The 285755-nt window shown below is 45.6% G+C and overlaps 16 protein-coding genes across 20 annotated transcripts; 8 read left to right on the forward strand and 8 right to left on the reverse strand.

The window, feature by feature from the left end:
- Nucleotides 1-731: 731 nt before the first annotated feature.
- On the reverse strand, nucleotides 732-21241 carry LOC121403890 (protein sprint-like). Its single transcript, XM_041591986.1, has 4 exons — nucleotides 20631-21241; nucleotides 12569-13153; nucleotides 9115-9665; nucleotides 732-798 (listed from the first exon to the last, which is right to left on the reverse strand). Exons 2-4 carry the CDS (start codon nucleotides 12596-12598, stop codon nucleotides 732-734), a joined length of 648 nt encoding a protein of 215 aa, XP_041447920.1. The 5' UTR covers nucleotides 12599-13153; nucleotides 20631-21241.
- A 4745-nt stretch (nucleotides 21242-25986) lies between these two features.
- LOC111066360 (ras-related protein ORAB-1) lies at nucleotides 25987-26628 on the forward strand. The gene has a single exon (XM_022354900.2). It carries the CDS (start codon nucleotides 25987-25989, stop codon nucleotides 26626-26628), a length of 642 nt encoding a protein of 213 aa, XP_022210592.2.
- Nucleotides 26629-27704: 1076 nt separating this feature from the next.
- LOC111066314 lies at nucleotides 27705-35396 on the reverse strand. The gene is made up of 6 exons (XM_022354822.2): nucleotides 35269-35396; nucleotides 32073-32304; nucleotides 29703-32006; nucleotides 29287-29625; nucleotides 28428-29222; nucleotides 27705-28356 (listed from the first exon to the last, which is right to left on the reverse strand). Exons 1-6 carry the CDS (start codon nucleotides 35275-35277, stop codon nucleotides 27917-27919), a joined length of 4119 nt encoding a protein of 1372 aa, XP_022210514.2. The 5' UTR covers nucleotides 35278-35396; the 3' UTR covers nucleotides 27705-27916.
- Nucleotides 35397-35693: 297 nt separating this feature from the next.
- On the forward strand, nucleotides 35694-39742 carry LOC111066316 (FAST kinase domain-containing protein 5, mitochondrial). 2 transcript variants are annotated; one of them, XM_041591915.1, is made up of 3 exons: nucleotides 35694-35781; nucleotides 35853-37816; nucleotides 38466-39742. In XM_041591915.1, the coding sequence occupies exons 2-3, from the start codon at nucleotides 35999-36001 to the stop codon at nucleotides 38553-38555; spliced, it is 1908 nt and encodes a 635-aa protein (XP_041447849.1). In that variant the 5' UTR covers nucleotides 35694-35781; nucleotides 35853-35998; the 3' UTR covers nucleotides 38556-39742. The 2 variants fall into 2 exon arrangements, with proteins under 2 accessions (XP_041447849.1, XP_022210516.2); XM_022354824.2 differs by having other exon boundaries at nucleotides 35766-37816.
- LOC111066320 (mitochondrial ornithine transporter 1) lies at nucleotides 38380-43067 on the reverse strand. The gene is made up of 4 exons (XM_022354828.2): nucleotides 41302-43067; nucleotides 40774-41220; nucleotides 39150-39255; nucleotides 38380-39087 (listed from the first exon to the last, which is right to left on the reverse strand). Exons 1-4 carry the CDS (start codon nucleotides 41870-41872, stop codon nucleotides 38796-38798), a joined length of 1416 nt encoding a protein of 471 aa, XP_022210520.2. The 5' UTR covers nucleotides 41873-43067; the 3' UTR covers nucleotides 38380-38795.
- Nucleotides 43068-44292: 1225 nt separating this feature from the next.
- Nucleotides 44293-64204, reverse strand: LOC111066309. Its single transcript, XM_041591987.1, is given in 12 exon segments — nucleotides 44293-45652; nucleotides 45810-46651; nucleotides 47332-47559; nucleotides 47561-49661; nucleotides 49744-49891; nucleotides 51651-52007; nucleotides 52098-53875; nucleotides 60786-61025; nucleotides 61027-61534; nucleotides 61615-62036; nucleotides 62038-63082; nucleotides 64201-64204. Coding segments are annotated over 12 exon segments (8700 nt in total). The 3' UTR covers nucleotides 44293-44625.
- An 8841-nt stretch (nucleotides 64205-73045) lies between these two features.
- On the forward strand, nucleotides 73046-154645 carry LOC111066338. The gene is given in 18 exon segments (XM_041591937.1): nucleotides 73046-73471; nucleotides 74846-74908; nucleotides 125837-125883; nucleotides 143394-145195; nucleotides 145797-146021; nucleotides 146097-146230; nucleotides 146275-146475; nucleotides 146541-147086; nucleotides 148175-148470; nucleotides 148502-148746; nucleotides 148831-149355; nucleotides 149438-150606; nucleotides 150608-150662; nucleotides 152189-152319; nucleotides 153089-153094; nucleotides 153462-154229; nucleotides 154318-154458; nucleotides 154523-154645. Coding segments are annotated over 15 exon segments (6300 nt in total). The 5' UTR covers nucleotides 73046-73471; nucleotides 74846-74908; nucleotides 125837-125883; nucleotides 143394-143409; the 3' UTR covers nucleotides 154595-154645.
- On the forward strand, nucleotides 147194-148155 carry LOC111066327. The gene has a single exon (XM_022354840.2). The coding sequence runs from the start codon at nucleotides 147264-147266 to the stop codon at nucleotides 148080-148082; it is 819 nt and encodes a 272-aa protein (XP_022210532.2). The 5' UTR covers nucleotides 147194-147263; the 3' UTR covers nucleotides 148083-148155.
- Nucleotides 154646-162204: 7559 nt separating the features above from the next.
- LOC111066325 (1-acyl-sn-glycerol-3-phosphate acyltransferase alpha) lies at nucleotides 162205-167369 on the reverse strand. 4 transcript variants are annotated; one of them, XM_022354838.2, is made up of 4 exons: nucleotides 167283-167369; nucleotides 165332-165685; nucleotides 163090-163223; nucleotides 162205-163009 (listed from the first exon to the last, which is right to left on the reverse strand). In XM_022354838.2, the coding sequence occupies exons 2-4, from the start codon at nucleotides 165511-165513 to the stop codon at nucleotides 162300-162302; spliced, it is 1026 nt and encodes a 341-aa protein (XP_022210530.2). In that variant the 5' UTR covers nucleotides 165514-165685; nucleotides 167283-167369; the 3' UTR covers nucleotides 162205-162299. The 4 variants fall into 4 exon arrangements, with proteins under 4 accessions (XP_022210530.2, XP_022210527.2, XP_022210528.2 ...); XM_022354835.2 differs by lacking the exon at nucleotides 167283-167369 and adding an exon at nucleotides 167004-167173; XM_022354836.2 differs by lacking the exon at nucleotides 167283-167369 and adding an exon at nucleotides 166751-166847.
- Nucleotides 167370-169904: 2535 nt separating this feature from the next.
- Nucleotides 169905-172248, forward strand: LOC111066322 (multifunctional protein ADE2). The gene is made up of 5 exons (XM_022354831.2): nucleotides 169905-170065; nucleotides 170127-170330; nucleotides 170439-170583; nucleotides 171053-171165; nucleotides 171239-172248. Exons 1-5 carry the CDS (start codon nucleotides 170050-170052, stop codon nucleotides 172039-172041), a joined length of 1281 nt encoding a protein of 426 aa, XP_022210523.1. The 5' UTR covers nucleotides 169905-170049; the 3' UTR covers nucleotides 172042-172248.
- A 668-nt stretch (nucleotides 172249-172916) lies between these two features.
- Nucleotides 172917-175818, reverse strand: LOC111066315 (TBC domain-containing protein kinase-like protein). Its single transcript, XM_041591919.1, has 7 exons — nucleotides 175592-175818; nucleotides 174917-175511; nucleotides 174107-174882; nucleotides 173820-174026; nucleotides 173471-173742; nucleotides 173112-173403; nucleotides 172917-173026 (listed from the first exon to the last, which is right to left on the reverse strand). The coding sequence occupies exons 1-7, from the start codon at nucleotides 175782-175784 to the stop codon at nucleotides 172917-172919; spliced, it is 2445 nt and encodes an 814-aa protein (XP_041447853.1). The 5' UTR covers nucleotides 175785-175818.
- A 565-nt stretch (nucleotides 175819-176383) lies between these two features.
- Nucleotides 176384-179119, forward strand: LOC111066319 (heparan-alpha-glucosaminide N-acetyltransferase). Its single transcript, XM_022354827.2, has 6 exons — nucleotides 176384-176745; nucleotides 176871-177007; nucleotides 177243-177364; nucleotides 177419-177593; nucleotides 177673-178334; nucleotides 178415-179119. The coding sequence occupies exons 1-6, from the start codon at nucleotides 176602-176604 to the stop codon at nucleotides 178897-178899; spliced, it is 1725 nt and encodes a 574-aa protein (XP_022210519.1). The 5' UTR covers nucleotides 176384-176601; the 3' UTR covers nucleotides 178900-179119.
- Nucleotides 179120-179128: 9 nt separating this feature from the next.
- Nucleotides 179129-186226, reverse strand: LOC111066317. Its single transcript, XM_041591924.1, has 4 exons — nucleotides 186095-186226; nucleotides 181979-182630; nucleotides 181613-181907; nucleotides 179129-181572 (listed from the first exon to the last, which is right to left on the reverse strand). The coding sequence occupies exons 2-4, from the start codon at nucleotides 182204-182206 to the stop codon at nucleotides 180275-180277; spliced, it is 1821 nt and encodes a 606-aa protein (XP_041447858.1). The 5' UTR covers nucleotides 182207-182630; nucleotides 186095-186226; the 3' UTR covers nucleotides 179129-180274.
- A 688-nt stretch (nucleotides 186227-186914) lies between these two features.
- On the forward strand, nucleotides 186915-204610 carry LOC111066310 (tyrosine-protein phosphatase 10D). Its single transcript, XM_022354812.2, is given in 13 exon segments — nucleotides 186915-187233; nucleotides 188618-189009; nucleotides 195709-195955; nucleotides 196019-196297; nucleotides 197576-198251; nucleotides 198312-198754; nucleotides 198841-199269; nucleotides 199350-201589; nucleotides 201668-201926; nucleotides 202014-202142; nucleotides 202767-203233; nucleotides 203236-203332; nucleotides 203881-204610. Coding segments are annotated over 11 exon segments (5430 nt in total). The 5' UTR covers nucleotides 186915-187233; nucleotides 188618-188820; the 3' UTR covers nucleotides 203308-203332; nucleotides 203881-204610.
- Nucleotides 204611-242758: 38148 nt separating this feature from the next.
- On the forward strand, nucleotides 242759-243746 carry LOC111066331. Its single transcript, XM_022354849.2, has one exon. It carries the CDS (start codon nucleotides 242891-242893, stop codon nucleotides 243491-243493), a length of 603 nt encoding a protein of 200 aa, XP_022210541.2. The 5' UTR covers nucleotides 242759-242890; the 3' UTR covers nucleotides 243494-243746.
- Nucleotides 243747-277875: 34129 nt separating this feature from the next.
- Nucleotides 277876-278412, reverse strand: LOC111066329 (CTD nuclear envelope phosphatase 1-like). The gene has a single exon (XM_041591988.1). The coding sequence runs from the start codon at nucleotides 278410-278412 to the stop codon at nucleotides 277876-277878; it is 537 nt and encodes a 178-aa protein (XP_041447922.1).
- Between the last annotated feature and the right edge of the window lie 7343 nt (nucleotides 278413-285755).

Raw genomic sequence — 285755 nt, forward strand, 5'->3', positions numbered from 1 at the left:
TGTCTCGGGCAAATAAAGCACAAAGCGAATACAGCAATCAGAGAAGCCAACTGTTAACGGCCTTGGCCAAGTGCTTGGCGTAACTGCTGCTGGAAAATTATGATCCGCATAAAAACTGATAGTTTATGGGGAGCAAAAAATAAATCGACAACGCTACAAAACAGACAGTCCTCCCAGCTGTCCGTGGTTCATCTCTTTCTCTTATGTTTTTGCCCATCTTTAATGGCAAGCGCCAGAAATATTGAGCGAGATAGGGTAATGCAGACCCGATATACTAATATCTTCCCGCACTGACTAAAAAATGCATCTGTTCCTTTATCGAACAGCAACACCAAAAGATACCGATACCAAGAGAAATTATTAATTAAAAATATAAACAAAATATTAATTAAAAAATAATAAATAAAAAATATTAATTAAAAAATAATAAATAAAAACTAATAAAAAAAAAACGAAACAATAAATCAGTAGAAGGGGTTCCTTTGCGTTGCATGATTATTGTGTTGTTTCTGCCTTTATTTCCATGGCCCAAAATAAAGATTTTTAATAAGGACTATCCACGCTAGTTCCCATGAAGCTTCAGTTCAATCAGAACAAAAACCCGAGGTATATCACATGAGCACTTATGTCAAAGAGTTATCTTTTGGCAATTGGAATGGCAATGGCAATGGCCGGACTTCTTTACAGACTGACGGACTTCTATATCTGCACTGCACTGAACTGAGCATCATTTAGTCCGTATCCTCGCTGGCAAAGTTCTTCAGACCGGGAAGCACCAGGAATACTGAAGGCCCCAGCCTATCAGTCCATCAAAATCGTCGATGGGAAGATCCAACTGTTAGGTTTGACTTTTTGTTGAATTTTAAATTGAATTAATTTAAATTACAAATGAAATTTGCTAAATTTGCTTTCAATTGAAGTGCGGCAACAGCGCTTTAGTGCGCATCGCATCCGTTAATTGTGCTGTGGAATGCGCTCTCGACAGTCATAAAAAACACATTCATCAGGGGTCTCTTTAAGCGATTGCCGTTAATGATGATGATGATGATGATATGATGATGATATGAAGATGACGTTGATGTCGATGCGGAATAGGGTGGTGGGTGGAATCCATGAGAGATATTCGCATATGTCGGGTGGATGGGGGGAACATCTTGTTTATGGCTCTGTCTCTCTCCTCTCTTCCCTCTCGCTGCCAAAAACTTCCGGCCGTTAAGGGGAATGGGGGGAGAACAGCTGTTGTTCACCTCCATCGAGCGGTGGGGCAGGGGCAGGGGCATGGTGCGATTGGAACGGACCTCAACCAAATGTGGCCTTGATGCCTCGACGCAAAAGCAGAAACAATGAAGCTTTAAATTGCATCTTAAGATCTGCTGCCTTCTAGTGCTGGAAATCAGAAATAGTAACAAGTGCCACGCAGAAGCCACAAAGGAGGGGCATGGCATTGGCGGGGCTGTGGCTGTGGCAGATGCAGTGGGGCTTGGGGGGCAGTGCTTGTATGTGTGTGTATGGGGACGTTGTCCGGGTAGCAAAGTCTTTTGATTTATGCGGAGCAATTAATTTTTTGCGCATTTTTGTTGGTGACGATGGCGATGGTGGTGGTGGTGGTGCTGCTGCTGCTAGATGTCGCCATGGGGAAGCTGCTGCTGACGACACCGACACGGACACGAACACGAACACGGACATGAAACTATGTAAAAGGCGACAAAGCCTGCCCCACAGGCACAGTGCCACCGGTGTTGTCACTGCCACAGCATTCACACTCCAATGTGCCCTGGCAGAGGTTATCATAATGGGGAAAAGAAATGGACTTAAAAAATAAATTTAATTTCAGAAAATCCAGAAAATGCAAAATCTAAATTTTAACAAACTTACTAAAATGGAAATCAAGAGGATTCGGCAGGGAAATTATTTTTACAGTTTGCCTATGTATTCTTTTTGGCTGTACAAATTTTGCATAAGCGAATGGCACATACAGAGCCCAATTGGGAGAGATTCCAAAATTCTTATGATGAAATGTTGAGAGAAAGAAGCAAACTTAGAAAGGAGAACACTGAATATGGAGTGTGTCCAGCTACGGGGGCTATAGCGATCGTGCAGATCATCCACACAAATACTCGTTAATGGATTGGTTTTAGTGCCATAAATTAAACGCGTACATTTTTTCTTTATGCTCCAGAGATCAAGAGAGAGTCCTTGAACGGTGCTTGCATCTTCTTTGCCTTGTATTCAAATGTTCTGTGGCTGTTTTCATAGAACTCTCGACCACAGTGCGGTGTCTGGGTATGCAGACACACACACACAAACACACACACAAGCACACACACAGAGTGAGAGTGAGAGCGAGAGTCTCGGCTAAAGGTGCGTTCACGCGCAGCAATGCAGAGAGATGCTATGCTCTCTGTCCCTGGTGCCCCATTCCATGCCCCATTTGCCAGCCTCTTGCCTCATACGCTTGTCAGAGAAGTCCCTCCTGGCGTACGTAGGTCGGTGCGGAATTTTCCTGTTCGCATTGGTTGAAGTTTTTGCGGCCAGAAATGGGCAACGTTTTGGAATTTTAGTTCCGCTTTGTTGCCATTGCCGTTGCCCCCATGCCACATGTCCTCGACTCTGGCTGGCGACTGCCGTCTGCCGTCTGCCGCCTCCTCCGTCTGTTGGTTGTGGTTGTTGTCAGGCTAAGTGTTTGTTATGATTTATATTGGTTTTATTAAATGTTTCAACAACCTTTTGGCCAACAATTATTTACTGCAGGCCATGGAACGGACGGGCGCACGGGCGAGGAGCGTGGCACGCATGAACGCACCGAACGATGGCGTGTACAGGGGGCGGGGGCGTGGTTCGGAGGGGGGTTGTGGAGTGCCACGGATGCCAGACTGCTGTGTGTGTCCGTCCTGGCAATGACATTAAAGTCTCGTGCCATCCGGCCGGACGGTGCGGCAGGTGTTGGCACGGGGCAGGCGGACAGGCGGGCAGCATGCAACATGACGGTGCTGCACGGCAAGTTAATGAGCTTAAAGGAAACGCAGCTGCCAAGGAGTCGAACGTAATGGCGAAAGCTCCACTTAAGCTTCAAAAACCAAGCAGACACAAGCAGCGAAAATGTGGCAGAAGTCTGAGAGATAGAGAAATAGAGAAAGAGATAGGGGGGAGAGAAAGGAAGTAAGATGTGGAGACTAAGTGCAGAAGCAACAGACAAAACTTCTCTCAAGACGAAGCTTGGATGTGCTTTTTGATTTGCCTCCGGAAAAAAAACACAGCAGCCATCGGCTCCCCCTTTTGGCCGCTCGGGGTTACTGCGAAAAGTAAAAGCGCTTTCAGTAATCTTAGAATGAAGAATTAAATTAATTAAATTAATAATAACCATTTTTAAGCACGTCATGCAGCACTGCACTTCGGTCGGTTGGCTTTTGATTTCTTAAGCCATGGTTTCTTTCGACTCATAATAATGAAAAAATAAACAGAAACAAACCAATATTTAAATTAAATATTCGGTTTTTGGATGCAACAAAAATAGTCATAAATAAATTAAATAAAAAATAAATAAAAAAAAATAAATAATAATAAATAATTTTATATATATAAACATAAATGTATTTAAAAGGTTTTTTTAACCTATAAAACACTTTTAAAATAAATATTATACATATATTAAATTTAAAGCTTAATTTGTTAATTTAGATTTAAAATATATTTAATTTAAATATGAAATCTAGGAAATATATTGGTATACAATTTTTAAATATTAATGTAAACATTAAAATTTCAGTTTTTAGGTACCTTAGGTACTTGTAGTAACGTGAAATATAGGCGGTTGCTACAAAGATATTTTGACTGACAGTTGGCATTTTTTTTTTTTAAATTGAAAACTAAAATTTTTTTTTTTTATACATTTTTTTAAAAACTCATTAATTTTTAATGATATTTGGATGGGATGCGTTTTCGTAACCAAAAGAGTTATTGTCTAGTAAAAGTAGCAATAACTAGAATTTATGCTTAAAGTGAAGGCTGGCAAGTGAAAAATGTTTGCCTTAGATGGGCATATTCATAGAACTAAAGCCTGAGAGGAGAGCCAATGCATTTTTTCAATGAGTGTCAAATCGATTGAGAATGCCCTGGATACCCGTTCAATGGGCACACTTGGTGGGGGGGGAGGGAAGGCACTTGAAACAACTTGTCATTGCAGCTTAGATGACAATGTTGATGGAGGTGACAGCGAAGGCGAAGGCGCACAGGAGTAGGTACAGGCAGAAGGAGCCCCAGTGTACCAGGTACAAAAAAAAAAAAAAAAAAAAGAACACCCAACAACACTATCCTTGTCGTCACTGCACGTTTTTGACGGCTTTATTGTTTAGCTTGGAGTTTACTCAAACCCCTTGTGGGAGCGACCCACCGACCGACCGTCTTCTAGTATTTTTTGGGTTGAGGGGTAAAATGAGCACAAAGTGCTCCAAAGTCGCCAAGTCGTTGGGGCTGCCGGCTCTGGAGGGGGCCACAATACTGCTGCTGCGGGGTGGTAGACAGTCCATCCCTCTGCACTTGAATGACTTTTCATAACTTTATGGAAAGTTTTGACAATGCACAAGGCACAAGGCAGGCGACGCCGACAGCAACAGCGACAATGAAGAAGACACCGCCTGACAATGGCCAAATGAGTGGCTCTCTGGTAACAGTGCGGGGGGAACGGTGCGGGGTCACCTTTTGCCTGCTGTGGCACGTTTCCGCTTCCGTTTAGCGCGACTCCTGCTCTCTCTCTCTACTCTCTCTCCTTCTCTCTGTGTGTTCCACTTGAGCATAATGAATATTTTCCTAAATTGAAATGTTGTTTGTCCTTACACTCGTGCTACTCGAGGTCCTCGTGGACACAACGGCTCGCCCCCCCCCAACAGCCGAGTCACTTTCACTTTATGACTGCCTTGGCGGCTGCATAAATATGAAAAATGTAAAATTTAATATGCAATTTACGTCACTGAAAAGTTGCTTCCTCCATCTTCATCTCCATCGCCAGCTCCACTGTGCCCCTCGCTCTGCTCTTCTTGTCCATTCAATTTGCATATTTCTTTTTCTTTTGACTTTTAATGCCCTTCCAGAGGGTATTGCAGAGATGGATCCTCCCTGAAAATGTTTTCCCAGGAATACAGATCCGCTGTTCATTCCATTGGATCCCCTTGAAACTCTCCAGCAATTTACATACACAAAAAACAAGCAAAAAAAAAAAAAAAAGTTTACCTGAAGAATTAGCATAGAAAATTCTACAGATCCTAACAGCTGCCCGCTCGCTGTAGGCCATGGCACATCATATGTAGTACTCCTATTACCCATGGCAACGATTGCTCCCTAAAGGGTATCTAAAGCTTCGTGGCTCAAAAAAAAAAAATAGTTCTTTTGCTGTTTTTTTTTTTGTGTATGTTCCCTGTTTTGTTCCCTTAATGTTTTACACTTTTCTTTAGTGCTTTCTCTTTTCGACTTTCTCTGGGGTTCTTTTCTGGGTTTCTTTTTTTTATGTCTTTGGTCATTGTATTGTCTGGGGAAATTTAGAGCCTCGCCGGTGAGCCCCTCCCCCAACCCCAAGAGTCTGTGGCAAATGTGCGATGAATAAGTGAGAACTTGGCTAATGAGTGGGTCGCAAGTGGACACTGGACACTGGACAGTAGATGGAATAGAGTACGTTGCATAATGGCGAAATTTGAGATATCAATTGACGTCCGTACTGTACAGAGGCACAACTCGTTGGCATTGAAATGGGACTGATCTGTGTGTGATGCTGTTTGCTTGCCGCGAATTCATTTCATTTCATGGCCTTTAGGCACACAACATTCGCTCACTCACTGCCTCTGACAGACAGATAGACAGACACACAGACAGTTGTATGCTAAATATGATTGATACGCACACAAAAGAGATCTCTTTCGTTGCTCTGTCCATCAATGGGGGTTTGTCGGTGAAGAGCAAAAGCTGCAGAATTTATCGAAAAAAAAAGAAAAATATGATCAATCATTCCATCATCTCACAATCGAGAGAAAGAGATGACAAAGCCCACACAAACATATTAATGAGGCACCATTCATTCATGATCGCAATCTCAATCTCAATCCATGGTATACGTTTCTGCAAAAGGTTTTCCCTACAATAAATACCCTGCAAATGTGGCATAGGCTAGAGATAGAAATTCCGATTGGTTTTTACATTCCTTTCTCCCCTAACGAAGGAATATACGAGCCCACCCTACTGCATTGAGGAGCACACAAATTTCTAGACATTTAGCAGGAGCCTCTTGCAGTAGCAGTAGCCAAATAAATTAATTATGTTAATCTGTTTACATGTCAGCCGCACTAGAAGTGCTTCTTCGTTTCGTATGGTGCGAGGGAGGAGGTGTATGTCTACAGTTAATAAAGCAAACACCTGTCGCAGCATTTGGCCGCAAACCCCAGGACGAGAACGAGAGCCAGAGCCATCCATTTAGTCTCCTCCTTTTTGGCTTCGCATCGTTGACTACGTCAAAAACTTAAAACGCTCTCAAATTGCATAAACTTTTTGACAATCATCAAGCCCATGATGGTGATGATGATGATGGTGGTGATAGCGGATGATGGGCCTGGAAGATGGTTGGTGGCAGATATGGCCTGGGTCCTAGACATCATCAATTTTCGAGAGTCGAGAGGGCAAGCATGGGGGCCCGCCGCCACAAAAACACTTGGCGAGCACGACAAAACTTTTTGTGGTACCAGCCGTAGCCACAGTGCTACGAAATTTTTTTGTGAAAATCGAATGCAAAATTCGGAGACTAAAACGAAAACACTCTGCTGATATATTTCTACCTTTATTCTTTATTATTATATATTCTTTGATATTTATTTGATTGGAAATAATAATTCCAAACATTTTTGTTAATTAAGAAACGCAACTCCAACCAAATTACGCTCTATAATGAATCCCTATATTTTATTAAAAAAAAAAAATTAATTTCTTATATTTAATATGATCCACAAATTTAAAGTCTCAAAATCTCATTAAATTTAAGCTAAAACTGGTTGGAAATTGTAAGCTCTCAGCAAATATTTGGCATGCGTATGTATGTATGGTATGTCCTTTTAACCCATACATACTTTAACTAAATACAATATAATAATATATAATATACAATATAAATTATTATAATATACAATATAATAATTAAAATATATATAATACATTATGTAATTATTATATTGTCTTTGCTTTAAACTTCTCCGCTGAAGAGATGTTTGAATTTAATTTATATTTTACATTTTTATAAAAAAATAAAAAAAAAACAATTTCAAAATATTTGGTATTAAAAGTTTATTCCTAATTCAGTATAGCGCCTCAAAAAAATAGCATAGCTGTCTGTTATTTTTATTTGATTTTTTTTTTTAAATTTTTTGTTTGCTCTGTATGAAAAATATTATGTACGAGTATTTCCATACCACTGTGCTGCTGTAGTCATTGTAACTGATGTTGATGAGGCATCGTGCACTTTAAGCAAATTAGTTACGCAGCTCATGTTCGTGGCTCCTTGTAACCTCATCCTTAAACATTTCCCCCCCACCCACAACCCAATTCCCATTCCATTTGACATTCGTTACTTGTGTGTGTGTGTTTTTGGGTGGTAAACAAATTTAATAAATAGCTAAACACACACACAAAAGTCACACACAACCCTTTGTACCAGTAAGCAGTAACCAGTAAGCAGTAACCATTCAGAGTCCCATTCCGGGTGGCAGGGGGGCAGGAGAATGGTGTGAGAGGATGGTTCCGGCTGTCAGCAAAGAAAAGAAACCCTTCAACCCTCTCACAGTCTACGAAGGCCGGGTATATTTATCCCCCCCATTTTTGGCAGACATATTCATATTTACCCAAGTTTATGGAGCATTGTATTTGTCTTTGGTTTCTGTCATCTCCGGACATTTGTCGGCTGTTGTTTCTGGCATTCCGGATTGCCACATAAAATATAACACTTCATTTTTGGCCAGAGTGGCATGGGGGTGGGGTTGGTCTGTTCATTTTAGTTTTTCTCCTTTGGCCAATATCTAGATTCTAGAATGTCTTGACGCCTACACCCCACCCCACCCCAGCCCAGCCCAGCCCACAACCCCACGCACACGACCCACAATCGAGGGGTCGAGATACAGCGATAGAGTCGCTGTTTGGGCTGGTGTTGGTGTCGGGCCTCATAATTTATATGCTAAACATATTGCGCTTATATGGAATTACAAAAATATCTAAATACATACGCAGCAGCATTTACTTAAACATATCCTAGCCATGTTACGCATTTTACCACACCCGACCCCTTACCGCCCACCACTTGGGTTCGGTTCGGTTCGGTTTGGCTGGTTGTCAACGTTGGCTTTTTGGTTGGGTTTGCCATAACTTAACTGCCAGCTAAACTGGCTGTAGTGTCGGCTGGGAGTGCCTCCCTCTGGTTCTGGTTCTGTTTCTGTTTCTGAATCTGATTCTGGGTGTGGGTCCATGGCTAATGAAAAGGTTAAGCTTGAAATTTGCATGCCCCGATCGAGCACTTTTGGGCTAGAGACAGACGGACGACAGACGACCCTTGTCAAATGTTATCTTCGAGATTTTTAGCATTCAATTCTGTATGGTTTAATGTTAGAGCGTTGGCCCATCGTCTTTCACTGATGCTGACTGCCTGAAAGTCAAGAAGCTGGTGACCCCGATCTGTAAAACACTTTTGAGTGCATTGCTTGGTTGTTAATCTTCCTTTCTTAACGCAAAACTCTACAATCTTTTGGGGTGTTTAGCTTAATGCCTGCATTTATTTTCGCTGATCAGATAGGCATTTTTGCTGCTAGAATTCCAAGAAAACTGAAGACCACGTTGCCCACTGGCATTGCTCTCAACAGTTCATCTTTTGGCCATGACTTTAGACAGCTTTTGGCTGTCAACCATGCGTGCAACTGCCACTGCCACTGCCAGTGCCAGTGCCAACCCGCCCATTCCCATGAAGCGCTCGGCGGAGCATAAACTGTTCACAGACCATTGCCACCTGTAGAGGTTACGCGAGAGATTTGCTTGCTCTTCCTTTCTTATGAAGAACAATGGGATGGGATGGGATGGGATGGAACGATGATGACTTACCCATGATGATGATGATGGCGCTGACTGGGACGACGCTGGGGACGCAGCTGCACCAATGTAGGCGTTTGAGTATGCGGATGACACCAGAGCGGCAGCCGTTGCACCTTCTTCACCTCCGGCGAGAGGCCCATTATCCGTGTGGCCGCCGCACTGGCGCTCAACGGTGATGTCATATTGGCCAAATCGCTGGCATCCGTATCCTCCGCGGCATCATCCACAGCCACAGCCTCCCTGGCCGCATTGGCGTTGGCTGGACGTGAGCGTCGCGGTGGCCGGGGCAAGGGTTTGGGTGCCACACGGCGACGATTATTCTGAAGGCAATTTTGTGTGGATATTGTTGTGGATCGGATTGCCTTCAGTGGGTGTGGCACATTATTATTGTTAATGCTTTGCCAATGATGCAGTGGTTGCAGCAGTTGCCTCGATTGTAGCTGCTGCTGCTGTTGCTGTGGTTGCTGATGCAGCTGCTGCTGATTCGCTGATGCATGACTCGGCGCTGAGCGAAGATCGTTCAGCATTACATCCAGATCGCTGGCCAAAGAGCTGAGCAGCTGAAATATAAAATAAATAAGATTTCAATACGATTTTACACAGAAACGGATGCAAAAGAAAGACCAAGAGCGAGTATTAATCAATAAGTCAATTACAAGCTAAAACGTAGCATTGCTTCATCTTGACTAAATGTATCCAAATATGGTTAAAAAAAACAGTTTCTTAAGCTCAATTCGATATACTTTTGACAACTAGATGGTAATAAATCTATAAACATCACAATAAACATGGAAGTCATAGGAAAAGTGCAACAACTGAGCAAAAGATAATCTCATTACAAATTACAAGAATTTAATTTAAAAATTATAAGTAGATTCGCGTCCTCAGAAGCGACTCACACGTTCCTTCCCGTTTGTTTTCTTTCTCTGTTGCCTAATCTTTCCTTCTATCGCTGATTTTCTTATTTTTTTCTCATCGACTCTCGCTGGTTTTTCTTCATATCTTCGTCTATCGCTGCTACTTTTCTGGCTTCCCATTAAATGCCTACAAATCGTTTAGGTATCCTCACACTCCCATTTGTGTTCCTAGCCATTTCCATCATTACTTCTATTTAGTGACCAAACTGCAACGCAGAGCCAAGAACCAAGTCTAAAACTTGCCAATGCAATGAAAATGCACAGCGATTTGATTGATAAAGCAGACCAATCAAGGAGGCTTCTCTCTCTCTTTTTCTGCAGCGGCATGCAAATCTCCAACTCGATTCTAGGTTAATGAACGGATGTCTCAAGTGGCGACTACTGCTCATGGGAATCAATTGATTTTGATTTTGATTTGTTTTTTGTGCAAAATCATGGCCCAGAGAGAGGCCAACACTTGGACTTAGCCTTCGGTGTTGTGTCGTATCGTGTCGTGTCTCTTTGCGGAGGAATTTCCGTTACACAAACATTCGGCTGGCGGCGATGCTGGTGGGGCATGCATTGAACTGAAGTTTGGGTGTTGGGTGGGGTACTACCGGTGTACCTGCCACAACTGGTCTTAACTTCCGGCGGTGGCAGTGGCAGGCCTTGGCTGTGGCTGTCTGTGGCGATCTCTAATAATTACGCGCGCCACTGTCTTTGGCTAATGCAATAATAACGGGTTTGTTTCTTGCCTCCTCTTAGACTGGCTGCCTCTCATATGAAACATGGTTAACCCATGTCCCCAAAACCAAGTGCCAAAAATCAGCCAAAGCACAGCAAACACACAGAAAACACAGCAAACCGGCTCCCACGCTCTGTGCTAATTTGATATCCACTTCGTTTTCAGTTCCTTTTCTTTCTGTGTGTGTGTTTTGTGCATTATTTTTGTGTATTTATAAATATTTCTAGAGTTTTGGTTTTTGTTTTCTTCGTTTTCGTTTGGCCCGCAAATTGGCAAACTGTGGATGCAAATGCTGGACGAAAAGTGAAGTGGAAAATAAAAAAAAAAGGGAATCTGGAAAGACTGTGGAAACTGTGTGGCAAGGGGGCATATATTGCGTTTTTGTTTTTGTTTTGTTTCTAGTATTAAGGCATTCAAAGCATATGGGAATTGTGTAGTGATTTTGCGACTGAAATCGTTTCCATTTGAAGATCACACTTTACGATAGAAAAGAAGTTGATTTGCTGTTTTCCAGTTGTTTAAAAGTTTACCAAAAAAAAAAAACGTATTACTATGCATCGTTTTTGTGGGAGGCTGGATGAAGCATAATTAATTGAAGCTTAGAGAGCGCTGTCGGAGCGTTCTTACAGTGCGCTGTAACTGGATGTTATCCTAAGGGGTTAATCTGCTGAACAACCTTAAAGCAAGCACATAAGCAAGCACATAAATAAATAAATAAATATGTACATCAAAGATACTTTTTAAGAGTATCCATCTCCTCATCTCCAAATAGAATCCGAATCACGTATACGCCTCAATGGAATTTGTATTTTTGCCAAAACGAGACAGAAATCGAGAAACGAAAAAAAAAACCAACTTAAACATATGGATTAGCATGTAATAATGCCACAGCCAGGCCACACTTCAATGCAAACAGAGACACAGCTGGTGGGACAGACAAACGGTCAGACAAGGGGGAGACAGAGCCATAGACAGGCCGCCAGCCAATTGAGCAATTGCCACAGCAAACAGATTCAAATTGAAAATGTGGGCAAAGCAAGCAAAAACCAAATCAAAAAAAAAAAACCAAACAAAACAAGGCAAGAAATAAAAACCAACATCAATGGCCGAAGCATCGAATGCCCTTAATAGCAGGGGAATTTGTGTAAAAGTTGGAAAAAACTTCCACAGCTGCCAAAGTTTGATTCGTAAGATTCTAGACACAAATGTCCCAAAACATAGGGGAGTTCCATGGGTAACGTGACTAGTCCCTTGGTTGGAGTGGATAAATCTTTAAAGGTATTTGGGGACTTATTTTTTAGAATTTATTCTGCAAGTGTGGCTGCGATATTGCATAGGAATTAGTGTAGCCTTCTCTCCATAGGGTATCCCTAAACCGGTGGGTAAAAAAATTGGAAATAAAATGGAAACTCAACCGCAGAGTTTCTGTGTTCGAAGTGCAAACAAAACTTCAATTGGCAATATATCCGAGTGTGGATTATACGGTAAGGAATGGGTTAAGACAGAGAGAAAGAGAGGGGAAGGGGAGAAAGGAATTGAAAGATAGCTAGAGAGGAAGGGGAGAAAGGAATTGAAAGAGAGCTAGAGAGGAAGTGGGGACTATTAGCAAATAAGAAAGGGGAAGAAGAGAGACAGAGAGAGGGCACTTCCAGACAATTTCAATTTAGATCTCATAAAACAAATCGCAGAAAATGATACATACAAAAATTATATTGTATGAAACGTATTTTAAATTAAATTTAACAAGCGACGCGATCGCCGGCCTCTCTTTATATTTCCATTTTTATGGCGTTCTTAATTCTCTATTTATCATTTTACTTACCGCAATGGCATCCATCACTGCGTTAACCATTTTCCTGCAGCTTCTAGAACTTCTTGTAGTTTATCTCTCTCTCTCTTGGGCTGGTTCTGGTTGATTCTCCGCTCGCTGTTCCTCTTTTTTTGTCTCTCGCAGGTTGTCTTCTCTTTGAAGGGATTCTTTTTTTCGTCCTTTGCTACTTCTCTCGCTGTTCACTCTTTCCTTTATACTACTCGTTGGGATTCTTCTTCTCTCGCTTCTTCTTTTTTTTTTAGTTCTCCTCTCGCTGCTTCTCTTTCTTGAATATTTTGATTTATTTGACAATCATGCAAAGATTTTGGCCACAATTTCGCAATGTTGTTGCGATTCTCTTCGCCGACGTATTCTCAATTTCCATTTAAATTTCAATTCATTTGGCTTCTCGGACCCCCGTTCTCCATCGACCCCTTCTGCGCTGGCTCCTCACCGCCTGGCTCCTTTGTCGCTGGATCTGTTGACATTTAATTAACGTTCACGATTTGCTTATGCGACAGGTGGTGGTTCTGACCGGACGGCCCGCCAGATCCGAGGATGAGGATTGTGCTTGTACGTGGTACGTGCTCTCGAGCTCTGTGGGTTGAGACAAATTGTGAAAGAGTTATAGGTTTTTGGCGATGCAAATGACAAACAAAAGTGGGCGGCAAAAGGCGTTTAAAAATATGGGGAAGGTATTTGAAATGTAGGATGAAGTGTAGATTAAATATGTATAGAAATTATGTCAATAATGAGATCACGATTGAGGTTGAATGATGGTTAACGCTGGAAACAATCAAGGGTGACTTCATCATTGAAGCTTGAAGAATGGATTTGGGTTTCTCCGACACAACCGAGGGATCGTAGGCTATGAAAATCTAGCCCATGAATCAGAGCAATTCAAAAGTAAAATAAAAGATATGAAAAATCTAAACAAAATTTCGAGCAGAACGTATCTTAGGAATAAGATGAAAATATCTGGTACCTCTTAAAAATTAAATTTTATGTAATTCTATTATGAGCCATAAATAATAATAATTATGATTTGGTTTAAAATTGAATATGACAGTGACGATGACGATAAAACGGAAGAAGACGATGCCGTCAAGTGAGAAAATTCGAGCGCATTAAGCCGTTCAAACTTCAATATAAAATTTGATAATTTTAGGCATAATTATAGGCAAATTTGTGCTGTAAATTTCAATCAAATATTAATTAAATTTCATAGAGGCGATGGAGCGATATGTATTCCATTTATGAGGATCTATTTGCGTCTAAATCAATCGAAAGAATCGAATAAGCGTTAGATGGGGCGGTAGGGCAGTCAAGTCAGCAAAAGTTTTCCATGCAGACAAAATGGAATAATAAAATGGTGAAAATGGAAGAGAAACCGACATGCATACAGCAGGCAAAACCAAAAAAAGAAACCGAAAAAAGTGAATGTTGAATGTATCTTGCAGATACACTCGTCCGTACATTCATAAGTTTCTTTTAATTAAAAACCCATGCAGAGCATGGCTCTGTCCAAACATTTTTGTGGGGCCCCCAAACTTCATTTGACAATATCCCAGGCCCCTCAGGCCCCTCAGTCCCCACCATCACTACGCACACGATGATGATGTAGATGTTGACAAATGGAAAAACTCGTTTCACGTATATTATATTTCCACAAATTTTTCCGCATTTTATGCTCATTAATTACATTTTCATTTCAATTTCTGCATTTACATAAGCATTTCATTTCAGTTTTCATACGTTTCTGTCGTATCTTTCAGATACAATTTCGAAGCTCGTTATGTGCCGTCTCAGTTTTTCCCTTCTGCAAAAGGGTATGATAATTTTGATTAGATCTGAAATTAGCTTTACGCTTTGGGATATTCTTGATTCGCAGTCAACAGTCCTGACAAATACTTAAATTTTACAATTTCTACAGTACTTTTCCCTGCACGCAGAGAAAAACTCTCTGAAATTCTCATACCCCGCACATAAATTCAATAATTTAATCAAAGGGTATCAATTGTTTCGGTCACTGATATCGAAAGCCTTCCTCCTTTCTTGTTTCTTGCCATGAAATTCCACACAGTGCTACGGCTGACGGTTGGATGGTTGACGGAAGTTGAATTGCAAATGAAATTGTGAACAGTTCAGATACCAGATACCAGATACCAGATACGAGATATGTATGTATCTGCAGCTTTAAGGTTGAAATGCATTCGAATCGCGACAACATTTCCCGCACCAAAAAAAAAAAAAAAAAAAAAAATCTACCGAAAAATCGGTGGCCATCAAACGAGAAGCGTGAAAAAAAATGTCACGCAGTCGCGCCAGTCGCACGCAGCAGCTCATTACAAAAGCTTTAAATGCATACAAAATGATCGTTTCGTTTGGGTTCGAGCTGAAGTTTCGTATTTATTTATTTATTTAGCTTGAATAAATTGTTGATCAAATGGGGAAGATGGCTTTAAATGGGATTCTACGCGATTACGAGAACTTCGAGCAGTACATACATACATAGATATGTATCGTTGAGTCTATTGTGGCATACGAGAATGAGTATACATGGGATATATGGGATAGGCTTTTTTTGTAGCGCTTTTTAGCTGTAGCTGGGGAACATGTGTCTGCAATTCGATAATTTGGCTGGTCAACAAAATCCGTTGATTGGGGTGATGTGTGGAGAGCTCTAATTGTCGTAGCAAAGTACAATCCGTGTTTGGAGTTTCGTTGCCCATCTTCCCGCTGCAGTCCCCGCTTTCACCGCAGCAGCTTTTTTTTTTGGGGGCAGGCACTTTGGTCTTACTCCGCAATTATATTTTGTTTGGCGCCTCCTTTCCTGCCTTTTGTCAACGAGTCGATTTTCATAAACCAAACAGGAAATGATGTGGCTAAGCCGTTTGTACAATCGGATTGATAATTTTTTGCAGTTTTTTTTGCGAGGTGATAAGCCATCTGCAAAATGATGAATCACTAGTTGGCGCTGTGCGACAGCAGTGCGTTGCCTCAACACCAAGATTCGATAAATAAAAATCAAAGAACACAGCAGAAGCTACACAGCAAATTAGGGTCCAGCTGAAGGGTCGCCACGGCCCCCTTTCAATATATTCCGTATGCTTCACAGCCAAGGGTCCCGTATCGTATTTTAGCTCCTGTAACCTGAGAGGGAAAGTCATCAGATACATAGGTACATAAATCGAAACCGGGAATAGCTGGGATCTTAAAGTCGCGGGTGGTTTGGTTCGACAGAAAAATAATTCTAATTAATTTTCCGATTACATTTCCATTTTAAATCTGTATCTGTATCAAAGAATTCTCTTAATAGAAAAATACATATACATATGTACCTATTAATATAATTTCAAATTAAAGCAAAAAATATTTTTAGCTTTTGTAGTGAATTTAGGAATTTTAAAGCGATTGATTTAAATTCCTGTATACTTTTCCAGGGCTCTGGATAGATAAATCTTTTCATCGAGCGGAGAAAGCGGAATTTCCGTTGCAATTAGAAGGATATTTATATTGCATCAAAGATCTGAAACCCTAAAGATTCATTCCATTTATTTTGACTGAACGTATTCTTAGCTTTAAAATCTTTGAATTTAGTCACTGTGACTTCTCTACTTCATCAGGCCATAAATTGTTTGCGTGTTTACACACACAAGAGACATCGAAACACAACACAACAGACAAACAGAGAAACAGAGAAATACTCGTATTTGTGGCATGGAAATATCAATAATCAATATCAATATTTCGAGGGCGATCCCAGCCGAGCGGCTTGTATCAATTTCGGGTCTAATGAATGTTTTGTCTGAGCTTTGTCTCTGGTTTATTTATTGAATTTATGCTAAGGTTAAATATCAGCGTGAAATTGAAATGAGTTTTAGTGTTGAGGAGCAGCAGCAGCTGCCCCACAGATACTACTGATACAGATACAAGCAGCATCTTTCTCTAAAGTCTTCTTTAGCGCTTCGCCTGAGATTTCGGGGTCGGGCATTATCTTGTCTTGGACTTATCGCTGACTGGGGGCCCGATGCCTCGCTGTGCATCTTGTGGCACAGAAACAAGAAACGAGAAACAAGAAAAGTCTGTAAATTGAATGATAAGCACGCACACAGGCGGCAGCTATTCGGCATCCACATCTGAATGATGATACTCTCGTGTATGTGTATGTGTATGTACATGTGATGATCGTTGTCGTCGTCCGGCAATCAATTGGGGAATTGAGGCTGAAGGTGATTCGCATTCTGGACAGCTACTCAATTGATTGCCGCTCTCTCCATCAACACCATAAATCAATTGATATGATACTCGCACTGCCCTTTCCTTGGCTGATAAGACGCCTCCTCAATCAAGGAGATTGCCTTCCATCGAATCGAATTGAGAGCCACTTGAGTGTCCGTCAATCTATGTGCTGCTGCAACAAATGCATTTGGGGCGTCACTTGCGTCACAGAAGGCCTCTTCAATTAATGTTGAATATCATTTACAGTCCGTTCTGTCCGTACCGTGTCCACTGTACGCGTGTATCTGTATCGGATGTCAATGCAGCTCGTGTTGCCAAAGGTCAGGTCTTTTGAGTTTTGTTTATTTTGGTGGTTTGTTTTTGCAGGGATCATAAGGATCATAATACAAATAATAAAATATATTAATTTCTGCTTTGTAATATCTAAGAAAATGTATTTTTTTTATTTTAATTTGTATAATAATTTTTACTATACAATTTAAAATTTATTTCTGGCATACAAATTGAAACAAAATATTTCCAGTTTTATACCAAACGCATAAAGCATTTTATGTATTTAAAAAAATAAATAAATGTGTATTATAAGTTTATTCTGTTCCAGAATATCACTTGGACATTTTTTTTTCAGCTTTTTGGGCATCAGATACTTGCAGATACAGATACTTCGTATATATATTTTAATTACCATTCGAAGTGTATGCATACATTCGCTTGGGGCAATTTTTAAGGGGGCTACTGTATTCATATCTCTACTCAGACTTTTACTTTCGAGAAGGATAAGAAACCCAACAAAACCTCAGAATATCTACTGTCAAGAAAAGTTAACAAAAAAATGCAATACAATTAGTTGAAAAGACAGAGAAAGACACAGAAACTGAGAAGGACAGCAAAAGATAGACAAACAGAAATAAGAAAAAAAAAAAATATGAAGACCAAAATGAATTTCTTTTTTTTGTTTGCAGCAAGCGATCGCATGGCAACGGCAGCGGCGCACACACACACACACAAACCATGGCAAGAAGTGGCACCAACTTGCTGAAAAAAAAAAGAAATTTGTTGTGGCAGCCACAGGAGCACGGGTAGAAGGCACACACGGCTGGATGGACAGGCGTAGCGAATGGACGGATAGACAGATGCCTTGTTTATGAATACGCGGCCATTGTCTGAATGTCTGAAATGTGGATGCAGCAGCAGCAGCAGCAGCAGCAGCAACAGCAGCAGCAGACACACAACCAGGAAGAGGCGTTGAACAGGGTACAGGGAGCTGGGAGAAGGCCAGCAAATATAGATATAGATACTTCTCACCACATACAGATACAGATACAAATAGAGATTCAGATACTGTACGCACAATGTTTAAAGAGCAGCCAACAGGAACAATATTGACAAATAGATTACAAGTTATTAAGGGAGCTATGCCACAGATAAAGTTTCGTCAAGCAGGCGCGAAAAATGGAAAACAAAAATTGGAACAGCAACATTTGTTTCCCTCTAATGGTTGCTCGAAAACCTTTGCTGGTATGACAGATCCCGGCTTTATCTTCAGTTATATATAATATATAAGCCATAAATATTAAACTAAAACTAACGAAGAACTTTTTTCTTCCGCCTCTCACATAAAAAAGAGATGGAATATTGTCGCATGTCCCACGTTGAATGTCGCGTGGGGTGCCACAAGCAGCAACAACACGTGCAGCAGCAAACGCAGATACAGAGACATAGATACAGATACAGACACTGAGACGGAATTGAGGCAGGTTCGGGCTGCCGCACACACTCATTGCCAATATTTGCCGAACAAATATGGTCGAAATCTATATTTAGACGCTGACGACCAGACCAGACCAGACCCGATCGATGGATCGATCGATCGCTGGATCGTTGATCGTTGATCGTCTTCCCAGGCCCTGGCCTCGAACCGGAGCGTGGCTTTTGTTAACTGGCTTTCTATTGGAACAGTTGCTTTGGTCGACAGAAGTAAACGTTAGCGTAAACACAGAGAGCCCCAAAACAAAACTTAATGTTCGGCTGCTGCTGCTGTTGCGCCCCCACATTATGGATCCATCATTGGACCATACCATAGAGCGGTCCACAGAGCAAAATTCAACGCCAAAAACAAATTGAGCAACGAATGCAGGCAATCGAATATGCGAATTGATGTGTGGGCGATGGCTAAATATCCATCATGGAATTCGACTGAGATCATGGCTTAAGGGCTGCCAAATATCAGCAAATATTATACGCAATCATTAAAGAGCTTCCATATCCATAAGACCCATCAATAATCACAAGAAGAAGTTCACTTAAAAATGGACCTAAAGATTGTCGAATTTCTAAACATGTAAAATTTTGTTGCTGTGATTTATAGTTTATTTTGAAAATTATGATCTTAAGAATAATATATTTTATATATTTTATTTTTTATATTTATTTATTTATTGTACATATGTATGTATGTATTTTATGTACATAAATATGTACATAATAAATTCAACCGTAAGTAAAATAATTTGCACAAACTTTTAGCAGAGTTTGCAGAAATCATTTCTCTTGAAATATCAAAAGTCAACGATCCCAGAAACAAAGAAACAACCAACAGAGATTGCATATATGTATGTAAATATGTATCTAAATGGATTTCTACCTTTAAACAAATGTATAGAAATCAGCAGCTAATGTGTGCCAGCCACGATCGCTATCAGAACTAAAACACAGAGCCAGAATACACCGCTGCTACCTGCAGAGGAACACTGACCAGCCGGAACGAAGGCAACCCATTGATAAGACCCATGGAGATAATAAGAAGTACTATGACAACAGCAAATTGCATGAGAAATTCTATATCATACACAAGTAATGGCGGTAAGCACATACATATAAGCATGTATTGTATGCACATACCCTGCTCGGACTTATCAGTCGGGGCAGTCATCGGGTGTTGCATTTCAGAATAGAGGAATATCTCGCATAATGTGGACTCTTCTCTTCCGCAACGCAAAACGCTTTGCGATGGTTTCTCATGTGGTTACAATTTCGATTTTTCGGCAAAAAGGGGAGATAAGAAGAGCTAAAAAACCAAGCGCCCAGTAGTAGAGTGTACACTCCCAAAAACAACAAAGAGAGTAAATGCGAGAGAGAGATGGCTGTAGCTGATTAGCAGCAATCCGTACAAATCATCAACAATGTTTTGGGAATACCCAGTACTTGTGGAATTTCAAGGGTATTTGTTCTGTATTTGTTCGTTCACATTGGATGCCACAACTGTTTGAGCAGGGTGCTCCCCGAGATTGGTATGAGAACTAGAAGTAAAGCTTTATTTTAAATGTTTATTATACTAGCGTTACACCAAAAATAGTTTCAAGCGGATAATTGGTACGAAGAAAGTAATATAAAGGGGGTATCGCTTCAGTCGTAATAGCCCGATAAAATCATTGTTGGTGTTTTATCATCAGGTGCGGGCGAATGCGAATCCATGTCAGAGAGTGGCTGGTACAGAGCAGGGGGGCAGAGGGAGAGTAGGATATGACAACGATGGAAGGAATGTGCGCAGGGTGTAGTAGTGGCAGAGGTGGCAGTCGCTGAGAATGCAAAATGCCAGAACGATTAGCCATTCCCACTGTCAAAATGCATTGAAAGCGAAAGACGACACAAAAAGGAATACGGCCCAAAAAGGTGCAATGCACGCAAAAAGTAAGAGAGAGAGAGAGACGCCACACACGCACGCACGCGAGAGAGCGCCATGCAAAGAGGAAGAGAGAGAAAAAGACACTGAGAGAGGACACGGCCCCCTCATGTAAAGTTGTGGGCGCTGTCAATTTGAGAGTATGCTTACCGGTAGAGAAGCTCTGGCTGTGGCTCTCTCCTCTCTCTTTGAACTTGAACTTGCCGCAAGAGGCGGCCACCAGGTACTAGGCAGGAATCCGAGTTGGGGCACTAGCAGTAGCCCTCTGGGCGATCGTATTGTGTGTGTCCAATGTCCACTTGTGGGACTGCTCCAATTGTTTACCCACACTCACACACGCGCAGGGGCACCAATCGCGCACTCAATCACTCACACTCACTCAACTCACTGAAACTTCACTTTACTTTTCGCACTTAACTTTACTTCTTTTTGCTCTTTGTGCGCTGTTGCTGCTGGTTGTTGCTATTAAACAATTAAAGCTATATTTAATTGGGTTGTCGGAACAACACAACACAACAAAAAATAATAAGGAGGGAAAAAAAATAAGAGTATTTAATTAAGCGCGACGACGACACACGAGTCCCGCTGATCTCTGGGTGCGGGGGAAAATCTTCTTCTGGTCTTCTGCGACAAAATACGAAACGCCGGGCCGGGCCGGGCTGCAACGGTTCTTATGGGATGGCGAGGGAAAACTACACACGACAGGCGACTGCGACCGCAACCGCAAAACGGCGACCGCGACTATGACTGCGACTACGTACGAATTAATAATGACCGTTTCGGTTTCGGTTTCTTTCGGCCGCCGCGGCGGCGCAGCGACTGAGATAGGCAACGACGGCGACTGCGGCTGCGTCAGTGACGACAGCACGACAACGAAAAAAGCGCACAGTGGGGCCTCAGCCTGAAAGATGTGGCAAAAGTGAAATGGAAACTTTAAGATAAGCGGATCTTTAGATTAGGAGATATTTTCAGTGAGCAGCAACTTACTCAATTTTAGGTCGAATAAAATGTAAACTATATCATGAATTTAGGTCTCTAATTTTAGGTGTTTTTATTGTTTAATAACAAAAATTTGGCTTGTTGGAAAGACTCCTAATGAAAAATTGATTTTTCAATCTTCAAATAAAGTAATCCAACTGTATACATATATCATGAAAATATTAATTTAGCAATCTGAAATGGCCGATGGTCCCATTGTGCGACGACTCCCGAGTGCGAACTCGAACTGAAGCCCGAAACAGCAAAAGTAACGAAACGAAGCGCAGACAAAACGATGAACCGAGACAGAGCAGCAGCAGCAGCAGCAACAGCAGCAACAGCAGCAGCAGCGTGTGTTTTGTGTGCGATAATAGCAGCAACAACAAGTGAGGAAATTGAGCATCTAAGGGCGAAGCTTTTGATACCCTTGCAGATAGATCCATTGCCATGGCAATAGTTGCGCGATCTGTGATCTGATTCCAACTGTGAAATCCGGCCAAGAGACTGTTGAAAGTTTCCCCGCATTTCTTTTTCTTGTTATTCGTATGGAATCAAAGATGCTTTGTCCAGCACATGGCAAGCATCTCTTCATAATAATAGCACTCTCTGGAAGGATATAAAATCAGCCAGGCAGGCAGCAGGCAAGCAGAGGCAGAAGAACCGATTGGCGCACTGTGGTTACAAAGTTATGAAATTACATACAATATGACAACAAATAGTGAAAATATGTTGAAAGTGAAGTGTTCTTGGAAAAATAAATGTACAGATTTGCCAGTTAAGAGTTGTTTCTATGCGGAGGAAATTAAGCATATCACAAATAATAATAATGACTCCCTAACTCTACCGCCGCATTTTATCAATATTCGGGGAAGATACCCTCCAAGATTTAGATTCTTATTAATAATACTAAAAGAAGATCTCCCTTGACCTGACTAATGATATATGACATATATACTATGAAATAGTAGTGTTGCAGTCTTCCAAATTGAATAAATCTACTCATTTGGATTGAAATGGAAGAAAACAGAAGAAATCCCGTGACGTTTGCTTTCCTTCTTCTGGGTTTTTATGTCGTTAGGCAAGTACCCATTAAATCTGTACAATATACGAGTATTTAGTCAAACGCGTAACTATAGTCGTAGACATCTCCATAAAAGTAGTGGGGGAGCCGCCTACCAAAGGACTTTTTTTTTGACTATAGATGTCTATAGGCATTCAACCAATCCAAAGATCCAAATTCGATGCAAATCGGATTGTTGTTTCCATAGGAACAAGAGGTCGGCGGAAGCTGTTTCTTGTTTTCATTAATATTTTTGTGCCGGTACTCTGATTGCTGGGATGCTCTCCACTCGGCAGTGCAGTACCCAAGATTATCCAAGTGCCAAGTGGTGGCAGCGGCCCTTCCCATAGAAAGTTCGTTAGGCGTAATAAACAAGTCACGTCGGAAACCAGATTTTTGTTGGTTTTCCACTGTTTTTTTTTCTCCTGCATTTCGTGGGTTTCTGATATTTTGTGGATTACGCACGTTTACTGGGTCAGTGCGTCGGGTCAGGCCCGCCCCTGACTGCCCTCAACTCAAAGCCCACAGCCCAATTGCCACCGAATTTTGGGGTCAGCACTTCAGGCCGAACTCCGATTACTGTTGACACTTTACGCTGACATATTTGTATATTTTTGGGTTGATTCAACGTGTTCGGGTTTTTGGCATTGACATCAATAATATTTTTATTAGCTTTGAATGCGGAAGGTTATCGATGATTGAATTGAAGAAATATAATATACCAAAAATGATCAACGGCATATTTTGTAAGGGACTTGGTAACCGATTTGCGGATCGCACCGTTTTGTTCTGTTCCACAGGACTTATTTAAATTTGGTGAGCTCTTCATTGCCGCTCTTTGAACACCTCGCTCCAGCTTATTTCCGTTGCTCTTTGCTTTAACAGCTGATCGTTCCAGTACTCCTCTCTCTCCATCTCTCTCAAGGGCTTCATCTTTCGGTGTCTTGCCTTTGTATCGTGTCGTCGATCTCATTCGCAAATTATCTTTGTTTTTGCGAAATTGCAATTGTTTTTTCCCTACACAGTTCCAGCAACAATTCCAATAAAAAAAATTCCAACAACAGCAACAATAAGAGCTGCTGTTGTTGTAACCGTTAATGGCTTTTCTGTTTACATTTTACTCGTCCCCGAAAGCGGGGCGTGTTCTCTTTTTGCTCTCCCCGCTGTTTAGTATTGCTCTTGTTGTTGCGCTGAATACCCTGTAATGACAGAGAGTTATGTCCTCATTTGGCATGTGTTTTAACAGTGCATCAGGCTCTCCAGCACTCCCGGGCACTCTCCCTTGCTGTGGCTTTCACAACATTAGAGATACAGTTCTCTTATATTCCACTAATAATATTTATAAATTATTTAATTAACTTCCAAATTTCAGCCAAAGCCAATCGGAATTTTGTGCTCTGTTTGAGTTAAAAAAAAATAAAATCAATTCCCTGTAGAATTTTGATCCAATCATTTTGGTATGAGGTACTGCCGTACTGGGTATATTATGTTCGTATTCCTCAACACTTATTCGCTTATAAAACGTACTTATTTCTGGTCGGTGGCCCAGTAGCAATCCATTGAACTATGCTGAGAGTCTGAGACCCATTCTGAATCCGAGTCTGGGGCCGTTTGTGTGGGCTGCCGACCGAACTACCGACCGACCGACTGTCATTAAATAGTTTGCTTTTTATTGTTTGTTGTTGGGTTTTTTTTTTTTTTGGTTTTGTTTTTATGCTTTGTATTTCTTAACAATAAAACATGGGAATAACAAATGAAAAGCATAAAACAACAACGCCAGGCAGTAACGAAAACTCTTCAATTAGCAGTTTTTGTGGTCGCCCTCTAGGCACCAAAGTAACCACGTTACAGGGTAGCAGATGGCCAGTCTGTGTCCAGTAGTCAATCAGCATAAGGAGTATACAGAATACTCAGAGAAAAGATCTTTCCACCATCTATCTATAACTAAGGCTATCCAGGGTATCCCTCTGTTTATCCACTTTAGAAGCGTCTTAAAATGGCTGAAATTGTGAATTTAATTTGAGTAAATCATTCCGAGCAAGTGGCTCATCATGTCCAGAGGATGGCGGCAATTGCATAAGTGAGCAGAGGGCAGAGCAGTCATCAATGGAACCCACTAGAAGATACGAATACCCACGAACACCTGAGCAATCATTAAGGTGCCCAAACATCCAGCCATCTAAACATCCATCCATCCACCATCAAGGTGGGCCGCTTCAGGTCAAGCATCAGCATCCAATGGGATGCTAATGGAATTTTAACGTCATCCCCATCCATCCACCCACCCACCCACCATCTACCCAGAAATAATGCGAACGTGTGGCGCATGTTGCTAATGTGTCCCTTATTAGCGGACATACGCATTCCCATCCCTCATCCACCGTCCACCAATCCCATCCCCCAAAAAAAGTTCGTCCTCCGTCCACTCCCCACGTTAAGCCTCCTCTCGTACAGCTCGTACTGGGGTGGGGTGTGGTGGGCGGGGCAGCTAATCCACTGGAAACATCATTTTGAGCACCTGTTTAATTGCGTTAATCACCCGGAGCAAACATTATTGCCAACGCCATCAGATGCGGGAATGATTATGATGGCAGTCCGCGGGGTCCTGTACCATTTTGATCTTTCCCCACCCAAACACGAACCTCGCCCCCCCACTGGCAGTTTAATGTTAATTTTTATGGACATTCAGAGTAAACAGTTGGCTAGAAGTACATACGTATCTTTGTTACGTTGGAAGAACGACTTTAAGCCCCTTTACCCATTTCCGCAGACCGATAGGTGGGCTCACCTTTGCTTGTCCGTTATTTTTTAGGACTTCTCCAACTTGAAAGGAGAAGTTTCGGCAAGGAAAAACTTCCCATAAATAAGCGTAAATTTGCTCATTCAATTCGAGCTATTTATAGAGACATTTAGACAATAAATTGTAAAAGGAAAGTGATTAATTTTGATATTAATATGAAAATATTTGATATAAAATATGTTTTGCATTTTGATTAAATATTTGCATTGCCTTCATATTTAAATTAAAAATGTTCGTATTTATATAAAAATATATCATATTTAAATTAAATCAATTACATATGTATATATTTACATATAACAAAGTTTCTACAATTTCAATCAATTTTATTTAGTTTATTTTAAATACATTTATTTTTAAATCAAAGTAAATTCCACTTAATTTGCCAATGTTTGTATTTAAAGACCGAGTAGTTGAATTTGAATTTCAATTAATTCATTTGTGGGTCGGGTCTGTTTCCTTTTACTATGCCAATTTTCTCTGAAAATAATGCATCATGTTACCTTTGACATACATTTTTCCATACATTCCACACCAGCTACGATACTCAGTTCAGTCTAGTTCGAACGTTCCTTAGCGACTGAGCTCCTGTGAATAGTTCTAGGGGAAACCATTCCGTTCCATTGACTCAACCGAAACTCAGGAGTTGAATACGGTTCGACTTCGAGATGCACTTCAAGATACTGTTGTTGGGCGATTCTGGCGTGGGCAAAACCAGTCTGCTGCAGCGCTTCATGGGCGGACGTTTCACGGCCCGGTACCACAGCTCCGTGGGTGTGGAGCTGGGTATACACTACATTGAGGTGGCCGGACAGGTGGTGCAGCTACTCATCTGGGATGCGGCCGGCGAGAAGCGTTTTCGTCCCCTGTTTCCCAGCTACTATCGTGAAGTGCACGGCATTATGCTGGTCTACGACACCACAAAACCATCCAGTTTCAGGAGCTTGCCGTGCTGGCTGGATGAGATCAAAATGTTCAGCCAGCGGGACGTGTGCATTGTCCTGGTGGGCAACAAGTGCGAAAATCTGAAATGCCGCAAGATCAGCCAACTGCAGGGACTCACCTTTGCCGACGGCAAGGGACTCGCCTTCTGTGAGGCATCCGCCAGGAGCGGGGTCAATGTTGACCAAATCTTTGCCACTCTCTCGCTCAAGATACACGAAACCTATCAGGCGCAATACTCTGACATCTACACTGTTCGCCTGAAGTCGCCCAAGCCTAAGCTGGAATCCCCACTGAAGGACACTGGCAGTTTCCGCTTGGTTGCTTCGCCGGGCCCAAAGAATAGCAAAAAATTTTGTTGTTGGTGAAAACAAAAACAAAAACAATCAAATTGCGTTACATTTTGTTTGGTATTTTCTACTATTTCTGCATCCAATTAAATTGTTCAATGTGCATTCCAATTATATTTGATCCTTCGTTTAGCGCCAACGCAGCAAAATCATCCCTCCAATCACACATCATATGTGGGCCCATTGTCCTAGTTGCCAATTTGTGAGGGGCTTACTTTGATGTCCTCGTAGTTGCTCATAAAAGTGGGGGGGCCCAGCGATTGACCAACAAATTTCTTCACACCATCCCACATGACTTGAGGATGCTCGGCATGGGTTGATGGGAAGGGGAAACAACATAATACGAGAGGGCAAAACTCAACAAACTTTCATTAAACGAACAAAAACTATTTCCAACTATTTTATTACCAAAAAAAACCAAGTTATGGTGTCCCAAAACAAAAATAAAAATATATACATATATAAATATAATTTTTTTGCAACTTTTTTTTGTTGTTGTCCAGCTTCTGCAAAAACAGAGCTGGGTATATCTTTCATAGAAATACATAATATACATAATAATTTTGTGGGGAGCTCCTACTTCAACTCTTAGCATAAATAAATTTGATAATTGTCTTATAAATAACTATAAATAATTTACTATATTTTAGAGTATAATTTCGAATTTTGTTTTTCTATGATTCTTGATAAAGCCAATTGAATGGATTTTCTGTATATGCTACTCCCCTTATGTTGCACATACTTTTGCATATTTAAAGATTTTCAATTATCTGTCCTCAGTTCTTGGGCTTTTATAAAATTAATTTGCCATTTATTATTTATTATTGCTCTCGGTTTGTTAAGTATAAGCTTGGAAAACATTTTAAAAAATTTTAATTTGCATTTCATTTCAATTTGCGCTCTTAAAGATACCAAAAAAAAACTTTCCATGAAAAAACAAATGACAAAAAATACAAAACTTTAGATACAAATTTGTGAAGCCAAAAAGTGAAGAATACCGCTTGGAATATTATTACAAACGCATTTAATGGAGGCTTCATTAGGGTCCTATGGGGTAATTAAATATTTTATGGCTGTATCATTTGCACTCTAGCATTGGATTTCTCTGGCTCCAAGGATAAATAAACACATCTTTCATGGATACAGTTTATGCTCGTGATAAAAGTAAATATATCGCTTATAAATAAATAAACTACAATATTATGGGCTTTGATGGTGGTGCGGCACTCATATATAACTGAAATATTATGCAAAAATTTGTGATTTGTGTGTTGTGTATTGGTCAGGGGCTTTTCGTGGACTAGCCTTATGCATTTTGACTGCTTTTGCTGGGTTCGTTTTTGGCTTTTGCTCCCTTCGATGCCTGCGCATATTTGGCAAACATATCGGTAAGCTTTCCGACCAACTTTTGCTGGTTTTCGGTACTGAAACTGCCCATGGCATGGGCCCAGTTCTTGAGCACCAGACGTGGTTCGCAGTTTCTCATGGAGATTTCCGGAATGAAGCGTTTCGGCACCATCGTTTCCTTGGTGGCCGCTTCGGCCAGTGTCTCGTTGAGCTGCTGCGGTGTTCGCACCAACAGCTGGCCGGCACTGACCGATGGTGCCGCAGAGTTGACCTCCTTGTATATTTCATTCATGTGGCGATAATAGTTTTGTCCCATCTGGCATTGGTTCGTTGGATCGGCAATTTTCAGGGTACGCAATTCGCGTAGGGCATGCTGCATGCTCAAGCGGCAATCAGTCACTGCCAGGGGGTGAGGGTGAGATTAGTATAGGTTGACATTTTGTGGGCTATCAATTGTGTGTTTTGCATACCTGTGGCATTCAGTTCGTTGGCAGCATTCACCCAGGCGGTGCGCTTTTCATTGGTGGAGGATCGCTTGAAGGTGTTGGGATATTGTCGCAGAGTACTGGTCACCTCAAAGGCTGGTATAATCGGCAAGGGTCGCTCCGTTGTTAATTTCAATTTTTCACATGTCCGGCCTGCCGTCGGCAACTGTTTCTGGCCCTTGATTTTCACAGCAGGCATAGTCGCGCCTTTGAATCCTTTGGCAACGAGAACAAGAGGACGAGGACGAAGAAGAGACCGAGCTAAAGGTAGTGCTGGAGCCGGCGCAGGAACAGGAACAGCAGGAGCAGCCGCCGGAGGTGCAGCAGGAGCAGCCGCCGGAGGTGCAGCAGGAGCAGCCACTGGAGATGCAGCTGTAGCTTTAGCTGGAGGTGGAGCAGGAGCAATAGCGTTTGGCACGACTGAGTCAGCTCTCAGTTTACCCGTCAGCAGACGCTTGGCCTCTTCGGTGTCCCAGGGCAATGGTTCCCAGTCAATGCGTACCTGGCTGCCCAACACTTTTGGCTTTGGCGTGAGATCGGCGGGACGCGGCGTCATCATCTTCTCATAAATACTGCAACGCTTCACCTCCTCCCTGATCTTGGTGTGGACTATGTAGTAGTATGGCTCCAGCGGATGATAGCGCACATTCACAAGGAATCTGAGCTGATCGAAGGTCGTCCACCATAGCCGCGGCCATGGATTCTCAATGCCCAACTCCAGGTCGTCCATATATGTGCGAAAAGTATTCTTAAATGTGGACCAAACTTCCATATGATTGACTGAAATTAATAAGCATTAATTTAATTTAATTTAATTTAATTAACAGAATTACCCAAAACTTACTATCGGGAAATTTTGTGTTGGCCACCCGCCATACGTCATCACGCTGCTCTTGGGTAACATGTCTGAGTTGAAATAGCTCGCCGGGCCGCGGCCTGCGCATATCGCTGTACAGATGCTCGTACATGCGAAAGTGCATCATTAGCAGGGGCAGCTGATCCTTGATTTTAGCCCATCTGTTCTTGAGGGCAGTCGCTTCGAATTTTCTAAATAGCTGATCCGATTTCTCCCAACTCTTGGGGTAGCTCTTGTAGGGACCCATCAGGTCCGGCATGGGCGCAATCGCCGGAAACAGGCTGATGTTCTCGCTCAGAAATTTCCAAATGGCGCGACAGGCATCAGCTACAAAATGATAAAAAAAAATAAATAAAACGTTTGTTATAAATACATGAATTGGATTTGGTGGCGAGGGGCATTACCTGGCATGTGAAATTTCCTGGCCACATTAGCCCAAAATTCAGATTTCTTGACCGCCAATTTTGGATTGCTGTTGTGTAGAATCGGTATGGCCATCACCTCTCGTATCAGCGAAGCCACACGCGTCATATTCATTGAGTAGTGGGTGGTCAGCGCACCGCCATGTATATGCAGCGAATTCCCATCCGTCAAACTCTCCAAAAGTTCTACTTTAATTTTGCTTATGATTTGCATTTGCAGGCGGCTGTTTGCTATTGCTGGCAATGGAATATCATTCGGTTCTGATGCGGTTTCCGTTTCGCTGGTTGAGGACCGGTTACCAGTGCCATCGATGCTGCTGCTGCTGATGCTGCTGCTGCTGATGCTGCTGATGTTGCCATTGACACTGATCGACGGTCGCTTTCGTTTCAAGGCTACATTTGGTGGCATGATTGTGATAGCTGTGGCTTCCCTTAGTGCAGTTAACGGTGCCGTACCCATGCCATTTGTTGGTGGAACAGGCACAGCATTTTGTTTTGTTGCCATGACAATGGCAGGTGCAGGAGATCTCATAGGTGGTGTTGACACCACCGGGACACCGGATCGTATCCTATAGGTGGGCATAGCTGGAGCCGGCAACGGCGTTCTGCGATGCACCACAATTACTTTGGGCACTGGATTCCCATCCAGTATAGCCGATACATTTTTTGTCATCTTCAAGGTGTTGTTGGGCACTGCCAAACTCAAGGATTTCATGTACTTGAGGCCATCATTCTTGATGATTGTGCCGCAGGCTGATGAGCTTACTGTACTTGTGGCTATGCTGGCAGTGGCAGTGGAAGTGGCAGTGGCCAGTGTGGTGGTGGTGCTGCTGCTGCTTGAGATTGCGGTGGTTTTGGTAGTGACGGTGGTGCTGATGGGGGTGGTGGTGGTGCTGCTGCTGTTGCTACTGGTTGTGGTGGGGGGAATATGGAACACGGCTTTAACACTAGAGGACGGATAAACAATGGCCAGTGGCATACGTGGTGAAGTCTTTGCTGATTTTAGTGACTCATCCGTCATACTGTCCAGCAGGGCCACTCTGGCCATGGGCGTTCGCACGCTCGGATCGCTGCTGGAGTCTTGCTTATGGCCCTCACGATTTACTGTGCGCTCAACGACCATCCTGTATATCGTGGTGATGGTGCTCTCGAAGAACCACTTGTCCTGCAGCTTATAGCTGGCCAATCGCATCTCCACGAGTTCGCTGTGAAAGGAGCGCAACACCAGCCAGGTGACCTCACAGCGTTCGGGTGTGCTCATCGCCTGGGTGGCGACCTTCTGCCACAGCTCGTGATACCCTGGCGGCTTATTCTTAAAGTGCAGATACTCATCGGTGAGCTGGACCAGCTCTGGATTGCTCTTCAGCATATTAACCAGCGTCATCACACTGCGAAACTGCTCGATGGGATCGTGCCAGGTGTTTGTCAGGTACTTGGAGGTCTTATACACAGACTCCTTCATGTGGGGTATGTGCGGTATAAGGAATATCATCAATTTCATCAGATCTGAAGCCTCATTTGGGGCTTGGTTCATCAGCTTGGTGGCCTTTTCACCCAGCTCGTTGGATATGGCGCCCCAGATGAGGCCGCGATGCCGGTAATCGCTGTAGCTGCTGTGTGATGCATTGTATAATTGTGGATAGAAGCGTACGGCTTCAATGAGGCGACGCATATCGGGCGTGATCCTGAAGTTGTCATCGTCCAGATCCAAATCGATAATAGCCACTGGCTGTGCGGTATCCACCATCACCACATCTTCCTCTTTCGCTGGCTCGGCTACTTTCGTCTGCCGTATCAACGGATGGCAGGCCACATGCGGATACAAGAAGCACATCTCCTCCTCGTGCACCATAAAGGGACGGCTACCGCACGGACGATTCTGGGCAATTTTTCGCTTATAGTTGTACATTTGACGCTTATGGCACTGGAATTCGTAGCGCAGTTCGGTCCAAATATCAACGCAGTTTTCCATCTCGATCGAAAGGCGTCGGGCAATGCTACGCCACATATCATTCTTGAAATCCCTGTCGTGGAAGCTGCGATGTTTGCTATCATAGAGGACACGTCGCTTGTGCACCGCCTTGATCAAGCGTTTCCTTTTATCTCTGGGGCTAGTGGTGGCGTCCCGTGTGGTAGAATCGTCCATGGACGAGTCTACAGCTACCGCGGGTGTTGTATCCATAAAGGCGTCTATGGTGATGGAGGTGACTTCCTCGCAGCTGTCGTCACGACTCGACCCGAGACTCACCACAGACTCATTGTCCGTCAGATCCTTGAATTCTTCATCTGCAAGAGAGTGGAATAGTGGCTGTAGTGTGGGCTGCTTGCTAATTAACCATCCGCTGCGCTTACCGTGAACACTCAGAATGTCATCCTGTTCCTGCTCCAGCTCCAGGTCGATGGGAGGATCCCGTAGCACAATCAACGATCGTTGGGGCTGAGGCTTGCGAATGAACATGGTTCCCTGTGACATTTTAGCCCGAGTTTGTATTGTCCGGGCCACCGATGGCGCATTGGGCATCATCGTCACGGGCAACTTCCGGGTACGGGGCTTGACTTCAGCATTTTGAACGGAATGCTTCCTCTGAAAAGTGTATGGTCAGGCTATTAATTCATTGGATCTATGCGAATTTCCATCAACGAAACAACAACAATCGCTTGCTTCACGCAAAGGAGAGGAGTGCGCATTTATCGATATATGCACATACATATATTAATCGCAGTGCCACTTATTCAAGAGGTGTGGCAACTCCGCCTGAGTGACAACCATCTGTTTCAGTCGCCTGCTTTTGCGTTATCTATTCCACACTACACTTCAAGTAAGGGCAGTGACACCAAACAAAAACAAAATTGTATATTGTATTGTATTATTCAGCGCCCGATTTGGTGGTCACAGCAGCATCTTTCCGCTAAGAATTGTAACGCAGATACTTAGTTTTAAAAACAACTTATGTTTTCGCGAAAATATAACGCTTGTCTCCGAGATATTTCGTTAAGCTCCGAAACTAACCATTCGGTATGATCGGCACGGTACACATGCGTGCAGTGAGTTTTTAAAGCCGTACTCAGCGAAAAATACTCGCGAACAGTCAGGGTTGATACGTATGAAACCGATAAGAAATTTTGTCGGTCAAAAACTGTTTTCTAGGCTCAGATCAACAAAAAAAAAGGGGTAGACAAAATATCCGAAGTATTTGTTTGTATTGCTGGTATGTTTCTACCGACCTCCAAACCTATATCAATTTGATATTGCAATATGAAAACAAAAAACCAAATGATATATTTTAATAATGAAGACAAATAGAATCTAATTAATGCAGCATTTTATGAAGGACAATTATATGGATATTAAAATATATTATTTTTATTAATTTTTAAACACCACAGCTGTCGTACCCGAATGCAGTGCACACCTCTGGTCACACATCTGGCCGCTAGAAGAATATATGACATTTGTTTGCTGGCAAACAGTTTTTGGATCTGAGTACTAGGCTTTAGTTTTGACAGCAGGAAAAACGGAGCATTGTAGTGCTGCCAGCCACTGTTATCACGTGTATGTGAGCGCCAGCGATCGGCAAGGCTCTATTACATGTGCTCTGCTGCTTACATGTAATAGGACCTTGCGGATCGCTGCAGTATATATGTAGATGTGCCAACAGAATTGGCTGCGTGAGCTCCCCGAGGTCTTTGGCTTAGGGATGTCTCAGCTTCGGCTGGTTGCCCACGCGTTCGGCACTGTTCGGGTAAAACCGCATCATGAGCAGCGCATTTGAATGTATGGGTGTAAGCCAGTTCTAACACAACATTTATTCAAAATTTATGATTATGATTACAAACTATGATTTGAATGCGTTTTTTTTACGGCACTGTAAAATCTCCTCTCCTCCTCCTACTTTGATTCAGCTCCGTCTAATGGTGAGCCAATAAACCAGCAATACTAACACAAGCTTTTCGTTGAGTCTCCCTTGTGCTTCCCTTGTGTATCATACTTTGTTTTGCAGAATCCAGATGGAGGATCAACACCTCCAATCAGCACTTCGTGTACAAAAATAAAATAAAAAATTTGTCTAAGAATTTCAGGGATACAAGCAGAATCAAATTTAAAAAATCGATCATGTTTCTCTTTTAGTATTTAGTAATGTGGGGAGGCTAAGCTTTCCGCGATCACTCACAATTTGGCTCGCCCTTGTTACGATAATGGGAAACCTTACGGAGAAAGAGAGGAACCACGACATCTTATAATTATTATAATTAGGGTTGATAAACCATCGATGCTCGTTTTATAATCGATGGTTTTAAAACATCGATATATCGAAATTTCTATCGAAAACTTTTAAAGCGAGAGGGAACGTTGTGAGTCGATTCTTTTGCCGCATCTCTACTTTGCAGTCAGTATATACATGTGTGAGGTTATGATTTATGTGGAATATTTAAATATTTTATCAGTTTACTTTTTTGCTACATCAGTTATCTACATCTACAATGTAGGTTATACAGGTTTCTCCGAGGCAGAAAGAAAATGAGTAGCGCTGCAGCGCTGGAAGGTTGTAGGATAGCAACTGCAAAGTTACTTCTTCATTCTGGCTGTAAAGGTAATCCGATCTGATCCAGATTGGTAATTTTCTACGATACTGTGGATTTTTTTTTCTCTCAATGCTTTCGCGCTTCCAGTATTGGAGCGGATGGTATTTTGCGATGCATTTTGCGGCTCTTTATCATTATCTTTATCTCTTTATCTTTATTATGCATCGGCTTATCATTTTTTTTAAGCCACAAAAATTTTATAAATTATTGTATTTGTGTGTGGTTGGAGGTTTCGTGTTAGGAGATTGAAGATTCCTATTCTTTGAAACGATATATCGATGGTCGAAAAAAACCATAGACTCATCAGAAAATTGTAAAACCTTCGATATTATCGATAGTGTCATCGATGGCTCGCAGATTTTCGTCCTTTGTGGGAGCGGTAGGGGAAATGGTAAAGATTTGAAAAATGTACACTTGTAACAGTATGATATCACAGGTTTTACGATACAAAATATGGCTGATCTAGCATTTAGAATCTCTGAGATCTAGGCCTCTGGTCTCTCTATGTCTCTAGGATCTACCCATCGGGAAGGACAGACAGTCATGGCTGTGTCGATTCGGCTATTGATGCTATTGATACTTTATGGAGTCCATCTGAGTGTTACACACATCCACTTGGAATTATCTTGGTATTTTATAGTCTCATTGGTACAAGCCTTTTGTAGAAAAATTCGCTAAACCACATCGTCGAAGTATGACTTTTAACACTAAAGTGATACAGTGCGCGAAAGCGCATGGAAATCGGAAACAGCTGATAGACATCCATGTATGCATGTGTAATTACAACTTGTAAAAACAGATCATAAAAACGAAAACTTGATGCATCAGAAGATATGAATATGCAACACTTGGAATTTGTAGTGGTGGGCAAAATGCCTGTAGACAGTCCATCGATTAGGATCGGTTGCACTAGGTTGAACTAGGCCTGAATAAATACGCGTATGTACTGTTGGTAAGCACTTACTTTGATCATGAGCAAGCGAATATCGTTTCTGGTAACCACAAGATACACCGAACAAAAGTAAATGTAGCTTAGCTTAACTGAACGACAGTATTATTGTAAAATCGGGCTCGAAACAAACGACGCGTCTCTTACTGAACACAGAAAAACTAACAGCTGTTGCCTTCAACAGTCTGGCAATAGTTCCGATTAGTTTTTACCAGTTTCGTACACTTAATCGTTCAAGTGTTGAAAAATATCGACTTGAGTTTGCCAGGCGATGAACTGTTACCTAACTTTAACTTTATTTTATATCGTCCACTGTGGCCTCTTCACCGTTTTCTTTCATATTCCACAACCAATTTTAACATTCAAATCAAGAGATAATTGAATCGAAATGATATCCGTTGTGAATATCGCCACATATCGATATCGTGGATTCTTTCTTTTTCCAGTGATGTAGCAGCCTTAAATAATATTGTCAACAATTGTTTCAAACACTTCTGGTGATGATCAGAAAAGGTGGATTGGGATAATGTAAGTTGTACTGCTTTAAAATTGTTTTATGTTTTTATGGAAATTCATCAAAAACTCTGATAATCGCTTAGTTCATATTTTTCTGGTGATGTGGCAGCTCCTGCAAAAACAGCTGTTTTTTCCTCGCTTCCAATTCTGTAGCTCCACTTTCGTAATGTGCTTTTAAAGAAAAATAATTCGAGATAAATGAAACGAAGCCATTGATTTGAGTAGCATCATGTGGACACGGGTCAATTGCCTCTGGCGGAGTGTAGGGCGGCAGGCGCCACGCCTCCTGTGCCGTCACATTCGCACTTCCGTGATTGTGCCGGCGAAAATCTTTGTGGACAGGGAGAATCAGTTCGCCCACAGCATTCTGTCGGAGTCCCTGAAGCCCTATCATATCCTAAGACCCATCGAAAGTCCCTTGCAGGAGGCCACTTCGGATGGCTACCTGGAGCCGGGCAGGAACCTCAGTCCCGCCGCTCTGTACGCGAACTTTCTGGCCCTGGTCCAACATTGTGCGGAAACGAACACCCAAATCAGTGAGCCACAGTTCGATGGGTTCGCTCGCACATACTGCGAGCAGATGCACCATCTGTCCGACGACCAGGTGCTGGGCACAATGCGTGCCCTGGGCCAGCTGCCGAAACCGGAATCGACCAAGACGCGGAACTACATGGAGCTGTGGAACACACTGGACATCGAGTGTTGTCGGCGGATCGAGCGCTGGCCCACGGGGCAGCTGCTGCTGGTGAGTGATGCCTGGTACCAGCTGGGTCTGGCCAGGATCGGGGAGTACGTGTGGCTGGCCCTCAAGAAGCTGGGCCGCAAGCTGCGAAAGCTGCCGCCGGAACAGCTCGTCCAGTCCATGTTCCTCTGCAACCTGCTGCGGCGCCCCATCTTCGAGATGTTCGACTTTGAGATGAATCTGGCCCGCTGTATCGATCAGATGACGCTCCAGGAGCTGGGCGTCATGGCCATGGGCTTCTTTAAGACCCAGACGCAGATCCGGAATCCCGAGCTGCTCAACCAGCTCTTCGCTAGACTAACCAGAGAGCTGGACACCGTGGAGGACATCACCCTGGTGTCCCTGCTAAAAGTTCTGCGCTACAGCAGCAAGCTGCCGCACGTGGAGCCGCTGATCCGGCTGCTTCGCGACCTGGAGCCGCAGGTGGAGCGCGTCTCCCTGCTGGCCTGCCTGCACATGGCCCTGCTCGGCTGCGAGCTGCAGACCTGCGACGACCAGCTCATCGAACGCATCCTTCAGCGCTTCGAGCAAGAGCTGGACCATGCCCGCCTCAAGGATATGGAGCGCATAGGCCTGGTCATGGCCCTGTTCAACCTGGAGAGTGTGTCCGGTGTGGAGAGGCGTCTGGCCGAGCGGCTGCCCGATGTGATACGCCAACGTCTGGACGAGATCATGCGCTATCCACGATGCTTCACCAACTGCCTCCAGTTCCTCACCATGCGCGGTGTCTACGATGCGGAGCTGCTCGGTGTGGCCCTCGAGCCACGCTTCCTTCAGCATGCGTACCGCGGCGGCCTGCCCGGTCGGGAGTACTTCCATTTGGATGGATGTGCCCGCCTCCTGGGCAAAGATGTGTACAAGGGCCCCCTGCTCACCGAACGGCAGATCCAGCAGATGGGAAAGCTCTACACGCAGTACATACCCGAGCGGGAGGGACGCTTCAAGCTGAACAAGACCGATCGCATTCTGGTGGACGTCCGGGACGCGGCCTCCGACCTCTACCGGCACCTCAGCTTCAAGCACATCCTGCCCCAGTACGAGCGCTGTGATCTGGTCCTCTGCTATGACCGTCGTCAGCAGCGTGCACTGCCCATCGATGCGGAAGCCTGTCCGCCGGACTACAGCGGTGTGATCCTCACCAGGCGGCATCTGCTCGGCGCTGACAGGGAGCACGATGACCAACTGGCCACCGTGATCGTTGTGATTGCCGGCTGGAACAATGTGATACGGGACAAGCAGCGGCACACGGGTCAGCTGGCGATGAAGCTGAAGCAGCTCAAGCAAATGGGACACCAGCCGGTGGTGGTGAGTGGCTCCAAAATAAATTCAAAATACAATTCTCATATCATCCCTTAAAAGTGCCCCAAAAGTAGCTATACAGACACGAGGACTCTACAGATTTGTTTCTTATGAAAATTTATTTATCCATTGAGAGTAGAAATGAGTGTATGAAAAAGGGATAACCCTTAACCTTTATAAGGTTTTTTGTGGACTTAAAAGCTAAACAGCGAATGCCTCAAAGTTCGTGTTTTTCTTTGATTTTTGTTCATCTATTGCCAGCGAGCATTTTGTGAAAGTTCGGAGTCCTTTATCTGATTAAAATAGTCTGTAAATGTGCTCACATTCTGATCATAAATGGAAACAATAACATTTACATCCGATTGCTTTAGGATTTGTTAGTTGAATCATATTTTAAGTAATTTTCGAGTCTTCCTTCCCTTTATTAAGCCTGAGAAATGCCTCTTAAAAAACATAAAATATTAACAGAGCTGGGGAAAAACGATGCGTTAAAAAATGAACAACTTTTCCGAAATTATGCTACATTTATACCATTTATATCATCATCCTTCTGCTGTGCAAAAAGTATATATATTTTTTTTATATACGCATCTATTGTACATCTTTTTTCGCTTAAACTACATATACCATATAATACCCATTGGCTTTCCGGTAGATCTATTGGCACGAATGGCGTGAGCTGGAAACATCCGCAGATCGTCAGGACTTTCTCAAGCGACGACTGCGCCAGGCGGCCGGGATCTAAGATCAGGATCACAGAAGCCAATCCAAACATCAGAAAATCAACATCGATTGCAAACAGCATGGATATATAGTCAGTCATATGATATCTGAATAATGTACACAGACACAGGCCACTAATACCTAAAAAATTATCTAACTAAACGAAAAAAAAAAAAATATGCGCGAAAGAATTATGGCATAGTTGTTGACCGATAACGAGAACGACGACGATGACAGCGACCGCCCGCGGCCCCATGTGTCGCTAGAGGGTGCCATGAAGTGCTCGCTTGGTGTACTCGTAGACGACAAAGAGTGTGGCCGTGGCCGGTATGGTGCGGAGAACGGATGGCAGCAGGCCGCGATAGAGTGCCAGGACGCCCTCGCGTTGTACAATCTCACGACCGACAGCGTACATGCTGGCATTGAGGTTCTTCACCTGGATGCGGCTCTTGATCACATCGGCGGGAAACGTGGAGGTCCACAGACAGACGCCGCCAATGGCGCCGGCCACCATGGTGCGCAATGCTCCGATTTCATCTTTGGTTTGATTGTTCCTGACCAACAAATTAATATGATTAAATGTATGTTGGTATTGTTTGCCGGGTGGGTCTCTTACCTGCGCAGAAATTCTCTGGTGCCCTCGTAGCTGCCAAAGAAGAAGAAATAGCCGGGCATCTCACGCATGAATGTCGAGCTCAAGCCGCGATAGAATCCGCGCAAGCCTGTGTGTAGGAGATTAGAACCAATTAATGGATTGTGCATGGAAAATAGCAGATGCAATGGCAGCATTGAGAGAGAGAGAGAGAAGGAAACAGATTGGCACGTGAGGAGGCCATTCCGTTTGTTCAATATTTATGGAAATTACTACGTTACATGGCCGCGATAAGGACGGAACATCAATCAACATTCAAGCCGAATCATTGTATGCGTCTCCCCGGCTCCCCGCCCCATGAACCATGATCCATCCCATTGATCTGGCAGCTGTCAGCAGGAACTGAGAACGGAGAACGGACGATTCAGTAACTTTCCACTTGACAACTGATAGGGGCGGGGGCACTCTCAACTATTTGTATTATCCACAAACTTCCCCTATCTTGCTCTCACTCGCACTCGCTCACTGCTACGTCATTGTGCGTGGCATGCATCCCCGGGCTGAGCACGCCAACGAGGCTGAGAATATTCTTATCAAATATCAAGTAATTCATAATTCGCTGTATACACAAGCTGTGTAGTAAATATTATTCATTCTTTCGCCCTTTTTCTTTTTGTTTAAGAAAATATATATAAAAAAAAAACAACAGAAGGCTGACAACTCATTCGGTTTCGATTAGATTTAAGCGATGTGGGCAGCTTTAATCAACTATTATCGCATGTTTGCAATATACTTAAATGAGATTCTGAAAATATTGAAGAAATGTTGTATCGCTTCCTGACTTATAGATTTAATTTCCGAGAAAAGGTTTTTAACTATTTGATGTAACTATTTTACCATTCTGTATGCAGATAAAAATGTTTGTTAAATATCTGTGTATGAATACCGTTTTGTACGCATTTTGTATCTATACTTTTATGAGATGTGCATTAAAACAATGTGAAAACTCAACTCAAAACCTATTTTAAATGTGTGTTTGGAACTTGTTTTGTGTGGCATGTCTTTTGTAACCGGTTTTAAAACTATTTTCTATGCTGTATTGAAGAAATAGCCGGGAATCTCACGCATGAATGGAGAACCAAGATTAGAACACAATGCCTGGATTGTGCGTGAAAAAGAACCAAGATTAGCCAATAATGGATTGAAAAATGTCTTAAGGGCTAAAAAGAATAATATTTTCTAATATTTATACTCCAGGACTAGCATTTGCTAATTGAAAAGGAATTACTGCTCATTCCATTGCCATTATTTTTAGAGGAACGTGTTAAACACATTCCGAATGGTAGGAGATTTTCAAAAACGAACCGCCAAATCGAAGTAGTCTGGCAGCGCCATAGCGCTCGCGATCAAGTGGAACCATGTGGAGGGGAGTGTCGTGTTGGGTTGGCTCTGTTGTCCATATCGGACATCGCATGGCGATGCGATAATTATGGTTTATGGAGAAGAATTGCTAGATTGCTGAAAAGCCACGCCAAGATAATCTAATCGTGGGAACTCGAGTGTTGCCGCGCGACAGCAACGACAACAACAACAATACGTGTGGGCTATATGTAGGGACTGGGGACCCCCACCCACCCCCACCACTCACCTTCTGTGCGCCAAATGTACCGCGTGAGGGACCAGGGCGTACGAATATCCTGCGGATGACTGGGATCGATGAAGTGCTTCATTTCGCGCAGGGCCTGGAGCTTGCATTTGATCAGCTCCGTGGGACAGAGGGTGAGCGTGGAGAAGCAGGCGGCCAGGGAGCCGGCACAGGCATTTTGGGTGACCGTCAGCTGGCTGGTTGTCTCCTTGTTGACCATGAAAGCGACAAACTTCTGGCATCCACCGTAGGCGGCAAAGAGCACCGAATTCTCGGCCACATTGGCGACAACGGCGGGCAGGGAGCCCGCATAGAGGCCCCGGAATATACCATCCTTTCGATACGTGCTCACGAAACAGTCGAACATGCCCCGATAGGCTTCCGGAAAGGTCTGCATCTTCACTTTGACCGTGTCCAGCGGCTGCGAGACATACACCTGTGCTGCCCCACCTGACAAGAGATCATGGGGGGAGGGGAGACGGGTGATCAATTAGCGACACTGTGTCGTCATCACTGTGTGTGTATACGCACCCAAAGAGCCCGCGAGGAAGTCGATGAGCCCCTCAACAAAGTTGATGTTGTTCCCGGTACCGCCTCCATGCATGTCGAGGCGCCGTACGAATCTTAAGATTTTACCGACTATGAATAGCAGGCCGTCACGCACTGCTACGAACGTTGAGAGTGGACTGAGCTTTCTCCCACTGCCGCCGCGTCGCTGTAATTCGCGACGCTCGTTTTCGTTCTGCTCGCTCTCCTCCTCAGCCTCGGCCTCCAGCACCGCCTGCTCGTATGCCTCGAGCAGATCGTCGGGGGTCATTATCAGTACGGAGCTGCCCACTCGGCTGGAGCCGACGCGTGGCCGTGTTGTTGGCGTTGACGGCGGTTGCTCAACATCGCTCTTGTTGGCACGCTTTGGCTCTCTATGCGTGGATTTCTCTTCGTTTGGCGGGGGGAGCAGCGGTGTTGGTGGTTTCGTTGGATCAACATCTTTTTTAGTGGACCGCATTGACCCCCTGCCCGGGATCCATGATTCGCGCGGTGGTTTCTCTTCGCTGTTGTGGCTCTTCCTGTCTGACACCGTCTCTGGTGGCGTTGGCGTCATGACACTGCTCTTACTCTGCTACTGCTACTGCTGCCTGTTGCTCTCTCTCTTCTCTTGTTATTGCTGTTTACTGGGTTTCGTCATCATCAAACGATCGGTATCGTTCTTGCTCGTGTTGGTCAGTGGCTGCTTCTCTTTGTCTGTTAATGAACGCTTGACAGCTTCGCCTGCTATTAATGTAAAGCTTTCTTTACCAGTGGCAGCGGCTGTTATGTCTGCTGTTATGTCCTCTCGTCCAGTGGCTGTTATTCCAGTTGTGACAGTTATGTCCTCAGGTCCTGCTGTTAGATCTGCCTTTTCTGTTTTTGTTACTTCCACTGCTTCAGGCACTGCTACTTGCGATGTTCCAGGCGTCACTTTTGGTCGCTGTGTCTCAGCAAATTGTCCCAAATTTCTATATATTTTCAATCGAGTCAAGTCTGATTTGTTAACTGTATTTACAACGTTTGTAGCGGCTGAATGTGTACTGGTACTGGTACTTGTTCCAATTACCGAGAGTTGCTCTGCTTCAGTATTGGCTTCAGTCACAATACTGCCGACCCGCAATCCGGTTCGCTTAGCTTTGGCACCTGTTGACCACTCGATGGGATGCCTCGGATACTGCCCCACTGATGCGTACAAGTAACGGGCTAGTATCGAATCGGCGGCTTTTTGAGCGTCTGCTTCGTTTCCAGTCAACTCTTCTGATTCAGCTTGTCGATCAAATGTTCTGGCTGCCGTTGTATTAATATTGTCGTATTTATCAGTTAATGTCAATGACGTTAGTTCGGCGGTAGCACACGCTGTCCCGGCCTTTTTAACATATGCAGCCTCCTTATCCAGCTTTCGTAGGTCAATCTTTTCGAATGCTGTTGGTGGCCGCTGCGTTGCAGGAGCTCGTCGCACTTGCGGCTTTTCAGTCACCAAAACTAGCTTGGGTGCGGCTGGCGGGCCGCCCACAAAATTAGCAATTTTGTACCGCAGCTTCGCAGCGGCTGACTTCAGGCCGGCTCTGCCACGTGACGATATTAAGCCAATCGCAATCGCCGTCACGCCCGCAATTCCAACTAAACCGACAATGCCCTCCGTTAGGGCGTCTTTGCGTAGCTGCGTTTCCTTGCGATCCCTAACTTTTTTCTTCCGATTGTACTCGTACTCGACATCGTTATTCATGGTTGGGAAACGAAAATTTTGTTTTAAATAATTTTTATATGTAATGTGCACACTAATATTTATGATTATATAGTTGTGACCAAAAAAGTGTCAAAGAGAAGCTGTCAAAAAAAAAAAACAGAACAGAACACACAAACAAACTCATGCCTTGTCACCTGTCAGAATATTATCGAATGAAAGGATTATCGATGTACGTTTTTTGTTGCCTTTTATTAATAATCGATAATTGGATTACGCCATATGTATCTATATATATATATATATATGTCTGTGTATATATATATAATTTCGATCAGCGTTTTGGGTGTGTGTGTGTGTGGTGTGTGTGTGGATATACATACCATTCTCGCTTTAATATTATTATCATGGTTTTTGTTTTGTTTTTGGTATATGTGTTTGTATATCGTTTCAGTTTTTAAATATTTTTTCTTTTTTTTGGTTTTTCTTTTTCTTTGCCTTATCGCAATTTGCAACTTATATGTATAAATTTAATAATTTACATGATATTATAACTTATTTACTTGCTTCGTTTATATACTCGTACCATTTATTATTATTATTATTTATTATTATATGCATGTATGTATGTATTTATATGTAGCTATGTTGCCCGCCCGCATTGTCTGACTAGAAACGCTGAAACGCCATTATCCATAATATTTATAATATAATAGTACAAAAAAAAATAAAAAAAAAGAGAGAGACACACACACTCGTCGTTAGGTTCTGGAGACGCCAGTTGCGAACACATTCCAATTGAGTGTGCGATGATGCTTGAGCTAGGTTCCTGATCGGTCATGTATTTATGGTATGTATGTCTATATACTATCAATATATATTATACATATATATTTTTCTCTCCATTCCATCGCTGAGTTTGCAGAGTTTTTCCGGTTCAAGCCAACTGCATGGGGAATGGGAAATGGGGTTAAAGGTTTTTGCCGAATCTGCCAACACTTTGTACTCGTTAATACGCTTTTGCCTTACTCTCTTCCTCATTGGTGTAAAAATATTATCATTATAATTATAATTATTTTTACTATTACTATTATTATTATTATTTTGCATGTTTAGCATTTTATCGTCAGTTTTTTTTCTTCTTTTTTTTTTTTTTTTGTTTCCTATACAAAAAACACAGCATGAAATTTGCCTTAAAAAAATTCTTGCTGCTGGCTTTCTTTCTTTTCTTTTTTGTTTTGTTTTGTTTTTTTTTATATTATTTTCATTATGTTTTCGCATTTTTCGCTTGTATACATACTCTTTATATATTTATAATATTTATTTTATGCTTTCTATACAACTATACATATTTGTGTGTGTGTGTGTGTGTGGGTGACAGGTTGGTTTGCCCACCCACACACACACATAATTCTAAACAGATCCTAAACACCTAAACACAGAATTGGCACACTTTGAAATTGGGGCTCGAATGGGATCCATCATCCGTGGAGTTCCTTGCGGGAGAATAAATGGAATAAATGGAGGAACTAAAGTTATTGTTGCGCTTCAAATTGAGGTCGATTTGGAGCTCCCACACAGATCCCACAGATGCCTTCTAGGTATTGCACTTTTGTCCCGGGCAACTGGTCATAGTCCCCCCCTTAGTAGTAGGCGGGAAAGGGATGATAGTTAGACGGATTCGAGGCGTGATGATTCGCTGACGGCAGCACGGGCGGCGGTCGTACGCCCGGATGATAGTTGCTCGATGCCACTTGATGGTATGCCCCAAAGCTGCGTGCCATGTGCCGATTCTGGGCCACTGCCGCCGCCGATTCGCCCAGCAGGCGCGACTGATCGGCGGTGCCCAGCAGACGATTGTTCTGCTCCATCAACAAGTGGGCGGTGGGGTCGACAAGCAGGCGGTGCTGGTCGGCGGCATTTGAGGCGGCCAGAATGCGATGCTGCTCCACCGTCGAGAGCAGGCGATGGTGCTCGAGGCTGTCGCGGCTCTGGTGTTGCATTTGCGAGGAGAGGAACGACCGATTGTTGCCCACGGCCATGTTGGCCGTGTTGGGGGTGAGGTCCAGTGAGGCCATTCGCAGCATGTCGTGATGCGGATGGTTGTACGGAAGCTGTGGCGGCGACGACACCACATAGTTGGCCGTACGGCTCAGGTCCACGGAGGTGGTCTGGTCGTGCTCCTGCTCGCCCAGCTGCTCGCTCAGCATGTTGTGCATGGCCGCCGCCGACTGGTGCTGCTGCATCGCCAGCTGGCTGCCATGTCCGTGCTCCTGCTGGTGCACCACCGATGCTCCCGTTGCCTGCTGTGCCTGTGCCTGGGCCTGCGCCTGGGCCTGCTGGCTCTGCTCCCGATCCGACAGAATGTCGTAAATGTGATGATGGTAGCGACTGCTTGGCAGCTGGAAATTGTGGTGATAGTTGCTCGACGCATTCGAACGCGAGCTCATGTCCAGGCCCTGCAGATCGGACAGATCGTTGGCCGCACTGGCCGCCGCGGCAGCAGCTGCTGCCGCACTCGCCGCATTGCTGTTGCTGCTCTGGCGATACTCCGCCGGCGAGTCGAGCTCCTGGCTGTTGTACTTCAGGTTGCTGGCCATGCTCTCGTACTTGGAGTACATGAGGTCGATCTGCGACTGGGGGAACTTCATGCGCATATCCTGGCCGGCGCTGCTAGAAATTGCAAACAGACCAAAAACTGTATTGAGCATAAAAGTAGCGAGTAGCAAGTAACGAGTAGCGAGTAACAAGTAACGAGTAGCGAGTAGCGAGTAACGAGCAAGAAAATATGGGGAAATAAGGAATTAATAAATGAAATGTTCTGTACCTGTTCTGTGGCATGATGCTGTTCTCCTCGTCACTTGACATTTGATTGTGCCGCGAGAGGTTGTGTCGCTGACGTTGCTCGTGCTGGTCCTGCTCCTGCACCGCCCGCTTGTGGCGCATCATGTCCCCGTTGAAGTTGTAGCGCGGTATGCTCGGCGAGGAGGCCGGCGAGATGAGCTCGTGCTCCGGATATGTGCTGCCCACGCTCGACGCATTGCGCCGCTGTGGCTGCAAGGCGGGCAGCGGGGACGAGGCCGACATGCTGTTAGCACCACCTCCTGCCCCGCCACCACCACCTCCGCCGCCTCCGCCGGCACTTGAGCTGCCCGCTGGCGTGCTATTGGAGCCTGGACCCCCAGCACCATTGCCAGAGCCGAACATGCCACCGTAGTCGCGGCCCGGAGAGATGGGCGGCGGCGAGGGCGGCGTGCGGTGGTGCGACGAGGAGAAGCCATCGGAGTCGGGATGCTGGGGTCGCGGTGTGCTGCCCGCATCCACGTCCACATCGTTCTGGTTCTGGTTGCTCTGCGGATTCGTTGGCGTCGAGGCGCTGGGCGAGATGTTGCAGGCGCCCTGAAACATGGGCAGCGGCGGTATTTGCATGGGGAAGCTGCCCAGGTTCTTCATCATCTTCAGCTCGTTCTCCAGGTTGTCCATGGCCCCCCCAATGCCCGTGCCATTGGCGGCACTCGATGATCCTCCACTGCTACCTCCGCCGCCGCCACCGCCGCCACCAGGACCGCCCACACCGCCGCCAGCGCTGCCAGCCCCAAAGCGCTGCGCCTCGGCATCCACATGGGCGCTCATCGGACTGTCGCTGTTGATGTGGTTATCGGTGGGTACCTACACACATATAGGGGTTAGAAAACAACATTAAATATGAATTATAATAATCATTTTTCTAACCAATAAATAAATATATACTTTTATGTATCTCCTACAGATAGAGAATAAAGAAAGTATATATAAAGTATGTGACATTTCTTCTTCCCTTTCCCTTTTTAAATATTTTCAAAGTAATAATGAAGAGATCTGTAGCTACTTTCGACCTCAGCTAGCTGCATTATCTTCGCAGCTTTAACATTTCATAAAACATTTTCTTGGCAATTATTGCCACTAAAGAACTACATATGTCTAAAAGTCGTAAGACCATTCCAAAAAGAACAAAATTTAAAAAAAAAGTTGAAGTAACATAAAAAATGGTAGAAAACATTCACTTTGGCTCGCTATATCTTCAGTTATATCCAATCTAGCGACTCGAATAAGAAATCCTATAAAAGGCCGTCTCATTTTCCGCTCAATTCGCGAAATTCTGTTTGCTGTTCACGCTGGAAATGCCAAGTAAAAATGATGAAGGTTTTTTGTCTAATATTAAATATTTTAAATAATAAATAAATAATATAAATAATATTTTAAATCTCTTTTTGGAGTAAATAGCAAATTCCAAGTAGGTTGCATGGAAGAAAACTCTAGCCGTACCAATCAGTTTGCTGTGTTGATTAATTTTGATTAAAAAAAGTTACCTTGAGGTCGCTGCTCTCGCTGTCAATCATATTGCCAACAGAGTTGAGGGCCGCCTCCACCAGCATGCTGGCGGACGAGGAGCCCCCCCCGCCCACACCCACGCCGGCTCCGGTCAGTCTTGCGTTCGCGTTGTTGTAGAAGGAGCTCATGAAGGACTGGGGATGTGCCAGGGAGTTCATCTGCATTTGGCCGGGGCCGTCACCGGAGGAGGTTACCGATCCTCCGCCGCCGCCGCCGCCGCCAGTTGGCCGGTCCCGTGGGTGTATGTGTGCCACTGGCACCACCGCCACCGCCGCCACCTGGCCCCCCCGGACCGCCCGCTCCACCGTTGGCCGAGGCATTGTGATGGTACTGGGACATGGCCGCCGCTGCAGCGGCTGCCGCCGCCACACTGTTGTTGGCCGACTCGACGACATCCAGGAAGGAGCTGTTCTCGTCCTCCTCGCGACTGTGGGCGCTGTGCTGCTGCTGGTGTGGGTGCTGATGCTGGTGGGCGTGGGCATGGGCATGGGCGTGCGCGTGGGCATGACTGGCGCTGGCCGTGCTCATGAGGCGGGCGAGAAAGTCACGATTCTGGCCGAGCATCTTGCTGTGCTCGTCCACGGAACTGGGGGGCACCGCAAAGCCGAGATCCTGACCGGCACCGGCGTTGCCGGGCAGCTGGCCAGAGCCGCCCGGGCCGGACTCGTTGCCGGGCACGTCGCTGGTCACGTCGCCCAGATGGCGATCATCGGCGCCGATCCACTTTTTGCTGCCCTTGGTGACGACCAGATTCTGGCCGAGGGCCACGGCGTTCATGGCCGCCGCATGGCGGTACGAGGCACTCGGATCACCGTGCGGCTGCTGCTGCTGCTGTCCCCCGCCTGCACCCTGCTGCGAGTGCTGGTGGCCGTGGGCGTGGCTGTGGGCATGGGCATGGGCGTGGTGCGGATGGGCGTGCGAGTGGGCGTGTGAGTGCGGATGCGGATGCGGATGGGAGTGTGACGACTGCGAGTGTGAGTGCGGATGGGCACCGTGCGGATGGCCGTGCTGCTGATGGGTATGGCTGCCGCCGGGCGGATGATTTGCCGAGCTGCCATCGTCCTCCTCCTCGTCGTCGTCGTCCTCATCGTCCATGCCCACGCCAACACCAACGCCGACGCCCATATGGCCGACCATCATGTGGCCCAGCTTGGCGGGATCGTCCCCGGCGCCGGCCATTGCCGAGACGGCAGCCGCGGCTGCCACCACCTGCTGCACCTGCTGTTGGGCACTCAGCCGCTGAGCGGTGGTCGTCAGGAATGACTCGACCAGGCTGAGCTGAGCGTTCTGCTTGCGGCGCACCTGTTCGAGGCGGACCTGTTCCGCCTCCTCCTCGTCGTCGGGATCGGCGCCATGCAGCTGCTGCTGTTGCTGCTGCTGCTGCTGCTGGTGGGGCAGGGCGTGCGAGTGCAGGTGGTGCGGATGGTACTGGGGCGGTGGCTGCTGTTGCTGTTGCTGCTGCTGCTGGTGGGAGGACTGTTCGTGATGCAGTTGCGCCTGCTGTTGCTGTTGCTGCTGCTGTTGGTGTTGCTGCTGCAGCGGCTGGTGCTGCAGGGCCGCCTGTTGCTGCAGCGGCTGGTGGTGAAGCTGCTGCTGCTGCTGCTGCACGTGCTGCTGCTGTTGCTGTTGCAACTGTTGCTGCTGTTGCTGCTGCAGTTGCGCCTGCTGCTGCTGTAGGGCCGCCTGTTGCTGCTGCTGTTGGGCGGCCGTGGAATTGGCCAGCTCCTTCTTACGCTTCCGCTTGCGGCCACCACCACCACCGACGGGTGGCAGCGAGACCGATGTGGCCGAGGGCGTGGCCACTGGCACTGGGACAGCCACCGGCACCTTCTCGCCAAAAATGCTGGAGATCTTGGAGCTGAGCAGCGATAGATTGGGCTCGTTGCGGCACAGATCCTTGATGGATTTGCCGCTCTTCTTGATGGCCTCGAAGATGTTGTCGTCGCTGAACTCCGTGTCGCTCTGCATCGAGCTGCTGAGCATCGAGTTCTGGTCCTCGAGGCTCTTGCGCCGCCGGCGCGGTGCTTGCTCTGTGGATGAGGAGGAGGAGACAACAGCTGCATTAGGCAGCTGTGACTCCGGAAGCGGCTGCTGCTGCTGCTGCTCGTGCTGCTGCTGCTGCTGCTGCTGCAGCTGCTGCTTACCCAGAAAGTCCACCTTCATGCCGCCCGAATAGGCATCGAATGTGTAGGCGACACTCCGCTCGATCTTCGGCATCTGCTCCTGTGTGTAGTTGTGCACCTTCTTGTAGTGGAACTGCAGGCACTGTTTGGTGGTGAACGCCGCATTGCACTCGGGCTCCGCACACCTAAAACGCAAATCACACGCCCAGAAGCGGCAATTGGTTAGATGGTTGGATGGATGAATGGATGGAACTATTATATACTCACTTGAATGGACGCACACCAGAGTGGGTTAGCATATGTATCTTGAGATTGCTGCGATTCTGGAAGAGTTTCTGGCAGCGCGGACAACTCACGACAGTGGAGTTGCGGCTGTGCACCTCCTTCGAGTGGCGCTGCAGTGCCGCACGCGATCCTAGAAGTTTTGAACATAATTTACACTGAAAATCTCGTAAAACTTCAGCCATATCTAAAATGAAATTGTATGAAGAAAATGAAATTTTCGGATTGTGGTGATTTTGAAAGAAACTTAGTGAATTTATACACAACAAATCCAGAAACCAACCCAACGAACGAACCGAACCAACGAACGAACCAACGAACAAAAAGCTAAAACACATAAGAAACATGGATCGTGGGGCACTAGGGTGTGGAGCAGTAGGACAGTAGGCTGTGGGACAGTAGTAGGGTGCGGGGTGTCCATAATGCTTGGGCAAATCAAATGCAAAAACTATATTTCATATGCCACATACACATAAACTAATATTAACTGAAAACAAAGAACACACACAAACACAAATCAAAGGCAAAATCATTCACTAAAAGCGTTTCGATTTACACAATGCATTTTACATTCGAGATTAGTCTGGGTCGTGGGAGGGGGCGGGGTTAAGTAGTCGATAAATATTCCAACTGATGAAGCACTGAACTTGCTCCAAAAATATGCCATGAAAAATACTAGAAAATAACCAAAGAAATTCTTTGGAAATTGGCATTGAGTAGAGGATCTCTCTAGAGATCCTTTGAAACTTATTTCAACTTGGAAATCTGATGGCAGAAGCACATTCTACGCTGAGAAATAGAAACAAATTTTAGATGCAAGCAAAGGGTTTCCTCAAGTGCCTTAAACTTTTCACAGAAATAAATCTACAAATGTTGTTGGTTTTGGTGCGTTGAAGCAGTAACGAGTGTTTCCCCAGACCCTTCAGCCACATCAGTTGGAAGTTCGCTAGTGTGCTTGGCATACGTTATAAGTACATACGGATGATGAGTCAACTATAAGTAGCAATAACATAAACAAAAAAAAAAATATGAAAAGAAAAACCAAAATGAAAAGATACATTTACATGTTTCGATCAATTTAGGCGGTTTACAACTCAACAAAAATTTAGGCAAAATGAATAGTGATGAGCGATCGCAGATGCTTATTGTGTGTTTTTTTTTTTTTTTTAAGCTGTATCTTTTTCTGTGGTATTTGTGGTGGGTGTGTGTTATGGTATGGCAGGGGGTTTACAATTACAGTTTACAAATGGTTAGTTTAATAGCTAAGCGATTGGTTACGGTATTAGTAGTAGTTACATACGATATTATTTTGTGTGTGTGTGTGTTACGATACGATATAATATAATATGATATGATATGATGTATAATATAAGTACGAGTACTCGCACTCGTACTCGTTACTGATATGCTGTACTGATTTATGTATGCAGAAGCAGTTGTACGGTGAGTTCGATGCGAGCTTACGCTATACGATATACATACGATATAAAATAGTTACGATATACAATAGTTACAGTTGTGATATACGAGCTTACGAACACGGTTGCCACCTGTGCAAACGAGTTCAAAATTTAAAGCATTAAAAAAAAAAAAAAATGTATTTCCATTTTGAGCAGTATGAGGCATTTAAATATGAAATCTTTCACTCACTTTAAGTTACTCGCTACTCGATAGACAGGTGGCAGCCGTGCTGGCAATTAACGATACACCATACGTATACATACGAGACATACTGTACTACTAGACTGTTGGCATTCTGTTGGCTTAAGCTTACGATATACATATACATATATATCTATATGTTCTACATTACGATCACAGTTACGATCTATCTGGTGGGTATGGGTATATGGGGGTATGGGGCAACGGGCATCTGCCACTCGACTACTTACCACTGTGCATTCGCTTGATGTGCGCCTTCAGCTTTTGCGGCTGACAGAATTTGCGGCCACAGAAATCGCAAACGGGTCGCGATCGATTCGGATTGGAGGCACAGCCATAGGTGCGATGCATCTCCAGGTAATTGAGCCGCAAAAAGAACTTGTTGCAAAACTGACACTGATAGGCGCCCTTGCCGTCATGCTTCTCGGCGGCATGCTTCATTATATTGTCCTTGCCCAGCACCGCCTCGCCGCACACCTTGCAGTGGTACTTCCGGATGGTCAGGCTCATCGATGGATCGTGAAAGACGGAGCAGTGGGTGCGATAGTACAGCGGGATGCTCAATTTGAGACTGCAGCCGCCGCAGTCTGTGGCCGCCCAAGCAAAGATAAAGCAAAGATTGAAATTGAAATTGATCCTCAAATGTAGGTTATGGGTTATGGGTTACGGCTACTCACTGATCTTTTCCGTGTGCTTCTTGCGCCACATGGTGTTGCAGTCGTCGCTCCAGTAGAGCAGCTCCATGCCATTGCGCAGATCGCGGCAGCTGACGAAATACGCCTGCTGATCGATGGACACCAGATTGACGTTGCGATCGTCGTAGCAGGGCGCCGGCCGAATGAAGCGCAGCCAGTTGGAGGCATTCGGATTGTCGCAGCACAGCAGATAGGACTTGTCCGCCCCCGCCTCGCACATCTCGAATATCCACTTCATGTCGCTGCCCTCACGCACCTCGCCCGTCTGCACCGGCTGACCGATGAGCGGCCCCAGCTTGGTGTAGGCCCGCACCTCGGTGCGGGCAAACACGCCGGTCACATTCGGCTCGACGTTGTGCAGCTCAAATTCGGCGGGCACCGACGCCTCGGCGAACGTGATCAGCGGCTTTGTCTCCAGCTCGGACAGCTGCGACGACTCGTCCATGTCCATGTCCTCCATGTCATCCTCGTCGTCGTCGTGCCGTGGGCCACGGCCCCGCTTCGCCTGCCGATGGGCATCCGCCTTCAGCTTGGCCAGCGCCTCCAGATTGCGGCGCTCGATCCACTCGGCCAGGTCGACGGCGTCCGTCACATTGCCGCTGGCGTTGCGCAGCGGACACAGCTTGTGGTCGTGCGTGATGGAGCATTCGCGGCAGGATTGCTGCGACCTGAACGCAATGTCGTGCTCGTCCTCCTCCTCCACGAAGTTCTGCTCCATCTTCATCTCGCGGGCCAGCGCCTCCTCGTCCAGCTCCTCGTCGTCGTCGTCCTCCTCCTCGTTGGCGGCCGTGCCGCCCGTGGCCGACTCATCCTCCGGCTCGTCGTAGCTGGAGTTGGGCGGCATCATTGCGGCCGCCGACGCTGCTGCCGCTGCCGCTGCTGCTGCCGCCGCCGCTGCTGCCTTGGCGGACTGGGATTTCTTGCCGCCGCCATGGCTCTTGGAGCGCACATGGAAGTTGCCCATCTGGCCGTTACTGGTTGTGGCGCCGTCCACAGCATCCGCACCCGTCTTGGCCGTCACCTCCACGCCCCCGGCCACGCCCAGGGGAATGGCCATTCCGGCGCCCATCAGATGTGGATGCTGCTGATGCTGCTGCTGCTGATGCTCCTCCTCGTCCTCCTCTTCGCTGCCCGCCGCTGCCGCTGCTGCTGCTGCCGCCGCGGCCGCTGCTGCCGCCGCCGCAGCGGCCTTCTTCAGGCAGAGGGCGCTGGGCAGGGACTCCTTGCCGCCGACGCCGGCACTGGCGCTGGCCTCCAGCTCGCTCTTGATTTTCTCGGCGATGCGGCAGTCGAGGACCTCGGGCAGGGCCGAGGAGTTGGCGGCAGCTGCAGCCGCTGCCGCCGCCGCTGCTGCCGCTGCTCCGGCCTTGAGGGCAGCCGCCGCCGCCTTGGCCTCCTGCTTCTTCGATTTGGCGTAGCCACTGTGATACCCCGTCCCTGTGCCGCCTGCTGCTGCTGCCGATCCTGCAGCTGCTGCAGCGCCTGCCCCCTTGGCCGCCTTGCCGCCCGCGTATCCGTTCAGCGAATCCGTGGAGAACTGCACCCGCTTCTTGTAGCGCTTCCGTTGCGGCGGCGTGGGCGTGACCATTGCCACGGAGGTCGCCGAGGCAGAGTCGCCATTGCCATTGCCGTTGCCCGTACCATTCATCGACGTGGACTCGGGGGGCAGGGCAAAGTCCTTGACACTGAGATTCGGTTCGAGCTTGAAGTTTCCATCGAAGCCTTTGGTGGGCGTTGGAGCCGGCGAGGGTGGTGGTAGGCTGCACCAAAAAAAGAGAGAGAGAGAGAGAGAGTGGTGATGAGTTGCGAGTTGCTGTACAGCGGGACCCAAGGAGGAGCTGCAACGAGGAGCCGCAAGGAGGAGCCGCAAGGAGGAGCCGCATGGAGGAGCCGCAAGGAGGAGCCGCAAGGAGGAGCCGCATGGAGGAGCCGCAAGGAGGAGCCGCAAGGAAGAAGCCCAAGGAGGAATCCCAAGGAAGAAGCCCAAGAAACCATTGGGACATTGCCATAATCCTTCGGATTAAAAGCAACCGACTGAGAGCTCCTGGGTACATTCCTGCCACTACGAATCCCCCCGCCCTAAAGGTAACTCGTGGCTTACAAATACTCTTCTAGATCTTCGAATTACGCCTTGGCCAGGTTGCACGTTCTGTGCCACGTTCTCTGCCACGTCCACGCCCTGTGCCATGAACAGAGCTGGTACCCCATGCCACCCACTACGAATCCTTCCCCCCCACAGCATTCGGCTTCGCTGCTGCTTTCCTCTCTGTCCTTAGCTCCTTGTTGTTCTTGTCGCCTTTTGCCTTTTAATTAATTTCGCTTGCATTTTGCTCGCTATCCGCGTGACGCTTGAGGCATGGGGCATGGGGGCATGAGCTGCTGGGGAGTGAGACAAAGGGATGGCAGTGTCCAGCTGGCACGCTCTGGCCCAACGTCAATATGCCACTGAGATGCTATGGCACAAGTTCTTGGAATAAATAAATGAGCAAATGATTCGCAAATACGCATGAAAGTACGCCCAACTATGCCGTGGCCATAGTTTTCCTTAGAAATATCTTTAGAGATTTGCACGAAGGCGATAAGCAGGCAGGCAGCAGGCAGGCAGCACAAAGCTGTCTCTGTCCTTTGTCTGAGCAAAACATTTGAGTGTGAAAAACAGTAAACAACTTTGCTGTATTTAATTGTGGGTCAACACAAATTTACATATAAATAAATAAATAAATAAATCTAAAATAAAATAAATGCTGCGTAAGAAATGTGTGCTTGGGTAATTTCTCTAAGCGCCACTTTATTTCCTTCAGTCATGGCTGGCCAGCCATTTGCCCCCTCCCCGCGTTGCCATAACAGCAGCCGCTACATCCATTTGGCGCATCTCTTTGTGGTGCGGCGGGGCACGGCACGGCACCCTGCGTGCACTTTGATATCTCTGGTAATGCAATCTCTTTGAGCAACTAGTTGTTGTTGCGGTTGGCCAGGTCGTCAAGCATATTCCGTGCTGCCTCCAAATCAAGATGAAATTTCCGAATGGTCACAGCCGAAGCCCCGCCGCAGTCGGCACACAATGGAATGCAGCAGAATGCTGTACATGCAGCATTGCATTCCCTACCCTCCCCCAGTACTCCGCCACTGTTTCTTCTTCTTCTTCTCTTCTCTTCTGTTTGTGTGTGCGTGTGCGTGTGTGTGTTATCGTTCATTAAATCCTCCACCTTAGAACCTTAACAGCAATATCGAGAACAGCGGCAGCCAGCAAGCGATACCATTCATACATCCATCCATCCATCCATCCACATCCATCCATCCATCCAGCCAAAGGCAACCCATCCGAAGCTTCCCTCCCCCAGCGTGGCCCCATCTAACCACTTACCCTGTCCCACTTTGTCTCAGGCCTCCCCCCACACTCCACCCACATTCGTGCACAATCCCATCCCTCAGCAGCAGCCCCGCCACTCTTCCGCAGACAATAGCGAGTGCAAAACGAACGAGTAGGAAACGAATGAGCGAGCGATGGCAACGATGGGCTGGCTCTGTGCTGCTGTCTCTCCTGCTTCTGCCCATTGCTCTCATTCCGTATCACCCCCCCCGCCATATCCTGCTCCTCTCTCTCGTTCGCTGTGTGTCTCTCTGGCCAGTGTCTGTGTCTCTGCCGTTAATGTGCTGCTTGAGGGCTCAGCGCGGAGGGGGGGTGGCGGCTTGAGTTGGGTTTTTGGGGCCTGGTTCGGTTTGGGGTTGGGGGGGTCCGTTGCTTGGTTGTGGTTATGGAGGGGGTGGGAGGGGGCTGTTGCTGTTGCTTTTGGGCTGGGATTGGGATTGGGATTCTGTTTCGTGTGCGTTTGGTTTTGGTGCTCGTTGCCGCATTAAGCACAGAGAAGGCGCACAGACACATAGACAGTTGGAGAAACGAGACACGCACACACACACACACAACACACACAAACCCACACACAGACACAACAATTTTGTGCTTTTTGGCGAAAATTCGCAGAAATTGGCGACATGGCGTATACGAAATGCGAATTGGAAAAACCCAAAGAGGTGATGGGGTGGCGAGGGAGGGAGGTAGGGAGAGAGACATACAATAAGGGAGCCAAGGCTGACAACATTCATTCGCACTGTGGATGCTGGCATCGAGATATCTATCGTGTGTGTCTGTCTTTGTGTGCTTCCCTCTGTATGTGTTTGTGTGTGTGGAGCAACCAGACTGCAAATGTTAATTATACACATACATATATAGATATAGAGATTCGCTGATAAATATGCAGATGTGGTGGCAGTCCCTTTGGGTTAAAGTCTGCCAAAAGCTGAACACATCGATACGGCCTGAGCAAGATCACCTTTCTGGTGCTTTCTGCATTACAAAAAGGACTGCCCCGAACAGCAATTGTTTCTGGACATTAAAATAGGGACAGCTCGGATATTGGTATAGTTGAAGGAATTGAAAACTTTGTTTAACTTCGTTACTGGGCCCCGTTCACACATCAGCCTGGAAAGCATCGATTGAGGGCCCTTCAAATAGAAATTGTGCCCTTTCAATGATAATGGAATAGAGCAAAAGGTCACTCAGGCAACCACTTGGGCTGCAGGGCATAGTGAGATCATTAGCCAGTAAATTAGCACTGGGAGTAAATTTATCACCCAGAGTACGACCCACCGCATGGAATAATAATGGCACTCTTTTTGCCTCCTAGCCCAAGGGATAACAGACAGAAATATAAGCATTAAATCAGTTTCATTGTAGACTGAAACCAATAATCACCTAGCGCTCCACAGCAGAAGATCGTAATTAAATCCCATTGCTGAATATGGCAATTGATAGCAATTGATCGAAATGCAGCATAGGCCCGATTCGGTACTAACGGACCAGGGTTATTGATGCACTGAAACTTATAGTGGAGGGGTAACAGTTTCCACACAAAAAAAGGCCACAAGGAATCATTTTATTTGTGTAAAGAAGCATCTGCCACGCCATGGAGTATATTCTGTATCAGCAATCGATCTATGGATCTGTGGTCTATCTGTACAATCTGTACATATGTCAAGTACCTGTAATCTCTGGAGGTTTTAATGGATCAGATCTATATACATTAGAGTACTGCATGAATAATAAAAAACAGGCATTCGAATTAACAATGCTCAAAAGGAATTGAGTGATTTCGAATGCTATGTCAACAGAGTTTGAGTGGTGAATTCTATTCTATTCTATTGGAATTTTTTTTTGAATGGAGCTACGCAGATCTCTAATGTATATTAGACTTTGTAGACTTTGTATAAGAATGATCGATCAGAAGTAACAAAAATCCAAGCAGACATATTTATACGCGTTTGTTGCACATTCAAATATCTGTGGCTCCTCAGAATGTGGGTTTATATTTGCCATAGACTTTCGGCTTTGCATAAACCAACTGGTATAAATCCATTGGAGCTCAGTTAGAAATCAGATGGCTATAGGTATCATATATGTCTGTAGCTGTTGGGGTAATGATCGTTCAAGAGGAATTCATCTTCAAAGAACTTAAAACTCTGTCGCATTCATATTCACCCATGTACATTTACATGCCTAGATTTTGTTGTTTTCCTGCCCTTATTAATGTGTAAATTTTGACGCCCCAAAGTATTATCTTCCTTGCTGGCGTATAATAAACAGCGGCAATGTCAGACATGTATGCCCTGTAGGCAAGCATCCGAAAATGTGCATTATTTTGTCTATAAATTAGACAAGTTGTGCGTCACTTGCATCAGCTGTTCTCATGCGTGGCCACGTGACTGGGCGAATGGCGAATGGCCTCTGTGTGTGTTGTGTTGTGTCATTCGTGTCACATCGAGGGAGGATGGATACTTGGTGAAACGAATAAACGTCATTCGCATGTCATTCGCGTGTGTCCTTATGGCAGGAACCGAAACCCCAGCTATCTTTCACACCGAATGACGTACGCACATGTGTACGCATGTATGTACGTACGCACATATGTTCGCTCTTGGCACATTTGTAAATCGAATTAACGTCATTCGCGTTATGTGGCATTCGAATGCGTCCTACTGGAACCCCGCCATAAGTTCACGTGGAACAAACAAAGGCAAAATGCAAACGGCTAAATATAGATGCTCTTCGTGCGTTGGTGGGAGGGTGGACTTGCCCCCAAATTTGATTGAAAGTTATTTTAATATCTTCACGCAACAATATTGCAAATCAATTTGGGTCACGGGACTATTTTGAGTGTGGCAATGGAAGCTGCGCATAATGAGTATTGAAGGGCTTCACGTGGGCACCTTGCAGCCAATTGATTGTATGTTCTCTTCCGATATTTCTAGCATTTTTTTGAGGGATTTTTATGGCTTAGATAATAACACTGAGTGCTCGTAGTCCTGCCTCGAGGCTTAGCATATTTTTTTTTTTTTTTTTTTTTTGTCGGGCATGAGCTGAATGATCGTCATGAATTATTTTGACCCCATTGCTGAGCACTGAATACTCGTAATACTCTGGAATAGCCATCAGCGCACATCGTTTGGGTTCATCTCTTATTTAATGATCATCTCGAGGCATCGCTTCGCCTCTGTGCGACTCGAGTGCCCATTCTTGTGACTCCTTGTGGCCATCGCCTCCTGCGCTGCAGCGGTGCAACAAAGAGGCAAACAAATGGCAGGGGCGAACCGAATGTGAATCCACATTTCAGCATTGGCATTTCGTATTTGCCACGCAGCAGGCACACACACACACACATAGAGAGAGAGAGGGTGTGGGTGTCAGTGGAGGATAGCTGGGTGGTGGCTGTGGGTGGGCACATGCACATATGTACTCACATACATACATACACTCATGTGTGCAAGTACAAAGCGCCAAATGGCGCGCTCGAGCTGCAGTGCAACAAGGCGTGGCAGGTGGCTGAACGGGTGGGGGGGTTGGGGCTGTTTTGGTGGGTTGGCTGTGTGCTGTGTGCTGTGGGCAGTGAGGGGAATGCAATGTGTGTGTGCAATGTGGGGCAAAGGAAGAAAATTCGCGACGCATTCATGTTGGAGGCGGTGGTGGAGGCAAGAGCCAGAGCAAGAGCAATAATACGGGTACGGGCATGAGCACACACATTCCTATGCCTCCACTTCCCACACTCGCTCTCTCTGTCTCTCTCTCTCTCTCTCTTCCTTACTCCATCTCTCCCTCTCTCTCTGTGAGTTTGTGTGAGTGGGCGATTGGCAACATGGCATGCAAATGCATGCAACAACATCCTCAACGATGTTGCTTGAGTGTGCTCTGTCTCCTGTATGTGTGTGAGTGAGTGTGTGCTCCACTGTGTGTGTGTGTTGTGTGTGTGTGTGTGTGAGCGTGTTGCTTTTTCCGCTTCCGCTGACAAGGCGGCAGCGACAACGACAACGACTACCGACGACGTGGAAAAGGGGGACACAGCGGGCGCTATGGCTCCAGCAGAGGCAACATGAAAGCGCCGTTGCATGCAACCGCAGGAGTACCGCATTTGTGCCTTTGTGCCACATGGTCCAACTGCAATAGGCAGGCAGGGTGGTGCGGTCTAAGGAACAGAATGCACACAGAGAACTAGAGAGAGAGAGACAGAGAGAGAGAGAGATGCATTCGGGCATGAATCGCCTTTTACATGGCTCGCTTTTGTGGCACCCCCCTCCCCCCCTTCCACCATGCCACTTGTCTCCCTTTCTATCCGTATCCCTGGGCAACTTTCTTCCACCGCAACTGCAGGACTTGAGCCGGCGACCCACCTACCCCCCACCCGCCCTAAGCCCACCCGTTCCACAAAACCAATTCTCACTCATAATCAGTCCATCTCTCTTTCTCTGTCTCCCTTTCGCTGTCTCCCTTTCGCTGTCTCCCTTCCCTTTGTGTGTGTGTGTGTGTGAGGTGCCCAAAAAGCATTCATCATGCATATGTGTGTGTGTGTGTGTGTGTGTGTGATTGCATTTGGCGGTGCCTTCGAGACTGCACAACTATCAACAATCAGGGCCAGCGAGTATATCTGGCGGCCAGCACTTTGTTCTTTTTTACTTCATTCGGTTTCGGTTTCTGTTTTTATGACTGATAACAGAAAGCACACGAGGAGTACAAAGGAAAAGATCGCCAGCGAAAAGAAATTGAGTCTCTGGCACTGCTATTAAGGGTACCTGTGAGGCTTCCCTGTGCTCCGACTCGCTAGTTTCTTACCTTACAGCTGGATGCATCAAGAGCGTAAGCGATAATGAAATCAAATCAAAGATGATTACCCCCTGCTTGAGTGGAGAAGGCGAACACGAAGCGTTGCCATAATGCAACGAGAAGATCTCTTAGTGCTGGCATATCGCAACGAGAAGATCCGCTAGGGCTGATAGGACTCAACGAGAACAGCGAACGAGAAGATCCGATAGGGCTGACATACGAGTATCACAACGAGAAGATACAGAGACGCATTTAATGCAGTTTGGTGGAGTCTGTAGTGAAATTGCGAACTGTTTGGGCTTTCGTTTTGCGTTTGAATAATGTATGCAAAACGGAAGGATAGCCTTGGGTAGCAAAACCTACATATTCCAGGCAGATCGTTGGGGTTTTGGGCTAAGCTGAAGCTAGAATGAAGCAACTCGGGATCACGAAACTTCGTGAAAAGTTCCATTCTACTTGTGAATGGCTTAGGGATGGTATGTACTAGGCATAAGCAATTCGTTCTGTAGGGCTGTACTCACTTGTTCAGTCGATCCGTATCGTTGTCGGCCAGATTGAGCAGATAGGCGACAAACTCGACGTCGTTCTTGAACTGCAGTCGGGTGCGCATGTGCTCCCACTTTTCGGCGTTCTTTGTGCCAATGTAGATGTTTTTGCTGTAGTTCTGGTGGCGGTACTTGCGCCGCTCGCTGGCTGCGCTGCTGCTGCCGCTGCCCGACTGCTGCTGTTGCAGCTGCTGCAGCTGTTGGTGCGGCTGCTGTTGCTGCTGCTGGGAGTTGGGGGCCCACACTGCCAGCGCCACCACGCGAGTTGGCCGCCAGATCGTTGCTGCAGTTGGCACCGCCCGTCCCGCCGACCGTGCTGCCGTGCGTCGAGCTGAGGGCATGGTTGCTGTTGTTGTTGGTGGAGAAGCTGGTGTTGCTGTTGCCGCAAATGAGGCTGCTCGGGTCGGTCACCATCGCCATTTGGGGGACTGTGGCGCCACCCGTCGGGCCAACGCCGGCCATGTCCAGCGCCGTGGCGTTCTGCTGCTCCAGCTGTGCGTTTAGCTTGACTGCGGCCGCAGCCGCTGCTGCTGCTGCGGCTGCAGCCGCGGCCACGGCGCTCATGTGCAGGCCGCTGCTCTCGGCAGCCGCCACGCTGCTCAGGTGGGCCGATGTGAGGGTGGCCCGGCTGTCCAGGTGACTGCTGGCCGCCTCGTCCTCCTCCTCGTCCTCATCGTCTTCGTCCTCGCCATCGTCATCGTACTCTGGCTGTTCTTGGGGGTGGTGTGCTGCTGCTGCTGCGACTGCATCTGTGGCTGCAACTGTGTTTGCAGCTGCGTCTGCAACTGCGTCTGCTGGTGGAGATGATCGTGATGGGTGGTGCTGGATGGCAGGACGTGACGCAGATCTGTGGGCGTGAGGTCATGGCCAAGTCCATTGCCATGCTGCAGCTGCTGCTGTTGCTGCTGCTGCTGCTGCTGATGGTGGTGTGGCTCCTCCTCATCATCTTCCTCATCATCCTCGTCGTAGTCGTCTTCCTCCTCATCCTCTGGATGGTGATGATGCTGCTGCTGCTGCTGCTGTTGCTGCTGCTGCTGGGGATCGTGCAGCTCTCGTGGCTCTCGCACTTTGCTGTTGTTGTTAATGCTGCTGTTGTTGTTGTTGAACTGCTGCTTTCCATTGTGCAACGCACTGACTGCTGCTGCCACAACGGCAGCTGCTGCAGCAGCCCTTTGCTGTTGCTGTTGTTGTTGTTGCTGCTGCTGCTGCTGCTGTCTGCTGATGTTGCTGCTCCTCATCGTCTTCCTCCTCCTCGTCCAGGCTGCTTTGGGAGGTGCTGCTGCTACGACTGCTACTACGACAATTGTTATTGTTGTTGTTATGTTGCAAGTTGTTGTTGTTATTGTTGTTGTTGTTGTTGCTATTGAGGTGCTGTTGCTGCATGTTTTGCTGCTGCTGCTGCTGCATTGGCGGCATGCCGCCTGATGTTGGGGAATTGGAATTGTTGCTGCTGCTGCTGTTTAGTGCGGCTGCTGCTGCAGCTGCCGCTGCTGCTGCCGCGGCGGCGCGACTCAGGAACGGTGCGCGTGGCACCAGCGGCGTATCCGAATTATCCGAACTATCATTGAAATCGAAAGCGCTAAAATCAGCATTGGGATTCGCATTGGCATTCGCAATCGATGCATTTGTTGCACTTGCCGCAACAGCTGCTGCAGTGGGTGCTGCTGTCGTGCTGCTTGCCTTGGACATGCTGCTGGCTTCGCTTTCGCTGCTGCAACTGCGGCTGCTACAAGTGCTGCTGGTGCGACTCCTGTTCGGACTGGCACTGGCACTGGGGCTGGGGCTGGGACTGGGACTTCTAATGCTGCGCGGTGGACTCTGAATGCTGCGAGATGGACTCTGAATGCTGTTATTCCTACTGCGACTGTGACTGCGACTGCGACTCCTTATCCGGATGCGGCTCCTGCTCCTGCTGCGGCTTTTGCTTCTGTTCCTGCTCGCACTCCGACTGCGACTTATCCGCCTGATATTCCGCTTTTTGTTGCTACCTGCCGCTCTCCGACGCTTAGTTGTTGCCACTGTTGTTGTATTGATGTTGTTTGTCGTTGATTTTGTTGCCGATTTGGTTGCAATTGTAATTGTTGTTGCGCTTTGCCGAACGCTGCTCAGTTTTTGCTATTTGTTGTTGTTGCTGGCAGCGCTACTGCGACGCGAATTGTTACAACGCTCTGTCTCCGACTCTGCCTCAGATGGCGCCTTGCTTTGCTGCTGCTGCTGCCTCTGCTGCTGCTGCTGCTGCTGCACCTGCTGCTGCCTCTGCCTCTGCTGCTGCTGCTGCTGTTGTTGTTTCTGCTTCTTCTTCATAATTCACACACACACAGTCGCGCGTGCGACACACTACACTTGTTGTTGCTGTTGCTGCTGTTGCTGATGTTGTTGCTGCTGCTGCTTCTTCAGTTGTTGCTGTTGTTGCATTGCTTTCTTCGTATCCTTTTTGCGTCGTTAATGTGTCGCGTGTCACCCAAAGAGACAAAAAAAAGATAAAAATAACTGAATATCTCTGAAAGAAATATCCCTGCGACTGCGACGCGACACCACAACGAACGACACACACACAAACAAGAAAAAAAACACACACACACACACATAAACAGGACTCGCTGTCGTGTGTGCCGAAACGAGGTGGCAACGCCGTGTCCACAATGAGCGGTTCCGTTTTTTTTTTTTTTCTTTTCTTCCGTTTTATTATCTTTTTTTGTTTGTTGTTTCACTTTTGTTTATGTTTATGTTTGCACGAGTCGAACTTCGTTAATAGTTTTGAAACTCAATTATATTTTATTTATGGACTTTCCCTTTCCCTTGCCCCATTGACTTTTGCTTTTCATTCAGTTTTAGTTGCGACACGTTTGTTGTTTATCTTTTGAATTTTTGTGGCTAGGTTTTTGTTGCCATACGCTGGCGTACCCCCGCACACACACACACTCAAACACACGCACACGCCCATTGGCAGAGGCATGGGCAGGGCAGGGCCAGGGCCAAAAGGGAACTCTAATGCTCAATTTTGTGCGAGAGCTTGCCATAATTTTCGTCACAATATTTCACAATCTTCAATTCTCCAAGGACTTGCTGTCACCAATCAAAATCACTATACGTGTATACAAAAAAAAAAAAATAAACTGGGTTTCTCTCGCTTTTCCATTTCGCCTTTTTTTTTTCTTTGTGTGTGCCCAGATCCTTGCTTGCTACTCTTCACTTTATCCTTCTTCACTTTATCCTTCTGGTTTTGCTGCAACTCTTCGCTCGCTCATTCTTTATGTTTTTTTTTGGCACTTCTCTGCTGCCACGCTATTGCCTATTTTCGTTTATGTGCCCCCTCTGCCCCACTTGTCCTTTATTTCTGACTTTATGTTGGAACTTTTGCTATTTTTGTTGTTGTCCTTTCGCTCTTTACCCATTCGCGTTTCGCTTCCTTTGCTCCTTTGCTCCTTTCTTTCCGCTTTTTGGCGATTTAGCTTTTTTCTTTCTTTCTTTCTATCATTCTGCTTTTCTTCTCCCTTTTCTGCTTTGTTATTTTTGTTGTTGTTGCTCTTTCTGCTTTGCAATTTCGTTAATTTCAGTGTGTGTGGTGTGTGTGTGTGTTTTTTTTTCTTCTCATACAGAGGGTGTCTCTGCCCCCGCGTGCTGGTGTTGTTGGTGAGGGGAGGAGGGTAAGGAGAAGAGCGCGAGACAAGGCGCGCGCGTGGTGGCGGGGTTGGCCTCTGAGTTTCTGTACGAGTGTGTGTGTGTGTGTGCTCGTGCTTTTGTATGTGTGTGTGCGGTGGGCTGGGGGGGGCGGGCTGCTAGACGCCTCGCCTTTGGCTTTGCCTTTGCCTTCGCCGCCACTGCACTTTTTTCCTTTTTTCTGCCTCTTACGTTGCGTTCTCCTGCTGCTGCTGCTGCTGTTAGCTGCCGTTAGCTGCTAGCACCACACACTTTTTGCGGCCACTGTTTCGCGCACTTGAAAATAATGTGTCAAAAAAAGTACTAACAAAAAAGGATTCACTGTTAATTATTGAACTGTTTCTTTTTTCGCTTTTGTGTTGGGTTTTTCTTTGTGCTGCTTTCTGTGGGTGCTGGTTGCGGGTTGCGGGGTCGGAGGCCTTCTCTTGGCTTCTCTTGGCTGCCAATTTTTTATCCGCCGTTATGCTTAGCGTTTTCTCTGCGAGCGCTCATGAGCCGTTACTCGCTGGTCGCGACGGAATGAAGGACTTTTTATTTATGTGTATGTCCTCGCCGCAGTCATCCTCAACGCTGTCGCCGACAGCGGCGACGGCAACGGCAACGACGACGACGCCAGCTGAGCGGCCGCCTCCACAGCGCTCTCCGCATCTCTCTGTTCGTTTGTGTTTGTGTTTGTGTGTGTGCCGTATGGGGGGCGCACTTTTTCGCATAAGCACCGTTAGATTACAGAGAGTAGCGACTCGACTCGACACGACACGACCGATACCACTCGCTGCTCTCTCGGCCCAAGTCGAGGCATCGTTGTCGTTGTCGTCGGCTCCTGTCGCTGTTTTTGACGCGGAGAGAGACCCCCAAAAACGTCCAAAAGCGCGACTTTCCCTCTGTGTGTGTGTGTGTGTGTGTGGTGTGCTTTCGCGATTTGAGATGACGACGACGTGGGCAGCGGCAGCAGCAGAAGCAGCAGCCGCGGCAGAATCAGAAACAGAAACAGCAAAAACTACACCAAGAACCACACGGATTCTACTGGTATCGGAGAACTACTCGTACTTACACAGGACTCCAGTCCGGGGCCTTCCCTGCACAGCGAGAAATACCTAAACGAATTCGGTTCGTATAGCTATCCCAAGATCAGATGGGAAAGCTAACTCAAATGTTTATCTAACGAGAGTGAAAATAAATATGTACATATTCTAAGCCTTCAAAGGATGAAGAAATACTTCTGAATAATCACGGACTAAGCAGTAGAATCTACTACAATATGATTCAGATTTATTCGGCTTTAAGATGGAATTATAAATTAGTTTGGAGATACAGTCATACAATCTTAGAAATTAGAACTACTTTGTTCCACGCCATGATTATAATTTCATTTTATTTTTACGCAAAATAACAATAGAAATTGTTAAGCAATCTTTATTTTACCACAAACTAATTTTTATTTATTTAATATATAAATTATTTAACGCATACAAAATTATAGAACTAAAATTTTAAAATTAAAAAATTTTAAAATAATTGAAAATTTTTATTTATTTTTTTTTAATTTTAAAGTAATTAAAATTTGTTATTTAAATTACACATGCATATATTACCGAATTTTACACTCCATGAATAACTCGTGGATACAAAAATATTCCAGAAATTAGAAAAAAAAGCTTTCAAGATAATAAATCCAAATCCTGACAATCCAAATTAAACTTTTATATCTTGTTTTTTTTTTTTATATCTGTTTCCATTGCCATTTGTGGTTCGCAGTGTATGCGCTTTCCTGCTGCCACAGTGGCACACACATCGTCATCTGCGCCAAGTTCCGTTCCCAGCCTCGGGTCTCCTTCTCTCTAGCAATCTCCCTGGCAATCCTAGAATAACGTCCTGCCTCCTGTCTCTATCCGAATTTTTCCCTCTCCCTCTCCCCATCATAAATACACACACATACACACACACACTGGAGCAGGCACACCCTCTTTGCCTGCACCTCCCCCCTTGGGGGTCTGTGTGAGTGTTATCGTTATTGCCAGAACGGCCGCCGTGGACGTCGCCGTTGCTGTCACAGTCAGAGGCAGCACAGAAGCAGTGGCAGTGGCAGTGGTAATGGCGCCACCCCCGAAAATTCAGCGACACCGCCCACACCACACCACACCACACCCCCTCCATCACGCGCACAGTGGTCATAAATCGAATTTTTGTTTATGTGGTGGTAAGGCTGCTGCGAAGCACGCACACCCTGCCACCCCCCCGCCAAACGCGCCATGCCCAGTCCAACGGCGTCTGGAGCCAACATCCTGTCATTCCAACAGTCGCGAGCGTCGACGCGGACAGCACAGCGGCAGAGAGAGGGACAGAGAGCCAGAGAGAGAGAGAGAGGAGCTGAGAGGCAGCGCCAATGGTTTACGGTTTGTTGTGCTTTCGATACCTCAACCTCAGCACCCCCACCCACCACCCCTGCGGTGGGTCGAAGTGATGTGATGAGAGAGCGAGAGAGGCTATGTGGGTGGGTGGCTGTGCGGGTGGTGGTGGTTCTGCCCATGTCGCTGTCGCTGTCACTTCCACTGCTGGCTTCGCTGCTCAGTGGCTGTGTGGGTGGTGGGGCGCCTGCGTCACTCTCCCACGTCATTCTCTCTCTCGATATTGTTCTCTCTCGTTGTTGTGCGCCTGCTCTCTGGCCCAACTCGTTGCTGGCGCCTCTGCCCGTGCTAGCAGCGCCTGGACGTATGCAGCGGCTTTTGTTGCTATTCTCCCACTCGCCTTTGGGGATGAAAATATCCGAAATTCCGTGCATCTCTGTGAACGAGATCTGCTCTCCAGCTGCAGCTCCTGCTGCTGCAATGCTGCACATGCCACGCAATAATGTAAATAAATTTATTTACATATTTTATTTTAATTTTATTTTTTACCCCGAATTTTTATTTTGTATGCTAACAGCTGCTACACCAATGCAGATATTGGTTGTCGTTATCAGCACGAAAGCTGCGTATTGTCAACAAATATGACTCACAATACTCAGATCAGTAGTTTAGGCCGGGATGGTTGCAACTAGAGCCGTGTGACCGGTAGGTGACTTTCCGCTACATTTTTTGCCATTCACACCATTCGCTTCAGGTGCAAAAATTCGCATTTTCTTTATTAAGCTATCTTTGCGGTGTCTGCTGTTCGTATTTACTTAAAATAAATGGTCTTCAGAAATTCCATAATTCCAAATGATAATTTATTATCCGTTTGGAATATATTATTTTACCATTGAAAATATACAAATTTCTTTTGTCACACTGTGTTCCCAATTGAGAAAAACACCATCTCTCATGCACGCTGCTTGTGAGAATATTTGCAATTGGGAGACCTGCGCGTTGTGTCACCTCATCGTTGAGATAGCCAGTGTCCTGCACTCGCTGGTATCTACTCGCTGCTGCCCCACTCGCCGCTTTGAGTGGCTGGAGGTACGCGGATTTCAATCGTCAACATACAAATATTTGAATTGGTGCAATAATGAAGACAAACAGATGTTTGCTCACCACAGCATCAAATCAAATCAAATAATTACAAAGGTCAAGCAAATTATAATGCTATGATTCCCAAATCGGTATTCGATATTCTTGGAGCCGATTTGCGCAGCACAAATAAACCGGCTTCGGTGGACAAAATTAAATATCATATAGAAACCAATCAATTGGCTATGACCTTTACTTGTAAGACAAAAAATGTATCACCAAATCTATTAAAAGAAAAAAACTTTTTTATCCCTCCTGTAATAAATTAGAAACATATCGATTGTGAAGAAATGAAGTTTGATATTAAGTAACATCTCGCGGATCATTAAAGTAAGTTCCTTTGGGATGTCTCTTTTCATTCGTTGTAGGCGCGTAATCTATCAATGATCTCATTACTACTTCTGGTGCGATGATAGCCGGGCTAGAAAGTACCACCTACTGACTCTGATAAGACAGAGTAGCGAAATGTCTGGATGTATGTGCACCTCTCCAGAACACTGAAGTCAAGACTTCGACAAAAGTGTAACAGACTTTAAAGCACGGCCTAAAGCTTATTCCCAAGCTTTAAGCCAAGGATTAAATTAGCTTCTATCCTAAAAGCTCAAAGCATACAACGAAAGAAGCTTGAAGAAAGCGCTGCTAAATTGTTCTTAGCAATCCAACAACCAAGCAAGCTTTGAGCTTTATCCAATCGCTTGTGCACCCACCCGAGCTGTGTCGAGTGTTGCCAGCCCAGTGGCCCAGGTAACAGGGCACTATGGGGAAAATTTAAATTTTTCGGGTATTTAGTCATTTTCTCAAAGTATTAAAATTGCTTTAGCAGTGCAATATTTTTGCGGCCTAGTTTCAAAATGCCAATATTAAAACGCGAAACATTCTTTTTGTGAATTTTAAAAAGGATAGCAATCACACGGGTTTTTACTATGTAATGGTTGTACTAATATTTTGTAGGTATGCGTGTTCTATTATTAATATTTTGTAAAAGTAGTAGTACAAGTTCTCAAAGCACATTTCTTGGAAATATATTTCAAGTTCTTGGAGACATATAAAACGACCAGAGGGGTCCATAGGTGTACGTCCAATTGTATGCTGTAGAACTATTAATTTTGATTTAAAGGCAGTTTTTCTGAATGTGCACTATCTGTTTTTCCAATAGTAAAACTTTATTTTTATGTTTAAAGGAGTATTATAGTCAATATATTTTAATAGAGATATTTAGCTAGATATTAAAAAAAAAATATTTTTTTTGCAAATTTGTGGGCGGTAACACGCTAAATTTCCAAAAATGTTTCTAGTAGTGTACATACCATTAATAAAAAAACCGCATCGAAATATCTTGCTTAGTTTAAAAGTTATTAATTAATACCCGTAAAATTAGAATTTTCCCATAGTGCAGGGGTGTCTTTGACGCATGCGTAGGGTCCTCCTCTCTCTCTCTCTGTTAACTTTGTCTTTCACCCGTTCTCTGCTGTAACAGATTCTCTCTCTGTCTCTCTCTCTGTCTGGAGGTTAACACGTAGCAAATGTCAAAGGCATGACTTCAGATTCAAATTCAGTTTCAGTTTCAAATTCGTTCTCCAGCATTGGAGCACTTCGCAGCGTAGACGAATCTCAGCACGGTACGCATTCGAATACGCCAAAAGTCCACCACCATAAATAAATATAACCTAATCGTAATCAAGCAATAATATTTTGACAACAAATTTACGAAAATTGTGCCACAATATCGCGGGTGCTGCAAATTAAATAAATCTTGAACGCAATTTTTTTTTATTGTACAATTTTTTTTATTCGATAATTGGAGACAGAAATTGAAATTTTCCCCCGCAACGTGTTCGGCCTATAAACGCGCGCGTGTTTCCCTATGTGTGCGTGTGTTTGTGTGTATGAATGTGTGTATGTGTGATTGTATGGGTGCTTGTTCGTGTGTGTGCGTGTTTGTTCGAGATGGTCTTTGTGGGCCTGAGAGAGTACCTACTTATTATATAAAGTACTCTAGACCTTATTGGGAAATTCACAGTTGCCTTGTCATGATTTGCACTCCGGATTGCCTTTGATGGGGGGGTGGTAGAAAGTATTCAATTTGTTAATTAAATAAATGCTGGCGCACATAAGTATGCTTCAGTGCGGCACACACACACACACACACAGACGCATAAGTAAACGCACACGCACACACCCTCATCGCACACATTCACTTTGGGGCCATACGTCGATTGTAGCAACATGTCTTCTGACAATCGCCTTTTTTTCTAAGCACTTACACACGCACATCGCACATCGCACAACGCACAACGCAACGTTGCTTATGTTGGGGTGGGGAGGCGGTGCAGGGCGCGGGGCGCGGTATCCGGAGGAGCAGTTGCGGGAGCGGACTTACATTTTATAAACTTTTATTATTTTGACTAAATCCCGCTCCCGCTAGAGCCCCTTGCGCCCATCAATGGCGCTCTTTTGCCCTTCGAAATGTCAAAATATTGCAGACAAAAGTCTGCTCCTAGTTGGGGGCATTGCCAGGCTGAAATCCTGAAATACTCACATGTTTTTCGAATGGCAGAGAGCACAGAAGAGAGTAGTACAATCATACGATAACACTTTTTGAAATTAATTTAAGAGTTCCTTATTGTACCAATAAATGTTTTAGTTATAGGCGGAAATGTTTAATAATTAATTTTGAACTACCTTTGCACATTTACTTGCCTCGATTAACACTTAGTTAGAGTATATTAAAAGGTGGAAGTGCCAGCATTTTCAAATTGACCGCCACTTGTCGCTCTCCCATCAGTCACGCTCTCCCTTTTGCGGTCTGCACGCACTCTCTCTCTCGCTCTCTCTTCTGCTGTACTCGAACAGTGCCCTGTGCCCTCTCTCAGTGTTCGGTACGGTGCCATGCTTTCTGTTAGTCCGCGAACTCTGATTTCTCTTAATGTGTGGGCTCTGATGGGCAGCGATTGTCTTGGTTTCACATTCAAGTCTATAAAGTAAGTTAGTTCCTCACAGAAGTCAATCGAAGTTAATAATTCTACACAATAAAGCCGGATCCCACATGGTTTTCAAATCAGCTCAATAACAGACGACTGTTACGATAACAGAGCTGCTGCTCTCACAGGACGTAAGAGCTCTCGCCTCTCTCCGAACTCAAAGCTGAAGCGCAAAACTGATTTCTGAGCAACATTTCATGGTATATTAACAATTGGGGTGTATTTTACCATATGTAGATGTATATGCGTTGTATATTGTGAGCCGTTCGGCATGCTGTGCCATTACCCGTTTATTTCGCTCAGCAACACACGTTTGTTGCCGAACAACATTTTACGGGCGCTGGCAACATTTGAACGCGGGCGCATTTGAATGAATCAGCCTTGCCGCCCCCGAACCTGAATGAAACATGTTATGGTCGCGGAAAAGGACACAACACAACAGTAGTCAAAAATTTGTTCGAAATTCAGTAAAGTGATATTCTCGACAAAGTGTCCTTCTTCGAGCGGCGCTCCGGACGAGTCATCGACTTTGAATTATACTCCAAAGCGTACGCAGTCCATATCCACTATCCCAATTGTATTTTTTTTCCAGTGTACCGTGTCAGTGTGTGTGTGCAGTGCGTGTGTGTGCGTGACTGTGTGTGCTATTGGTGTGCGAACAATAACAAAAACACACACATAACATGTATGCCAATATTGTTGTATGTTTGTTACAAAAAAAAAAATTTATAAATCCGTAAATAAAAAAAAAAAACAATTAAAAATAAAATATGAAAACCAATTGAATCGGATTTGGATGCAAGTGATTATTAATGGGAATGCCCAGAGGAGACGCCAACACAGCGCTCGCAGATCAGTCGCAGCAATATAAACATTATGGCCCTTGGCTCTAGAGTCCTAGACACTTTCTGGTTCGATCTTCTACCCAGTTAATTTCAATGGAAAAGCAAATCAATGAAAGGGCTCTCCGTTTCTCCCCCCCACCCGTTTCCCATGTTATCTGTTCCGTTCGGTTCGGTTCTCCCTTCTACTCTTCTTTTTTTGTTCTCTTTCTTTTTTTTTTTTTTGTTTAGTGTGTTCTGTTCTCTTTCAACGTTGAGTGCTCACCATTTACCGTTGTAGCGTTTACCGTTTACCGTTTTCTGTTTATTATCAACCCAATTCTGGTTTCCAGTTTCGCGAAAATTCGTGCTAAAATGAAACTGGGAAATGCTCAGGCTACTAGTTAGACTTTCTCTTGTTACCCCACTGCTGTTCTGCTTATTGTTGGAGTGTGCAAATAATACAGATATGTATGTATGAGAACAAGGCCGTTAATATTCCATTAAATTCAAAGCAAAAGCAAAGCCCGTAATTTGTGCAGCAATCGTAGCCGTTATCCAAGTGTGTTGACAGTTTTCGGGACAAAGATTCGTCGAATTGCTGGGGTAAACGAAACGCGGAACAGGCCTCTCTCTCTCTCTCTCTGTGTGTGGCTGTATGTCTTCTTTGGTTAATTTCTTGTGTAGTTTTTCGTTTCGGCAAGTGCTGGGCAACCGTCTAGCGACCCCTGCCCCCAGTCACTGTCCCTGCCCCTGCCCCTGCCCACCCAGCTGCTGTTCCATCTGAGTCAGCAGCGGCAGCGGGAGGGTTGGTTTTCAGCTGCCTCTCTTCGCCGTCCTGCTGCTTACTCCTCTTATGGCCCGCTCTCTGCCGCGCCATCCCACCACTGACAGGGCTGGTTGTTGTTTTTTTTCGTGTTCCCTTTTGCGCCACTTCGTTGCCCTTAACTTCAACCACTTGCCGCCCCGTTCCGTTCCGTTCCCGATTCGGTCCTGTTCCGTGCCGTCGCCGACGTCATCAGAGCAGCCTTACAACAAACCAAAACGAAACGAACTGAACAATACCCCCCAGCACCACGCACCTCTGGTATTATTGCCCCCCCCACACACGTTTACTGTAATTTGGAGTTCTTTTAAAACTTTGGAGCTGCGTGTCTCTCCATGCGAAAGAGAGCAGAGAGGCTGAGTGAAACGAACGCTTGGAAAATATCAAAATCAAACTGAGTTATTTTGTGGCACTTTGCAGTTGCAGATCGAATACTGTGCAACAACAACAACAACAAAAACATTGACAATAACTATGTATAATTAATTAATTGATAAATATTTATGTATGTATGTATGTACAACAAACTGATCGAAAAGACAATAACGGAACTGAGAACGCGAGCGCTAAAGAGAAACGATATAAAAACGTTGCACCAACCACCGCTTCACCGCCACAACGCCTCACAGCTCGCTCGTTCACCGCTAATGCAACCGCTCCACCACTACCAACACCACCACCACAACCACCACTACCGCTACTACAACTAGTACTAGTACCACCACAACCAATGCCACCCACCAATACCACCAACAAGAACAAATAGCCAAAACAAGCCACCATGCCAAAAAGACAGTAAAGGCCAAATAAAGATAAAGACAAAGATACAGATACAGATAAAAGCTAAAAGATTTCGAAAAAGAACCGAAAATGTCGTCATTTGCAAAATGTGAGCTCCTCTTCAGAATACAATTGAAATGTTTATTGTGTGTTCGTTGACTGTTTAAGTACTACTATACCAAAAATAATATACTTACCATATGATACTCGTATGATAGCATCCCTAGCCCTAGCCCTAGCCCTAGCCCATAGACATAGCCATAGCCTTAGTCCCTCTATCAATTCCCACTACCAATGATCTTTGGCCCACTAGCGGCATAAATATCTACAATATCTTTATCATTACTTTTTTTCCCAGTCGTGCCTTTGTCATGCTCCACTTTAGATTCTAGACTCGTGACAACAACCAAAATAAAACATTTCATTATTTTGTGTTCTGTTCCATTAACGAATATAAATACAACAATATATAACCAACTGTCTGTCTTTCTCTGTCATTCTCTTTCACTCACTCTCTGTCTCTCTCTCCCTCACTCTGTCTGTCTCTCTCTCTCTCTCTCTATATATATATCTACACATATCTGTTTATATGTTCTGCCTAGTTCTAAACATGTCTTGAACTTTTATTCAGTTTATTCCTTCCACAACAAACAAACTTTCCGCAACTCGATTTGTTATTTTAAATTGAAAAAAAAAAACCCAAAGAAAGAAAAACAGTTTCTTTATGCGCCCCAAAAAATTCGCAATCGATTGGCTTGAACTTCGGACCGACCTCCCTCAACATTAAACATCAAACATCAAACACCAAACCTGTAAATAGGAAATTCATACATAAACGATTTGCTTGCAAAAAAAAACCCATCAAGAAACCCCATCAATATTCTGCATGCTGCAATCCAAGCGAAGCGAACCTTCTCCCCTCATCAGCTACTGGTAATCGATTGCTCGTTTTATGAATGCCACATGCCACATGCCACACATACACACACGACTGACATTAATGGGACTTATGAATAGTGATCGCCTAGCGATCAAACGCCTAAATTTACCCATCAATACTAACTAACTAACTAACTAGTACACAAAACCAAACATATCATGGTAGTGCAGTAAAATTGTGTAATTTCCATTTCGTTTCCGTACTCGTAGTTCCCCTTCGTTTCTTCGTTCGTTCGTTCGTTCGTTCGCTCGCTCGTTCTGTTTGCCCAGTTCAATTTTGTTGTACGATATTAACGACTTGGCAAGAACCAATGTTGTATTGAGGCGAAACTAAGAAGCCGATGAACAGACCAGAAAGCAGACCAATACCAAAACCAAGCCAGACATCAGTCTAAGCCTAAACATAAATTCTAAAGTGTTCCTAATTCACAAATTCTTCATGTAAAATTCTCTTTAAACCAAATAAACCAAACACACGAAACACACAAAACCAAAACCAAATCTAATCGAAATCTAAACCAAATAATTACAATCACAATCGCAGCAGCCGCAGCAGCCCCAGGCAGAGCCCTCATTGACCACGAAGCATATGAGCTAGTGGCTAAAGGTAAGCTATAAAGCATCAATATAAACTTAAATCTATGTACATATTTGGATATGCTTTAAACAAGTAACTTAAGTGCCTTAACGAATATCCTCGGAATGAAATTGCTCTTGAAGGGTTCTACGAATTTACAGAAATTTCAGGGTTCAGATAAATCTGTTCGTTGCATTCAGCTCTGAAGTTGGTTCTTCTCAGTTCATAGAGATATGCCCAAAAGCAATTAAAATTGTTGTTCAGTTGTTGTTGGCTTGGTAACAATCAGAAACTGAATCGATTTGATCGACAAAAGAAGGTTTTTTTGTGGTAAAGTGATTCAGAAAAGTTTCTGCTAGTGAAACGTTCAATCAGCCATTAAAGAATCAAACTTATGTAGTAAAAACTCCAAAGGATAATCGAAGATCCCAAAACAAATGCAGCCTAATAAACTTTGATCGATTTAATTAGATTTGAGTTATGTAAAGAACTATCGGGAATGGAATGGACTGGCAGGATGAATGAATGAATTTCAAATGGTCCATAAATAAATAGCACAGACCATTTCGGTATGGCCAATTCCTCTCTCGGCTCAAGGGAAATTCCCTTTAAATTATTATCTTGCGTCCCTTCCGGGGTTCCCGCATTGATTTGTCGCATCTACGGATGTTGTCCGGACTCCGACTCCGTTGTGACTCCCGGTTCGTGTTCGGGTCACATGCAACTATTCATTTTCAATTATCCTGTTAAATTAATGCCTCGTAGTGAAGCTCTCCCATTCCCGACATCCTCTTCCTTGCAGCATCAACCGCCCAGCTCCCGCCATCACCTAGCCACGGCTCCTTTGTCAGCGGCATGATTCAGCTATCAGTACAAAGTTCTTGCGTATACCCTTACCAAAGGGTATTTTGATATGTGTCCAGATGCTGGTCTGCAGTCTGCAGAGAGAGAGAGAGAGCATTTCCCCATCCATGTGAACAATCTTTGCGATAGCTGATGGATGTGATGCCCAAAACAGATGCCCAAATCTAGTGACTGTGTCATGGAGCTGCCACATACACATGCCACATAATTCTGCAAGGGTATTCAAAGTTTCACATACGCACAAGCCCCAATCCTTTCTTGCCAGCTTGTTCTTCCTTTCCTTTCTCTTCTTTTTTTTTTTTTTTGTTGTCCTTCTGTGTGTTGTTTTTGTTGCTGGCGACAATTTCAACGGCAGACGGCGGTTTGGCTCTAAAATATTGGTTATTAGCATAGAGCCCAAGGGGCTGACTGTGGGGCTGGCGGGTGTAGGTTTAGGGGCGCTGGGTTGAAAGCTGACAAAGCAGCCAAACGCTTTTTGTTGCCTTCATTTTGGGGTCAGGGACTTGTTTTGTCAGCTTTTGCCTAGCAAATTGCCAGACACACAGCCACACAGACACCCAAACCAAAGATTGGGCTTGGGACTGGGGCTGGGGCTGGGGCTGGGGCTGGCCTGGGGTATTCTTCTTGTATAGATAGAACCCGCTTATACATATATTTATCCGCTACCCACAACTTTTACAGGGCCCTGCTTGGGATGATGCTGCTGCTGTTGCTGCTGCTGCTTCTTTTGTATTGTGAATCATAGCCAAATGCATTGGACGCCACGCCATGGCCAATGGGGCTGGGCACAATGCACAAGGATATGAACAGAACATAACAGAACAGAATGGCAGCAAGATAAGTGTCACCACCCCACAGCCCCCCCAAACCACAGCTAGTACCGGGCACATACCAATGCTCCAGCCTTGTCGCTGTCGCTGTCGCTGTCTTTGTCGTCATCGCCCTCTCATCAGCATCGGCATCGGCATCGTCATCAGCCGCCGCCGCCACTCACAGTTTTGGCTTTTGTTCGATGCACATTGCCCGACCCGGACCCGCACCCGGAGCCGAAGCCACAGTTCAGTTCCGTTCCATTCCATTCCGTTTCGTTCGTTTCATTTCTCTTCTGTTCTATTCTATTCAGTTTAGTTCAGCGAAAGCTAATTTAGCGTTAATCGAAGTGAATTCATACTAGCCCCCTTTGAACCCACTCCACCTCCACTCCACCCACGCTCCACTCTCTCTCTCTCTTTCTGCCCACACTGATTGCATTAACTTGATGGCTGCATTGGCTTGTCACTAATTAGTTTTCAATCCTTCCCAGCTACCAGGACAAAAAAAAAAGAAGAAAAAATAGAATAAAACAAAAAATACTCGTACTAAAACTGCTGTCAGTCATGGCTGTGACTGGATAGTTAATGACTTTATGGGGTTACAGAGCAGCTCGGAGGCGAGTCATTTAAAAGCTGGAAACGCCATTGTATGAGCAGGTGGGGTTGGAAATATATCCGTACTACTCCCTCATCGATTTTCAATTTCAATCTAAGGGCGATTGTTTATTCAACAAATGCAGGGACAGCCATTCCGCCCTTTTCATTGGAATGGGGCAAGCTGCAAGCAGACTAATTAAAGTGCGCTTAACATTAGACCTAAAAAACAGGGCAGGTCCTGCAGCTTATTTTTAGTGGAAATGGAAGTGGAAGTGGAAGTAGACATAGTCCAACACTTGCTCTTTGCTTGTTTCTGTCCTATCCAACACTAACCGTCAGCCGATGGCCAGAGCACCCCATAATAGATTCCAAGAGCTGCTTCTCAATAACTCAGTAAAGAGAGAGAGAGATAGAGAGAGAGAGATAGAGAGAGAGCGAGAGAACAGAGCCTGAGAACTGTTGAGCAAATGATAATTCTCTTGGCACTTGGAACCGTAATCAGGGCACTTCGAAAATGGATGTTCCCCCCTTCCTCTTGAAGCTCTTTTGGTCATCAGCAATCCATCCTGCATAATCTCCGTTGTTGTGGTTACAAAACCGTTTTTGTGGTAGTGATTGCCTCGACCAATCTGAATCGGTTCGGTATCCGCTGTTGGCCTGTCGTCGTCGTCGTCCTCGTGATGTTCATTAATTGACCGCAACAGTTGGCGACGGCAGCAGCAGCAGTCCGCATCCGCATCCCAAACACGAACTTGAGTTCTGTTTCCCTATCCTCCCGTAATTGGTGCACTTCCCTTTTATCTCCGGCTGCCGTTTCTGCGTTTTCTCCTTCTCCTTCTGCTGCTTCTGGTACTTGCTCTTCCTCGAGCCCTTCCTGCTCGATTATTGCACTCCACCATGGAAATCTGCCAGTTGGAATGCACACAGTAAAGGAAGAAAAAACACTGCGCCTACGCCAAGTAAGACTAATCAGCCTGTAGTTCGACTGTGGACTGGCGAATAAAGTCGATCATTAAGGAGGTTTATGTGATTTCAACTGCTCAAGTAGTGCCTCCAACGACAAATGCATAGGTGGACGTTTCGACTGATCGAGAATGTTTATGTCTGTATATCCTTTAGGGGGGGTTGCCAGCACTTTCTTCTGCGCCTAGAACAATCATCGTGTAGGGGGTAGGTGGAAGGTAAGTCGCCAAATGGTCCATTTGTTGTCATTGGGGCTTGAAACCGCTTCAGCTTTACTCTACGGCTCTATTCGTGCCCCTTTGCCTCCCCCATTTTTATCGTTCATCGTGTGTATGTGTGTGTGTGTGTGTGCACGCGTGCGAAAACCGGATGTTGGCATATGGCTCCTCAACGCAGTTGTGAGTGAACGCAACAAAAAAAAAAGAAAGAAAAACGTTGCGCATACGCCCCGTGTACGTACACACAGACATAGACCCAGGCACGGGGCTGAGGCTCAGTAAGATGCATTTGTGTGGCACTCTTTCTCTCTCTCTCTCTCTGTCTGTCTGTCTGTCTGTCGGTGTGTGTGTGCTTAACTAATATGCAACGAACGTCGCTCTGACACGTTGCAATTGTCGCCTGTTGTTGTATGCCCCGTTTTTGCCGGCATTGTACCTCATTGTTCGTTACATTTGTATGGTGATTTTCACTCCCGGTTTCTGTTTTTTACTTTACTTTTTCCGTACTGCTGCTGGCTGCCGTTGTGCGGCTGGCTCCTCGTGGGGTTTGTTTTTGTCTTGAACGGGGGTAGGGTCTGAAGCAATAAATGTTTGCTGTGGCCAAATATGGGGCCCTGCCATTGTGTGTAGTGGGGAATGTGGGAAAAGCGAAAAGGGAAAAGGGTATGCAACAGCAAAGGACAATGTAGCACTCCAGATGGGATGAAAGCGACGGCAACGAAGTGTATCATACCCTTTGCAGCAAGTCAAGCCATAGAGAAAGGTTAAGTTTCATTGATTTATGGAATAAATAAAATTAAATTAAACCAATAAAACTTGGGCTACAAATTACAAAGTTAACGGGCATCCAAGTCGCATTTTATTTTCCATACATTTCTTTAAAGTTCGAATACTTTGAATCGTCACAGTCTTTGGTATGCCCCATGCCCCTCCAGGATGCCTCATTAATACCTCTATTTATTAGCATACTTTTTTGTTTTTAAAGCTACATTAACTCCAGCCATTATATTTCGCATGGGAATCTATTTTATACTACTTGAATATTTAAAAACATATTTTATTTGATCTATTTATTTATCCTAGGATTAATTCTACATTATACTTAATGTTTAAGTATTTAATTTATTTAATTTAATATTTAATTGAAATATAAACTAACAGAAATTCAGAATTTTCGTCTTCTTTCTTTTCGTTTTTAGTTGAATTTCCATTGAAATCTGCATCAGTATTTAATTTATGGATTTTGTTTACTCCATTCTCCATACTCCTTTCATATTTCTGGGTTCTTCCAGAACATAATCCAATCTCTGCTTCATTTACTTAAATATTTAATGTCTCTCTCGAGCTCTCCGTTTCCCTTCTGCTTCACTTCTATTTGAGTCTTACCTTAGGCCTATTGCCTTTGCATACCCTTCTATTTATTATATGTGTTTCCTCGCACTCCATTCTCTTTCAGCCAAAATTATCTGCACACCTTCTCTATGGCTTCGCCATATCCCTTTGGCCATCTGTTTTAGCCAAGCTTTAGCCCCCAACTGATTGGGAATTACAGGCTTTGGTAGCATAAATCAACTTATACCAAAGATTTGTCTTATCTTAACCCCAATCTTGCAACACTGCGCTGCCTCTTGCCTGCCTCACACGGGTGCAATTTCAGGATGACCTCGACCAAATCCGGCTCAGATATAGCCCACAGATGCATATATCCTCGGACGTGTACAAACAGGGGGGCATTGCTGATCGTTTAGGTATTCAACCCGTTTGCGAGGATATAAAACTTGCTTAATTTCCATAAACCAGCAACTGTTACGGGGCAGAGAGAGAGACAGGGAGAGGGAGAGAGCGGTGGGGAGTCGTGCACCTGCAGAGAATGTATCTGTATCTGTAACTGTGTGAGAGTCCTGTATGTCCTGGGTGTGTGTGTGTGTGTGTGTGCGACAGGTAAGTGAATTTATGTTGCACACGCTATGCGAAACATGGCACTGCATTTGGCCATAAAAACGTGGCCAGCAACAAGGGGGACCGACAGCACAGCCCTGCCCAGCACTGTCCCAAGGCTGGCGGCAACATCCTGAAACATCCTGGCAGCAATGTCGCCCCAAAACCGTTCGCACAGAAATGAAACGAAAACTTTCACAGCCCCCGAAAGCGGGACAGAAATATTATTTATTTGCTGCCGGTGGTCGAGTTCTGCCTCCTGCCTTCGGCCTACCTGTAAGAGGTGTGGGGTGCATGTTCTGTGTGTGTGTGGCAGACTGACCCCCCCCCCCACCATCCACCCTTTGTGCGGCTGCCTTTACCCTTCTTTATCCTCGCTTCAACTGCACTTTGGCCATTTGGATTGCCATTTCGTTTGCCCCTTTTTCCTTGGGTGTCTGTATGTCTGTTGCTCTCGCTGCGTGCAACGCATATAAATCGTTGAGGGGTGCATCCCCCCCTCCTCAGCCATTTGCCACACAATGGCAGAGGCAACCGAAATGGGAAATAAAAGTCTATGCGACTTTGCAACTCGTGAAATTAGATTGAAATTGCAAAACTACTTCGCATTCTACCTCCAAAGGAAGAAATCCTTTAATGGCTGCCCCTGACCATGCCACCCACACACACACACACATAATTTGCACATGCTGAGAATCGAAATTGTTGGGGGGTGTCTGTTGGTGTGTTCATAAATAGCAGGCCATCCGTGGCCGGTCTTTCAGAGTTGAGAGATCCAGAGACCAAGCACCTAGTTAGGAATTAAAAATACTCGCACCTACGTGAAGATTACTTCTTGCAAAGGCATCTTTCCTCTTCGGAATCATAGCGATCAGCACTGGCACCTACTGCCCCCCAGTGCTGTGCTGTTTTCATCGATCTGCGAGCCCCTCACAGCAAAGCATCTTCCATTTACATTTTGTTTTTATTTCCATTGAATTTTCTACGAGTAATGGAAATTTGTTCCACTTTGATTGGACATTTTTGCCTTCTACGCTTTCAATCAAGTCTCCTTCCTGCCCTTCTTCCTGCCCCTCCCTCCCCTCCAGTTATGAACTAAAATTAGAAAACATGCCCCACAGTGTGTGTACTTAGTTTGTGTCCATGTCCATGTCCAGTCCTACGTGCGTGCGTATCGTATCCATATTTTATACGACAATCTCTGACCCATGCGAGTCATTGATTTTTGTTTTGTTTTTGTTTCTGTTTCTGTTTTGGGTCTCTCAATTGACTTGGTCTTCGAAGCAATTTGCTGTTTTGTGTCAGCCCTCGTGTCTGCCTCCATTTCAGCCCTCTGTTCATGTTCAAATTACATTTTATTTTTACATTATACATCGTAGCATCGTAGCATATATTCATTCGCCTGCCTGCTCTTCATGCCCGAGTGCATGGCATGGGCTTTGTTTTTGCCTATGCGCTCCTCAAGGATATCAAATTTTTAACCACGCGTCACACATGACAGCACAGCCCACAGGACACGAAGGACACGATGAACAGAGGCTGAGCCTCTGTTGGTGCTGATGGAGAAGGAGAGACATTGGGGAGACTCAAGTGGTCTGGCAGTCCGAGTCCTTGCGGTGTGACTCACACAACTTGAAAATGAAACCGAATTTCTCGTCAACACTGTGGCTCCTACCGCCACCACCACCACCACCACCTGCAATCGCCTGCCATCGCCTGCCGCCACCTGACAGGATGTGCTCGTTGACCAGCGACGAGGACGACATGTAACCAAGTAAACTACAAGTAGTAGAGTAGATGGTGCTGCACTCTTAACTGGCTTCAGTTTCCGAAGGGTTCTGCTCTTCACTTTCGACAGAACAGAGCCTAAAGTTTTCCTTTTGCTGGGTATCGGAGGGGCATCGTGTCGTGGGGGGATATTGGGTTTTCTTTCAAAAATTGCGGAGCAAAGTTTACACCATTCCCTTCTGATTTGTTATTATAGATACGTTTAGGTTGACGGCGTTTAGATTGGGGGCTGCAATTTCGGGAGTTTCGTGTGGCATCTTGGCATTAGGCTTTAGTGTTTTCAGATGAATTGTGGTGCGACCGTTTCGCCAGTTTTGGGCAACGCTTTGATTGAGTTTTCCAGCTGGAACTCAGCGAAAAATCTTCAATTAATTGTTGATTCTCATAGAGGTCGATTCTAAGCGGATTTCCAATGTACTTTCATCACATATGTAATTTCCAAATTTGAATCGACTTATTCTTTGTGTATCATTCGCAGCATATTTTCTTCTGTGGAGTTTTTTTTTTACAATTTATGGCCGCATTTTGTTCGATTTTAAAGGGGTTTTGCCTGAAGGTTTTGCCAGGACCTAGTGAGCTCTTCTGCCCATCGCCTAACTTGCCATGCCCATGCCCATGCCCATGCCCACTCCCATTCCCTGGGGCTTTGTGTTCGTTTACGTTTACCCACTGATTCGCTTTTCCCGTTTATTTTGTTGCTGTTGTTGTTGTTTCCTTCTTTTTGCCTCGCTTTGTTTTGCATATGACAAACACATTTTGCTTGGACTCCCCCCACCCGCTGTTGCCGTTGCGGGGCCCTTTGTGGACGGGGGCTTTGTTTGCTGAGCCACCGAGGAGTTGAACCCTTTTTTCTTCTCCGCTTTTATTTCTTGTTTATTGTGCAACACAGAGCGAGCCCCAGTGTGTGTCGGCGAGTGTTGGCTTTTTGTTTTCTTAATGTTTAGTTCTCACTTTCACGCAATGTTTTCATTAGAATGCCCCCCCCCCCCCAACACCCCACCCGAACACACCACAAAAAAAAAGGACACAAAAAAAAACGACATATCCACAGCAATAGGAGGAAGAGAAACTGGCCAAAGGCAGAAAAAACAATAACGAAATCACAATGGCAAGGTACCAAGCTGAGCAACTTATTTGACAATATTTTTAATTGTGCCAATTTTGCCAATAAATTTTGCAATGTTTATTGGTCGATTTATCATGACTTAAACGTGCAACGAAGAAGTAAGAACTAAGTAGGAACTAAGAACTCTGTTTGTAGGCTCAAATTAAATATAAACTAAACTGGGTACACATTAAATTGATTAGACTTATGTAATGTATGCATCAGAGTGGCCAGAAATGCCTCGGCATCCTTGTTCATTGGACATGGCACCAATCACTTGCAGCAAAATTGCGTTGCCTAAGCAAATATAATTGATTTCATCAATTTAATGCAATTTTTGGCTTGCCACTTGACTAATTACGGTTGCGGCGCTTCATGGCACTGTGCAATGCATTCAGTTGAACATTTAATTGCAGCAGAGAAAGAAAGAAAGTAAAGATGCCAGCTTTGATTGACTGATTGACTGACTGACAGATTGATCGATCGATGATCGACTGCTGGCAGTCGGTATTTACATATGCGAATAAGTACTATCACTTCCATGCGCAAGGACCGTCAGTGATGACTGTCTGATATCATAATAATATCTGAAACATTTCAAGTTTCTGGGGTAAGAAATGCGACTGCTATGGATTATTCCTGCTCAGCGCTTAGCATCGCTCATTTAATTTTTATGCCTAAAGTCACCCATGACATTATTTGTCAATGTAAGACACACTTAAGCCGTCGATAACTTTGTTGCATGCCACATTTGGAGTCACAAATTGAGATGACTTTCACCAAAAAGTTCATAGATGTAAAATCGATGTTGGAATAATAATTTTTCAGCAGCCAGGGCCAAATCCTTAACTGAAACAGCTCAGGAAAAATGTTCTCCTGGACAAGCTGGAACCACAAAATGCTCTGCAGCATCCACTGCCTGTCCCAAAGTATTTGAACGCAATCATAGCCATGGCTACATGTGATCGGTTACAGGATCGTTGCGGATTTTGCAAGGTCTGGCTGTGTAATAGATTCCCTTCTGTTGGGTCCAAGAAATCTGCGTGTTGTGCTGAGGGACACTGGGGCAAAGGGTTTCAAAATACAACAACGAAGAAAGGGTAAAGTTTGTGTTGTCTTTGGGGCTAGCATGGGGCTGCTCGTGGGCGGGGAGGGCCAGAGGTGAGTTTTGGGTTGACTTTGGGGTCCGCTGATGTTTTCATTTCGTTGCCTGTGAAACAACACCGGTGTGGCGGGGGGGCAACTTTTTATGTGTGATGGGTGAACACATGCTGTATGCGGCAGCAGCCAAGGCGGCAAGGCATCCTTTTCGCCCATCCCCCCGCACTCCGGCAGGAAACCTTCCCCTCCCACCCCCACCGACTGCCATTCAACATCTGTCTTTGGCGGCTCTTTTGTTTATTCTACTTTGGCACATTTTGGAAACAATAAAGCAAAACTTTGAGCTCTTTGTGTCCTGCCCGTTGCTCATCCCGGGCCGCATCCTTTGACGCCGCCTCCTCTCCTGTCCTGTCCTGCCCTGTCCTGTCCTGTCCCGTCCTGCCCTGTCCTTTTCCTGGGCGTCCTTTCGCCTGGCATTATCTTCATTGGAACAGCATTGACGCGTCGCTGCCGTCGAGCCGACTGCGCTGCAAGCTGGCCATAAAATGGGAATTACGGCAAAAGGCATCAAAAACAAAAGGCAAAGTTGCCTCAAAAGTTCGCCCCCTTTCAGCTGGCAGTCCCTTCACTTATGAAAGGCAGAAAGAGAAAAGAGAGAGAGCAAGAGCGAGCGAGCGAAAGAGAGGGAAGATAGCAATCTCCCATCAACCCAACTTTTGTGATATTTATGCGATTTCTTTTTTTATTTTCAGCAATTTTTGTTTATCGATTTTTCTTCTTGGATAACTTTTTCGGGGAAGGTGCAAAAGAGGCGCAAAGGAGACACAAAAGAGGTGTGGATATGGGGTTAAGGTACAGCGTTAAGGGTTAAGCCTATACCCGATTCTCGAGGCTAAAAAAATCAGGACTCAACAATTTTTCACAGATAGTTGAAAAGAAAAGAAATTTTTCCCTCTTCGCATTCATCTTTTTTATTTTTTTTTTTATTTTAATGTGGAAAATGTTTCCATTAAGTTTGAGGAGATTTTGCCTTTAATTATGAGCAGAATAAACTTCATTTATGCCATCTTAAGGTGATCTTAAATCTTTGGCAAACGGGCACCACCTGTAAGGCAACTTCCGGCCACGTCTGCTTCATATTTTATCCTCGCAGAGAGGTAGACATGTCCTCTGCTCCATTTAGTTGCAATTGGTTGGCTTGCAGCCACAGGCACAGCCACAGCCTGTGTCTTGGCTCTGACTTTGTGGCTTTTAAATTGCTTATTTGGCTTAGTCGTCATCATTGTCGTTGTAGTAGTCGTTGTAGCTCGTCAGCCCAGCGCCATATCCTCGCTTGATGGGGTAACCGCAACGTGCCGAGCGGTTTAATAACCCAGGCAACGTCAGGCAGTGACAAGCTGAAGCGGTTTCACTAGCGGCTTAACCACAGCCAGGCGGATATGGCGATGGATGTACCAGGCTGGATGTACTGCGAGAAGTAGTGATCAGAGTTGGTGCGTAACCAGGGATAGAGCCACGCTAATAATAAACAAGGGAACTTTGTAACTCCAGCAAAAGTTGTAACTCGAGAGTTTTGCTGCTAGTTGATTAATAATATTAAAGCTGCTCTTCAACTGTAAAAGATATATATACTTTGGTGGAGTATCTGCTGCTGCTGCCCTGACTATAGACAACCGATAGAAACTTCCTGATGGAAGAGCATTCTTCTCCCTTAGTTCTTCTCTTTATAAAGTGCTCACAGCTTCACCCCCTGAACCGCAACACTGTGAGTATGTAGAAATGCTGCCAAAAGGCTTAACCACTTGGAAATTCTTGAACAAGTGAAAAAGTTGCAAATTCCGCACCAATTCGAATGGCGGCAATCAAAAGGCATCTCGAATCAAAAATCAAAAATCACAAAATGCAAAACGAAAAACCAAAGTCTCAATTGCATGGCCAGAAACTGTTTGGCTTGCATGTTGCATGTTGCATGTTGGGTGCGTGTGTGTGGCTCGGCAATAAATCATTCAGTGGATTACATGCCCACACGGAGTGCCATTACATGATTGATACGCTTCAACTCGTATAGATGCAGATTCCGTATACTGTTTCCGTATTTGTATCGGTATCTCTGTATCTGTATCTGTGTCAGGGGAGGTGCAGCAGCAGCAGCGGCCATCGGCCATCGGCAATCGGCACTGAGTTGAAATTTAATTGCTTTGTCAGGGCAACATTTCTGGCATAATCGTATTTTCTTTTTATTTTTTTTTTGGGCATATGTGATACCTGCCACACGTTGCAACAGTAAGGGGAAGGCAAATTCACATCTTTTCCAAGATATGCTTCCTTCCTGTGGCTCCGCTTGGGACTCTACATGGTCTGGTATTCCAGCCAAACATTTCTCCTAGCGCGTACCCATTCATTGGTGGAAAAAATATGCCCCGTTGCTCTGCAGAAAACAGGGTATAAAAACGGAAAATTGGAAATAACATTGCAGTCCGAGCGACCGATATGGCCGGTGGGGACATGCTCGCTCGTCAAATGCGCAAAATGCAAACAGCATATCCTCAACGCCCCAGATTCAGATCCAGTGGGCAGGTCCGCCCAGCCAGAGTGGGCAGGTCCGTTGGTTCGTCGGTCCCTCTGCGAATGCGCCATTTGGGTCAGCGGAGGAAGGGATGGACCGGGCGACCGGGCGGTTGGGGGTACCAATCGCCAAACAGTTTTGCGGGCAGGGTCTACATTTGCAGCTTTTCATTTTACGCTATGGAAATTGGGGAGGACATTTTTTTTTTGTTTTGTTTTGGCAGATTCGGTAACGAGAAAAATGCTGGAATGAAAAATGTAAGACAATTTAATTGATTTATTCCTGAAGCGATTTTGTGTGCGTTTCCAACTGAAACTTTTCGCAGCTGTGTTTAGGGTGGGAGGGATGCCCATTGCCCCACCCCTTCGCCAGGCCCTGCAATATAAAATATTTTTCCCGCAGCGTGTATTGAATCAAGCCGTACACCGCGGCGTATACGTGATGGATTGTGTTTGGATTTTGGGCATTGGCAAGCAAAAGCATTCAGCAACCAAAAAATCCTCAGATTTGGTGTGTGTGTGGGTGTGTGTGTATCTGTGAGAGTTTTTTTGTGTGTTTAATTTTGTGAAATGTTTGCCTGAATTTCAAACTCTCAACGTTTGCCTAATTTAGGCACTCTGCACACGCATTCAGCAACCCAGCCCAACCCAACCCAACCGCGAGACCCAATCAACTCACGACCAGCCCCACCCCCTCACCAGCACTTCAATCCTGCCCCAAAATCCACCCCACCCAACGCCAACTCCAGATCTCCGCTGGAGGAGTCTGGCTCTGGCCTGAAGTGTACTCACTTTTTTCCAGTCTCTCCCCCCCCCCAGAACCTGATGAGATGCTTATTATGTATATTGTTCTCTGCGGCTGAATGGCATGGGCCGGAGATGAAGAACCTTTCCAGCTAGTTTATATGTAAATTTATGATCAAACAGGTGAGAGTGGAGTGGAAAGTGAAGCCCGAGGCCTGGGGCTCACCCTAAAGTAGAATAAGTTCTCTTTTCCGTTGAACTGTTATCAATTATTAGTAGACATTCCTAAGCAAAAAGCTGCCACCAAACGCAGAAAGAGAGGCAGCCAAAAACAGAAAGAGGAATAATTTTATTTGCGAGGAATAAATAAAAGGGAACCACTAGCAAAAATTATTTAACTTGCACCCAAGATTGTATATCAACCAGAATGATGCACCAAAATATAAATGATGGAATGCCCTACGGCCTAGGCAATTGTTGAGCAAAGGCACTGCAAAAACTGATGCCCATTGAAGTGATCTGGACTGGACTGCAACATCCAATGGGAAACGTTCTCAACTAGCAATTGGGGGATTGACTCTACTTTGTTCACCTCGAAGTTAATTCATGCTGTCCAGTCCACTCTCACCCTGCCCCTCTCTCTCTCTTGCTCTCTCTCTCTGCGGGGCCATCCTTCGCTCCGTTTCGTTCCGCATAATGCGCTGCCAGTTTAAATAGCTTCATTTGTGTCAAGCGTCTGCTGCTAAAAAGGGAATATCATAGAGGGCAAGAAGCAGAGTGTAAATATAATTTAATTTCATATAAATTTCAATCCCGAATAGAGCAAAAAAGAAAGAAGAAAAAGAAGCACCAACGCCAGCGCGCAACCTGAGCAGATGCCCAGCTGCCGAGCTGCCGAGCTGCCCAGCTCCACTACTTGGGGGTTCCAGTTGAGGTTTTTGTTGCTGGGGACGATGATGTGGTTGTAGATGTGTCTGTGGATGCGGACGCAGTGGAGTTGGCCAGAAAGGACGACGCAAATTTATTTAACCTGCGGGCGCAGAGCGAATATTTGAATTTATTTGCATGGCCCACGCGCGATGCCTGAAAGTGGGTCTCGGAGGGTGGGCGTGGGCGTGGGTGTGGGCGTGGGTGTGGGCGTGGGTGTGGGCGTGGGTGTGGGCGTGGGCGAGTGGCAATGGCAGTGGGTACTCCGTGCCGGAGTGCGTCCCGAAGTGGTGTCCCGGCCGCTGTGGCACTGAAGTAATGCCAAAAAGTGCGCAAGCAAAAAACGCAAATTGTGACGACGACGACGACGATGAAGGGCGAAAGGAAAAAACTTTTTCACAAAGTTGTTGCAAGTTGTTTGTATTCGCACTCCTCCACCCCGCCCATTCCCCCACCCCATTCCCCCTGCACCATCCCACGGATGCCACGGTTGATCCCCTATAGCCACGCCCACACAATTTCGCCACACAAAATGAGCCGCGCGCCCGTTGACACATGCAACGCCACCTGGCGGCCGTCGCCATGAATTTGAATGTATATCCGACCCTGGCACCACCCCCCTTCCGCCAGCACCAAATGGCAGAGAAGTCGAGAAGGTGAAGGTGAAGTCGTGGTGGGCGGGGTGGGGCCAGGCTGAGGACTGGAGTCAGGGACAGGCGAAAAGCAAAGACAGAAGACACCACATAAGAGATGGTGAATGGGTGGGGGGTGAGGGGTGAGTGAGAGCTGGTAACTGTAAACTTTGCCCTCGGCAACGAACGAGAAGGTTGTTGCTTGGGGGGTGGGGGCCGTATACGTAATGCCATTTTGCTGTAGCATACTTTTATGCGACATTTAAATTCATTATACCCCGCAGGAATAGCCAGAAAACGCGACAAAGTCCTGCAGCATAATGCGCCCAAAAGAGTGGGACCTAGATGTGGCTGTGGCTGTGGCTGTGCCTTAAGGTTATGCGAAATATGAATCGATGCGATCAGTTTCCTAGAAATGAATGCCAGCCACCCTGCCACCCAATACGAGTACGTTCTGCCTCAGTGAGTGGCAGCATTCCACCTTTAAAATTTACTCAACGGCAAATCAAAATAAACAATGTGCACAAATAGAGAAACATCTTTGAAAATATTTCCGCCCCCCATTTGGCCATATGTAAGGCTGCAAAAACATTGGAATTACAAACCTTTGGCAAAGAGCTTCATCGTCTCTCTGCCCGGCTGAAGAAGAAGCTCTTTACTGCCTCTCCTTTTACCTCTCTGGCCGCTACAGCCTGCCATTTTTGCTTGAAGGGCATTTCACTCTTCCGGCGCTCGAGTTCACTTGAAACTTTCTGCATAGCATAATTTTGCGAGGCATTTAAATTCATTTTAGCGAGAAAGAGAGTGTGAGAGAGAGAGAAAGAGGGGAGAGCCTTGGAACAAAAAGAAAATACTTATGCCAAATTAGTTGGGGGGCCCTGCAGATGGACAGCAGCTGGCCAGGGTGCCAGGGTGCACGCGGCAGCGGCCATACCTGCGAGAGGCTAGAGAGGAAAGGATCCCTATCTCCAGCCAGATAGTGGCTTAATTAGCTCCTCTGACTCGTGGGTGTATGTGGGTGTGGCGATGCGAATGTCTTCATTAGAATGCAACTGTTTGTCGGCCTCTTCAGGGGCTTTAGCTATATCCAGCTCCTTGGCTTGGACCTGCAGCCAGTCAGCCTCCAAATGGGTCCATCTCTTTGCTTACTCATCCAACTAGCTCCTCCAGACTCCTTCTGCTCCTGCTCGTCTCCTGTTTGCCGCTTTCAGCCATCTGCTGCTGCTGCTTCTGCTGCTGCTGCTTCTCCTTTTCCTCAGGATCCTAAGCATCATTTCTGGCTCTTTCTCTGGCTCTGTCTCTGGCTTTGGCTGTGTCTGTGACCCATTTCTCTGCCAAGCGGCTGCCGGCTCATTAATGAGTTTTTGTTGCCTGGCCAAATTTTGCCTCGTACTTCGTACTTTGAGCCCTCGCTGGCTGTGTGGCTGTGTGGCTGTATGGCTGGCTGGCTGGCTGGGTTGGGTAGCTTTGATTTCTTCCTCTTTTGTTCTTACAATTAGCAAAGCTCTGTCTCGCTCTTGGTGGCTTAGCCAAAGTCTACATGCAACATGACAACAAGCTCAGACTCTTCTCGTCTTTCTCGTTTTGCCTCTCTCTTTGCTCTGCATCTTGTGCCCCCGCTGCCTCTTTCTCTTTCCCACAGGGCTTCTCTGATTACATGAGTTTCTCTTCAGAGTCCCCAGACTGCACCTCATGGCCCCATCCTCATTCACATCTTCATTCCTCTCCAGCTGCTGACGTGTTCGCGCATAAATCAGAGCAGCATCTGTGGCAGTAGCAGTAGCAGTGGCAGTGGCAGTGGCAGTAGCAGTAACGGTAACCTGATGCAGTAATCCACTGCAGTCAGCCAGCGCAGGGCTGCATAAATAGGCAACCAACCTGGCATCCTTAATGAATGCCTAACGGCCCAAGAGTCTCCCCATTGACTGACTGACTGACTGACTGACTGACTTGATGGCAAACACAAGTGTGGGACAGGTGATCTACGTATTCCGACCATGGGATACCCACTGCATAGCATAATGAACAGGCAGCAAGTGCAGGGCAAGTGGATGACAAGTGACAGACAAATATCCAAGAAGCTAAATGACTCCCAAGTGCTCTGACTACTGGGTACCGACTCTGCTGTGAATTTGATATGCGTAAGCCTCATAAGAAGCTGTCCTGGCATACGGATGGGAATGCATTTTGATTGATTGAAATCAAGGTAGATTGGCGGGCTGACGGCTCGGCTCGGCTCAACTGCCTAACAGCTGGCCCCCCGCCCAATCCAGAGGCTGGCTTAATAATTGATTACCAGGGTGTAACCAGGGATAACCAGGCTCGGTGTCAGTGTCAGTGCATAGCACTCTGAACAGTTGATGGTCTTATGTCACTCATTCCCTGCCAAGCCCTGCCCTGCCCAGCCCTGCCCTGCCCTGCTAATAACTGCAATTCATTTCGCTTAATTTGAATTATTTTTCCACACAAGTGAATCATTTTGCTGTTGTATTATTTCCGTGTACACTGCACAGCAAGTGCTGTCAGTGGTCGCAAAAGCTGTGCTGAAGGTTTGCCCCAGAACAGCCATTATATTTATATAAATTTCAACAAGAAAGTACACACAATTTCCTGAGTTTTACATGCCTCAATTTTATACTCATTATTTTATTTTTTATATTTAATATGTTTTATTTTTTATTTTATTTTATATTTCTTTTATTTTTTTTTTTTCTTTTTGTTTTCTTTGCTTTTATTATTCGGCTTTTGTTTCGGCTTGTGTGTGAATTTTCTATGCTCCTGATATTTTTTTGTGTGTTTTGTTCGCACAGTTTTAGATGAATTTTTCGAAAAAGTTTGAGTCCATCCAACAGTCCGTCTGTCTGTCTGTCTCTCTCTGGCATGTGGCGTGCCTCAAAGCACAAAACCCTTGCCTACACGTCAGCGCATACAGAGTTGTCAACAAGCATTGACATTAATTAAAGCCCAGCGTTGCATGCGACAGCAACTTGCAACAGTCGCTGCGCCGCCACTTCTCACTAACCCAGAGAGCCAGTGCTGCCAGCTGCCAGCTACCAGCTGCCAGCTACCAGCTCCATGCTCCATGCGCGCCATGCTCTCTGCTCATTTGTGCTCATGTGTGTGTGTGGCCCTGCGGCGGCTTCAGTTAACCATTAGACTTTAATTACTATGCTAAAATCCACGCTTGTCTGCCGCACCACAAAGCGCCAACAACGACGCAAAGCTGCAGCAACGACAGCAGCAGCAGCAACGACAGCAGCAGCAGCAACGACAGCAACAAACAAAAAAACGCAAGCCTCCTTTCCCCATAAAATAAAAGACCAGCTTACAGCGACGACTCATCGTATACCCTTTGCTGAGTTATGGCATATCAGCAAAGCTGATGAGCTACATATTGATATGGGCAGGGGTATGGGGAAGGATAAGGGCAGGTATCCGCGCAATGGCAGCTGTGGGGCAGATATCTGCAGTCATCTGTGGTCATATATTTGGAGACGTTTAGCTGCAATTAATGTTGCGTGTACCCCTTGGATTAGGGTATCTGAGTGGGTAGTTGCATGCCCCCTAGTGGCATTTGAGTCTGTGTGCGTGAGTGCCTTGCCTGGCTGGCTGCCTCATGCTTGTTGCCCTCGAAAGTATGCTTTAAAATTGCATTTCGCATTTTTGTCATTGCATTCCCCTTAGCCCAGCCCCACCCCTCCCGCTACTCTTGCCCCCCCCTACCCCTACCACGCCTACGACCCCGACAAGTGGCACGAATCATTGTACAGCCTTGGCTGGGCTCATCGTGCCATTGTGCGGCACATTATTCTGCCACAGATCAAGTCGTTAAAGCGTTGCATCAAAGTATTATCAAAGCTGATTGGCGCCACATGACACATGCCACATGTGGCATTCTTTGGCGTAGGCTGTGCCAGCGGCACGCGGATTAATGGGCTAATTTCACACTCATTCCTGTGGTAGCTTTTCGCTTTACTCTCCCGTTTACTCCTTCTATTATTTTCTGCTTTCTTTTGCCTTCCCTCCAAATTTTCACTTGGCTCTTTTGCCACTTTGTTCCCTTTCTCTCTGGGTCTGTTCCTGCGCTTTCTTTTGCTGCTCTCCTTGCAGCTTTCTCCGTTATCTGGCTACACCTTGCTCTCCACGATGCCTCTCTATTCCTGGCCATATCTGCTTGTCCCTCTTTCGCTCTTGATTATCATAATTAAACAATTTAGTTTCAAGTGCTGGCCTCCCATTTGTTGCACTTTGCACTGTTTCCCCCGAGTGGCAGCCACATTAACAGCAGCAACAGCAAACAACAGCAGTCAAATGCATTGTTCGTGTATGTTGCAAGTTGTTGTTGCTGCCTGCCTGCCTGCCACTTTTATTGCTGTTGCTGTTGTTGTTGTTTCCTGTTCTTTGTTGCAGCAGTTCTTAAATGTAAATTACGCGCTTTGTTGACTTTGGTAAAAAAAAAGGGGCAGCAGTGGCTGTGGCAGTGGCTGTGGCACCAGTACGTAGCACCAGGCGTGTTGGTTGGTTGGGGCAGGAGGTAGGTCATGAGGTAAGCAGTGTACGTACCCATTATAGAGCTGCCCCTGCCACCCATTTCCTCACCCACTTTCAACGACAGCCCCCCCTTTAATTGTGGCCAGCTTTGAGTCGGGGAATTTCTTCGGCTCCTCCTTTTCCTCCTTCGGTGCTCGTGCTGCTGTTGCTGCTTTCTCCAGTGCCTCCTTTCAGAGACCGGTGGGTGCGTGTTTGCGAGATTGCTGTCAAAATGTTGTAGGCTTAATACCCCGCACCGCACCCCCCACATATCTGCCACCTCTTCTGTTACTGTAGTGCTTTTGCCTTGCCCCCTTTGGGTTGTCCGTTTTGGACAACGTCTCTGTTTGTCTGGCAAGTGAAATTTTGTTTGACGTTGCTCGATTATGCATGGAAAGTGGGCAATTGTGTGTCTGTATGCGGGGCTCTCTAAATAGGTGTACGTGTGTGTACGTGTGTTTGTGTACGTGTGTGGTATGTGCGTGCTTGTATTGGTGTGCGTGTGGCTGTGACCTTGTTGGAGCCCACTCTCGACCACTCGGTTAGTTTTATACGATTGATTTTTGGGTTGTTTCTTGTTGCCGTTGCTGTTGCTGTTGCTGCTGCTGCTGATGTTTCCTATTGCCACGTGCAAGACAGCACCAACTATAATGTGTGTGTGTGTGTGTGTGTGTGTTAGTTACCCCTGCATATATATGTATAATAAGCGAGTGTGTGTATGCGTGTGTGCACACACCGCGTATACGTAATACTCGTTTGGGAATAGTTATGTAAATCTGTTGTACAGATTTTGGTATACTCTTGCCTTGGCTTTTTCTTTGTCTCTTTTTCTCTGTCTCTCTCTCTCTGTCTCTCTCCCTCTCTCGCTCGTTCCAAATCCTTTTGCGGATATTCTACACACAAAGACTTCCTCCTCCGGTGGTCGATAATGAACTCTAATGGCTGCCACGACGCGCAAACAGACAACTCCCGAGGTGGAAATAATTATGGATCGTATTTCAAACTGATTGGAAAATGAATACAGCTGGAATAATAGCCGGAATAGCGAACACAATACGTACGGGAATTACCCAATTACTCGAATGACCTTCTCATTGTCTCTTGTTGCCCTTGTTGCTCGGCTTACCCGTTCCCGTACCCTTCCAATTGGATATTTTTGCCCACTTATCTGCATAGTGCACACAAAAATAAATCGGAGTCGCGCGACATTCGATTACCACTTGGATATTCTTCCTGGTTTTGATTACAGTTGGAGGGCTGGGGGCTCTGCTGTTGTTCTGCCTGTAATTTTCGCGTTATTATCATTGTGAAACCTCCTGACACATTGGCCTCCAAAGATGTTTTACCTGCCCCCTCGACCATGCTTATTTGTTTTACTGTTACTACGTTGTTACTGTTACACGTTGCTGGCCCCTGGCACCCGCCCCCACCCACGGCGCCTATTGCCTAGTTTCCGGCACGTTTGGCCGGACAATTTTCCCATTTGCCCATTTCTGCGTTCTGGGTTCTGCCTTCTGCTCTTTTGCCTTTTAATTTGTTTTAATGAACTTTCATGCTTCTTATTCCATTCCGACGTGAACGGACCCCACGGCAAAGCGCTGCCAAAGGGGCAGAGAGCAATGGGCGGGGTGAGAGTCGCCTGGATTCAGTTGCAATATGCTCGCTCACTTGTATAATTACAGGCGCCATTGCATGTGCATCTCCAGCTACAGCTGCAGCTACGGCAACAGCTAGCAACAGCTACAGCTTCAGCTCCAGCAGAGTTCCCCCCCTCGTTATCCACCTTCTCTTGTTTCACGCAGGGTGATGGTATGGCGGCATGGCGGCACCCTCCTGGCCCCGAATCCCGGCTCGTGTCCGGGTCTGGGTCTGGGGCCCCTCCAGCCTGTGCCTCGGCCTGGGCCTGGGCTTCAAGTGCGTGGCTTTCATTAATTTTAATGAGTTTTAAAAGTTGTTGCCATTTTTTTTTTGCCACACTGCTCGCGCTTTGCCCCTGCCCGCCCCTTCCCACCGTTCCATTCGCTGAACCTAAAGCAAAAATTCACTTGCGGATACCCTAGACACGGGGGGGCATTATCATTTAGAGCAGAAAATAGTAATGACCCGAGCAGGGGGCAGTAATGAACTCATCTCGGATACATTTCTGATCAGATTTACTTTCCGATTCTGTGCTTTACTTTTGTATCTGTCCGTGGGCGTCTCTCCTTTAAAGTTATTTTGTCATGATCCCAACTTGAATAGTTTTAGTTTTAGCGCTGAAATTTGATTTAAAGACATTTGCCCTGGCAGCACTGATTGCAACGAGTGGGGGGGGGGGAAGAGTTTTGCCAATAAATCTGCAAAGGGTATCCAGCAGCTTCGTTTGCTGGCGCTTGCTCCCTGCGTTGGGGGTTTTCCTTTCATTCTTTTTTGTGTCCTTTTTCCTTTTTGCTTTCTGTTTTCCATTTTATTTCATTTCATTTATTTGATTCACTCTTCTGTTTTTGTTGTTGTTGTTGTTGCTGTTGTTGTTTGCTGTAAGTTTTTTTGTGTGCTGCTGTGTGCTGTGTGCTCGCTTTTTGCCGCCCATCGTGTACGATGCTCGTAGTTTCTTTGCACTTGTTGGCATTTATTCCAACACGAACAACAACGGTGACAGCGTCAGGGCTTTATCTATTGAGAGCACACACAGGGACAGGGGGGACAGGAACAGGGACACATACAAAGACACACAGAGTCACACACACACACACAGAGCCTCAAACACACACAGATACAGATATAAATGCAGACAATGACATTTATTTCCATTTGCAGCTGCAATAGAGCTGCACAATGTGACCGAGAAGGAGGGAGCGACAGCACAGGGGCATTGCGTATACGCCACATTGCCATCGCCTCCTGCTGTGTGTGTGTGTGAGTGTGTATAGTTTACGCTTAAATAACTCACAGCTGTGCATAATTCAGTTTGAAGTTGTCCAGAGGAACAGGAACCCACCCCCCACCACCACCCCATCCCCACTCCCTGAGGCAAAGGAGTTTTGGTGTAAAGTTTGCATTGAAATCAGAAAGGAACAAACAAAAAAAAATGAAGAGCCAGAGCAAGAGCCAGAGAAAGAGCCAGAGCAAGAGCAGTAGAGCCAAAAGTATGGCTTCCATTAAGCGAAGCGAAAGGGAACCAAAAGAGTGTAAGGATTGGAGGGGAGTGGGGATGGGGATGGGGATGGTAAACTCAATGCGATGAGCGATAGAGCAATGAAAGAGATTTATCCGGGTTAAGTGGAATACCGCTGCAAATGAAAGCTCGCCAGATTTTGGCAATCATCATTACCAGCATACGCCGCCCCCAACCCCCAACATCATCACTGCAAAAAAGAAATCGGTGAATGAATTCGGAGCTAAGCACTCGCCAAGATCTTCCATTGAACTCAACTTAGGGACACAACAAAAAAAACGCTGCTAAGATCGTTGAAGCCTAAAGGGGCATTCCATTCGCTTTAATGATTCCTTTTTCGGAGTGAGTTTGTGTCTCCCATATCGATTTTGGTTACCTATTCATTTGTTATGTGAACGAATATCGCATAACACGATCCACCATCTGTGTAATTGCATCCAAAGGCAAGTCTTTTGGCACATTGTTTCCTACAAAGAAAAACCCAAACATTTGCCTGTCGAGCTGTTGTCGTGTTGCCTAATGTGTTTAAGTCCAGAGCTGAGTGGAGGTGGAGATGGAAGTGGAGATGGAAGGGGATGTGGATGTGGATGTGGCACTCCTATTCTGACTGGCACTCTGGCTCTGTCTGGCGTGGCTGTGGCCTTTTTATGATTTTGCATTCGTCAACACGAACATTAGACCAGTCATTCACTTACTTCCTGTCTCTTTCTATTTAGTTATCCCTGTCTCCCTGTCTCCCTGTCTCTTCTATCCATTTATCGCTCTCTCTTTCGCACATTCGCTGTGTATTTGCCAACGCCATTTGGGCCACTGCCACCGCCTCATCTCTTGTCTGTGGCTCCTTGTCCGGCCTGTCTGTTGTCCCTTGTTCCTTGTCCCTTTGTCCAACTGCTTGTGGCATTTTCGCAATTTGATTTATGTGTTTCCCAACATTCATTAAGATATAATCATAACGCATAGAAAAGCGCAAACAAACGACAGCGGCACTGGGGGGCAAAGGCGACCCTAAGTATATGTACATGTGTACATACAACTGTACATACATATATGTATATCTGTCTCGCATAACAGCGTTAGTGTCCTTGCTGTACTCGTATTTCTCTACCATTGGCTTCCTCCTTTTGCCAGTCAGCTTGTTCTTGTGGCCTCATCACTTGTGCAAACAGCTTTGCAACATTTTGGGACACTTTTCGGTCATCAGATTCCATTAGATTCACATGACCAGAAGCTATAATTATTTGGGCAAACATCTGCTCCAAGAATCTCAGATGATTAAACGCAACTCAAGGCACAAGCTGCTCCGCACATATGTACATACATACATATAAGTTTAAGTTACTTTCCACACAAACAATACACAGATTAATGTACAATATGTAGAGAGTAGAATAAGAGTAAAACCACCGATGCAACGACTTCCCTGAGCTACTTCTAGGCGGTTAAGATAAAACCACTAACCAATAAATTTAAAAACCAAAAAAAACACCTTTAATGTATAAGTATTCGATTTAAGTAGATAACATTCAATACGAACTATATATGAAGACCGAGTGTAGCGTTGGGATAAAGCATGAAATAAAATAAAAAATTAAATTAACCCGAACAGGAGTACTCGTACTTATGGACTGTTGGGCTAGTGACACTTTCTTGTAGCGTAGTTCTGCGATATATTTCTTGTATATTGGTCTATTGTGGTATTGGCGATAGCAAACGTTGTGTTGGATAAAAATTGACATAGCCTCAGGGGAAATGAATGCAGTCAGAGCGAGAGAAGCGTCCAGCTGGCTTTCCAGTCGAACTGGGAACAGCAGAGCTGAACTCATCGATTGTTTTACTTTGTGGATAATTCTGCTCTGCTCTGCTCTGCTCTGCTCAATGCAGTCAAATTTAAATAGCTTCCAAAATAAAGTCTTTGCTTAGTGCTTTGCGAATGAACAGAACTGGAAAACCCCCATAAAGGGTTGGCTTTAAATGAACCAAATGGGCAACACACGAGGTAGGGTGGGGTGGGTTGTACTTTGTGTGCCATATGCTTTGATGCTCGTTGCAAATTGCCCTGACAACTGACCAATGAGAAACTTTTGGCTCCGAAACAATTTTGGTCCCTTTTTGTTGATTATTATTTTTGTTGCTCATTTTAATTTTAATTTCCTGTCTGGCGAGCTTTCAGTCCTTTGCCACTCGTGACAACCCGCACTGACATATGCAAAATAATTAGAAATTCTGTCTCTCAGCAATACACACACACACACACACACACAGGCATGTATGGATGTGTGTGTGAGAGCTGAGTCAAAAGTCGAGTTGAGTTGAGTTGAGTTGTGCGTGCTTCAGTGGGAGCTTCATTTGCATAGCCTCTAACCAAATAAACAAATCATATACAAATACAATTTGTTACTCCAACTATAGCTGAGTGTGTGTGTGTCTGTTTGTGTGTGTGCTGCCTGGTTGCATGTGTGTTGCCGTGTTTTCATATCAATTTACAATTGTTTAGCATTTTGGAATTTGAATTTCACCTGCCAGCCATTTTGTTGATTTCAATTTTCTATTCGAATTTAATTTTAATTTGAGCTCCTTGCTTGCTCCTTCACCCTCCCTGCCCCTGCCCCTTTCCCTTCACCACTTGCCACTCTTTCCCGTTCCCCATTCTGCCAACAGTTAATTGACATTTGTGGATATCATATGTCATACGAAATGCAGTTTTTCCAATTGAAATAATATTTTTTATTTATTTTTATATCTTTCCAGGTGAGTGTCAAACTTTGATCCGAACTTTTTTACAAATTGCAAAGGGTAAGAGGATATTGTACTCGTACTCGTAACTCGTATAAAAAATGTTGTTTTTGGAGCTGCAAACGTCGCAAAAGTAATTCGTCTTAATATTGGATTGATTTGTTTGAAATTAATTCGACATTCCGACATTGTCGATGTCGTGATGGGTGCATCGGTACGAGATGAATTACGGAAAATGAATAGGCAAATAGATCATGGAAAAACAAATGGAAAATATTGGGACCGGGCCGTGTACTCTGCAAGTTATTATATGCAGGGGGGGGCGAGACATGTAGCCAACGTTCTCTAGAGGCACAAAGATGTCTTTAAGTTTTACGTTTGCCACAGAATCAAGCGGATAAAATATGTACATATGGCAGGCTATCGCTGGCAAGCTATAACTTGCCTCCGAAAATGTCTCCACAAGCTCCACAATGGAGCCGAAGTCGGTGTAGGAGTTGGGCAGGGCAATTTTCTCTGTCCAGTGGCCAACAATTTATGGACTCCTCCTATCGTTGCTCACCCTCCTCTATCACCATCCAGGAGCCCCAAGGCGATCCACCGCCTTGTCACTGGAGAAGTTAAACCAATATTATTTCAGCTTTCCCTGTGCATCAGGTCACCCCCCAACCACCACCCCCACTTACCTCCCTCTCTCTCTCCCACTCTCTCTCTCTCCCACTCTCTCTGTGTCTCTGTTTCCTTGCTGCACTTTGTATTTGGCATCGCTTTACTCGATTTTTCGGTCAGTGGCAATTGGCCTCCGACATCCGACGGACGGAAGCAGACGACCCCCTTTCACTTGTATCCCTCCCTCTCTACGCCCCCCTCACTTCTTGCTTGCCGCACTTTTCTGGTATAATTTTCCGGCTGTTTTCACTTTGCAGGAAACTCGTGAATTTCGCGTTCTTTGCTGGAAGTGAAGGGGAGCTCTGGGTCTGACGTTTTGGGGGCGCGTTTTGGGGTAAACAGGAGCTCATGAAACTGAATGTCGTATATATATATATATATATATATATATATGTATATTTAATAATCCACAGCACCGCACCGCTCCGCACCAACCCTCCTTGCAACCCGCACTTGTTTTTTGTCAATTAGTTGCGCGCTTTTCTCTGCTAATTTCTGCTCCAGTTATGTGGGAGAAAGCACGAAAAAGGGGTGGCAAAAGGAAGAGAGAGTGTCGGTTGAGAAAGCTTATTAAATATAATTCACATGGCACCGCCGAAAAGTAGGCAAAGAGAAACCACAACGAGTTAATTAAGTGGTCCTCGAGGAAAACAATCGAAGCCATCCAGCCTCAGAGAGAGAGAAGAGCTAAGCAGGGGAAGCTGGCGGGAAAGCAGGCTGCAAAAACACTCGCACACTTTAGATGGAGGGCAAAAGAATTAGAGAAAAGTGTTTCCCCCCCCCCTCGCGGACACAGCCACAGCCACGCAACCCTGGACTAGAAAGAGAAGCTGTCTCGACCAAAACTGCATTTGCGCCATTCCGAATGAGAAGGAGGAGGAGGCACTCACTCGGCTCACTCGGTAATGTATGTGTCTGAGTGGGTCTGAGTGTGTGCTGCACTCTCTCTCCCTCTCTCTCTCTCCCTATCTCTCTCTGTCTCTATCCGTCTACATATCTCTTGGACGTGGCAAGGAGAGTGACAGGGCGCCCCTGGCAAGCGCAGTCATTGCGGCTAAAGCGGTTACTGCGGTCTACGGCAGCCGCAAGGCAGCTCCCTACCGCAAACTGCTTTGGGTCGTCGCCTTTGGCACTGCCTGGCGCTGCAGCGCGCTGCACTGATAAAGCCAGAGGAAACCCAAAATGTATACACATAACCGAAAGGGTTTCCTAGTTGCTGTTTACAGATAGACAAATTTAACAAGGGACTGCCATGAGCAGGCTAACCGCTCCGCCTCACAGATTTACCAATTTCCACTAATTGGATGCATGCCACGCATGCAACAATGAGTGCCCTGCTTACGCTCTCCATTCTAAGTGTGTGCCTGAGTGCCGCAATTGCTGAATGGCTGCTGAAAATGTGTTCTGCATATCAGTTAATTCCTTATTTTTGTTCTGTTCCAATTGCCCGACTTGTACTCCATCTGGGAGGGATACTTAGAGGCAGTTGCTTTGCGTTCTTTCTTTTTCTAGTGCTGTTGTGTTTCATTATTTATTCCACGGGAGATCTTTCTGCCTTCTATTGCTCCTTCTGCTTCCTTTTTTGACTTGTGATCTTGTGATACCCCGTGCTGCTGCTGGTTCTACTTGCATCGCGACCTTCCATCTCCCTTTCTGTATCCTGCCACTCACTCACCAACTGCTTGGGTTGTAAACGTCGGAAACGGAAGACGCCTTCAACTCTGCTTGCCTGCTCCCGCTCCGCTCCCTCCTCCTCCTGCATTGTGCTCACCTTTTGCGTATGGCATTTTTTTTTTATTTCCGTGTGGTGTTGCCTGTTCCCTGTTCCCCGTTCCCTGTTGTTGTTTTTTCTGCTGCTGTTGCTGCTGTTGCTGCTTTCATTAGATCATTTGAAATTCTATGGCAAGCAGTCGTTGCCTGTTTCTGCTTATTTGCATACATGCAAAGGGGCTGGCGCATAGCTAAGCAGTTGTCAGTGTATGTGTGTGTGTGTGTGTGTGTGTGTTTCTGTGTGTCATGTGTCTAACGCCTTAGTGTGCGCTTGTGAGTTGCACCAAGGAAGCTCGTGTGTGGCATGTGGATATTGAAACAATTCTTGAACAATGCAGCAAACTTTTAGCTGTTGCTCCCTGCCAGCCACCAGCCACCAGCCACCCGCCACCCGCTACCCATCACCCGCCACCAGCCACAGCTCTTTCTGCTGTTGCTACTTTTTCCGAGTTGTAAGTTATTAAGGCTCAAAATGGCGCACCGAATGGTAGGCGCAATGCAAAATGCAAAAGCCCCCAAATGTGGCTAATGCTACCCCCTAAAACCGCCATCCCACGCCACCCACTCGTAACCCCAAAAACTAGGCAATGCAATTTGAGTTTAAAGCTTTTAGGCGGAATCCCCAACCATATGGCCGTATGGAGGTTAGGGTGTTCGCCTCTTGGTTTATGACGCGGCCCGGACGGCACGTTTAAACAATTGCAAAACTTTTTATGGGCGTTTTTTTTTTTTGTTTCTTTTCTGTGCTCCATATAACCCGTGTAACGGGCCTAACCAGTAGTCCGTCCCCCACCCCACACAGCTGCCTCGCCACAATGCTCGTATTGCCATATACTCGTACTCGTCTGTCCGTTCGATGGCCGTGTGCCCGAGTCGAGTCGAGTCGAGTGGAGTGGAGTCCTCGCTTAGTTTGAAAGCCATTGTCCAAACTTTGTGAACAAACTCAGATTTTCTTTTCTTTTCAGTTTTTTGTTTGCTTCAGTTTGTAAATCTATCTAATATTGGGAATATTGATCGTAAAACACGACATTTGTCGCTCTCGAACTTTAAGAACGTTGAAGAAAATTAGGGAGCAAATTTCAAGCAAAAAAAAAAATAGGAAACTGCACTGGGAAAATGGGAAAAACATTTGAATTATCTTTGGGGATCTCTCATTTCTAAATGCTACTTTATAAATCGAATGGAAAATATTATTTATAATATAATTATGCCAATAGCTCTGGCTGGCTGCTTGGGGAATTTATTTATTTCTTTATTCTTTATTTCTTCCACAAGAATATTGTATACAAAAAACCATTAAATTCTCGTGGATTTTCTGTCATTGCTCTTCTTCTCTGCCTCTCTCTCTCTCTCTATATGTCTCTCCCACCGTAATTTCTTAATTTCTTCGCAAATAATTAATTGACTGCTTTAGCAAGGCATTCCAGTCGAAGTTCGGCATTTAATTGTTACAATTTTCGTTTGAGTTCAATAAATTATAAATCATTAACCACCTCAGCGCAGTTCAGCTCAGCTCAGCTCAGAGCCAACCCGCAGCCCGCTTCCCGCTGCCCGCTGCCCTGCAATTATGGCTGGCAATTATTTCGGTTTCACTTGGCCATTAATTATTTCATTTTTGTGGCTTTGGTCTAATGAAATTGCACTAATACGAGTACTCGCAACAATTGCCGCACTTTTCGAGGCACTGCCAATGCAATGACCTCACAACTGTTATCGCTCCGGATGGTCGGCGGGGCCCCGTTCGGCATTAATCTTTATGGCCAAAAGTGGAGGTGGTGTCCCGCAGTCCCGCTGTCCCGGTGTGCTGCAAAGGTGGAGAGGTTGGAGGGGGTCGTAGCGGTTGCTAACGAGTCGTAAAAACAAAACTAACGACGGTTGACGCTCGGTCCGTGGCAGAACCATAAACTAGCTACGGCGGGGTAACCCTCTATACGCTATACTGCCTGCCCCCATATCCCCCACTCTCTCCATTTGCCTGTCTCATGGATTTCTTCCTTCCCGCTGCGTTTTGCTGTTATTTCTGGTACCCTGTAATGTAACTTAATACAGGGGCATTGTGTGCGGACATTAAGGGATCTGTACTGGGGAATATCTTTCTGCTGGGGAATACCTTTAGTTTTTATTGCAAAAGTTCTGAATGCAATTCCAAGGTAGCTAATTATTTGCCATGAACCTGGAAAAGAATGGAAAATATTTATTTATTTGTTTGAAGCACGACCAATAATTAATTGCACTATTGAACGCTATAGTTTGGCGCCCTGCACAGTTGTTCTGCCATTAAATTAAGCGTATATCTAGGGTATCCTTATGGCCGTTGCTTGCTGCTAGGTTGATGTCATTTGCCTTCGGGCGGGCAGTGGGACAACAAACAGCAGTGAAAACAACAAAAAGACAAATATAAAATTTTGCGCTTTGCTGCTCGCTTTGCGTTTGGCATCTGTCAAAATGGCAGCCAGTCGGTTGGTGGGGGTGGTGGGGGGGGTGGTGTGGGTGGGTGGTTGGGTGCTGCTACTCCTGATTGTTGTTGGGTGGTTGCTGTCACGCAAACGTTTGAGCAGCAAATGACGATGTCGTTTGCCTTTCACTCTTATCCTCTCATTCTCATTCTCTTCTCTCTTCCCATCCCATCCCATCCCATCCCATCACGTCCAATCTTCCTCTGTTGTCTCTTTATAAACGAGTTTTGCATTAAAATTTACAGCAACAACAGCAACACGCACACACACCACTAAATGGAGACATCAACGTCAATGGGTGTATCTGTGTATGTGTGTGTGTGTGTGTGTGTGTGTGTGTGAGACAGGTGAACGTACCCTTCGGCTGCTTGGCAGTGACAGTACCGTCCCCCCCCATACCCCATACCCCATGCTCCCACCGTAGCAACGCTATTCCTTCCACTTCTGTGCGCTGATTTGGCAGGATATAAAAAAGAAATAGAAATATAAATGTTATGACTTAATGGGCGAAAGGGAAGCGCAGTGGGCAGGGGAGAGACAGAGGAAGTGAAATAGGACGACGGGCCAAGAACAGGTGCCGTCAGTATCAGTCCCGGTGACAGATGCCAGCGCCAGCAGGAAAGTAAAATATCCAATGCCAAGTGGACAAATCAACAGATTGTTCCGCTGCACAGACCCAGCCCCACCGCCCAGCCGTTGTCCTTGGCTTTGGCTTTGGCTATTCCTGGCAAAAAGTAATACACACTAATTCACCCCCCCAAAGGCAAATATGATAATCTATCAATTTACAGAAAAACACTTTAATTTGCCATTTATCCCATTAGGAATTTGTGTAATGCAATTAATTACTTACTGATGCAATTTCCATTGCTATGGCTCTCGCTCATCGGTAATTGTCAGTTATTTATTTCCCTTCAGCCAAATAAGCTTTGTTTCGAATTTAAATACTGCAAAATACAAACCTTGAATGTAGAATATACCACGAGTAGAATCACTTACGAGTATAGTTCCAAAAGTGAACATATTAATGCAGTTCCAAATGTAAGACTTTAAGTGCAGTCGCTGGGATCGGGTAATAAAGCGTACAATAATTTGTAGCCTACAACCTCAATCCGCCCGAGAGCCGTGAGGATCGTGAGAGCGAGCGCAAGCCCACTCTCAGAGCGCTGTCAGCGAGGAGAGCAGAACGCTAACAGAGCTGTAGACGGCTGTAGCTGTAGCTACAGGCTGTTGGCGGAGAGTGGTAACAGACTGTAACCCTGGCTATTAACAGCACTGTTTTGATACAGATGAAACAATGTTAATTGCATTTTACGATAACTAACAAAAGTGCCAAGTCAATTAATAATTTCATATGAAGTGCAGTGCCAGTGCTAAGCCTGAATAAATTTATTTTAGCTTTCAACATACCAATTATAAAATTTAGTAATCTCCGCAGAACAATTTCATAAACGAGTATGCACATTTCATATATCGAAATTATTGATGCCAGAGGGGTGGGGGTGGGGGGGAAGGATTATGGAATATGAAATTTAATATTTGTTGAGCATTTTGCTGTGCTGTGCCGAGGCCATTTCTGCTTCCTAATTCACTTGAACACAAGTCGAACAATTGGCCAAACAAAATCGACTTACGGGCCATCCCATGAACTTTGGCCAATGCATCAATGCGCCCCACCCAAGCAGCCCAGCAGCCAAGCATCCAAGCATCCAAGCACCCAAGCACCTATCACCGCCCTGTCCCATTGTCCCATTCAGCATTTCTACAGCATCCATGCTATCAGGCTCACTCAGCACCTCTGACCTCCATTCATTGTGGTATTCCTTTGGCACAAGGCTGTGCACATACCCTGTGATCGAAAGGCGGAAAACCAAAGCGATGGAAGCTCGTTGGCAACCAATGGAGCAAGAAACCTGCCCCCAGGGTAGGTTCAAATTTAAATCTGTGCAAGAAACTGTGATGGGTGCCATAAGCTACCATTCCCAAGTGTCAGTGGGCAACTTCTCGGACTATACCATTATTTTTTGTCTTATATTTTCTGAGCTTTGGTTTATGGCATTGGTGGACTGCGGCAGTTTTGGCACACACACACACATGGAGACACAGATACAGATACATATACAGACACGGACACAGACACGGACACGGACACGGACATAAACACAGACAGCTGTGTGTGTCATGTGCAGAGCCATAAATCATTTATTTGAAAATTGCTATTGTATTGCGGTTTAATAGCATGTGATCATCATCATCAGCAGTGGAAGGGGCAGTGGCAGGGACAGGAACAGCAGCAGCCACACAAGCTATACCTTGCAACACCGCCCACCGCCCACTCCCTCACTCCGGTACATGTATGTACATATGTGTGTGTAGCGGCAGCGACAGAGTGAGAGAGTGAGAGAGAGATTCGAGCTGCTCGTCACACACCTCATGGTATATTCATAGCCAACTGTCTCGCCCCGTCGTTTGCATCGTTACATTTAATATCCCAAATCGCATACGGAGTGTGGCTGGGGAGAGGGTGCCAGGGGGAGGGAGGGAGGGAGGTAGGTCCAGGGAATGCCGCACATGCCCCAATATGCCCATTAATTATAATGCCGCACTGCGAGCGAAACGAACGAACGAGGGGCCTCAACTAACTTCCGCTTGGCCCCTGGCCACACACCTATCCAACCACACCTACCCCTGACCTGACCTGACCTGACCTGACCCCTCATCCCTCGCCCTATTGGAGCCTGCCCTGCCCCTTTTTAGCGTAGCCAGCAACATATGCCGCACGTTCCACTGCGCCTCTCGGCCTGTGGATGCCCTAGTCCTAGGGAGTACCATAACTTCAGCGAACAGAGAAAATGAATCTGAATCTATTCTCGTCTGATCTTTGCCATATATTTGTACCGTTATTTATTCACATTTGTTTCCAAATGAAAAATGCAATTAACATTGTTTCATCTGTATCAAAACAGTGCTGTTAATAGCCCAGGGTTACAGTCTATAACCACTCTCCGCTAACAGTCTGTAACCACTCTCCGCTAACAGCCTGTAGCTACAGCTACAGCCGTCTACAGCTCTGTTAGCGTTCTGCTCTCCACCCTGACAGCGCACTGAGAGTGGGCTTGCGCTCGCTCTCACGATCCTCACGGCTCGCTTAAAACAAACACTCGAATTATTGTACGGAATTCCGTAGGAATATAGCATCAAGTCCTCCTCCTAAATTTAGTGTGTGTAAAATGTATGCAAAGGTACACAAAAAATGCACAGAAAATTGTATGTAAATGGTTCTTAGGAATCGGATAGGGTATTCGAAAATGGGGTCTTCGAATTGCTGTGTCCTGTGGCTGTGATTTTCCCTGGCTCTCTCTCTCTCACTCTCTCACTCGCGTTCTCGGTCTCTTTTTATCCTTATATGTTTTTCTATTAAATTTGGTGTGTCCTTTGGCTTTGTCTCTCTCTCGCTCTCGCTCTCTCTCTTTCTCTGTCGCTGTGGGGTAACGAGGTCATTTGGCAATATACCAACACAAACAAAAATTATGTTATTGGTCAAAGTATTTATGAGTACGCCAGGCTGTACGGGCAGTGCCCTGCTCCATGCGCCACAGCCAGTCCCTCATGCCTCATACCCTTTTGTGCACCACCACCCATTGCCGCTGGACACCTTTGCATGTGTTTGGTGTGTGCGTGTGTGTGTGTGTGGAGGTATGCCTGCCTGCGAAAATTGCACGAAAATTGGAAATTTATTGCTCGACACACACAAAGACAGAGAGAGAGAGAGAGAGAGAGAGAGTGAGAGGACACCAACATGCGCTAATGACATTGTGCTGTGGTTTTTCCATCCTTGTCCACCCGTCGCTCTGCCACTTCCACTTCCACTCTCGCTCTCTATCTCTCTCTCTCTCCCTCTCTCTCTCGCTCGCTTTGTCTCTTTCTCTTAGTGTGGCAAAAATGATTTCGATTGGAATCTTCCATCTACGAAATAGCAAAAGTCCTGCAAAATTCGTTATTAAACCAACAGATTCCCAGCCATTGTGTTTACACGTGGTGAAATATTCATGGTAGTGCCGATAAGCGGGGGCTACCATTGGCTGGGGGATTTCACGGTTTCCCAACAGATCCATGAGCAGTTTTCTCTTCAGGTGAAAGATCTCCAGGGCAGACAAGGTCCTAGCTTTGAGTGAGCTCAAACTCCCATCGCTGTGATTTCGGGCCACGCATAAACGCAGGCCGCAAAGTTGTGGTTGGCAACACATTCGGACATTGGCAATGGCAATGGGCCTGACCCAGGAGCCCCATTGCATTGGATTGCCAATTGAACACAGCTCGAAGCGAAGCAAAGCGAAGCTTGGCCACACCTCAGTGACAGACGCGAGACACGGAAGACGGAAGCAATCAACAAAGCCAGGCACCTTGGCTTCCTGACAATGTCCTGTGGCCTGTGCCCAATCCCAGTGGGCCCACGTGGCCGAGACCGAAACCCAAGCCCAGTTCTAGTCAAAGCGACAGATTCCCGCCCTCAGATTCATTGGCCTTTAAGAGCTACTCTGCAAAGGCCTTTTGCTATTTCTTAAAGCTTATGAATTCAGTCAGAGCATTGATTTCTGGCCAATTCCCAACACGAGCAATCGCTGCAAAAGCAATGTCGGCATAGCTAACCCGATCCCGGGGGTCTCAGGCTCGCTTCTGGTCTCTTGGGCTCGTATCTGTGGCAATTAGTGAGCTGCCTATCTGCCGCCTGGCAGCTGGCAGCTGCCACTTGCCACTCGCCGCTCGCCAGTTGCTTGCATATCATTCAAATGCGCATCGCAGTGCAAATGCGCATTAGCAGGCCACACGAGGCAGCCAAGTGACGACTGACAATTGACAGGCGACAGCCGACAACCGACAACCGACAACCAACAACTGACTGCTGATGAGTGAAAAGTGCACAAAGTTCTAGGCTATCGCGTATAGTGATGATGTCGCTGTCGCTGTCGCAGTCGCAGCCTTAAGGCGCTTAGGGAACATTGCCGAAAAGCTGCATGAAGGCTGCGAATGCTGGGAATGCCGGGCCCCAAGGCGCTATGGAAAGTCCTTTCATGCTGCACCAACCATTGCAGAGAGAGGATCCGTGCCATGATGATATTCCGAATGGAAATCAGATTTTGGCACCCACTCGCAATTCATTATCATTTTGTGTATCCACACCAATGGCCACTGCCGGGGTGCGTGTTAGTGGCTGCCTCCCGCGTCTCTGTGTGTGTGCTGTGTGCGGCATCAAATTCGTCGGCTAATTAGCTTCTTATTTGCATCGTTTTGGTGGTGTCGCTTATTACGCATACGCCGCGTGGTCGGGGGACAAACAGAATGCTAATGAGGTGAGTCTCAAATTTACCCCGGACACACGATACAACTGAAAGCGAGTGCTAGAGTGGGAGTGGCAGTGCGAATGCATGAGTGTGAGTGTGAGTGTGAGTGGCAGTGGGTTGTGAGATTTACATTCTCTTCTCATTTATTCATGAGTTCCCCCCGAAGGCAAAGGAATTTTCTAATGAATGCAAGCGAATTGTCCCCAGCTTCGTGCGGGACAGTTCTTGAACAATGCGATTGGAGGGGCTGTGGCTGTGTCTGAAGAGGATTGACATCCGAGCAGGCTCTGGTCCGGTCTGGGTATGGGTCCGAGCAGGCTCTGGTCCGGTCTGTGTATGGGTCCGAGCAGGGTCTGGGCATAGGCGCGCAGCCGGAGAAGGGTCAAACGTTGGCCTGACTGTTATTTACATGTTGTTGATTTGCACTAAGTTACGAGTTCCTTCCGTTCCTTTGCTTATTCTATCGTTGTCATCGTTGCCAACGTTGCTTTCTTTCATTTCGTTTCCTTTGGCCCCGGAGCCAGGCTTTGTTGGCCCTGGCAATCTGTGGCCATTTTGGTTGCAGTTTGTCTTTTGTTTGCCCGGCCTTTTGTTTAAGCCTTTTTCATTATTTAAATGCAATTTTAGATGCTACCCTTTTGCACTCCACTGCACTGCCTTTTGCCGTTTGCCCGTTTGCCTTTTGCCTTTGCTCTCTCGCTGTCCCTGTCCCTGGCCCTGTACCCGGCCATATCCTGTCCTATCCAGTCCGAGACGCTACTCTACACTGCTGCTGTTCGGCTCTAATCCTCCTCTGTTTGACACCCAGCTCCAAGCCCGAAGCCAACCAATCTCCGACAGGCCGCTTAAGACCCACCCACCCCACTGTATTAATTACAGCGAGTGGGCAGTGCAGCTGGCGGCTGTGGGTGCTGTGGGGGCTGTGGGGGCTGTGGGGGCTGTGGCATGGGACTCATGTGGAATGGTTTGTGCTTAGGGATTGAGGATTGGGCCCGGGCGTACCATTGGAATTGTTGGCATATTATGCTGGTCCTGTCCAATGCCCGTGTCCCATTCGCAGCGAACTAATTGAAAATATTATGTAGCAGGGAAATTGCATAAAATTAATTGGCATGCATAATCAATGAGCTAGCAAAAATAAATTGAAATTTAATTGAAATGTTATATACACTCGTGCTATACAAGTAAATGAATGAAGTGGAGTGGCGTGGCGTGGCGTGGCGTGGCGTGGAGTACGTATTTTGCAATGATGCATGTGGCACGGTGGCACGCTGGCAAGTTGGAAAACTACGTGGATAATCACTTTTTGCGTGTTTCCAATTCGAAACTTCACGAAATTTCATTTAATTATTTACGTGTAACGTTAATCGATTTTATTTGCATTATTATTCGCATTTTAATGACGTTGCCAGCTAAGTGGAAGAACAGTCAAATGATCCACATTTATTTTATTTCAGGTTTCTTATTTATTTTTGGCATGCAGAGACTGTAAGTGGCCGCCGCGGTGGTTGACTCACTCGTTTTGTATTTAATTTCTAAATTCTAAATTTCTTATTTCCCTTTTCTGGCAATGCCATTCCCCAGGAATCTTATACGAGTCTCTGTCGCTGTCACAGTTCACCAGCTTCATCAGACTTTCTCATAGATTTGACTGTATCGGGAGGGGGTTAAGCTTGCTGCCCGACAGCACTCGACCCCCGCAACCCCTGACAACGACCCAGCTCTGGCCAAGCTCTGCCACTTACACGTACCTGTTGAAAGGAATCACCACAAACGGAATGGAGGAGCAGAGGTTGGCCAATGCCAAAGCCATTAGGTGCCTGGAATGCGAGAGAGCATCGAGAAACCTTTAAAAAATTGCATCTAGATTCTGTCGTCCCTTTCGCTATTTTTGGGGCAATTAATCCATCACAATTAGTGCTGGTCAGTGGGAGTACGAGCAGGAGCAGGAGTAGCAATATGAGCATGGGTATCTGTTGGTGGTTGAGCCACCGAAAGTTAACCCACATATGCACATATGGGGAGTGCAACCACAGTATGCTATGTGCATTGATTGACTGGCAAACAGCAGCAGGGGGGCAGCAGCAGCAGCAGCAGCACTAAAGCAACCAGCGGCAAAACCAACAATTCCTGATGTGAATGTTGCTGCTGGTTCGGGGTTCGGGGTTCGGGGTACGTGTCCGGGGTACGGGTGCACTGTGTCCGGTTCTGCTGCGGGCTGGTTGGGCTCCTCTCTCTTTTTGCTGTTAGCTTTTCTGATTATCATTGCATATTTCTGTTCTGTGCACTCTCCTCTTCAGCCCCCTGCCCATCCTCTTCAGCCTGTCAGTCCTGCTCCATTTTTGTGCTGTGTGCTGCAAGTGCTGCCATTTTGGTGTCCTGTTTCTTTTTTTTTTTTTTCTTTTTAGAGTGTAAATTTTCCCCTTTCGGCAACATGAAATGTAAAAATATTATTTCAATATGTGCAAAGTGTGTACAAAAGTATGTGTGTGTGTGTGTGTACTGTGTGGTGTGTGTGTGTGAGTGTGTGTGTTGGCGAGTGTTTTCTGCATTTGAATTGTTGTTTATATATTGTTTCACTTGCTTCACCCACTCCACTCCACTATTACCAATCCGCCGAGGGGTATGCACGAATCTGAGTGTCTGAAGAGTGGGGTTCGTCGGTTCTTTGGTTCGTCGGTTGCCAGCCAGCTAAAGGGTATTGCGTGGGTCGTTCAGTTGCGCTCTGGATGGGCGCCATTTTTGCAGCGCTGTTAACGCCATTTTGTTGTGTAATGGCTCAGAAGTTTGTTTGTTCTATCTTTCCCTAGCGCTCTTGCGCTCTTTTGCCTTTTTATCGCTTCGTTCGTTTTCAAGTGTCCGATGAGTAAGTCAGCTGACAGAGCGAGAGAGAGAGACAGAGAGAGAGGGGGAGAGAGAGAGAGAGAGAGAGGGTGAGAGGGAGGGGCAAAAAGAGAGACCCAGCAATGCCGCACATTTTATTATTTATTAATTTTCGCGCTTTTTGTTGTTGTTGTTGTTCAGCTCTCCACTGAAGTGCACCAATTTCGGTCAATGATTTACTGGCAGCCCGAGCGCGCGCTCCAATAACATTTTAATCATAAATATATATGTACATATGTATGTATGTGCCCACACCATAAGCCGATATTCTATATATAAATATATATGTATATGCTATATATATGTACATGTATGTATGTGCTGTATGCATATCATTGAAATTGCATTGTAAATGAGTAATTTTTGTCAACTGAAATCGTTTTGTTTGGCCCTGTCTGGCTTGTAAACACGTTCATTGCGGCCATTATTATGCACGATTTCAATTAAATTGATTCCTTTCACTATCTCTGGCGCTGCTGCTCGCCTCCAATTAACAAAGATTTTCCAGCCAATTGCCCACGCTAAAAACTACAGCTGAATAAGCTGAAAAACTCAATTTAATTGCATTCAGAGTCAGAGCTTAATCGAGAGCGAACATCGAGCCTATATGGCGCACCATTCTTCTATATTATTTTCATGCAGGAAATTATTTATTTCATTTATTTATTAATTTTTATTATTCTTCTGTGAGAGAGCAAGGTGCTTCTAGCTTTTTGGTTTCATGGAAATACGTTAGATAGAAATTAGCAAGAGCAATGGAAAATATAAGCTTTTCCCTGTCGAACGGAGAGCTTACCGATCTTTACGTGTTGCAGAACTGTTCTTTACGTGTTGAAGTGAAGTCCCCAAAAAGGTGGCTGATGGCTGATGCCTGGCGCTCTCTTCATGCAATATGCATTCCACCTGCAGCCCTCTTCCAGAGCCCAGAGCCCAGAGCTCTTTCCCCTGCCAAAGGGAAAGGCAGAGGCAGCGGCAGCGGCAGTTGCAGGCACTTTGCATTTTATTGCCCCTGCCAGTTAACGGCTTGTCGTATTAATAACTGTTTATGTACATATATACATATATGTATATGTATAGCGTTGCTGTGTCCGTGGAGGGATTATCTCTCTGGTGGATACAGCGGTAGGGCATGGACGGGGGGTACATATGTAATATATCCCCATACCCATCACCATCCCCAGCCCTGTAGCCGTGCTCGTAATGAGCATCGAAATCGCTTTTGTTAAGCACTTGTAATTATTTCTCATTCGATATTAATGCGCCTGAAAGCAGGCTGCACTTTCTGTCTGTTCCGTTGTGCCCCTAATGGAGGTTTATGCACGCGCTAAAAGCGGACCCCAGCCCTCCCCGAAAAACTTTTCCAATGTGTGGAATAAAAAGCGTCCTGGAAAGTGGCTTAAAGTAATTTAATTATGACAAATTGGATTAGCAGAGCAGAGCAGAGGCGAGAACGGTACCAAGGACGGGGACGAGGACTGGTACGAGGCTGGGGCTGGGGCTGGGGCTTGGGCCCGAAGCGTGTGTTTTGGCTAAGCGCCCTGCACATATTTTTTTTGCTGTAAAAAAATATCGCTTAAAGCATTTACATACGTGTGTTTGTGTGTGTGTGTGACCTTTGCTGCAAAGAGAGTGGTGTGTGTGTGTGTGTGTGTGTGTGTGTGTGATGGCATCCCACTCTGTCTATGCAGCTGACATTAAAAACCATTTTAATGCATTTTAATAGCCATCGCACGAAAAGTGGAAACTGCGTCACCATCAACATCAGGCAACAGCAACAGCTCAGCCCCCAGCCCCCAGCATCACACCCACTCCCCCACTCACCCACTGCCCCATCCACATCCACATCCACTGCATGGAGCCCCATCCAACCAACCCCCATGCCCAGGTTTTTTTCTCTTTTAATTTATGGCATTTTAAATGCAATTTACTGCCTCTGCAGGCTGTCCGTCCTCAATCCGGCCACCGCCACCATCCTGAAGGCCGAAAGGCTGAGGCCGAGTGTGTCATGTCGGAATGCCAAAAACTATTATGGCCTTCCCGCCGCACAAAACTTCAGCAATCAAAACGCAAAAGTTGTGACCGACTTTCTGATGTAAATGGCGCATTGGAGTGGGAGTGGGAGTGGGAGAGGGAGATGAAGCTGATGCTGCTGCTGGAGGAGCATTGTCCTGCCTCCAGGACTCTCTCTAGCTGTTCCTCAGTCTGTCAGTCAGTCAGTCCCAGCTGTGGCTACAACTCCCTGTACAGCTTATGTTGGCCGAGTATCTTTGTTTGTTTGCCCTGCCACTCACTTCGGTGCATCTTCATCTGTTCATCTTCATACTCGTAGCTGCTGTTGCCGCCGCTGTTGCCGCTGTTACCGCTGCTCCTCTGTGTGCTTTGGGCCAAGTTTGTTTGTCTGCACCTTCTCCTGGTCCCATCATCACCATCAACATCACCAGTCATGTCCCTCGACGCTCTGTGCTGTGCTTTGCTGTCCTGGGCTGGACTGGGCTTTGGCTTACTTTAATTGTTAATTTGGCTTATGGCTTCTTCATTGTCGTCGGCCGCCCTGACCACAAATCATATTCTCTCTCCTCCCCCAGGGAGTTCGGCTCCACCAGCAGGGGACAACTCACTTAAGGTGTTTTCTCTGGCGCAGTCCTTTTGCGGCTTCCAGGCCATTTGCCCAGTCAGTGCTGAGGGGGGGTGGCAAGGCGGTTGCCGGCTGCTGGCTGCCGGTTGCGGCGGCATAAGTAAATGTAATCAAAATCAAATTGCTGAAATTATTATTTAATTAATATGGGGCCGGCCAGCTGTGATTTGCCACTGCATTATAGACTGACTGTGTATGGACTGTATGGACTGATGCCAAGTCCAGGCTCCTTTAGCCGCCCGAGGGGCAGCAGGGGATTAATGCCTAATGTGAAACGAATATTTGCATGGCTCTTTTGGGCGCATTTCAAAGTGAATTATACTTGATTGCCAGGAAAATTTGTGCTTCCATCGAGAAATTCGATTGCAGGCACTTAAAACAGTCCAGGGAAATACTCGCACGAACTGGTATATCGGAATCAAATATATTACTAATATATATTACTAATATCCATACATATTATTACGCGTACTCGTACTGAGTATTCACTGAGAGAATCATCGAACGAGCAGGCGAACAAACAAGAATGGTACAAGTTCGTCATCTGGTCTCTCTTTTCACAAACTCACTCGGCGCCTCTCCCGACTTCGCCTTCGCTAGTTCTTGCTTTGCGCTCTTCTGTGCATGGGAGTTAATTTGCCCTGCATCGTTCTTACATCTGAGTTCGCCTTCGCTGGCTCTTGCTTTGCGCTCTCATTTAAATTCGCCTTCGCTTGATCTTGCGTTGCGCTCTCATCTGAATTCGCTTTCGCTTGATCTTGCTTTGCGCTCTCATCTGAATTCGCCTTCGTTCTTGCTGTGTCGTGATTGGAATTGGCATGGCGCGAATTGGCCCTGGCTCGTTTTTGCTGTGTCTAGGGATCGCTGTTGACAAAACTCAGGCCACACATTGCTTTGGGCTTGTCCCAGATTGACGTTGACTCTCACATAATTTCTCCATTTTTGTTGTGCATTTACTGTGGCAGTATTTTCCTTAAATTTTTATGAGTTGAAGTTAGAAAAATAAAACGAAATGATAATGACAGCAGTTAATAGACTAAAACTGAAGCTTTGCTTCTATTTAGCCCCTTTGTGCTGTCCATTTGGAATATAAAATATAAACGCTGAATATTTCTGCATTTAACCTCCATTTAACCTCCCCGCATGTGCCTTTTGCATAGTTTTTAGTGGCAATCGGTTAAGCCACGTGAAAGGACTCTCCCACCGCATAACAGTTTGTGATGCAGATGCAGTCCCCCCTTTGCAACATCCGCCAGCTTGGTGCTCTTAAGCGGGAAGCTGCCTGTCACTGGCATAATTTGTTTAGCCTGTAAAATGACCTTTCGAGCGCACCCGCGGCACGAACCTTGGACAGAGAGCGCAGGCGGCGGCAGGATAGAAGCATCACTAAAGCGACCTGATGGAAGGCATACCAGCAGAAGAGCATGTTGAAGTGGAAGTGGAAGTGCAAGGGGAAGAGGAAGAGGAACAACAACGAAGAATGGATGGATGAAGAATAAAAAAAGATGGCTACCTTGGGGCGAGGGCTGCCAACTTGGTAATAACTCAATGGCTAAATCAATTGACGCTCTTGCTCTTGGCCACTGAAGCAGCGGCCACTGCCGACACTGCGCGGAGAGTGCAGCTTATGCACAGTCATAGCCATGGTCAGGCCTCTTCAGCCACGCCCTCGGACAAAAATAAGTTTCCCAACCAACGGTCCAATGTTGAGTTTTCGTTGTTCTTGCTCGGCTATGGCTATGGCTATGGCTATGGCTATTGGCAATCCCCAGAGCTATATAGCTGCAGATCCCCACCCTGCACCACAGCTACCCAGCGCCGTGTGCCGTATGCCATGTGCCACTCGGCAGCATCAAAACAAAAAGTCAAATTGAATTACTTTTGCAACATGGCAGCGACGTTCGGGCAGTGGCAGTGGCAGTGGAAGAGGCAGAGCCAGAGCCTGAGGAGGAGCAGCCACTCTTTATTGTTTCAGCCGTTGTTCTCGCAGTTGTTGTTGTTGTTGCTGCTGTTGCCACTATTATGCTTGTAGTGTTTCCCGTACAACAGTGGCAACAACACCTGGCCAAGAAGAACTGAAGCTGCCTCTTCATTCGCGTGCCGCTCCGCCAGTCCGGTCCAGCCGAGTGAAAAGCTATTGAGAGAAGAGAGTGCCTGCCGGGAGGGATGCACTGAGCTGAAATGGTGGACTGGGGCAGGGCAGCCAACGGTAAAGTGGAGTGGCCACTGGTACCATCCCTTCGCTCGGGATGGTCTCAACAATGTGGCCGCAGTGCAGCAAGGCTATCGTCGAGTATGCCGACCAAGGCAAGCGAAAGAGATAACTGCTACCTCGTAGAAGTGATAATAGTCGAAGTGGGTCTCCCTCTCGCACGATGTCTGCTGATCCTGGGCAACAAATTCTACGCCCAAGTGCCGCTATAGCCAAGAACTTTGCGATTACCTGCCACGCATGCACAAAGGAGAACATTTTTTACGCTTTGTCAGCAAACCTGTGCGAACTTCCGCAGGAACTGGCACAGGAGATGGCACTGGGCAGGGGCAGGGGCAGGGGCTCTGGGCAGGGGCAAGTGGCAAGGAGCAGGACGAAACTTTTAAATGCCGCCGCCGCACAATGGCAGCGGACGGCGGCGAACATTTCGTTGCATAAGTTGCACAGCCAGCAGCTTCCCATCTCTGTCTCTGACTCTCTCTGTGTCTCTCTCTCTATTGAGCCCCCCACCAACTTTTGCCCCGATTCAGGCTTTGTCTGCGGCGGCACAATGCTAGTTAATTCAGCCCCAACTCGCTCAGCAGATGCTGCTCCGGCGCCGACTCCATTTGTTTGTGGCCCCAACAACTTGTTGGCGTTGTTTCCTGTCAATCAGCGCCATGCCCATGCCCCTGGCCCCCCTCTCCCTCTCTCTCGCTCGGCCCGTTTGAGCTGCATTGTTTGTGGCAAACAAAAAACAATAATCTAAATTTTTGTAATTGTCCCAGGAAGGACCTGTGATTGCCTGTCCTGCCTGGCCTGCCGACTGCGACAGAAGTTTGTGGGAATTGTCGTGGCACTGGGCGGGAGGAGCGTGGCTTGGATGGCATTTTCTCACATTTGCCACGAAAGCCTCCACTCAAATGCCAATACTGCGCTCCCTTATCCGGGCTGGGGAAACTGGCCCCAGGGTAATAAATGGACATTCCCTCGAGAAGGACTTCCAATGGCTGGCAGCTAGCTGCGGAGAGACTTCTTTCCAATCTTCGCTATCTCCTTCCAAGTAAAAATAGTCCAAATGGATTTATTCCCTTCATTAAATGTGTCCCATTCCACATCCATCTCCCCCATCTCCCCCAGTCTGCATCCACCAACCCCAAATACAATTCTTTTCAGCTTCGCCTTCTGGTTTTATTGGTTTATTAGTCGCTGAAGATCAAGAAGTGTTTCGAGTCTCGAAGATCCCAAACCAAAACCTTCAAAACCTTTACGGGTATTCCCTGGTAATGTCTCTTCTGTGTTGTGTGTTTCTGTATTCGGTGTGAGTCTGCGGCAGTCCAAAAATATATATGAAAATCCCAACTAGGGATGGAACGGGAACAAATGACACAGCGATGGGAGTTGGCGCTTTGGAATGGATCGGAGTGGTGCTCCTCGGACTGGTCCTCCGCCATCGCCTTGGCCTTGGCCTTGGCCAAACTGCTGAAGGAGTTGAAGATCTTTGAGTCACTACCGTCCAGCCACTTCTCTGGTGGTTACTCACCCCTTCGCCTGCCCATCAGTTGGATCCCTGAAGGACCTGCAAGCAATTGGCAACTCCAAGTACTCTGCCATCTGAGCGAAGGTTCTCCGCGTCTGCTGTGATCAGGGGGCTCTTCCTGTTACCCGTCTGCAAGTTGGTGATGTCTTTCAAAGCCTCACGATCCATTGTCGGCGTTTGTTCTTTGTTCTTTGTATGTTGTATGCGAGTATCTGGTTTGAGCTGTGAAGTTTGCTGAGTGACAGAGAGACAAGTCAGTCGGGCAGTCAGTCAGGCAGTCAGTCAGGCAGTCAGTCTGGTGAGTCTCTGTTCAAGGCCTGGTATGAGCGGGCTCGAACCCTGACTGGACCGACCCCGGAATCTGGAATCACGGAAACTGGGTCGCTGAAATAAATAACGAATAAACTGACTGGCGCTGTGGCCAACAGCAGCAGCAGCAGAACAAACAACTCTCCTCCAGCCTCCAGCCTCCAGCCTCGAGCCAAGTGCAACACGCGCGCTAAGCGGCGCATTAAAAGGCCTCTCATGCATCGGGTGGGGAGTGGGGAGGGTATAGTACCTGGAGCACTCCGACCAGCAGATACTTCCTAATCAGATTCGAAATCAGATTCCAAATGCCCCATTCCATTGGTGGACTTGCTCGGAGCCATTCCAGTGCCATTCCGGAGGGAAAGTGCTTCGCTTCTTTCTCCTGCTGATGGCGTACATCCACACGCATATGTGTACTCGTAGCATACCCTCGAGGGTTCCCTCGACGAGCACTGGGTATAAGAATGGATTTGGTTGGCAGGCAGGCAGGCAGGCAAAAGCTTGCCACAAATGATGAAATGCTAAAATGCATCAAATGCAACACCAATGCCAGAGAGCAGGAAGGGTGTAAGGGGGGTGTTGCAAGCAGCAGTAGGCTGTGGTGCACAAGAGAGAGAGAACGGGGCGTAGGCAGGGCTTGAAGTGGGCGCTTGATTACAGTGAAATGCACTCAAAAGGGGCGAACGAAGCGATGCCGCCAGCGAATGCAATCGAATGTGCAACAACAGCAACAAGCACACACACACACACACACACACAGAGGCATATAGAAGGGAAAAAGGCTGCGCCAAAAAGTTCAACAAATTACATTTAAGTGACGCAAAAGTTAAGTGAAACTCATTGCGAGAATCGCGGCTAGCTGGGGCGAGAGAGAGGATGGGAAGGAGAACAAACAGGAGGAGGAGGGTGTGGGGAGGGGAGTCCAAGGGTTAGCTGCCACACTGCTGAGCTGAGTGCTTTGGCATGCCAAAAGTAGGCACTTGAACTGTTTCTGTGTTCTCGCACATTCGCCCACACACTTTCAGTTGTTTATGGGTTTGTGATGGCAGGGAATTTGCTTTCCATGGATTGCTCGGGGAAGGTGGAAGAGTTCATGGGAATATTTCGTAGAGAAATCGTTGAGAAATCTATCCACAGAGTGGACATACAGAGTGGATATACAAGCAGGAATCACAGACAAATCCATCTGCCGTCTGCCATATGGTAGCCCCATGATACATGGAACTTTTACTTAGACTTGGAGTCATACCAAGGAATGCCATTTCAAACAATTTAATTCTCTTCAAAATATATCATTTTACTCCACTAAATATCATTTTAATTTTAATTTCCTTTGCCCTGCCTCTTATTTACCTACCTACCTACCTCTCATTTACGAAGTCGTTAAAAATTTCTCAGTTTTTAGGAGCCAAATTGATTTCCAAATAATTAAAAAAAATAAACTTTGCATTTACATTTTTCGGAGTTTTTTTTTCTGCCACTTCAACACCCGAATCACACGACTCCTGCAGCGACTTTTGCTTGAAACTACTGGCTGCTGGCTGTCCGGGTACCTTGATGAGAGCCTTACAAGGGATGCATTCCACCAGCACAGCAGGCGTGGCAGACGCGCCTCCTTGGCCAGATCTGTTGGGCCAGTTCGTATTGGTGCTCGCGGCTAACTGTAAGACGATCAGCTTCATCTTCTTCAGAGCCCTCGTGGCTCGAGGCTCGAGTGGCTGACGTATCCCAGTTTCTGCTTCTGCCTGTCTCAGGGTATCGCAAGAGTGGAATAATCTGACTCGTATGAGTAGCCTCAATCTATGTACACCATGCCTCTCCGCACTGTACGATCACGAGGGCATGCCGCGCTCCCAGTGTCGGATATCAATGCCACGACATGGGAAGCAACGTTGACTGCTTGCCTGCATCCATCACTGCCACTTGGCGAGGATGAGGATGATGGCTGGCGACGTCTCTGGTTGTGCCTGGCTTCACTTGTGTTTTAGCCTCATTTGCCACATGGTTTCGCTTGTCTTGCCCCGTCTGGTTGCGTCTCGTATCACAGTCCTAAGCCCGCTCTATGCCTCGTCCTTTTCTGTGTGTTGTGTGAATTGTACGAATGGTTGTGTCTCTGTCTCTCTGTCTGTCTGTCTGCTTGTTGGTTTCCTGCACTAATGATGCATTCTCACTGGCAACACTGCAACGCTGCAACACTGCAACACTGCAACAGTGCAGCGGCAACAGCAATGGCAATAGCAACAAACGGCTTTCAGTGCGACTCTCGTGTTTTGTTGCGCCCCAGTTCACTTGAGTAAAATGCAATCTCCTCTCTCGACCAGCTTCCAGTGTCAGTTCCCTCTGCTGCTCCCTGCTCCCAGCTCCCTGCTCCCAGCACTCGTGGGAGCAGCCAACCAACCAACCCAACCGACAACCTTTATGCCATATGCATTTCATTCTCCCTGTGCCACTTCCTCTGCTGGCTCTCGCTCTCGCTCTCACTCCCTCTGGAACTAAATATGGCGCAAATTACCAAACTGTTCTCCTATTTTTTGTTGCCATTTAGAATACCCTAACCCAGGGGCATGAGAACTTTAAAGGGAGAGCAGCAGATCTTACAACAGATGTGCCTCAAAAGGTGAACTCTCAAAGCGAGTTCCCCTAATCTATTTCGTGGAATCAGTTAATGTTTTATATACTTAAATATGCAAACGAATGAGGAACTTTTCCATGTGCAAAATATGACAAGCTTTAATTCAGAGGGCGAATGAAATGACACACATTTCTGCCACTTTTATGGCGGAATCCGCAGCATTGAAGAGGAGATCACCAAGACCATATATTTCACTGCCATTTATTATGCTCTAAAGTGGCTAAGAAAGTTTTTAAAGTGGCAGCTGGGAATCGTATTTATTAATATTATTATTATATTATTTTTCATAGTCACACTTTAATATCCAGAGTGTGGAAAGGGGATCAAACCTACAGCGGCAGGGTAGCCGTATACTTCGATATGAAGTCTCTCACTCTCCCCCCTCTCTCTCTCTCTCTCTGTCTCTGTCTCTGTCGGACATGAATTGAAATTCGCTTTGGAGTTTCGTTTTTTTTTTTTCGGCTGCTGGCAGTAGATTTAAGCAAGAAAAATTGAGCAGCCAGCGATGTTGATGTTGATGCTAGCTGATGGAATCAGATTGCGAATCCTTTGGCGCAGCAGCGTCCGGTTAATTGAGCTCCCTGCGCCATGGAGCCTGCACCGTACACTTCTCAATTTATCTGCCAGTATTTGGTGCTGGTGTGGGGCAGCTTCTGGGGCTGGGATAAACACGTTGCGCAAAGAAATCGTTGCATAAATTAAGCCTTAATATCCTGACCCCATCGATGCCTGAGCAAACTGCGATAACGGGGACCGCTCAGCACAATGGAGTCGAAGCGGCTTCTGTTTCTCCCTTGCAACGATTACTCGCAGCTGTCAGCAGATTGCAATTTCAAGTACCTGAATGGAGACCCCCCCTGGATGCCGCCACCCCCCTGGACACATCACATCAGCAGTTCGCACGCCGCAATCCAATCTGAGTCCAGGTCCAAGTCCAACTCCAGATCGAGAATCGTTCAATTTTTCAGCGCCGACAAATGAATTTTTAAGGCCTTCTCCAAAAGGGTCTGGCCCGTGGCCAGTGACCACCAGTGACCAGTGACCAGTGACCAGTGGCCAGTGCCAAATTCCAAGATTTACGAGCATCTCCGAGGGGTTTTTCTCGACTCTTTTCTTTGGGCCAAAAATCAGACAACCTTGGCAAATTGACTTTTGCTTTTGGCCTGGATTTCCACTGCGTAAACTTGGCCCAAGTCACGAGTTCGCTGCCACCCACTGCGGATAATGCAGGCAACACACACAGACACACCTGCTGGATAATGGATAATGGAGAAGGGATAATGGATAATGGAGAAGGGACCTCCCCTCAGTGGCTAATCAATAAGCAATGCAACTATTTTGTTGGGAAGGGCCAAGATGTTGCCCCGTGTACGGCTGCCAGGGCTGCCCGGGCTGCCAGGGCTGCCTGGCGATGGGGGAAGGGGAGGGCAATAAATTAACTTAACTTTACTTTCGAGCAGACACCAAAGTGGGTGGCCCGTCAAATTAGGTTAAGCTGACACAAAAGCAAACAAAAACAACAAAAAAAAACAAACAGAAAGAAACATGGAAAAACGATAAAGAGATACACAAAAAAAAAACAAAAACAAAACCAAAACCAAACTAAATTAAAATATTTTGCATGAGCTGCCAAGGGCCCCCAGGGATGGGGGTGGGAGGGTTAGCATGGCAGCCAGCGAATAAAAAGAAGTGGACAAAAAATAACACGAAAGTAAAAAAATGAAACACAAAATGACGCAAAGAATTTATCAAACATCCGCTTCCGGCGAAATGGCGTTGACAACATGGAAGAGGAAGCGGCTGGAACGGAACGGAATGGGATGGGATGGAGCGGAACGAGAGCATGGAATGGAATGGAGTGGAGTGGGAGGTGTCGCTGCCAATTTACAGCAGCCGCCGGGCATAAAAACGACAGCGTTGGAATGTAGGGAACAAAGAGGAATACAGAAAAATGGGGCAGACGAGAAGAGGGGAAGAGGAAAAGCGGGACAGTGCGACACAAATAGAAAGAGAAATAGCCCAGCCTCGTGCCAGGCAGAGTCATGAATGCAGACAAAGCAAATTGTTTATTGTTTCATAATTGAAGCCAAGAGGCTGCCTGACCTCATGCGCCCCACCATCCTCCATCCTCTCTGCCACTGCATGGCCACAGGGACACGAAAACGTTATTGTTTCGCATGGGGGCGCACACGGCTCAGACTGAAGCGTAATTAGAAATAACTTTAAAAGACTGCTGAAGGCAGCCCAAATAGAGTAAAATCCGTGCTCATATTTTATCAGACTTGCGCGAATATTTCGTTTCACATTTTGCAAGTACTCGTGGCATAATCGGCTTTAAGCAAAGCCCCCTCCCTCCTGTACTCAATTTCACTGGTTAAACGCGGCTCTCCCTTACCTGTACCGAACACCACACCCCTCCAGCCCTGCCCCCCTTGCAGCTTCCTCGACAAACTTTGTTAATTGCCTTAATGCAAATAAATTCCGCTTGGAAGGAGGCCCGGGGGAAAAAAAAACATGCACAACAAAAGCATTTTATCAGAGCCATTTAAAATGATTTCCAAGAATGCCCCGGGCCCTCCGCCAGCCCATGCCACGGCCACGTGGGGGACCCATCTGGCAAGGGTCTCATCTCTGGATTGGAAGCCACATCAATTTGGGTCCAAACAGCTGTTCAAATCCAAGGCCAAAGCGAGCAGAAGATAAACAGGCATAGGGCAAGGGAGGAGCGTGAGGGAGAGAGAGAGAGAGAGGGAGAGGGAGAGGAAGAGCTAGAGCGATAGGAGAAACAAAAACTTCATTAAGCTGCGTAACAATAACATTCATTCTCATGCTCATTCACACTCCCCTCTCTCTCTTACACTGAAACACACACACACGGGGGGGGAGGGGGTGTGGCTAAGGAGCGAAAGATTTATATAAGCATTTTACACCTGTGGCATCTCTTTTTAGGCACTCCCCCCACCCACAAACAGCAGCAGCAAACCAGCGCGAAGCCCAGCCAAACAAACATTCAATGGATATGGAAAACTGCTGAGCTGGCATCCATTCACTGCCCCACCCACTACCAGTCCCAGCCCCCTGGTTATGTGAGGTGTGTGTGTGCGTGCAAACAAGCTGAAAATTCATTAAACTCGAGCAATAAATTCTTTTAATTGTTTTCCTTGGCATTCATCCCATCATCCCATGCTACATACACCACTTGACGACGACCTCCACTCCACTCCACTCATTTCGTTTCGTTTATTTTTTATTTTATTATTTTTCTTCCTTTTTTGCATTTACTGTGTAGCTCTTTTCTTTGGCAGCGAAACTCCTCCTGCTGCTGCTGCTGCTCTGGCTGCTGCTCTGACTGCTCGTTTTGCTGCCTTTATGTTGTCCGGATTCCAGGAGTATTTCCATTGGCAACATTTTAATGTTTTACGTGATATGTTTGGCATGTCTTTGACGTGGTCGCAACACGTCCCACACACCCACCAGGCGGCCTCCCTCCCAAACCACTATGGGAGAGTGAGAGAGCGGGAGGAAGACTGAACTGTCATTAATTCTTTTCAATTTACCAAAAATAAGAGGATGAAACAGTTGCCAAAGAAGCAAAATGTAGCAGTAGCAGCAGCAGCAGCAGCCGCTGTAGCATCAGCAACTGTTGTAGCAACTGTACCTGCTAATGAGGCGACAGTACGTACAGTTTCGGCTGCCGACAAAACTTTGACAGTTGCATCATTAATACCTTGAGGGGCTGGGACTGCGACAGCCACTGCCACTGCCACTGTGGCTGTGGCTGGGAGTACAAGCATAATGAATTGACAGCCTTGTCAGGAACCCACAACTAATGGCTCTCCCCTTCTCTCTTCCACTTGCAGGTGTCTACGGCATCGACCTGTTTCATGTTGTAATTCGAGGACTTTCGGTAAGTTTCAATCATCCCAAAAGACAAACAACAGCCTGGGGCCAGCTAGCAAGGAGTACTTCGCCATTGCGAAAGTATCTGGTATCTTTTAGTTGATTTGTTGCATTCTCTGGGCGGCGGGCTTTCCCTGTCTGTCCGTCCGTCCGTCTGTCTGTCTGTCTGTCTGTCTGTCTGTGTGTGGCTACACAAAGTTTGAAGGTAGCTGCAACATCGAACGACGGATAGCACTGATTTTGTACTCCAGCTGCAACGGCAACGGCAACAGCAACAGAAACGGGCAGCGAAAAGTTTCGATACAGTTTTGAGGTCAATTTGCCGGAGAAATGGAGCGGGCACTACGCTCGCAGTTCTCGAGTTAAGTTACACAAATCTCTGCACCTGCCTCCCCCGCTCACTGTCCCACTCCCTCTCTCTTTCTGTGGGTAAAAGATTAGCGGACATTGTTGGGTTACGCTACACGTAAATTGAGAAAAAGTTTTTGTTTTGTGGCTGCCAAACTGAAAATAAATTAAAGTTACCATTCGGGAAATCAGCCGCACTAAAGATGAACACTTTAAGCCATCGAGGGGGGTGGAAATCTCACTCGACCAACGGGGGTTCAAAGTTGAAGCCTTTGAAAGCTTTGCACTTAATTTTACTCAGTTTAAGCAGTCCACAAACCGAGAGGAAACACCGGAAACACTCGGACTTGCCCCATTCATAATTATGTACAACACCTACACCTACACCTACACCTCAACATATAAGAGATTAAAACCCGCTTATAGCTATCATCAAAGAGGGGGCATCAGGCTGATCAGAATTTTCACTAAAAAATAATCACATCATGAAAATGAGACCCACAAATGCAGACAACATTTAATGACCCATTTACACCGGTAGATAAGTAAATAGAAAATCCCAAAAGATACACACACACAGAAATATACATGTGGTATGTGTAATGAATGACGTGGGAAGCCACAGAGATCAGCAGAGTCTGTAAAGTTAACAGAGCCTCGAACAGAACGCATAACAGAACGCATAAAAGAACCCCTAACAGAACGAATAACAGAACGCATAAAAGAACCCATAACAGAACGAATAACAGAACGCATAAAAGAACGATTAACAGATCGGACAACATAACGGATAACAGAACGCATAACAGAACGCATATCAGAACGCATTACAGAAAGAGAGACTAGCAGCGGCCGTCGAACAAAGAGAGGAGCAAACAAAACCTCCAAGATCGATGCAATTTAACTGCCAAATTTCTCTCCCCAAAAACACGCAAAAATACGAGCGCAAGCACACAAAATTGTATGCTCAAATTAAAGCACATACCCATTGTAACCAGAGCAAATGTCAAATAATACTACGAATAAAGAACTCTGAGAAAATTCATTCCGAAGGAACTGAGACCGAACTCAATTGGATTTGCACTCATTTAGCAAAAGTTACTTACGAGTTCGAGTGTCTGCTCAGATTTGCGAAGAGTTGTTCTCTATGTAGAGCAGCAGCATCCTGCCATGTGCTGAGAGTTGGTTCGGGGATGTGTCCGTGTCAGAGGACACAAATTAAAGTGCTCCTTCGGACGCGTGTCACAGGTGCCAGAGGATTGGCCCAGGATGTCTTAATCAGTTGCAACGGACACAAGCAGGCGTGTGCCACAATCCTTGACAATTCTCTATCTCTCTCTCTCTGTCTCTCTCTCTCTTCCTACTCAGAGGCTGAGGGGCATATGTTGGGGCGTCTCTGTACACCTGCAGTGGCCAGGGCTTAAGTCAATGCCAATATATTAAACTTATTGTGCATGGCATGCGACATAGTGGCCCATGGCCAGTGGCCCGTGGCCCGTAGCCCGTCGCCCCACCCCAAAGCTTTGGGGCATTGCCCAGTGGCCATGCTGCACTTCCGGCTGCTGGCTGTCGTCCTTGCGGCAACGTTTGACATTTCGCCAGCGCCGGAGCTACTTCTTCCCCATTGCCCCTGCGAGCATCTCGCTCCACTTGGTTTCTGTGCCAGTCCTTCGCCGTGCACATCCTCTCCGTGCCTGATCCCCCGCCCCTTCTGTGCCAACTATGGCTCTGCTGCTCGTCCTTGTCGCTGTTCATTTCAGGAAATGCATTTCGTCAGCGTTGAATGAAAACGAAATTGCCAATTTCAATGAGGATGAAAAGAGGAAGAAACAGAAGGCAGGTGCCATGTGCCATGTGGCATGTGGCAGGAGCAGCAGCAGAAGCAGGAGCAGCAGAAAACACGCGATAGGTGGAGCTACTCAGCCTCAGGATGCTGCAGGCTCAATCAGACAGTCAATGCGATGCTGCTGCTGCTGCTGTGATTTTCTCGCCTTCTCGACGGTGGAGTCGACTGGCCTGGCCTGGCCTGGCGCACACACGGTTCCCCCCACACAGACAGAAAGCCCAAAATTTGACACACAAAATTCGCATAGAAAATTCGCCAAGGAGTAGAAGGAGTTGCAAGAACAGCGGGAAGTGCGAGTGCGAGTGCGAGCACGATATTCGATGCAGATCAACGATTACGTTGCCAGCGACGTGACCAAATGCAGCGAAGGAAATTCAGGAAAATGCATTACCAAAGCATTATCCATGCAGTTAGCAGTTATGAGGCGCCACTGCGTAAATCAACTCGAACGAACACGCTCAATATCCAAGCAAATGAAAGCCAAACAAGGGGAAGAAACAGTTTACTCTTACTTAAGCAGCCAAAGGCGCGAAAGGCAGTACCAAGGCGACGCTCGCACCTCCGCCACAAGCAGCCCCTCAGCCATTGGCAATCCAAACAAAAGCCGTGGAAAATTATGTCAATGGCAGTGGCAGCTCCTTGCTCTGTTTCCACTCTCCGCCCAACTGGTTGCTCCGTCTGGTTGCTCCTCCATTTCCTTTCTTGGTGCTGCTGCTGCTGCTGATGCCATTATCGCCAGCTTTTGCCACGTTCCAGTCAAGCCAAAGCCCCCACACAGAACCCGTAACCCACCCCTCTCTCTCTCTCTCACTCTCGAACACCTCCTGTTAACCCGTAAGCGGAATGCGTTCGTCGTTGCCGTCGTTGCCGTTGTTGCCTATCAAAACCAAAATTGAATACAAAAATCTCATCAAAAATCGATTAGAGCTGTGTGGTGGCTGCTACAAAGGGGGCAAGGAATGGTAAGGGTGGAGTGAGTGGCGGTGGAGAGAGCGAGGAATGAGGGCTCGAACTATGGAGTTGAGAAGTGACATCGGTAGATGGCAGCCAAGTATTTTATATGGCAGAAGGCCGCCGCACAGCGCAGCACAGCACAGCCACACCCACCGAGAATCGTGTTAATAAACGAGTTTTGCCGCCAGGATTGTGGCACTGCCATCCGTGCCGTACTCGATCCACCTGCTTCACGTGCTCCTGCTCCTGCAACAGCTCCGGATCCGGCTCCATTGCTTGTGCTCCTTGTGTTGGCATCATCGTTCCGGCCAATTCGCGTTGAAAGCAGCAAGTGGATTGAATAAATAACGCCGCCAAATGCAATTTGGGAAATTAAAACCAAAGTAGTGAAAACTTTAGTCAGTCGCCCCCTTCCCCTTACCACACTCTCCAAAATTGAAACGAACTATTTCTGTGGCGCCATCTTTAACCAAAAATCCAATTTCACCACCTCCTCCCCCCTAGCATTGCTAACCCTCTGGGTGGAGGGGCCCATTGTCAGTCGCATTATCAGCGACAGGAATCATTTTTCCTGGTTTTTGGGGTAAACTTTCCACTCCTAACGACACCCAACGATGAAAATGATGATGATTATGATGCAAAGGAGAAGGAGCAGCAAAATCATGCGCCACATCAAATTGCAGAGAGAGAGAGAGGGAGAGAGAGGGGGAGAGAGCCAAGTGTTCATTTGTAAAATTAATAAAAATAGTTTTCCACTCGGTTTGCCCCAACCCCCCCAAACCCCACCCAAAACCCCCTCTGATGGAATTCACTTTCGAAACTGAAAGAAGGAAACTTTGTCTCTCCCCCAATAACCCCCCCCCCCCCCACCATGGGGCCTTAATGAATATGAATGAGAAAGTGTGGCCGAAAACTTCAGCTTCAGCCTTGAACAACATCGATTGCAGTCCGGGGTTTCCCATACATATATACATACATACATACATGCATACATACATACATTCACATATGTACATATGTATGTACTTATGTATATTCCAAATAATTCTTTGAGTTGATTGTAGCCACAGAAACCCTTTTCAATTTCCATTGGCTGCGGTTTATTAGAGCTGGGCACGAGGGGTGGAATTCCCGGAGTTTTGTTTGAGTTGGATTATTCCAAAATTAGTGACAAAATATTGGATAGAAAAGAGAGTCAAAATACAGGAAAATATATACCCTATACACCACCTTATACTCTACCCACCCCGCATAGATTGAGGGTGGCGTAGCCATGCCACATTGGATGTCCTTGGATTAGATGTCATCTTCTGCATGTTATTTGCTGGCCTGTCCACCAGTTTAAATGTGCCATCATGACCCTTCCTTGGGACATGTGTACATGCCACACACAGCGCTGGCCCTGCCCCTGTCCCTGTCCTCCTTCTGCCTCTCCACTGTGTGTGTGTGTGTGCTATATTCAGCATTTACCAATGTACACAAAAGGCGAAAGCAAAATGTGTTTTGTCAGTGACATGGAAATCAACTGAAGCGACGTGCGCGATTTACGGGCCAGGAGTAGAATTCGTAGGGCTGAATTGGTAGGGGGATTGCTGCCCGGGCAGCTGAAGATTGTGGATTGGTTTTGGTATTGGTATTGGAGGGCGGGGGGGATTGGCTGGGTGTCTCGATAAACTGTTTGACGCACACACAAGGACACACAGGGGGACACACTGGGGGACACACTGGGACACAGGGACAGGCACATGTGTCCGCGCCCACTTCCGCATACAAGAGGGCGGCGAGGACAACTCAATTAAGCATGCACAATGCACACGAATTTCGACTTGTTCGCCGCCCAATTCCCCCAGTGGCAGTGGCAGTGCAAGCGCCGATACCCTACCCTGCTCATACTTCTTGCCATCCTGGGGGGGGAAACATTTTCAATGCATGCTGCATCCGAGAGATCCAAATAAATGCACAGAAATTGTAGAAAATATCGCAATGTACGGATAAAAATATGTAGAAGGAAAAATGGTTTGCTGGAGGGGGGCTGGTGCGGGCTGTGGGGTTCAAATAAAAATTGTTTTATATTTTAGTCACATAAATATCCATTGATTTTTTTTTATTTTTGTCTGTTGTTGCGCCACCAGTTCCCAGCAGTTCTTGTTTTTTTTTCGTACGTGTCTCTGAGTTGGGGGGGGGGGGGCGGGTCTTTAATTCGTAAGCTTCCGGCAAACGGAAAACGCCAACGGGGCAACTTGACAGCCGTACAGATGGCAGCCGATAGACGCCATCGAATCGCAGGACTCATTGCACTCGGTGCAAAGTGCGAAAGTTGCGGTTAGCCCGCAGATGGCTGTGGGATAACTGAGAGCCAGTAAAATGTGCGAAAAGAGAAGCCCATCGTGCCGACTGCTCTACGATTTTATTGGCATTTTTCTTTAAGTTTTCCACCAAGAAAAGTTGAAACAAAAATAACTTGAAGAACTCAAAAGAATTTGGTCTCTTTGGAAGTGAGCGAAAATTGAGTAAAAAATATTTGGAAAATATTTGGAAAATATTTCAAACTTGAAGCGATCTTTGGGCAGGACTTTTGCCTTTTGCTTTTTGGCTGCAACAAAATTAACTATGTGAAAGTGTATCTGTATCTGTCCCAGTTCAATACCCAGTCCGAATGGAACCCAATCGCTGTCATTGCTTCAGGGAGGGAATGGGTGGGTGGCAGAACCATTTGCCCGACAAATGACATAGCAATGGAATTGGAAATAAATAAGGGGGCCCGACCTTTGACGCCTGTTTGGCATTGCCTGCTGCTATCTTCACTTCCAATTCCACGTGCCACCCACCCCTTGCCAACCCACCGCTTCGTGGGCGGGTGACCTTCCTGCTGTCTGCCCCCCCCCCCCCCTTATCACCACTCCACACTTCCCACTCGCCACTGTTTGTTTGCTTAATAAATGAATGTGGAAAGTGCTCGGAATGTTTTTCCTTTTGCCCGCTTTTTGCTGCTGCTTTTCACCGTTCTCCCTGCTCTCCCTGCTTTTTGCTCCGCAGCTTTTCTCTTCCCCACCTTACTCTCTGCTCTGCTCTCTCTCTCTCTCTCTGCTCTCTGCTCTCTGTGTGGTTTCTATTCTGGTCTGCAGAGAGCTCCCTCTGCATCATTTGATCAGAACTCCAATTGCGGACTTAAGCGTGGCATTTTGTTTGGCATTTTGTTGGTTTTTATTTTTATTTTTATTTTATTTTATTTTTAATATTGATTTATCGGTATTGCGCATTGTGCATGAAGTTAACCGCAATATTTGACCTAACCCCACGCGCTCCACCCCCGAATCCATCCCCGAATCCATCACCGAAAGCGACTTTCCCTCCTTTTTTGCTTTCTCTGCTTTCTCTGCTTTCCCTGCCCAGGCTAATGCTATTTATCTTACTGTGCGTGGAGTTTTTGGGCTCTGTCTCTCTTTGTCTCTCTGTCTCCCTTTCTCTTTGTCTCCCCTCCTTTGTCGCTCTGTCTGGAGCTTCCCTCTGCCTTGCTGGCGTTATCAATCAATGGAAATCGATTTGTTGAGCACAATCAACGAGGGGGCGGCACCCCAGCACCCCACACCCAACACCCTCACACAAACAAGAACCCAACCCCTCCCCTCCCCTCTCCACCACTCCCCTCCCCCCACCACCATGCACTTGGGCATGCCGCGCCCAACCCTCTTAACACTTAAGTAGGCAGCATTCTCCTGATACCCATCGTCCTCGTTCTCGTGCCCGTTCATTGAACTCTATCTACCTATCTGTTGTGTACCTTGCAGCCAGCCCCGCAAACACCCCACAGCCAGGGCTGGGTGGCCTTTGCCTTTGCCTTTGTCATATCATTTTCGGGGGGGTGACTCTGTCTGTTACCCACCCGGCCGTAGCGGGGAGGGGCGGGTAGGGTGCATGGGCTCTAAAAATAAAAGTTTTGTTGGGCTGTGCGCAGCTTAGGCGAAACTAATTTGCCAAGCAACAAACTGATACGGAAAAGCGGAAAAGCCGGAAAAGGAAAAGGAAACTAGTCCCCCCCCCCCGCCACGAGGCTTACCCACTGGCGACTCTGACTGTGACTCATCGATGACGTTGTGCGGACGCTGCCAATCAGCCCCCAAAAGCCTCACCCAATTTCAGGGACCAACCACTTGACTCTGACTCAGACTCTGACTCAGATTCTGACTCAGATTCTGACTCAGACCCAATCCCAGTTCGCAGTTCGCAGTTCCCAGTTCTCAGGCTAACCGAAAAGCATAATTGAGCCGCGTTGTCGCCGCTCTGAGCCCAATGTTGTTGCCGGCTTAGCGCTAAACGTTTTGTGGTCCAAGTCCGCCCCACACTCCACACAACCTACGGGCCCTGTCACTCCTGCCACACACACATCAGGCGCCAAATGAGGCGCCAACTGTTGCTAGATGGGGGGGCATACATAAGTCAGGAGGCGGTGCGTGGTGGCTGTTGGGGTGGCGTTGGCGTTGGCTTTGGCTTTGGCGACCACCTTAATGACCATAATCCCCGCTCATAAAGTATGCAACGGGTCGCTGGAACAGCCAGTGGCAGTGGCAGTGGAAGCAGTGGCAGGGGCGCAAACATCCATGGCCATGGGTCTTAAGTTATTAAGCGCATTTAGTGGTAGATTGGAAAATACTTATCCAAATTGAGTTGGCTGCCCCAGACAGAGTCGCCCGCTGAGCCATGCCATATGGCTATCATGATAAGGGGTGGGTAGGGGGAGTGGCTACTGCCAGCTCATCTTTCTTTCTGGCCTGGCCTGGCCTGACACTCTTGGCCCAATTTGTCTTTGCCTTCACTGGCAGTCGCAGTCCCAGTCACAGCCCCCACAGCCACTTGGCAACTGCAGGCGATTGCCAGTGCCTTCAGCTGCATAAATCTTGCAAATCCAAAAGTTATCAGTACGTCTGCATTGCTGCCAGGCGAGGCCACACCAGGCCAGACCAGGCCAGACTCTATTCTCTTTTCTCTATCCTGACCAGAAGGCAACTGCCAACTGGGGGAAGTGGCAACAATTTCGGCTGCTGCTTCCGGGGCTGGCTGCTCTTGCTGCTGTTGCTGCTGCCTCTTGCTTATGCGGCGAATGTTGCCATGCTCATATATCTTGCTGCCTTCTTCGCCAACGTCTTTATGCCACTGAAATCGGAGAAAACGCTGCCCAACGTTAGGCACTTTGGTGTCGAAACATTGCATACCCTCTTCCGCACAGCTTATCGAAATTATCGTTCCCATTATGAGCTCTCCGATGAGCTCTGCTCAGTGGGGAAATTCGCTAAATTTAATTCAGGTCTGGCAGTGAGATTAATGCTGGCATGGGCCAAGGGGTATGCCGAGTGCTGAGAGTGGTAGATCGGACAAGGAGCTGCGCATTGTTGCTGGCCCCGTTCTGGCCACATCCTCCCACTTGGCTGATGGTGCCGCTGGTGGCGGTGACGTTGACATTTTGAGTGTCATTTTGTTGGCTGCTCTGCTCTGCTCTGTTCTGTTCCACTGGTTGGTTGGTTGGTGGTGGGTACGATCCGTCTTGGCCAGCTTTCGTGGAGTTTATTCAGCTTGGGTTTGTTCGGGCTTGCTTTGGCACGCCACGCCACGCAATGCTCCACTGACGCCTACGCTGGCGCTCGCTTCCCCATTCTGTGGCAAGCGGAAACACATTACATACTCGGCATCTTGACAACAACAGCAGCAGCAGCAGCAACAACAACAGCAGCAGCTCCTCAGCAAGAACAACAGCGTGTGGGCGAAAGGATAAAGGGGCTGGGATTGGACTGGATTGGATGATGGCAAAAGGATGGGGGGAGCAGCAGCGACTGGCGACAACAGACGGAAACGGAAATAGAATAAAGTGGCTTTCTGGCTGATGTGTCGCTCGACTCCAGTCATGCCACACACCACACGCCACACGCCACAGCCTACCCCCCAATACCACTCCCACTCCCAGACGAGAACGAGGGCAGTGGCAACTCGTTTGCGGTTCTTTCTTGAGGCTACCCCTCGGACGGGCGGGCCAACAATTTATACCAATTGTCGGCGTCGTCGCCAACATTTCATTAACTTTGACTTATAGTCCATGTCCATGCTTGGCCTCCTGGCCGGCGTCTTCACTCTGGTTAATTACCCGACCAACACTCCAGCAGATGTTGGCTGCATGGAGAGTGCCGCCATTAGGGTCCTGTCCATCAGCTGGCGGGGGGGGGAAGGCAAAGACAGCCCCACCGTCATTACTCTCTGCTCTGCTCTGCGCTGAGACGCTGCTAATAAACTGGGTCACCGGAGCTCTCTGTAAGCTGATTGGGAGCTGATTGGGAGCTGCTCCTTGCTGCCAGCCCTTAGATTAGAGGCGAAATATCCTTTTGTTGGTGTGCTGCACAAAGTTCTGCTGCTGCCACTTGAACTGCGACTCGTTAAAACATGCAACCTAATTGTGATGTCTGAATCCAACAACAGCCAGTAAATCTACGTAAATTAAAAATCATTTCATTGGTTTTTGCCATACCCATTTGTTTTCACCCCTTCAGCAATCAAAATTCAATGTGTCCAGAATGTTTGCTGCTGCCTACAAAGCCAAGGACCTGCGCGACCTTCAATGGTTGAACGTTCTAGTCGTATATTCGATATATATAAATCGATTTCAGGCACATATTCCATTCGATAGACACAACTTAACGCCCCCCAAGAGAACTCAGCAGCAGAACTCTTTTTAGCTGCACATCATTGGAATTGGAATTTTCCCCCAAATAAACTCCATTTGGGTGGCAAAACATTTCCAAGGCTCGCATTATGCGACGACTGGGGTCTGCCTCGCAGCAGCAGCAGCAACAAAATGTTAATTCGAAACGTTTTATTGCCCCCAAACAAAAAGAAGCAGAAGAAGCAGAAGCGATGGATGTACTCGCAGCAACTGAAAGTGGAACTACTCGCTGTGCAGGGCAGGGGGGCGGATGGGGGTGTGTGCCACAAATTGCAATGGGGCCAGCACAAAAAAAAAAAAAAACAAAAAGGGGTGTGTTATTTCGGCACGGCGGGTAGGGGGCGTGTGACTGTTGTAAATTTCCGGTTTTTTTTTTTTGCTATTTTTGGAGCAACTTGTTTTATTTTAGATTTGGTTTGTGCTGCGCGAAAAATCGTTATAGAAAGTTATGGAGCAGAGGCAGTGTCAGAAGCAGGGGGAGAGCGAAAGAACAACAATCAGAGTGAATGGAGAGAGAGAAAAAAACCAGGGAAAAAAAGAAAGAAAAGAGAGAGACAAAGACACGAACAGGGCAGAAGTGGCGGAATAAGGAACAGTGGGTTGGTGGAGGTGGGAGAGCGGAGAAAAACACGCAGAGACGTGACTGGAATAGCATTCCAATAATTGAAGGCTGCGACGACAGCCAAAGAAGGCGAATTAAAGCCAACATGAAGTATGGCAGCCATTCCTTTATTTCCAGTACCCAGTAACCAGTCCCCACCTCCCATCTTTCACACCATCCCCCCATGCTAGTATAACGTATGTGTGTCAGACGTGTGGGGCCGTGGGGCGAAGGGTGCTGAGGATGAGGGCCTTCAAAACACATTAGTCCAAGCCTTCGTCCCGCTCTCGCACTTGAGTGGCTGAGTAGAGAAGTTTATGGATTGCATGCGCTTTAGTTGAGTTCTCCGAGGGTGCAGGCTGCAGCTGCAACCCCACTGATAATGGACTGACAGTGAAGCACCCCCACCCAGCCAACCAACCTCCAACCCACCAGTCCACCCAGCCCAGCCCACTCTCTCTTACTCTCCCTCTCCCGCCCGTTGTGCTAAAACTTTCATCGCTATCAGTTTAAAAGCTGAAAGCTCAAAGAGGCATTATGCCCGCTTGGCTGCGAACGGATGGAGCTATACATAGCAGTGGTGGGGGGACGCAACGCTCCTCTGGCAGGTTAAATGTATCCAATTTTAAATATGCATTAAGCCAATGAAAACTTGTGCCATAAAACCCGCTCAGCACGCACCAAGAAGTGTCAGAACCGGACCGAAATTGGCGACTGGAGATGGGGCCAGTGCTTAGGCATTTGGAATGGGTTTTAGAGGTTTGAGTTTTTGGGCGGGATTTCCCATGTGAAGCGTGCATTTTCAGGTAACTCTTTATCATCACACACAGACAGACAGAAGACACAAAACATGGTCCAAATAATATTAGCATCAAGTTGGAAGCTAACTTTAACGATCCATTCACAGCATAATTTATAACAAGTCAAAGTTGCTTTGGGAGACCCATTTGAATAGCTCAAATATTACCCATGGACTGCCATGGATATTTATTCAAAATAGACCGCCCGATAGAAGGGAAGAGTGTGTGATATATATATATATATATATATATTCGGAAGTGACTTCTTCTGTCTGAAAATCAAAAGGCATAGAAAAGTGGTAAAAAAAAAAAAAAAAAAAAAAAAATGGGATGTGATGGGACTCTTAAGCCGCTTAAAGATATTCGCATTGCTGGAGGGTTTCCATTTTTGGGGCTGCATGATATACTCAATCGATTAAAGGCGACTCGAGTCAGAGAGCTCTCCCCCAACCCCCAACCCCCACCCACCACCTATCCCCTGCCCTATCCACTCTCTTTAAATCCGTAAAACGAATGGAGCTGAGCACACCGTCGCTTGCTGTCAGTTGTAATTTATGCTGAACTGATTTTATTAATGGATGCTTAGGCCCGTAAGCAACACATTTTGCTGTGCGACTGTGACACCCATTCACAGCCACACACACACACACACACACACACACACACACACAAAAACCCAAACTGAATCCAATCTCAACTTTACCTGGCATGAGTCAGTCAGTCAGTTAGTCAGTGCAAAACATTTCAGCCAGTCACTCAACCGTCGAGTGTGTGTGTGTGTGTGTGTGTGTGCACAAGCCATATAACAAATTTGATTTGTATGTTTTTTTATTTGGCTTGGAAAAGGAAAGGGGAGGGGGGGGGGCTGTCCCAACACTTCTGAAACTTGAAAAATTGTATAGATAGGATTAAAGCAGGGGTCGGCATGGGCCCATCTAATGTGTAGAGGAAAAGGCGCTGCCGCTCACGTGCACCTGTATTCCAGTGTTTGGCAGCAATACAATGTTCCCTTTTGCTGCTGTATACGCACACAAACGCACTGCAGAACATGTGAATGTGTGCGTGTCGAACACTGCCTTGAAGTCACATGGAGCAACTCTGTTCTGTTGCGTGCAACTCTCATTTGTTCCCTTTTTGCGGCCCTCAGAAACGACTTTCATTGGAATGAATTGTAATCAATGGAATTCTCCACCTAGATCGGCCTAGATGGATTAATTGATGAGTGTTTTTTATTCTATCCTGTAAGTAGACAACTCGAATGTTTTAGCCCCATCCGCGTGGCTCATCATTCATCTATCCAAAAATCCAGAACTATCCCAGTGTAGAGTACTCTGTCCACTCTTTCGTATGCTTCATTCGAGTCTCAAGTCATTTTCATAAGAAATTCACTCTCTGAACATTCTGGAAGATTTTCTTTCACTTCTCATTCCTACACCTATTTCCCCTCAAGTTCTCTCTTTGGCAAACTTTGGTGGCACACACCGCACACCACACCGCGGGTTGTGTGGGTTTTGCTTTGTTTTGTTGCTGTTTGTCATGTTTGTTGTGCCCCTCGTTTGCCATCTTCGTCCTCATCTCCTCGCAGTCGCTCCATTTTGCGTGTCGCCATTTTCATTTGGCAAACGTTACAATTCCACCGTTATTGCTGTTGCTGTTGTCGTTGTCGTTGTTCTTGTGAAACGTTACTACTGGCCCACGTCGTCGTCGTCGTCATCATAGTGCTCATTCTCATACTTATTTTCATCCTCGTTCTCTGCTCATCCTGCTGATGGAACGATGGCAAGGCGAAGGCCCAACCGCACCACCACCAACAGCAGCAGCAGCAACAGCAGCAACAGCAGCAACGACAAACATCTTAGTCACTTTCACTTTTCATTACACTTTTCGCTTTCACTTTGTTTCGTTTCGTTTCGCTTCGCTATTTCGCTCTCTTTCTATTCCATTCCATGCCGCACTGACTTTCCTTTATCGTTGTGTGCCTTTGTCATGCGGCGCTTTGCCTGACGTTCTCCGGCCATCCCATTGGAACAAAAATTCACGGGGATTCGCCCGCCCCGTTGCCCTGCGTTGGATACCCTTTCAGAGGGTATTAGCAGCATGCGAATAACATACAAATATGCAGATAAGCCTACGGCTTCAGCGTTTCCACTGTGCAAAAGGTTAATCGATTCGGCAATCGATTGCTTCGCTTCAGCCCCGTCTCTGGCTCTGAGAGGCGGCTCTGCCAGTGAGAGTAGCGATCCTCTGACCATCACCTGAGACGGAAGTGATGCATTCTTAGGTCTTGCCCAGATCTTGGCCTCTTCTGCTGCTCTGCTGCTTTTCTGATGGTCATCGGATGGGCAGTGCATCCCCCTGTAGCTAGCAGCGAGATCAATCAATATAACAGATCAATTCGCATTTATTTTTGGCTTTGTTTTTCAGTGAAAACTCCTCAGAAGATTATAGGCTCAGAATATTATTATTCTCGAATTTAAATTTGTATTCAAAGTATTTAAATTACATTATGCCCACACACAAGTGCTTAACGAGGGACTTCTTTGCCCCTCTAATCCCCACAGCCAGCCACTGTCGATGTGTGCCAGTAAATCTCTTGGCCATAATTGAAATAATCCTTCAACAGTGCTCACCGTGAAAGCAAAAGCAAAAAGCAAAAAGCTTTTGCTGCCTCAATTGAAGAGCAGTGCAAAGAGTGGCGGGAATATTAACTAAACTCTGGCGTGTGCTTAAAATTATCCTATAGAAATGATGGATGGGATTGCGACTGCGATGGCAAAAGGGGAAATTGCAGAGCATTCAATGGGGCAGACAGAAAATAGGTACGCCTGCCTTACTCTCTCCCTCTCCAACTTACTGTTCTCGCTTTCCCTGTGACTGGCAGGAAAATATCAAGAAAATAATTGCTAAACATTTAGGTTGAAATAAATTGCCAGTTTTATTTACGTGGCACGCTGCACATGCAATTGCCAGGAAGTCAAACCACTCACCCACACATGGTGGAGCTGCCCTGCCCTCGCGTGCCTTGGGGCAGCTCTCTCTCTCGCTCACTGCCAGCTGCCAGCTGCCTGCCCGCTCCCTGCCCCGTTAGTTGTTTTGCATAATTAATGCCATCATGGGCAGAGGTAATTGCATCTAAGCCATTGCCCACGTCGTTGTCCTGCCGCAATGTGGCCATAGTGACGATATCAGCCCTAAGACCGCATTAAACCAGGCACCGCCCATCACCACCCACCACTTTGCTGCCCAAACCCAAACCCAAGCCATTGGCCATGCATCCATGCCCCAACACCCGTTCTTTGGCCAGTGGCGGCGTCGACGTTGCGTCAACATCAGGTGCAAACTCGTGGGCCCTGACACTGGCAATTGATTTTGATTTTGATTTTGCGTCGGACTCATTGCTGGAGCACAAAGTGCAACGGCCAGAGGCAGGGCAAGAGACGATGGGGGGGATGTGCACAGGTTGAAATTAATTTTAAATATTTAAAGAGCAGCCCGGGCGGGGCAGCGTTTAAGCAGACATTAAGCTAATAAAACTCCAAGGACGCGCCAGCTATACGCCCCCCACCACCGAAATGCATATGCGAGTGCTGAGGCCCGTAGTCGTGGTGGTCGGAGTTGGAGCTGGAGCTGGAGTAGATAGCAGATCCGTTCCTCGTGCTGTTAACTTAATTATGCAGCTGGCGGCTCTAGGACCCAGGATGTGTCTCTATGGCTGGGTGCGTGGCATCGTTCCGCAAGGAGAGAAATTTATGAAATTTTTATGAGTCGCACTTGACATTGCTGGCAGACAAAAAGAAGACATCAGGCCGAACTCTGTGTGTGTGCGAGTACATATATCCTGAACGTATGATCCCGCTGACAGAGAGAGAGTGAGAGTGGATGGTGTTGAAGGGGCGCCCTGTAAATCAAAGGAACGGCAATCCCAATCCTTTCACAGGCTGTCAGAGTCTGCTTAAGCAAAGCTAAAGCATCAAATTTCAAGGCTTTGGCACAGCCAAAAATACCCAACATGACAGGACAGGATCCATAGAACAGAACAGGACAGGACAGGACTAAAGACCAAAAACACATCAGTTCCCCACACCCAAACAGACAGACAGACAGACAGAGAGAGAGAGGAGCAAAGTCACGACAAGCAACAAACTAGGAATAGGAACTGGGGCTGGGACTGGGACTGGGACTGGAGGGGGCTGAACAGCCAACGGATTTGAGGCGACAGATTGATGTTGATGCGAAGAGCAGCTACAAAGATGGATGAAGTGGCAGAGTGATGGCTATGGCTGTGGCAGCCCATCCTCCACTCCGATCTGCCACCCACCAGAGGCCACCCATAAATGTCAAGCAATGAAAATGTTTGCCCAGATAGCCGTGCTCGTGTCGGGCATAGCCCGTAAAGAAAATGCTGCTCCATTTTGCTGCTGTCGGTGCTGCTGTTATACCTTGTTAGCTCTTGTGTAGATTTTGGCTGTGCAGCTCTCAGGCTGCCCCGTCACCCTCCCCCCTCCCTACCCACCATCAGCTGGCTCCATCTTAATGCCAAGCGAAGCGTGCGCCGCACACGAACGCTCCTCCTGCACCTGCCCCCATTCGTTTTTGTGGCATTCCAGAAAACGAAAACATATTTTCCATGCGACTGCACAAAGCGTTGCGGGACGCACAACAACGCTCACATGCGGATATCTCCATCTACGGACGGAGCGAAGCTCTGCTCACTTTTGGGGATAACCATACAACAGCCCCCCACCCAGCAGCCACCCAGCAGCCACCCAGTAGCCACCCAGCAGCCACACAGCCACCCAGCCACCCAGCCACGCTGAATGTGTGTGTTGTGCCTGGTGCCTTGTGCCTTGTGCCTTGTGCCTTGTGCCTTGTGGGTATTTTTTCTATGGTGTTTTCCCTAGGTTTTCATTCTGTTTTTGTTGTTGTTTGTTTGTTCGTTTTGGTCGTACTTTTGGTGCTTTTTTCCCCAACTCTGCGTTGTTGTTGTTGCTGTTAATCCTTTTCGAAATTTTTAGTTTGATTGTTGAGAAAATATTTTAAGCCCCAGGCAAACACACATATTACACACCGCACGCATTAGCATAACGCGGGGAGGGTGGTGGCGGGGGGCATGGGAATGGAATACTCGCATGGGTACGTCGTGTTGCAGAGGGGAATGAAATGGTGGTAGCGGGACTGCTGGATCGGAATGGAATGCAATGGAGTACAGTGGGTGAGCCCCGCAGGGGGGGAATGCGCCATAGAGAGCTGTTCTAGCTTTAAGGCGATTTAATGTGAGGCTATTTTGGGTCCACATACGATCCAAACATATTTCCTGAAGCGGCAACTTGGCATCCACTCACAGTCCACATACCATCCACGCAGCATCCACGCCAGCCTCTCTGGCAAATTATACGCACATTTCTGTTGCTTGCCACTTGGGATCCACTCACAGTCCACACACGTTCCACACTATTATACCCCAGTCGATTTAACACTAGCATCAGTGACATACTCCTAGAGGAAATAACCTATTTCTGTCAGAGTCCATATAAGTTACACATAGGTTCCACATATGTTCCATATAGCATGTGTTCAACATCGATTCCACATCGATTCCAAATAGGTTTACATAGGCTCCACATATGCTCCACATAGGTTCCACATTAGAAATACATGTATTATGCCTTTTATTAAGTTCCACACCATGAAAGAGCCTCAACGCTTCTTAATTGGCATACCACCGGCAGGAAAAAGAACTTCCTCCCCTGCGAATTAAGCAAATTAAGTCCGATAAATGGTTGGCCATTGCAATTGCGCGCCGACAATGGAGGCAAGCCGTCAGCAAACGCTCTCAATGACATTGATTGGCTGCCGTTGCCGTTGCCACTGCCACTGCCACGTGGGCTGGGGGGACTCGTGTTTCGCATTCCGTTTTGGTCAGGACAATTAAATATTTGCCTGTCTTATAACTGGCGCATGTTTCTGTACAGCTTGTCCTGCCAATACGACCCTCGCCCATACGACCCAAGCCCATGCTCATGCCAGGGCGTGGGCAGGGGCAGAGGCATGGGCAGGCAGCAGTCGCGACAGAACTCGTTACTGTCACGGCCTGGTGCCGCTCGGACATGACAAAGGTTGACATTGTGCCTGCATTTATTAAAACAACTGCCATCAGGAGGCGTAACATGGCCCCCAATGCTCCCCCCAACTCTGACGCCCACTCCAGCCCACTCTCTGTCTCTTACTCACTCTCTCTGTCTGTCTCTCTCTCTGGTTACAGTTTATTGGCAACAATAATGGTCAGCACAACATTGACAACATTGGCTGCTGGACAAACAACTAGTAGCAATAATCATCATCACCACCACCATCATCACCACCAGCAGCAGCAGCAGCAGCAACAGCAGCAACATCAGCAACTGCAACAGCAGCAGCAACAGCAACAGTTGCCCTACGAGCGACTGCCGCCACACGCCACAGCTTCCACAGGGGGGCCAGCAGGATCACTTGCAGCAGCAACCGCCAGCAACCAGTCGCGCAGCTTCTATGCGCTGAACGGTCTGGAGCACGACTGCGACGGCAACAGCAGCAGCAGCTATCCACAGCAGCAACAGCAGCAGCCCTCTCCTTCGATCAACGATCAGATCAGCCTGCTCTTCCCAAAGTGCCGGCCCAAGCAGCAGCTGCATCATCATCCACAGCAGCATCATCATTCACAGCTGCAGCAACAGCAGCAGCAGCAGCAGCAGCAGCAGCAGCGACATGAGCTCCACACGGATGTAAATCTTAACAGAAGCAGCAGCCCCACCACTGTAGCAGTCACTACGACCACGGATCCCGCTGCCACGCCCACCAGCACCACGCCCAGCTACTACAAGAGCGTGAACATCATAACACAGTCGCCGCCGCCGCACTCGGCCTCGTCACACTCCTCGGAGTCGCTCTCCTCGGTGACGCCGCGCATATCCACAAATCCGTTCCTGTGCGCCCCACTGACGCCGCCCACACCGCCGCCACCGCCGCTGCTGCACAGCTCCGCTGCACTTCCAGTCGAGGGCGAGCCAGAGGGATCGCACGCATCCAAGGACGGAGGATCTGGCGTTGCTGCTGGTGGAGCGCGTGCCGGAGCTGAAGAGGAGGAGGAAGTAGACGAGACCGTACTGGCGGCAGGCTATCCGGCCTCATTCTACTACCACACGGGCGACAGCAGACGGGGCCAGAGCACCAACTACCCCGAGATGCCGCGCAAACGGAGCACAGGCCTGCCCACCAGCGCCAGTGCCAGCGCCATCAGCAGCAGCAGCAGGCAGCAGCCACTGCACAACGGCGGCGGCAGCAACGTGAACGGAACTGCCAGCAATGGCAATACCCCGAATATCCAGGCACAGAGCCAGAGCCAGAGCCAGAATCCCTTCATCAAGGAGAACTACTGGGATGCAGCTCCCATGCGTGCCAGCTCCCTGCTGCACTCTCCCACGGAATACGCTGAGGAGCAGCAGCAGCAGCATCAACAGCAGCAACATCTTCAAGCCTCTGCCCGGCGGGCATACCACCAACAGCGGGAGCAGATGGCCACACAGCTGTACGGCTTGGCCCAGCGACAGGCAACGCAGCAGCAGCCGCCAGCGCACATCCTACGGGTTGGACGGAGCCCGATCAGCCGCAGCTACACGGTACCCCAGCAGCAGCAGCAACAGCCGCAGCAGCCGCAGCAATCCGTAAACAATGCCTGTGCGGACGGACTGACCCCACTGGCCAGCCACTATCTGTACGGTAGCAAATCCTCGCTGGACCAGCATGGGGCCGGCGACTGGGAGCCGCGGGAGCAGCGCAAACTGAGGATGCGCGAGGAGCGAGAGCGGGAAAGGGAGCACCTGTTGCTGGAGCAGGAGGTGCAGGCGGCACGGGAAAACCACATGACCCACTTGGCGGGGCAGCAGCAGCAGCAGCGCAAGCGACATGGACACGGCGAGGAGAGGGAACGTGAAAGGGAAAGGGAACGCGATCATCGTCTGGTGAATGGCAGCGCCACAGGCAATGAGGCATTGTACGGATCGGCAGATCCCGGCGAGAGCTGGCAGCGTAAGTATTAAGCCACATAGTATTCAGTGGGCAGACAGACTCCGCTGGAGTAGGTGAAGGTGTATGGGTCCAGTCCGCCGTACTCTGGGCCACCACATTTGCCGCCTGAAGAGCTCTCAGGCAGAGAGCGGTTGAGTGCCCAATGTCCGATGCCGGAGGCCATGCTCTCAACCATTTTAGGGCAGCATGTGAATCGCTTCCGACTGGCTGAATAGCCAGAGCCATTGATGTTCGGGGTCCGTGTTCGGGGTCCGGGTAATTGAATTGCAAATCAAGCGTAATGAAGTGTACGGCAAACATGAACAAATGGAGCACAAATGGTCAAAGGGGGAACGGGACCGGGACACGGGACAAAGCAGAGCAGTAGGAAATGCTCCAAAGTGGAATTTAATTGATTGCAATTAATTGGAATGCCAAGCAAGCGGGCTGATATCTGTTCTGCCCCACCACCGTGGTGGGTGTTGGGGAGGGCACCACCTCAATCATTACTCATCCATTAGCATTGCCAATTGCCACTTTCCATTACCATTGCCCGATTCGTCGCCCCCTCACCTCATAGCCACTCAGCCACTCAGCCACTCATGCGGTTTGTGCCTTGCAGATCTGCGTGTGACGACCGAAGCGAATGTGAGCGAGGAGGGCTGCAAGCATGCCAGCAAGCTCATTGAGAAGACCCTGACGATGCCACAGTCGCAGTTGCAGCTGCAACTGCAGTCCGGCCTGAGGAGCCTTGAGGAGGCGGCCCTGTATCGGGAGCACAAGCTGGATGCCTGGCAACTGGAGCGCAACTACACGCTGGCCGTGGAGTCGCGTCACGGCATTATAGGTGCGACAGCAAGCACGGCACGACTCTCTCACTCCCATTCTAATATGATTTGTCTCTGCCCCCCCTCCCAAATAGAATACGAGGGCTCTCCACGTCGCATTGGTGGCTGGGGTGCAGTGACTGCAGCAGCAGCGGCCTCAGCCTCAGCAGCGGACGAAAGCGAACCACCAGCAGCAGCAACAGCAACAGCAGCAGCAACAGCAGCAGCAGCAGCAGCAACAGCAGCAACGCAGCAACAGCAGCAGCACCGCAGCAGGCTCACTCACAGCTTCCCATGGCCGCTGTGCCACCGTTGAGCTCAACAGCCAGCACGCTGCAAAAGACAGCGGCCCGGGCAGCCCTTGCCGCTCTGGCCCAGACCCAGACACAGACCCAGACCCAGAATCACATTCAGAATCACTCGCAGGCACCGCAGCCATTGCAGGCCTATCCCGTGCGCCCGGGTTTCCCACAGGTATGCCCATGCCCCCTTCCGGCTTTTTTTACTTAACATTTGAGTCAAACCTTTGCCTCTTGCAGCGCATCCTTTCGCCGCCTCATCGCGAGCCACGCAGCTGCTCCCCACAGCCGCCGCAGCATGTGGCACCACAGCACAACACGAACACGAGCATGATGAGCAACCACAGCAACAACAAACTTCAACTGCAACAGCCGGTGGGCAGCGACACCAATGCGGAGGACACCAGCAACGATGTGTCCGAAATTGGCACCATATCCGATCTGACCACGCCGGAAGCGGTGGCCCTGGCCCTGGCCAATGAGGCCCTGGCAGTCAGCAGATCGGCAACGGCCACGCCACCAATGCACACAGCAGCCACAGCACCACCGACAGCCTGCTGCTCAACAACAGCAGCAGCAGCAGCAGGAGGAGCAGCAGGAGCTGGAGTAGGACTTGGTGTGGGTGTGGGTGTGGGTGTTGGACCACTGAGTCTACACACAAAATCATCGACATTTGATTACCTCTACGAGTTCTCGGAGACGCGCAAAGTGCTAGAGGAGTTCTTCAAGTGCCCCTCGACCGACGAGCAGCCCATCATGGAGAACGGCAGCGATGTGGACAGCATTGTGAGTACTCCTCAGGGCTGCACTCAAGCAACTGCCTGTCCCAGTCCTGCCACAGTCCTGTACCTGTCCTGTACTTTTGTATAAGTAAACTGCGATCTCTACTTCACTCTCTACAACTTGTTCAGCCCCCCACCCCAATTGAGTTTGCGTTAAATTCTAGAGTTTGAAATTTGAAAAATGCCCCGCGTGCCGTACACTTGGCGCCAGCCGGACTTCCCTGGCGATGGCAGCGATCTGGCCTGGCTGCAGCCCACGCTGCTCATCATTTGCCCCAAGGCCAATCTGGAGAAGGCCATAGAGCCGCTGCTGCGCACCCTCAAGCAGCCGCTCGCGCCCCGCACTGTGGCGGCCGTCTGCGTGCACGAGACGATGCGCTCGGCCTTCCAGGAGAAGGTCTGCCAGTCGCTGGAAATGCTGCACACCCAGGTGCAGAGCCACGACTACTATGCGCGGGCACTGCGCACCATTGGCTGTCTGCGCGCGGAGACGGTGGGCCTGCAGCAGACCGACAAGATTGGCTTCCAGAGCAAGCTGGCCCGCGGCTCGCCGGTGCTCGTGTGCGGCTTCGATCAGAGCTTCTTTAGCATGAAGCATCCCAGCACTGTGGTGACGCTGCACACCTTTCGGCATGCCCTCGAGCTGCCCCAGGTGGTGGCCAGGGAGCGGCTGAGCTTCGCCAGTGCGGCCATCTGGGGCGGCAAGATGTGCGACATCTACGAGGTGGCCCTCCAGCTGCCGGTCATCCGGACGGTGTACCTCAACTGCCATGCGGTGCCGCTGGCGCCCATCGAGCAGTACTTCGCGGCCCGCCAGCCGCACGTCGTCATGGCCAATCACCATCACTTCGAGGTGCTGCTGCACGAGGAGCGCGCCTGGATCATTGTCTATCCGGCCAGGGTCGAGTGGCATCCGTCCATCAAGCCGCGTACCACAATGTCGTTCACAGAGCCGCCGCTGATTCTGAAGGGGAAGGACGTTCGCATGCCCCAACCTTGATCCCCCAATATTATTTGTCCCCCGACTTGGGAGAATAAATTCCGTTTACCCGAATCTGTAAGTTGATCTTTTATGTGTCTTGCCCTCCGCAGGACATCCAGTACGAGTTCCACAGCAACTTTGAGCGCGACGAGGAGGAGCTGGTCGAGGAGGAGGATGAGGACGAGGATGACGACGGCGATGGCGACGATGAGGAGAACGATGAGGCAGAGGACGAGGACGAAGCCGTTGCGCAGGACCCGGAGCATGACGAGGACTATCAGCAGCAGCCAGGCCCCTGCTCAGATCTGACCAGAGAGGCGGAGCGTCATGTCTACGGCGGATACGCTCAGCCGCAGCTGCAGATGCAGTTGCAGTTGCAGCTGCAGAGGTCAGCCCATGCCCGTGGGCGTGGGCGTGGCACGTAGGCCCAACTACAGCAGCGGCAGCCCACTGATGCGGGACTTTGACTTCTTCCTCGACTCCGCCAGCCGAAGCAGCGGCGAGCGGGACGGCGAACAGGATGGCCTCAATCACAACCAACTGCTGAGCACCGGCAGCGGCAGTGGGCTCGGCCAGAGCGTGGGCGGGGGCGGGGGCGTGGGCGTGGGCCCTGCCGGTGGCCACAACTACCGCTACTCGCCGGAGACCACCGACTACGACTCCAACTGTGGCGATCTGGACAGTGAGTAGAGCTTACAGCAGTCGCCATGTGGGCTGGGCGATTCCATACCTCTCTCTCTCTCTGTTCTCTCTGTTCGATTTTCAGGTCTCTCTGGGGAGATGAACGGCGGCGGCGTGTCCACCTCGTGCTCGAACTACGCCAAGTACTATGCCTCGGCCATGCCCGTGCTGGAGGATGGCCTCTCCTCGGGCCACACCAGCGACACCGAGAACAACAACAACAAGAATCTGCAGCTGGCCGGCGTGCAGGGGGGTCAGGGTCAGGTACAGGGACAGCAGTGCCCCAACAGCCTGAGTGCCAGCACCAGCATCGGTGGCAGCGGCGGCATCTCCATGCTGATGGACATGAAGCGCCTGTCCACCAACAACAGCCTCAATAGCATGCACAACCTGACCACCGCCTCCACCACGGACAGCAATGGCGGCCAGGGGGGCCAGGGGGGCCACCCCGTCAGCAGTCCCAGTCCCAGCAACGGCCATGCCAAGCAGCCACCGCCCATGCCACAGCCCCGGGAGCTGCTCGGCCAGAGTCCCAGCCAGACGCAGAGCCACAGCCAGAACAAAGTGTTCAAGAACATCGATCCCGACCTGGACTCGCTCTATTCGATCAGTAAGTGTGACCACTCCACACCACACCACCCCACCCCATAGATGGCTCTACTACTAATTTTGTTTGTATCTTTTTGCTGCAGGTGTTTTCCATCGGCCGGACACGGTGCAGATGACGCCGCCGCCACCGGCTCCGGCGCCGCATCGCAAGCCCAATAGCAGCAGCGCCGCAGACATTGATCTGCTGCAGCCGAGCAGCAAGCACACGCCCCTGGCGGCGGCCATCAGCTCCACGCTGCAGCGCAGCTCGCCCACCACCCCATCTGGGACTGGGACTGGGACTGGGTCTGGGCCCAGTAAGCCGAGAAGTGCGGCTAGCAACGGCAGCAGCAGCAATGGCAATGCCAATGGCAACGGAGTACCACCGCCAATTCCGGAAAGAAGCAGCCTCATTCCGGCACAACAGCAGCAACAGCGATCACCTTCGCCGGTGATTAGCTCACCCGTGTGGCTGTCCCGGCACCTGGACGGTGGTGTTGGCAAGGGGCTGCTCGAGTCCGGCTCGGACAACCACTCGAAGAATCACAGTGCGGACGAGGACGATGTGGACACCGATCTGGAGACGGACCGGCTGCTGGGACACCAGCGGCTGGACGATCAGGGCTACTACGACGAGAACAAGAGCTGGGACCGCAAGCCGCGCTCCTCGCTGCTCTCCAAGATCTCGCCCAAACAGCAGATGCCCAGCACGAAGACGCGCAACGGCTACAATGCGCTGCTGAGCTCCACGCCGGAGCTGCTGCCGCCGCCGCCCATACCCCCAAAGAGCTCCACCGGCAGCGGCGGCAAGCTGCTCGACCTTGTCGGTGGCATGGTCCAGCGCAGCATATCACGCAGCTCCTCGGAGCACAGCGAGAAATCGCCCAGCAAGTTGCAGGCACAGCAGCAGCAGCAACAGCTGCAGCAGTCTGGCTCAATCGGCGACCCTGTGGATGTGGTGGCCTCGGCCGTGGGGGCTGCCTCAGTGGCTGCAGCGGTGGCAACGGCACCGCCCATGGAAAGACCCGGCAATGGGGGGCGGTGGGGTGGAGGATCTGAACGTTCCGTCAACGGTGGCGCTGGCATCATCAAGCTGGAGGCGGAGAACGGCGGCAGCCTCAATGGAGGCATCACCATCAGCAGCGCGGCAGTGACCGGAGGCGGAGTAACCGGAGGAGGCAGCAATGTGGCCGCCAATCCGGGCGCCGTCACCACAACAGTCAATGCGGGCAGCAACAACAGCAGCGGCAGCGGCGCCGGCAGCAACAGCAACAGCGGCTGCGGGCGGCAGCGGCGAGAAAAAAGTGAAAAAGAGTAAGAGCAAAGAAGGTAAATGCGTTGGGTGTACGTTTATGCCCATCGTTTGAACTGTTCCGCATTCCACGTACCATATATAACCATGCCCATAACCATAGCCACGTACTAGCAACTATATTGTTTGGTATCCCATTGTATATCCACTATGTGCCACACTGTGTGCGCTGTACAGTGTACACCAGTTGTGTAATCTGAGATCTGTTGTCTGTGGTTCGTTGATGTTGTTATGCTGAACAAATTCAAGAAAGTAAGCGATCATCAAGCGGCCCTGCCGCTGATTTAAATACCCCTGCAGAGAGTTGCCTGCAGAACCAAAAAGCCAAAAGCTGCGAACATTTATCCGATAGCGAAGCATACTCTTTGGCTGCTTTTCATGCTCGTAGTTGTCCGATTTTAGCAAGAATTTCCTTGGCTGGAATAGTGAAAATTATAAACCCAAAATGGCTTGGGCAGAGGCTGCCTTTTATGTCCATCTTTGGTAAAAGAATGCTGGAAGAACGAAGGAATTGTGTCATGTTTTTCCGCATGGATTTTCAAGATCCACTGCGATCCACTTAATTCAGTTTTTGAGTGCAGGCAAAAGACTGCTAAAATGCAGCACTTAATACTCTTTGAAGACTAGTTATTGGCATAGAAATTGTCTGCCTGCTGGTCCAGGCTTTCGGCTTAAGGCTTTCGGTGCTCACCCCCTGCAGGGGTATTTTTGCCAACGAATTGAAGTAACTCATTCGATATTCGCAGCCCAACGTACACCATTGTAAATCGTAATATTTAATTGATAAACTATATGAATATTAATCTATATATATATATACTTATATATTTATATATAATTTCTCTGTACTCTTTTTTTGTCGCATATTTATTTGCGTATTTTTTGCATGCGTCGTTCGTTCGTTCGTTCGTTCTACCAAAACCAAAACCAAAACAAAAAAAAAACCAAAACTCAACTCTTCATTTTACTGTGTCTGTGTGTGTGTACAATACTTTGTAAGATACAATTTCATTATGTAATAGCAACTAAGTTCCAACACTAACAAGAAAACACAAAACAAAAACCAAAACCAAAACAAATACAAAAGGGGCGAAACTCAGAGGTGGCACGGCACTCAATATCCGATTTACTCAGTGATCTAAATCAACGAATATAAATATATTTTGTAGGATTTAAACATTAGAATTGTGTCCGATTGATATTAAAACTGACAGTTTCGTAGCTGATGACTGCGACTTACTGACAGCAGCACAAGATATCCGGACCCTCGCAGCATTACTTTACTTATGACATAATTTTCAAATAAATAAACTAGTTGGAGAAGTCAGTATACAACACTTTGGGCACATAATATAGCTGCTGGGTATTCAATGGGATTCTAAGAGTGTCAAATAAAATGGGGATTAAGTTACTCCACCATCACTCCACACTTCACACTCCACACTCCAAGCACATACACTAACCAACGTATACTCAACATGTACTCTGATAATGCCTGATATGCATTGGAGCCCAAATGCTAATCGGATTATCTGTCTTGTAGGCGGCGCAGTGCTCATCGAGGGCGTGCTCTTCAGGGCCAAGTACTTGGGCTCCACGCAGCTGGTCTGCGAGGGTCAGCCCACAAAGTCGACGCGCATGATGCAGGCCGAGGAGGCCGTCTCCCGTATCAAGGTAATGTTCTCAACACCCAAAATCCAACTCCAAACTCCTTCGATTGCTCTTTTCTCCATTGGGTGTTTTCTTTTTCTTTTTAATTTTCATTAAATGCCACAGAGCAGTGCCAGAGGGTGGCCCAAGTGGTTTTAAGACTCCCCTATCAGCCAAAACATTTTGTGGGTATTCTTGCAGATCTATTAATATATCAGGACTTTTAGAACAATTCAATATAATTTTAATCTATTAATGTCATTAGCTTTAGCTAAAGTCAAATTTTAATGTAATTCATTTTCAATTCCCTCGAGTCTTCGATTCCAAATTGTTTAGAAATATTTATCGAAAAAAACCAAATTAAAAAAACTCTGCAATATGCCCACCGGCTGGAAACTCTCTCGACTCTCTGGCCCCGCTGCTGTCCCACCCAGCCCATGGCCTAATGCATTTTGTTCTAAATTTTCAGCTACTTTTGATATCCAACCGATCCTAATTTTTAATTTGATACCCGAACCCCCCCTGTCACCACTACCGCCCAAACCATTTCTGCCAATGAATACTGAGAAAGAGAAGCGCCATTAACTCTTTACTATATATATATATATTTTTTCATGCATTCACCTCCTCCACATCAACTGCTCCGCATCTGCGACGATCAACCACCACGCTAAACCAATCCACGTATCGCCATGCAAAAAAACCAAATAAATAAAAAAAAAAAATAAAAAAAAATAAACACAACAAAATATAAAAAAAAAAAAATAAAACCAATTCGCATATTCCACAATAGGCCCTGGTAAGTAACTGAAACACTAGAACACAGCCACCCACCTGTATGCCCAACAACCCCACCCCACCACCTCTGCAGTGTGGCCGAATGACAAGATAGTATTTAAATACTTGGTCACACTGTCGTCCGTCACACCTATCCCCTGATCGGCTCCGGATTTGCCTGATTTGCCTTTAATTAAATTGAATTGAAAATACATTTGCCCCGCTGTACATTTTTTGTGTTTCCCGAAAGAGATGCTTGCCCACCCACCAGCCAAACAGCCAAACAGCCAACAGCCCTGCCAATAAACCCACACACGAGTCCCGCCCTTCCTTACCCATTTTATGAGCTGCGATCAGCCAACTAATTCGATCCACACAACCGTTTTCAGGCACCCGATGGCGATGTTCAGCCCAGCACCGAAGTGGATCTGTTTATATCAACTGAAAAGATAATGGTGCTGAACACCGACTTGAAGGAGATCATGATGGATCATGCGCTGCGCACAATCTCCTATATAGCGGACATTGGGGATCTGGTGGTGCTGATGGCTCGACGCCGCTTTGTGCCGCAGGACATTGACGACGCACCCAAGCCAAATCGTACGCCCAAGATGATCTGTCATGTGTTCGAGAGCGATGAGGCGCAGTTCATTGCCCAGTCGATTGGGCAGGCGTTCCAGGTGGCCTACATGGAGTTCCTCAAGGCCAATGGCATCGAAGACCATCGATTCGTCAAGGAGATGGACTACCAGGAGGTGCTCAATAGCCAGGAGATCTTCGGCGATGAGCTTGAGATCTTTGCCAAAAAGGAGCTGCAAAAGGAGGTCGTTGTGCCCAAGGCCAAGGGCGAGATTCTCGGCGTGGTCATTGTCGAGAGCGGTTGGGGTTCCATGCTGCCCACCGTCGTCATTGCCAATCTGATGAGCTCCGGTGCGGCGGCCCGCTGCGGCCAGCTGAATATCGGTGATCAGCTGATCGCCATCAATGGACTGAGCCTCGTCGGCCTGCCGCTCTCCACCTGCCAGACGTACATAAAGAACACCAAAAACCAGACCGTCGTCAAGTTTACAGTGGTGCCCTGCGCCCCCGTTGTCGAGGTGAAGATCAAGCGGCCAGAGACCAAATATCAGCTGGGATTCAGTGTTCAGAACGGTGTGGTAAGTCCACGATCACACAGAGAGATATTGCGGATCATGCCCAAGTCTGGCTATATACAAACATATATTCGCATGCTTTTAATTGCAGATTTGCAGTCTGTTGCGCGGTGGCATAGCCGAACGGGGCGGTGTCCGTGTTGGTCATCGCATCATTGAGATCAACAACCAGAGCGTGGTGGCAGTGCCCCACGAGAAGATCGTTAACTTGCTCGCCACTTCAGTGGGGGAGGTAAGTGCCCATGACTGTGACTATGACTAAGGGGAATACTCACTACGATTCCCATTCCCCACAGATACTCATGAAGACGATGCCCACATCCATGTTCCGCCTGCTCACCGGCCAGGAGAATCCCATATATATTTAAGCACTGGGCTGATCGATAGATCGATGATATTGTTAACTACAAAAACCATATGAAAGATATTATGATATATATATATATAGAATGTGTATGCTTGCATATAGAGTATACATATATGTGTATAGGGTTTAGGAAGATATGATTTAGCTTACCTATATACATACATATATATCTACATATATAATATATTGATTTTTTTTTTTTTGTTAATAAACTAAATAAAAATGTCGATCGGGGCGACAGCAACAGCAGGGGTAAGCAACAAGCGACAAAGACAAAGACAACACCACATGGCACGCCTTTTTGCAAAAAAAAAAAAAAAAGAAGAAGCTTAGTAATAATAATAGTCAACAATAAAATGTGGCCCCGATCGATGGAGTGGCTAAAACGTACATCCATAGTGCATACGTATAACTACTATACATATACATACAACCTACTCGTATATATATGAACACGATGACCTTTTTGCGAAAACGTCCTTAGCTTAGTTGAACAGCGACAACATTATAGAAAAGATTCGAACAGAGTCGAAAAGATTCGAACAGAGTCAAACAGATCCGAACAGATTCGCACAGTGTCGAACAGATTCGAATACAGATTCGAACAGATCCGAACAGATTCGAACAGATTCGAACAGATTCGAACAGATTCGAACAGATCCGAACAGATCCGAACAGAACAGAACAGCGAGTACTGCAGTTAGCCACCGTTATACCCAGCCCAATCCCACTACTGGGGCACTCCCCGGGCATATCCCCCTTCCTTACTTACATACAGATATAAAGAACCACACTGAAAAGCACAAGGCAACAGAAAAAGAGCGAAAAGCAGAGCAGAGAACCTTCAAGCTAGTCAGGCCCCCCCCCCTGGCTGCTCTTCTGATATATGCTCGTATATGGTATATATATACTCGAATATATGCGTATAACCCGCACACTATATAGCACCGTCATATGTATGTATATTTATATATGTATACAAATATATACAAACAGAGAGAGAGAGAGAGAGGAAGATAGTGGGAGTTGAAAGAGAGACGGCGAGAGAGATACTCGTGGACACGGAGAAAATGGAGATTGTAACTAACGCGTTTCCTTTTCTATTCGAACATATAGCCGAGAATTTTGATAGTTATAGAAAGCATATACTTATAGCCAGATCATAATGTATGTAACATATAAAACTGAAGAGCGCTTCATCCACATCCGAAAAAACTAAAAACAAAAAAAAAAACACCTAAAGCAGCAAAAACCGACACTCCACCACCTACATACATACATACATAAATATATATTTAGTGGATTTAGTTAGCAGGATAGTCTCCAAACACAGACACACTCACTCACTCACTCACTTAGACGCTTCGATTTCAAACCATCTTCGTCCAAAAATTGTGCTACTACTCGTTAAACAAGTTGATATATATAGAAAGGGGAAACAGAGAGGGAAACAGATAGAGAAAGATAGAGAAGGAGAGAGAGGGAGAGAGGGACATAGATCCCAAGGAGAGTTAGAGCTAGAAAGACATAGGGAGAGTTAACCCATAGCAGACATAAACGCCAGAAAGATATAGAAAGAGAATAGTATAGAAAGAGGAATACCTAGAAAGATTCAAGGATTCAAAAGAAGCCCAGGCATGAATACAGCGTACATCTAGACTCGCATTATAATCGTAAAATCGCCCATTAAAAAACACACACGGCTCGAGACAGAGACAGAGACGGAGACGGAGACAAACAACAAATTGCATTTCAATGTATGAATGTGTAAAAATACTCGGAACACAGCTGTCACCAAGAGTACTATTATTAATTATAAATTATTAATTATTAAATGTAATGGGACATTTGCTTGATGTTTGTGAATTGAACGATATAAATTGTTTGAAAATTGAGAATTGTTCGGCCGCATTACCGCTGCTTGGCACGGGCCATGCCCAAGCCCACCAAATAAAAAAGAAACAACAACCAAAAACACACGAAAAAAAAACCCAAAAAAAGAGATGCCCAAATTCAGCTTCAGCAAACAGCAAAAAAAAAAATAGAAAAATAAATGGACAAATTAAACCGAATAAGTACTGAATTTTTTTTTTTTTTTGGGTGGTGTACATTATTTATATAACAAAGAAATGGCATACAAATTAAATGGATATATGAAATATAAATTATATAAGAACGAGGTCATAGCGATGATTATTTGTAAAGGCAAACGAAACCAAAACCAAAAACAAACAAAAAAAACAAAATAATTAAATAACAAAGCAAAAAAACAACCGAAACGAAAAACCAAATAAATAAATGAAAGAATATATAATCATATGCGTGTATGCATAACAAAAGTATAAAACCAAAAATTGAGCATAATAAAGAGGAAATGGACAAAAAAAAAATTTAATAAATCAGTTGTATTTTATGATCCTGTAAATAGAAAACATACAAGAAGGATATCTCGGTGCATGTCCTATCCATTCTGCGCCCCCACATCCTGAATTGGCAGATCTCTCATCGATTTTTCTATGAAATATTCCCATGAACTCTTCCACCTTCCCCGAGCAATCCATGGAAAGCAATTCCCTGCCATCACAAACCCATAAACAACTGAAAGTGTGTGGGCGAATGTGCGAGAACACAGAAACAGTTCAAGTGCCTACTTTCGGCATGCCAAAGCACTCAACAGTGTGGCAGCTAACCCTTGGACTCCCCCCCTTAACTTTTGCGTCACTTAAATGTAATTTGTGGAACTTTTTGGCGCAGCCTTTTCCTCTTCTATATGTCTGTGTGTGTGTGTGTGAGTGCTTGTTGCTATTGTTGCACATTCAAGCGCCCACTTCAAGCCCTGCCTACTCCCCGTTCTCTCTCTGTGCTCCACAGCCTACTTCTGCTTGCAACATCGCCCTTCCGACCATCCTGCTCTCTGGCATTGATGTTGCATTTTAGCATTTCATCATTTGTGGCAAGCTTTTGCCTGCCTGCCTGCCTGCCTGCCTGCCAACCAAATCCATTTTTATACCCAGTGCTCGTCGAGGGAACCCTCGAGTACACATATCCGTTTAGATGTACGCCACCAGCAGGAGAAAAAACGAAGCACTTTCCTTCTGGAATAGCACTGGAATGGCTCCGAGCAAGTCCACCAATGGAATGGGGCATTTGGAATCTGATTTCGAATCTGATTAGGAAGTATCTGCTGGTCGGAGTGCTCCAGGTACTACACTCTCCCCACTCCCCACTTACCACTTGCCACCCGATGCATGAGAGGCTTTTAATGCGCCGCTTACCGCCCGTGTTGCACTTGGCTCGAGGCTGGAGAAGAGTTGGAGGAGAGTTGTTTGTTCTGCTGCTGCTGCTGTTGGCCACAGCGCCAGTCAGTTTATTCGTTATTTATTTCACTGACCCAGTTTCCGTGATTCCAGATTCCGGGGTCGGTCCAGTCAGGGTTTGAGGCCGCTCATACCAGGCCTTGAACAGAGACTCACCAGACTGACTGCCCGACTGACTTGTCTCTCTGTCACTCAGCAAACTTCACAGCTCAAACCAGATACTCGCATACAACATACAAAGAACAAAGAACAAACGCCGACAATGGATTGTGAGGCTTTGAAAGACATCACCAACTTGCAGACGGGTAACAAGAAGAGCCCCCTGATCACAGCAGACGCGGAGAACCTTCGCTCAGATGGCAGAGTACTTGAAGCTGCCAATTGCTTGCAGGTCCTTCGAGGATCCAACTGATGGGCAGGCGAAGGGGTGAGTACCCACCAGAGAAGTGGCTGGACTGTAGTGACTCAAAGATCTTCAACTCCTTCAACAGGTTGGCCAAGGCCAAGGCGATGGCGGAGGACCAGTCCGAGGAGCACCACTCCGATCCATGCCAAAGCGCCAACTCCCATCGCTGTGTCATTTGTTCTCGTTCCATCCCTAGTTGGGATTTTCATATATATTTTTGGAATGCCGCAGACTCACACCGAATACAGAAACACAACACAGAAGAGACACAATCGCAAACCAGGAAATACACCTAAACGGATTGAAGGTTTTGGTTTGGGATCTTCGAGACTCGAAACACTTCTTGATCTTCAGCGACTAATAAACAAATAAAACCAAAAGGCGAAGCTGAAAAGAATTGTATATGGGGTTGGTGGATGCAGACTGGGGGAGATGGGGGAGATGGATGTGGAATGGGATATATTTAATGAAGGGAATAATTTGGATTATTTTTACTTGGAAGGAGATAGCGAAGATTGGAAAGAAGACTCTCCGCAGCTAGCTCCCAGCCATTGGAAGTCCTTCTCGAAGGAATGTCCATTATTTATTTCCCTGGGGAAGCCCTGGGCAGGCCTTGAGTGGACCCTCACCACTGGACTGACAGTCTGTCTGTCACTCAACTCAACACTCTCCGAACGTACAATGAATCGGAATCAGATGCCCCAGCAGCTCAGCCCGCGTGTAGGCCTGGAGGTGCTCCTGGATGTGCAGAAATCGCAGCTGGTTCGTTATCGGGCCCAGCTGCCCACACGAGGGGAACTTAAAGTTGGAGACCCCAGTGATGCCCCTAGACGTGGATAGCTCACAGTTGTCCCAGGGGAAGGCCTTGAAACCAAATGCAAAACAAATTCCCTGATCTTCAATCTCACTCGCATTCCTGAATCTCATTGGATGCCCAATACAAAGCAGCAGAAAGGGCTCTGCCCCAGACCTTTCCCTTTATCCCTTTAAGATCCTTAGATTAAATTGATTAGACATCAACGACTTCCATGGCCCCTAGCAAGTACCCACAACCAAATTAAATACACAATTGATTTGAAAAAAAAATATTTATGGTATTTGTGTTAAATTAACCCTTTTTGATTTTCCATATTTCCATTTTTTATTTTGTTTTGTTGCCTTCAAAGTGAACCAAATCGCCCATATTCTCCCATCGTATTTACAAAGTTTTGGGTCCATTAGCAGTTCACCAGGCAGGTATACAACTCACAATACAGTTGAATAGATAGAGTACGTAAATAGTCGCTAGTTTAGATCTCTTAAATTACGTAGACAAATAAACGGAATTGAATTGGTTCAATCGGCTCTGAATTCATTTCAATGAGCGCTTTAATAATTTCCATTAACAGTATAAAAGCACGAATTAAAATTGATTGATGATACAAGAACGATCATCAATCGGCTTACCAAATATTAGTCATTCTGAACCTCCAATTTCGAAAATGATTTAATTTGGAAAATTTGCCCAATTCCAATTCGAATTGAATGATTTTTAATGAATTTGATCATTCATTTTTTATCCAGAATATTGACGTAGCAGCAGTAGATTCACATTTATACCACAACATCGCTCCAATGACAAGCCTTAAAATATTTAGCCGATTTGGTTTGCCCGATGCATTTTACTTAAAATTATTAAACACTCATATCGGCAGAATATTTCACAAATTGGCAATGGAGTGATGTCTGCCCATGCCCTCTGCTTGCCAATCGTCCATTCTGACTTTGAATTTTCCTGCAAAATTTAAATTCAAGGTACAAAAAACACAAATTTCTTGCATTGCGCTGTCATGCGCTCTTTTTAGCTATGGTCATTACTTTATATCAGTATATAAAAAAAAAAAAATGTGTATATGTTTATTATCGCTTTAAAAATCTAAAAGTTACACTATGCAACACAAGATCAAATGTGAAGTAGTGCCAGGAGTGCATCATGATTGCCGGATCTAAACGAGATTAAAAAGTTCTAACTATGCATACAATTCGTATTTTAATTCGGTTTAATTATGATTGACTTTTCGATTTCCAGGCAATGAAATCAAATTTGATCCCACAACTGTTTTTTGTGTATAATATTCCGTACATCATTTTTAAAATGCCTTCAGTAAGAAACAAGCAAAGAAAAAAACAAACCGATTTCACTTGTTCTGCACATATTAGAGTATAAATGTATTGTTTACCTTGCTGTTCTGATTTCCGACTACATTTCAAATGGATAACAATTCCAAAACCTTTTTAAAATGATCACCTCGCTTCCATTACATTTTATACGGATATTTTGCACAGCACGGATTCATAATCGGTTACGGATTCCATTCCATTTTGGTATACAAACACAATAAAATCTTTAAAATACAATATTTGTAAATTACTTCTATTATAGGAATCTATTTGACTCCGAACAGCCGGAGTTGCATTCCTTCTACGAGGTCGAGAATATTTAAGGGCTAGCTATGTGCGACCACTGGAAGGAATCATCTAAATATGTTGAAATATGTCAACTAAAAGTACTCGGCATATAAGATGGAATTTCAGTCAAGAGAACAATATCACTCAGTAACGGGAACTGGAAAGTGATTAAACGAGTTTATATCGATAATTGATCATGTACTTTAGGGCGGGTCAATTTGTTTGGGTAAAAAAAAACATGGTAAGCGTACAGCAGATTTAAAATTCTTCGAAGATTTCTAGAAATCTTTCATCAAGAAACTATGTGTCTAAAATGTATTCCAAGCCCCGCTAGAGCATGAAGATTTCAGGTTGAGGCACTTTAAGATATTTTACGGAATTTATGGTATTGAAAAATGGGCTCAATTCAGACTCAATTCTCATTTCAAGTGGGAGCAAAAAGTCTGCAACTTTTAAACGTAGTGCGGCATCGTTCTGAAATTTGAAATATATATATAAACATACTTAAAACTGTAGGGAAAATTTCGAAATTTTTTCCAAATTTTCCTTGGAGCTTTAAGCATATATATATAAATTTCAGAGCGATACCTCACTACGTGCCAGACTTTTGGCGCCCATTTTCAAAGATATTGTCACCCAATTTATTATAATCATGCACTGAGACAATTTCTAGCCACCTATTCAATTTAAAAACGATCGGATAATTATTAAAAAAAAATAGAATGACAAAATATATGTACATTAAAAAAATGTCTTTGGTTTTGGTACAAAATTGCATATCAATTTTCTTTGGCTCTATGTTTGCCCCATTGAATGGAATAATGCGATGGTCCTATTGGATAATTTGTATTGCATCAATTAAAATTGAAATCGAATCCATTTTTATGTTATAGGATTGTAAAATGTGCTAAAATCAGCCAGCCAGCAAATAGCTGTCAAGAGTTCTTTGCTTTGCGGTCTGCTCACTGACACTTTTTGTCTCTTTTGTCTCTGCGCTGCGTGTGTTTCATGTTTCATATTTTGGTTGTGCCGAGACACGAACTTGCCTCACAATAACAACTTAAAGAGACACATATATTTTGGCTTCTATCTAGTTATACAATTGAAGCGCGATTTTTGTGTTGGGCTTTTTATAGTAGAAAATCCTATGGTGCTCATTAGAAGCAAATCTCGTGTGGATTGTTTGGATTGTTTCTGTGTTGTTAATTGTGTGGAAGTAGATCGTAAAGCTGTGTCTTGAAGTCATGTTGCATAGTGTTGGATTTGGTTTGTCGCTAAGATGAATATTATGTATACTTTTGACAGTCGAAGGTCGAAGAATGGCAATTTGGTTATTGCTGCTCCTAATAATACTCCTAATACTGGTGCCTGGATAAGCCTTGGATAAGCATCTACTTGGATGCATTTATGAGGTGTGTGTGTGTGTGTATGTGTGTGTTTGTGTGTGTCAAGTGTGGGATTATATTAAAAGCTGGATATATCCTATCGGAAATCGGCTTGAATAGCTTCGTTTGCGCAGCATTCAACCTCTACATCTAGAGAGTTTTAAGCATGCTTGCCTTGGCGGCTGTGGCGCTGCTCGTGTACGTCTCGTAGCTGGCCGATGCTGCCGCTGCGGCTCCCACATGAAGCGGCGCATAGATCGAACTGCTGCTGGCAGCAGCAGCCACAGCCGCAGCCTCTGCCCCTGGCGGCGGCACTCCTTCCGACGCTGCTGATAATGGTGTTAGCGCTGAGGACTTGAGCGGATTGTAGCGCAGCTCCAGGGCCTCCGCAGAGGTTAGCTTGAATGTTTCAATCATCTGGGCGCGTACACGCTCCATGAGCGACTCAATGTCGTCCTTGGTCAGGCCCTCGGTGCTAACCGGCGGCAGTGTGGTGATAACGATCCGTCCAGCGTTGAGTATCTTCTTCTTGTCGTTGAGGAATGTGCAATAGGAGCTAAACACCACGGGCAGTATGGGTATCTGCTCCTCAATGGCCATGTGGAAGGCGCCCTTCTTGAATGGATGCAGCTCGCCGGTGTTGCGACGCGTCCCCTCTGGGAATACCCACAGCTTAATGCGCTGCTGCTTAATGCGTCGATTGACCGCATTCAGGGTCTCGCGCGCCTTCTCGCCCCGCACGCGATCGATGAATATGAGTCCGGCCAGCCAGGCGGCCAGGCCGAACGGCCAGGCATAGAATAGCTCCCGCTTGGCCACCACCGTGCATTTGTTCATCACATGCCAAATGTTAAACATTCCTGTGCGATTAGACCAAGAGAAATGATCATATTAGCATATATTTTTTCTCGATTCTCTTTCGATTTGGCTCGTCAATTACCCAGCACATCCAGCGAGCTCTGATGGTTGGCCACAATGATGCAGGCCTGGTCCTTGGCCAAATGCTCCTTGCCACGCAGCTCCCAGCGCAGCCCAATCAGCGCTGTCACGCGATGACACCAGGTGCTGGCCCATCTGCAAATGAAAAATCAATGGACATCGATCAATGGATCAGTAAATAAAAGGAAAACTATCAGCATACTGCGGTATTTAAATCATTTTCAGGGACCTGTTCCCCAAATGATCAGCGAATAGATATTCCCAGTGCGAGCATCTACAGATCCACAACTACAACCACATCTGAGCTATGCGTGAATTCTCACAGCAAATTGCTGAGATCGTCTCCCCTACGCATCGTTGATTGATGGAGCGTTGTGTCTATGAAGAGTATTGTATCGCATTGCAGGGTTTATGGTCTATGATTTGTTTTTGTTGTTTTTGTAATCATACTAACAAGCAGCCGGGCGTAGCAGGGCAATCAAAACGATGTATACTATATGCCATATATAGACATAGACATAGCCATAGCCCAGAGTGACGCGTTTAATGCCGCTTTATTGCACGTAATTTGAGGCTTGGAGTAGAATTAATTATACCCCAGACTACAGCAATTCCATTGTTGGATGCCGTTGGCCGGTGGCCGGTGGCCGGTGACCGGGTCCCACCCAAGCCAATCGATAAACTGCATTAAATAGTTGGTGGAACAAAAGGCATAATTGATACTACAAGTACGAGACGAGCAAGACCACAACGTCATCAAATATTCATGATATTTTTTTTCTCAATGCAAAGTGTCATTCGAGTCGAGTCGAGTTGAGTCGATTGAGTCGAGTGGTGGGGGAAATTAATACAAGTGCACTTGCCACCACAGGCCCAAAGGGGGGAAACACCGCAACGGGACGACCTCGGGGCCACCTTTTGCCATAGTTTGCCATTAGCGTGCAACAGTCGCCGCCAGTCCCCCAGTCCAGCACTGTGCCCCTTTTTTCCTGGCCACCCTGCTGCTCCACCGAAATGCGCATACACGTGTCAAATCGAAACACAAGCACCCCACCTTCACCCATATACGTAGCCAGCCAGCGCAGAAGGGCAAAGCACCAACTTTGTCCTTCGATTCGATTGACACCCAGGCGTTGGCGAGCATATTGCCAAAACAAAACAAAAAGCGATTAATAATGCCGGCTATACGGTAGTCCGATTGTAAAATACCCTTCGAATAGGGATAGGTTATGTCCATCCATCCATGCTGACATCAATCCATAGATCTTGCAGAAGAGTCTGTCTACGAATGTGTCCGTTCGCTTATGAGAAATTTGTATGTAAAGCGCGATTCAACGTCATTCTCAGCCTATTTCCCACACAAATGCCAATACAATATACACGTGCTCTGGACTATGTATAACAGACACTAAAACTAGACGGTTCGGTTTGTCCAGTGTGACCTTATTGGACAGCCAGATGGTCGCCAGCGATTAGCGCATTTCGGTCGCCACCTGCATTCCTAGCTTGTTAATATTGATGGGAAATTAATGTTGAATGTGTCATTGATGCCGAATGGTTGTGCCTTAATAATTGATTTAACATTGAAAACCCTAGGGCAGCTCCCAGTTAGTGGCTTACCCACAAAGACTGGTCAGCAAAGAACCCGAAGAGAAGGCCACAATCGAACCAGTTCAAAACCTTCCATATCTAAGTCTAAATATTAGCTTGATCAATGGGTTTGGCATGCATTTTTTTTCCCGTAAACTAAGTGCTTTATTAGCCAGCAATTTTTACCCCGTGAGAGCGTTCGAAACCCACTAGCCGAATGCATTATTCAACGGCAATTTTGTGTGTCCTGCCATTGAATACGTTAACCACTTTGAAAGATGTGGGGGCCAAGCAGCCTCTCCTCTGACATTCAGCCGCAACAGTCAGGGTAAATGCGTTAATAGATCGTATCTATGAGAAATATAGTGCAAGAATGATTTCCGCATTGCAGAAAGAGCATAGGAAAAATCACAAGTGCACTAAAGAACAAGTACAGAGTGGAATGTGGCATGTGGCATGTGGCATGATGGAATTCCAGTCATTGTAAGTCTACAGCAATTGGGTTCTCAATTTATACTAATTTCTTTCCCTTGTCAGCCAGTCTGCCACTGCCGCAAGTAACCCTTTGTCCTTTGTCCGTTCAAGAGGACGTTCCACTGTATAGAAAGTGGGCAATGCGAGTCTTAAGTGAATAGAAGAAGAATAATACTTACAGCAGATTGCGCACATCGCAGGGGCGTGTGAGGAAGGCTGGTATGAGCACGATCGAGTTGAATGACACGATGCCGTAGTAGATGAGGAATTTAAAATAATAGCGAAAAATGTGATTCGTCTCGTATAGGAAGGGCAACATCAGCAGCAGAAACAGTCCCAGCAGCTCGATGAATGAACTCATGGCGCGTATGGACCACACACCACCGGTTGCCGGATCGTGCCGGATTCAGATTCTTTTTTCTGGATCTGGATCTGGACTCCTTCTGCTTCGGTTCCTCATCCACCAATTCTCCTTCTCCGGTTAAGGCAGATTGCAGTCTTTTGTTTGGGGGAAAACTATCGGTCTTCTATCGCTATAAAAAAAAAAAGAACCGCTCAAGATTAGATCGGGGATCCTTTTCAATGACAGGGTGCATTGGTGGATTGGTTTGTACAGAATGGAGCAGGGGATAGAATGGAAAGCGATGGGAGGACACATCTGAGGATGGCCTGGCAGAAGATTGCAAACAAAGTCCCTCTGCAGCCAGCTCTCTCTCTATCTCTCACTCACATGAAGCCAATGAAATCTCCGAAATGCAGTGGGTAAAAACCGATTGCCATCTCGGACTGATTTGCCAGAGGTTCGTCAGGAAAGTTTTTGAGATTTTTGAAAAGTTGTCAACCCGAGAAGTTTGTACAACACTGTTTGGGTGCAAATACAAAGTGCGGGCAGTTCTGAAACTCCAATGACTCAAAATGAGGAGTTGCAGTTCTTCCAGCGCTGCTTCTCTTTGTTTAGTTGCACCCAAGGGTGGTGGTGGCGGTAGGTGGTGGACCTAAGGGCGGGGACGGCGTGCTGAGTGCATTTGTGGCGTACATTCTTGGGCCCAGCGCAGCATTATTAATATGAAAATTAGGGGGGAAATGGAATGCAGCAAACCACAACATACTGGCACGCGCGCACATGCAGGCATTGCTGTTGCAGCTGAGAAGCAGCAGCAGCCGGAAGCGAGAAGAAAAATCAATTTAAATTTGCGTCCAACGTTGCACAAAGAAAAACCAAAACAAAGCACAAAACAAGAAGCAAAGACTAGCTGAGTCAAGTAACGCGTCGTGCGATACCCTTTGCAAGAATATTTAAATTTTAGGCGCACGAAAATGCATCCAGCGTTCACTGCGTTGCAAACATGTTGACAAAATCATAATACTCTTTGGCCGCACGTATAAGAGCAGAAGACATCTGGCAGAAAAATCAACACAAGAGAGGGTTGGCAGATGCAATCAGAGAGAGAGAGAGCGAGAGAGAGAGCGGCCATTGACAATAGAAGGAGAGAGCCAAGGATAACAGAACAAAACGAAACAAAACCGTGGGCCTAAAAACGTAAACTTTTGCACATTCAATAACAAATGGGTACACAAATTTAGATGCCACTGCATACACTTATGTATTTATTTTAATGTCTTTGAATTGCTGCTACCGCTGCTAGGTATTACTTTGTGGCAGCATCGCGTCTGTGCTTTATAACTAAGTAAACCAATTTTAATATAATACAATTGACAGACAGACGGGAACGCTTCAATAGAAGCGCCAGACCATAGCAGAGTAACAACAACCACACGAGTGCGCGAATTGACGGCAAAGCAACAACAATAAGACAACCATTTTGTTGCAAGTATAACAAAAGGGATTACGTTTTTTTTGTTTTTTTTTTGCTGGGATGCGACAGCGACTACGTCGACGCCGCTTTGACGGACGACGGGCGCGCCGTTAAACCTGAAACACGAAACTGTTTTTGAGGCGAAAAATCCCGTTACCGGCGTTGGCGTCGGAAGTTCTGGGCAACTGACGACTACCCTCGAGGCGAGGTGGCTGGTCCACAAGATAACACGATATGCGGCGGCGATACCCACGACTTGCGCATAGGGGTCTGTGCTGTGACTTCGCCGCATGGGTTCGCACAGGACTCTTACCTTAGCTGTTACGACACCCTGGTCTTATGGCGGAAAATTTCAACTATCAATGTATCGCCATGAACTTCCAGATCCTTCTTTTTTGTTTGAATTTGTAGGATTTCCCGGGCATAGGAGCGAGGGAAGAAAAACCAGGGCTATCCGGCGATCAAACGTGACTTAACCCACTTAACACCCCTATTTAAAAAGTTTAGCACCCTTTGTTAAACCGCGGAAACTAATACTGTTTGTGAAGGCTCCTTGTAGCTCCATCCTCCTCTTTACTTACAAAACAAAAATGACCACCGACATCTTTCACCTGTAATGCGTAAAATATGTTAAAGTTACATAATTTTGTGGATATATTAAATACCCCCCTGGTCGACAATGGGATAGCGTTCCATTTTATTGATTGAAATCGTATTCCATAATTTTGATATTCAGTTTAATATTACTAGCTAGTTGGGCCTCTCAGCCATAAACAAATAATTTTATCCAATTCCTCAATAAATTGTGTTCCGGATTGTCGGGTATCGATTAGAATGACAGCCCTGGTTTTCGCTGGTTCGTGTCCATGCTCAAGAGTCAGTGTTGAGCGATAAGCGGTATTATAAGAAAATTTAAAATAATTACAAACAAAAAACCTACAGTGTAAATTTCAATTTTTATTTCAAACCATTCCTTTTAGAAATACTTACAAACAGGTACCGTAATCATTATAAGCTATAATTAAAAAATCACATAATAATTTTTTTATTTAGTTTTTGGGATATTCATTATTGATAATAATTATTTTTATTATAAATTATTATTAATGATTATCCATAATAATTATGTTTGAGCGAAAAAAATAAAACTCAAAAATATTGATTAAACTTTGAGTTTCATTTTTTCGCTCAAATAAGAAGCTCAAATTTAAATAATGAAAATATCATAGGGAGCTTACTAATTAAGTCAAACGGAACGCATTAAACATGTTTTTCAATTTAAAAAAATTTTATTTTTAGGAAAAATAATGTAAAATGTAAAACTTTAGGAAAATTGTAAAAATGTAAAAAAAATTGGAAAATAAATTTAAAAATTAAAAAAAAAAACCAAAAAAATGTATTTATTTCTTATTGACAAAAGCTGACTGATATGAAACGAAAAATTGTAATTGCTCGCTGACAAAAGCTGACTGATATGAAACGAAAAATTATAATTGCTCGCTGACAAAAGCTGATTGATATGAAACGAATAATTTTTAATTGCTCGCTGACAAAAGCTGGCGGATATGAAACGTAAAATTATAAATACTCTCTGACAAAAGCTGACTGATATGAAACGAAACATTTTAATTGCTCGCTGACAAAAGCTGACTGATATGAAACGAATAATTTTAATTGCTCGCTGACAAAAGCTGACGGATATGAAACGTAAAATTATAAATACTCTCTGACAAAATCTGACTGATATGAAACGAAAAATTGTAATTGCTCGCTGACAAAAGCTGATTGATATAAAACGAAAAATTGTAATTGCTCGCTGACAAAAGCTGACTGATATGAAACAAAAATTTTAATTGCTCGCTGACAAAAGCTGACTCGCTGACAAAAGCTGACGGATATGAAACGAAAATTGTAATTGCTCGCTGACAAAATCTGACTGATATGAAACGAAAAATTGTAATTGCTCGCTGACAAAAGCTGATTGATATGAAACGAAAAATTGTAATTGCTCGCTGACATAAGCTGACTTATATGAAACGAAAAATTATAATTGCTCGCTGACAAAGGCTGATTGATATGAAACGAAAAATTATAATTGCTCGCTGACAAAAGCTGATTGATATGAAACGAATAATTTTAATTGCTCGCTGACAAAAGCTGACGGATATGAAACGTAAAATTATAAATACTCGCTGACAAAAGCTGACTGATATGAAACGAAACATTTTAATTGCTCGCTGACAAAAGCTGACTGATATGAAACGAAAAATTATAAATCCTCGCTGACAAAAGCTTAAATTCTTGTCACAGTTTCAAGATTTCCTGCTAATCGCTCATTATTTATTCCCAGTAGTCTGAATTGCTCTTGACAACCTATCCACAATCCTGATTACGATCCCAATCACATTTGGCCTGCGGAAAGCGTTTCCCCCTGTGGGGGAAAAAACAGAAACAAAAATATTTTTGTTTACCTTCCATATATGATGACGCGTCCATTATCACCGATTGATCTTTACCGGGGGAGGGGCCTGGCTGGAGGTTAGCAGCCAGCTGCCCAGTCTGGATGGTACTAGGGTACTAACCCAAACCAAAATTCTATTATGAGATAATTTGCTAACTTTGTTAAAAAGCAGAGATGGCCTTACGGAAAGAGCATGCAGCGCGAGCGAGAGCAATAAATCCACCAGCTTGACTTTCTTCAACGACTCTCGACTGTAGGGTAATTGAAAACCCGTTGCTATGCCTACGCTTCGCACGCCACACACACACACACACGCTGTCTGTAACATATGACAGTGTGTGGGTAGGGTGCGAGCGATAAGCTAAAAACATAAAGTCGTGGAAACCGTTCTGTCGGCGCACATTTCACTTTGAGCGAGTCTTCGACGCAGACCCACAACAGCAAGCGACTAAAAAAGGGGCAGAACGAGACAAAGAGAGACAGAGAGAGAGAGAAGCACACACGCGAATATCAAGCACAAAGACGAAGCGCGCAACACGTGAAAACAGTGGAAGAGAACGAAACATCAGAAACAAATTGAATTTAATTCGAATTAGTCAAAAAATTAGAAGCAAGAAAGATGACAGCTACATCGAGTAAGTGTATCCATTGAAAGCCACAACGGTATCGCTCTATATATCCATCGATTCCACATAGTTGAGGGCTATAAGCTTGGCACGGTGCTGATCGAGGGGAAGACCAAGCAGGTGTACGATCTGCCCGAGCATCCCGGTCTTTGCCTGCTGCTGAGCAAGGATCGCATCACTGCCGGCGATGGTGTCAAGGCCCATGACTTGGCCGGCAAGGCGGGGATCTCGAATACCACCAACGGCCAGGTATTTCGGCTGCTCAACGAGGCTGGTGAGTGTCCCCGTACCCGTACCCGCTCCCACCCAACCACAACTTTGTGTTTGTGTGTGTGATTGTGTTTGTGGAACTTATGTGGAACATTCATTCAACATTCAACAGGTATACGCACTGCCTATGTGAAGCATTGCGGTGAGAAGGCCTTCATTGCCCGTAAATGCGAGATGATACCCATCGAGTGGGTAACCAGACGCCTGGCCACTGGATCGTTCCTCAAACGCAATGTTGGCGTACCGGAGGGCTACAGGTTAGTGGCATACATGCCGAGGTTATCGGCACCATCGATCCCATCCCGCCGCCTATCAGCCATCGTTGACGTTTGACGCTGCTGCTGCTGCTGCTGCTGCCGCCGCCGCCGCCTGCAGTAAACAAATTTAACTGCAATCGATGCATTGCAACGAGGTCAACGACTACCAACAACTGTCCCGATAAGCATCTATCTCCCATCGCATCACATTGATCCCCGCATCGCCGCGAATAACATTGCAAAAGTCATCGACGAGGCAAGACGAAAACCATTCCGCATGCAAATCGTTTCTAAGTTTCGTCAGAAGAATTTTGATTTCAAATCGAATGCAAAGAACATTTTCACACGATTTTCAAGTGCAATCAATATTAACCGATTTACCCATCATCGAATTATTTAGTTACTATATTCAATCTGATTGTCCGCTCATTCCGTAAATCCCAATCCGAACCTTTATTTTATTCGCTAGATTCTCACCGCCCAAACAGGAGACCTTCTTCAAGGACGACGCCAACCACGATCCCCAGTGGAGCGAGGAGCAGATAATCTCAGCCAAATTCGAACTTAATGGCCTCTCAATTGGTAAGCAGCACACTTCAGGCGAACCATCGCAATCGAATCACAAACGTAACTTATGCCTGAATACTTGAAATAGGCCAGGATGAGGTGGACATTATGCGACGAACGACTCTGCTGGTCTTTGAGATACTGGAGCGGGCCTGGCAGACAAAGAACTGTGCGCTGATCGACATGAAGGTGGAGTTTGGCATCGATGCCGATGGCAACATTGTGCTCGCCGACATTATAGACTCGGACTCGTGGCGCCTCTGGCCAGCGGGCGACAAGCGCCTGATGGTGGACAAGCAGGTGTACCGCAATCTCACATCGGTCACGTCCAGTGATCTCGACGCGGTGAAGCGCAACTTTATCTGGGTGTCGGAGCAGCTGGCGGATATTGTGCCGCGCAAGGACCATCTGGTTGTGGTGCTCATGGGCAGCGCCTCGGACACCTCGCACAGCGAGAAGATCGCCACCAGCTGCCGCTCCCTGGGCCTCAACGTGGAGCTGCGCGTCACCTCTGCCCACAAGGGACCGGAGGAGACGCTTCGCATCGTTCGCGAGTACGAGTCGGTGATGAACAACCTAATTTTTGTGGCGGTGGCCGGACGGTCCAATGGACTGGGACCTGTCTTATCGGGCAGCACCAACTATCCGGTGATCAACTGCCCGCCCGTCAAGTCTGACAACATGCAGGTGGATGTCTGGTCCAGCCTGAATCTGCCCTCGGGCCTTGGCTGTGCCACCGTGCTCTATCCGGAGACGGCGGCCCTTCATGCCGCCACCATTCTGGGCCTGGGCAACTTCATGATCTGGTCCAAGCTGCGCGTCAAGAGCCTCAATAACTTCATCACCCTCAAGAAGGCCGACAAGGAGCTGCGCGGCGTACGCAGTGCCTAAGTGAGCGGTCGAGCCGAGCGAGCTTCAACCACATTTCCACATCGTTTCCCGTTCGTTTTGCATTTCTTTTGAATCTTCTGCTTTTTTTTTTTCTTTGTATACCCTTTTCTTACTTTTCTAGTGTTAGGCATAGCATGACTCGAGCTAGGTATACCCTGTATAGTCGTAGGGCATCAAGAACTAATAAATAAAAATCACAAAAAATAATTATGAAAACTTGTTTACTTTTGGCCAGGAAGGGAAGTGGATCCAAGGGACTTTTTCTTCTGCCCGAATCTGAACGATTTGTTCAGTTTTCATTTAATGGAACTATGATCTATATTCTCCCGTATAATCAATAATCTATAGCCATTTCTGTCTGTCTCGTCAGTGCATGCCCAGACTCGTGTTTGGTGTCCATGCATTTGACTTTGCTCTTAATTGGATTTAATTTTCTCTGTGTTGATGATCCCAAGAATATTTATACCCAAGGATGCTGGGGTTGGATGGACTTTCCCTTTTCCTTTAAATTCAGCTCTAAAAGGGACGCAAAATACATAGTAAAATATGTGGAACGGGCAGTCCGTTCAAAGTACTCTACTAGGATATCTACTAGGATCCCCAGTATCAATCGAGTAATAAAACACACACACAGTTCAAAGGTTATAAATATTACATATTACACATACATATGTATACAATACATCAAATATACGAAAAGTATATAGCATTTATAAAATATTATCAATATGGTACAGTGCGCTTAGGCTAGACGAAGAGGAAGGATGGGGGAGCGATGAGGCTGACAAAAGTTGTGGTAGCAGCGACACAGATGCGAGAGAGAGAGAGAGGGGGGGAGGAGGATACATATGGGCTAGGCTAGGCGGTTCGATCGATCAATTCGAGATGAGTATATTTGGCTCGATGGAATGCAGGACATTGAATCCCTTGTGTAGAATGCAAGTGCGTTGGACGCCGCAGGCCACCAGAAAGTGCGAAAACTGTAAAATGGAAACGCATAAGGATATGGATACGGAAACGTAAAACGGAATAGGGTTTGATGGATGTAGTTTTGTGCTGCTCACCTCCACTGCATTTCTGATGAATGATGCTCACACAGACCACAATCCGTCCGCGCAGCTGCGCCTCCAGCTGTGGTACATTTAGCGCCTCCAGACGCTGCTCGCCCAGCTGCACCGTGGCGAACGGTATGTTGATGCTGTGCGGCACATGCACATGTCCGTAATCCACCACGCTGCGCAGATCGATGAGGGCCAGATCGGCGGGTGAATGGAGCAGCAGATGCTGCACATCTTTGGCACTAATGCGGGGACACTGCTCAAGCTGCAGATGCTTCAGCTCCACATCAGTCAGACCAATATCCTGCCAAAATATCAAAAAGGAAGAGTTTGGTCCGAAGCTCGTGAACAGAAACAGAGAACACACAAACCAGAGACTGGGGCGGCTGGGAGCGCAGGGCGTGCTGGCGGTGCGTTATGCTCTTTGGCGTCGCCTCGTACATCTTCTGTGACTCGATCACACAGGTCTCCATCACGATGTCGGGCAGATCGGAGAAGAGCAGTATGCATTCGTTGAAGCCCGAGTCGAGCAGCGTGCTCCTCAGCTGGCGCAGAATGGCGATGCCGATGAACAGCGGATACGAGCTATCGCCCAGCATCAGCTTGTCCCACAAGTGCAGGATCTTGTGCAGCGGAAACACATCTACAAAAGAATATATAGACAGTTAGGGGCTAGACCTGTCCCATGGCGGGGCGGGTGATGTGGGAGGAGAAACTCACGAGAGAACATGGTAAGGAACCAGGGAATGGCAAAGAGCTCCGGAATGAAACTGATGCTGGACAAATGCTGGGCAAGGAGCGGCTCATGGAAGGCTGTTAGCTGCGAGAACTTGCTCAGATACTCCTTGATGATGGCCGAGTTATCCTTGAGGAAGAACCAGTGCAAGTACTTCGGTATGAATCGGAAAAGGCTCAAAAAGGCCAACTCTGCAAGTGGCCAAAAAGCCAAAGGAAACAAAAAACGTATGATCCACAGCTTCGGCGTATCGCAGTATCCCCGCACTCACCCTCATCGTTGAAGTTCAGATAGAGAAATGGTGCCGTGAGCGAGTCCAGTCCCTGCCAGTAGACATACTGTGGATGGGCCGTCACCCAGGCCTTGAGCAGGCGCCGCAGCTTCCGGTGGCCGTCCGGCGACGACAACAGCTCATCGTACTGATGGCATCGCGGAATGTCCACCTCGATCTGCCTGTCCGTGGATGTGGGCGTGAACTTGTCAATCTTGCCATAGCCGCTGTTGGGCACCACCTCCAGCAGTGCCGCCCAGACGGCGCCACGCAGCAGCGGCGGAATATCGATGGCCGCCTCCCGCTGCAACAGCTCGGCCGTGTACGGATAGGCCTGCAGCAGGCGGGCGAACAGGCGCACGCGATGGAACTGGTACTCAATGTCGCGCTCTCGAATGACCAGCGGCAGTTGTTGCAGTTCGAGGACAAACTGCTGATGCTGGAACGAGAAGCGGGGCGAGTGGAGCAGCGGGAAGTAGACGCAGGCCGGCAGCTGGCTGAGACGCTGCAGCAGGGCCTGCAGCTTGAGGGGCACCACGCGATCGTCCATCAGGTGGGACTGGCTGCGGGTCGGACAGACGCTGGCTCCGTTCAGACGCACGATCTGTGGTAGGCCCAGGATGGGCGCCTCGCTGCGGATGAGGCCCTCCTTTTTGAGCTCCGCCTGGACATCCCCGCCGGCCAGCTGCCACAGGTGATAGATTTGCGACAGCGGACACCGCAGAAGCAGCGGCAGCGGCGGCAGATGGGACTCTGGCTGCTGTTTTGGACTCATCCTTTTTGGCCTTCTGCCGTTCCCGCTGTGCCTGCAGGATGCCCGCGAAGCATTTGTTGGCCAGCAGCTCCCTGGGCAGTGGTCGCTGGCCGGGACTGGCATGGAGACATTCCTCCAGCAGCTGACGCAGTCCAGCGTCCATGTTCTGGTAGATCTCGAAGCACTGATGCTCCCGTGCGATCTTCTCCAGCACATTGTTGCTCCTGCCGAATGAGAGTATTTTTCTGACTACATTGGAGATTTTCAGCTTTGGCCAGAGCTGCAGCCCCAGCACCAGCTCCGCCACAAGCATGGCCAGGGCCCACACATCGCTCTTGACGTTGCCATTGAGGCCAAGCAGTCGTTCCGGCGCCATGTAGCGGATGTTGCCAATGGGAAACGGCACATAGGCACCGCCTTTGGTCATAAAGTAGAGGCCGTAGTTGAAGAGCTTCAGTCGTCCGTCCGGTGCAATGAGAATGTTCTTTGGCTCCAGGTTGTGGGCCACCAGATAGTGCTGGCTGAGGACATTGATGCCGCAGGCCACCTGGTAAAAGATGCGCAAGATTTGTGCGAGACTGAGCGGGGGGTGTCGCTTCACATGCTCCTCCAGGGAGCAGCCCACGTACTCCGAAACGACAATGGTGCGTTCTGAAATGAAATGAATCTCCATACGAGTCAGAGGATTGTACACAACGTGGGTGTCGGGTCCTTTGGTTAGTTTTAGTTACCATGCTTGCCACGAATGACGTCCAGATACTGGCATAGGTGCTCATCCTGCACCTCCTTCAGCCGCTGGGCACGCCCCAGAATCGCTATCGAATTGGGTGTGAGCGGCAAGCCATTGCTGCCGCAGACATCGCCCGGATGCAGTTTCGCAAAGAAGGTGACGGCGCACAGGCGTGTCTCGGGTTTGATGGCCATTGATGGGGAGGGGGTGGGCGGATGGATGGCTGGCTGGCAGGCTGGCAGAAACCTAATTCCTTCCTTCCGCTCTCGCTCTTGCTCTCTTTCGGTATTGGTGGAATCAATTCTCAAGCAGGCAGCGGCAGCAACAATTATTGGAAACGGTGTCCGGTCCGCAGAGCGAACAGCTGTTTGGCGTTGCCACCCCAGGCATACGCCCCCTCCTTAAATAGCCGCCAATACTGTTATTTTAAAATATCAGTGGGAAATGTCTGACAGCTAACCAATTAATCGAGGAACTAATGCGTATTCATATACTTTTAAGAATTGGAACACAATTATAATATAAATGTATCAAAAATCCACGCAGCTGTAAAGAGCGATGGAGGCTACACCAAAATCCGCCCACAGCAAATAAATGTGTAAAATTCTGACTCATTGCGTGGGGGCCAAGGGCAGGCATTATTTTTTTAAACTAAAATCTATCAAATAAAAGCCACGCCACAGTCAATTTATTAATTTTTTGATAAATGCGAAATGCTTTTACCCATCTGGCCACTCTTCAGAGTGCACAACTGTGGACATTGCCCAGCACTGAGTTTCGTTTCGTTTACTGTTACAGTTGTTGTTGTTGTTGCGCTAATCCACTTGCGAATTAAGTTTTATTGCGCACTCGAAATTGTTTCCATATGTTTGCACCCAAGATGCCGCTCTCCAGCTATTAATTCTGACTAGTCAGGCTGAGTCGGTCGCCAGTAACGCCGAGCGGGCCCCCCTCTGAGGCTGTCGTTGCATTGATAACATTTGACAACGGCTTGGATTTGACCCAGAAAATATGTCGCTGCTGGTGGAATACACTGATCCGGAGTGGCGCGGTCTGAACATACGCGCCCTCGCCGTCGACCAGGCCTACATGTACCTGCAGTCGGAGTATGCGGAGCCCAGTTATCTCTATACGCTTTCCGACGAGTGCTATACAGTTGAGTATCATCCACTAATTTACGAGTATTGGATCGACCAATTTGGATCGGTTTCACTCTTGCATCGATGACAATTAATGAACTCGCCATTATCCCGATCTCCCCTCCTCTACCCTCACCCCAGTGCCCATACACCAAAGTGAAAGCGCTGCCCGCCGCTGGCAGCGGACAGCAGTTGGAGCCGTTACAGCTGAGCACGGCGTACGCTTTAAATTTCAAAATCTTTCAACACGATCAGGGTCGCTATGCCTACGAGAATGTGTGAGTACACACCACCATACATACAGTACGTGCATGTTTGTTCTTTTGGTTTGCATGTGTTGGCTTATAGCCGTTACAGCCTACTGGTAGGCAGCTAAGTAACTAGTGCCACTCTTCAGTGGGCGTTTAATCGAAATAACTTAATTATGTGAATAATTGTGGCACTTGAGGCAATTGGCAGCTATCAAAGCTGTTCTACACTTCAAATTTAATCAGATTCCCGCCCAACCCATAGCTCTTCACTCTGCTGGCTGCGCCGCACCGATCTGCAGGAGTTCGGAGTCTACAATCTGACGCTGCTGGCCAACGGCACCTGTGACTTTGCCGTGGACAAGCCGGGCGTGCCCATCAACTATGGTAAGTGCTCCTCTGTGCCCTCAATCCACTGATCCTTAAGCTATCTCTTTGCAGCATTCCTTTCCGTGTTCGTGCTGGTGGCCGCCATGCTAATCCTCTTGAAGTTGGGAAGCTGCGCCTGGCGTTGCTATCGCTACGATGAGGCTGATGCTGCGGCGGACAGCATTGGGGCCGCTGCCGCAAAGGCCACGCAGCGTAAGCGAATGCGAAGTCTGGACACGTTTCGCGGGTAACTGACGGCCTCCCCCCCTGCGTCTGAAGGGGCCTTCCACTGATAATAATACTGACCAGGTTTTGCGCTTCCACAGGCTGTCCATTGTTCTGATGATATTCGTGAATAGCGGGGGCGGCGGCTATGCGTGGATCGAGCATGCCGCCTGGAACGGGCTGCATCTCGCCGATCTGGTCTTCCCCTCCTTCCTGTGGATAATGGGCGTCTGCATACCGCTATCGGTCAAGGCGCAACTGTCGCGCGGCAACAGCAAGGCCCGCATCTGTCTGCGCATCCTCTGGCGCTCCATCAAACTCTTTGCCATCGGCCTCTGCCTCAACTCGATGAGCGGCCCCGCGCTGGAGCAACTGCGTCTCATGGGTGTGCTGCAGCGGTTCGGAATCGCCTTCCTTGTTGTTGGCATCCTGCACACCCTCTGCAGCCGTCGGGAGCAGGTCCAGCCACAGCGCGCCTGGCATCGGGCCATCTACGATGTCTGTCTGTTCAGCGGGGAGCTGGCCGTACTGCTCGCCCTGATCGCCGCTTACCTGGGCCTAACCTTCGGCCTGCCTGTGCCCGGCTGTCCGCGCGGCTATTTGGGGCCGGGCGGCAAGCACGATCTGGCTGCCCATCCGCACTGCATTGGCGGCGCCGCTGGCTATGTGGACCTGCAAGTCCTGGGCAATGCACACATCTACCAGCATCCCACGGCCAAGTATGTGTACGATTCCAGTGCCTTCGATCCGGAGGGCGTCTTTGGTGAGTCTCCAATCTCTTCAGAACCACCCACCACGTATCTAATTCCGTCTGTATTTCTGTGTCCCCCACCCCCACCGCAGGCTGTCTTCTGAGCATTGTCCAAGTACTTTTTGGCGCCTTTGCCGGTCTCACGCTGCTCGTCCATCCCACCTGGCAGAGCCGCATTCGACGCTGGCTGCTCCTCTCGATGCTCCTGGGCCTCGTGGGCGGCGCCCTGTGCGGTTTCTCCCGGGAGGGTGGCATCATACCCGTGAATAAGAACCTCTGGTCGCTCTCCTTTGTGCTTGTCACCGTCAGTGTGGCCCTTCTGCTGCTTGCGCTCCTCTACTACATCATCGATGTCCGTGACGGCTGGTGGTCTGGCTGGCCCTTCTCCGAATGCGGCATGAATGCCATCATCATGTACGTGGGCCATTCAGTGCTGCACAAGATGCTGCCCTGGCACTGGCGTCTCGGGGCCATGAACACCCACTTTGTGCTGCTGCTCGAGTGCACGTGGAACACTCTCCTCTGGATGGGCATTGCCCTCTACCTGGACGCACATGAATTTTACTACAGCTTGTAGCCCACACATTCGATTTTATAGCTCATTTTGTACCCAATAAAAATGTTTATCCATTTTGTCTGTCATTCTGCCAACAAGAATACAAAACAAGTTAAGAGTTTCGGTACCCCAAACGGCGCATAATGGTTGCGATTGCTTGGAGGTTAAACCATCCTTTTTCTGAATGAATCTGGGAACCGGAAAATATATATGTATAAATAAAACAATTGTGTGAATATTATTTTGGAAATGTTTTTTTTAAATTTTATTCCTAGGCTTAGAAAACATTCATTTGCCTTTTTAACGCTCTATTAATGGATGTTTCTTCTTTTTTGTTTTTTTTGTTGTATTTTGTATTTCGTTATTTCGAGGCGCATTCCTAAGGCTACATTTTTGTGAGTGGGGGGGGGTCGGGTGTGATTGCTTCTCCTCTCTCGATCGAGGATCGTGGGTGGATCCTCCTTTGCAGAGCTTTACATCTCTCTCTCTCTCTCTGTTCTCTCGACTACATACTACTAGGGCACTGTACTACTACTACTACATACACATCTGAACTACTACGAATATATATATATATATGTATATATCTATATTAAATGCCGTCTGTTTTCTCCAAAAATGATTGCAGCAAAACAAACACGAGAAACACACGCACTTTTCCATCCAAGGTACTAGCTACTGTCCAAAACGAGACAGCGCCTTCCCACACTCATGAATAACGGTATTTAACCTGTATCAGGCTGTGGAGGAGCAAGCGAGATGCCTATTTTGCGCGGCTTCGAATCAAATTAGACAAACAAAAATTAAAGGAAAACACCATAGACAGAGAGCGGTCTTAATCTTATTTACATAAACTAATCTCTAAATTAGGATTTTGCATATGAATATATTAAGGGGTTGCCGGGGGGCGGGAGCAGGAGTGGACTGAGTATTTATCTATAATTAGTTTGCCATCGAAAAGTACAAAAAAAATTAAATCAAAAAAAATTGAATGTGTCACAAAAAAAAACGTATTATTCTCGACTCAGCATCATCCATTCGTTCATCGTGTACTACAAAAATATTACTCGTTGGTAAAACATTTGATGCTGCTCTGCGTGAATCAACCGTATAAATCGTGTGCTGCATATGTACAAATGCTGTGGCGTCTCTCAATCTCTCAATAAATATATATAAATCGTTTCTCCGTCGCTTAAGATATGTAAAATATGAATAGGGGTTACAAAAAAAAATATATATATTATTAATATATTCGTATTAAATAGTTTTGTTTTGTTTTAAAGTAATAGATCAACAAGTTGGCCACCAAGTCCCTGTACCTCCCTGCCCACCCATTGGTTGGTTGGTTGGTTGGTTCCTCCGTCTCGCTCTCGTTCCTGGCCTGGGTGCTGCTCATTTAGATCTTTGCATTTGCGGAGGGTGGGGGGATTGCTGCCACAGCCGCCTGGCCAATAAATTTTGCCGGCTTGACGAGTATAAATTTGGGATTGGCTGCCGATACAGCCACAGTGGCGGTGGCAGTGGCGGTGGCATTGGCACCCTTCTTGGCCGGTGTTATGGTCACCGTGCTGGGGGCTATGGCATTCATGGCGGCCGTCTGATTGCTGGCAGCCAGCGAAGAGGCCGGCAGTATGGTGGTCACCCCGTTCTCATGCTGAATGGTGTTGGCATTGTTGAATATTGCACGAATCTTATTACTATTCCCCTGAGATCCTCCAACGACATTGATTTTCAGTGCAGCTCCAGCGACGATTTTATCTCCAGCGGCCACCACCACCTCGGGCGACTTCTGACGCTGCTGGACCATTCTGGCGCTAAACTCATTGCCGGCCAGCACAAGGTTCTGGGTCTGACCAGTTATGGGCAGGCCGCTGGCCAGTATCAGCTGCATGCCACCAGCCGTGGTGACGCCGCGCTGCTTCTGCTCGTCCGTGGGGGGACTGACGTTTGATTTGCGCTCGAGGACATGCTCATCGAAGCCCGAGTCCCAGGAGTTGTCGTTGAATTTGGTGGCCACCGACGACGAGGTCGAGCAGTTGGACGACGAGGATAGCGACGAGGGTGAAGCCGCGCCCACGGATGTGGTGGTCATGCCCGGATGCAGGCTCGCGGTGGCCATCGTGGAATGTGGCAGTGGCAGAGCCAGAGTCGTGGCTTCAGTCTTGTTCAGTGGAATGGGACTTATTCTATGGATATCGCCCTGTGGAAACGACTCCGATTGTCGCTTAAAGAACAAATGATGCTTCTTCATGGCCGGCATCGGATTTGTCACAATATTTTCTTGCTTTTGTGATGGAGCTTGAATCGAAACTGGGGCTGCAGCTGCAGCTGGAGCCCCATTTGGCTTGGCGGCTGTGGCGGCGGCTGCAGCGGCGGCTTCGGCTGCCATCTCCGCCTGCTGCCGCCTGAGGCGCTGGTGCTTCTCGCATGGCTTGTAAAGCATCGGATCGATGATATAGCAACACATGCCAAGAGTCAGACTCTGGAAGACGGTGCCGCAGCAGACCTCCAATCGTATCAGATCGCTCTCTTCGAAGAACGGCACATTGTCCACGGCCCGTCGATTCTTTTTGGGCGACAGCTGGCAGCGTCGCTTGCTGCCCGTGAGCTTTAGCCGCTTGCTGGTTTGCCCTTGCTCGGCCTGGGCTGCGGTCGCTGCTGCCGTGCGCTTTCTGGTCTGATAGGGAGCCGCCAGAATCGCTTTAGCACCCCCACCCGTAGTCGGTAACGGGCACTGGTAATTGCTCCTCGTCGTTGCTCTCGTTGGAGTCGCTCTGCTGGTGCTCGGAGGCGGGCGAGGAGCTGCTGGGACGTGGATGGCCCCTAGCTACTGGTTCCGCTGCTACTGCTCCTGGAACGGCTGTTATCTTGCCCTTGCGATTCTTCTTAAAGATCTTCGCAAACTTCTCGGGTATAAAAGAGCTGCCACTGGAGCCGCCGCTGCCTCCTGCGTCTCCAGCTTCTGCGTTCTCGCGCTTCTTCTGTTTGGCCATGGACTTGGTGCCGGGACCAGCTCGGGCATCCACCACCTGTCAAAGGAAACAGAGAATTAGTAAAACGAGTCTTTTCAGTGGTAGATTTTTATTCTCTTGGCACTTACATGACCCCAATGGCGCTTGCTGCCGACGGGCAGGCGCTTGAAGCGCTTCACAAGCAGCACGCACGCGTTGCAGATTTCGCCATTGCGCGGCTCCTGTAGGTTGAAGCACAGCACCGACTCCTTCTCGTATTTGCGGGAGGCCGTGAAGCGAGAGCTGCTCGACTTGGCCCGGCAGATGCAACAGCCGTCGGCGGAGCGGTAAACGCGTGGTTTATGGAAGCTGAACATTTTGTGTATTCCTTCGCTTAAGATATGCTTACAAAATGTGGATTTCCTTCTTCTCCCTCTCGTCGGTTGAATGCTTTTATTTGTATTGAAGTTTCTTTTTGTTAGCCTAGTCTCACTATTTTCACTTGTCTTTTAATGTTTTATGTGTGTGTGTGTGTCTGTCTGTGGGTGGATGGGTAGGTTGATTGTTTGTGCGTTCTTGCGCGCTTTTATATGTTAGTGTGTGTGTGTGTGTGTGTGTGTATCTGTGTGCGTCTGTTGCGTGCATTCACTGTAATTTTGTTAGTGTTATTTCTTGGCGACAATTGGATTTATACTGATTCGAAGCTCGTTCACAATCAACAGCCATTTCTTGCGATTAACTGTTGTTTGCTGCATTTGTGACCTTTTATCCTTCGTCGTCGTCGGCGTCGGGCGTTGCGATCTAAACAACAGAGTGAGAAAGAGAATTCAAGTTAGAAACGGTTAAAACATATGACCACACTGCAGTGTTGACTAACGTTTGCACACAGCCGACAGCTGGCAGCGTTTCTTTGCACTGCTCTGCCTGCGTCGCTTTATTACAACATAAACTGCAATTCCAATTCAAAATTAAATTCAACGCCGATCGAAAAATCTTTGTACAATGCTTCCGTTTCGAAAACCGGTTCAGCACGAAATGTCTTAAATGTCTTATCAACATTCAATAAGTAGTACATATATATTTGACGCAGTGTTAATTAAATTTAGCAAACATGTTTTCAACAGCAATAAGATCAATGGGAGTAAGCGGGTGAGATAGCTAAGCCACGCGCGCGCTCAAATACATACGCTAATGAACACACACACACGAATGTATTTATATATGTATATCTGAAGCGCAATTTTTTGTTGCCTGGCAATACCACTTATGTACGTGTGAGTGCAAGTTTTTGGGGACGCGCGCCGCATAAACAAAACACAGCGCGAAAAAGGGACACACGCACACACACACATACACAGTGGATTGAATTTAAAGCGCGCTCTCTCGTTGCGTTGCACTCGCAGCGAGTGACGTGACTTTTGATACGGCTGGCTGCTAGGCATACCCTCCCCTCCCCGCTGCCAACACTTCCACAGAGCCATTGATGTTGTTTTTGAAAATCTGATTTTCGTTTGGGTACAAAAGTGCGTGAGCGTCTATGTACGTGTACGTGTGTGCACCGGCTAAGCATATGTGTGCGTGCATAAGTTGAGCATTTTTTTTCATTGCTCAAACGCTTGAAATGAATGTTTGTATGTGTGTGTTTTTGGAAGGTGAAAATATGCATTAACAGGTTTCCAAACATTTTCTTGTTGCTATTATTAACACACATAGCTTGCCTGCGCCCCCCACTATCCGTGTGCACTCACTCTCGAGGAAAAAATGATTTACCTGACTTTAAAATGGCCTAAACTGATCGGCTTTCTGCTAAATGCGGCGACACTTATTTCATTACACAAAACACTTTAGTACTTTTCGATTTAGTGTGAATAGGATTCCGGCGACAGTGCGAAATATACAAAATATGCGCGGCGGTAAGAGCTCCGGCTAAAACGCGTCTGCACACAAGAAACACAAAGGCAAAGTGATGAAGAAGTGTGTGCGAGCGAGAGATTGGGCAGCGCAAAGAGAATGCAGTGATAACGCAAGCGAGCAGCTGAGCCGTGTCTCTCTCCGTCTCCCTTCCACTCGTGTGCAGTGCGTGGTCGTGTGTACGTGAGAATGCGCGTAGCTAAAATTCCGGTTGTATTTACAGCGATACAACAGATACAGATAGAGCAGGACAGCACCGGCCAGAAAGAGATACACAGAGAGAGAAGCGAAGCAAGAGAGCAGTAGAAACAACAATTTGCATAACATTCACTGTTCGGCGGGAGGCGTACGCAGAGTTGCCACCTGATAGATTCAAAATGTTAATTGAAAAATATGTCGTTCTTTTGTTAGGCTCCGCTGCTGTTCTGTTGTCGTTCTCCCCAGACTTTTGTGCCAGGCCAGCCATTGCTTTCGTTTTCATTGTTTCATTCTGCGGATTTGCATTGTTCCGATAAAGGCAAAACGTGCACCAAGCGAACGGGGAACGGGCAGAGCTGATAAAGCAATAACCGCAGCGCAGCTACATATATATGTGTTGGATGATTTTATGAAGCTTTCCCCCGCAGGTTTAAATATAGACCCCCCCTTGCAACACAACACCTACGCTGGGGCACAGTGGCAGTGTCATACGTGACAAACAAGACGTATACACATAGATCTCTAGCATATGTCAAATGTATGTAGGTTCAAGAACGGCTCTGGAGCGGTTCTGGAACGGTTACGACGCTGGCGGCCCCTGATGTAAGTCGAATTGGTGTAGTGGCAACGCTGTGCCCGCTGAGACAGCTGCGTTCGATGTAACCACTTTACAACACTGACCTCGTAATGTTGTCCGAGCTGCGAAAATGCTCTGCATTATTGCTGTTATTGAACTATGGGGCGAAAGTGGCCGTAACACACAGGTGTGTGTGCGTGTGTATGGATGTACTACGTGCCTTTCGGGGCACACGCACAACCGAAATTTAACAGAGAGGAGGCCAAAATCTAGGTCGTCGCTGCCCGCCTGGCGCTGGGATGCCAGCAAGTGGCCGCAAAATTGAAATCAAAACAAAATGCAAGACGCATACACATACACATAAGAAAACAGGCACACGGACTGGACTGGATTGCTACTCGGCTTTGGGCATTGCGAATAACAAACTGTACTTTGTGCAAAATTGAACGTGTAATTTAATTGAGTGGCGGAGCGGACGGGACTGGGACTCTCCCAAGAGAACATTGTGGGGGCGGGTCGTGAGAGAGACAGAGAGGAAAGCAAATGCTTGAAAGAAGTTTTGTTTTGTGTCTTTCACGCACTCGAAAACATATGTATACATATGTATATGTGCATACAAACACACGTACAGAGTGCTGGCAAACAAGGTCAACGCGTTTGTGTGGCACGCACTAAAATCAACTTTCCTACGTTTTTAGGCCTCCCCGCCGGCAGAAAGTGAAAGACAACTCGGGAGGTTGTCTTATTGGAATAATCTCATAAGAATGTGAAAACATCAGCAGCGGCGGCAGCATGAAACAGGTTGTCGGGGCGGGCGATTTAACAGTTATAACACATTTGTATGGACATATGTATGTACATGTACACAAAGAAGCATTTGCACCGGTAAATGGAGTGATATGATAGCGTAATACACAAAACTGAAACCGAACCGAACCGAAATTAAATAAGGAAAAAAGAAAGTCAATATCTGAACTTGGGTTTTATTTGATATTTGCCAATGTTTTGAATAACTATTATTTGCTACACTGGATCCCGGACGTGGCGGGGGGAAGCAGCGTAAGTGGAAGTGGGTTTGCAAGCAACAGACAGACAAGGAGAGAGAGAGACGGGCACTGTTAAGTAATAGATTACACTGAGCTCTCCGCTGTAAGTATGTGTGAGCGGGCGAGTGCAGGCTAGTGCAGAGAAAGCGCGCGCAAAACTAAACAAAGAATGGACAATGGAAAATGTTTTGTGCCACTTCTTTCGACCCTTTCGCTCGCATTTCCACACAATTACAATCGCCAACGAAATTGTTTGTTGGCTCGAGGCCGCCTCACATCGCCATTGAAAGAGTTCAAGAGGCAGGCGGCGGCAGATACATTTGATTATAGCCAAGTGAAGGTCAACCAGCAACACTCAATTTGTTGTTCAAATCGTAGCACACACGCACACAAACACAAGATTGGTTTTGTCTGCCTGTTGAAATGAAATGGCATCGCACAATATTCTGCATCGTTTTTTGGGAAGTGCGTTTACATATGTATGTATGTATGTATGCATGTGTGTGGTTGAGTATACTATAATTTGCATTTACCTGTTTATTCTCTTGTCGCAGCCTGAACCTGATGAACTTCTCACTTTTATGTATGCACTTTTTGACTTTATCAACGTTTGATGAATTTGGTTTTGGATTTTTTCGGCAAAACGCACGACGATACCGAGACGGATATTTGATACTAGAGGTGTCAAACCATCGGGGAGACGCGCGGCCCCGCGGGCGCACGGGGGCGTCGGCGGGGGCCGCCTGCCGCGGTGGCTCCACAAGCTAAGGCTGGTAATTTGGCCCTCTAGACGGAACGGGCCAACACATCGTGCAGCTCTATTTGATACTGCTAACGCGATGCTAGGGATGGGATGTACAATACATGTTGACATATCAATTTATCGATATATATAGGTGATATTTTTTGGTGCTGATGGATATTTTTGTGTGATATGTATATGTATCTCTCGGAACGACCCGATGATTAACGATTTTCACTAAAAAAATTTAATTAGAAAAATTTCGTTACAAAACTAAATCGAATCTGGGTTCAATTGTTATTTTCGAAATAAAGGTACTTATTTAAACTCCATATTCGTTCCGACTATCGCACAAAAATATCGAAAATTTTTTCAAATTCTCTGTGCACATCGATGCAACTTGCAATTGCGGGTATGTCGTCTAACGACTTGCAACAACAGAAAACTAGTGTAGATTTCCCCTGAACTCAGGTAGCTTACGAAATACACCACAAAAATAAATATATTCGCCAGTCTGAATTATATCAACTACAAATATATTATCGGCAAAAATATATATCGATTGATTGATATCTCAATATCAATATTTGACATCCCTAAGCAGCGCTGCCGCCGTACGACAACAAATACTTCGATCGCGGCGGCGGTATATTTGGATCTCGTGCTGTTGTGCGAAATGTCAGTAACTAGTTTCTGGTAAATCTCGCTGTAAATTCGACCGTTTTCTGTAAACAGTTTGGCAAGCGAGATTTTTTTTTGTGTGTGTGTCCCTTTTTTTTAACCTAGTGTTTACGACGCGCTTGAATTAGTACGCGATCGTTGTTATTTATTTGGATTTACTGTTTGTGCTGCCGCCGCCACCGCTGCCAGCGTCATCGTGTACGCCGCCGTCGCTGCCACTGCGCAGACGTTGGGCGGGATTTGTGGCAGGTATATCGTCCGAAAAACAAGCTGAAAGATATACCATTTTGTACTAAAACCCATCAAAAATGAAACGTGACTAGTTTATTTAATTGATGCATCAGCAGCAAAAGAGGCAACAATGCCTAGTGAATTTTTTATAGTTTTTTTTTTGTTTGTGGGCACACGATGACGTCGCCGCTGCGCCGCCGCCGTCGCATTTTGTTGTCTCTGGTGTACACTCGTGTGTGTGTGTGTGTTTGTTTGTATGTGTGTGTGAGGAGTGTGAGAGAGTGGGCGAGAGAGGAAAGGGCCGCCACAGTTGTTGCTGCGGGGAGCAACTGCGTGTAATTAGCATTCAATGTAATTATTATTAACCATTCAGAGAAATGGGGGTGCCATTGTGACGAAGAGGGAGAAGAGGGCAAAAGCCCCGCACAAAAAGTGTAAATGAGTGAATGGGAAAAGGAGCAACAGTCACAGTAACAATTGTCGGGTAATTGCTGATATTTCGTAATGCAAAAGAGCAGTGCAGGAACAGTTGCAGCAGCAGCAACAGTAATAGTACAGTGAAGATTCGTTAATATAGAGAAGTGAATTGCAGTGAAGACACAACAGATATGACACAATGAGAATTTGTACGAGTATGTGAATATTTAACTATTAATCCGCTATCGTTTTCAGTGGTCAAATTTGTTGTGTCTCCACTGAGCGACAGATTACTGTAGTTGTAGTAAAGCGCCGTTACATGCGCGTACATAGCCAGACGCGCACGTACTTATGTTTGTGTGTGTGTGTATGCAATGCAGTCGACCTGCATTGACATGTCCAAGTTGTAACTTATAAAAGGTGGGGAATGAAAAGAGCGTGCTCCAACCAAAGTTACCTATTTTGATTTAGTGCGTGCATTGCACTGCATATACATACATATACGGCAGCACAGAGAGAATGAGTCTTAATCACATATGCGGTTCAAAAGCGGGAAGGCGTCACCCGATATCAATGCACCATGGACTTGTCTATGCCTCTGCCTGTTTATTTTATTTTTTTCAAACCCACACATACCAATGCATACGCACTTGTGTGTGGTTTACTTCTTGCTCTCTATCTCTTTCTCTCTCTCTGCCTGTCTTTGATCTCTTGAAATGCAGCGGCAGCCGCTGCAACTGCGACGGAGGCTTGGTTTTGGTTTCCACCTGCAGAGCGACGGCGCGTCGCGACATAGCAGCGCTTTCGCTTGCTCTAGTGTGTTAGTGTTAGTGTTAGAGTTAGTGTATATATGTGTGGTGTGTGCGTGTGCAAGAGAGAGAATGTGACAGTGCCGTTACACATTTGTTTGCCCATAAACGAAAATCGAATTAAAACATTAAAATCGTTGCGTTTGCCCCTTCACTTCTCGATTCTCCCCTTCCAGCTCCACCCCCATTGAAAACAAGTGCAATATTAATTAAGTAATGACCGGTTGAGCACATGTACATATCGTATGTACATGCATACATAAATGCATATATAGAGTACATACAGATGCCCGGATAAATGACAAATGATGTTATAACAGCAAATAGCAAAAGCAACAGCAAATTCTCGCACATCTCCGGGTTTTACTGTACCTGAAATATGGACTGCGCAGCTCAACAACAACAGCGGCGGTCACAACCGCAACAACAACAACAAGAAGAAGCACCAGCAGAGGCAGAACAGCAGACACATGGACGAAGACGGCGGCGACAACAACATACACAAATACAGCCGTCGCAGCCACACATGTGGATTGTATTGAGCATTTTGACAATATTTTGGCCGCAGGTGAGTGAAAGAGTCGAAAGAAAAATAAAAGAGTGTTGTGAAACGTGTTTCGTGTGCGGGTGCAAAAGTTGAGTGAGGCTCGGCTCGGCTCCGGCTCGTCTCCTTACTCCCCACCAAAGATAACGGTTTAAAGTTCATGCCTATCAGCTGAGGGACCGACCCCCTATTTCATCTGTGGGTTTTTCCCGAAAATACTCGTATATTATTTTAATTGATAGTCAATATAGTAACTTTTAGCAGTCGTAAGCCATATTATTTAGCTGGTTTTTTGTTATTGCTGCTGCTCTATAAGATGTATTTTAGGAACTCGTCTAACTGGTCGTCGTAGTTTGCGCTGGCAGTTCTAGTAATTGAACACACAGCTCAGCTTAAAAAATCACAGCAAATCACAGAGACAAAAGACAGTCGCGGTGGAAAGCGTCAGATTGTACAACAGTTTTATGCAACAATTGTGAATAATCATCTTTCGATTTTGAGTGGCCGGGCGAACCTCAGGCCGCAAAAACCCCAACCAATTTATGAAACGGAAATGTCTCTTTTTATGATTGGAATATTTTTGCGTTTGCTTTTCAAGTTTTGCACAACTTCAAAGCAAACTATTTTAACTATTTTTCCGGTTCGAACTGGAGTTTTAGATCAAAGCAAGACACAAACGGCCCTCGGGATTGTAGAGTAATAGTCTGACTGGATGGGATATACGCGATCGAAGGGTGTCCAAGCTTCGTTCGCTTCCCACCATCCCCCATCTTCGGGCCTTTACCCTTTATTGAATTCTTTTATTATTATTTCGTTTACAAAACTCGTTTCGTTTCGTTTTGCATTGTTGTCGCATTGTTGAGCAAAAAAGAGGGGGAAAAAACAACAACCAAAGGCCCAATAAAACAAAAGCCAACGACAAGTACAAAAAGAAAAAAAAACAAAGCCAAAAAAAGAGCAAACGCAAGTAAAACTCAAGGTTGGTTCTGAAGCGCCTCTCCTGCACCTTTCTGATGATCCTCTTTCCTTTTTTTTTTTTGGGATTTTGGAGATTTTTCCTCTGATCTGATTTGCGCTTCGTTTAATAAAACTATTATTTTTTTTTGTGAGTGTTTATGTTGCGTGGAAATTCTTGAATAATTTCACGTCAGTGTGTCACGTGCGTCGAGCTGGTCGCCTTGATTTTTAGCTTTTGGCTTCAGCTTTTATCTGAACATTTTCTTGCGATTGCAGATCCGTGGGTCATTACGTGCCGGCTTATCGCTTGAACTTGACGCAAAGTATTTGTATTACTAACCGTCCAAAAGCAAAACAAAAAGACTTGCGATGACATCAGCGAAGCTGATCAGTTACCCCAAAAATATATGTGTCCCACAAGTACCACATGCGATCATGTATATATTTTCTAAAGGGTATTTTATGAACATAAATTACACACAAATCATGGGTTAACTATGGTTTTGGAAGGAGATCAAACAGACATTGCCGGCAATTAAGCTTCTCTCTCCAAACCCCAGTCGCATCTCCATTACCAGCCATAGAGAACTGTGTCAAGTGTTGGGGGCAAATTAACCCAAACAATCCCCTAAAATAGCGAACCGAAATAAACCATAAAATGAAGCGATTCCAGGGCACACTCTTAAATACTTCACTTGAATCTCTACCGTCTCTTTCTCTCGCTCTATCTCGATCTCCACTCTTTTTTAATGTTTATTTCGGTTGTTCATTTTGTTTATAAGTTGAAGAACAAAAAGAACTTAAAGAGCTCTTTAGGACTTCATTAATTGCATTCGGTTTGCTTTCGATTTCTGTCTCTCCTCCTATCCTCTCCTATTTCTGCTTCGGCTTCTGTTGGCTCCCTCCCGCCCTGCCCTCCTCCTGCTGCTTCTTGTGCTTCTGTTTTTGTGATCTTCTACGTTCTCTCCAATGTTTATGCGATGCCAAAGAAGGAGTGAAGGTGGAGATGGAGAAAAGATATTTACTGCTAATTGAAATGCAGGGCGCAAGTGCGCTGCTACCCCATCTTTCCATTCTCTTTCTCCCCTCGTGTTCTCTCTTTCTCTCTCTCTGTCTCTGTTTTGGGTGGAGTCTGTCGATCGCATTCCACATTCCACAAAACTGTACCTTCTCCTCGGATCGGATGGGATGGGATCGGATTCGGATCAGTGTAGGAAAAGAAGAAGAAGAAAGAGGATACAAAATGACAGTCAACTGTCGTCATTCCCTTTGGAAACAGTAGCAACAATTGATGAATGGATATGGATGGATGAACGACTGTAACTGTACCTCTCTTGCGACTTGTTTATTCTACACGGAAAGAGTATCTTTCTCCTTTCACCCCACCTCCCCCCATATGCACATATATGAGGTTATCTTTTAAATATAGACACGAAGCACACAACAAAATAAAACGAGGAGAAATCCCACATTTAGCAGCAAATTATTTTGCGGTGTAAATGGAAAACTCAAACAACGATCAGAGGAGAGATCCGATCCAGTCGTCTCGTGGGTTGGAGAGGGGAATAATATAATTCGATTTGTTTTGCACTTTTGAAAATGATTCCCCCTGCAGTTCCTTTCTTGTATGCGTTAATAGCGTTAATACTGAAGATGAAATCTCCCTGCAAAAAGTTCCAGCTGTGACAAAATAAATCCAAAACGTAGTTATTCCTCTCTCTGTATCTCTGTCTAGCTCTGATGTACAATAACCTGTCTCTATGTAATCCATTAATTGAATATTAATTGCAGTCCGAAAATTGGGCCAAGACTCGACCTGAACCACAACAAAAAACTGTATTAAATCACACAAAATTCGTAAGATATGCTTTAATTGCTACGCTTGTCCAAAAAAAAACAAAATAAAACAAAACCAAAGTAGAGTTTCAATTGAAGGCTCCCCTCTCTGTTTTTAAAGTGGAGGTGCATAAAATGGCAATTTGTTTATTGAATACAGCAACAACAGCAAAAAAAAAACCACAAATAGCAATAAATACAGATACCATAAGATACACTGCAAAAAAAAAAAAGGGAGTGCAGTGGCATGAAAGCGAAACGAAGCTTACCATACCCTTAACGTGAATTTTACCTAAAACTTAGAATCAAAAAGACATATTCATATTGGATTTATTTTTGCGTAATATCGATATCGTAATCCATAAATACCGACGATTTTTAATCGATTGTGAATTGCTGATTTATCGATTTATAATATATGATTTGTTTATAAGCCGATTTAAAATTTCGCTTTTCGTTGCGAAAGGTCTTTGTTTGTGTTATTTCGCTTATGAGAAATATATACTGCGAATCAACGTGACATGTATGGAACAGTAGATGTTCAGACTTATGTACTACGCTGCATATATTTCACCAAAAACGATGCTACCCATCTGATACAGGGTATACATATAATCGTGTATGATTTGGAGCTTGGGCGCTCGCGTAACTGGTTTTTTGTGCTTTTGGATATTTGGATATCTATCTCTCTCTCTCCATGTCCCCTGTATAGTATCTATTTTTCTGCCCCCTTTCCTTTGTACCCCACTCTTAGCTGGCTCTATTTTGGCCATAAAAATAATTAGCAACGAAACATACAAACGTTTTATAAACAGCAACAAAGACTTCCCCAAATCCCCTGCTACTAAAAAAAAAAAAAATAAATAAAAAACCAAATAAGTTCGCACGCATCCCCCCTTGGCGGCATTAGTTGCGTTTATTTGCTATTTACTTCGCCTTTTTGCATACACTTTCTTTTCAGAGTAGGGCATTCTGAATGTTAATCATTGACTGATGGTCATAGAGTCCCTTTGCTGCACACATTTTAAAAACGATGGGGCCAACTTTGACAAGGGTATCAATAGCTTCGGCCCGATCTGGTTTTCATTTAATTTGGTTTTTTTGTTTTTTTTTTGGTTTGTGGCTCGCTCTGTTTCGCTTTGATTTTCTGTGACACGATATTTTCGCACTCCGCATCATATGTACATATTTATGTACATGTATGCATGTATGTGTGTATATTTTTTGGATTCGTGCAATTTGCACACTATTACTTACTAAAACTATAACTATAAACTTATATTTGCGGTTGTTATTTGCCTGTGGATTTGGGCTCTATTTGGTTTTGTAATTATGGTCAATCACCACACACACGATGGGGGGGAGATCACGTGGCTGTAAGGAAAGTTTTTTTTGGCAGAATTGGGAAGTGGGGGGGAGGGGGTAGAGAAGTAGAAGTGGAGTGTTAAGCAGGGGCTGGGAATTGGAGGTGTATTCAAGGTCATTCAAAAATACAGTTGCTACTTGGATCCGCACTTTTGCCGCAACATAAAACTTTCCCAAAAATTGCCCCCAAAACTCACAAAAAATAAAAGAAGCAAAAAAGCACAAAAAGTGAAAGGCAAAAATCAGAGACAGAAAATAAAAAATCAACAGCATGTGCACAATGTATATACCATAAAATATAGTTTCAATGTTCAATCAAAATAGTTTTAAGCCAAAATATATATTATAAAATACTCTTTGAGTGTCGGCTTCTAAAAAATGAATAGAAAAACTCCTATCCAAAGTATTTTTTTATTTTGATTTTTACGATATCCACGGAATTTTATTTTGCGTCCTTCTTTTGTTTAGTTAAACTTCCGGTATATGTAGGCATTTTTCTATAATTTAATAGAATCTATTTTTCACATATTTTGTATAATATTTGCTTTCGTGTCCATGGAAGTAAGGATGACACTGCATTGTCAGACGTGTAATGCTATCCGTATAATAAATAAACATTTAGTAGTAGGCGAATCCAATGACCATTCCACCAATGCCATTCCAAACGTCTATCGTTACTCATCGAAAGAGTACACACGATAACGATTGCTTTTCGGTGACGCTCCGTCCTATCATTCAGTCAGTCATCATCCATCATCATTATCATTATTATTATTGTTATTATTGCTGCACTATCACATAACGCGTACGAGAGTGAAGGAGGGTGACGACTCCACATGAGATGCACTGTACAATTAGGTGTCGATGTGTGTTGTGTGTGTGTGTGGTTGCATATGGGCGTGGAGTGGGCAGGAGGGTTAATTGTTTGCCTTAATTTGACTAAATACAAATTTAACTTCCGTTTCCCACATGCAATCATCATCATCATCTTTGCTGTTGTTTTTTTGTTGCATGTAACATGCAAACGAAAAAAAGATGAAGAAAAAAAACACTAAAACAACAACAACAACAACAATAAAGAAAAAAAAAAGCGAATTGAGAAATCATATTCAAATTGCATTCACTTCCATATTCGTTGGAAAAAAGGCACAATACTCGTAAAACAATTTCAATTGCTATTTTCCGGCCTAGGCACCAAGGAAATTCCATTCAAAACTGTTTTACGTCTATCTTATTGCTTGAAGATCCCGAAAAACTGATATCCGAAAATCCAATGACGTCAGACTCGGACGTGTCATGGCTTAATATTCGAACAACGATCTTTGGCACGTGATTAGCATCATTTTTCGATCATCGGATCACTCGTGGGTATTACTCGTATCATCCATATATCCCATCAGATGATCAGGCGGCGCAGCAGCCGCAGTCGCAGCAAATTATCGAGCTGCGCGATAATCTCGAAAACAAAACAAAACAAAAAAAAACAAAGAAAAAGGAATATATTTGCTGTTTTGTTAATTTGCGACTTTGATTATAATCAAATTATAATAATTATTACAATTTGTGTGCTCTGTTATACTGCGCAACTCGAAAAGTGCAATATAATTCGGGATTAAAATTGTAAAATATAAAAGATCTGATATGTATGTATATAAAAGACAGGATATCTCCAAGCATAAATCATTTACATAAATCTAACTGCAGACATAGATGGCTGTAAAGTTAGATACCGGTGATAGATATATATGGATGAATAGATATAAAATATACATATAAGAACTATGAAATACAGATTGATATTTGTGCATCTGTTGATGCTGCTGCTGCTTGTACTGCTGCCTCCCCGAGGCCATTGAGCACTGAGGGTACACTTTGGCATAGAGTATAATCATTGAACGTACCTCCCCCCATATACCATTCATAGATGGTCATTCCAAAGGCCATTCAAAATGAACGATAACTCGATGTCGAGGCTAGTCCTCCAACAAATAGCACTACAGACGTGTGTGTGTGTGTGTGTCTGTGCTGTGTGCTATATATATATCTGCATATATAATTTATTACTGCCTGGCACGAGATGCAATCGCCCCGTTTGCCCATGCGTCACCTACTGACATTGGCACCCAGTCAGGAGGGTGGAATCCACAGGGTGCTCTCATCGTTATCTCTAGGGGTGTTATCGCTGCGATTAATGTGGAGGAACGATTGCAGCGAGCGATGTAGGTCAGTTATGAAGGTGGGCAAAGATCGAGAACAGGCGCGTAGAAAGGTGGAAATTGATATCGCTGCAGAGATGATTGCACAATAGCGGGCGTGAAACGGATCGATTAGATGAGCCGATGCATCGTTTTATTGTGTATCGATTTTGAATTTATGATTTATTTATGATTTATGATTAATTTAAAAATTATTCATTCATTTTTTTAGCGACATATTAATTATGATTCCATTATATCCAAGATTATTTTTGTTTTTGAAGTAAAATTTATGACGTCACATATTATTTATATCGATATATTTATGATACCTTACTTTTACCGAACTATTTCGTTTTCCCGATTGCAGTATTCGAGTGGTGCTGATCTGGTGATCAATGTTCCCAATGCGAGCAGCAATGACAATGCCTTCTACAGGATCGACTACAGTCCGCCGTTTGGCTATCCGGAACCGAACACCACGATACCGGCCAGCGAGATTGGCAAGGACATTAAGTTCTCCCGTGCCCTGCCCGGCACCGAGTACAACTTTTGGCTGTTTTACACAAACTCCACGCACCAGGAGCTGCTCACCTGGACGGTGAACATAACAACTGGTGAGGATTATCGGATTATTATTGAGATAACCATCTTCTCACCCATCAATTCCATTGGAATAGCTCCCGATCCGCCAGCGAGTCTGAGCGTACAGTTGCGCTCCAGCAAGAGTGCATTCATCACATGGAAGCCCCCAAGGACGGGCAACTATTCGGGCTTTCGCATCAAGGTGCTGGGCCTCACCGATCTGCCCTTCAATCGGAGCTATGCGCTGGACGACAGAGAGACGCTCCAGTTGTCGGCCAAGGAGCTGACACCGGGCGGCAGCTACCAAGTGCAGGCCTATACCATCTACCAGGGCAAAGAGTCGGTGGCCTATACGAGTCGCAACTTTACCACAAGTAAGTCGCGGACGGGCGGCACCCGCAGTCCCGGCAACAAGTGTAACTTTTAATCCCCCGTAACCATAACATTAACCATAGCCAACGTGTTCTGTTAATCTGTGGATTATAATCCGGTGATTTGTAATAATTAATATGTTTAATCTAAATACCTTAATACGTTCAATCTGGCAGTCTGGCAATCTGATAATCCGGTGATGGATGATCCTGAATACTCATCTGACTAACACCATAATTATCTCTCTCTCTCTCTCTGTCTCTCTCTGTGTGTGTATCTCTGAATCCCTCACAAAATGTCTCGCAATTTCGTATTCCTGGCATGTTGCCTTTTTGTCACTTTATTGCACTCCTTCCAGGGAGAATCTCTGGATAGAGATTGGAGCATCTATCGGAGCAGGTAACCCCTCCTAGAGACAACACACACACACACTCGTATTATAGATTTCTCCTCCTTTCTTTAGTTTGTTGTTTTTGTTCTGTTCTGTTCTGTTTGTTACTGCTAATAAATGGCTGCGGATACACAGATCCTTTACACACCTAACGCTTTCGTACAGTGGTGCCATAATTCAATGAGTGGAATGGTGGGAAGCTACGACCGTCCGTGAATTTAGGGGCCATTGTGATACGGGCGTGATGCGTCTTTATTTGTGTTTTGTATTTTGTCCCATCAATAGCTCGCTTACCACTAAACTTCTTGTAACCCTTACCCCTCCCCCCTGCACTGCTTAACAACTCTTACACCTGAATTTAGCTTGGCTAAAACCACAGTTCCATTGGCAGCACATTCGCATTTGCATTCGGATATATGATTCTCGATTCTATATTATGTATTGATAATTCATCGATTATTTATTGATTTGATATCGATAATGTATTAATAATTTATTGATTATGTAGTTATGATTTATCGATCAAATATCGATTAACTATTAATTTAATATCGATTTTTCATAGATTATTTATCGATTTTTTTTTTATTTAATTACGTATCGATTATCGCTCGTGTCAGATGGCCTCTTTTTGTGTCCATTCGTTTATGGGATATTTTTGCGAATGTGCTGAAAGTGGAACACAGGGATATAAATACATACATATGTACATAGCTAAATCCACTAATCCTCCGACATCCCCGTAGATGATAGATATGGTAGACTTAGTTTTGTAGACGTACAATAAAATATCATCTGTCTCATGCACATCATATCTCTCCCTCCAACCTCTTTCCTGTGTGTCCGTCCGTCCTTTCCATTCCACCTCCGCCACATCGAACACACACAGAGCCGAATACGCCGGGGAAGTTCATTGTGTGGTTCCGAAACGAGACGACGCTCCTGGTGCTGTGGCAGCCGCCCTTTCCGGCTGGCATCTACACCCACTACAAGGTCTCGATCACACCGGACGATGCCATCGAGAGCGTGTTGTATGTGGAGCGCGAGGGCGAGCCGCCGGGTCCGGCGCAGGCAGCATTCAAGGGCCTCGTCCCAGGGCGGGAATACAATATATCGGTGCAGACGGTGTCCGAGGATGAGACCTCGTCTGTGCCCACCACAGCCCGCTACCTCACGGTGCCGGAGCGTGTGTTGAATGTGACCTTCGACGAGGCCCACACCACCACCAGCTCGTTCCGGGTGCGCTGGGAGCCGCCGCGCACTTACAGCGAATTCGATGGCTACCAGGTGATGTTGTCGACATCGCGGCGAATCTTCAATGTGCCGCGCACGGACGCCACCAGCGTCACCTTCGACTACCCCGATATTCTGGAGCCGGGACGCACCTACGATGTGGTGGTGAAGACCATTGCCGACAATGTCAACTCGTGGCCGGCCACTGCGGTGGTGACGCTGCGTCCACGACCCGTTCGCACATTGGGCGGCTTCCTGGACGATCGCAGCAATGCGCTGCACATCTCCTGGGAGCCGGCGGAGACTGGAAAACAGGATGGTTATCGTATTAGGTAATGCCCATTTTCTCTTGCCAGAAGCTTTGATGCTTATAACTTTCGGTTTTTCTGCAGATACCATGAGCAAACGAACGACAGCGAAGTGGCTGTGGCATCAGCGCTGGACACAGTGATAGACACCGCTCTCACCGAGTACACGCTGGACTCTCTGCAGGCGGGTAGACGCTATCTGGTCGGGGTGCAGGCCCTCTCCAATGGCGTCGCCTCGAATGTCACATACATGACACGCTACACACGGCCGGCAGCGCCCATCATCCAGGAGCTGCGCAGCATACCCTTGGGCCTGAATATCAGCTGGAAGAGCGATGTGAATTCACAGCAGGATCGCTACGAGGTGCACTACCAGCGGAATGGTACGCGCGAGGAGCGCACCATAGCCACCAACGAGACGGCACTGACGATCAACTATCTGCACGCGGGCTCCGGCTATGAGATCAAGGTGTACGCCATTAGCTATGGCATACGCAGTGAGCCGCACTCCTACTTCCAGGCCGTCTGTGAGTGTGCATCCTCCATCCTCCCTGATTTCTGTTATTTTATGTGCTGACAAAACTCGAATCTGTGTGTTCTGTTCATTCTGTAGTTCCCAAGCCGCCGCTGAATCTCACACTGCAAACGGTGCACACAAATCTGGTGGTGCTGCATTGGCAGCCGCCGGAGGGCAGCGATTTCAGCGAGTATGTAGTGCGATATCGCACGGCTGCATCGCCGTGGCAGCGGCTGGCCAATGTCCATGAGAGTCATGCCCGCATCGAGGATATGCACTACGGGGAGCGATATCTCATCCAGGTGAACACCATCAGCTTTGGGGTGGAGAGTCCCAGTCCACTGGAGCTGAATGTCACCATGCCGCCGCATCCAGTGTCGAATGTGGTGCCGCTGGTGGACTCGCGCAACCTCACCCTGGAATGGCCCCGTCCCGATGGCCATATCGATTACTATACCCTCAAGTGGTGGCCCACCGATGAGGTGGATCGTGTCGAATACAAGAATGTCACACAGCTGGAGGATTGTACGTTGATGCGCCCCGTCCCGCCCCGCCCTGCCCTGACTCTTTGTTGTCTGTAATCAATAATTTATAATATCTTTCAGTGACATCGCCCAGCGTGCGGATACCCATTGAGGATTTGTCGCCCGGCAGACAGTACAGATTTGAGGTGCAGGCCAGCTCCAATGGCATACGATCGGGCATCACGCATCTCTCCACGCGCACCATGCCCCTCATCCAGTCGGATGTGTTCATTTCGAATGCCCGATCATCAGACGGAGGGGGGAACAGGGCGAAAGCGATAACGAAAGGCAACGGCAATGGCAATGGCGAGGAAGAGACCATCACATTGAGCTACACACCGACACCGGCATCGAGCACTCGCTTCGACATCTATCGCTTCTCGATGGGCGATCCCCAGATCAAGGACAAGGAGAAGATGGCCAACGATACGGAACGAAAGCTGACGTTTACGGGTCTGTCGCCGGGACGTCTGTACAATGTGACCGTGTGGACAGTGAGCGGTGGCGTGGCCAGCCTGCCCATCCAGCGCCTATACAGGCTCCATCCGTTGCCGATCAGCGGCCTGGAGGCCACACAGGTGGCGGCACGCGAGATCAGCCTTCGCTGGACGGCCCCCGCGGGCGAGTTTACCGACTTTGAGCTGCAGTATCTCAGCGCCGACGAGGAGGCGCCGCAGCTGCTGCAGAATGTGACGAGGCTCACACAGATGACGCTCCATGGGCTACGGCCGTACCACAATTATACCTTCACGGTGGTTGTGCGCTCCGGCAGCAGCAGCGGCAGCAGCACGGGTCGAGAGGATGGACTGGCACCGCCGCCCAACCTGATGCGCAGCAGTGCCCCGATCTCGGCCAGCTATCAGACACTGGCCGCGGTGCCCGGCCGCGTCGACTACTTCCAGCCGAGCGATGTGCAGCCCGCGGAGGTGAGCTTTGTGTGGCTGCTGGAGGCGCGTGAGCAGCACGGACCCATCGATTATTTCCGCATCAGCTGCCAGAACATCGACGATGCGGCGGATGTTGTGGCCAGCCACGAGTTTCCGGTCAACGCCACCCACGGGCGGATCGATAATCTGGTGCCCGGCAACAAGTACATCTTTCGCCTTCAAGCGAAATCCGCTTTGGGTTTCGGCGCCGAGCGCGACCATGTCCAGGTAATGCCCATTCTGGCGCCGCCTGTCCCGGGGCCGAATGTGACGCCCCTGGAGGTGGGGCGGACGAGCAGCACCATTGAGATAAGCTACCGGCAGAGCTACTTCTCCAATGCCCATGGCCTGGTGCGCTTCTACACCATCATTGTGGCGGAGGATGTGGGCAAGAATGCGTCCGGCCTGGAGATGCCCAGCTGGCACGATGTGCAGTCGTATGCGGTGTGGCTGCCCTATCAGGCCATCGAGCCCTACAATCCCTTTGGAGGGGGGGCCGCGTCGAATGCGAGTGTCGTCCGCAGGAGCATGAGCATGAGCAGTGGCTCAGTCATGGAGCGCTTCACGATCGGCTCGGCCAACTGCGATAAACAGCGCACTGGATATTGCAATGGGCCGCTGCGGGCGGGCACCACATACCGGATCAAGGTGCGCGCCTTCACCGACGACGACAAGTTCACGGACACCGCGTACAGTGTGCCCATCACAACGGATCGCAACGACACGCTCATTGTGGCTGTGACGATGGTGTCGCTGGTGCTGATCGCCGCCATTCTACTGGTCGCCTACTGTCAGCGGCGCTGTCATCTGATTCGTCGCGCCACCAAGCTGTCGCGAATGCAGGACGAGCTGGCCGCTCTGCCCGAGGGCTATGTGACGCCCAATCGGCCCATTCATGTGAAGGACTTCGGGGAGCACTATCGCCTGATGTCCGCCGACTCGGACTTTCGCTTCAGCGAGGAGTTCGAGGAGCTGAAGCATGTGGGACGCGACCAGGCCTGCAGTTTCGCCAATCTGCCGTGCAATCGGCCCAAGAATCGCTTCACCAACATCCTGCCCTACGACCATTCACGCTTCAAGCTGCAGCCGGTGGACGATGACGATGGCTCGGACTATATCAATGCCAACTACATGCCCGGCCATAATTCGCCGCGTGAGTTTATCGTCACCCAGGGGCCGTTACACTCGACGCGCGAGGAGTTCTGGCGCATGTGCTGGGAGAGCAACTCGCGGGCCATTGTCATGCTGACGCGCTGCTTCGAGAAGGGGCGTGAAAAGTGCGACCAGTATTGGCCCGTCGATCGTGTGGCCATGTTCTATGGCGACATCAAGGTCCAGCTGATCATCGATACGCATTTCCGGGACTGGAGCATCTCCGAGTTCATGGTCTCCAGGGTGAGTTTTCCCTCTCAAAAATGAATACTTTGTTCGAATGTTTTTACTGATGCTTTTTTTCCGTTTGCTCTCTGGCAGAACTGCGAATCGCGGATCATGAGGCACTTCCATTTCACCACTTGGCCGGACTTTGGGGTGCCGGAGCCGCCGCAGTCGCTGGTGCGTTTCGTGCGTGCCTTTCGCGATGCCATCGGCACCGATATGCGTCCCATTATTGTCCACTGCAGCGCTGGCGTCGGCAGATCGGGCACATTTATTGCCCTCGATCGGATACTGCAGCACATCCACAAGTCCGACTATGTGGATATATTTGGCATTGTGTTTGCCATGCGCAAGGGTGAGTCAGTGGCCAGGCAGCGCCTCAACGTAAATTAATGTAAATTAATTGAATCTAATCGAACTATTTTTGTGTCTTGTTGTGCAGAGCGCGTATTTATGGTGCAGACGGAACAGCAGTATGTGTGCATCCATCAGTGCCTGCTGGCGGTGCTCGAGGGCAAGGAGCATCTGCTGGCCGATTCGTTGGAGCTGCATGCCAATGATGGCTACGAGGGTGAGTGTTGGGCTGCTGCGCGAAGTGTGTGGTGTTGTACTCGTATGTGTGGGAGGTTTATATTTATTTATTTATTTTTTTTTTTTTTATTATTGCCTCATTATTTTTGAGTTATTGCTCCCTCCCGTCATTTGTTACTATTCCATTCACTGCTCCTGCTCCTCCTTAGACTTTTCCTGCTCCCATCTTTATTCCTTCTTTGATGATTATTTTTTGATGTGAAAATTCCCGCCCTTAACCAAATATATGTACTATGTATGTATATACAGTACCCCTGACCCCCACACACACACACACACACACACACACACAGTCACACAAAGAAAAGTAAAAAATTGCTGGAATTGGGACATTTCTTTTTTTGGTGGTTTTTATTAATGGAAATATTTTTGATTTATTTTTGTTTCAATTTGTTTGTAACTAACCAAATAATATTTTTCAATAATTTATTTTCTTTTTTCTCTTCACCAACACACATAAACACATGCCTAACCCCCCTCTACACACACACATACACAACACACAACACACACACACATACATATATCAACTTTAACATAAAAAAAACTCCTGCTTCTCCTGCAATCGAAAAACGCAAAAAAAAAGTGACTAAAATTTACTTAGAGCGCCCGAATCAGCAACTTCAGCAGCAGCACCAGCAGCAGCAGCAAATGAAACCCAAAATGGGAACCCTTGGAGCGGTCATGGGAGCCAAGACCTTGAGGGCATCACTGGCACTGGCCGAGGAGTTGGACCAGGAGTTGATGGGAAAGCCGGAGGAGGAGCACGCGATGGCAGAAGTGTCACTGTCGGACAGCATCAATAAACCGAATGAAAAAGCTGATCAGGATGCCGAGGATGACGAGGAAGATGATGACGATGACGATGATGATGATGATGATGATGATGATGATGATCAGCAGCCATTGAACAATGAGACGACAGCCACACTGTCTACAGCCAGCAGTAGCAGTATTAGTGAGGATCAGGTGGATAATGTGGAACAGCAGCAGCAGCAGCAGCACAACAAGCAGCGTGACCAGGGAAGAATTTGCACCAAGTCCGATGCAGATACCGACGAAGATGATACGATGACGAGGATGAGGACAAGGAAGATGGAGATGGGGCCAAGCGTCGCGAGGCTGATGAGGATGGATGGTGGTAGTGATAAGAGAAAGGTCCGCTTTTAGGTTTGTACCCCACCCACCCACACCCACAAACCCACACACACATACTGACATCCACTACACTATCCTACGCACACACAGCAAAGCAAGCAGCAATACACGACCAAAGACCAAGCGCAACAATTGCCTGCTGTTGCACCTAAACAACATGCAACATACAACAAACAAATACAAATATTACTTTGATTAGGACTTACGCTTTTTTCTTACGCATAACGCACTCGATTTTTGGCCAAAGACTAAACAAGTAAAACAACAATGCAACGCAACACAAAATTCTAACAACTGTCTCAGCGCACACACGAGAATTGTATATAACACACACACACACAAACACGCAGGCACGCACACACGCACACACACGCACACACACACAGATACACAGTATATTATTTATGCACCAGCAAACTTCCGGTTAATGTCCCACACTCTGCCTATGTGTCTTGTAGGAATGAATGTCTCTCTTAGCACTGTGTTTCGATCTTTAAACTGAAAATTAATATTGAATTGAGTTTTTTAAAATAATTTTTGGCATTGCAAAAATCTTACAGATGACGAAGGAATCGCCGAGACGGGCATCTAACGAATGGAAATCAATGGATGTATCACACACACAAACACACATCGATATATATATATATTATATACAGTAGTAGTAGCTATTAGATATTAGCTATTAGTGTTAGTTACATATTTTTTTAACATATCTACTTGTACGTAAAATCTGCCTGTGATGTGCTAGATGTGATTTGTCTACAGCGGCATACTACGGAGCTGCTGGGGAGAGGAGAAGAGTCAGAGAAGAGTCTGTCTGCCATTATGCTCGCCGCTCCATGCCGCCAAAACTAGATAAAAAACCACAAGAGCGTAACCTTAAGCTTCAGGTGTAACCATTATCCCTTATAGTCCCCCACCCCCCCTAGTTTGTTCTCCTATTATCCAGAAATTGTGTATAGTTTTTGTAAATTTATTCTGTGCCCCCTTTTTGATCAGCAACGATCGATGTTGTGCGACTACTACTCTAATTATTTGTATTACCCTCCCCACGCCCACGAACTACGTATTGTACGATCAATTGTGTTTTATGTTATTATTATTATTATTATGTAGCTTAAATACGTTTTATAGTTAGACTTTAGTCAGCATTTAGTCAGAGAAATGTTTAGCTCTAGCAACAGTCTCCGGCCTGTGTGTCCTGGCCATATAGGAGATGGCTCATGGCTCAGGGGCAGCAGGCAGCAGGAACAGCAATAGCTAGCTTTTTAGCATTTATTTTAACTTAAATTTAAAATTTTATTTAATTATTGTATTTTTTTTTGTCGAATGTGCAACCCCCACCACCCCACACAGAAAATCAATAAATTTTTATATTGAGAACATTAACGATTGCTGGATTATTTCTTGTTATAAAGATTATGATATAAAAGGGAACACAAAATAATGAGAAATTATGTGGATTTGGGGAATTAATTTATTTAATTTAAATATGGAAACCCACCCTGCAAATGTGTGTTCGGTACAAACAAATTCGTAAATTTCGTGGCACCAAATTTTGGGGAAAAAAATTTGCAAAAATGAATCGAAAAGTAAAGTACCGTTTGAATCGGTTGTGTCTACACATTCTACACCTGTACAACTTTACATTTTTGCTACGTGCATTCAACAGTTTGGGGGACATGCAGCAAAAATCGTTGCCTACTTTTGTGTGCTGCCATATTTGGCCAAGGCCATCGGCCTGGCGGCGCCACTGATGCAAATATCAAATCCGAAATTGAATCCGTATTTTGATTGGCATCCATAGAATCGAACGGTTCACTTTTGGTGGGATTTGGCGAGGCCGCCGCCGCAGCCGCAACTGGGGGAACCTTCCAGGTAAAATGATGTGCAACAGCGAACGATGGCCGGGCATCTAAACCATCTTAATGGGCTGGACAAGCCAAATACAGCGAAAATCAGCTAAGCAATTATAAGGCTTTTAAATGTTACCACAAACAGACAGATCAGACAGTTGGCTGTGTGCAGTGGCTGCTGCTGCGGCTGCTGCTGTTGCTGCTGTGGCTGTTGCTCTTGTTCCGACTGCAACAAGTTCCAAGAAGAACAAGAAAATTACAATGATAATGATGCGCCGAACGATGATGATGATGAATGTCAGTGAAGTCAGTGCCGAGGAGTCGTCGGCATTCGTTTAAACAAATAAAGCCAGAGACTAATTGCATTTGCACTTGTTGTGCGATATTTCTTTGCTAGAAATTACGAGTATATGGCCACAATGGATGCGATGCACTGCGATGCGAAGCCATGCGATGCGATACGATGTGATGTGATGGGATGCTTGTCGATGGCTGAGCCATGAGGATGAGAGGCTGTAGCTGTAGCTGTTGCTGCTGCTGTTGCTGTAGGCCGAGGATATTGTGTATGGATATACTTAGTAGATGGTTTCTGCGCACAGTTTAAGACACGTCATTTGTCATTTATCTTTTGTGGCCTTTTAGCGTTTGGCTTAATTGACTTCTTCTGTTCTTTAGCTGAACCAGCAGCAGCAGCAGCTGAAAAAAAAAGAGCAGACACAGTCAGACACACACACACACACACCGCGAGAAGGAGAGGAATAGGAATGCCAAAGACCAAGACCAAGACCAAGAGCAGGCGACGGGCCGTCATCTGGTCGTCATTTGCTCGCTCAAAACTTCCCATAGACATGGCCATTGCCTTGTCTTATGGTCAATACCAATTGACCATAGTGCGGAACATTTAGCTTCATTACGTCAGGCCATGTTCGTGGCTGCACTGCAGAACCGTTTTAATTAGATGTAACCATAATAAATCACACACACAAAACCAAAACCAAATTCAAGCAATCACTGTGGCTTCTCCGCTCAAATGGAATGAAATGTCAAGATCAGAGTGAACAGAATCAGCATCCATCCATCCCATCCCATCCATGTGCCATCCATATATTACTTCATTTTTTTTTTCCTTTGCCAATGTAATCATATTTCGGTTCCCATAAAAGTGCAACACCACACTCGCCGGTTGTACGACTCTTTCTCTCTGTCTCTGATGTGGCATTGACATGCAAGCCAGCCGTTTTGGCAGTGCCGCAAGAACAGCAGAACACTCAGATTAGGCCGGCCATCAAGTTCCGAGGGGTGGGCTGGCTTTTCGAGTGCCTCCTTTGATTGCAATAAAAGAGTATTTACGCGTACACGGTATAGAGGCAGAGGCCCACCCTCAAAGGCTAATGTTTTAGATGTTTCTGATTCGGGCTTTGATGCTTTGTATTCAATCCCAATGGATTATTGGCTGTCAGCCGGGCTCCCTCTCCATCCATTAGTTGGCTGTTCTTGAGCCAAGTTTAACCCACATTGTGGCCATTAAAGAGCCATTCCCGATGGCCATTTGACAACGCCCAGTGCGAAATGCAAAAGTGGTACGGAATGGATAGGATAGGATGGAATGGGATGGGATAGAGGCAAATTGCAATGGCAATTGCCACGCTTCATTCCTTTGTGCTGTGTGCACCCACTGCCTGCTGCTGCTGCTGCTGCTTCTGCTCGATGCAACATCACAGATAAGTGCACACTGTGCATGTGGCATGCCATGCAACATGCAGCCAACTAGAATCAGCTGCAAAACCCTACAACTTGGTCTTGAACTTGCGAATTTGCTAGACAAGCAACAGCAAGCCGAACTCAAACCAAGAGGAGGCAGTCCCCAGCCCCCCACCACCAGCAAGCAGCAGCAGCAGCCAGCAGTAGTGCTGCAACAATGCCAGCAGCAATCAGCGGCAAGTGAATGAGCTTAAATTGTCCATGGCTAGAGGGAGGCAAAGCGGTTGGTTGCTCTTGCACTTGGTCTTGCTCTTCGTTCGGTTTTGGTGGTGGCCATGATGATGGCTTCGCTGGCTGACTGGCTGGCTGCCTGCCAGCCAGCCAGACTGCCTGCCAGCCAGCCTGCCTGCCTGCCTGCCTGCGTCGCCTGGCAGCTTGCCGTCCGTCTGGCCCGCCTGCCTCGTTGCATGTTGTTGCCTCAACGCCCTCAGTACGTTATTATGCGGCTCCTCTGGCTCTTATGGCTCTTCTGGCTCTTGTGTTTTGCTGTCTGGTCGTCTGTGGAGCATCAAGGCACTGGGGCAGCGAGGCAGCCACACACACACGCACACTCACACAGGCATACAGATACACTCGGATACACGGATACTCGGAAGAGCAACCGCAGTTACTTTTGGCTCTGGCTGCATAGACAAGCCTCAATTAAGTTGCAATTGCAGTTTTTGTTGCTGCTAGTTTTTGTTGTTGTTGTTGGTGGTGCTGCTGCTGCTGCTGCCAAAGCGTTGGCGGCGTCGGAATTTCACTATGCGCTGCCCACGCGCTGCTCGGCTGCCTGTTCTGCTGATAAAGTCCAAAATGATGTACTACTACCCATGTGCTGGTTGCTGGCTGCTGCTGGTTGCTGGCTGCTGGCTGCTGCTGGCTGCAGTTCTCCTCTTTCTCTGTGGAATAAATACCCTTCCCAAGGGTCTTAAGCAAAATAACGTGGAGCGCAAAGAGAATACTTTTACATACTTATAGCTACATGTAGATGTGGGATATGTATACCCTCAACAGCATAGAGAGGGAGCCATTTCAGATACAAGTACAAGTACATGTAGATCCGGACTGAAAGGTTTCTGTTTGAACATTTCAATTGTTACTTCATATTTTTTTTACATACATATCTATGTATCATGGATGCCAACAACATTGGCATATATATTTTCAAATATGAAACTGCCTTGAAAGGGTATTTAAAGCTTCGGCTCCGGCTAGCCACCCTTTCCTTTTACCATTTTTCTGTGTTCTCTCTTCTTTTGGTTTTGTGGTGTTGTTATCGCACAGGAGCGCAGCCCCAAACGAATGTAAGTTTGGCAGCTATAATAGCGGGAATGGATCCTGTGGCATATCTGGGGGTTGAAGAGCTGAAAATAGGCTTACCAGCATGGCTTTCTTTCTGTCTTCCAGTGTGGCTTAGCAATTAAGAGCGAGAGAGAGAGAGCGCTAGCTACCTTAAAGCTGTACTTTTTTCCCCCACTGTAATGCCTTCCGTCAGTTTGAGGGCGGCCTCTGCTGAGATGAGATCCGCTCCTGGAGGTTTGCTGGGCGCTGATAAGAAAATTTATGGTTACCTGGCTGCTCTGGCGGCATAATTGCGCACCCACATCCACATCCACTCCACACGGAGTCCGTCGGCACCAGCCATCGGAGGAGGAGTGGGAGTTGAAGCGGCAGCAGCAGCAAAAGAAGGCTTGTGGGCTTACTTTGGCGTGTGGCTTCATCGCCAATTCTTCTGTGGCTCTCTACCCGCGCCACCACCCTCACCCACCGTTTCGCTGGATTCCACTCAGTCAGACCTAGCTTCGGTTCGGTTTGGTTCGGTACCGGCCCCTTGCCCCATGTCTGGGGCATTGCCGGCAGTTGACTTTGTTTACCCGCAAGTTGTAATTTTCTGCGAAAAACCGTCAGCCGCAGAATTGCTTTTCTCCGACTACTTTTCGCGTCTCGCGTCCCGCGTCACTGCATCTTCATTTCCAGCTCTAACTCCATCTCCATCTCAGACTCAGTCTCTGTCTCTGATAAGTCCCGCTTCTGTCCGTCTTCCTCTGTGTCGCCTGTGCTGTCCGCCGTCTGGGCGCAATTGCAGTTGGTGCCCCGAACAGCGGTCTTGCGGTGATCTTTCTTTTGGGTTTTGCCTTGCTAATTGCTTGCCAGAGATTTGGGTCTCTCTACTTAGGGCATTTGTCCCCAGCGCTTCCTCTCGCCGATTGACAGGCTTTTAGCCAGCGAGGAGTAGCTCCCATGGCATGGCATCCCAGCCATCCCAGCCATTCCAGCCATTCCAGCCATCCATCCATCTATTGAATGCTGAATTGTCACATGTGGAATTTCGCAGGCCTCTATGAAATCGCATGCCAAAGCCAAAGATGAGTGGCGATACGATGGGATATTGGGGATGGGATTCTGTGCGATGACCGAACCCAGAATGAGGTCAGATTGGGTTGTAGCAAGTGGATAACTCGTTGCATAAAGCTGGGCTTGAGCACGTAACCGAATGAACCCCCCAAAGAGAACTCTGCCACTTGGGAAATGTGTAAATACATTTGAAACCGATTTAACTAATTATAATGCAATGATCAATTTCAATATTGAGTGTATAGAAAGTCTGGAACAGGGGCACAGACATCATTACAATTTTCATCAACTTTGATGCCTCCAGGCGCTTGTGGGTCCTGTGGTAAAAACTTAAAAACTCATCAACAGGTAGTCCAAATGACATGAGTGCGATATAATGTTTAAACTCAACGCGATTGACTAAGAGCCCACGAGAGCCCCCATATAATAGAGAATCATTTTAGCTTAGGATAATAATTAATAATAAATAATAATTTTGTGGAATGATTATTTTGTGACTGGGAAAGAAACTATTTCGATCTAATAAACACCTCTGTAGGTAATACATTTTTGGGACTTTCAGTGCATCAAAGATACCCTTAGATACTCGTAAGATAAAGATTTAAAGAACAGCATGACAACTAGAACAAAATATTGCACAAAGGCTTGGGGAATATTGGAGTAGGATAAATTCTGTAGCCAAGCTAAGGTAGGAAGAACTGGCAGGTAGCCTCTTTTTGACTTGGCAAATAAATTGTATTTTATGATTTAAATGCCAAACCCTGATTATTCCCAATCTTGTGATAGTGTTAGTATTTGCTAAGAAGAAGGAAATCCAAGCCCATTGAGGCAAAGAGTTTTCATCGGACAACATTTGGTATTTCATTTAATTTTTTTTTTTTATGTTTATGTTTATTTGCATTTCATCAGCGCAAAAAGAGAATTACGAAAACAGGGGAAACAAACAGAGAATAATCAAGAGCTGAGCATGGAGCACTGAGAACAGAGAACTGTACCGCTAAGATGCCTAATCACATCCAAGACGAGCGATGACCGATGATGGCCATAAAAGTTCACATGAGCAGCGGACGGCGGCTGCGCTCCCCGCCGTCCGGTTCCCAGCCACCAGCCCTGGCTCTCGCGCTTTGCGCTGTGAGCTGTGCGCTGTGCCCTGGTCATGCAGGAAGTTCAAGTGCGCGATGGAGGGAGAGAGAGAGGGCACTCAGGCAGACATTCAGACATTCATATATTCCGACTTGGCCCCGACTCTATGCGACTCTTGGCCCGGTCAAATCTTGGCCCCAGCAGCAGTAGCCAAAGCAGCCACAGAAGCTGCCAAAGAGGGGAAGAGGCAAACGGGCAGCAGGCAGCAAAAGAAGACTCACGACAGCGGCCAATAGAAGATCATAAAGTAATAACAAAAAAAGGAAAACGAGTAGCGATGCAATAATGCAATACACATTAGATATAGAACAAGTCTATAGAAAATTACGATTTATGTAACAAGTTGAAGAATTCAAGTGCATTTATTTCCGCATCTGGAACTAAGTGGAAAAGCGAGCGAATAAAAAACATCCATCACGGGCCACTGATAGACCCAGCAGTTGCCCATGGCAGCATAAACGGCGGGGAGTACACGAGTACACTTTAATAGCTACTGGTGTAGAACATTTATTGAATATCAAATATCATGTGCTGATCCACTGCTCCGACTCTGAAGATTTATCGATTCTTACATGAGTTTTGCAGAGTTTTATAATTATATATTAAAAAAAAAAAAAAATAAATAAAAACTAATTAAATGATGCTCAAAAGTTATAGTGCCAAAATCGTAATGAATTCTACAATTTTATATAATAATCTTTGACTTTTAAACAGAATTTGCATGAAATATTTCACGTATTTTATGTATATTAAACTCTATGCATCAGTCGGCCCAATTGACTCTTGGCAAACAGCCATTATACAGTGCGCACACAGATGACGATCAAAAGCAAAGCAAAAGAAAGCGACGTTCAACTGTTGTGGACACTGGATGGACAGCTGGACAACGGATGGACAACCACTGAGGGGAAGGATCAGTCAGTGCATCCATCAGAGCAACAGACGATCAGAACATCAGAACATCAGTACATCAGTACAACTGACCACGGGCCAGTCCATGAGCCAGTCAGTCACCCATTCGGACAGTCGGTCAGTCGTGGCAGTCGTCGGTTATTAAATGTGGCCATAAGAAATAGAAATAGAAACAACACCACAGATCTCTTTGGCCACTCGGGAGATAGAGCGGGCGGGAGTGGAAGGGAGAGAGTTATTATATAACAGCGCAGAGAATTGCCTGGGCCGCGGCCAAGGAGGATGTGGATAGTGGCTGGGAGGCTGGTGGATTGGGGAGCAGAGAGATAGAGGAGCCAGCCAGCCAGCAAGCCCAGCCGGTGACGACGACACAGTCGGTTGGACTTGTAAAAATCATAGCGCTGCTAAAGCGCAAAGGCAAAGAATTATAATTTTCCAATCAACTGATAAATTTTTAATGATGCAACTGCCACAAGGCGATGCCAAATGCCCGATGCGCCCGAGGAGGAGCTGCAACACAGAAGGAGGTGAATGGAGTGGAGTGGAGTGTAGTGTAGGCCTCTAATATGTTGTCCAAAGTGCATGCTGGAATTCAGCTAAAGTCTTTTCTACGTCTCCGATTCGTACTCCAACTCCGACTGCTAGCTGCTAGCTTCATCGTGGCTGATCATCGTGATCATGATCATGATCGCTGTCCGCAGACGACGATGTCGCTGTCGCTGGCCATGGGACATGTGTAAGAAACATTCCCATAGGTGTGATTGCTGGCGCGCAAGAACAAGTAAAACACCAAATTACTGTTACCCACACAAACACACACAGACACACACGCACACACACATACAGAGCGACAGCAGCCAGACACATGGTACTTGGGGCGGGTGGTCGACTGGCAGTGACACGGGGGATAGGCCACTTGGTGACGACTCCTCCAAGCCAAGCCATTGGCACTGGACCAACAACACACACACAAAAACAAAAATAAAAACGAAGCAAAAAAGTTGCTTCGTGATCGATGCGAGCTTTGATGTACCTGACGACTGGGCTTGATTGCTTGCCCCCCACACTCTCCCCACTACACACTACTACCCAAAGCCCATCTCCAACTCCCAACACACTGGCTCTGGCTGCACAATTCCCATGCAAATTGTCGAGGCGCCTGCTTTTGATTGAGTTGTCTTCTTCGCAGAAATTGTCTCTGGACGAGATCAAAGAAATTCCATTTGAAGAGCAAAGAAATACGCATTGAGAGTAGATAAGCACAAGAGTTACAGATGCTTACAGATAACTTTATATGTCTATATGGATATAGAAATAGAACTGATTATAGTAACAGATACGCGCAGTGAATAATAAACATTGCTATAAAAATATCAGAAAGATATAGGCATTTCTACGAGACTGTCAAAAAATAGAAAATATATCCCAGTTTATTTATGCATTTATTAATTATTACAACATTTTCGAAATTAAACCATTTCAGACTATAAAAAGTCTATGAAATTCCAAAGGTCTACCAAAAGTGCCAAATCTCCAACAATCGCCTTTTAGACATGAAGAACTTCGCCCAATCTGAGGAAATTCGTGCTGCTATTAAAAGTACTTGAAACGGGGCAAATGAATTATGTCAAACCTTTGCAATGTGGGGGCTTGGTGTTGACCTTGGATCTGTACGTTGTTTCTGGGTGCCACGACATCCAATGTCATTATGAATTTATATATGCCATAATATATGAGCCACAATACGCCAAAAAAAACCAGTACATGCATTTTGATTTTGATTTTAAATTTAATTTAAATTTAAATTTAATTTTTTATATGCCACCACTGTGATTGTGTGTGTCAATGAATGAAAACTCAATTTAATTTGATGCCAAAAAATTGTGATTACTTGGCATATATTTTTGTAAGGAAATTAACCTATTGAAGGATACTTTTGGTATCTCCCCACGCTCCCAATGGCCGTGATATTGAATATATATGTGTATGTATGACTGATGGCAATGCCATGGGGCCATCGATCACTTTCAATAGAATATTTACGATTAATGCCTAGCAAAAAGTACCAAAGACTCTATCGCTATTAGATGATCTGAGGATGATGGCGAATACTGAGGTATCCATGACATTGTACGCGAATGTATGAAGCTGCTGGGACACACGGTCTTCGGGTTCCCCCATTTTGGCAACCATCGATTGTGACCGTTATTTAATAATGAAATTTAATCAGACAAGCACACAAGGGGGATGGGGGGTACACTCTACATGCATGTTAGAAGTGTCCAAAACTCTGGTGTGGCGGTGTGGCTGTGTGGCTGTGTGGCTGTGTGTCCGTGTCTACGGTGCCAGGCGCCAAATGCTCAGAACGTATTTCATTTCGGGATCCCAGTCGCCGCACGCATACAAATTACGAATGCAAATGTAATACCCCCTCCCAATGCCATCCCACTATTCACCGCTACACCTCCTGTGTATTTTCTTTCTGGTGGAAAAGCAGCATCGAATGGCCAGCAAATTGTTCGCACGCTTCATGCACTGGATGAGGGGTGGCAGAGAGGGAACAACAAATGCGTTTGGGATTTTCGCGCATTTTCTTTTATTTTTCAATTACGACGTGCTCGAAGTGAGACAAAGCCACAGCCACAGACACAGACACAGAGCCAAAGCGATCTGCTGAACGGCCAATAAAAAGTTGATCGTCGTGGCCTGGCCATTGGCCAGTGGCCAATCCACATGCACATCCACATCTTTAGCCATCTTCAACCATCTCTTCAGCCATCTTCGACGATCAGCAGCCAGCCATGTGGCTTGGGCTCGATCATCGCTGTTTGTCAATTAATTGATTGCATTCTCTGCATCGACTGTAATAACTGTCGTATTTGCGCTTAAATATGTGCATCTTTTTGCTCCATTCCTCTATTCCTCCATCCCCATTTCCCATTTCCAATTCCCCATCATTATGATGGCGAAAGATCGCCTCTCGATTCATGTAAAAGTTGTTTCGTTTTTCATACCCTCATTGAACAAAAGGTCTAAAAATATGCCAGCAAAGATATAGCCACATGTACATATCTGATCTGATCAGATATAGTTCATATAGGAAAGCTTCTCAGCTCTCAATGGCTTAATTTTTTGTCTGGATATTGGACTTTAGAAGTATAAATCAAGCAAACCCTCGGCAACAGAAACAAAGAGAACTCCACTGCCGCTTGGAAACGATTCCAATTTATTATAATACAATGACTACGAATATTAAGAGTATAAAAAGTCTGGAACAGGAGCTCAGATATCATTAAAATCTTCATAGACTTTCCAAATTTTCAAATTACCTACAAGATTCAGCAGCCAACATAGGATATTAGTGACTTTTTTACATCGTGAGCCATGCTGAAATATCAAAATATCGAAATTATATTTTCCATTTACCTGGGAGAGCATTTCAAATTCGACGCGCGGCTAAGTGCACACACGAATTACCCCACAAAAGAACTGAATGCTGATGCAAATAGAGGCCTGAGGGCTGGCCAATGATCGCAATTGATTTATCATATATTCGGGGCCATATTCCGACTGGCAGGCCAAAAGCCATTTACCGCTACAACGTCTGCGGCTGGCTGCCTATCGAATTGTTCTCAGGCTAATTGAGGTTCTTCCATTTAGCTTAGCTTGGACATTTGTTGAAACGAATCTCCATTCATTGCCAACGAATGCCATTTGCCCATTAATTTACCAATTCCCATTACTTCATTTCCCCATTTCCCCATTATTTTCCAGTTGCCGGTTCTTCACGGCAAACAGAGTTTGCTTGCTTTCGCCTCAACGTTTGGGTCTGATACAATTTGGCAAAAATATATAAATCATTTAATACCAACCCATTTCATTTGAGTTAATCTAATTGAATGGAATTCATTCGATTTGGCTCATAGTCTCGTCGCAAGATGTTCATTGTCTGTGTTTGATGGCTTGCTCATTTCCCCCCTCCCCCTCCCAACCGACAGTTTTCCACCAATTTCCATTTGAATTTGAATGCCTCTGGAGAACTAAAAGTTTTTCGTTGTTTTCCAATGAAAGAAACCCAAACTGAACTGAGCTCAAATGAAATAAACAAAAATGTAAATTGATAACTTGGATTTATCTATTTTATGGCTTTCTAGTTCTCAAAAAGATTTTGGCCACAGTGCGTTTCGGTAGTTTATGGTCAAAACAATAAAAGAAAAAGTTGGAAAATATATGGAATCGATTGGGGGGGTATAACTTCCAGCTGCTGCGTCTAGTATGAATTAATGCAAGAAAGAAATCGAATAAATGCATTTGTTAATATTTAACACACAATAAACCATCGATGGGGTATGATTTTTTGGCACAGAAATTGCTAAATGAATTATGAGATAATTATAATTGATAAATGCCAATCGTAGTAGCTGCAACTTTCTACAATTCGGAATCATTTCTTGCCAAATGAAAATTTTCGCAGACCTTCTGCTCTCTATGCCCTAGCCGTACATTTTTGTGACGCACTGTATGTGCCCTATGTTGGGTTGCATTCGTCAGTCGGTATGTGTATACATATATTTATTTATTTATTTGTATTATGGTTTTTGTGTGATGTATTTTATTTTCTTTTCTTTTCGCTGTCTGTGATCGAAACTCGTTTCTCGATTCTTTTCTTTTTGCGGCCTTTTGTTTTCTTACCGATATTTAATTGTCTTTTGCCTTTTGGTCGTCGCTGCCCAATTAGGATTTTCAATAGAAAGCCAATGAGTTTATTTTCATTTCGTTTTATTGGATTTTAATGAATGCAATTCCAGCACAAAACCACACAACACACAGCCGGCGACAGTCTTGGCCGTTGTTGGAATTGATTTTTATGGATTTTTAATTGAGAGAAGAGTAGAGAAATGTTGCTGCTTTTGATGTTGTGATGCTACGAGTTGCTACGCTCTACGCTCCACCAGTTGCAATCAGACGTAGGCACGACAAGGTCGCCCTACAAACGGCACGGCCGAGTGGAGACTCCAAAACGAATCAAATGTTCAAGATTTACCTTAGCCTACTTTTGTTGTTGTCTGTTGTCTCCGGGGAATATCGGGTTTTATAGACTGCTAGAATAGGCCTTTTGGGTGATTCGGTTTCCATTTATCCATTTGAATGGCTACGCAACGACTTCTGATCATCTTTCGCCCTTAACTTTAATTTGGCCAACTTTTTTTTTTTTTTTGGGATTTTGCATGAGAATGGGATGAATTGATTATTATTTAATGCTCGTTTGCCTGGGAGCGTCGCACAGTCTTTTGCAGACATAAACTTTTGTTTCCTAGAAGCGATCTTTTTTGATGGAACTGGAACTTGTGTCTGGGATTCTTTTCTAGGACTTCCGCTGCGCATAGATCTCTCCCCGCTCTCGCTCTGTTTTTGGCGGAAGTTAAACCCTCAATGGAACATTAAATGAGGATACCGTCGCGGCTCCCTCCGCTCTTGTTCCATATCCCGTTACAGACTCTGCTCCATCCTCCGATTCCCATGGCCATTCACATTCACATTCCCATAGATCCAGCAACAACCCTTTGATTTGACGCACCCTCAACAACCTTCTGTCGGATCTCTAGGCCAGGCCCATTTCTGTGACAGGTAGTGTGGGAGTAAACGGAGACGGAGACAGACACTCTCTGGATATTCTCCAATGGTTGGAGATGGTTTCGTGGCTATCTACCTGCACACTTCCCGTTTCCGAGTGCATTTGTAGAGGGATGCAAAAAAGGGCGGCTGGCGGCTGCTGCTCAAGTTCCAGTTCTCGTTCTCACCTATCGATCATGAAAATTTGATTCGCATTTCGATTCGGCACCCTTATCCCTGGAGAGTCTCTCGTGGGAACCCCATACAGGTGCTGTTTCCAATAGTTTCACGGAATGCTGGCAAATATGAAATTCAATACTTTTGCTCATATTTTTGTGTATTGTGTGCATCTGGTTAACATTGTTGCAAATATTTGCTTAATCCGATTTGTTTTGTCTTTTGGTGGGAACTGCCCGCTCTCCCTTTCCCTACATAATATCTGAGGGGTTTGTGGCAAGAGGCTGCGGATCAGAGGGCGTGTGCGTGTGTGTTAGATAATTTTTCCAGAGTCTGTGTTTTGTGTGTGTGTGTGTGTAGCAAATGGGATTTACGAGCATAACAATAGATTGAAGATCGGACAATTAACAAAAATGAGTTGATAAAACAGAAGCAGAAGCAGAGGGGGCCAGGGAGCCAGTAGCAGTCGCATCCGATGAAGGCACAAGAGCCAGAAAAAGCCACCAAGAACCACCGCAATAATGACAGTCACACAAATCAACAAATCACGATCACACAGAAATCACGATTTCTTGACATCACAAAAAAAAAAAAAAAAGAAAGAAAAAAAAAACAAAAGAGAACTAAACAGAAATAAGAAGAAATGAAAAAAGAAACAGAAATCGAATCACAAACAGAAGCTAAATGCTGAAACAGAAACAATGTAACAACAATGTCAATCCCTCTTTGGCGCAAAGCAATCCCCCAGCTAATACTTACAATCGCCAATCCCTTGATTCTGGAACCCAAATACAAAACAAAACAATAAAAAAAAAACAAAAAAAAAAAGGAAGCCAGAAGAGTACATGGAACATTGTCAACATTTGATCATGGCGCATGCTTCAGTGGCTGGCAGCCAGCGGAGTTGTTGGCCAAACTCCCTGCACAGCTTCAGGCTAGCGAACTGTGGCCAAAATGTGTAAGCAATTTGTCAACATGTTATGACAACCCATCCAAGAAACTTGCAACAAAATCAACCAACGACGAACAGCGAACAACGAACAGCAGCAACATCCACAATGGCAACAGCAGCAGCAGCAGCAACAGCAGCAACATTATTGACATTAGGGCACCTGTTTGTTTGCCAACTAAACTATGATTACCGTTTTGTCGTTGCTGGGACCCATGCCCTAACAACACTCCGGGGAAGTATTACCATTGGCCAGCGAGTTGGTAACGTCAGGGGGAAAACGAAAGAAAATATGGCTGCCCTTAGTGTAATTTTGCATGTTTGAAAATGGGAATATTTCTATAGATTTACAGCTTAAAACTCGTACTATACGAGTATCTAGAGTTTATATTTCTTTAGCTCTCACTGCTATGCTGATCCCTAAACAAGTACTCCCCTTGTGTTAGGGTACTTCCATTTTCGTTGGAGTTTCTGCAGATGCGGCCTGCTTTCTTGTCCGTCATTGAGCCGACAGCACGCGTACCATCCAACAGCAACACAATAATAGCCACAATAACAGCAGCAGCAACAACAACAGCAGCAACAAGTTGGCCATAACTCGTGACTGACTACACCGACAGTTAACAGAGGTAGGCGCAAAGGTAGATGCAGAGGCAGAGACTGAGGCTGAGGGCGCCCAAGACCAAACTTTGCGCACAGACAAAAAAATAAACCAATGCGGAGAGCTATAGGCAGCCAAGGAGAAGTTCCACAAAGGCTTGCTTCGCGATGGGCGATGGTTACATACCCTCACAGTCGATCCATGAGTGGAGTACAAGTCCATGGCATCTTTGGGCATGCCAAAGTTGATCAAATGGGCCCCATGGTCTTGCAGTTTGCTGAGGAGGGGCGGCATACCCTTTGGAACTGAAGCGCACAGAAAGGCAGTGTACCCAGTAAAAGAGCACAAAAAGCAGATCTGCAGGAAGGACTAGTGCTAGTGGGTTAGGAGTCGGTTGAGTCGTCCCACGACTCACACTTCCCTTCTTTTTTTTTTTTTTTTTTGGTAAGTGAAAGAACGAAAAGTCCAAGCCTAAGTCCGGATCTTGGCCAGCATTTACCGTCTTATGGCCGCTGTTGTCCGATTTCGTTGTAGTTTTTGTTGCTGTTGTTGTTGTTGTTTGTTGGTCAATGAACAAGAAAAATTGGTTTTCACGGTTACATGCGTCTCTGGTTCTTATGCAAATGCATATGGATATGGATGTAGATATAGATATGAGTATGAGAAACTAAAAGCAGCTAAAAGATGTATGTATGTAAATATGTAGGAAAAGTGCAGGTGTGTGTGTGATATGTATGTGTGTTTGCAAATGCCATGGATGGAGAAGAAACTGGAGAGCTGGAAACTGGAAAATTGCACTTAACAAAACATCCTGTCAGCGAGAATTTCTCACGATAAGCGAGACACAAACATAGGGTAAAAGGACAATCAGCAGATCACGCCTTCTCCTACTCTTCTCTATGGAAAAGGATCCGAAACAGAACAGAATGAAAACCTCCCTTTGTGGCAGGTAAAACCAAGGCATGCACAGGTAGAGGTAGATCAACAAAGAGAGAACGAGAGAGAGAGAAAGAGAAAGAGCTGTAGGCAAGGACATATCCTTATCGGGTTCAACTTATAGTAGGACGACCCTTTGGGGGGTCGTGTGTCCTTGACACACTTTCACTTTTCAACTCAGTTTTATCCTGGCGTCATATACGAGTGTGTGGGTCGCGTGTGTGTGTGCGTGTGTGTGTGTTTCTCCGTCCAAAAATCATTATCTTAATGAGCTCAACGAGAAAAAGGTACAAGATCATTCGAGAAAATTATAAATTAAATTATGGAAATTCTTTGGAGAAGCATTACATGGCTGAGCAACTGCCATCTGTTTCTCCACCCCCCCCCCCCAACAAAAAATATAGTTAATTTAAAGAGCCCACAAGTCAGAAGTGTGTGTCTACACTGAGCGAAAAACCAAGTCTCAAGTGGCTGTAGAAAATGTTTCAAAGGGCAAACGAAGGAGTACAAAATTGATTTTAGAATCAGGCACCTTAGCCCATCCATGTCCATGAATTTATTCCTCCAGATTTTCGGATCTACTACTATATATGTATCTTTGCTTCATTCGATTTGGTTTTATGTTTCATCTATTTTCTTCAGTGCTTGTATTTCTATGGTCGTATTGAAGCATTTTCATGGTTGCTTTGCTTTAATTAAGCTGTTGGCTCTTCCCCGAACTGAGAGAGAGAGAGAGAAGGGGTGCTGCTGCTGGTGGTGCTGCTGCGTACCCCAGAGACCCAACGACTTTCTTGACCAACTTGAGGCACTTCCCTGGCTAATGACAAGTTTGTGTTTGTGGTTTATGTTGCTGCCTTTTTCCAGCATAATTAATGTGCACTCGAGTCGCAGTCTGAATAGCTCCCCTTTTGAATATATTTATCTCCCCCGCACCAACCGCCGAACAGATCTCGGACGCCAGCCACGTGCTGACCCGCGTTCGTCTTGCTCTTGTGGTTATCTCCTCCCCCCCCCCACCCCGCACTCCATGCTGCCACTTTAACTCCCATGCGGACGACTCACATACGTACTCCAACTCCTCATCAGAGTCAACGCCGGTATATGGCCAATCAAGGCAGTCAGCAGGCCGTTAAGCCAGACTCAACTGTACTTGACCCGCCCTGTGGCCACCACTCCACTCCTCTACTCCAGGCCACCTTCTGCCACATCTGGCACATGCCTTCCCACCTCGCTCGCTGCCTCATTTCCCCAAAGCGGCAGAGTGACAACGCTGCATAATAATCTACGTGTAATAAGCCAATGTCAAGAGCAAAAAAAAAAACAAGTTTCAAGAACCGAAACTTTGCATACACTTTCAGCTGCATCAATCACATAAATTTGCTTTATTTTCTAGCGATATTTTGCGCGGGAAATTGTCATTAGTTTGCAGCCATGAAGTACATCTACATCCAAATACATTTATGAATTTTCGCCTGCATGGAACGACCCTCTATAAGGGTATAGCCAGTCATCCATACGTTACTTTTAACTGGATGAAGTTATTAAAACTTGTTGAGAGTTCTGCCAATGCCGCTGCTGCTGCTGCTGCATCTTCGACTCCTCTGGGCCAGTCGATGGCAGGAGAATGTGGCATGTGGAGCAGCTGCAACTGCAACTGCAACTCGGTGTCGTCTCGGCTCGGCTGCCTTCACGTTGTCTTTCAAGTATTTGTCAATTAGATTTTTAATTGCTGAAATATGAATGTAGGCGCAACAGCAATAGAAATAGCAATAGCAATAGCAGCCAACAGCCAACAGTTGCCTTGACTTTGACGTTGACAGCAGTAACAGCAAAATCTACAGGCATCTGTGGTGCTGCTGCTGCTGGTGCTGCTTCTTAGCCTGTTTTGCCTGTTGTTGTTGATGTTTTTCTGTGGCAGAGTAAACTTGTTGAGACTGCAGCAGACGGCAACTAAGACGACGATTATTAAATGCAACTTAGATCAGATCAACAGCAGCAGCGGCAGCAGCAGCAGCAGCAGCAACAGCAACAGCAACGAACGCGATTAAATCGAAATTCTATGCGCCATTGACCGCTCCCTGCCCCTACCTCTGCCCCACCAAACCACAGCCAGTGCACCACGCCACGCCACCCCACCTGAGCCCCTGGTTGCAGCCAAGATGGATCGCGTGCCAGGCAACTGCGACTAGTTGAAATATTGTTATTATGCTTTGGCTAAAAGTGAATGATTGCCGTGTGCAAGTGTAGCGAGGGGTGGGGGGGGGGGGGGGGGAGCTGCATGTTGCAGCTGCAGTACCAGACAGAGGCAGGGGCAGAGACGCATACACACAGATAAAGACACAGAAGAGTACAGAACAGAACAGAGAGAGAGAGAGAGGGAGAGAGAGAACTATAACGCACAGCGGCAACCACAAACACGAACACAGAAAGCCATTTGCAACATTTTCCCAAACAGTTGCAACATTTGCAACATGATGCATGCTGATAGACGACGATAGATTATCAGGCAACAGGCTGACAACAACAAAAACCAAAGTAACAACTAGAATTAGGAACAGGCGCACACTCAAAGGAGGGGACTTGTGCATTGGATTCCGTGGAGCGTGGAGTCCATCCAAAGCTGAGCTTTGATCGGTAGGATCCAAGGGATCCAAGTGGGCGTGGAGGCAGTTGATGTAGATGGCTTTCAGATGGATATGGAATCCAGAATAGTAGCAGCAGCAGTAGGAGCAGCAGCAGTAGGAGGAGAAGGAACTCATGGCAGAACTTCAGAAATAACTCTACAAATACATTTAGAAATTTAGAAATTCTAGAAATAATTCCAGCAAGAAACAGAACGGACAGAACATCAGTTGTACGCGCAGTTGTGCCATAAATAATTATTGGAAAATGTCAATATTCTGACTTGCCTTTTGTGCTCAAGATCGATTCGAATGTTGATGCCTCAATGGGGAAGTTTAAAAATTAATTAAGCAAACAATTTGCTGCTCTCCATCTTTTGCTAGTACCCAAATGGTGTAACCCTCTGAAGGGTCTAATTCGATTACGTATACGCAACGCGTACGCAAAATGCTGTGGAAGAAAAGAGCTAAAGAGCTAAGAGCTAAAGAGCCAAAGAGCAGAGCTGAACAGAGCAGAAGAAAGGCTTAAACTGAGCGCACAAACCAAACAAGTGGGGGGCATGTATGCAGAGTCAGAGGAAGGAAGACTCCTCATCATATTACGATCATGGTTGATGTTTGCATAGAGTGAATTTCCCGTTAGCCGGGGGAATCAATGTGCGACTCTGTATATAAATATTTTCATTTGCCGCACGGCTGCTGACTGACTGACTGACTGAATCTTCGTCTCCGTTTCCGACTCCAACTGCAACTCTGCGCTCAACTGAATGCCTCGCGTTGCCGGCAACGTGCCTCGTTCGACTTGGCTTGCATGCCCCAGCCATGCTATCGTGCCATCCATGGAGCTGCAGCAGCAGCACCACCAGCACCAGAAGCAACAGCAGCAACAGCAGCAGCCGTGGCGAAGGCAACATCAAAAGTTGCAACTTTATGTTCAAATCCACGCAGCTGCTATTTGTCCTCATATATTATCAATTCTATATAGTAGATACCATACATATACTTACATATACATATACCCAGGAAAATGTATATTTTCATGTTCCTTTCTCCGCTGCTTCTCTCTTTTTTTATCTATTGGCCATGTCGGCCCAATAAATTTCTGTTAAATAGAACAAAGAACCAAAAGCGTTCGTTCGATCGCTTAGACGGTGGTTTCATTGTATATTTAATACGAAACATATTAATTCATATCGGACAAAGCTGAATGATCTCCAAATCTCCATATATTGCATGGAATGCGAAGAAATCCAAATGGAATACGAAATTAAATACCTTTCAATGCGTTGATGTATCTAACAATAAATGAACGCGATGCGAGTGCCAAAGGGGCGAAAGGAACAGCACATCCATCAATTATAAAGATGGGAATATTATCAAAAAGTATCAAAACTTAAGTGAGTGTAAAATACAATTGATAGATAGAATATCTTCTACAGCATGATCTGTCCTTCTGCTCCAAAATATTAATATAATACAGCAGGCTAAAAATCGAATGAAGCGACGAGCAGACCTTTGCTTTTTATTTTTTATTTTTGTCGGGAGGAACATTTACTATTTTGCTTCGTTAAGGTATGTTTAAGGAAAATGTTTCAGTTCGGTTCAAATCATTTGTTCCTTCTTCCTTTCATAAAATCGTGTAACATTGGGAGGGGGAGGGTGACTACGACGTTCAACGTTGTTCAGAATTCGATTCATAATTCAACGATTTGTCATTTTGTATTTAAATACTTCTTCGCTGGCTAAGGTTTGGGGGGCTGTGCTGTGCGGCGGCATTTGCATTTCAATTGACTTGTCTCTCCCAGCGAACGACCCAGCTCGCTGGGGTCTAACCCACACGAGTGTTGAACCTAAGCGTGCGCCAAGCATCATTCTGCCGCCCTGGCCCCCCCATCGGCAAGATGTCTTCTTTTTCACACCTTCCGCTGCCTAAATAAATTTGAGAACGTTGCTAACAAGAGTTGGCGTCGAATTCGGAGTCAGAGTTAGAATCAGAGGCTGTGGCCATCCGGGCAAAGATTTCGGGGAGTTGTCGATAAAGATATCAGTTTTCAAAAGGCCGAGACACCTGTTCTAAGGCCCCCAGAAGTTATTCTGATACTCCTGCATCTCATTTCTCTCCCCGTTCCCGCTTTTTTTTTTCACACTTTCCAAAATCTGTTGGCAGCGATTTGCATAAGTTCACAGTAAATTTGAACGAAAGAAAAAAAAAAAAAAAAAAGACTTGTCTAATCACTGTGGCTGCATAGGTATCTCCGTCCACCGTTTCCTAATCGCTAATAAATACACTCTCGTATTTCAAAATAATTTGAATATTTTTGAAAGGCCTCACCCGACTCCTGTGGCGTTTGTTTTGTTTGAAATCAAAACATTTCCCCGCGAACAGTCAGGCAGCACAAGAAAAGCTATAATATTTCACACCTTTCCCCCGGTTGGAGGGAGGCACAGCTCAACAGCTTAATCAAAGACCCATTCGACATTCTCAAGTTCTTCTTCCATTCTCTCTGTCTGCTGCCATGAAAGTGTCTCGAGTGTGTTTGTTGAAGGAAACCCTTTATTCTCAACCAAAACCTATCCATTTATGCAATCTTAATACTGAGTCCGCACAGAATACGGATGGATGCTTCCATTTCCGTATTTCTTTTTAGAGACTGCACTCGTAACTCCAAATTGGATCAGATCTTCCCACGATCTGTGGACTGATTTTGCTGCTCTATCTCATTGATATTTATGGCCAATAATTTCGGTTTATTATATTGGAGAGCGAAAGGCTGAATGACCGAAAGTCGCTCGCCTTTGAAATCGAATTGAAATTATTTCTTTTTTTTTTTGTCCCATTTTTGGGGAATAATTTTTATATTATCGTGTGGCTGTTAGCGATTTATCGGTACAGTATCGGTAAATTTTAGTTATTAGTAAAATAATTTATGCAAGGAATTTCTATAGGTTTAGCTCAGGTTTTGATCGCAATTTTACTACAATTAAATAAATTATCTAGTTTGGAGTAATCTTTAGGATCTGTAGAAGATCAAAAGATTCCTTCGAATTACTTGGGTAAATCTTTTAGTATTGCATTAAAATGCTTAAGAGATTAAAAAGACTGAATTACCGATTACAGTTTGGATGTTTGAATACTCGAATTTGTATCAATTATTTGCTTTGCGTAAATTCGGGCGATTAAAATGCAATAAAATAAATTATTTGCAAAACTATGAAATTTTTTTCTGTAGTTTCTTCTAGTTGGGACTAATCATTAAAGTACTTCAAACTGACTGACATTCTTTTCTCAGGCCCAAATCCACGCTTTATCTTCAAGACATTCTTGCTAGCATCTTTTTTTTGTCATTCGAAAAATTATTTCAGACAACAGATCGTGGCTGGATAAAGACCATAGAGACGACGATGATAATGATGATGATGATGATGTTGATGATCTTGGGGAGTTCTTTCATTGGGATATTTGCAAACCTTTCGCTTTGATTCGCGGCTATTGATAAATATCTCTAAACTATTTTGAATTCATTTATCTCCGCTGCTCCGCCAGGTGTCGGTCTGGGTGTCTGTCTGAATTGATAAAACTTCATGCTTCACATTTGGGCAGCGCAAAAAAAAACAAAAATAACAAAAATCTAAACGACTGAGAAAAAAAAAATCCATAAATAAAAAAAAGAGATTGTCAACGCTTTGATCAGCATCCTCACAATGCTGGAGAATATGAAGACGCTGATGATGGTCTATGGGTTCTGTTTGGTCCAAACGGGCGATAAATAAATTAAAGCATTTTGATGGCATCTCGGCATTATGCAAAGTTAATGGAACAGAATCATCAAGAGAGATGATAACTAAGGGGATTCAGAAGGTAAGAAATATGCTACACAGACAGCAGGCAGCAGACAGCAGACATCAGACAGCAGCAAATGAGATGAGTCCAAAAAGATCTGCAGAGAACTTCCGCCGGGTATGGGTCTGGGGGTCTGGGGGTCTGGGTATGGGAAAGGTTTTTTTCACAATCGAATTACTTTCCCAAAAATGTTAATTCGTGACACCCTCACCTTTCGCTCTCTTTCTGTTGCGCTCTCTCAAACACTATTGTTTATCTCTTCATCTCCTCGCTCTCCTTCTCATTCTTTAACATTTTTTAGCTATTTTGTTAACGGTTTTAATTGTCAAGATCTGTGACAAAAAAGGTCTTTTGTATATTGATTTGGATTGTTAAACAATAGTCCTGATATTTGTATTGTCTATTAGAAGTAGAATCAGAATGTGGAGATTGCGATGCAGGAGAGACAGGCGAGAGGCGAGCGGCGAGAATGTAGAAGGAGAGACAGAGAGAGAGAGAGAGAGAGAGAGATGGAGATGGAGATGCCAGCGATATGCATAAAAAGAAACAACGAAATAATAACAATAAAAGTGAACAATGGCTTGTCATAAATTTTTATTATATTTTACCGATAGAATTTGCCTTTATTTTAAAGTGGCGTCTGTCCATCTCTTTCTGCCGCGATCTGCTTTGCAAATATAAACAGGCAAGAACAACAACAACAAAAATGAACAAGATGTCGGGGCAGCAGCAACAACATATATGTCATTGCATACAAAATTTGATTTCATTGTTATCAGGTTTGTTTTATATCTCTTTAAAGAACGTGTCTATCAGTCAGGCCGGTTGACCAGGTTATTGAACTCCTTTCACACAGAGAGACAGATAGCGAGAGACACAAAGAGTTAGCAAAATTCTGTACAGATTTTTAAGCAAGAGAGTTAGTAGACTGGAGGATGGCATAGGATTATCTGAAAGGATTGCATACACTTAATCCGCCTTCACAGCTCTCAAGCACTCAGGCTGCAGCTGCAGCTCCATCTCAAATTGTTAATTCAATTTTGGTCGCAGTACCAGTACCAGTCCCAGTACCATTCCCATCTAATCCGATTCAATCCAATCCAATCCAAGCCGATCCGTTCCATTCTATTCCCGCATCCAACATATTCACTTAGCCGTTTCTGTCGCTGTTGTTGGCCAGCAAATTAACGCTTGATTAAGAACAATTTCCAGCCTCACAGACAGAGACAGACGCCGAGACACAGCCAGACTGTCTGTCTGTCAGTGTGCCCACTGAGTCACTGAGAGAAAACAGCCCTAAAATCGAAGAGTTTGGGGCACACGAGAGTTGAGACAAATAAAGCTGAACGAGGCTAAAGAAAGAGGATCCATCTATTTCCATGTCGGGCGTGATCAGATCAGGGTAGCAGTGGAATTGCATATCCAACGGCTGGACATTTTCATTTACTAGGAGCTGCTCTTTGGGAGCATACAAAATATTTTAAGCAACGTTTCGTTATAATCCTTTGGCGTTTGATTGGCAACTTTCCATTATTTATTTTTTGGTGGCAGCCTTTATGGAGTTACCTTTCAGCAGTTGTTCTTTCTTTTTTTTTTCCCCAGTGCATTCTCGACCTGAAACCGAACCTGAATTTGAACCACACCGAGAACTGTACAGTACACAGCTGGATGCTGGCTAAGTGAATCGGATGTCCATTGGATCCCAGTGTCTTCCAGTCTCTCCCTCTCCTTCCTCTTCACTTGTCCCTCACTCACTCTCTCTCTCTCTCTCTCTCTGGTGGTGTCTTCGTCTCACAGCTTCTCTCTTTTTGTGGGCTGTCTGGCGCTTTGGCAAAATGTGTGGCTAATTGTTGCCACTAAACTGTTGTTGGCATGCGTTTGACAGTCAGTCAGGTGAAGTGCGGTCTTCTTGGTCACTAAACTCGACTCCTCAACAGTTGTCTCCCATGCCTCTCTCCACACCCAATCACCTCTCTCTCTCTGCCCCCTCTCTTTCTCTTTCTCTATCTCTGTGCGTGCCCCTTCCTCCTTTGCATTCGACTCTGCGGCTGCTGTTGGTTAATTTATTTTGATTGAGTTATTAAAATACTTGTTTACGCACCAAGCAAACAGAATAAAAAATTTAACAAAAATATTAACTAATACTGGGGACACGTTGGAGCTGTGCTGAGCTGTGTGAGATGGGGGGGGGGGGTTGTAAAGCCCCACCTTTCTTTCTGGCCCTCATTCATTTGCATGAAACAGCTGACAGTTGTTCGATAATTATAAATGTTTTTATAACGTATTATTTTACAGCCCTGTGTAAATCTCACTGTCTTTTTTGTTATTCCCCACTTCCGTTTCCGCATAATAAAAGAGGTTGTGTGTGTGTGTGGAGTGTGTGGCAGGGGTCGAGTCGGCTCTTGGGGCTTGTTGCTTGCTGCTTTGAAATTAGCTAGAAATTAGCTGCAAATTAAGTCGATAGCCACAGCCACAGCCACAGCAATGAAACATTTAGCTCTGCATTATATAAAATTGGCATTGATTGACTTTGTAGTAAATACCAGGGCAGAGGGTGGTGGGGGGGGATTGCTGCCAACATCCGCCGCATCTCATTTGGCGACACATTTGCATGATTATGAGCTCGGTTCCGGCCATGAGCCCCGCCGCACACACGACACTTGAGTTGTGTAAAATTGATTTTGAATGATTTGATTGTGGAGCAGCACCAGCAGCAGCAGCAGCACCAGGTGTGGGGTACGGGGTGTACTGCAACATTGTTTGCATTTTTGTGCAATTATTTATTTATGCGGCAGCGATCGGTGCTTTGTGTTGCGTTGCTTGGCTGCTTTGCTGGTTGGCTAATCAATCGCTAAATGCATTAACTGTTGATCGAGCCATGCAAAATCGCTGCCGGATTGCGCATCTGATGGGTGGCCAGCCGCTCACTTACTTAGCCCCACAACCGTCCAATCGGAGGATGCAACGAATTCAAGTTGTTTGCCCACAATTAACGGCACACACGAGCGGTTAGATGATGGGAAAGGGAAGTGTGCCAAATGAATTTCTGAATACACAAATAAATTTCACGCCAAAAAAAGAGATCTTTCACAATTTTTTTTTTTTTTTATTTCTGAAATTTTTTGCGTATACAAATGGCATTTGTAATGGAAACTTGAACATACTTATTCTGCAAACGATTTATGCACACAGATTGAGCCAAAGAGAAAGTACACAAATCCGATATAAAAGTTAAAGATTCATAAGAATCGGCCTGCCTGTCATGCAGCTAAAAATCGGTAAACTCAACCTTCCTAAGCTAAAAAAAAAAACAACAAGTCTGGTTACTCTTGATAGGTAAGGTTTCAGTTTTTGTCTGACTTTTATCTGGCTGTCAGTCGGCGCATCAGTTCTTATTTTTGGCCCTTTATTTATTTATTTTTATTTTTTTTTTTTTGGTATTTTGTCCTTTGTTGGGCAACAAGTTGGAATGGAATCCGAAATGGGAACTTGTGCGTTTTGTCCTTTTTAGTTTGTTGTTGTTGCTGTTTTTGGTTTTTGTGGTTTTTGCGTTGATCTTTATTTAATGTCGATTTTATGGAGCGCCACAGCGCTAAGTTCTCATCTCTTTGGCAGTGAGATGACTTATTTTGCAAACAATAAACCAATAAATCAATCAATTATAAGTTAAACTCTGCGACAGCAGCCAACAGCCAACATCCAACAAAAGAAAATAAATTTAAGCGAACAAAAAACACTGAACCAACAAGTTGCATCGATTTTCGGGGCAAGTGTGGCAAATGGGCAGAGGGGGCGATGCATATATATAATATAGAAATGTCGCATGTACAGCATAAACCAATAAACAGAGTCGTTTGCTGATGAAGGGTGCAGTTTTGTCTGGTACTTTGTTTATCCTCTGTCTTGGTGCTTTGACTACTCCTCTGGCTTTCCGTTTCTATTTCCGATTTCGTGTTCCTACCTCTCCCAGTTCCCGTTCTCTGCTTAGCGAATTGTTCGAAGTTCTCTTCTATATAGTATGTGACTTATCTGGAGCATTTTTGTAGTATATTTTGTAGCATTATTTTGATATTATTCTTTGATTTTTATAAGTGGTATTAGTAGATTAAAAGTATTTATAGAGGACTGTGCTGGTGCTATGCTGGTGTTATGTCAGACTTTATATATTTTTATTTGGTATATATGGTATTCCTAGTATTTTGCTAGTATTTTCTGGTATATTTGCTCTTCCTGCCCCACCAATCGTAGTGTGATTTTTAACTATTATTATTTGAGTATGTCTGCTATGCCCTGGCCCCCCTCTTCGATGCGCTCCTGCCTGTTGCATATTACTCGTGCTCGTATATGTATTATAATTTGTCAGCGACGCATCAACATCAGGAAAGGGAACAAAACCGAGCTGAAAACCAAAAGACGCCAGGCCAGGCCATGGCAAAGGCCTGCACAAAGTCCGGCCAAGGACGGACGGCAGCAGGCCGGACCAGGCCAAGTCAGAGTCAGGGCAGCGCATTCAACTGCAATTTGCTGAACGCTGTTCGCCTGTCTCGTTCTCTGACTGTTTTTGGATTTTAGCCAAAAGCGCCTCTGCCTTGGCGCCAAAGTAGGTCACTAGCAGGCAGCAGGCAGCAACAATAGCTGCCAATTTGGGCGCACAAAATTCCTGGGCTGACAGGCGTCGACGACGACTTGGACTTCGATGGTGGCGGCGACTCCAAATTGGCCGCCTTACGCATGCCAATTAGGCAAGAGTCCCCCATCCCATCCCCCATACCTATACCCATACCCATACCCATACCCATCCCCAATACACCCAAAACCCCCAAACGGAGTCTCCCATGCCCAGGCCCAGCTCCTGGTTGGCCTATTCAAATTTGATGTGCCAAGTTCTGGCTGATTGAAAAAAAACAAAAAAAAAAAAAGAAGAAAAATAAATGAATTATTAACCAATTCGAAATGTCTTAACATTAGAGAGACAATGCAAATGATTTGGGCCTGAATCGTTTCTATTTGGCGTTTAACGACTCTATACCAAATTCGATCAGGCGCTTTGTCTGCGATCTTTTGTTCATCTTCTAGACCCGAGACCATCTGCAGACCCATTCGGGGGCCTGCTTTGGGCCCCAGATCGAAGTGAGATTCGCGCGGATTTAAGCCCGATTTACATGCAAAGTTAGTGCGCTTTTAATGAGTTGATTTGAGTTGAGTTGAGTTGAACAGTGACGGGAAATCAATTATCTACACTTATCGATATTGCTCATCGATTCGACACACCAATTGAGCGATGCACATAAAGGATGAGGGTTCCCTTCCTATTCGTTTCTCTGTCTCTCACACATCGACAATGATTAGGAATGGTAATGGCAATGGCAATGGGAATGGGAATATCTTCATCAGAACAATTAAATGGGCTCTTCGTTTGCAGTTCTATAGGCTAGCCAATTGGTTGATGCCCAGAACAGGTGGGGCCTGTTGCAGGTTTGCTGATTCCTGGGAATACAAAGCTCTCTGCACAGGCTGCACACCCAATGGGAACTCCAATCGGAAGCTGTCGATACTATAGCCCAAAATTCCATGCCACCAAGTTCTAGTTCTCATGCCCCAATCCTCTGTGCGCCTTCCCCAGCGTTATGTTTAACCTGGGGTCACATTCACAGCTCCGCTCGCACGGGGTAGGCAGCAGAGTTCGAGATTTTATATAACGGCTTTCGATAGTTTATTTTGTCAGCGCCTCAAATGATTTGCGGCTGTTGTCGCCGCTTAAATACACACATTTAGCTGGAGGCACTCTCGATGATTGTCCTCCGCTTCTTTAACGCCAAGAAGTTAAAATATTTGCCAAAACTTTAGCTAATGAACTGTTAATTGGTGGACTCGACCGGACCCGAGTGGACCGGACCCCCCAAATATTATTTCCCTGCTGGCCCCGGCCCCCGGTCGGAAAACTTAATTGCAGTTAATGGCCCAAGCTCTTACCTATTTCTGACACTTGGCCAGCTTGGCACTTGATTATGCAAAGGCCTCCAATCTTCAGCTTAATTAATTTCCACAAACACACACAAGTCGCAAAAAAAAAAACCAACAAAACCCCAAGCCAGAGCCAGAGCCGGAGACGGAGTCATAGCCAGAGACAGAGTCAAGCATTCGCCCTGAGGACACGCGTGCGATTTGCTCGCGCCAAATTTGACAACATTTAGGATGGGTGCAGACAGAGAAAGAAAGCTAAAAGTTTGTGGGGATCGAAGCTGCTAATACCCCTCCAAAATAATGATAGCAAAACAGTCCTACGATTGCCTGTGTCTATATATTTTCCGACTTAAGACAGACTTAAGTCTGTATCCCCCACCATGACGGCTGAAGCATCTAGCAAATACCCTTTAATACCCTTTCTTGGATGGGTTCTTTTTTGGGAAAATATATTGAAATATGTTTTCATCAATAATTACATTTGCCGTTGGTAGGGGGGAAGACACGACAGCAGCAACAGCAGCAGCCAGTCCAGGGGGGGGGGGGGAATGCGGAGACTGCACCGCTCTAATGGCATTTTAATAATAGATTACGATGCTGGCGACGACAACAGTAGATTAAGATGAAGCTGGAAGTTCGCCCTGAGACAAATGATGTTTCCACAAAACAAATTTCGCACATTCTTCCCGTGTGTGTGTGTGTGTGTGTGTGTGTGTGTGTGTGTGTGAGTGTGTGTGTGACAGTTGACAGTTAGGAGAAGCCGCGAGGAAAAGAAGACTGAGACAAAGACAAGTGGAGATGGGGACGACGGGAACGAAGGCTGAGATGAAGAATGAAACTGACTGGGATTTGCGAGTTCATCGGCAAGTCTCTGCATTATTTGCATAATTCAACTTTAATACAAATTGGCAACTCAAACAATTTGCGCTTGGCCGGACACTTGGATGCTGGGACCCCCTAGAGACGAGCGCGTGAGTCGAGAATTATGACTGGGAACTGGCTCTACCATGCTCAATGGATATCAGAGTCTGACCAGGCCAAAGAAAGGATTGGAAACAGGATCAAAGAGAGAACTACCAGCAGTTAAGCAGATTACTTTTATGGAATATTAAAGACGATCTCTTGGTGGATCGTGTCACGAATTACGCTGAAGATTGAACCATCTCTGTGCTGAGAACCAAACGTGCTGCCAATCTGTTTTCTTTTCATTTTCCCTGGCGTTGCTCATGCGAACATACATATGTACTATATATGTTTGTATATATGTATGTATTTTTTTTTTGCCAGCTAATCATGCGCATGATCTCTGGGATGGATGCATGTGGGCACATTAGGGTTACCACCGCCATAGCCATCGCCATTGCCATCCCCACGGCCACTGCTCGACTGCGCTGCATCGATTCAGTCCCGTCCCGATTCCCGCCACAGCAGTCTTACAGTCTTAGAGTCTAAGGCTTTTGCTCGCTCTTGGTGCAGTCGTCTCGTCTCACACTTGAGCACAATAAATTCCCATGACAACTAATTTAGCTGGCGGTGGTCGGTCCATCGGTCCATCGGTCGATTGGTCGGGTCGGTTGGATCTGCCAGATCGAACCGTACCGAACCGAACCGAACCGAAGTTTGCCTGCATTCATTTTCCCCAGCTCAGTGCTTTTTGTTTTAAGTTTTTTCTTTTTTTTTGTATTTGTTGTATTCGCTTTCTCATCTTTGCCGCCTCAGAATTTTTATTGACTTTGACTTTGTCTCCGACGACTTGGGCTGGAGTTTCAGTTTGACTTGTTGCAGTGCAATTGCTACTGCCGCTGCTGGCTGCTAGCTGCTGGCTGCTTTTGGTCAAATTATGTGGCAAAGGCCTTAATGATTGTCTCCATGGAGATGCACATTAAATTCCACACATTACGTATTCGCCAGGTGATACGAGAGGAGACGAGCTGAGCCGAGCCGAGACCAGACCAGACCAGACGACCAGATCAACCGCATGCAATTAACTGACCAAAGTGTCAAAGACAAGGTGCAAGTCCAGAGTGCAACAGCAGCCCACAAGAGCTGCAAAATAACAATTATTAACATTTGTTGTAGCTCCTCCAGAGCTGCCACAAACTCAACCAATAGCCGCACTCTTCCACCCACTTACAGTCCATACGAATTGCTCTATAAGTTTGCATTTCCTATCAGGAACTATCTAAAATACTGTTCTCTAAAATATGTACATACATACATAGGAGTATTTATTTATTTATTATTATTATTTATTTATTATTAAAAAAAAAAATATTATTTATTTATTTACTTTGCTGCTGCATTATATGCTATAGAGTATTGACAGCTTCGTTCTCTAGTGGCAAGTCGCTCTGTCACTTCTTGTCGATGTGTGGCAGTGTGTGGCAGTGGGGGGGGATGGGATAGTGGGGTGTACAACAACCGCGGGCGTAGAGTAGTTGCAGATGACATTGACGCGCGCCAAGCCATCCATCTGGCGTGGAGGTTGAACCTGAATTTGGAAAATCTCAACCAAGCCTCAGATCTGGTCCGGGACTAAATCTATTGCTGCTCTGCTCTGGATGTTGCACCCGTGGATGGATGTGTGATGCTGTTGCTGTTGCTGTTGCTGTTGCTGTAACTGGGCTGAGTTGAGTTTGCTGTCTGTCAGGCGGGAGATTGCCGGAGTGGGAGCTGATGCCTGATGCCTGTGGCCTCTGTAATTTAACACCCACGCGAGACGCTGTCAGTCTCCTCCTTGGCCTGAATTTGAATCTGCCAGGTTGCCACGTCTATTATCAGGTGTCGTCGCTTTTCAATCATTTTCTGCTGTGTGCTGCTCCTGCTGCTGCTGCTGCTGCTGCAGAGGGAAATTGTTTTTAATTGCTTACAGCCGCCCCAAGGCGGAAGCCGAACAAAGAGCCAACAATTTGGCCAATAATTTGTCAATCAAGAATTAACGATCTATGGCCAGGGACATCGTTGGCATTCCTATGTGAAACGAGTAGAATAGAACTCCACGCCACTCCACTCCACTGCACTCCACTGCTGCTTTGGGGCTTGGGAGAGCTCTCTTTTTTTATTGCGATAAAGCTCATGATTTTATGACCGACTTGCCAGCCAGTTGTCAGGCATAGTAAAGTTACATAACTGCAGTTTAGAGCACGCGACATTTTGTCGCAAGTTTACGGTCGTCGACGACAGACAGACAACAAACAGCGCACAGCACCAAGCACATCCAGACCCACCAAAACAACACAACACAACACCACGCTCCCCGCCAGCAGGAGGAGCCAGCAACAGAGTCTCAGCCTCAGCTTCAGCTTCAGCCTCAGAGTCTCAGTCTCAGCTTCAGCCACAATCCAAACGAAACGAATCGAAACGAAACGGAACGAAATGAAACTAGAGATGCACAGCATTGCGATAAGCCACTGAATTATGATTAGACGACAGTCGTATATACGATACATATATGTATATGTATGTGCATATATGTACATACATATATATAGAGTTCGACTTCGGGGGGTACTTCCTTTTGTTGCATTAAATTATGAGGCAATCGAACAATTTACCACAAATGAGTAATGGTCGGGAGGAGAGCTCAAGAAATTGGCTGTGGCTCATGGGAACTAGAGAGGATTACATATATAGATTGGCTAGATTTGCGGTAGGTTGAGAGCGGGGCAGCTAATCCTCAGCTTGGGAATATACAGAAATATATTTACTGAAGGAGAGAATGGACAGCAATGAATGGATAATTGAACTCAGTTTATTTGAGGAAAGCCTTTAAGGAATCTTCGATCTAAGTGTGTAAAATGTCCACACATACATATATGTATGTATGGTATATACCTCTGTGAAAAGGCAAAAGGGATTTTAAATTTGTATTTGCTGCGGGGCTTAGCTGCTGATATTTGAAACTGAATTTTAAATTTTTATATATTAACAGTTTTTGGGTACAGCCCAAGCACAAACATATGTATGTACATATGTACAGGAGGTTCTAAAAATGGTTCAAAAATGTTTCTACAAATTCGCTGTAACTTTTACCTTATACATAAAAATGTTTATGCCTGTACATACATATGTGGCTTTGGATGCTTATAAAATAAATAAATTCGTTTGGTTTTCATTGAGTGCACACAAAAAAAGTGTTTGTTGTTGTTGTTGTTGCTATAATTGTTGTGGCTCTTTGTTTTGTGTTTTGTTTTTGCTGTGTGTTTTATCAGCCACAATTCCTTCGCTTGGCTGCATTTTCATTTTCTTAATCAGCTAAGCTAAAAAAAAACGCAAAAGATGAGGAAGATGATGAGGAAAAACCATCAAGAAAAAGAATGTACCAGAACTATGGGTATGTGTATGTGGAGTAATTATTGCTAAGTATAAACATATACATACATATATACTAGTATAGTTATGGAAGTGTGTACGGAGTCTAAGCTGCCGAGCAAGTGCCTCAGAGTTCCCTCCTCAATCTGCTCAGGTGCTCAGCGCCCTTGGCCATTGCTTTTGGTGCTTAGAGGGAAGAATGTTACATAATTTCAACTATTTGCACACCCTGTACGTATGGGGAGTTTTGGAATTAAGCAACGCAGATTATCAGTATTCAGTTAAGTGTTTTCCTAGCTGTGATGCTTGATGCTTAATGCAACAGATAAATAATAAATAAATAAACCAAACTCCAGTAAAACTATGCTGATAATTACGACATTCATTCTTTGAGAGTCATTCAGTATTGGTGGAGTGGATATTGTCGATATTGCTTCTCCTGTAGATCTCCATATTAGTGTCACCAATCCTCACTGTAAAGCTTAAATAAATATTAATACGCAGGGCTCATTCGTCTCATCAATGATCCATTTAAATAGTTGCATTTAACAGGTGTAGGGCAGAGACATTGCCTGGCATAGCTATGCTACTGGGTATCCAGGGGGTCGCATTCCTCGTGCCTGCTCGCTGTGTCTGTGATTTATGATGCTTGAAAGATAAATTCTGGCGCAGTCAGCGCTAACTGCGGCTGTCAATAGGAGTCGCTTGGCGGCCAGCCATCCATCAATGTATTGCCATCCCTTGCTCGCTGCCCCAATATGTCTCTATTACTCTCTCTCTCTCTGTCGCTCTCGCTCGCTCTGGCATTCTCTCCTGATAATGATGTTCCCCAGTGTCAATGCTCTGTAGCGGTGAATTTGCGTTGATTCTGCTCTGCTGCTGTTGCTGTTGCTGTTACTGCTGCGTCGCAGTCGTTGTCCCACTCTCCTGCACATTACGCATACGTTCATACATACATATCCATCTGTACATGTTGCTGTCTGTGTGTGTGTGTGTGTGTGCCCAAAAGGCATTTTGTATTCCATAATTTTGGAAAAACGAAGAAAATTGATAATCTACAACAACGCGGTCCACATCCATTCACTTCCACATTTGAGCTCCACACACACAGCCCACAGACCACCGATCAAAGATGTAATCGTAGTCGTAGTTGTAGTTGTAGTTGCATTTATGCCCTGGACTCTGCTTTGATGCTCGCCGCATTCGCATAAATCAATACAATTGCAGTCCAGGCAGTGGCAACGGCAGCGGCGCAGTGGCAGTGGCAGTGGCAGAAGCCTTAGTAGGAGCAGCAATATCCGAAGTAGAAGCAGTGGGCAGGGATGTAGCAGAGCAAGACAGAGGATACAGAGCCATCGAATTTCTGATGACAAGAAATGCAAAAGCAGCGACGCATGAGCTTAAGGAAGAGCCCTCAGTAAAAGCCGAAAACAAAATGCATTGATCCCACTCACTTAAAGGGTGGAATTACAACTGCAGCAGCAGGAGGACAAAAACAGCAAAGGAAATGAAAACTACACTGAAAATCAGATCAGCAAAAATTGTGGCAGAAGATTGAGCAAAATATGTAATTGCAAAATGAGCAAAGGAGCAGCAGAGGCGTCTGCAGCATGCATAAAAATTGATCTGTTGCTGCAAAATTTGAGTTTGAGTTTAATCCACAGTGATCCCACAGTACTGCCCCACTATCGCTTCACCTCTAAACCCTTAATGCATTTGGGATTTTTATGGGGATATTTTATTTTTGTGTGGCATCGAAACAACAAATCGCAATTTTTACGAGTGGGAATTTCTCTTCCATCTACGATCTGGCTGCCCTAGAACCGGCTCAGAATAAAGTTAAAGCTTCTTAAACAAAACCAAAAAACAAAAGAAAAGGAAAACAAATAATAATATTCCCTGGTCAGATAAGGATCGCAGAACAACTTTTAATGTCAGTCAAAAAGAAAAGAATTTCCAATTTGAAAAATTCAAAATGACAGAAAACGTTAAAAACGTAAAAAAAATCAACGTGAAAACGAGTGTGTGAGAGCGGGAAGTTCCATAAATTTTCATTAGAAATGCAAGCGGCAGCTGGAAATGATAAGAGTTTTATGGTTGTTGTTGATATAAACAAGCTTTAATTGAATATAAAAAAATAAAATTGGGCCCCCAAAAGACGCCGTTGAATTATTGAAAATCGAAATGAAATTTGAATAATTTTTGTTGTTGTTGGTGGAAAAAGTAGCCACAGCAAGACACGGAGGGAAAGAGTGATCATAAACTAGACTATATCTATATCTGAATCTCTCTCTCTCTCTCTCTCACTCTTTCTCTTGCATCAGTATATCCCTTTAGGTGTGTGAGTGTGTGTGTGTTTGTGTGTGGCATTTAATTTTTATTTTTTTTTTCTTGTGCCTTTAATATTCGTGCTACCGTTAGAAGCCACAACGAAAGATCGACGGGGGAACGAGTTAGATATTTGGGCAGGGGGTATGGGGATAGTACTCCCTGCTCAGCAGCGTGTGTTGGACGGGAGGGTGCGGGGGGTGTGCTCAGCGCCGGCGTTGCTTTGGTAAAACATTAATTAAATTAATTAACCAACTCGTGCCAAGAATTTCATACACAGCCCAGTGGAAGGAAGAGCCAGCCAACAAAAACTGAAAACTAAGAAACAAACAAACAAAAAGAATATACTTGTAATCGTACGAACGGGTATATGTATGAAGTATATTCCAGACATCGCTTTGGAACGCATAATTAATGCGCTCAGTGCGCAGAACCAGATTAAAGTGCGCCTACCCGACTAGCCGACTAGCCGGCCGTAAGGTGGATGGAAAGATACTACTACTAAATAAATATACGCTCATAGTTATATAAAGTACCTACATATATATGTACATACACATGTGAGTGGTTGGTTGTTGGCTGTTGCTGCTGCCAAGTCATCCGGCTATTGGTTTTGGAGGGGTAACACACACGGCGGAGGGGGTGGGGGGTTGGTTAATACAGAAGTTTGGAGCCATCTTTCGCATGAAACTTATTCGTCAATGATTATACGCTGACCAACCGGCTGTTTTCCACCACAATGTAGGAACGGGGGCGAAAACTTAAAAGCCGATAAGTGTGGGACTTGGAGTTACCTCACCCACTAAAAACGCACCTGCTCTCGCTACTCTTTACAATTTTTTTTTTTTATTCAGACATTTGTCACGGAAATCTAACCCATTCTTAAAGATGATAAAACGATCCCCATTGCAGCTTCATTCAATAAACATAGACTCATCCAAGAAAAGCATTTTCCCTTTTCCATTCCTACCCCTGCTGCTGATCTGATCTGATCTTCTGATCTGCCATTAATCTCGGCTTAGACTGGGCTAAAAAAGATCAACTGGTTTTCCATATCCGTTAGGATCATGGAATGTGGAGGCACAAAGCACACAAAAAGAGAAGCTCGACACGTGCCAAGCCAACAACAATGACAACATCAAAGCGACACATCAATCAATTGCGTTGATTGAATGCATTCGACAACCAAAAAAGAAGACAGAGATGGTGGAGTGGCCCAATGCTGGATGTGGAAATGAAAGGCTGAATCTGATGCGAAAGTGTGTGAACAAAGTGTGAATCTGGCTCTAAAGTGGCGCTTAATTGCGAGCGATTAATGAAGCAAGAATCCAAAGCCGAATATCAATACCAAACAACAGAGCGTGTGGCGCCCAAGGCTGCTCTGTCGTCGCCTGTGTCCAGGTGTCATGTGTCAAGTGTCAGGTGTCAAAGCAAAAGGGGCAAAAGTTTAACGGTTCTCGCCAGTTTCACCGCGTATCCAATCAGCCAGCAAAAAGCCAAGCAAACCAACCAACCATCAGAGAAGCAACCAAACCAAACCAACCAACCAACCGAAAATCCAACCAAAACTAAATGAAAAACGAAACAAAACCCCCCCAAAAAAAAAAAAAAAAAATCGCCGCCAGCCAAGTGGCCAACGAACTCCATCCAATACCATTGACCATTGGAAGGTCGCCATCGAGCCATAGCCATCGCGACATTGTCGTGGATCAACCAAAATAAAGACAACTAAAACAAAAGCCAGTAAGCCGCCAAGTGCAATAAACAATATGCCGATGGATTCCAAAAATTGATTATAAACTATTGAAAGAAAACTACAAAAAAAAAACAACAGGCGGAAAGCAGAAATAGTTCCGAGGGTGTTACGATGTCGTGAATACCCTAGAAGGATACCCTAGAAGGCATAAGGATTAGAATTGGGCATTTATCAGAGCTTTAATTGATGTCATTATTAGCTCATATTGGGATTAATTTTCTGAGCTAATTTTAGCTTATTTTGGTGCTACTCATGACGAGGGATCGTTGGAAATTTTTAGCTTATGATTGGGCAAAGATTTGGGTTCCTTGGACTTTTTGCTTATTGTTGAAATTAAGTACAGATACTCGTACAAGATACCTCTCGAGTTAACCGTACCCTATAGATGTCCATAGCTGAAACCCCCCTCAAAATCTGGCACAATGTGCGCATATTGAATGGCTGCATGATCGAATCGATTCCGCTTCTGTTTCCGAACCTAAGGCTGACAAAACGCAGTCCAGCCTGCTCCGGAACTGGTAAGCGGGGGCGGGTGGGGCGCAAACTTTGATTGTACGACTCCGTCGCGTGACACAATTTTGGAAATGCGACGCGAGACGCAACGGAAGTGGACTTGCTGGGCACCCCAGACTTGGACTCGTCGATTAATATGGGGAACGGCGGCACTTGCCGCAAATGGAGTGCCAACTTCCGATTATACGTACATATATATTTTGATATATCTATATAATTTAGCAGTTACTCCCCACACCGCACACACACACTCTGAACACACACACACACACACACACACAGAGAGAACCAAAGCACAAGCCATAAATCAGTTATGAGAGTGAGTTTCATTGGTTTTTGGGTGGAGTGCAAGTCCGAGGGCTTTTAGCTGTTGACAACACTGGCTGAGCATGACAATTGCCACCTGCTGACAAAGAAAAACGAAAAAAAAAGAACACAAGCCCTAAAACCCCCTCCCCCGCCACCGAAAATCAAATCCCATTAATGACAAAACAAAAGTCAATAAATTCATATTTCCATCAAAAAAAAAAGCCAAGAACCAAGAGACTGAAAATCGGAAAAAAAAAAAAAAAATGCATAAACAAACAGTCAAAATGCCGTTAAATCTTCATCGCTTTTTTTTTTTTTGTGTGAGCATATTCTTTAAAATACAATATTAAATTAAAGTCCGTCCAATTCCCCGGAACACAGAGAGAACCGATGGCCACATGACAAGAAACAAACAGAAAACAGAAATAAATAAATTGCCTCATCAGAAGCGCACCCAAACCCAACGGGTGGGAAGGAAGATTGGGGGATTGGATTGTCTTGGATTTTGGATTGGATTGGGGAGTGTGAATAAAATTGATTTGCTATATAAATCATGATCCCCCCATTATATCCAGCCAAGCCAAGAAGAACTTCAAATTGGGCATGGGAAATTTAATTTAAATTAAATTTATAGCCAACCATTGTGGACGTGGACATGGAAATGTCTTTGCTAGAGAGATTTCCAAGTGATGTGGAGTAAATATCTAAAGGTAAAACTTAAAGTTAGTTTTACCCAAGCGATCATTGCAAATAAATCATTTAATTTGCCAGCTATTATAATCGTGGAGACTAAGACACTCAAGATCCCAGATCCAATCGAATGGAATCGAACGGATTATGCAATCACAATCTTCTCATATTTTCTTTTTTATTTTTTTTCTGCTTCCGGAAAAGTCAATCAGAGTGATGTGATGAGGAGGAAGCCGAACAGTTGGCCGTTGCATTAATCGCACAAAACTATGCAGGCAAATCAGAGGCGATCGATCGCTCGAACGTTCGTTCGTTCGTTCGTTCGCTCGTTCGTTCGATCGCATTCATTACCGTTGAAAGATCGGCTCGAACGTGTCATGTCATGCATCGCATCATCATTCTTGCTTAATTGAAATAATGCTAGCCTATAATTGAATCAATTACATCGCCTACAAATCAGCACCGCATCGAAATGAATAATGCCAATTGGAGCTATGCGATCCAAGTGTTTTTGTTTTTATTGTATCCATGGCATCCATGGGAATGCTTGACACAGTCACCATACACTGGCTACACTGGCGGAAACCAAATGCCCGCTAAATTGAAGTAGTTACTCCAAATTTAGTTCCTGCAAATCTTAGACCATGCTAAATCAATGCCCCATGTGCCGTAGGCACTCAATGACAGAACCCGTGTAGTGTAGGTTCTTTTTCGCTCAGTGTATCGTGCCACCCACACATCTATCTGTCTCTGACTCACTGTACTAGGGCGCAAGTCAACTGTGAGCCAACTGTCCGATGTAGATTTTTAAGCGCTCTAATCAGATTCAGGTATCTGTTAATGAAAATATATAAAAATCCAAATACTCACACATGTACAAACACACAACACACATGGACATATCGGCATACACATATAGTAACTAATAAATTCTCTTTGGCTGAATCGAATGGACCGAATTCTGTTGGTTTTCTGCCTATTTCTCTGCCTTGACTGTTTGATGGCCACCGAGGAAATGGAAAATTTTATACCAGAGCGTTGTCGCTACTTGAAATCGCACGAGGAGGTCCTGCAGCGGAAATGCTCCGGCCACTATCCCCTGGTGGCGGTCACCAAATTCCGGGACACATTTATCGAGGCTGGCGAACCATTCGCCCTGTACATGACCGCCTCGCTGGACTATGTGCTGGTGCTGATGAAGGCCTCGCCGCTGCACAACTGCCAAAAGATGCGCTTCCTGGACGTGAAGAGTTTCAACTGCCTGAGCCGGGGCGAGGATGAGAACAACACGGTGCTGCTGGACAGCGCGGCTATGTACTGCTTCCCGTTCCACATCCAGCTGCCCGACGATCTCATGCAGATGTGCCTCATGGAGAACGAGATGGGCTCGGATCCGCTCACAGATGTGCTCAAAACGAAACGCGGTGTCATCCACTATGCCCTCGGCGACAATGGGGCCATTGGCATTGGCCCCGCATCGCTTCGACTCCTCCTGGCTCTGCCATTGTCCATCTGCATGGCAGCGACTTTAAGGGCGTTCGCCGATCACTGATCACTGATTCGGTTTGAATCATAATGCGAGTCATAAACATTTATGTGGCTACCCATAAAGCTTAATCGGACGGGGCGGGGAAGCACAGAAAAAAAAGAAAAAATTAAAAAAATTACAAACCAACCAACAAAATATGATGTGAAAACGATTCAATTTGAATCTGGATTATTTTATCGCCCGGCCTTGAAAGTTTCAGCATTATTTACTTTAATTTAAATCAAAAATCAACAACAACAAAATAAACCAAAATTAAGCTTTAAGTCTCTCGTCCTTTATGGGCCATTGTTTCCTCTTTTTGTTTTGCTGGTGTGTGTGTTTCCCCCCCACTGACTCAGGTTTCTGTCTGCCACATCACGTTGCAGCTATCGATCGATAGCTGATCGGTCACCTGCGCCTACCTGGCGTGCTTCTAATTTCCATCCACATTGCAAAACCTAATCCCCATTTCGCGATTTGCGATTCTCATTCCAACATCCAATTTCAGTTCCCCCACTCATCCGGTCGAGGCTGTTTGCTGCTGTCTAGCGGTTCCACTGCAAGGAAAAGCCTTGGCGACCGAATTGTCAACAGCTGGCAGCAGGAGGGGGCTGGTGGGGTTCGTCCATTTGAATGCACAACAACAGAATAGAATAGAATAGAATAGAATACCCAATACACCAGATACCGAGTACTCCACTTTGATTCTGGGGCGATTTACATTTTGGCCATTGGCCTGGGTGGGGTGCGGAAGGGGTGGGGCTTAGAGACAGAAACTGTTGCACAAATGCCGTTGTCTGCTGGTGTCTGCACAGTGCACCCAACAGTCGAGATCTTTCGAAACAACTAAAAAATAGTAAAAATATCGGAAAATCGGAAATAATTTCCACTCCAAAGATATATCCCATTTGGCTGCATGATTGCTGCTGTCCAGGGACAGTAGTTTTCACTCCACAGTGCCCAAATTGTGGCACGGCACTCACGAGTGTGTTGTGTGTTGGGTCCAGTGGCTCTTGCATTTGTTTCATCGGAATTTCCAATTGATTTTCAATTTCAATTGACCGGCAATGCAATTGTCACGTGTTTGCCGCGCATGCAACTGTCCTCTGGCTCTGGCTCTGGCTCTGCCACAGCCACAGCCACAGCCCTACCTACCTTTCTCCCACTTGTTGTGTGCAGTCCCCCCCCAGCCCCCCCAACATCTGGCACACTTGAGTTCAATCAAATGCCGGAGACAGCAGTACCAGCAACAGCATCAGAACAGCAGCAGGTGAGGTCTCTCCTTGGATAATTGCGCAAAAGCTTTAAAGAGATCTGTCCAGAGCCAGCCGTATATCCATTTGCATAAATTTCCCTTGCAGGGGAGAGCCGAGAGCCGAGACCCGAGACCACACTGCAGTTGGGAAATGCGTAATGCCAGAGAGAACGAACTGACTTGGGGGACACGACTGGGACGTGGCACGGCCTAAGACGGGACTACTGGCTGGCTAACCATATCATAAACAATGATTAGGCGGTGGCTAGTGGTGCTGCTGCTGCTGCTGCTCTTATACCCTTACAGTGGGTCCTACTGTACATGCACACTTGCTACTGGATGGCTGTGGCAGGGACAGTGTATGCAGTGCTTCGACCTTGCCGATAGATGGCCTTCCTTTCATGTTGTGGTGTCTATTAAAACGGTTTCCAATTTACAAATGGAAGCGATCACCCACCCTCCCCTCCCCTCCCCTCACTTGAGCTCCTATTAGTGGTGCTGCTGCTGCTGCTGCTGCTGTCGCTTCAGTGAAATTGCATTATAAATTAATTAGTCAACTATTTTAGCAGCTAAACACAAGTTGAGCGCGCACACACCTGTGTGGTGTACCGGTCCCCTCTTATGGGAGTCAAACAGTAAGAGAGAGAGAGAAAATCTCCCATGGTCGGACGGACAATCACGACTTTTGCAGAACAAATGAAGCGTCAGTTGTGGCAGCAACAGAAGAAGCAGCAGCAGAAGCAACGCTGGTGGCTGCCATAAACGGACACATCTCCCGGGGGCCAAACGGCCCCGCATGATGTCCGTCCGATGTCCTGCACCACAATGAAATACACTGCAAGGAATGTGGCCTCGCCGCTTTTTCCATTCTTTGCCTTCAAGCTCATTAAATTTCTCCGTTTTCTTCTATGGTTCTTCAGCTTTATTTGCCTTTGCTACCCTTTCCCTGCCTTGTTTTTTTCCGCCATTTGTTTCTGCTCATTTTGACTGCCTTTTGCTCTGCCGTTGCTCTGCCGTTTCCTTTGCCGTTTCCTCTCCTGTTGAGTGCTTCTGTTTTAGTGCCTTTTCCCTTTGTCTGCTTTATATTCTTTAGACTTTCATCGACACTTTCCATCGCTTTTACTCGTCGAATTTCTTGTCAATCAATGAGCTTCTTGATTGCCGCCATTTAGCCTGCCTGGGATCAAACACTGAGTCCATGAGCCGCCTGGAAGCTGCAACAAAATATAACAATCTGAGTGAAGGACACGAGAAGGACACTGTTCGTTCCAGCAACACCAGCGGCTGTCAGAAGGGCACTGTTTTATGGCACTGGATTGTGGTTTATGTCCGCTCTCTTGGCTCTACACAAAGTTCCGCTTCAAGCGATCTTCTTCATTTGATCTTGCGGCATTTCGCACCTTGTACGCATTTTGTCTGTTCCCACCAACCTTTCAGCTTTCAGTTGAAGTCAGTGTAAAGTGTACAGAGACAGTGTAAGTGTATCTACAATCTGCTGCCTGATATATGTGTAGGGCTATGGGCCCCTTGGAGTCTGATCATTTATTTTTTTTATTTATTTATTATTTATTTATTTATTATTATTTGTTTATTATTTATTTATTTTTGATCGAATAAGGTGCCTCCCCAAATTTTCGGCATTGTGGAACCTAATTAAAGGAATTACCTCCTTTCTCTTTCTCCCTCGCATTCTGCATTCCATTCGATTTTTCTATCAGTAATCCCAAAGCCATAAAAAAAAAATAAATAAAAAAAAATAAAAATAAATAATAAATAAAAAAATATAAAAATTATAAAAACTATTTGCTATACTCACTTTTGGTTTTTCGCTTTCAGTCAGGGGAATACCCTTCCTCCCTTTTCACACTCTTCGATGGCAATGTCTCCCCCCTCTTGATTAAGTTCTTTCAGAATGTGGGAATTTGATTCCCTGCCAGCAATCAAGACCCATTCTTGGCACATTATCGCACGCCTACTTAGTGACAGCAATTAACTATTTAAGTAGTGGCTAAGAGTCGAGTGTAAGTTATTCATTTTGTTTATCGGCGACACCTTCCTGACCCAAAAGGCGTTCCGAATTGCAGAAGAATGGGGAATACAGATGAAAACTACTTTAAAATTGGAGGCTGGCAGTGGGGGGGGGGAGTCCGACTAAAGAGGGACATTAATCAATTTGTTAGTTGCGCCCTGCGACTACTTAGTCTGGTCTCTCTCTGGGGCCCCCCCCTCCCTCTTCTTCTTCGCCGCACCGATTGCCATAATTAAAACATTCTCTTTGATGGTGACGAACGAAAACAAATCGAGCCAGGGCCCAGAGCCCAGAGATCAGAGATCACAGTCTAAAACAATAAGCGGCCAATAAGCCAAACAAAGCGAATGTGCAGTTAGCTTAACGGTCGAGCGTGAAGAAAAGCATAAATAAAGTTTGTCAAAGCGTCAGGGAGAGAAAGAGAGATATAGAGAGAGACAGAGAGAGAGAGAGAGAGAGAGAGAGAGGCAGAGAGGCAGACAGGTCGCTTCGATTTCGTTTTCCATCATTTGACACATGAACTTTGGCTGCTAATGGAAGACGAGGGTCAGTCTAGTCGGCCAGTCGGGGGCCGTCGGGCAGGGGAAGAGAGATATTTCGGCGGTATGGTTTTATTTTTAAAGTACCGTTTGCCAGCCCCAAACAGACCGACAAGCGAACATCTTCCTCAGCAGCGTTGCCGGCTTCTGGGGCCTTTTGTCAACCAGCGACCAGACCAGACCAGACCAGGCCAGGCCATACCAGACCAGCGACAAAACAATTTCAAATCTTGATCGAACCTTTTGTTCCACAAAATGACAAATGTCAACGAACGCGAACCCCAATACGAACCCCTACTCCACACTCCTCTACGCCACACTCCTCTACTCCACACTCCTCTACTCCACACTCCTCCACTCCTCTACTCCACACTGCTCTACTGCTCTACTCCACACACTCGCTAGGTACGAGCATACGCACCTGCATCCGTAGCGTACCTGATTGATTTCGATAGCGATACAAACCGATTCGATATACCATATCCCCCAGCACAGTCCCAGCCCCAGTCCCAGCCCCAGTCCCAGCCCCAGTCCCAGCCCCAGTCCCAGTCCCAGCCCAACTGCACAAGGCTCGGCTCTTGGCCCTGTCCTAGCCATCGCTATTGCCACAATTGTTGCTGCTTGCTGCTCTCCATACCGAAAGTGTATCTATTTATCGATATTAACATTCGCCTTTTGTATCGATCTTTTTCGGGGATTATATCATCCCATCACATCCATCGAACGAATCATTTGAAAGGGCTTTTTGGCTTTGGCTTTGCTTTGGCTTACATTGGATTTTGCTTTGCTTTGTGTTGTTTTGTCTATTTCTGTTTGGTTTCTTTCATATTTTGTGTAACATTTCTATGCCGACTGATCTCAATGTATTTCTTCGTTTTTGCAATCTATTTTCGGCCTGCTTTTGTGTCTGCGGCTTTCGTCTTATGCAAAGTATTTGTGCAGAGATGAGTGAACTCTGCGCAGGGGCCGTCTGATTGAGGGTTTGGGCTTTGGCTTTGGAATTGGAATTGGGACCTCTTTGAGTTCAGTAACTGAGCTTTATTTAATTCAGATATGGAATGAAACAAATTATTGAATGGCTATAAAAATACTCTCGATGAAATTGTGTTGCACTCGCTTTATTGACGGTGGCCATATTTGGGGGGCTCAAGGACGTTGCCTAGATTTGTTTTTTTTATGGGAGATTTTTTATTTTGGTAGATTCGCCAAGGCGCTTCCTATATATTCCTATCCGATATTGCTGTTGTTGTTGCATGTGCACTTGATTTTTTTTATTTAATCTATATTTGGGCGTGGCTTTCATCTCGTTAGCAACGCCGCCTGCAGCGGCCATTAATTAAGCAACAAACGGCAACGAGTGCCGCAAAATGGAGGCAATGCATCGCCCAGCTGGGGCGAATATTGCCCCGGGGACAGGGGGTAGCTGGAGTGGCGGTAAGATGCCCAAGAGAGATTGCCTCTAACGAGATTCTTATCACAGAGACACAGCACAGATGGGGATGATGATGCTGATGCTGATGATGCCACCTGCAATATGCTGGCAAGTTCTGCTGCCGTACAGTCTCCTCCCTCCCCCCTATCATCCAACAAACATCTGGGTTGATAAAGTTATAAAAAACGGAGCATTTCCGATTAAGTTGATTGTCGAAAATTTGCAAACAAATGAAATATTTCAGCAATGTGATTTAATGGCTGTGGTGGCATCCACACGGTAATTGCAAACGCCAGCGGGGCGTGCTGCAACAACTGGCAACAGGCAACTGGCAACAGGAGCATCCAAACCGGGCTCTCTCTCTAGCTCTCGTGGCCATCCAGACTTTGTTTGCCACTCGGCCACCTGTTTTGTCATCCATTAGCCATCCTTCCTGTGTCAGCTTGTCGTTGGGGGTTTGGGGGTTTTGGGGCTGGTGCTGGGGCTGGGGCTGGGGCTGGGGTTGGGGGTTCTCTTGTTGCATGCAACAACGCCTTCTTAATGGCATTTGGAAATTTGTCAATCGTTGTTGGGCAGCAACCGGCGGCCCACCTTCTCGCCATGGCCAGCGGAAGTGGGAGAGGAAAAAAACGAAAGAAAAGATGAAGAAAAAAAATTGACCAAAGCGGTTCTTCTGGGGCACGCAGCCAGGCCAGGCCAGGCCCGGCCAGTTGCCACAAAGTTGCCCCCCGACTACCGATCTAACGAAGCAATTAATTTGGCTCGGCACGTTCCCCTGCAGAAGTAGGAGCTCTGAGCTCCGGTTTCGTCTCCTGTTGTTGCTGCTGCTCCAGCTTCTGCTTGCAGCTTCTGCTTCTGCGTTTGGTTGCAATTTAAGTTGATGTTGCGCTAAGTGCTGCCATTGCCACTGCCACTGCCACTGCCACAGGCACAGGCACAGGCAAGCAGCATGCAGCCAGGCATCATTTAAATGACGAATTGAGTCAAGTCCAACCGGCCAATCAAGCATCGAGATCGAGCCATGGCATCGAGACACGCGCCAATACCGTCACCATCCCCACACCACCCCACCCCACCCCACCCCATCCCATCTATGATATTATATTCTATTCCTATACTCTAAATCTATTGACACTGTGCATGCAGCATGTTGCCAGCAACCTTGTTGCCAGAGATAACAGAGCTGGACACACACACATACACACACACACACACTGTTAAGAGATTTTAACAGTTTTTTTTTTCTTTTTTGCACAGACAATTGCTGTCTGGCCGGGCTTCAGCTTCAGCTTGAGGCACGCAGATTGATTGACAGACATCCGATAGGCGAACGTGGCCAAGAACAACAGCAGCAACAACAGCGGCAACAACAGCAGCAGCAGAAGTGGCAAGAGCAGATCAGAGTTGAGTAACAGCGAACATTAGCATCTGATCTGCTATATGTGTGCCCCGTAATCGGAGATCAGATATCGGAGATCAGTTAAACCAACAAAGAGAATACTCGTAGGTTCAGCCAGATGAGGATCAATAGGAGCAAGCTAGCTGCATATGTACACTGCAACTACTCGTACAGATCCTCATACTAAATCATAAACTAAAGTGGGATAACTTTAAGAGAAGATCGGTAGCATCAACACATATGTACATATTGGAAACGTTTAGAGATTTTCACTGGCACTTATCTTATGTGAGCAAAGCAAGAGCAAAGCCTGAGATCAGCAGCAGTGCCAATATCTATTTACCCATCAAACAATCGGAAAGGAAATGGAACTTTTCAAACTCTTGTCTCAGTTGGGAGTGGAGTGGAACCCTCGCTGCCACATGCTACATGCTACATCCTTCGAGGAAAAGTACTAGAACTTCGGCTTCTTGCTCAATTAATGTTCAATTAATAATTAAATAATTAAATTAAATAATTAAAATCCACTGGCCATTATTCAATGTTTGCTTGGCTCAGCCTGTACATGGTCCAAAAAAACCACTCGTGAGCTGTGGGTGTGCCGTGAAACTATCCTAGATTGAGTACCACTATAAGGAGGGTCAGACATGCTTCGTCCTGGCTGCTACACACAACTACATGAATCTAATATTACTCCTTAGACAGGCAGGATGGATCTCGTAAGGGTAACTGAATCATCAAAACTATTTTTGGGCAGCAAAGAGATTCCCAATTCAAACCAAACCAAATCAAACCTTCTCTCTTCCACATACACACAGACATTATCATTGTACGATTATTACGCCATATTTGCACAAACATTCCCCTCGATAGCCACCCCCCCCCTTAAAAACCTGAAGCCCCCCACCACACCACTGGCCAGAGACGCATTGCTGGTTGACCATAAACTGGGAGACAACTTGAGCGGCGCGGAGTGCTCGGAGCCAGTGCTCGTTCACTGGCTGTTTGTTTGCCTTCTTGAGCGGTGTTAATTGTCATAAAACGAAACGATGCATATACGAATACACACACATACATACACACAATATATATGTGTGTGTGTGTGTGTGTGTGTGTGAGAACATAAGCGGACGAGCAGTGTGTGTAGTGGGTAATGCCAGGTCTATGGGCTATTGATGAGCATTCGCCGGATTCTTTTTGGCAAGCTTACCCCACCCAGCCACCCCAGCCCCCCTAGTCGTATTTTATGGCATCATTGTGCTAATGGGCAATTGTGCATTGTTTCTCTCTATACATACAAATATACATACACGAGTATACACGCGTATATGCATATATGTATATATGTCTATATATATCCCTGAGCTTCGCTTTGTATTATTGTACAACGTTTACAGTTTGTTTTTGTCGTCGTTTCATTCATTTCCATATGGACACACGCTCATTCGATTAGCATACGATGTGCATATATGAATGTATGTATGTATGAAAGGAGGAATCTTATATATGTACATATGCATGTATATATTTCTACCCATATAAATATCTGTCTAAAGATATAGTAGGTATATTTAATTTGTTTAACATTACGCGTGTCTGTCTGTGTGTGTGGTCGTGTGTGTGTGTGTGTGTCTGTTTGTGTGTCTGTTTGTGTGCGTGTGTGTGCCCGCTCATTTGACCCAATTTGTTATGCAAATATTATGATTATTATTCTTATGGCGAGCTCTGCTGTTGTTGTCTTTAGATCGAGACAATTTCCCAGTGGGGAGGCGACAAAGTGAGACAATTTTCCAGGCTTCTATAGCCAAGTCAAGAGGGTTTTTGGTTTTGTTTTTTTTTTGTTTGGTTTGTTTTTCCACTGCTATTGTTCTGCTGCTGCTGCTTCTCATTGTTCGCTCGCTGTCTTTGTCTTTTCTGGCTGGAATTTGAATTGCACGATGATGTCATGGAGATTGGACAGATACCACCACCATAAAATGCCAAAAATTTAGAAAAATCGAACCGAGTAAAATCCCCCATTAAAAAATACATGCAACCAAAAGAAATAATAGGTAAATGCAACGAAGCGTAGAATGCACTTACAGAAATCTCTCTTAATCGGATAAAGATATGAATTACTTTATTTATCATATTTCAGCTTCAATGCTTAATAATATTTATTTATTTATTTATTTATTTTTTATTTATTTAATTTATTTTATTTATTTTTTTATTTTGTTTATTTTCCCTGAGAATTGCTCCTGGCAGTGCCTACCAATTTCAGACGATCAAAGGAATCACTTTGGTTTTGGCCACGTTCCAACAGGACGGGGACAGAGTTTTCGTGGGGTTCTTTTACCCACAAAAGGCAGAAGCATCCGCGGCAGCATCAGCAGCATTGGCATTGGCATTCCCAAAAGGAAAATGGAAGTTGAGCGAAGAAAGAACGAGGAGCTGCGAGCATGTGGAAAAAACTGAAACTGGTTTCTCCCTTTTCCTTTTTAAATACAGTTTCTTTTCAAGAACGTTGCCAGCCAGCCAGCCAGCCAAACGAGCATCCAAAAAAGTTCCAACCACACAAAAGACAGTGGGCTGTAAATAAAATGCATTGGGGTTGGGGTTAGGGGGCAGGCTGCAGGCTGCAGGATGAAGAATGTAGAAGGCAGGGACACACCCACACCCACACCTGCACCTCACCCCTCACCCTTTAACTCTGTCTCTGTCTCTCTCGCTCTCTCTCTGAGCAGAGGCCCACCCACTCTGTCTCTTTCTCGGACATTTATTTCTTTATGCTTAAATTTTCGTATTGCAAATGTATTTTGTTGCTTACCTTCCCTTCTTCTTTCTTCTTCCTTCTTCGTTTTTTGGTTTTTTATAGCTTTTTTGGCAAATTTGTTCATTTTTCTAATTTCGCTGATTTATGGACAGCAGGGAGATGTGCATTGCCAGAGGAGAGGGACCCTCCAAACATCCTCAACAGGCACAGGCACAGCTACAGCCACAGCCACATCTCTCTCTCTCTCTCTCTCTCTCAGACTCACATGACCTGCCTGAACTTGGCTTTAATGGCATTTTATTAGCCAGTTGTTGTTGTTGTTGCTGTTGTCGTTTGCTGTTCGTCATTTATTTTTGCCATAAAATGTGTCTGGGATATTCTTCAGTCCAGTCGACTCCAGTCCCAGGTCCAGTCTTCTCTTCTCTTCTTTTATTTTCTTTTCTTTTCTGCAATATCTCCCAACTCCATCTTCGGTTTCTCTGTCGTAATCGGCATATTGCACTTGACTGATGGCAGACAAAACAACAAAACCAAAAAATATTCGTACAAAAAATGAAGAGTGCTGAAAAAAAAAAGGAGAAAAAGAAATTAAATTATATGAATTTTGGGTTCTTTCTGTGGCTGCTTTTCTCCAGTGCGTTGCCACAATTTCGTTGCGTGAAAAGTTAAGTGAAATGGTAGAATAAAAATATCAAATAAATAAACTCTCGTATTTCCCAGATTTAAATAAGCCAAAAGGAGACACGTGAGACATATCCGCTTAAATCTCCTAAAGAAATTCCCTATAATTCCCATTCCTAGGCTTTATTATTGTAGATATTTTGGGGAATAAAATACTATTGTTTAACTGGTAGTTTTTAGTTATTAGTGTGATTTCAAACAGCAGTTGAACGGGCCAGAAGGTAAGTCTTAGAAATTTCCCAGCCATTGCCAGAGACACAGAAAACTGGCAGATTAAAGAGTGGGGGGTGTAGAGAGAGGAGCGAGAGGAGAGCTGTTTCAATTGAAACCATGAAGAATATTTTGCTTAGAAATTAGATCTATTACCTAACTGGCAGTCAAGTGCAGCTCCGACTGAGGTATTAATTGCATTCGCAGTGCCAATTAATCTGCCCGATAATCGTATTAATTGCCCCGGCACGGCACTGTGGAGATGCTCATAAATATTGCTGCCACAGACACAGACAGACAGTTGGGAAGACTTCTAAGAGGACTGATCGAGTGTGTGTGTTTGGTGTGGTGTGGTGTGGTGCGGGATGCTGCAGCTGATCGGGCCAGATGCACTGGCTAAATGGTATGCAATCCTGTACCTGATAGCACCACCACCATCGCAGCTATGTACATAGGTTACAAATAGAATGCGAAAAGCAATCAAAATTGCAAAAGGAACAGCTGGCTATCGGCAATGCTGGCTAGAGATGAGCAGCAAGCGTGACACGTGACTCACGAGCAGTCCTGCCACAAATGGGCGAAACTCTAGCGGCATCCCTGTGAAACAAAGCCAAAGCCAGAGCGGTCAGGCAATCCTCCAGTAACCTGCGACTCCACGACTCCACGACTCCACGACTCCTCGACTCCGATTCATTGGGAGCAGCCAACCCAATGCCTTACATAGTCGGATTGCTGTCCTGTCCAACCGAAAAACATCTGCGCCAAACGAACTTTACATGCAAAAAGGAATCACAGTCGGGGGAGGGGTGGGACTGGTTGCCTGGTTGCCTGGTGCCTGGATCGGAATGGCTGGTGGAGGCAGAGGTACGGTACGCCTGGCGCAGGCAAACAGGATCAGGAAATTCCGGTTTGCTATTATTTTTATTATAATAATTTTTCTTTGCTCCCCCTAGATACCCCCTGGCTGGCACCCTCACCCTCACCATCACTTATTCTTCTGAGGATGTGGAAGCTCTTCTAATGCCTCAAAAAAAATAAAGAGAGAGAGAGAGAGGGAGAGTGAGCGAGAGGGAGCGAGAGAAACAGGAATTCGCGACTCAAAAGAACATTGAAAGACGATACCTACATTCTTCGGTTCGGTTCAGTTCGTCGGTTCGGTTTGGTCGCTCGCTTCCAGCTTCCAGAATCAGCCCCAGCCCCAGTGCCAGACACAGCCCCATACCCATACCCATACCCATACCCATCATCATCCAAAGCCCCATTCTGGATTGGTCAATCCGCAGTGCAGCTTCTTCTTGTTCCTTCTCCCATGTTTCCACCTCTCCCTGTCCCCAAATCTCTTCTGAGTCTCTTCTGTGTGTGTGTGTGTGTCTGGTGTGGTGTCTCCTTGAACTGGCGCTGCTTGTCGATCTGGCCGTGACTCGTTTGCTATTTTTATAATCAGCAAGATCGAAAATAAGTGCGCAAAAATGGGTATACACGGCTAAGCCGTAATTGTGGGTATATATTAAATTTTTAATATATATTTAATTTATAATCGAAATAAATTTAATTGCCGACTCCAAGAATAAATAAATAAAAAACAAATAATATTCATTGATCCCTAACATCCCTGTGATCCCTGTACTCCGGCTGCAGCTCAGTGCAAGTGCCACACCAAATGCCATTCCCATACACCCTTTTCTGGGGCAGCCATCGAGTCGATTCGAATCGTCAGCATTGGCGTCTATTGCGTCTGCCGTTGCTGCGCCCCAAGGATACCAACAACAAAAAGAAAACTACTGAAAAGTATCTGCCTTACTTCTCAACTGCCTTCCTAATGTGAGGACCGTTGGGTGAACGAACAGGTTCTCGCGCGGCAAGAATTCATTTGCGATCTAACTTTGATCTTGGTCCCCCACCACCGTAGCTCCCACTGGATGGCAATGGCATCGCATCGCATCGGATCGGCTGCTCTTGCTCTGGTCTGCTCTGGCCAGCTCCCACCTGGTTGGAGGCTGCTCTTTGGATTATTGATTGCTCTGGGTCTCTGGGCAAACGTGTGCCAAGCAGTGGCAGCCGCAGTCGCAGTCGCAGCCTCTTCCTCACACTCCCCACTCCACTCCAATCCAATCCACTTCACTCCACTCCCCCTTTCCCTATCTTCTTTATATCTCCCACTGTGGCGAGAATTTGTCGCCATGGCAAGTATTTGCTTTTCCACTTTGCATTTGCCGTCGAATTATTATTTATGGGACTGCATCTGATTTAAAGGAGCGGGAAGACCGATTAGAAGGATCGAAGAGCAAAGTGAAGACCAAACCAGACCAGACCAGACCAGAGATACATCGAGCCCCTGGGCCATTGATGTCTTTGTTTATTGCTTCGTATGGTGGGTGCCTGGCCACAGGCCAAGTAACTAACGCTAATTAGACATCTTCTACATCGGCATAAAGCGCAGCAGATGGAGTGGGAAATCCCATCCAGCTGCCAGAGTCAAGAATCCAGATTCAAATGAAAAATTTTCTCGAAATAAAATGAATCTAGTTGCATTTATTTAGCTCGTCACTTTGGAGTGTTTTGTCGAGCTGATATAAGTTTATTCAAAGTTGCTCGTCAGTTTTCAGTTTTTATTTTTTGCTTAGTATTTATATATATATCTATATATAGCTGTGTGATATTGCGTGTACTTGTCCCAAGATGAAGTTGAACATTTTGATGTCCGTGTAAGTGCCAATCATACGAGAGCATACGAGAGCATCCGTCCATTTATCATCCCATCCCCAACAACATTATAGAATCGGCATTATTTGTAAAGGAGCGCTGTGTATTTTCTTGGGCATTCGCTTGGGAACTCAAGCCCAAGCTACAACATTTTGTCCGCTGCTGGCAGCAGAAAATCTACCTTATGCTTTATAACTATGCCGTTAAACAAATACATGGAGGATGAGGACATGTCGCCGGCTGCCATGCAACGTCTGGTGTCAATGAACAAAAGAAGACATTGGTCCTGGAATTGGATGCATTTGCGGTGGTTGCTAACGGCGACCAAACACTGGATGATCGTTTCGAGAAGAAAATATTTATGTCAGACGGTTCGGTAATTGGCATCTACAAACGTCCACATTTGGATCATTTTCTGGACACAGTTTCGAAATGGTACAATGTAATCATATTCACCGACCTCATCGAGTCTTATGCCAAGCCCATTATCAATTATTTGGATAATGGTCGCGGAATATTGAACCGACGCGTTTATGGCTATGACCGGGCCCAAGTTATATGGCTTCAAGGCCCGGTTCTTGTCGATCGCTCATGATGATCTATCCAACACTCTTATACTGGATACATCGAGCACTGATTGCTTGTGGAACGAAAGGAACTGCCTGCACATCAACGAACATGGCATTGGTGACTGGGACAATACACTACTCGATCTGCTGCCCTTCCTCGATGCCATGCGCTTCGTCAAGGATGTCCGTTCCGTCGTAGAGCGCTACCAAATATATACCATCTGTTCCTGAACACGACGTCGTTTTTAGTTGATTCAAGTTCTTCGTTAAATAAAATTATTTATATATGTATAAAAAAAAATGTCCTAAGGTGCAAAACTTTAAAGGGATTTTGTGAGTTACGAGTAAGTAGGAGTCACTGGGAATTGCGATGTTGGGGGTTTGGAGTGAGTGGAAGGTTGATCATATGCTGCTGCTGCATAAAATGTTCTGTTCTACAGAATGACACGAAAAAAAAAAATGAAATAGCCGTTCAATACACATTTTTAGACCATATTTGAGATTTTTTTTTATTAATTTTTATTTTTCGGTAACCTATTTATAGATAACTAAAAACTTTTGTATAGAAACAATGCCACAGGCTGGCTATCATTTGAATAAAAAACAGCATGCAATTTGGTGCACGCGTTGCGGAGAAATTAAATTAAATAGGCGTTCAGACACACTTTTGGACCAAATTTAAGACTTTTGTTTGTTAAATTTTCAATTTTTGAGGAACCTATTTACAGAAAAGTACAAAGTTTGTTGTGCATTCTATGGCTATCATTTAAAAAAATAAAACACTTACACACAGATTTTTTTTCCACAAATTTATAGTATAGATTATGTAGTATCTTTCTGGCTCGATTAAAGCTGAGCATTGGCTGTAGTTTGCCAAGCTTTTTGGCTCACAGTTTCAAGAAGAATAAGCAATCGAAGAAGCTACTGAAATTATGGGGAGTTTCATTTGATTTGAGCAAATGATTTTGATTCTGTTTCCTTGCTCTATTACCAAAAGTAAACAAAAATGCCAGAAGACACAAATCTCACAATTGCCATTAAATCGCGGAGTCTTTGAGTTGGGGCCAATGTAGAGTGCATCCATACAGTTGCTTTTTATAGTTTTAGTTTACACTGAAATACTATTGTTAATGTAGATACGCATTGTCGGTGATTCTGTTAGTGTTTTACAATCTTGGCCACGTCTGATATATAATATTCAAAATACTTATCCATTTAATGACAATACATTCAAGCTGGCTGCACTCGTCTCTGCCGACGGTGGCCCAGCGCCGATTGTTGCACCTGAACAAGAAGACTCTTATCATAAACGTGGATATTCTGATATCTTCGGTATTCATCAGGAAAGGCGAGAGGCGATGACCAAAAGAGCGCGGTCTGCCACATGATTTCGTGGTCAATGTGCCCGACTATGCGGGCACTATGGTGATCTACAAGCGGACCTTCCTCGATCACTTCCTGGCGAAAGTCTCCAGATGGTATAATGTGGTTATATTCAGCGGCTCAAACGATGGCTACACAGCGGGCATACTTGGTTTCCTGGACGATGGCGGGCATGTATTGCCGCAAATCCAGATATCTCTATGGACCGGAATGCATTTTACGTGGCAGGATATGGGACATAATATCCCCATCAGATTAAAGCTGCATTGTGTTCAAAGTCCAAGATGAAGCTACCAAATTAAAGTTAAATAGAGCATTTCCCTTAGCTAGCAGCCAGCAGCCAACACTTTGACCTTGACCCAGTGGGGTACTAAATTTGCACCTTTTTGAGCGAAAAATTTGCATTGCAATTGGTCTGCTCGTCTGCTCTGCATTCCGTTCTAACGCATTTCACGAATGCCAACGAGTGACTTATTGACGCAGCATGAGGGGCGGCGACTGGCTCCAAAGCTGCCACTGGAATGGAGCTGGAAGGGGAGGGGGAATGGGGGCCCAGTCATCAGGCAGCTCACGTACGCAATTGTGCTTGATGATTGGAAAGAAAATACCAAAGTCAGTGACACAGACAGCGGCAGCGACAGGGGAGCCTGAGAGACACCGTTGACAACGCCTTGGAGCTGGGACGAGATTATTGGCCACCGCCGAGGCAGCCGATGCTGTTGGGGGGGACTGAACTTGAACTGGTACTGGACTGGCCTGGACTGGGGCTGAAAGCATAGTTCATTCAGCAGCCACAATTCCACGAAAGTGATTGATTACAATCAGCGATGGTTCGATCCAGCTAAATGTAATACAATGTAATGCAAGGCAAGAAGGCAAGGCAAGGCAGCGATCAATTAAAACCGACTGATGATGACCAATTATCGGCAAAAGATGAAGACCAATGTGAAGAAGCTGCGATCGAGTTGATCTCGATTCCACCAGTCGCGTTGGCAGAGTCATGCCCAGGCTCAGGCACAGGCACAGGCACAGGCTCAGACTCAGACTCAGGCTCCAACCAGCCCAACAGCACTTGATTCAAGACAAAGCGAAACTGACTCTCCGGATCTGTTCTGTCCCACATGTCTATGTGTCTATGATGACGACGACAATGACAATGACGCTGACGATGACGATGATGACGTTGGCCAGTCATCGTCATCCTTCTTTATGTTTGCTTGCTGCTGGCTGCTGCTGCTGGCCGCTGTTGGCCGCCTGTTGCCTGTCATTGTGGCAGTTGTTGTTGCAACAATTTTAACACATCATAAAGCTGCTTAAAGTGTGCTCTGATCCCAGCTCTTCTGTCTATTGCTGCTTGCAGGTCGGTCTTAGATATTACATAACTAGAAGCCGCCGCCACCGACCACCGCCACCGCAGCCACCTATGGGACCACCGACTGGACTGACTTGGACTTTTATTTATTGTGGGCAGGTCAAAGAACTTGGCAGATCATTTTGTATGGAAGCAATTGATTCGTAAAGGATAACGGGGGAGAATATTCGGAGTAATAAAATAAATAAAAATAAATAAATAAATAAAATAAATGTACAAAATAAAAATCGATAAATTAATAAATAAATAAATAAAATAAATGTTCCTTAGCATCCCTACTGTACTCTACTGAACTCTGGGATGCTATGAATATTATTCGAAAATTACTCAGAATTTATTAATTTATTTGTACATTTATTTTATTTATTATTTCTTTTAATAAATAAAATATTTATTTTATTTATTTATTAATTTTTTATTTTTTTATTTTTCACCTTCCTTGTAGAATTACTGAAAATACCGGCAACTCTCGTCACGCTTTATGCAGAATTTTCTCTCAGTGTTGATGTGCGGACCCCACATGATCTATGGCTGTGGCAAGGATTTTATGAACTCTTTCGGACACAGAGCCACAAACCGCAGCAAGATGATTTTTAAAGCTCTCTGTGTGTGGTGTGTGTTTTATGCCCAGTTTTTGTTTTATGACAAATGGACAAATGACTAATTGTGAGGCACTTAAAAGCGTCCAAACGGTCTATGTGTGTGTGTACCATGATGCTTATATTTATAGGATATGCTACGCTGTATGGATAGACCATATATATGATTTTATGATCTGCCATTCTTTGTCCAACACGGAGGGAGATCGTCTCAGATCGTGTCTGTGTGTGCGGTGTGTGGCAGTAAATCAATAATTTGTTAAGAGGCGCTAGCTAGTCGCTTGGAGAGCGGATAACAGAGAGCGGAGAGCGGAGTGAAAGCAAGTTCGTTGCCCAAGTCTTTTGTTTGGCTGGGCAGCAGGGAAACTGCTCTGCTGCTCTGCTCCTCTGCAGTGTCCCACAACATAACAATAAATCAATTCGGCATTTATATTGATATTTCTGTGTGTTGTTGTGTTATGCTATGCTCGCATTTTGAAAGTATTTAAAGCTATTTTTTTGGGGGGACGCCATATCAAGTCATTTGTGAAAGGAAGCCCCCAGCCCCAGCCCCGTGGCTTGTATGCAAATTATCGCTGCTTCTCTCTCCTTTTCACCCAGAAGAAGAAAAACAAATAGCTGAAACGACAGCGGCAGACAGCTGGCCAACGCAGACGGACAAAAATAAGCAAACGGAAAAAATTGTAAATCACAGAAGTGCAGCTGCAGCGGCAAAACATCATCGCCATCCATCCTAGCGAGTCCCGAGTTCCAAGTCCCGGCCACAACCCCATCGACCAGCACATAGAATTTGCAAACAAACTTGGCTCTGAAGATGAGTGCGTGATGGAGTTGAATGCCTCGTGAAGAGCGTGGCAACAGCTGGCACTGAATGGGATTCTGTTTGGGCAGAGTTTGCAGCTGTCTGCTGTCAATATACATACATATATGCAGGGATTCAGGGAGTCAGCCAGGATTTCGAGGCATTTAATTAAGAGCCACATAAAGTTCTGGGACTGCTCTGTGTGGGCTTTACGTGCCGCAACTACTTTTGATGCCTGCAAGAGTTCAAGCACAGACGATCCCTGCAGTTAGACGAATCTCTCGCTATTCAGGGGGGATTCCCGGGCCAAATATCGTGAGGGATGTGAGGGAAGCCAAAGATGATTGGCAGATGAGTGTGCCATCTCTAGCAGCCTACCCCAGAGAGTTTTTTTTTTTGATTTTTTCTGTTGTGTCCGGTGAACGTTTGGAACGTTGTCAAATCGAGCAGTGATTTGTCTCCCAATCGGTAGTCGGCCAAAGGCAGTACGGGACGGGGCTGGGTCTCGGCATTGGTCTGACTTTGGCTCTGGGGTCTTGGGTCTGTGGTTGGGGTTGCTGTTGGGGTTGGGGGGTTGACGGCAATGGGAGAACTCTTTTCACCAGCCGCTAGGCCAATTGACACTTGAGTGGAAGCTGCCTTGGCTTCATCTCTGCTGCTTCGCTCCTCCTGCTTCTGCTTAAGCCTCATCATCTACTTATGCAGCAGCTGCTGGATGAGATTCTTAGACTGGAGACTGTAGACTGTTGAGGCTGTTGTTGGCTGTTGGCTGTTGCCTGGTGGCTGGTGGCTGTTGGCTTGCTGCTGGCAATTTATAAACGAAATAAATTCAATTGACTTGTTTGCCGCAGCATTTACAGTTGGCAACAATTGCAGCAATGCCATAAATCGTTGGACAAGCATTTGGCTCCTCTCTCCTCTCCGCTCCTCTCCTCTGTTTCTTCTTTCCACTGCGTAACAATAAATTTTCAATGCAAACAAGTTGGGGAAGAGTCGTCGTCGTCGCCGTCGTCGTAGTCACCGTCGTCGTATACGTTGTCTCCATCTTCCGATTCCAAGACCAAGTCCAGCAGCAGCCGCCTCAGCATTTGTTATTTGAATTTCGAAAATTATGGCCACAAATTTGTTTTATTGCCAAAGTCAAGGCGTGCAATCATTAAATGCAACAGCATGCGGTCTCTGCTCGGTCTCTGGTCTCCAGGCAGGCACCTGGCTGGCCCCGACTCGGTTCAGACGAGGATCTCCTGCAATGGCTCCAGCTCCAGCTCCGGCTCGGGCTCCAGCTCCGGCTCGGGCCTGCTGGTCTACATTGCTATTGCTCTGATCTTGGCTCAGTTCGCTGTGGCTCAACTTGAATTATGCCTTGCACTAAAAGCGTTTCAACTAACTTAAATATGAGCACATCATTAGCCTAAAATTGTTAGTTTGCCGACTTGGTCATGGCCAAGACACCGCTTCACTGCGCTCCGCTCCCCCCTCTTTGCTCACCGTGTGCCACTCAAGTGTTGCAGCTGCAGTCGTTGCTGCGCTGTGTGTGTGTGTGTGCTATGTGTTTTTGTGTGTGCATCATAATGTCTGATTAACACGTGCGCAAATTATAAGATTTTATTCATTAGCCACAGATATCAGTGGAGAGTGCCAGGCCCGGGCCAGATAAAAGCAAAAATGCTCAACTTGCCGCACACTCTCATCATTCGACTCCACGAGTCTTGGTCTCAGTCGCAGTCTCAGTCGCAGTCTCAGTCCCCGTCTCAGTCCCAGTCGCAGTCCCCGTCTCAGTCCCCGTCCAGTCTCCGTCTCAGTCTCAGTACCAGTCATCTGCCCCAAGTCCCCATGCATTATGGGTTGATGTTTTATGCATGTGTTGCACGCACGCACACCTGGACCTGGACCTGGACCTGGACATCATCATACACCCAGGCTCATCTCCATGACCAAACCCAGCCCACAGCCACCAGGTACCATCCACCAGCCGCATATTCATTCACATCCTCACCCTCATCCTCATCCTGGTGCTGGCTTAGTCTTGAACACTTTATTAGAAGAGACTTGGACTCGGACTCCACTCGCATTGAATGCATTTTGCAGCTCTAAGTATGGGATAAATTTGTTGTTTCTGTTAGGTCTGGGCGCTTGATTATTCCTTTGTGCTCTCTGCAGGGGGGCGTGTCCGAGTGTGAACGAAACCCAAATGACCCAGATCTGTAGTTCGTTTCCATGTGCATCAAATTATGCAATAATCGTTTAAGCAAATCGCCATGCCTGATCGCTGGCTTGGGGCATACCACCACCAAAATTGGGTGAATTGTTTGGGGCAAGCAGAATATTCTCTGCCAGAATTGGCACACTTTTTACGGAATTTATGAAATAGAATTAAAGCTCAGCAAATCGAACGTTTCAGTAAGCCAAAGGGGAAATAATGAGAGTTGATAATTTTAATGAGAGAACGAGAGAAAATGAGAGAAAATTCTATGCATCAAGTTGGGCAGAGATGTGGGCGAAACTTAAACACTTCAATTATAATTTCTTTTGTTATAGAGCTGCTGGGTGCAAACTAACGCAAATCAATTTTCATCTATTATTCCAACAATTAAAAAAAAACTTTTTTTTATTTAAATAAAAATTTTATTAAAAAAAAATTAAAGTAATTCAAATCGAACAACGGATGGGCATACTCGTACAGCAGAAGAGAGAAGAAAACCCACACAGACTTAGACTTATCGCAATCATTTTGTTATGCTTCTCCCCCCGATTCCAGTCATCGGTTTTTGGTAATCGAATTTTATGACAATTCCATTAAACGGTCATTTACTTACCAGAAGGTAAGGTACTATCTGTTCAAACAGATAGACAAAAAACCAAACCAAACTGCACTAAAAGGCCAAGTACCCCACCTGGGAACCACATCCACGCCCACGCCCACGCCCACGCCTACACCCTGGGCCAGCAGACAAGCAACAGGATTGGCTCGGATCTGCTGATGGGGCCCGGCTACCGCGGCATGGGTAGGGGTACGGTGGGTAGGGGCAATGTTTGCCTATAACACGCACAAATCTTGCATGTATTTATTTACCCACAGAGAGCTAATTCTAATTCCTGGTCTGCTCGACTTTCGAGATCTTACCTCCCAATGGCATGCTGCTACCCAAAACCCAACCCGATTCCAAACTGCGCGAAAAACGCTGCTGCATTGTTGCTACTACCTGCACCTGCAGGTTGGATCTGTGTGCTGCATCCATTATTCACTCACTGGACACATTTTTTATATTTTTTAAATTAAATTTACTCAAGAAACTGTGAGCCTTGGCTTTGACCCTGCTATGATGGCTTGGGGTAAAGTGTATTTCAATTTACTTGTGTATTTTTCTCAGTGTAGTCCATTCCATCCGCTGCCAGACGTAATTACTTCCTCATCCTCCACCTACTTCAACCCAAATCCCATCCACCAGCCACCACCAGTCAAGCGTCTGCCCCCTCTGTCCGTTCGCCTCACTGTGGAGGCAATGGAGGGCAGTAGAGGCAAACCGCACCGCACCGCACCGCACCGGGTTTTTCGGATTTTCAATTATTGGAGTGCAGAGCGGTGGAGTGGCAGTGGAGGGACGGTGGCAGAGGCAGTGGAGGGGCAGTGGCTGTGGCAGTGGGTAAAAATGTGGTGCGCGTGTTTGGTGGCGTTGCGTGTCTCTTGGCATGTGTCCACGCGAAATTGATATCGAACATAATTTTTTGTTTCTCTTTTAAACATATACATATATATATTTCTTTTTTTTTCCTTGTCTCTAGCCGAGTTAGATGGCAGAGCAGCAGTTGGCGTGGGGGGTTGACGGGGTGCTTTGGTTCTTGTATGTAAAAAGGAAATGGCTGAAAAATGCTAACAAGATTTGCACGATCTGCCTGGCTTCGGACTGTGTCCAGCTCTAGCTCTGGACTCTAGCTCTGGACTCTGGCTTCAGGTTAGTGAGGCTCTCCTCGTGGCGTTTTCCTCTCCCTCTCAGTCCCTGACCGCCTGACTGCCTGACTGCCTGACTGCCTGATGACAATGACAAGGCTGCAAGGTTACAAGTTTTTCCAGATCGTCGTCGTCTTTGGCTCTGCGATTGCTCGCTCCTGGCCTGCGGGTGCTCTGCTCTGCGCGCTCCTCCAGCGATCATCAAACACTAAACAGCTCGTAAACACTTTGGCTTTATTGCCAGTGGACTCTCTCTCTCTCTCTGTCTGTCGCTCTTTCTCTGATCAGAGTCTCCTGCCTGCCTTCCACCTTTCCTCTCCGCATTTGTTGCCTGATAACGTGCCGCTGACAATTGCAATTGTTGTTCCAGGTTATTGTTGCTGTTTTAGATGATTTTGTTGTTACCCCCCATGCCAGCCCCCCGCCACCCTACCAGCGTGTGTGTGTGTGTGTGGTTCATGTTTGGGTTGGGATGTTTGAATTTGCTCGACAAAACAGCAAACAAAATAAACTGTTAAGCAGAGGCGAACAGCTGTGAAGGATTGGCAGATAGCAAGATCAGAGTCAGAGATACGTACGTACACATAGAGCATATGAATAATCTTGGATATACTCGTACGAGCATTAGAATCATCTTGGATATACCCGTATGCAAAGTGCAGCAGAAAATGATCGTATTCTATTCTCTGCAGCAGTTGGCAGTCATTAATTAATTTGACCTGACCACTGGCAGAGAGATTCGATCACTCCAGTTAAGCCCACCCGCCCTACCCCTACCTATTCCCATCGAAAATAAACACTCAAGAAGACCCAATCAACCAGGCACTGGACAAATGACCATACAACAATTCATGGAAACATTCCATGCACATTCAAAAATGAATTAAAATTTGCATTTACATGCAATTAGCTGTACGGAAAAGTAATCGCTAAAAATTGCACGAACAGAAACAGGGACAGGAAAAGTTCTGCAACTGGTTTCACGCACAACTTAGTAAACGAAAAGCAGAAAATCAGAAAAGCAGAAGAGCAGCAAAGCACTAAGCCACTCTGCTTTAGTCGAGCCAAATATTTACAGTATTTTGACAGCAACTGATAAACATTTCATCTCAAACTATTTCGCAACTCTTTGATGCTGACGAAACTGGTAAATATCGCGGACCTGCTGCTCCAACTCGTTGCAGCTGTGGCACCAGAACTTGAACTGCAACCAAACATAGTCGGCATGTCTGAATCGAAATGTGAAGCATTAACTTAATTGCTAATTGGTGCATAAAACAATGTGCTTAAATCCAACATAAAAATTAACATTTTAGATGCATTTGCAGCAAAGGCTTTCCAGTGGCAAAGCCAAATCTATGAGTCGAATGGGCAGAAGGGTGCAAAGAACCAATACCCAACTGGGTTTAGTTTGTCTTATTTGTCAGGGGATAACCTTTGGCCAAATCAATTAATAAGCCCACTCAATGCCGGCTTTAAATCCCATTATTTATGTGCACATAATCCTGGACACCTTTGGGAATGTTTTGAAAGCCTCAACATGGCTGCGCGCTTGCCTCTGGCTCTGGCTCTGGTTCTCTTTCTCCATGTGCGAGTATTTCCGTCTATTTCCTTCTCCATTTAATTCCAGTTGCTCCAGCAAAGCACATACATATGCATGCACATATGCATATACATATTGCCCATGGCCATACTCGATGCAAACTCGATAAGTATACGCAATGTGCGTTTTTTTTTTTCAATGCCGATTATGATTGTCGTCACCCAGCACAGCACCCAGCAGCAGGAGAAACAAACATACACTGCAAGAAAAATCTATGCACCTGCATTAAATAAGTCTATACGAAATGTTTGGCATTTCCAGTGAGAATTTCAACAAACAGTAACATAACACCCATAGGTTTTAGTTTTCATTGAAAGTATCTGGATATGAAAATTAAAATATTTTTTGGTGCGTTTTTTGCCTGTGCAAAGAGTGTAAGACTCGTTAGAAGAACCTCCACATTATGGACAGGAAATGCTAGCCGAACCAAGGCTGGCAAGATCAACTTCCATCTGCAGCGGTTCCTCAGGCATTTCCAGCTACATCTCCAGCTTCAACTTCAACTTCATCTGCAACTCCAACTCCCAGCACCATGCTATCGCTGGCTGCAATAAAACTTTGCAGTTAATTAGTCAAAATGCTGCACAACCGGGCTGGCAACTTTACCAAATGATTCTATTAGCCAGCCTGCCACACAGTGCCTGCAGTGCCACACAGTGGTGGTGGAAGACGAGAAACCCAACCCCAAAACCACTTGCCAAATCAAACAAAACTTACAAAAAAAAAAAAAACAAAAACAAAAACCAAAATAAAAAAGAACTCCAGTAAATTCCAAAGCATATGGAAGACGCTGAGCTGTTCTGATATCGGTTGACAGGCAGAAAGCAGACAGACAGACAGACGGTCGGCCGTGATGGCCGATAAGCAGCCAAAAGCGAGACCCATAATTCAATAATTTATATGACCGGCTAAGCCCCACAATTAAGCATTGTTTATATGCCCCCCCGCCTGCATCTCCACCTCGTACATTTTATCGCAAGAGGTTGCTCCAATTAGAGCCTCGAACGCGCTCTAACGACAGAGTCTGTGCCATCGCCACAGGCCAACGCAACTTTGTATCCCACAAGTGGAGGAAGTGTATCGACCGACAAGCTTTCAATCGATTCCACGAATGATGGAGGTGGTGGCTGCATTGCATTGCAGGGAACCTGCAGCTCATAGAGCTTCAATTCGGTCAGTGGTGAAAAATGAGTATGGATTTTGGTTATTGAAATGGCAGATGACTGAGAATAGCTCGTCAATAAGAAACAGAATTTAAGGTGTACAATTTCGAACATGATCATAATTAATTGATTGAAATGAGAACTACGATTAAAAGTACTTTCCTTTAGCTATATAGCTACACATATATTTACATACATATTAATTCTATACATCTTTAACTATGGGGCTCTAGCTATTCTGTTATTGCGAATCGGCACTCCATATGGCACTCCATCTGTCCAAGCAATTGTTCCAAGCGAATGAAAAGCATTTGAGGCATATGCCGGATCAGCAAAAGAAACCTTATTCCAATCAAATCGAATTAAGATCTCAGCGGGAGCCGAGCTTTGAGCACCTGTTCAGCTGTTCCGATTGCAAGCCAAGGGCAATACACCAGCGGCGCGGCACCCCGCTCCACGAGCCATGATCTATTAACCATCCATCCATCCATCCATCATTCAGTGCCGCCCCCACAAGACAGAGCATAATTGATATGCATAATCATTTTTCGGTTTTGTTTGTAGCGATTCAATTAAAGCGTTTTGATAAATAAGTCAAACAATTTTCAATTGATTTGAGTATCTGTATTCATTGCAATAAGTGCGAATATATTCATGGATTCATACATATACATACATACATACATACACAAAGAGTGAGACCAGAGCCCACCACCAGAGACAAGAAATCACAGTGAAATATCTGAAAAGATTTATTAAGTTCACACATTTGAAAAGCACTTGAGGCTGACAATTAAAAAGCACTTTTGTCTCACTCTCACTCTCTCTCTCTCTCTCTCTCTCTCTGTCTCTCTTCATCTCCTTCTCTGTGTATATGTGTGTGTGTGTGTGTGTGTGTGTGTGTCTCTCTCTGTCCACCAGTTGAGCCGTGTTTGAGTGGAGTCTGTCCGGATCTGGACCTAACTCGACTTGGGGCTTGACTTAACTTGACTTGACTGCCGATTGCCATTTTTGTGTGTGTTTGTTGCTTGGGCAGCAGCTGCACCAACAGCCAGCTGCCCGGATAGCCGAAGTACCAAATACCCTACAAGCATAGATTATCATAGAAACGATCGATACTACGAGTATATTGAATAAAAAAAAATAAATAAATAAATAAAAAATAAAAATTAAATAGATAAAAAAATTAATAATTAAATATAAATAATAATTAAATATAAATAATAATTAAAAAAAAATAATTAAATATAAATAATAATTAAATATAAATAATAATTATATACAAAAAAATATTGTGGCCGCTCGTTTTAGTCTGCCCTCTTGACCCGTTTGACAAACCTTTGGCATACTGGAGTACCCTTCCCGTTGAGGGTATGCTCGTAAATTGTGCTCCAAGGCGCCCCATAAGTGCTGAGTGTGTTTGATACGCCCGTGTGTACAAACAACAATTTTCTGTGTGCGTTTATATTATATTGTTTTCAATTTCTTGTTGTTTGTTGTTTTTGGCTGTCCTGTCCCACTGTCCGTCCGCTGATGCTGATTGCTGATGGCTGATGGCTAGTTCGCCTGCGCGCTCGTTTGTCCGCTTAATTGTGAGAAAATATTAGAGACAGTGAGAGCCAAAGCCACAACAGCCACAAAAAACGGGCACAAAAACAAAACAATATCTAAATGCCCAACTGAAGCGCATTGTCTCTTATTGTTATTTGCATTTGATTTATATTTATTCATTCAGTCATTCAGTTCGATCGTTTATCGCTGGTGGGTGTCGCACAAATTGCTTTGTACATTCAATTCAAATGAGATTAAAAACTTGACGAAAATTGTGCGATAAATACTTTTGGCAATTGCAAATCGCCATCGAGTGCGCCAGCAAACAAAGGAAACCAAAAAGGCAGACCCACAGAAAACAAGTGGCAAAGTTCTTGACATTGTTCGAACGGTTAAGAGAAAGCTGATAGCTGGATGGAGGAGCCAGGCAGGCAGCCAGCCAGGCCGGCACCTACGAGTAGAGATCGCATCGTTCAGGCTCGAGCTCCAGCTCCAGCTCCAATCTGGTCCCGATTCTCTGTGGCAATTGTCAGCTCCGAGCCGAGCTAGGCCAGGCCACAGGCGGCCACAGGCGAAAAAAACATTTGGGGCCATCAAATGAAACGAGTGCAGGCTACAAAAAACGAGCCACAAACAACGCAAAATGTTGCACAAATTAAAATTGAACACAATAATCAGTGCGACATGTTGTTCCAGTCGCTGTCTATATCTGGCCAGAGAGCGCGCGGCCAGGAGCCAAAGGAGACTGTCGGTGGGGGGGACGACTCAAGCCGAAGCAGTAGATACCTTTTCGCATTCAAAGCAATCGATGGCTTATCATGGGATTATCTTAGATCTGGGCTTGCTTTAATTGCATGTGTGCGCTAGCTTGTCTTTCCAGCAGATCCTTACCACATAATAAACTCGCTTTGGGGTGCCAACTATGGGAGGTACGCGTACACGTACAGCCCAGCCCGATCATAGGGCATGATTCCCTATGTCACAGGATATTTTCTATTCGACTCCATTTCTTTTTTGTGTGTGTTTCCCAACTTTGCTTAGGAACTATTTTCTTGGGCCATTTGCTGTTGCCCAGGCACTTGTCGCCTGTCGTGTCTCTCCGTCTGCCTGTCTGTCTGTCTATCCGTCTATCTGCCGCTCTGTCCGTGTCAGTGTCCGTGTCCGTGTCCATGTCCATGTCCGTGTCTGTTCTGTTCCCTGTCTGTTGCCTGTTGCCTGGTGCTTTTTTTTCTCCTCGCTTCAACCACATCCTCTCTCTCTATAGTTCCCTTTAGCTGCTGCCTGTCGTCGACGCATGCGTAACGATCTTGACCAAAAGACTCCTCCTCTCCGCTTTCCGCTTGCCGTTCTCTCCGTTCTGGCTTGTTGCTGCTGGCCAAGTGGCTGACCACAGCAAATGACTTTATTATAGGTTTTTAAATTTATAAACGCAACATTTACGAAAGCTAAACATCCTTTGCTGAAACCTCGAGACACGATCTCTCCGTCTGTCCGTCTGTCTGTCCGTCCGGCTGTCTGTCTATCTTTTACCCCTCTTTTTCTCCTCTGCGTCCCACCAGTTCTCAGTCTGTCGTGGCAGATCTATCAAATGGAATAATGTGAACTATTTTCGTGTTGTTAAATCGTTTTATGGCCTTTGGGCTGGCAACAATTCCAATTGCAATTGCAGAGCGAGGCAGAGACGAGATATTATTGGTGCCTCGGATTTTAACCTGTTTTGTTCAAAAAATTAGTCATGCATATTGGGCTGGGGGTAGGGGGTATGGAAGGAGGCTAGCCAATCCGATAAATTTAATGGGCGCTTTAAGCTTGAGAAATGTGTCAAATTCTCATCAAAATGTATCCATACAGAAGAGTATTTACAGGTATTCCAATCCATTAAATGCCTCCTTGGCATAGACACTCTGCCATATGTAGAGATCTTGAATGACATCATCCCACATGTTTCTTTCAATGGCTAGTTCCCACCACAGGTGAGGGTGAATCGCATTCGTTTTTGGATTATTTGTAAAGAGGGGGGAACCGATGAAATCCACATTCAAACCAGATCTATGATTCCTCTCACAGATCTAGTAACTTACGATAATATTTTCCTTTAGAATAATGCCGTTTGTGTGCCATGATTCGTATTATATTTACCAATCCACGGCTTAAATTGAGGTCTTAATTGAGGTGCCACCTTACACAGGTTCGAGCAACTGCTTTCCGACTGTGCCACATTTAAATGAAACCCCAAACCCCAACACACAGTCGTTGATTACTCCAGGAAGTACGCCAACCTGCAGCTAGACTTGGCTTCTGTTCATCTCTCTCTGGTTTAATTTGTAAAGACTCTGCAGTATTAATATTCACATTTAATATAAATGTCTGCGATAAGTCAGAATTGTAGTGTATTTCTCTTCCCCATTGATAAACACTTCGGATTCAATTGTGTTGTCTGCCCACAGGAAACCGGCAGGCATATGGATGCCATCCATTCAGCATTATGGAAAACAGAAATTATGCTGATCCCGTTTAAGTGCCGTTTACAATATGTTCTGAGTTCTGTATCCTTCTCTTTGGGCATGTTTGAACAAAACATTTTGTAACTCGTTAAATGCAGAACTTCTTGGGCGTGGGGGTTTGTCCATACCCATACCCATTAACCTCTTATCCGGTTGCGATCGTTTAGTTGTTGATTTGTTGCCCGTACTGACTTTAAGCTGCCTTGGTATTCACATAATTTGTCGTTTCGTTTCCTAGTTTAAGTTGGACGATAAAATCAATAGAAAAGAAAACCAAAAAGTTGTCGAAAGTTCGGAAGTTCGATTGGGATTTTATTTATATTTTTTTTTGTATTTGGTATTGACCGCCCAAGTTTTAGGTAAAGTTCATCTTTTTTTTATCTCTGTTGGTTTGTGTTCATATTTATGGGTTTTCATTCCTCCGCTCTGTTCTTTCGGCTTTTGTCGCCTGCTTCCGCCTTTCAAGTTCTTGCGGCTTACGACGATTGATGTTATTCCCACAAAGTGTTTCTGTTTCTCTATCTGTATCTGTTTCTGTTCCTCTACTTACAGCTGTGGCATAAATAATAGCACCATGACACTAAATTTTCTGTATTGAAGGATTTTATTTAAACAGTGGTATTAATGAACGGTTTAAGAACTAATATATATACTTTAGGATGTAATCTAATGTTTCCAAAAGCAATAGTTTGTATTGCAGACTTCAAACGAAAATTATCAAAAAGAAAAGGAATTATTCAGGAATTTAGGCGGCAACAAAAATAGCACTGAGTTCCAAAAATTAAAAAAAAATACAAATTTACAAGAAGCTTTCCAAATTTTTCATTGAAGTAGGTTACTTTAGTTGTTTTCAAAGGTTAATATTTTGTTATAAAGCCTTTGGAAGCAACCCAGTGTCTCAGCGTCTTGTCATGAAAGTTCACCTCATTTTTGCATCTTTCCTGGGAGATATGGCTCCACCAATAATGCTTGATACCCCAAAGATCAATATTGTTCCTTGGTTTCGTATTAGAAACATATTTTTCAGCTTTAGCGCAAAGATTTTTCATGGTGTTCATATCTGGCGACTAAGCAGGCCAATGCATTACATTAAATGCACTGATCTCGAACCACCTTCGAGCTTCCTTGCTGGTCTGTTTTGGATCATTGTCCTGATGGCAGACACAAAACAACGGCATTTCCTATTCCATATAAGGCAGCATCATTGTTTTCTAATATTTTAATATAGACATGGTGATCCATCATCTATTTGTGTCATGTATTGGACCACCTCAATAATACGAAAAGCATGCCCATGCAATGATACTTATCCCTGAGTGTTTAATGATTTTATATATTAGCCAGGGGTTTTTATTCTGCATTAGGTGTCGTCATACATAAGATTGATAGCCTTTTCCACAAAAAAAAAACAATTTGACTTTCTTCGGACGACATGATGTTTCTTTGGGACAACTCCAGTGCCATTTGCATACTGCACTCACTTTGCCCCATGGCTTTCTTTCTAAAGTGGATTTTTCCTCGGATTTTTGGCACTTAATTTATGTTCTTGTATGCAAGAACTAACTTTGCTCATCCTTGGCGATTTTTTAAAATACTTTTTTAGATCTGTGGACGATTTATAAGGGTCCTTCTTGCTCTCATCTATCAGTAGTTTGACCGGAAATGGCGGTATCGCGGCTTTTATTCCATGTGTTTTTTGTTGTTTGCATGTTTTAAAGCATTGCGAATCAATGCTTAATGATCAACCAACAATTGGATTTACCTAAAGATAGGTGTCTCCTTCTGGAATAAAAGTTTTGATCCTTTTGCTTTTTTCTTACCTAAAGTGCTTTCTAAGGCCCAAAACTACTTTTATTTTGTTAAGTTCTTGCCACAATCTACTTAAGACACCGAATTTTAATTGAATTAAGATCATAAAATATCAAAAAGCTCGGAAAAGTAAAAGTTTTTATAAAAAACCACTTTTAGTGCTATTTTTGTTGCCGTCCTATTTCGCTTCTTTTTTGGAAAATTGCCTTTAGTAATAAGAACCGTCAGGAATTCGAGAGTAAGCACACTTCTATCAGAGAGGAGACATGTAAACCTAATTGAAATTATAGTCAAGGGCAAAATATGTTGGTTAGAGATCAGGCTTTGAAACAATAAAGACTGTGGTGCCAAACAGTGCTATTATTTCTGCCGCAACTGTATGTATTTTGTTAGCTTTTTTTTTTGTTGTGTTCCTATGAGCGCATTTACTTTATATTGAAGTTGTGGGTTCGTTTAGCTTGTCTGCCTTTTTGCAATGTAATTTTATGCGAAATTCTCGTGCTTCCCAGACCGCTTATTAATGTACATTCATACATACATATGTACATTCATACATACATATGTATGTATGTCTGTACATACTGGCCTTACAGCCAGTCGCTTCTGAGTTGTGGCTTTAGTTTTTTTTTTTTTGTATTTTTCTTTATTACTTTTGTTTTAGTTTTTCTTCTTTTAATTAGAGTTTGCGTGCCGAGGGCTGAGCTGTTACCTACGAGTATTTGGGTGAGGGTCACATATCAATGGCAGGGGGAAGGCTGGTTCCGTCGGTAGTCAGTAGTCGAATGGTGGATTGAGACTCCAGCATGGAATCAAGTTGGCAGATTGTAGGGAAGTTTAATGGAATAATACGAGTGGTTTTAGTCTACCGATTCTGATTATTTTTAGTCGGGACTCATCAACGATATAATGGCTTGTCTTAAGAACTTCATTAAATATATCCCGTCTTAGCTAGCCCATGGAGATTATTCTTAGATTATTATTACTTTGTAAAGAAGGAAATACTATTCCTCGTTGTCGATGAACTGCTTGCAGTAGTCAGCTAAGCACTGCTTCTACCATAAATCGAGCAAGTAATTAAATTCCACATAATTCACCTCACAGCTACAAACAATCCAAATATATAATTTATAATATATAATATAATAATAATATAATATATAATAATAATATAATATATAATAATAATATAATATATAATAATAATATAATATATAATAATAATATAATATATAATAATAATATAATATATAATAATAATATAATATATAAGTTATTGGAAAATAAAATAAATTTTAAAAATTAATTAATTAAACTAATTGCTTTTTGTCTCTGCTATTGACATGCCCATCCTGGATGATGGACAAGAGAGGCTTTTCAATTTATCATTTGGAACAGCTTTGATCGCACAACCAGCTTTAAATTTCGCCTAGCGTATCTGTATCTGCAGAAAGGGATTCGAAAAATGGCACGTTCAAGACGAATGAATTCGAATTCGAAGGACTCGAATGATTTCTACTGTACCAAATGCATTCATTCATTCATTCGAACACTCGTAGACAACTTTAATCACATTCATAAGGAGAGGAGACCTCCTACCTTTATATTTTATTGCACTGCTATTGATGTTATTTATTCTATGCCACTCCTAATATCTCTATTCCTCTCCTTCTCTCCCTCTTTCGCCGTCTTTTTCCAGCTCTCTTTACCCCATACCCTGGGACGGGTGTCCATCAACCTTTGCTAATCGCCCAGCCCAGCAAAATGACTTACGACACAAACTTGATGCATTCGACCCAAACCACTTAACGGTAATTTCTCTCCATCTCGCTCACTTTTTCGAAGTGCTTGCGTGTGACCTTCAGTGGCAGCCCCGACCACAACCCCACCAACAACAACAGAAAATTCACTTAACCAAAGCAAAGTACAGAAAAATATGAGGAGGTTCACACAGCCCGCCACTCCAAGCCCCGCCCACAGCACCAGCGCCAGCGCCACCAAGTGCTTCCATTTACATAATTGTCACACTGATTTCTTAGCTCTTCTTTTCTCTCTCTCTCTCTCTCTCTTTTTGCTGCTCATTTTCCTGCTTCTTGTTCTACGTCTATTGTATGCCGTTTCGCTGTCTTCGCAATCGAATAAAAAACTCTAGAGAGTCGAAGCTGAAGCTACCCTAACCATCGTTCTTCTGTCAATTATAATTATTCGAAAGTCTTGCTCTCAGTGAAGAGTTTCAATAACTGAAACAGGTGAATGCATATATATGTATGTATACGCTTTATCGGATAGAAGTTGATTCCTTCTCTGCTGTGCAAACAACTCGTCCAAGTCAGAACACCCTCACTTCAAGGGTATGGCAAAAACAAGCCTAAGCCACATTTCAATTTGTGTTTTTTTTTTTTGTTGCCGTCGCTGCTCCTCAAAATGTAATTAACCTCTAGTAGTTGTGGTTGTTGTTTGTTTTTTTCGTTTGCATTTTTTCGGCTTATTTTTGGTTTTCTGTTTTTTGTTTTCTTTTTTGATATTTTGCGTCACTTTTAGAACAACGACAACGTCAACGTCAACGTCGAGTAATTAAGCAAAGCTAAAAGTTCATGTTAATTGTCCCACACACACACACACACACGGGCAAGAGGGCAAGGGATAGAGAGGAAGAGACATGACAATTATTGTGTGTCCGTGTCCCCTGGAAAAGGTCAAAGACTAAGAGAATTGTCAACCCATGGACAGACAGAGGCGGTTGACCGAGAGAGTGAGACGTAGAGTGAGTGGAAGGAAGTGCGTTTTCGGGCAAAGAGGGAGAGAGGGCGAGCTAGGGGGAGCTCTGAGAGAGCTGAGGAAAGCAGTGCCCCAGCCATTAGCACAGACAGAGAGTTGGAAAGAGCAGTCAAGCAGTGGGCAGAGCAGAAACGAAAAAGGAGATGGAGGGCACGTAAATACCTCAAGCAGTAGAAGATGCCAGCGCTATCAAGCATAGGAAGAGGCAGAGGCTTAGGCAGAGAAAACTGCACCTGTGAAAGCAGAACCATTATTTCAATTATAGGATACCCATTACTTACAAATACTCGCAGATACAAGAGTCCTATATACACATTCGAATAATGATAAAGCAAAGCTAAACTATTTATTTAAATTTTAAGCGAAATTCTTTGAGATTTATATAAAATATTATTAACATTTATTAGGCTTTTAAATAAAATAGATAAACGATACAATGAGCAAACGATCCCATTTTCTGCTGTTTAATATTTTTAATATGTAATCTGAAATACGCTATGAGTATCCATGCGCACTGGACTATCAAGAGGTGGCAGATTGGAGCCATGGGGTGATGCTAGTAGGAAATATAAATACATTCATACATATGTACATACATATATGTATGTATGTACGTTTTATGCATATTTTTTTTGGCTAACGTTGACTCATTGAAGGGTAGCCGCTTCGCTTCCCCTTTGCCATTGCCGCCTGGGCTTCCCCCCTGCTGGATGGAAGCGGAAGCAACGAACGACGACATGTCTCTCTTCTTTTTGTTGTTGTTGTTGTTTTGTTCTTTTTTGGTATTGTTGGGGCTTTTTTTCATTATTATATATACTTTTTTTTTAGCAAAATGCCGTTAGCTCTTGCGAACACGCGGTGTGAATGATACTTTAATTACACAACAAAAACAAAAAAACCCACCCAACATGAGCTACAGGTGGGGGGGGGGGGGTGGGGGGAATAGAACAATGCTGATGCAAATCAAGTTGGTAGAGGTGCTGCTGTTGGAGTTGGCGTTGGGTTTGGGTTGGGTTGGGCTAACATTTCGGGAAATCTAAGATAATCAAAACAAATCTAAGCTTCTAAGCTCTAAACACCCGGAAATTAAAGTTGATTGAACGCGTAATTGGTTGAGGGATCATCGTATGAAACATTGGCAAAACTTTGTGATCGGTTGGAAAATGTTGGCTTGCTTTTCTTCCTTACTGATACGCAAACCCTTTAATACTTCTAGGAATAAACACAGCTTTGTGTGTCTCTAAAAGCCAAATACATTCGCCATGATTTAATGTTTATTTTGTTAATATTTACAAAGAATCTATTTGGAAATCGAGTCGTCGAATCAACGCCGGTAACGCCTCAAGATTGAACGCACATCCTCGACAAAGCGAAGAGAATCGATTATTGGCAGCAGAGTGAGCAGCTTCTGGTCCCAGGCACCGATGACATAGTCATCGATTGGTATGGTATTGTCCTTATTGTCAGCGGAAATCTGGTTGGTATGAGCCAGCAGAATTTTGCCGGTCAGATCGTTATAAGCTAGCGAAAGGTGATCAAAGCCGAGTCCACGATTGTAGTCGCTGCCGTCCAAGCGTTTATTGAGCACATTCTGTCCACCATCCAAATAGTCGAGCACAAGCGGAGTCCACACCCTATCTGAAGTGGTGAACACGATCAGATGGCACCACGCATAGATTTTCTTGATAAAAAAATCCAGATGGGGACGCTTGTAGACATAGACTTTGGCATAGTATTCGGGTAAATCGAACACCCAATCATAGGGCAAACCATGATTCTCGCACAGTGCATCTGTTGACCGCACCACCACCACTTTCACCAAAGTCAATAGATTCAGAATCACTGTCTTCTTATTCGCCATGACCAGTTGTCGCTCGGACTCGGGGGACAATTTATCGCTGTCCTTGTATGCATACAGACAGAACATCGAATATAATTTAAAGATCTTATGGGCGAGGCGCTTTTTCCAGAGTTTCGCCATTCTCAGATATGTGGTGATCACACAAGTGACAACAATAATCAACCATAGTGTTTTGTCGTCGAATCTATAATGTGTGTGTGTGTGTGTGTGTGTGTGTGTGTGTGTGTGTGTGTGTGTGTGTGTGTGTGGGGGGGGGGGGAGATTGTACGATCATGGTGGGTGCACTTCAATTATGTTTACTTACATCGAGCACTCGCAGCCAGTTGCAACAGCACCCATTTTTGAACAAACACAAATATTATTTTGCTTAGCTGCTTAGTTTTCAGATTTTTAGATTTTCAGATTTGTTAATGGATTTTCAGGAAACAAATAGCCTAAGAGTAAAGAAAATGCAACTAGATTAGCTTGATTTTCAGTTGCTTTTTCGTTGTTACACTGAAAAATAATAATAATAATAATAAATATATTACAAGTTAAAATGAAATGTACGTTGAGTTGCTTGGAAAACTTGCAACTGAAAGCCATTAGGATAAGCTCGAATCAGATCCAGAGCAGTAATAAATTTATGCCCAGCTTTTAAGATACGTCACAAAAAAACAGAATCTTCGTGCCCCATCTTGCATGCATATGCATATGAATAACAGTCTGCTGCAAGTGCCGTGTGTCGAAAGGGCGTCTGTCCCATCTTAATCCACTCATCGAAATTTACACATCGAGAATTTTGGGCATATCGTGATGCTGGATGCTGCATGCTACATGCGCTCATTAGGCCCAAAGAAAAATGGAAATGGAAATGGGAATGGCAATTGGAAAATGAAAATCCCAAAAGAAAAATGAAACAAAAGCCGTTACTTAGTTAAATATATTTCACCCTTTTGTTTTTTCATTGATTGGCTGATATCGATGGGACAAAGCAGCGACATTTCTTTTCTTTGAGGTGTTATCAAAATATTTAAATCATCAAAAGCATTTAAAAGCGCATTTGTAAATAGTCCCGACTACGTTCCACCACCGCCCTCCCACCAAGTGATATCTGAGAACAAGTTGGCTTCCGAAAATAAAAGCAATTTTTTCTATCCAATCCAATCCACTCCACTGCACTACCCTCCACCACTCCACTGCACTGCCGCGATCCGTGTCGTTTTCTTTTCTATTTATTTTTTTTAATGGGATATCAAACGCTTGCGCCAGTAGCGACAACAACAACGTTAAGTTTTCAGAAATATTTACATTGATTTTCAATCAACTTGATTTGCATTACATATGTATGTATGAGGCATCGGATCCAAGCGATCTATGACGAGATCCCCCCAGCCACAGACACAGCAACAGCAACGGCAATGGCAATGGCCTCTGTGGTGTTTAGTAGCAGGAGGATGAGTAGTGGGGATGATGATGGACTGCCATTTAATGTACCGCAAAAACAAAACAAAAACACAGCATGAAACAAAATGTTGCAGCATTTTGGAATACCCTATGCGAAGGCATAAAGAGGAAAATATAATTTCAGTGACTGCAAATCATGGCATACATAAATATTCGCATTCGCATATCACGAGAACGTTTCGCATTCAATTATAAATAATCTTTTATATAATTGCTTTGGCTGGTGACGTTTCAAATCGATTGCTTTAACCATTTGTTAATCAATTCTTCAGCTGAATTACCCACTGAACTCATTTTGCCCTCATCAGCAGCTGCATCTGCTGCATGTCTCAATCGGATTGTTACAAACCCCATAAAATATTATCTATATCCCCAAAAAGCCATGACTGTCTCTAACAACTTATGGACATGGACTTGGATGGGGTTGCTGTGGATATTAAATGGGAGAAAATTAAATCAATGACTACGGTGCCGAGCAGGTGCCGAAGAAGGCCTCCAGGAGCGGCAGGGGTGGTTGATCGATCATATGTTCGATGCAACGATACAGCCCCGTACACCAGGTTCCATCAATGCCCAGAGCGACAACAGCATCAGCAGCAGCAGCACATAAAATGGCAATTAATCAACGAAATTAGTTTTTATGCATTTTAAATGATTTTATAGTTTGGCGCAGTGGCAGCAGCGCGCTCCAGTGGCTCCATCTCTGTGGTGGGGACCGGGCACCGTTAACTTGAACGCTGCTGGTGCCACTGCCACTGCCGGTGTCGTCGTCATTTGTCGTCTTGATATTGAGATTCTCTCGTTTCAACCCCACCTACCAGCTGCTGCCTGCCGGCCTGCTGCCCCCCTGTCAATCTCAGCCAGGAGTCCGGTGCGGCGTGCCTGCAATCTGCTCCGACGTAGTCTGCAATCAAATTTTCGCTTTCATGCCATTTGGTCAGAAAATAACAAACAACCGAACAGAAAAGAAGCAATAAACACAACAACAACAAAAATTAAGGAGAAAAAAATGTTCACAAAATAATTTTACGTCGCAAGTTGATCAAACATAAATTTAATAAAAGACTGTTGGCTTTAATGTGGACCTGCAACAGCTGCAGTCAGGTGAAGTCATCTCGAACACGATGCTACCCTGTAAACAGTGTGGCCGCAGTGCTTTAACATGATCTAGGTGATATCTTGTAGTGCCAAAAAAAAAATCAGCGAGTGGCAAATCTACAGAACTTAATCAAAAAATAAATAAAAATTAAACCTAAAAGATCCGATAGTAAATAAAGCCTTCAGCCTTCAGTGTGAGAAAGATCTAGGATTTAACTAAACAACAAAAAAAATGGCATAGCTCCTGCTTATAGGATAGCAGTGTCCTTACTAATTTTCTCTCTGATTCTCTCTAATTTTCTCTCACTTTTAAAATTAGCAGCAATAAAAATACACAAAAAAAAAACCAGCACTAGTCCACTGTTGAGCTTATATGTATACATAAATATATAGACATATATCTCTTTATTACTCTACACACGAATATCCTCAATAATGGAACACACATATACCCTCACTTGTGGCATCTTTCCAGGGTGCAACGCGCATCGCAAATCTCCGCAGCAGAATACACAGATGCACTTACGTCCAAAGCTAATGTTAATGGGGTGTGGCATTTGGCCAGTGTAAATAAATTAAAGAGCAGCCGCAAAACAAAGCCACAGCACAGCACAAAACAGCACAGAACGCAGAACAGAACGCAGCAGGAGAGCTGCAGGAGACGGAGAGAGGATGAGGGTATAAAGTTGGAGAGACGGCGGCATTTTGATTGCATTTCATTTGTGGCACATCCACCAAAAAGGCAACTGATTCCTCTGCTCTGGTCTTTTGGCCTTTGTTTGCTTTGCAAATTGCGCTCAAGTGCGCTGCAGAGATAATCAGAGCAGGGCAGCAGATCAGGAGGCAAAGGCAGGAGGCAAAGGCAGGAGGCACAGGCAGTGGTGCATTATGATAACTTATCGGTGGAGTAATCGGAGCAGCTGCTTCTGATTTTACCCCAGCTACAGCTCCTGCTGCATCTGCATCTGGGTTTGGGTTCGGGCTTGGGTTTGGGTCTGCGTGTGTGTGTCATTCCTTGAGCAAATAATGGCAACAATTATTCCAAAAGGAGCCGCAGAGCAACCCAAGACATCTTCGACTCCAACTGCCGGACTGGGGGGCACTGGGGGGACTGGGCCGCTGATTCCTTTTTTGGGTGATTATGCAATTTAGCAGCTTGTAAGTGATTGTTTGTGGGGCGTTGTTCGCTTGCAACGCACTACCGCAACACACACAAACACAATCGTTGCAACTGCAAGGTGCAACCCGATGAGGCCGCCGCGTCCCCACTTTGGAGGCAGCCAGGCAGCCAGGCAGCTGTGCTTCCCCGAATTGTTGTCTGCACATTTTCCTCCTTGCTTTTTTTTGTTGCTGTTGCTGGTCAGTATTATTTCTTCGCTTTTTATCGCTGCACTTCTTTTTGTTGTTTTTTTTTTTTTGTTTGGTTTTTTTTTTGTGTGTGTCGCTGATTGTTACAATTTTTGTATGTGCACGAGAGGCGCGCGCGGCTTTCAAATTAAAGCGCAAAACATTTTTGGCGATTTTTCTTGAATCGTTTTCGGGGTTCTTTGCGAGTCGAAAATGAAAATGATTTTAATAGGCGGGGGGCAGCCCAAAAGATAATGCAGTGAAAACGAAGTTTGAATACTCTTACGGGTACGAAACGAGGAAATACTGGGCAACAGAAATCGGGAAAAAAGTGGGCGCGGGGCGGAGGAATTAATGTAAAATAAGTTATGGAATATTACGATAATTTTCTAGAATATAGAATCCTATCTATAATGAAACCTTTGAGTAAGGAAATGAACGAGCTAGGGATAAACTCGCACAATGGCAGTGGATGATGACGTTGACGATGACGATGACGAAGACAAAGACGATGGCAAAACTGCACCGCCTTCATTTTGGTTGTTGTTGCTGTTGTTATTGTTAACAAACCACACGTAAGCGAAATAAAGTAAATTGCAGCAAATACAAATTGAAAACGGTCTGACAAATGAAAGTCGATGAACAACAGCTGCAAGAAGAGTAATAGAGTGCAGTGTGGCAGAGTGGTGAGAGAGATGGTGAGAGGGAGAATCATTTTCAAGGTCAGGCAAATGCTCTCCACAAAAGAGATTCATTGAACCGAAGACATTCGACAAATTGTGACAACGCCCATGCAACAACCAGCAACAACAACAAATAAATATGAAAACCAAAAATATATATCGATGGGCAGCACCCGGGAATACGATATGGATACCGTTGTCAGGCTCAGGCCCCTTACCCAGACACTGCTCCAAATTGTGTGCACTTCTGTGTTCAATTATCATTATATAAATTTTGTTTTATTTCTCTTACCCGCTGCTCGCAGTGACCGCAAATTAATAACGCTCAATGGAGCAGACGACGACTAGGGTACGCCCCACTGCAACGCCCGGATTTTGCGGTCAGGCCGTGAGCGGCTTTATCCTTGTCACACTTCTTTCCAAAGGATCAACAAACAATGAACCGGGTCACTGGATCACCCAATTAGTAGGAGTCGTCGCTCAACCAAGAGAAATGGAAAAAAAAAACGAGTTTGCAATAAACTGGGGAAAACGAACTGAAACTGCCGAGCTAGAAACCCAAACAATAAGTTAATTGAAAACATTTATTTATGAATGACCTATCGGAAAACACTAGATTTGAAGCTATGTGAGATTTCTGAGATGTTATAGGCTCTTCAGACTGGGGCTGCGTCATATGTCTAGGGCCCTAGTGGTGGCAAACAGTTGCGTCGCTCTCGGATGCATGTGCGTCTATTCGAAATATTGGATTGCTTTTGCGCTGGGCAGCACATTTTTGCAATTTTCTACCTATCACCACTAATAACAACAAAAACTTGTGAGCAAAAATCAAATTTTGGCGTAAAAATATTTTGGTTGTGTGCAAAGGTAAAAATATAAATAAAATCATTAAATAAAATACTTTAAACTGGTTTGAATAAGAACTCCCACAAACTCTACAAAAGAAAGGTCTGAAAATAGTACAAAAAAATATTAGAGTCAATTCTCCATTCTCTAACCATTTCCTTGTCAACAATCGCCCAAATCAGCTGTTCTCAAAACGCACGTGTGCCAACGCCTTTTTTCTGCTTCATTGCGTGTATTCCGATATCGATAGGAAACGCGCCCAGTGTGAAAAGGCAATTAGACCCAACAAAAATATTCATTTTGGAAAAGGATGTGCATCCGTTTTATAGTAAACAGGCTGCCATACTTTGTTAATCATTATTCTGGTAAAATATTCGGAGCTGAACTGCGAAATCTTTGAACAGAGCAGTGCGGGGTAGCCACAGCACAGGCTAAGGGTGTTGCCTCATTAATCATATGACAAACGATTTTCTTTGTTGCCTCGTGCGATCGCATCGTAGCATGTCATTTGTTTGCTTTTTCTTTATACAAAATTTATGCATATTGCACGACGAATCTGACAACGGTCCACCTCCAGTTCCAGCTCCAGCTCCAGCTCCAGTCCGGGATGCTGCTTCTTCAACCCAAAAAGATTTTACAAAAATTCGGTTGCACTTTCAGAGACACCCGTGGAGTAGACCCAGAACGGAGAACGGGGGAAAGAGACAGTCGGGAGCGAGGCCACTGATTCATTTGAAACCGAAAACCCCGCTAAAAGTAAGCCACAAATTAAAGTCAAGCACAACAAAAAAAAAAAACAACACAAAAATCACAAAACCAATTAAAATTTTGGTTCGTATTCAAAGGAGTGAAATTTATTGTAAGCTTTGTTTCCAAGCTGGGGCTTATAAAACTTGATGCGAAAATGTACAAAGGGATTAGAGAAGTAATCTGAAATGGCCGCCATGTCGCCATAAGTGGCCAACATGTCCCATAAGTTTCTTAGATACTTTTCAGAGCACATTATTCCGGACATCTGTCAGTTTAAATAGGGAACAATCTTGGACTCTCAGCGAACAGGACAGGCAAATAAAATTGTAAAGTCCTGCAAGCCACAATGCCAGATATATCACTGACATTGTTCATTCCAAGGAGCATTTACTGTGCCACGGGCTAACATTTGTGATTATTCTTAGCATTTATGATTAGTTTGGTAAGGCTTTCCTGTACTCTTACAGCTGCTTTCTATGCAGAAAGCCAGAAAGCAGAGCCATGTTGCCAGGGGGAATAATAATTGGATAAAATAAATACACTACAAAAATCAACAGACAGCTAAAGTCAATGCATTAGCTATACAAATAAAGTTGAACATTTTTAAGTGTAACGAATAATCGTAAAAATACAGGAATACCCCCATTAATTTCTAAAGGTTTTATGTTCACAAATCGCATAAACATTAATCGTTAGTATAAAACATTTACATGCATCCAGACCATGTCCTAATATTTTCACCGCAGTCGTAGAACTTTTAAAAGGAATTTCAGTGTTTGTTTTTTTCGGGCACCAAGAAACATTCGTGGCTGTAGCTTTTGTCTTCGTCGTCGTCTGCTAAGTCTGTCTGTGGCTTTTCGGCTTGTGAATTTTAGTTTCGGGCTTAAATCATGGGAGAGGTCTAGTCTCGAGTCTCGAGTCGCAACTTGAGAAATGCTACACATAATTTTGCATAGTTTTATTGCAGAAAAAATATGAAGAGCCCAGACTAAAGAATGAAGAATGAAGAATGCTCACTCGTTACTCGAACACAACACTTGCGGAGGCAGGTTGGAGTGCTCGACATTTATATGCGCATCACTTAGATGCCTCTGGGCTTCTTCAGCGTCTCCTCTTGGATCCCCAAAGAACTGAGGGGAATTCATAAAAGGCAAATTCTCTCTCTCTCCCTCT

This window comes from Drosophila obscura, unplaced genomic scaffold (genome assembly GCF_018151105.1).
Source record: "Drosophila obscura isolate BZ-5 IFL unplaced genomic scaffold, ASM1815110v1 contig_165, whole genome shotgun sequence".
Lineage (NCBI taxonomy): Eukaryota > Metazoa > Arthropoda > Insecta > Diptera > Drosophilidae > Drosophila > Drosophila obscura.

What these genes read in the sequence shown, in the direction of transcription:
- LOC111066319 (XM_022354827.2), top strand. Translation starts at nt 176,602, where the DNA reads ATGTCGCTGCTGGTGGAATACACTGATCCGGAGTGGCGCGGTCTGAAC. An exon ending in GGGCGTGCCCATCAACTATG is followed by an intron (nt 177,365 to 177,418) that starts GTAAGTGCTCCT and finishes ATCTCTTTGCAG; the next exon opens with CATTCCTTTCCGTGTTCGTG. An exon ending in AGTCTGGACACGTTTCGCGG is followed by an intron (nt 177,594 to 177,672) that starts GTAACTGACGGC and finishes GCGCTTCCACAG; the next exon opens with GCTGTCCATTGTTCTGATGA.
- LOC111066325 (XM_022354838.2), bottom strand. Translation starts at nt 165,513, where the DNA reads ATGAGTTCATTCATCGAGCTGCTGGGACTGTTTCTGCTGCTGATGTTG. An exon ending in TGCGATGTGCGCAATCTGCT is followed by an intron (nt 163,224 to 165,331) that starts GTAAGTATTATT and finishes TTTCATTTGCAG; the next exon opens with ATGGGCCAGCACCTGGTGTC. An exon ending in GAGCTCGCTGGATGTGCTGG is followed by an intron (nt 163,010 to 163,089) that starts GTAATTGACGAG and finishes CTAATCGCACAG; the next exon opens with GAATGTTTAACATTTGGCAT.
- LOC111066315 (XM_041591919.1), bottom strand. Translation starts at nt 175,784, where the DNA reads ATGGCCATCAAACCCGAGACACGCCTGTGCGCCGTCACCTTCTTTGCG. An exon ending in TCTGAACTTCAACGATGAGG is followed by an intron (nt 174,027 to 174,106) that starts GTGAGTGCGGGG and finishes GGCCACTTGCAG; the next exon opens with AGTTGGCCTTTTTGAGCCTT. An exon ending in CCCAGCCGCCCCAGTCTCTG is followed by an intron (nt 173,404 to 173,470) that starts GTTTGTGTGTTC and finishes ATATTTTGGCAG; the next exon opens with GATATTGGTCTGACTGATGT.
- LOC111066317 (XM_041591924.1), bottom strand. Translation starts at nt 182,206, where the DNA reads ATGTTCAGCTTCCATAAACCACGCGTTTACCGCTCCGCCGACGGCTGT. An exon ending in GCAAGCGCCATTGGGGTCAT is followed by an intron (nt 181,908 to 181,978) that starts GTAAGTGCCAAG and finishes TTCCTTTGACAG; the next exon opens with GTGGTGGATGCCCGAGCTGG. An exon ending in CGACGAGGAGCAATTACCAG is followed by an intron (nt 181,573 to 181,612) that starts TGCCCGTTACCG and finishes CTAAAGCGATTC; the next exon opens with TGGCGGCTCCCTATCAGACC.
- LOC111066360 (XM_022354900.2), top strand. Translation starts at nt 25,987, where the DNA reads ATGCACTTCAAGATACTGTTGTTGGGCGATTCTGGCGTGGGCAAAACC.
- LOC111066327 (XM_022354840.2), top strand. Translation starts at nt 147,264, where the DNA reads ATGCCCCGCGTGCCGTACACTTGGCGCCAGCCGGACTTCCCTGGCGAT.
- LOC111066329 (XM_041591988.1), bottom strand. Translation starts at nt 278,412, where the DNA reads ATGGCGAATAAGAAGACAGTGATTCTGAATCTATTGACTTTGGTGAAA.
- LOC121403890 (XM_041591986.1), bottom strand. Translation starts at nt 12,598, where the DNA reads ATGGTTAACGCAGTGATGGATGCCATTGCG. An exon ending in CAGTGATGGATGCCATTGCG is followed by an intron (nt 9,666 to 12,568) that starts GTAAGTAAAATG and finishes TTTATATTTCAG; the next exon opens with CTGCTCAGCTCTTTGGCCAG. An exon ending in CGCCATCATCATCATCATGG is followed by an intron (nt 799 to 9,114) that starts GTAAGTCATCAT and finishes ATGGACTGATAG; the next exon opens with GCTGGGGCCTTCAGTATTCC.
- LOC111066331 (XM_022354849.2), top strand. Translation starts at nt 242,891, where the DNA reads ATGGACCGAATTCTGTTGGTTTTCTGCCTATTTCTCTGCCTTGACTGT.
- LOC111066320 (XM_022354828.2), bottom strand. Translation starts at nt 41,872, where the DNA reads ATGACGCCAACGCCACCAGAGACGGTGTCAGACAGGAAGAGCCACAAC. An exon ending in CTTCCTCGCGGGCTCTTTGG is followed by an intron (nt 41,221 to 41,301) that starts GTGCGTATACAC and finishes ATCTCTTGTCAG; the next exon opens with GTGGGGCAGCACAGGTGTAT. An exon ending in GTACATTTGGCGCACAGAAG is followed by an intron (nt 39,256 to 40,773) that starts GTGAGTGGTGGG and finishes TCCTACACACAG; the next exon opens with GCTTGCGCGGATTCTATCGC.
- LOC111066322 (XM_022354831.2), top strand. An exon ending in GGCGTACCGGAGGGCTACAG is followed by an intron (nt 170,584 to 171,052) that starts GTTAGTGGCATA and finishes TTTATTCGCTAG; the next exon opens with ATTCTCACCGCCCAAACAGG. An exon ending in ACTTAATGGCCTCTCAATTG is followed by an intron (nt 171,166 to 171,238) that starts GTAAGCAGCACA and finishes TACTTGAAATAG; the next exon opens with GCCAGGATGAGGTGGACATT.
- LOC111066314 (XM_022354822.2), bottom strand. An exon ending in TGACATTCTGAGTGTTCACG is followed by an intron (nt 32,007 to 32,072) that starts GTAAGCGCAGCG and finishes ACTCTCTTGCAG; the next exon opens with ATGAAGAATTCAAGGATCTG. An exon ending in CAACGAACTGAATGCCACAG is followed by an intron (nt 28,357 to 28,427) that starts GTATGCAAAACA and finishes ACCCCCTGGCAG; the next exon opens with TGACTGATTGCCGCTTGAGC.
- LOC111066316 (XM_041591915.1), top strand. Translation starts at nt 35,999, where the DNA reads ATGTGGACACGGGTCAATTGCCTCTGGCGGAGTGTAGGGCGGCAGGCG. An exon ending in TGGGACACCAGCCGGTGGTG is followed by an intron (nt 37,817 to 38,465) that starts GTGAGTGGCTCC and finishes GCTTTCCGGTAG; the next exon opens with ATCTATTGGCACGAATGGCG.